A 276,505-nucleotide genomic window follows, 5' to 3' on the forward strand; every position below is an offset into this window, starting at 1 on the left:
TTGGGAGGTCAAGGTGGATGGATCATTTGAGGTCAGAAATTCGAGACCAGCCTGGCCAACATGGTGAAATCACATCTCTAGTAAAAATATAAAAATTAGCTGGGCGTGGTGGCACATGCCTGTAATCCCAGCTGCTGGGAAGGCTGAGGCATGAGAATTGCTTGAACTTGGGGGACGGAGGTTGCAGTGAGCCAAGATCCTGCCACCGCACTCCAGCCTGGGCGACAGAGTGAGACTTTGTCTCAAAAAAGAAAACAAAAACTTTCTTGAACTTTTTTGCTCATTATATACAGTAGCTTTATTTTTTTACAGTGTCTTAGAAATCTTGTTTAGGGAAATTGTCATGCTAGGAATTGTGAAATCATCTCTCTCCCCCACTCGCTCCCAGTCCATCTTTATCTCTGTCTCTCTCTCTCTGTTTCTCTCTCTCTCTCTCTCTCATGGTATTGTTTTCCCTGAAGCTTGTTAAGCACTGGAGATCCTATGTTTCTGAGACAGTGAACATACAGACAAATTTTGTGCAGCAAAATACATTCAACCCCATAGAAAAGGCAAAATTAGGATTGGCATGGTAGCTCACACCTGTAATCCCAGCACTTTGGGAGGCCAAGGTGGGAGGATTGCTTGAGGCCAGGAATTTGAGACCAGCCTGGGCAACACAGAAAGACCCCATCTCTAAAAAAGTTAAAACCTACCAAAAAAGAAACCCCTTCCTCCTGAGTAGCCTCTCGCCCTCCTCCTCTGGTTCCCCATGGCACTTTGGTTCCACCACCCTTGGTGAACTGGTCACCTGTGGCCTTAAAGGAGCATCCTCTGCATACAAGTTGCAAGACAAAAGGCCCTGTCTGATTCATCTTTGAATCCCTTGTGGGGCCAGCATTGAGCCAGGAACACAATGGCAATACTTAATAGTATATGGAAAGGAATATTCTTAGGTCTCCATAGCTGCACTTCTCTGGCCTTATGGGTCTATATCCCGGCAAGTCCATAGAAGTATTTGTACAGTTAACAATGCTGTGTGTGGTTCTTTGCGTTGGAACAGCTGGTGCAGCTCCTTTGGAAGAGAGACTATGGCAAGTACTTATTTTGCATCCTCTCTCCCTCCTTCTCTCTCTCTCTCTCTCCCCCTCTCAAGTCTCAGATTGCTGTCACCCAGGTTGCCACTGAATATGTTAGTTGTGCATTTGTGCTACTGCCTAATTTCCGGTAAGGTTTTCTCCTGATTTTGTTTTTGTTTTGTTTTTTATAAAAGCAATTAGCACACTGGTTGGATTTTTGAAAATTAAAAAAGTCCCCCTTCTTCTTCTTCATTTTTTCCCTTCCCTTTCTGAGTAATTCAGTCCTGACTCCATTAGGTGGAGAAGAATGGGGTTAGGTATCTGCACTAGGGTTGGGGGCTCCCTTGGTATTTCAGAGCAGGATGTCTAGCCCTGAGGAGGGCATTTGTGTAGGAAGGTTGCCCAGTGTGAGTGTCAGAGCCTGAGCAAGGTGAAGACATCCATGCATGGCCTGGTACCAGGGCATCAGAGACTCAACAGCGTGAACCTGCAGCAATGGGGTGGGGGTGATGCCCGGTGTGGAGAGTCACAGCCCAGGAAGGGCCCAAGGAGGGCATTGCTGAGAAAGGAAGGGCCAGGGCAGGGTGTTTGGCAAGGCTGGGATGCAGAGGGCATTCATCATGTATCGTAGGTGGCAGGGAAAGCAACCCAAGACTGAACAAAGTGAGGAGGGCACTGAGTGTGGAAGCGTGAGCAGTGACAGGAGACTGATCTAGAAGTAAATGGATGAAGGAACATGGGAGCCAAGATTCTCATGGGTGGAGAAAAAAATTACAAATATAGAACGAAGAAAACTAGAATGAACTCTGTGGTGCTGGATCAAAAATGGAGACACTGGTGTGAACTCATGATTTTCAACACAAAGAGGTACATATAGAAATAAATACAGATTTAGGTGTGTGTGTAAGCTCTGTCCCAGCTCTGTCCATTGAGAGGGTCTTGGAGAAGTAACACCTACGCTCCTCTCAATGAGTACACCCAGCATCCAGATCTTGGGTTCTTTTTTTTTTTTTTTTTTTGTGAGACAAAGTCTCACTCTGTCACCCAGGCTGGAGTGCAGTGGCACTGTGTCAGCTCACTACAACATCTGTCTCCTGGGTTCAAGCAATTCGCCTGCTTCAGCCTCCCAAGTAGCTGAGATTATAGGCGCCCGCCACCATGCCCAGCTAATTTTTTGTATTTTTAGTAGAGATGGGTTTTCACCATTTGTCCGGGCTGGTCTTGAATTCCTGACCTTGTGATCTGCCCGCCTCGGCCTCCCAAAGCGCTGGATTACAGGCATAAGCCACAACGCCCAGCCCCAGATCTTGGCTTCTAAATATCATTCTCTACCATAAGGTATCAGGGCTCCCTGGTGGAAAGCCTGAGAGATAAATTACAGGGTGAGCCTAGGACTCTTATACTAGAAAGCCAAGAAGCACTGAAACAATGATGGAGCCATCTAAAAAGGATACAAGGCTGGCGCAGTGGCTCTTGCCTATAATCCCAGCACCTTGGGAGACTAAGGTTGGCAGATCTCATGAGCCCAGGAGTTCGAGACCCCTGTCTCTGCAAAAAAATACAAAAATTAGCTGGTGGGCCAGGTGCAGTAACTCACCTGGCCAGCACTTTGGGAGGTTGAGGCAGGTGAATCACCTGAGGTCAGGAGTTTGAGACTAGCCTGACCAACATGAAGAAACCCCCTCTCTACTAAAAATACAAAATTAGCCAGGCATGGTGATGCATGCCTGTAATCGCAGCTACTCAGAAGGCTGAGGCAGGAGAATCGCTTGAACCTGGGAGGTGGAGGTTACAGTGAGCCGAGATCGCACCAATGCACTCCAGCCTGGGGAACAAGAGTGAAACTCTGTCACCAAAAAAAAAAAAAAAAAAAAAAAATGGCTGCTGTGGTGGCGTGCACCTGTAGTCCTGGCTGCTCAGGAGACTGAGGTAGGAGGATCAATTGAGCCTAGGAGCTCGAGGCAGCAATGAGCTGTGATTGGGCCACTATACTCCCTGTCTCAAAAAAAAAAAAAAAAAAAAAAAAAAAAAAAAAAAGGACAAAAAAGTCAGCTCGAGGTGCTCCCACTTCAAATTAGGGACTGTTTGAGCATCAGTATAAATAATGATAAGTTTGGGAGTGGTGGCTCATGCCTGTAATCCCCGCACTTTGAGAGGACGAGGTGGATGGATCACTTGAGGTCAGGAGCTTAAGACCAGCCTGGCCAACATGGTGAAACCCCGTCTCTACTAAAAATACAAAAATTAGCGAGGCATGCTGGTGCGCACCTGTAGTCCCAGTTACTTGAGTGGCTGAGGCAGGAGAATTATTTGAACCTGGGAGGCGGAGTTTGCAGTGAGCCAAGATGAGGCCACTGCACTCCAGCCCGGGCAACAGAGGGAAGCTCTGTCTCAAAAAAAAAAAAAAAGGCCAGGCGCAGTGGCTCACGCCTGTAATCCCGGCACTTTGGGAGGACAAGGCGGGCGGATCACGAGGTCAGGAGATCGAAACCATCCTGGCTAACACGGTGAAACCCCGTCTCTACTAAAAATGCAAAAAAACTTGCCGGGCGTGGTGACGGGCGCCTGTAGTCCCAGCTACTCCGGAGGCCGGAGGAGAATGGTGTGAACCCGGGAGGCGGAGCTTACAGTGAGGCGAGATCGCGCCACTGCACTCCAGCCTGGGCGACAGAGCGATACCCTGTTTCCAAAAAAAAAAAAAAAAAAATATATATATATATATATATACATATATATATATATATGATAGCAATGAATTGTAACTCCTGAATAAAGTAGAAAACGACAGGTATCATACTGATATATATAAAAACATGAATACAGTAAAAATTTGATGAGAAATGAGATACATATGTTGAACATATCTCCACCCCAAACATTAATTCACTATGGGAGCAGAGAAAAAGTCACTTTGCAGTTAAGGAGCCTGGCAGACATCGCTTTGATCAAGTAATCAGAGTGAAAATCGTGAATAATGGGATAAATCAGCATCTTGTGCCACTTGATAGGAGGCAGTCAGAAGAACACAGCATTGCTTCTGTGATATTCCTGCCAAAGATGCATAACCTGAATCTAAGCCCAAACTGAGGGACAGTCTACAAAATAAATATCCTGTACTCTTTCAAAATGTCAAGGTCAAGAAAAAACAGATAAATTGTTCCGGAGTGAAGAAGAGATTAAAGAAATATAACAAAATGTAGCAGGTAATCTACACTGGATTTGTTGTTGTTGTTGTTTTGAGACGGGGTCTTGCTGTGTCACCCAGGCTGGAGTGCAGTGGTGTGATCTCAGCTCACTGCAAGCTCCGCCTCCCGGGTTTACGCCATTCTCCTGCCTCAGCTTCCCGAGTAGCTGGGACTACAGGTGCCCACCACCATGCCCAGCTATTTTTTTGTATTTTTAGTAGAGACACAGTTTCACCGTGTTAGCCAGGATGGTCTTGATCTCCTGACCTCATGATCCGCTTGCCTTGGCTTCCCAAAGTGCTGGGATTACAGGCAAGAGATACAATGGCCAGCCAGGACTTTTTATTTTATTTATTTATTTATTTATTTGGATACAGAGTCTCGCCTGTCACCCAGGCTGAGGTGCGATGGTGAGATCTCGGCTCACTGCAACCTCCACCTCCCAGGTTCAAGCACCACCATACTCAGCTAATTTTTTCATTTTTAGTAGAGACAGGGTTTCACCATGTTGGCCTGGTCTTGAACTCCTGACCTCAGGTGATCCGCCAGCCTTGGCCTCTCAAAGTGTTGGGATTACAGGAGTAAGCCACCACTCCCAGCCAATTTTTTTTTTTTTTTTTTTTTTTTTTTTTTTTTTTTTGAGACCAAGTCTCGTTCTGTCACCAGGCTGAAGTGGAGTGGTGAGATCTCAGCTCACTGCAACCTCCAACTCCCAGGTTTAAGCTATTCACCTGCCTCAGCCTCCCCAGTAGCTGGGACTACAGGCACATGCCACCACGCCCAGCTAATTTTTGTATTTTTAGTAGAGACGGGGTTTCACCATGTTGGCCAGGATGATCTTGATCTCTTGACCTCGTGATCTGCCTGCCTCACCCTCCCAAAGTGCTAGAATTACAGGCATGAGCCACTGCACCCAGCCAATTTTTTTTCAATTTAACTTAATTTATTGAGATACTAAACAAAACTGGAGTGAGGTTTGAGGATTAGATGGTAGAGATATATCTAGGTTAATTTCTTGATTTTGATGGTTGTACTGTGGCTATGTAGGAGAATGCTTGCAGGAGATATACTGAAGTATTCAAGAGTGATAGGGCATCAGATTGGCTACTTACTTGTAAATGGTTCGTGGGGTAAAAAAGTTATTTGTTCTGTACTTCCATTTTTCTGTATGCTCAATATTGATTATAGCTCATTGCAATCTTGAACTTCTGGACTCAAGCAATCCTCCCATCTCAGCCTCTCAAAGTGCTGGGATTATAGGCATGAGCCACTGTATCCAGCCCAATTTTCTTTATAGAAAAATATGAACAGCTGGGCACGGTGGCTCATGCCTGTAATCCCAGCACTTCAGGAGGCCGAGGCAGGCGCATCACCTGAGATCAGGAGTTTGAGACCAGCCTAGCCAACATGGTGAAACTCCGTCTCTACTAAAAATACAAAAATTAGCTGGGCGTGGTGGCACACGCCTATAATCCTAGCTACTCGGGAGGCAGAAGCGGGAGAATCACTTGAATCAGGGAGGCAGAGTTGCAGTGAGCCGAGATCCTGCCACTGCACTGGAGTCTACGGGGTGGAATAAGCCTGGAGCCTGGGGGATAGAATGAGACTCTTATCTAAAACAAAACAAAACAAAAAAACAATGTTTTTTTTGTTCAGGATCCAATTCAGGATCCCATATTGCATTTAGTTGTTACATCTATTTAGACGTCATTTTATTTGGAACAATTCTTTAGTCTTTCTTTATCTTCCATGACCTGGACATTTTGGAAGAGTACAGGGCATTTATTAATTTGGGCTAGTCTGGTGTTTTCTCATGATTAGATTGGGGCTATGCATTTTTGTCAGGAACACCATGGAAATGATGCTGTTCCTTCTCAGTGCATCTTATCAGGAGGCATGTGATGCCAATTTGTCCCATTACTGCTGATGTTAACTTCGATTACTTGGTTACGGTGGTGTCTGCCAGGTTTCTACCCTGTAAATTACTAGTTTTCCCTTTGTAATTAACACGTTTCCTGTAGAGAAGAAATACGTAATTTTTATCTAATACAAATTATCGATGTTTTGCAAGAATAATTTGTTCCTTTGAAGCTTTGAGTCCTTCCCCACCCCTAGGTGACAGAGATTTTCTACACCATTGTTTTCTATTAATAGTATCGTTTTATTTTTATTGAGGTCTTTAATCCATCGAGAATTCACCCTGTACACACTGCTGTATAGGAACATGGTTTTCATTTTTCTCCATATAATGAGCCAGTTTTTCCAGCATTACCTATGAAACAATCTGTCCTCTCTTCAGTGATGGTGATGCCACATTTGCGCACATGATGTTCTCATTTGTACTACATTGTGTGTCAGGTTCTCTTTTGGTTTCTTTGATCTTACACCCATACCATACTGTTTTGATTACTGTAGATTAGAACTTTTTTTTTTTTTTTTGAGATGGAGTCTCACTCTGTCGCCCAGCCTGGAGTGCGGTGGCGCAATCTCGGCTCACTGCAAGCTCCGCCTCCCGGGTTCCCGCCATTCTCCTGCCTCAGCCTCCCGAGTAGCTGGGACTAGAGGCGCCCACCACCATACTGGTTATTTTTTGTATTTTTAGTAGAGACGGGGTTTCACCTTGTTAGCCAGGATGGTCTCGATCTCCTGAACTCGTGATCCGCCCACCTTGGCCTCCCAAAGTGCTGGGATTACAGGCGTGAGCCACCAGGCCCGCCCCCCCCCTCTTTTTTTTTTAAGACAGAGTTTCACTTGTCTCCCAGGCTGGAGTGCAGTGACACAATCTCAGCTCACAGCAACCTCTGCCTCCCAGGTTCAAGCAATTCTCCTGCCTCAGCCTCCTGAGTAGCTGGGATACAGGCGAGCGCCACCACACTTAGCTAAATTGTTTTGTATTTTTAGTAGAGATAGGGTTTCACTATGTTGGCTAGGTTGGTCTTGAACTCCTGACCTCAAGCAATTCGCCCACCTTGGTCTTCCAAAGTGCTGGGATTACAGGGGTGAGCCACCACGCCCGGTCTATAGTCTTTAGTCTTGTAGTATGTCTTGATAACTGGTAGAGCAAGCTTCATTCTTTTTTTTTTTTTTTGGAGTTGGAGTCTTACTCTGTTGCCCAGGCTGCAGTGCAGAGGCACAATCTCAGCTCACTGCAACCTCTGCCTCCCAAATTCAAGTGAGCCCCCTGCCTCAGCCTCCTGAGTAGCTGGGACTACAGGCACATGCTGCCTGTGCCACCACGCTTGGCTAATTTTTTGTATTTTTAGTAGAGATGGGGTTTCACCATGTTGACTAGGCTGATCTTGAACTCCTGACCTCAGGTGATCCACCCATCTTGGCCTCCCAAAGTGCTGGGATTACAGGTGTGAGCCACCGCACCCTGCCCAAGCTCCACTCTTTATTCTTCTTTTTATATATTGACTTTGCTAATTTTGAAAATGTACTTCCGCATATAAATACTAGAGTAAGTTTAAGTTTTTCAGAAAATTCCCATGGATTTCAGTTGGAATTGCATTGAATATACACATTAACTGGGGAGAACACTAACAAAATTTGTTATTAAGCCATTCTGTCCAAGATAATGAAATATTTCTCTATTTTATTTGGATCATCTTCTGTGCTCTTTATTTGAGTTTTTCCCCCCAAAACACTTCTATTGGACTTTGAGTTTTAATGTTTTCTTCAGTGTTTGTTGTGTTTTGTTTTGTTTGAGATGGAGTCTCGCTCTGTTGCCCAGGCTGGAGTGCAGTGGTGTGATCTTGGCTCACTGCAGCCTCCGCCTCCCGGGTTCAAGCAATTCTCCTGTCTCAGCCTCACAAGTAGCTGGGATTATAGGCACCACCATTGCACCTGGCTGATTTTTGTAGTTTTTTTAGTAGAGACAGGGTTTCACCATGTTGGTCAGGCTGGTTTCGAACTCCTAACCTCAGATGATCCACCGCCTTGGCCTCCCGAAGTGCTGGGATTACAGACATGAGCCACCATACCTGACTATAGAGGTCTTATATATTGTTAAGTTCCTATATACTTTATAGTTTTTGTCATTATTGTGAATGGCTTCTTTGATTGTCATTTTCTAGTTGGTTACACCTGGTATAGAGATACGCTATTGAGGCCGGGTGCAATGGCTCACGCCTGTAATCCCAGCACTTTGCGATTACCTGACCTCATGATCCGCCCCGCCTTGGCCTCCCAAAGTGCTGGGATTACAGGCATGAGCCGCTGTGCCAGGCCTATGCTCTCATTCTAACAGCAAAAACCTGCCTCCCTACTGGCTGGGCACGGTGGCTCACACATGTAATCCCAGCACATTAAGAGGCCAAGGTGAGCAGATCACTTGAGGTCAGGAGTTTGAGGCCAGCTTGGCCAACATGGTGAAACCCTGTCTCTACTAAAAATACAAAAAGTAAGCTGGGCATGTTGGCGGGTGCCTGTAATTCCAGCTACTCAGGAGGCTGAGGCAGGAGAATCACTTGAACCCGGGAGGTGGAGGTTGCAATGAGCTGAGACCACGCCACTGTACTCCAGCCTGGGTGACACAGCGAGACTCCGTCTCAAAAAAACAAAACAAAGAACTACCTCCCACCATGCACCATTGGAACTTAATTGTTCAAATCTGGGATACACATGGAGTGATCTCAACATTATTAACCTACCCCAAGGAAACAGCATTATCAACAAGAGTACAGTACTTGTGTACAGTTCCTTTTACCTTTAGTCTTACAGACTCTACACATTTCCAAAATAGGTCAGCACCATTCTCCCCACGACTCCTTTTCAGTGAAGTTATTTCATATGTTTGTAATACAGGTAGATTCTTTTATTCCATTCTTCACTCCATCCTGGGATCGCTCAATCTCCTAAATGATTTTTTAAAATTTCCATGCATGATGTTTTACTCTTTGAGCTGTAAGGATCTATGGGTTTTGACAAACGCATAGTGTCATGTATCTACAATTACAGTATCATACAGAAAAGCTTCAATGCCCTCCCCCATATCTCCTGTGTTTCCTCATTTAACCGTCACTGCACCCTCCCTCCCAAACCCTGGCAACCACTAATTTGTTTATTATTTCTATAGTTTTGCCTATTCCAGAGTGTCATATAAGTGAAATTATACACTCGGTAGCCTTTTCAGACTGACTTCTTTCACTTAGCACTGTGCATTGAAAATTCATCTATGTATTTGGTTTGATAGCTCATTGCTTTTTATTGCTGAATAGTATTTCATTGTGGGGATGTATCACAGTTTACCCATTCACCTATTGAAGGATATTTTGGTTGCTTCTACTTTTCAGCAATTTTGAATAAACGTGCCATAAACATTTATGTGCTAGATTGCCAGTTTTTGTGTGAACACAAGTTTTCTTATCAGCTGGGTAAATACCTAAGAGTGGGATTGCTGGATTGTGGGGTAAAACTATGTTCAGTAAAACTATGTTCGGCTTTGTAAGAAACTGCCAAACTATCTTCCAAAGTGGCTGTATCGGGCCAGGTGCAGTGGCTGACGCCTATAATCCCAGCACTTTGGGAGGCCAAGGCAGGCAGATCGCCTGAGGCCAGGAGTTCAAGACCAGCCTGACCAACATGGCAAAATGCTGTCTCTACTAAAAATACAAAAATTAGCCGGGCGTGGTTGTGGGTGCCTATAATCCCAACTACTTGGGAGGCTGAGGCAGGAGAATTGCTTGAACCCAGGAGGTGGAGGTTGCAGTGAACCAAGATAGTGCCATTGCACTCCAGGCTGGGCGACAGAGCAAGACTATCTCAAAAACAACAACAAAAGCCAAAGTGGCTGTATCATTTTACATTCCTGCCAGCAATGAATGAGCATTCCTGTGTCTTCACCTCCTTGTCAGCAACTGATATGGTTAGTTTTCTGGATTTTAGCCATTCTAAAACGTGTGCAGTGGTTATTTATGGTATTTTTAAAGTGTTCTTTTTGTTATTTATTTTTAGTTGTAATGCATAATGGTTAGGGAACATAGTCTATGTGATATTGATGTGAATCTAATGGTGGAATCAATGTTGGTCTTTCTTTGTGACTCAATGCATGGCTTATTTATGTAAATCTTCTGAGTGTACACGAAAAGAGGATTCCCTGTTTGTGCAATCCGGCAGAACACAGGAGTTCAGAGCATAAGCTTTGGAGTCAGCCTGCATGTTTCCCATCCTGCTCTAAGGTTAGTAACAATATGAGCTCAAGCAAGCTTTGTTGCCTATGCCTCAGATCCTTTAATAAATGGAAATAATAACAATAGTATCTACCTTTTAGAGTTATTGTAAGGATTAAAACAGCTACTATTTGTAAAGTACCTAGAACTGTGCCTAGCACTGTAGTAAGCATGATATAAATGTTTGTAAAATAAAGTGATGTATCTAAACTTATTGTATATTTAAAGTCTTTTACTATTTTCTTTCTTTTTATTTTATTTTTTTTTTTGAGACAGAGTCTCACTCTGTCACCCAGGCTGGAGTGCAGTAGCACGATCTCAGCTCACTGCATCTTCCGCCTCCCAGGTTCAAGTGATTCTTTTGCCTCAGCCTCCGAAGTAGCTGGGATTACAGGCATGTGCCACCACGCCCGGCCAATTTTTGTATTTTTAGTAGAGGTGGGGTTTCACCATGTTGGCCAGTTGGTCTCGAACTCCTGACCTCAAGTGATCTGCCTGCCTTGGCCTCCCAAAATGCTGGGATTACAGGTGTGAGCCACCGCGCCCAGACTCTATTTTTTTAGAGATAGGGTCTCACTCTGTCACCCAGGCTTGAGTTTAGTGGCACCATCATAGCTCACTGCAGCCTCGAACTCCTGGGCCCAAGTCATCCTCCCACCTCAGCCTCCTGAGTAGCTAAGACTACAGGCATGCACCACCACATCCAGCACATTTTTATTTATTTATTTTATTTCTTACTGACAAGGGTCTTGCTATGTTGCCTAAGCTAGTCTCAACTGCCTGGCCTCAAGTGATCCTCCTGTCTCAGCCTCCCAAAGTGCTTGAATTACAGGTGTGAGCCACTTCACCTGGCCTGTTTTTCATTTTTACTTTTTTTTTTTTTTGAGACAGCGTTTCTTGTCACTCAGGCTGGAGTGCAAGGGCACAATCTCAGTTCACTGCAACCTCAGCCTCCCAGTTGCCTCAGCCTCCCCAGTAGCTGGGATTACAGGCGTGTGCCACCATGCCCATCTAATTTTTGTATTTTTAGTAGAGGCGGGGTTTCACCATGTTGGCCAGGCTGGTCTCGAACTCCTGACCTCAAGTGACCTGCCCACCTTGGCCTCCCAAAGTGCTGGGACTACAGCCATGGGCAACTATGCCTGGACTTAATTGTAGTTTTCATACCTAAGAGGTCCACAATCATTTACTGAAAATCCATGGGCCGGGCCCAGTGGTTCATGCCTGTAATCCCAGCACTTTGGGAGGCCAAGGCGGGTGGATCACCTGAGATCAGGAGCTCGAGACCAACCTGGCCAACATGGTGCAATCCCATCTCTACTGGAAAAAAAAAGTACAAAACTTAGTTGGGTGTGGTGGCGTGTGCCTGTAATCCCAGCTACTCGGGAGGCTGAGGTAGGAGAATTGCTTGAGCTCCGGAGGTGAAGGTTGCAGTGAGCCAAGATCGCGCTATTGCACTCCAGCCTGAGCAACAGAGCGAGACTCCATTAAAAAAAAAAAGAAAAGAAAAGAAAAGAAAAATCCATGAGGAATCCATGAGGACACATATTTTTCAGAATTCAGAATATTTCAAATTTTAGAAAGTTCATACAATAATACTTTAACACAGGAGTCCCCAACCCCTGGGCTGCACATCAGTATCAGTCAGTCGCCTACTAGGAACCCGCCGAACAGCAGGAGGTAAAGCCACAGGCCAGGGAGCATTATCACCTGAGCTCAGATCAGCCCCGCATTAGATTCTCATAGGAGCGCAAACCCTGTTGTGAATTGTGTGTGCAAGGGATCTTAGTTGCCTGCTTCTTATGAGAATCTAACTAATGCCTGATGATCTGAGGTGGAGCAGTTTCAACCGGAAACAGTTCCCTGAATCCATGGAAAAACTGTCTTCCACGAAACTGGTCCCTGGCGCCAAATAGGTTGGGGACCACTGTCTAATGCAATACTGCCTGTTAGGTAACATCCCCAGTGGGGTCTGGAACAGTACTCTGTAATCAGATACATTCGTACTTCTGAAGCAAAACATATGAATATTCACCCAGAATGGGATAACTACTATTGTATAAACAGCACTTTGTTGGTTCAGATTTTGCTACCCAATGAGTATTGTCCTCAAAATTATTACTACTATTATTATTATTATTATTTTGAGACGGAGTCTCACTCTGTTGCCCAGGCTGGAGTGCAATGGTATGATCTCGGTTCACTGCAACCTCTGCCTCCCAGGTTCGAGCAATTCTCCCGCCTCAGCCTCCCGAGTAGCTGGGATTACAGGCATGCACCACCACGCCCAGCTAATTTTGTATTTTTAGTAGAGATGGGGTTTCTCCATGTTGAGGCTGGTCTCGAACTCCTGATCTCAGGTGATCCGCCTGCCTCGGCCTCCCAAAGTGCTGGGATTACAGGTGTGAGCCACTGCGCCCAGCCATTTTTGCATTTTTAGTAGAGACAGGGTTTCACCATGTTGGGCAGGCTGGTCTCAAATTCCTGTCCTTAAGTGATCCGCCTGCCTCGGCCTCCCAAAATTCTGGGATTACAGGCAAGAACCACCATGCCCGACTAATAATACTTCACTTTAGAATGTACATGTTGTTTGGTTTGTTGTCCTTCACCTGGACTCCCTAGGCGTCTGATGATTTTGGCCTGGGAGCTTATATTCCGCTGTGGGGTCTCAGCCATTCCATCTGGTAGAGGATGTTGGGAAAGCTCTGAAGGCTGTGTCACCCAGTCTATGGTAGTCCTGTGAGTTCCAGGAAAGAACCCTAAGGCAGAGAGCAGCACATCACACGACTAATCACTCCCATTTGCTGCCACCCACCAAGACATTTAAGCCCTTTAAACTCATAGGGAGAAGCAGGTGGGGAGGAGGTAATTTCCCGGCCCTGGGGTTTTGGAAAGAGGAAATGGCAGAGTGGTGCCAAGGTGATTCAGTCCCCTTCTGTTCTCATCAGATCCTCTCCTGGCAGGACTTCTGCACTCTCCTGATATTAGGGGTAGTGGTAATTATTTGTTTTTATAAAACAGGTCATAAAAGTGATAAAAGTAATCTAGAAGACATTTGCAATGATTTGTTTTTATAAAAATGGAATCATATGGCCGGGCACTGTGGCTCACGCCTGTAATCCCAGCACTTTGGGAGGCTGAGGTGGGCGGATCACGAGGTCAGGAGATCGAGATCATCCTGGCTAATATGGTGAAACCCCGTCTCTACTAAAAATACAAAAAATTAACCGGGCGTGGTGGCAGGCGCCTGTAGTCCCAGTTGCTTGGGAGGCTGAGGCAGGAGAATGGCATGAACCCAGGAGGCAGAGCTTGCAGTGAGCCGAGATCGTGCCACTGCACTCCAACCTGGGAGACAGAGCGAGACTCCATCTCAAAAAAAAAATTGAATCATACTATAACATCATTCTGCACCCAGCTTTTTTTTTTTCTCTTATCAATATACATAAATAGAACCCATTCTTTTCTTTTTTTTTTCTTTTTTTTTGAGATGGAGTCTCGCACTGTTGCCCGGGCTGGAGTGCGATGGTGCTATCTTGGCTCACTGCAACCTCCGCCTCCCGGGTTCAAGCGATTCTCCTGCCTCAGCCTCCTGAGTAGCTGGGATTACAGGTGCCCACCACTACACCCGGCTATTTTTTTTTTATTTTTTATTTTTAGTGAGATGGGGTTTAACTATGTTTGCCAGGCTGGTCTCGAACTCCTGACCTGGTGATCTGCCCGCCTCAGTCTCCCAAAGTGCTGGGATTACAGGCATGGCAATCACGCCCGGCCAGAACCCATTCTTTTTAACAGCAGCACAAAACTGCACAGTATTTTCTGGTATGGATGCACCATCATTTATTCAATGGTTCTCTCTTTGGTGAACATTCAAGTTGTTGTCCTCTTTTTTAGCCCCTTCAGACAGGTTTGTATCTGGGACTATATTCCCTTACACAATAGTGTGCTCATTTCTGTAAGACAGCTTCCCCAGTGCATTATGGAAGTATACGTAAGAGGTACCATTAACACTAATTACTTCTAGGAATGGGACAGAGAAGGGAAAGGGGGGTACGTTTTACTTTCCACTGAATACCCATTAAGACTTTATATCTGGAATGTGAACTAATTTTACAATATTAAAAATAATTAAAGCACAACAATGCTTTAATTATTGGTGCCACAGAAGTGTGTACTTAAACATGGTTAGAAGAGTAAATTTTATGTTATGTATATTTTACCATTTAAAAATATAAATATGGCCAGGTGCAGTGGCTCATGCCTGTAGTCCCTGCACTTTGGGAGGCTGAGGTGGGTGGATCACTTGAGCCCAGGAGTTCAAGACCAGACTAGGCAACATGGCAAAACTAAAAAAAAAGAAAAGAAAAGAAATACAAGAAAGTTAGCTGGGCATGGTGGCGCACACCTGTAGTCTCAGTTACTCAGGAGACTGAGGCAGGAGGATGTTTTGAGCCCTCGAGGTTGAGGCTACAGCAAGCAGAGATCATGCCACTGCACTCTAGCCTGGGTAGCAGCGCAAGACTCTGTCTCAAAAAAAAAAAAAAAACCGGGCTGGGCACAGTGGCTCACGCCTGTAATCCCAGCACTTTGGGATGCTGAGGCGGGTGGATCACCTGAGGTCAGGAGTTCGAGACCAGCCTGGCCAACGTGGTGAAACCCTGTCTCTACTAAAAACACAAAAAATCAGCCGGGTGTGGTGGCACGTGCCTGTAATCCCAGCTACTTGGGAGGCTGAGGCAGGAGAATCGCTTGAACCCAGGAAGTGGAGGTTGCAGTGAGGTGAGATCACACCACTGCACCCCAGCCTGGGTGACAGAGTGAGACTCTGTCTCATAAAAAAATTAAAAAAAAAAACCATATATATATATATATATATATATATATATATATATATATATATGGTGCGATCTCGGCTCACCGCAACCTCTGCCTCCTGGGTTCAAGGGATTCTCCTGCCTCAGCCTCCCGAGTAGCTGGGATTACAGGCATGCGCCACCACACCCGGCTAATTTTTTTGTATTTTTAGTAGACAGGGTTTCTCCATGTTGGTCAGCTGGTCTCGAACTCCCCACCTCAGGTGATCCACCCACCTCAGCCTCCCAAAGTGCTGGGATTACAGGCGTGAGCCACCGCGCCCTTGTCTTTTCGACAAGTGGTGCTGGAGCTATTGGATATCCATAGATAAAACTAATAAACAAAAAACTTGACCTTAACCTCATACCTTATACAAAAGTGATTTCGAATGGGTCAAAGATTTAAATGTAAAACTATAAAACTTTTATAAGCTAACTGGAAGAAAATATTTGGGATAGGGCTTAGTGAAAAGCTATTAGACATGATACCAAAAGTATGATCTATAAAAGAAAAAAACAATAAACTGAGGTTTTGGCTGGGTGCGGTGGCTCATGCCTGTAATCCCAGCATTTTGGAAGGCTGAGGCAGGCAGATCACCTGAGGTTGGAAGTTCAAGACCAGCCTGGCCAACATGGTGAAACCCTGTCTCTATCAAAAATACAAAATTAGCCAGGTGTGGTGATGGATACCTGTAATCCCAGCTCCTCGGGAGGCTGAGGCAGGAGAATCGCTTGAACCTGGGAGGCAGAGGTTGCAGTGAGCTGAGATCTCATCATTGCACTCCAGCCTGGGCAAAAAGAATGAAACTCCATCTCAAATAAATAAATAAATAAATCAACTAATGTTTGGATTTGTGTTGGTGAGGCTGTGAGGAAATAGAAACCCTTACACATTGCTGATGGAAATGTAAAATTGTCCAACTGGTGTGGAAAACTTCAACAAGTTAAACACAAAATTATTCTCTGAGCTAGCAATTCTGTTCCTGGGTGTACACCCGAAAGAACTGAAAACAGTTGTTCAAACAAAAACTTACACACCAGCGTTCATAGCAGCATTATTCACAATAGCCAAAAGGTGGAAACAACCCAAACTTCTATTTACAGATAGATGGATAAATAAAATGTGGAATATCCATACAATGGAATATTATTTCGCCATAAAAAGGAATGAACTGGCAGGGCGCAGTGGCTCACGTCTGTCATTCCAGCAATTTGGGAGGCCAAGGTGGGCGGATCACCTGAGGTTGGGAGTTTGAGACCAGCCTGACCAACATGGAGAAACCCATCTCTACCAAAAATACAAAAAAATTAGCCGGGTGTGGTGGTGCATGCCTGTAATCCCAGCTACTCGGGAAGCTCAGGTAGGCGAATCGCTTGAATCTGGGAGGCAGAGGTTGCGGTGAGCCGAGATCGTGCCATTGCACTCCAGTCTGGGCAACAAGAATGAAACTCTGTCTCAAAAAAAAAAAAAAAAAAAAAGAGGAATAAACTGATTCATACTACAATGTGGATGAATGTTGAAAACATTATACTAAATGAAAGAAGCCAGACACAAAAAGTCATATATTATAGGATTCCATTTATACGAAATATACAGAATAGGCAAAGCTACAGCGACAGCCATATTAGTGGTTTTTAGGAACTGGGAAGGGGGAAGAGGGAGTGACTGCTTAATGGATACAAGGCTTCCTTTCGGGCTGATGAAAATGTTCTGGAGCTAGACAGTGGTGAATGATTGCACAATATTGTGAATGGGGCTGGGCGTGGTGGCTCACGCCTGTAATCCCAGCACTTCGGGAGGCCAAAGCGGGCAGGTCGCCTGAGCTTAGGAGTTCGAGACCAGCCTAGCTAACATGGTGAAACTCCATTTCTAATAAAAATATAAAATTACCCACGTGTGGTGGTGGGTGCCTGTAATCCCAGCTACTTGGGAGGCTGAGGCAGAAGAATCGCTTGAACCCAGGAGCCTGAGGTTGCAGTGAACCCAGATGGCTCCATTGCACTCCAGTCTGGGCGACAGAGTGAGACTCTATTTCAAAAAAAAATTAATCAATCAATCACTATTGCGAAAGTGCTAAATATCACTAATGGCAAATTTTACGTTATGTATATTTTACCACAATAAAAAATAGTGCATTTTACTACATGTAAATTATACCTCAATAAAACTGATGTAAAATATTATTTAGGTAATTAATGGATGCTAAAACTGGTGGGTGAAATTTTGATGAAGATTAGGATAGTTACATACAATCAAATTGTCTCCCTACAAATGTACTTATTTAATTATTTAAAAAAAATAGTAGCATTATAGTGGAGAAATCTGGCAAGCAACCACCATGATGGTTAATTTTATGTGTCAACTTGGAGTGTTTTTGAATGAGATTAACACTGAAATTGGTGAATTTTGAGTAAAGCACATTGTCCTCCAGAATATGGGTGGGTATATGAGTCACAATTCTCCAGAGAGACAGAACCAATAGGAGATAGATGATGGATGGATGGATGGATGGATGGATGGATGGATGGATGGATGGACGGACAGATAAATAGATAAATGGATGAGAGAGGATTTATTAGGCAAATTAGCTCACATGACTATCCAGGCTGAGCAATCCCACAGCCAGCCCTCTGCAAGCTGGAGACCCGGGGATGTGGCAGTCCAAGTCCAAGTCCAAGTCCGAAGGCCTAGAGCCAGGGAAGCCAATGGTGTAAGTCTCAGTTTGAGGCCATCGACAACCTGAGAACCTGGGAGGCCTCTGGTGTAAGTCCCAAGGCCAGAGAGCCTAGAGTTCTGATGTCTAAGGGCAGGAAAAGGAGTGTCCCAGCTCCAGGAGAGGGAGACAGAGGAAATTCTTTTCTCTCCTTTTTTCTTCTATCTGGGCCACCAGCAGATTGGATGGTACCCTGCCACATTGAGGGCAGATCTTCCCTACTCAGTCTACTTACTCACATGCCAATTTCTTCTAGAAACACCCTCACAGATGCACCCAGAAGGAATGCTTTACCACTTCTCTAGTCTTCATTTTTTCAGACTATAGTCAGCGTTCTTTTTTTTTTTTTTTTTTTTGAGATGGAGTCTCATTCTGTCACCCAGGCTGGAGTGCAGTGGCATGATCTCGGCTCATGGCAACCTCCACCTCCTGGACTCAAGCAATTCTCTCACCTCAGCTGGGATTACAGGTGTGCACCACCACACCCGTTAATTTTTGTATTTTTAGTAGAGACGGGGTTTCGCCATGTTTGCCAGGCTGGTCTCAAACTCCTGACCTCAGGTGATCTGCCCACCTCGGCCTCTCAAAGTGCTGGGATTATGGGCGTGAGTCATTGCGCCCGGCCCCAGCTTCTGAATAGGTCTTCCTTAATTTAGTCAAGCTAAGACCCAGAGTTAACCTTCACAATGTTCCTCATCCTATCACTTGAGGGCCTGAACAGAACAAAAAGATAGACCTCCATGAGAAAGAGGAAATTCTCCAGCAGGCTGCCACCAAATTTCATCTGCACCATCCAGTCTCCTGGGTCTTCAGTCTGCCAGCCTGCACTTGACTTGCCTATACAAGCACACAAGCTAATTCCTTATTTTATATATATATGTGTTCTCTCTCTCTCTCTCTCTCTCTTTCTCTCTCTCTCTCTCTCTTTCTCTCTCTGTTGGTTCTGTTTTCCCTGGAGAACCCTAACACACCACCTTATTGAAAGGATCAAAGTTAAAATTGCCAGTAACAGTAACTGACATGTACATCCTCCCAATGAGATATAGTGAGAAGGATACAATGTCACTTATGTGGTGTTCCTACTGAAAGTGCATATCCTGAATCTAATTATGAGGAAACAACAGACAAACTCAAACTGAGGGATATTCTACAAAACGACTGGCAAGTAAAATGTGTCAGTATCACAAAAGACAAAAAGGAGAAACTACTCCCAATAAAAGACTCTTAAAAGCTGGGAGTGGTGGCTCACACCTATAATCCCAACACTTTGGGAGGCTGAGGTTGGCAGATTACTTGAGGTCAGGAGTTTGAGACCAGCCTGACCAACTTGGTGAAACCCCGTCTCTACTAAAAATACAAAAATTAAGCAGGCGTGGTGGTAGGCGTCTATAATCCTAGCTACTCAGGAGGCTGAGGCAGGAAGATGGCTTGAACCTGGGGGACAGAGGTTGCAGTGAGCCGAGATCACACCACTGTACTCCAGCCTGGGCAGCAAAGCTAGACTTCGTCTCAAAAAAAAAAAAAAAAAAAAAAGCCAGGCGTGGTGGCTCACACCTGTAATCCCAGCACTTTGGGAGTCTAAGGCGGGTGGATCACCTGAGGTCAGGAGTTTGAGACCAGCCTGACAGCCAACATGACAAAACCCTGTCTCTGCTAAAAATATAAAAATTAGCCAGGCATGGTGAGGTGCCTGTAATCCCAGCTACTCGGGAGGCTAAGGCAGGAGAATCGCTTGAACCCAAGAGGCGGAGTGTGCAATAAGCCAAGATTGTGCCACTGCATTCCAGCCTGGGCAACAAGAGCAACACTCCATCTCAAAAAACAAACAAACAAATAAAAGACTCTAAAGCAAACTATCAACTAAATGCAACCTGTGATCCTGGATTGAATGGGAGAGGGGAGTATCTATAAAGAATATTTTGCAACAATTAGTAAAATGGGAATATTGACTATAGTTTAGATAATAATATTGTTTCAAAGTTAAATCTGTTATGTAAGAGTATGTCCTTGTTCTTAAGAAACACAAACTGGGCCAGGCACTGTGGCTCACAAACTGGGCTAGGCATGGTACACCTATGAAAAGGTGGCTACTGCCTGGACCTTTGTAATCTCAGAACTTTGGGAGACTGAGGCAGGTGGATCACCTGAGATCAGGAGTTCGAGACCAGCCTGGGTGACATGGTGAAACCCTGTCTCTACTAAAAATACAAAAATTAGCCAGGCATGGTAGTGGGCGCCTATATTCTCAGCTAGTCAGGAGGCTGAGGCAGGAGAATCACTTGAACCAGGAGGCGGAGATCACAGTGAGCTGAGATTGCGCACGCTCTAATGTACTCCAGCCTGGGCAATGGAGTGAGATTCCATCTCAAAACAAAGTAGGCCAGGCGCAGTGGCTCACGCCTGTAAGCCCAGCACTTTGGGAGGCCGAGGCGGGTGGATCGCAAGGTCAGGAGATTGAGACCATCCTGGCTAACAGGGTGAAACTCCATCTCTACTAAAAATACAAAAAAATTAGCCAGGTGTGGTGGTGGGCACCTGTAGCCCCAGCTACTTGGGAGGCTGAGGCAGGAGAATGGCGTGAACCTGGGAGGCGGAGCTTATAGTGAGCCAACATTGCACCACTGCACTCCAGCCTGGGCAACAGAGCGAGACTCCATCTCAAATAAATAAATAAATAAAATTAAAAATAAATAAAAATAAAAATAAAAAAATTAGCCAGGCATGCTGGCATGCAAGTGTAGTCCCAGCTGCTCTGGAAGTTGAGGCATGAGACTCACTTGAATCCGGGAGGTGGAGGTTGCAGTGAGCTGAGATTGAGCCACTGCACTCCAGCATGGGCGAAACAGTGAGACTGTGTCTCAAAAAAAAAAAACTAAACACACACACACACAAACTGGCTGGGCATGGTGGCTCACAGCTGTAACCCCAGCACTTTGGGAAGCCAAGGGGAAAGGACCCTTCGAGCCCAAGAGTTCAAGACTGCAGTGAGCTATGATTGTGCCACTCTACTCCAGCCTGGGTGACAGAGTGAGGCCCTGTCTCTGGGGGGGAAAAAAAAAAAGAAAGAAAGAAAGAAAATAAAAGACAAACCAAAGTGTTTAGGGGTAAACAGGTATGATGTGTAAAACTTAGTTTGAAATCATTTAGAAAAAAATGCTTTCTTTGCAACTTTTGTAGAAGTTTTGAAGTTGTTTTCAAATACAAAGTTTAAAAGTTGCTGAATTGTTTGACGTCTTTCGTGCTGCTACTGTCTTGTTTTCTGCTGTAGTTCCAGCTGTAGCACGTCATAGGCTGCAACAAGAAATATTTCTTGAGTTAACGAATGAATGAATGAACTAAACCATCTTCCAATTTGGGTTTCAGGCAGAGGCTGGGATTTTGGAAGTCAAGCTTTAGACAGCAAGAGGCAAAATTCCTCTCTTTCTTTAGGTGTATCTCTTCTGGAGCTCCAATCTGAGAGGGTAGATCATCTAAACTTTGGGGAAGCAAGACCTCTGCCCTCCCAGGGCAGACAGGCAGCCCATAAGCAGGAGATAATTGAGTCGTACTTTGCAACAAGAAGACCTGGCTGAGTGCCATTTTCTAAGTTGGTTCCCTCAGGTTCACCCTATTCCCCACATCACTACCACCCTTGGTTAAGATTTTTTTTTTTTTTAATTGTTATGGAGACCGGGTCTCCCTATGTTGTCCAGGCTGGTCTTGAACTCCTGGGCTCAAGGGATCCTCCTGCTTTAGCCTCCCAAAGTGCTAGGATTACAGGCATGAGCCACCACACCAGGCCAGTTAAGATTTATTGATATGTTCTATCCCCAGTCTGGGCAGTGGTATCCTGGGGGCCAAGTTTGAATCTTCCCTCTTGGGCCAGATCAGAGGAAAAGCAGCACTCTGTAGGCCAGCATGGTGGTGGCTGAGGTGAGCAGATGCCTGGATAGGGACCCTGGTGGCCACAATACATTATAAATATATACAATATTTGTCAATTTAAAAATTAAAAAGCCAGGCACGGTGGCTCACGCTTGCAATCCCAATTTGGCAGGCTGAGGTGGGCAGACCACCTGAGGTCAGGAGTTCAAGACTAGCCTGACCAACATGGTGAAACCCCGTATCTACTAAAAATACAAAATTCGCCAGGCGTGGTGGCAGGCACCTGTAATCCCAGCTACTTGGGAGGCTGAGGCGGGAGAATAGCTTAAACCTGGGAGGTGGAGGTTGCAGTGAGCCAAGATCACACTCCAGCCTGGGCAACAAGAGCGAGACTCTGTCTCAAAAATAATAAGAAGAAGAAATGTTAAAAAATTTTAGACCAGGCATGGTGGCTCACGCCTGTAATCCCAGCACTTTAGGAGGCCGAGGTGGGCAGATCACGAGGTCAGGAGATTGAGACCATACTGGCTAGCATGGTGAAACCCCGTATCTACTAAAAATACAAAAAAAAAAAAAAAAAAAAATTAGCCGGGCGTGGTGGTGGGCGCCTGTAGTCCCAGCTATTCGGGAGGCTGAAGCAGGAGAATGGCATGAACCCGGGAGGCAGCGGAGGTTGCAGTGAGCTGAGATTGCACCACTGCACTCCAGCCTGGGTGACAGGGCAAGACCCCATCTCAAAAAAAAAAAAAAAAAAAAATTTAAACACTTTTTTTTTTTTTTTTTTTTCCAGACAGGGTCTTGCTGTGTCATTCAGGCTGGAGTGCGGTGGCTGAGTCACAGCTCACTGCAGCCTCAACCTCCTGGGCTCAATCAGTCCTCCCACCTCAGCCTCCCAAGGCATGTGCCACCACACCCAGCTAATTTTTAAATTTTTTGTAGAGATGGGATTTTACCATGTTTCCCAGGCTGGTCTTGAACTCCTGGGCTCAAGTGATCCTCCTGCCTCAGCCTCCCAAGGTGTTGGGATTATAGGCATGAGCCACTATTCCAAGCCTTAATTAATTTTTTTAGTGACAGAGTCTGATTTTGTTGCCCAGGCTGGAGTGCAATGAAGTACAATCATATAGGTCATTGTAATTTTGAACTCCTGAACTCAAGGGATCCTCTTGTCCCAGCCTCCCAAGTAGCTAAGACTACAGGCACACACCACCACATCTGGCTAATTTTTAAATTAATTAATTAATTAATTTATTTATTAGAGATGGGGATCTCACTATGTTGCCTGGGCTGGTCTTGAACTCCTGGTCTCAAGGGATTCTCCTGCCTTAGGCTCCCGAAGTGCTGAGATTACAGGTGTGAGTCACCGCCAACCAGTTAAAAGCTTTTATAACATCCATCACTCTTGTAATGCAGCACTTATCTCAAGCTACTGTAACTGCATATTTCTCTGCCCTTTTCACTGAAGTGTGAGACTCTTCTAGGCACAGGCTAAATCTTTTCAGCTCAATATCCTCCTATGGGCTGGGGAAGGTGGCTCACGCCTGTAATCCTAGCACTGCGGGAGGCTGAGGCAGGCAGATTGCCTGAGCTCAGGAGTTCAAAACCAGCCTGGACAACTTAGTGAAACCCTGTCTCTACTAAAAATCCAAAATATTAGCCGGGCATGGTGGTGCTCACCTGTAATCCCAGCTTCTCAGGAGGCTGAGGCAGGAGAATCACTTGAACCTGGGAGGCAAAGGTTGCATGCAGTGAGCCGAGATTGCTCCACTGCACTCCAGCCTGGACAACAGGGCGAAACTCTGTCTCAAAAAATATATCTATATATCTATATCATCTATATCTATATCTATATCATCTATACTCCTATGACTACCACGTAGCCCACTCCATGCTATCCCTCAGGCTGGCCTCGGATCTCCTCTTGGAACATGGTTCCTGCGCTGTCCTGTGCCGTCACCTTCTGCCCTTGGCTGCCATGCTGCTGCCTCACCACCAGAGGGCCTTCCAGCTGGACCTCAGAGACCCTTCTTTTTTTTTTTTTATTATTATACTTTAAGTTCTAGGGTACATATGCATAATATGCAGGTTTGTTACATATGTATACTTGTGCCATGTTGGTGTGCTGCACCCACCAACTCGTCAGCACCCATCAACTCGTCATGCACACGTATGTTTATTGCAGCACTATTCACGATAGCAAAGACTTGGAATCAACCCAAATGTCCATCAGTGACAGACTGGATTAAGAAAATGTGGCACATATACACCATGGAATACTATGCAGCCATAAAAAAGGATGAGTTTGTGTCCTTTGTAGGGACGTGGATGCAGCTGGAAACCATCATTCTTAGCAAACTATCACAAGAACAGAAAACCAAACACCGCATGTTCTCACTCATAGGTGGGAACTGAACAATGAGATCACTTGGACTCAGGAAGGGGAACATCACACACCAGAGACCCTTCTTACTACCCCACCCCAGGTTCCAGGCAGCCAGCACTGACTCCCCACCCCCTGCCCCTCAGCCTGCAGAGTACCCTGCGCTTTCTGTGGAGCCATTCATCTGTCTCTCCCTCCATTTGCCTCAGCTAAGGCGGCCTTCCTAGCAAGATCTCAGGGCTGGTCCAGCTTTCCAGCAAAGTTTGGCTTCTGCCAATGTGTGTGTCTGGTCTCTGATAGGGATGCTATCTTTCTGGGAGGCTGTCTTACATCCAAGCTCTCCTCAGGACCAAACAGAAGGACCTCTTTTTCCATTTCCATGTGTCGGAGACCTCCCTAATGACTGCTGTCTGCAAACTCATGTTTGTCCAAGGGCTACATGTAGCTCTTGGTTCATTTGTAGAAGGGGCAGAGCACAAGGTGCTTGTGGAAAGGTGACCACTGCGTGGACCTTTGTGAGACCCTCAGGACCAGGGCTGGTCCTACCTGAGGCCCTGGATCACCTGGAGGGACCATCAGCCCATCCACTGTTTCTCCCTAGGCCTGAAAGAGGGACCCTCATTCAGGATGAAGCTGAGAACACACTCAGTAGAGAAAGGGGGAGAGAGGTGAATGGAACCATGGCCCAGGCAGTATGGAAAGAGGGCTAGGACCCAGCTGGAGCTCCCTGTGTGTTGGGTCCATATGACTGTGTCTGTGCTCCCTATATCGTTCCTGTGCACCTTCCACCCATGAAATTCCCTGGGAAAAGGTCGAGTTCTCTCCACCATGCTAAGTGGGGTGAGCAAAAGAGAGATGGTTGGGGTTGAGGGCTCAGATGCTCAAGGAGGCAGGGAGCCCCCCAGGGGATGATCATTGGTGATAGTGGTTGAAATTAGAAGGATAGAGTTAATGCGGAAGAGTGAGAACCATGGGCCCCACTTGAAAGTCCACTTCCTACTGGCTGTCCACCCCCAGCTCTCCTCAAGCTCTCTCTGCAGAATCTCAGTGTGGCCTCTGTCAAAAAGCTTACATGGATGACCCCCAAACATGGTCATCTCCCCTCCTTTCCCCAGGGCTCTCAGACTCTCCCTCGGGGGTCCTGGGAGAGGTTTACCGGACCTTCCTAGTTTTTGACAGTATAACACTGTCAAGCACATGCAAAGTCTGCCAATAACAAGGGGCCCTTCTGACAAGCAGAGATGTTTTCTCTTCAGGCGCTGCGGTGATGGGTGGGGGTCACTGCTATGAAGGGGCAGTCTGCAGCCATGAGAAGGCTCTTCAGGCTGGAAGGCTTCACTCCCAAGACCCGCACAACTGAAGAGACCAAGGGGTTACAGGCTGACGGAGCTATCGTGCACACCCTCCCACCCCAGCAGAAGTGGGTAGTTGGCACTGCAGCGATGCCAAGGCCGGTTGTTTGGGGGTGGGAGGAGGTCGCTGCAGTGATGAAGAATCCCTGCTTGGAGTGAGTGGTCACTGAAGTGGCTGCATGAACTAAAAGTACCTGCAGGGATGGGGGAGGTTTTCTGCGGTGATGAAGAGCACTTTGCAAAGGAAAGGGGCTGGCTTCTTGCGGGAAGAGTCCTGCGGTGACGGTGATGGGGGGCTGAGGTTCGCTGCAGTCAGGAGGGAGGGTCTCTGCAGCGATGGGAAGCCACCCAGGGCAGGGGGTGGGGTGGGCTGGGGAATGGGATGCCGTCCCATTGGATAGCTGGGGTCGCGGCAGTGCGGGTGGCACTTGCAGGACGCCTTATTCCTGAAGAATGGAAAGGGTGGGGTCTCTGAGGCCTCGGTCCCGCAGTGACGGGGATCCGTGCGGCGGCGGGAACGCGGTCCCTGCACTGCGGTGCCCAGTCTGGCTCGGGCTGCCGCGGCTGGCGCGGAGGCGGTACCTCGCCCGAGGGAGGGGAGAGCGCCAGCCCCGCCGCAGCAGCAGCAGGCGGGGCTACGGCAGGCTGGAGGGGCGGCCTCTCAGAACCGGGGCGGGACCACCGCCGGCAGGGCCCGCGCCCCTGCGGGGACTCAGAGCCGCTGCAGCCAGAGTCGCTAGCTGGCGGCCGGCAGGTGCCGGGACCCAGGGCCACCCGGGACGCAGAGGCGGCACTAACCACACGGATCCCGTGGGCGCCTAGAAATCGCGGAGGACGCGACGGTGAGGCTGAGGCTGCCACTGGGAGGGGGGCGATCCCCAGAGCCAGCCCGCGGCATCCCCAGCGCGGGCCGCGGCGACTGCAGGTGCCCCCTCCTCCCACATTAGCTCTGCCGGGGTGGGAAGCGATGCCCTGGCGGCTCCCATGGACTCTCCCCTGGCCCGACACCTCTCCCGGGCTTGCCTCCCGAAGAACCCCTCTTTTCGCTTTCCCAGCTCGTTCTTCCCACCCTTAACCCCTCCACTCCAGCCAGCACCCCGGTCGGATGAGGCACCAGGGAGAGAAAGACCGAGGCCCTTTCGGCGCCCCCTCCACCCTGCCCCCGCCGTCCCTCGCCGGGCCAGAGGCCTCGGGGGGGTGGAATTCGGACCCTTTAAACCTCCGCCCTCCCGGAGCATCTTCCATCTCCACCCGCGCCGCTTCCGACAGCTGGCGGCCGCGGGGAGCCCCGGGGGGCCGGCAGGTACGGGGGTGGCAGCGAGGTTGGGAGCGGGCGGTGGAACAGCTGTGACCGCCCCCACCCCCGGGGGAGCCTCGGCGGGACTGCTGGGCGCCCGAGCGCGCGTTAATCATTAACCCTCCGCGGCCCGGCTGACCAGGTAACGCGTGAGGATGCCCCCCTCGCCTCCACGCCCTCCGCCCCCTTATCTCCCCCGCCACCTGTCGCCCGCAGGAGCCCCCGCTCGGCCTCGCGCCCCGACAGGCCCCGTCCGGGCATTGGAGTGAGACTCTCGCGCTGGCCTCGGCGCGGGGTGGGCGCCCCGTCACCTTGCGCCCAGCTCCCCGGGCCGGTTAGCGTAGGGCCGGCCTCCCGGCGCCATGCCCGGCCTGTACTGCCCCTCCAGCTGGACGCCGCTGCCGCTCACGGACTCCTGGGTCCGGGCCTGCGCCAACGGCCCCTGCCTCAGCGTGCGGGCCCGGCTCACCTACCGCAACCCGCAGCCGCACCCGGTGGACGGTGAGGCCCGGGTGGGGCGCGGGCGGGGCGGGGGGTGAACCGGGCGGGGTCCGACGCCACCTCCCGCCGCCCTCCGCAGGCGTGTTCGTGTACCCGCTGGCCGAGGCCGAGGTGGTGTCCGGCTTCGAGGCCGAGGCCGCCGGACGGCGCGTCTCCTTCCAGCTGCAGAGCCGGCGCCGCTCGCAGGCCGCCTGCTGCCGCGCTCTGGGCCCCGGGTTAGGGACCCCGACGCCCCGCCGCTGCGCGCAGGGTGAGTCCGACGCTCCCGCACCTGCGCTCCTGAAGGCCCGGCGCAGCTCAGGCTCCCGCACCCGCTCGGCCTACGCCCGTCCCCCGCCTTCCTCCAGGCTCTGCCTTGTGCATTCATTGGCTCATCCTCGTATTCAACAGTCGTGGGCTGGGCACCTGACCTGTGCCAGGTGCTGGGAGAACATGACCCTGAGGTTCACAGCCAGGGAGACAGACACAGCAGGCAGCACAGGGCTTGCGGGGGCGCCAGCAGCCCTTACAGCCCAGGAGACGGGTCTCTCTAGGGGGCTGCAAAGGGAGCCTTCTCCCCAGCTGGTCCCCTCTGCCCCCTTACTTTTTTAGGCTGCACACCTCAGCCAGGTCCCGCGTGGGCCAGTGGATCAAGTGTAGACTCCTGTGCCTAGCAGCCAAGGCCCTCAGTCTCACCCCATTCCATCCCTCTCCCCGCGATCCCACACACCAGGTACCATCGCCACTGGCCACACTGACTGACAGGTCCCTTCCTACCTCTGTGCTCTGTCTTCCCATCTTCTATTGAGCAAATTCCTACTTGTCCTTTAAAATCCACTAAACGTCACTCCTTGGGAAACTCTCCCTGACTCCCCCACAAATAATTAGCTGCACTGTTTCCTGGCTCCCCAGCCTTTTGTGCCCCCTCCATTATGGCACTTACAGGGGGAGTCATTGTCACAGATCTGCCTGTCTGTCTCCCCGCTGGAGCATCTCCAAATCCCAGCACCTCACACAGAACCTGGCACTATGAGACCCAGCGAGTGCCTGGGGAAGGGACAGAAGCCCAGCCCTGTGCTGTGCGCTGTGTTTGCACCTGGTTCTTTCATTGATTCATTCATACATGCCTTTGATTCCTGCCCATGGGATTTACAATCCAGGTAAGAAGAGGAACAGAATCTGGTGGTGTTGAGAGCTGGCATAAGCCCAGCAGGTTGGGAGGCTCATGGTTAGAGGCTAGAGTGAGCTCTGGGGTGAGGCCCCAGGAATGTTCCAGAAGGAGGGAGAGCCAGCATTTGTCTGCAAGAAAGGGTAGGACTCAGTTAGGTGGAAGGTAGGGGCAACAGTATAAGCAAATGCTTATAAGTAGGTTATAGTGGGTAATGACAATAAAATGCCTCATGTTTACAGTGATTTACAGTTTACAATTGCTAGTATCACCTCATTTGAATCCTGAGTAGTGGGTAATGCTGGCTTCTTCCTGTTATGAGGGATGGAAGGGCGATAATCCCCCTCCCTCCTGTTATGGGGGTTGAAAGTCATAGCTGGGGTCACTGACTTACATGTTGGGTGCTTTGCATACCTCATTTGTTCCTCCCCACAATCACAGAGTTATTATGATCCCCACTTTATGGATGAGGAAACAGGCTCCTCAGAACAAGACAGTTGCCAAAGGACTCAATTAGAGGTCACAGAGCTGATATTTAAAACCTGATGCTGTGCTCTCTCCACTATGTCAATTGGCTGGAATGGAAGCCCCTTTCTTTCTCTCTTTCCATCTTTTTCTTCCCTTCAGTTATTCAGCAAGTATTTACTGAAAGGATGAACAATTGGTCATTGTGAGGAAGTGAGGTACAGTAGGGCTGTGAAGGTGGGCTGGGGCCAGACCACGTCGGTGGTGTACACAGCTGCCACTGTACATGGCTGGTCATTATTCCTTTAGCAGCCCCACGAGTCCCCAAAGAAACCTAGGAGCTAAATAAAACAGTGTGTGCAGTGTGCAAATGGAGCTTTATGTCCTCTAGCCTGCTTCCTGCTTCTTTGTTCCTCCTGCCTGGGAGGAGTAGATAATTCTGGAGCCACCTTAGTGGGCAATGGGGGAGCTCCTGATGGTTCATGAGCAGGAAATTTATGAGCAGAGTGGGGTCCCAGGCTACAGGGAGATGTCTATCCACAAGGGATGGTGGCCAAGGGCTGAATGGAAAGAGGCAGGCAGGGGGAGAGGGGCAGAGGGTGTTGGTATTCCCAGGGCCTTGAGAGTGGACATGGCCCCTTCTCTTCAGCCTTCCATTAGCAAGGATGTCACTGAGCTCTTGCCTGATGACAGCCAGATCTTTCCACAGTTAGTCTGCCTCCCCTGCTATCATTCATCTCATGCCTCCATCCTGTGTCACCAATGCATTAGCCTAGTGCCAACACGCAAAGTCCCCTTTGCCCAGGCTCCCTGACCCGATGCCTGCTCCCACCTCTAGCTTCCTCCCTCTTCTCTGCTCCCAGCGTGCTCTGACCCCATTTCTCACCCATCATAGGTCATCTTGTCTTGGATCTGGCCCAGGCCCGGTCCACATTGGTGCTGCCCACAGGCCTTATCGCCGCGGCTGGCACCATGACAGTGACCCTGCACAGCAGCCGGGAGCTGCCCTCAAGGCCTGACGGGGTGCTGCATGTGGCCCTGCCCACTGTGCTCACCCCACTGGCCCCGCCAGGCCCGCTGGGGCCCCCCAGGCCTCCGGGGCTCTGTGACGACAGGTTGGGCCTATGGTGATTCTCTTCGTCCCTCCCTCGGCTTCTCTGGGTCTAGTGCGGGTGAGGGGGCATTGGTAGGGTACCCCAGGGGATGGGAAGGGTGAGGAAGGGCTGGGGCCAGTCAGCCGGAGGGGTTAGGGGCCTTCACGGTGGCCCAGTGACCCTCCTCGTGCTCCCTTCCAGCCCCACCAGCTGCTTCGGGGTGGGCAGCCCTCAGGAGGAAGGGCTGGCATGGGAGGAGCCAGCTGCCCCTCAGGACGTGTTCTCAGGCCCTGCCCGATGCCCTGCCCCATATACCTTCTCCTTCGAGATGCTGGTGACTGGGCCATGCCTGCTTGCAGGTGGGTGCATCTGGCTGGCCTGCCCTCTTTTCAGATGCCCACTCCTCCCAGTGTAGTGACTGGAAAGGAAATAAGGCTCAGGGATAGGAGGGACACAGGACAAAAAGACAGGGACCCAAGCCTCAAGAACATCTGGGTTAGCAGTGGGAGCATCCCCTGGTCACCTCTACCTAACACACACACCCCTAATTTTATCAAGGTAATTTATTTATATCTCATCTCACCCACCAGTGGGAAGAGAGATACTACAATGGGACCAGTACCCGTGAGGAAGTAGCTTTTCCTTATGCAGAAGGTGGGGGGTGGATGCTAAATCAGCACCTGGCTGATGCATGACTCTTCAACCAGCCAGAAACCCAGCTGGAATCTACTTCCCTGCCCATGAAAGCAGGCACATCCTCCCTCGTCCATCTGACCCCTATAGATCAGACTCTGAGAGCTGACTGAATCAGCCATGACCCCTGCCAACAATTGCTGTCCTTGGGAAGGTGTGATGGCTGCATCTCCCCTTCCTGCCTCTGTGTCCCTTAGGCCTGGAGAGCCCCTCTCATGCCCTGCGGGCAGATGCCCCCCCTCATGCCAGCTCTGCAGCCACCATCTGTGTCACACTGGCAGAGGGCCACCACTGTGACCGGGCCTTGGAGATCCTGCTACACCCCAGTGGTGAGAGACTGGGACACACCGTGGGTCACCCCTGACTTGCTTCTGTATGAATGGGGGAAGCATTTCTCAAGTACAGGTTTCTGGGCCCCAGCCAGATGGACTGAGTCATCTGTGAGGGCGGAGCCTGTGGTGTAGGAAGGCTGGACCTGCAGGCTCCTCCCAGACAGTGAAACTGGGCACTTGGGGTCCAGAGGCAGGGACTTCCTTGACAGAATTGTGTCCTCTCCTCTCAGAGCCCCATCAGCCACACCTGATGCTGGAGGGCGGCAGCCTGAGCTCAGCAGAATATGAGGCCCGGGTAAGGGCCCGCCGAGATTTCCAGAGGCTACAGCGAAGGGACAGTGATGGGGACCGGCAGGTACTGCCATAGGAGCCTGGCCTGGCCCCCGGCCTTGGCTGCATTTGTGCACAAGGAGCAGGCAAGCAGGCTCACATTGGGATGGGCACGGGGAGGCCTCTTTCTCAGCAAGATCTCTACACAGCTGCCACCCCCCATCACAGAGGGCAGATGAGTACTGTCACTGGAGGGCCGATGTGAATCTTTCTGGGGTGTGTCTCAGAGGATGGAGGCTAGGTCTGATATAAACAGAGGACAGCCACCAGCCTTTGCCCCTGCCTTTATTCTAATTACTACAAAAAGATGTCCCCTCTGGGTGGATCAGACAGAAAAAGGCCCCAGAACCAGTCCCACTGCCCAGCCTCAACAAAGTAGCACTAAGCCTTGCCCAGGCTGATTTGGGACTCCCCTGCTCAGGTGTGGTTCCTGCAGCGACGCTTCCACAAGGACATCCTGCTGAACCCTGTGCTGGTGCTGAGCTTCTGCCCGGACCTGAGCTCCAAGCCCGGACACCTGGGGACAGCTACTCGGGAGCTACTCTTCCTGTTGGATGGCAGCAGCGCGGCACACAAGGCCCGTGCGGGTGTGGTGTGGGCAGGCCTGGGGGTGGGGTGGGGCAGTAGGTCTGTGGTGGGCTGGGGGCAGCCTCTTGAAGCCAGGAGTTACCTTGTTGCTTCAAACACCATCTTCCAAAGAGGAAGCAGATGGCAACTCCTCAGGGGATTCCTGTAGAGAGCAGCCTTGCTGCAACCGCCAAACAGACACTGTCACGCTCTCTTGCTCATATTCACGCACACACATGTCTCTCCAGGATTCCAAGAGCCTCTCATACATAGACTCGCACTCAGTCACAGGGAGTCACTCCAATCACGGGGAGACTCAAGTTTCTTGTATACCTCCAGAGTCCCACACACAGTCTCTCACACACACTCGGGGACTCACTGGCACAGAGGCTTTCCCTAACATCCAGGACCTCTCCCAGGTTACCACAGCCTCTCATTTGAATCACAGCCTGGATAAGGCAGCGATCTGGCTTCCCTTGCTCTCTATCAGGGCCCATGGGGCTGGCCTCATGCCGCCCTCCCTGGCTGTCCACAGGATGCCATTGTTTTGGCTGTGAAGTCCCTCCCGCCTCAGACGCTTATCAACCTGGCCGTGTTTGGGACGTTGGTGCAGCCACTCTTCCCAGAGAGCCGGCCTTGCAGTGATGTGAGTGTGGTCCAGGGATTCTGGGGGTCTTACATAGAGGTTTCATCCCAGTGCATCCCAGCCTGTGCCTTCTCTCTCCAGGACGCTGTGCAGCTGATCTGTGAGAGCATTGAGACCCTGAAGATTCCAAGCGGGCCTCCAGACGTGCTGGCTGCTCTGGACTGGGCCATGGGGCAGCCCCAGCACAGGGCCTACCCTCGGCAGCTGTTCCTGCTCACTGCTGCCTCACCCATGGCTGCCACTACCCACCGAACCCTGGAGCTCATGAGGTGGCACAGGGGGACAGCCAGGTATGGGATGGGCAGAGCCAGATGCCTAAGATTGAGCCCCCACAAGGGGCTCCTGAAGATCACAGCTGCTTCCTTTCCCTCATCAGATGCTTCTCCTTTGGGCTGGGGCCCACCTGCCACCAGCTGCTCCAGGGTTTATCTGCCCTCAGCAGGGGCCAGGCCTACTTCCTGAGGCCTGGGCAGAGGCTGCAGCCCATGGTGAGCTTGAGCCTGGGCCCTGTTCCCTACACCTGAAAGTTTTTCTTCCAAGTTACACATCAAGTCTGAAACAGAACTCAGGCAGGCCATGGGGGCTCCTGGCGCCCTCACCAGGCCTTCTCCCCACTGCACCAGGGAAGAGCTGTCGGTGCTGTGAAGGCCAAAGGTGTCGGGACACTGTCTCTGACCACCCTCTGAATCTCATTTAGTCCTGGAACTGAGCCTCATCTTCACAGTCCTGCCCCATCCATGTGGCAAAGCTCAGGCCAGGAGACAGACCAAATCCTGAGAACTGAGCACTCAGGCCCCCTGCTTGCTCCTACCCTCATTCCTTCTCCTGACCCCAGCCTGAACCTGTGCCCCATCAGCTCAGGGGCTGGGCAGATGGCATCAAGGGAAAGGCAGCCTTCCTCCTGTGTCTGGCTGTATGACACCTCTTTCCCTCCCATGTCCTCCCTCTGGCCACCCCACAGCTGGTGCAGGCTCTGCGGAAGGCACTGGAGCCTGCCCTGAGTGATATCTCTGTGGACTGGTTTGTGCCCGACACCGTGGAGGCACTGCTGACCCCCCGGGAGATCCCAGCACTCTACCCTGGGGACCAGCTCCTCGGTTACTGCTCACTCTTCAGGGTGGATGGCTTCCGGCCCCGCCCACCAGGGGTAGGCCTGGGCTAGGGTATGGTAGGGGGGCTAGGGTGTGGTAGGGGGGCCTGGGATGGCTGAAGTCCCCGCATCTCTTCCAAACCCTTTTTCCATTCTCTGTGCCTCTCTCTACCAAGCTCCTCTACTATCCCCTAGGGCTCCACAGAGATCACACTGGGTCCCCCAAGATGACCACACCCTGCCGCCTTCATGGGGTCTTCCACTGAGTTGTCCTGCAAAGTGTTGCCCCTGATTTTTTACCCAAGGTCATTAAAGCACACAGCCACAGAAAACAGCACCCGCATTTGCTATGAGGTTTCTGTCAAGGCTTGCTCAAGGCTTCACATAGTTCCCTACAGAAAGCACCAGCCAATGTATTTTCTGGGACACGCAGTTATGGATGAGCATAACCTAGGCGCAATCTCTAATCCCAGCTCTGTCACTTGCCAGCCATTTGATTTGAGCAAGTCACTTCACCTCACTGACCCATTTCCTCATATGGAAATGATGTTGTTCACAGGTGGCTGTCATCAGGGGTCATAAAGTGAGTAGTCTTGGCAGGACACTTGACACAGTAGGAGCTGGAGACATGGTAGTTATTTTTTAATGAAAAGCCTTATCTCTTTAGAAGAACTATGCATACTTCCTCCTTTTTGATCATGAGAGCTGTATAATAGAATTTTTTTTTTTTTTTTTTTTTTGCCTGGCTGCCAGGGAGCTCAGGGCCAAACTTAAAGCTCAGCTTCCCAGCAGCTCTATTAAGCCTTACGGTGAACATGTTTGCTTCCTCCTTCTTTAGTATTGGTCTTTTGTTTCTGGTTTATTAGCTTTGTTGCCTCTTGCTATAAGCCATCTAAAAATCCTGTTTGGAAGGAGGTAGCATATAACTGCAGCTAATTTTTTCCCAATAATACTCTCTCTAGGGCCAAGAGCCTGGCTGGCAGAGCTTGGGTGGGTCCGTGTTTCCATCCCCAGAAGAGGCCCCATCTGCTGCCAGCCCTGGCACTGAGCCCACTGGCACCTCGGAGCCACTGGGAACAGGCACCGTGTCAGCAGAACTGTCCAGCCCATGGGCTGCCGGGGACTTGGAGCGGAGTGAGTGCCCAGGTGTATGTGTGTGGCTATGTTGGAGTGGGTACTGGGAGGGGTCAGGGCTGGGGTCCATTCTACTGCCTCCCAGCAGGTACTGATGCTCTGACAGACCCAGTCACGGATCCTGGACCCAACCCCTCCTCTGACACAGCCATATGGCGCCGCATCTTCCAGTCCTCGTACATTCGGGAGCAGTATGTGCTCACCCACTGCTCTGCCAGCCCCGAGCCAGGCCCAGGCTCCACAGGCAGCAGTGAGTCCCCAGGCTCCCAGGGCCCTGGCTCCCCCGAAGGTAGTGCTCCCCTGGAGCCCCCTTCTCAGCAAGGTTGCCGCAGTCTGGCCTGGGGAGAACCTGCAGGCTCCCGCTCCTGTCCCCTGCCTGCACCCACACCGGCTCCATTCAAGGTATGATCCAACCCACATTCATTCACCTTGTATCCAGCAAATATTTATTTACCACCTGCTGTGTGCCAGACATTATGTGGAGCTTACTATTAAGTCTAGCTAGAGAGAAAGGTGGGTAAATCCCCAATGATAATACCATGTAACAACCAGTGATGAGCACAAGGACATGTATTATGGGGGCTTAAAGTCAGGGTGACTAACTCCGCTTGAGGGACTCAGGAAAGTCAGAGCCATATCTGGAAGAATAAGCACAAGGTAGTCATGCAGAGAGGGAGAAGACATAAACGAAAACAGAGACAAGCAACAACCACAAGTGGGAAATAGGAAGTGGAGTGGGATGACACTGGGAAGGGGCCAAGGCCAGAGGTCATTATAGGCCATAAGGAACTTGGCCTTTCTCCTCAAGGTGGTGAGTGGCCACCCAGGGTTTCAGACAAGGGGCATGGGCCAGCTGTGCACCCATGTATGATGGTCAGGGGTTCTGCATTCCTTGACCAGTGGCCCCCATATCTCACATTGCAGGTGGGGGCCTTGAGTACTGAGGTGCTGGGCCGTCAGCACAGAGCGGCTCTGGCTGGCCGAAGCCTCTCTTCACCTCCAGGCCGGGCAAACCAAGTCCCCGGCCGACCTCGGAAACCCTCTTTGGGTGCAATACTAGATGGCCCAAGTCCTGAGCCAGGCCAACAATTGGGACAAGGCCTGGATGACTCAGGTAAGTGTTGGATGGGGAGCTGGTTTCCCTGACACCAAGGAGGCCTTGGGGAGGTAAATCCCAGAGGACCACTCTGCTCATGCCCCTGTCTTGCCTTCCCAGGAAGCCTGCTCTCCCCAGCCCCCATGGACTGGGACATGCTGATGGAACCACCCTTCTTATTCACGGCTGTGCCTCCCAGTGGGGAGCCGGCCCCTCCGGCAGTGCCTCCCCAGGCTCCACGCTGCCATGTGGTGATCCGGGGCCTGTGTGGGGAGCAGCCTATGTGCTGGGAGGTGGGTGTTGGGCTGGAGACACTGTGGGGACCTGGAGATGGCTCACAGCCTCCCTCACCTCCTGTAAGAGAAGCTGCTTGGGACCAAGCACTCCATCGGCTGACAGCAGCCTCTGTGGTCCGGGACAATGAGCAGCTGGCCCTCCGAGGAGGGGCCGAGACCACAGCAGACCGGGGTGAGTGGCTCATGGGTCCAGTCAGGGCCCAAAGGCATGGGCTAAAAGCAGCAAAGGTAGAGGTCTGTGTGTTTGGTCACTCTCCATACCTCACTTTCATCACAAAGGATTTGAGGCTCATGACAGACAAGATAAAAAATTAAGCAGGGCTATGGGAAAAAGTAAAAATAAAAGGAAACTGAGAATGAGGTTATATTATATTAAAGGTGCATGCTGTGAGGTGATACACTCTTGCAAGGATCGGATCCAGGACTGACAAGCTTCCTAGCAGCCAGCTCAGAGGGCAATGTGATCCTGTAATGATTCAGAGCACCCACACATTAAAACAAATCTTTGTCATTTAGGAAAATACTTAGAGTTCATTTCCTCAGTTGCACTAGCCACAGCTGAAGTACTCAATAGTCTTATGTGACTAGTGGCTACCACACTGGATCACGAAGAGAGAATATTTCCAAGTTCTGTTAGTGCAGAAATAGGTGGAAGAAAAGGTGCTTCCTCTGGGTGGTGTCCAGAGTGCTGAATTCTGGGCAGCCAGGGGGCCCTTGTTCTGCTACGGGTTGAAGGTTCAGCCTGACCACTTCTTGTCAAAGTCGGGGAGTCTGAGCTGGTTCTGGGCCTAGCAAGGCAATCTACTCTGTTAAAGTTGATAGAGGGAGAAGCTGGGGAGAATACTGCAATTTTTTCTATGAGCCCTCTGTAGAGGGTGGGTGGTAAGGGTTCCACAGACCGCTCCTTGGTTCCACAGGCCATGCCCGGAGGTGCTGGCTTCGAGCCCTTCAGACAAGTAAGGTCAGCTCTGCCCCTTCCTGCTTCACTTGCCCTGTAGCTGTGGATGCTACCACTAGGGAGGTCCTGCCTGGGGTCCTGCAGGTGTGCAGCTCAGGTAGGGGCCTCTTCTGGTGACCTCTCAGGTGCAGCTCTCACCTCACTGGCCACTCTCCTGGACAAACCTGACTCCTGTCCCCTGTGCCCCTGCAGAGCCAGCTGAGCCCCTAGGAACCCCTCCTGCCGCTCACAGCCGTCTAGATGCAGCTCCTCTGCCTACTGTTGTCTACTCTAAAGGTAGGGAAAGGGTAGGGGCACTTGGACTTAGAGACCACCCGCTGGCACTGATGATCCCCACTGCAGGACTTCAGGGAGGCTCTCCAGCAGGCGCCTGGGACTCGGACGGAAATGGCAACTCCAAGTGTGCTTTGGGGGACGCTGCCACTCCCATGGAAGGTCCTCGCTGCCCACCTCCCCGTTCTCCCTCTCGGCTTAGCCTGGGCCGCCGTCACAAACTCTGTAGACCTGACCTGGGCCAGGCCAACAACAGTGAAGGCATCGACCATGACTACCTGCCCCTGGTGAGGACTCGGGAGGTGGAGGGTGGCGCCGCCGGGGCCAGGCGCTGTCTAAGCTCGCTTCTCCCCCCACCTCCTCTCTCCTCAGGTGCGGCTGCAGGAGGCACCAGGCTCCTTCCGCCTGGACGCGCCCTTCTGTGCCGCTGTGCGCATCTCGCAGGAGCGCCTCTGCCGCGCCTCGCCCTTTGCCGTGCACCGTGCCAGCCTCAGCCCCACCTCGGCCTCATTGCCCTGGGCACTTCTAGGCCCTGGTGTTGGTCAGGGTGACAGTGCCACAGCCTCCTGCAGCCCGTCCCCCAGCTCGGGCTCCGAGGGTCCGGGCCAGGTGGACAGTGGGCGGGGCTCAGATACCGAGGCCTCGGAGGGGGCGGAAGGGCTGGGCGGCACCGACCTGCGGGGCCGGACCTGGGCCACTGCCGTGGCGCTCGCCTGGCTAGAGCACCGATGCGCTGCTGCCTTTGGCGAGTGGGAACTGACAGCAGCCAAGGCTGATTGCTGGCTGCGGGCCCAGCACTTGCCTGACGGCCTTGATCTGGCCGCCCTCAAGGCCGCAGCCCGGGGGCTCTTCCTGCTACTGCGCCACTGGGACCAGAACCTGCAGCTACACCTGCTGTGCTACAGCCCAGCAAACGTGTGAAGGCTGCCCGCTGCTGCTTGGGTTGGCGCCCCACCCAACACACTAGACACTGCCGCCCAGGACTGGCCTCTTGGTGCTGGGAAGGTGTAGGCTGGTGCCAGCCTGTCCCCCACTGCTTCCTACTCCCTCCCTAGAGCCCTCTTGCCCCCACAAGAAGTGCCTGCCTGTGCTCTCTCCCGCTCCTCCCACCCCACACACCCTCCCCTCCATCCTCTGAGCTCCCTGCAGCACAGTGGAAGGGGAGAGAGCCACAGTCCCCAAATCCTATGCAATAAAGTGCCTCTTAGGACTGCTTGAGTGAATTCTTTATCTGTCCCACACATGTCCCTCACAGCCTGGACCAGGCATCAGTTGCCCCTACCTCCAAGTAGGTTGCACAGAGGTGGACTTAGCAAGGTTTATTTGGAAGGGCACAGAGTCCATCCCACCCCAGGTCCTGAGAGTGGACTGGAGGGAAAGGGGTGGATTTCAGTGAGCTTTCTTGCTGTGTTGGGTGCTCTTGGGGAAAGGCTGCAGGCCCAGCCAGAGCTGCAGCAGGATGACAGCATGGCATACATGCAGGGCAGCAGAGCTGCAGGATGTGGAGGGGTATGTGTTCCAGGAGAGCTCGATGAGCCCCAGCACCAACAACCTGGAGATGAGAAACAGGCTCCACGTTTTATCCAGTTTCAAGGCCTGCAGACCAGCAGCATGCCCTAGACATAAACCCCCAACAGGAACTCCCTATCCCTTCCCACTCCCCAGATTGTCCCAGCTGGTACCTGAGCAGGTGTGTGAGCCAGCGTGCAGGCGTGGCCCACAGGAGGTAGGGCAGTGTGTGGAAATACCAGACATAGAACTGGTAGTGGAGGGAGCGGCTGAAGCAGATGCCAATGAAGTTGGAGGTGAAGAGGGTAGAAACAATCTGTATGCGGCGGTCAAGGCCAAGGGCAGGAGTGTGTGAGTTGGGGGCTATCCCAAAACAGAGGGGCAATAGTTTTTAGGTCACATAGCCCCCTGGCTCTGCCATTCCTTGATGCATGCCTTTGGACAAGTTTATTAACCTCTCTGGATCTGCTCCCCAACCGAATATGGAATATGAAGAGTAATACCTAGGGCCATAAGGCCTTGTAGGTTTGAACCCCTAACGTACTGGCTGTGTGACCTTGGTAAGTTACTTAACCTCATGAAGTCTTATTTTTTCCATCTGTAAAGGAAAATAGTAAATGTAAGTGTACCTCCCTATCTCGGAGTCTCTTGTGAGCTTTAAATGTTAGAACATATGTGAATCTCTTATGATAGTACCAGGGAGAGGTACTTGTAAGAGTAGCTCGTATTTAGAATTAAGAATCAAATATACCTCAATATGTGAAGTGCTCAGCACAGTGGTGCAGAATAGGACTTCTATGATTGGGGTCCCCTTTCCTCACCCAGGTCACCAGCTGTCAGGGGATACCTGACCAGGACTCTGTCAGCACCTAGAGAGGGCAAGACTTACCTTCCCACAATTTAAAGGATATGGTTAGGTGTAAGGGGCTGGGGTGGAACCTTCCTTTTGGAGGGATCCCTCAGGAGCGACAAGATACTTTCTCCTGTCCTGGGGAAAAGCCATTCAGACAGTTATCAAGCCCCTATGGTGAGTCAAACTCTAGACTCACCCCATGAGTTTAACTGACACTTCCCCCAAGCAGCCCCTAAGGCTTAGGCCCTTCACTCCTTCCCCCAACTCTGCCCACGGCACTACCACCTTTTCTCACCTGTGCCACCTGCAGAGGGCAAACAGCAGGAGCAGGGTGAGGTGAGCAGCCAACAGGGCCAGGTGGAAGGCTCGATGCAGGAAGAGAGCCTCTGGGAGGAAGCGCCAGTTCACTGTCCAGCGGAACAGAAACTGGCGGCCAAGGTCAAAGGAGCGGGACAGGTAGCCAATGGGGTTCTCCAGCAGGAAGGGCAGCCCCAGCACCACCTGAGGGTCGGTGTGATGTCAGCAGAGCTGCCAAGGCCCGTTCCCAATGACCAGCCTTCACGCTACTCATTGAGGGCTGTGGGACTGGGATGTAGGCCTCAGAGGTTCCCCAATTCCCACCAGAAATAGCAGGAAAACCACGCCCCCTGCCCCCACCTCAGGCCAGTGCCTGGGGCCAAAGAAGCTCAGGAGGGAAGTCATAACAATGCTTTAAGGTGTGGATTCACCAAGTCATAAATGGGCAGAGCAAGGAAAGCTCTCAGAAGCCAGGCAGGGTGGCTCATGCCCGTAATCCCAGCACTTTGGGAGGCCAAGGCAGGAGGATTGCTTGAACCCAGGAATTTGAGACCAGCCTGGGCAACCCAGCAAGAACCCATCTCAAAACTTAAAATTACAGGCGGGCGGGTCACAAGGTCAGGAGATTGAGACCATCCTGGTGAACACAGTGAAACCCTGTCTCTACTGAAAATATAAAAAAATTAGCTGGGCGCAGTGGCAGGCGCCTGTAGTCCCAGCTGCTAGGGAGGCTGAGGCAGGAGAATGGCGTGAACCCAGGAGGCGGCAGAGCTTGCAGTGAGCGGAGATGGCGCCACTGCACTCCAGCCTGGGCGACAGAGCAAGACTCCGTCTCAAAAAAAAAAAAACAAAAAAAACAAAAAACAAAAAACTTAAAATTAAAAAAATAAAAAGGCTCTCAGAGACCATCAAATGTAAGACCCTATTTTACAGCTATGGAAACTATAGCCTAGAGATAGTAGCTTCCTAGCTCAGGATCAACTCCAAAACCCTGTCTCTTGGCTTTGAGGGAGTCTCAAGGATAGATCCCCTCAATCAAGGCAAGTGGCTTCTCCTTGATTAGAAAGAGGAAGGGTGAGGTGGGGGTACCTGAAGGCCAGCACAGATGCCCAGCTTGGGGAGGGCCCCACGGAAGCCAAACTGCGTGAGGAGAAGAAACAGTAACCCAGGGGCGAAGAGGAGCACATTCATCTTCACAGAGACTGCCAGGCTGGGGTAAGCAGGGGAGAGGAAGGGTGGAGATCAGCTCCAGGGCCGTGCACACAATACCCAAAGACATACCTCCCACCATCACCACAGCAACCTCCTCCTGCCGCCACGCCAGCAAACTCCAGGATGGGACCTACACTCACAACTGTTGAAGGGAAGAGCCTGGAGTAGGCAGGGGCCAGATACATAGTCTCTATGCCTCCTATATGCAAATAAGCATAAACTAAGTATTTAGAATGTGAAGGACTAATTCCAACAATGAATGCTGTCTGGGAGGAAGACAGGATGGAAAGAGGGCATGTGTGTATGTGGGGGGATGGCAGGGCAGAAACTTTCTATATATCCTGGACTGGCATGGTAGAGCCCTGAGTGGCCCACGCTGTCTTGGCTACTCCTTTACTCCCTCTGCTGCAGGAAATTGGGAAGAGATGGAAATGCAGAAAATGAGAGAGGGGGCCAGAAGGAAGAGGTGTTGACCTGAAAAAGCAGCAGCCCCAGCCCCAGCGCTGGGCCAACAGGAAGTTGATACTGAGGAAGAGCAGCACCATAGCCACTGGGTCATTGAAGAGCCGCAGCACAAAGATGGAGTGGACACGGTAAGAGGCGCAGCACATGAAGAAAAAGACGAAGGGAGGTACCTAAAGGGTGAACACAGTAAGGAACAAGGTCAGCTCAGCAAGCCTGAGCCATCCCCACCACCCAGCCCTCCCAGGCTGGGGCCCTCTAGCCCCGGTAGCATGGATTCACCTTGCAGGTCTGGTGATAGATCAAGAAAACAAGCAGCAAGGTGGCCAGGTAGAGCACAGCAAAGATGTTCTGGGCCATGCGGATGTCAGTGCCTCGGCCAGTGGCATAGTACAGCCCCATAAAGATGTACACGAAACCAGCTGGGTACCTGGAAGATGAGAGAAAATGTGAGCCTGGGTCAGGCCACACAGACTAGTACCTAACCAGCCCCTCACATCCTCCCTGAACTTCCTGACCCCACTCACACAAGTGGTCCGGTGTCACCCTGCAGTTGGGTATAGTCATAGGTACCATTGATGACGCCTTCTACCTGGGCCATGTATGCCTTCCAGTCAATCTCTGTGTCTGGAAGAAGACAAGATAATCTGGTTACTTCTGAGTCTAGAACTTGTCTGCCACCCTCCCCATGCCTCCAGACCATCAAAACACAGACTTTCAGCCAATTCCCAGGGCTTCACTACCTCTTAATCTAACTCTTTATCTGACATTCTCTGGGTGAGCCCAGGCATCTCAAACTCAACATTTCTGTAAGTGAACTCGTGATCTTTCCTCCGACTCCAATCTACTCCCCTTCTTGGGTTCCACAGATGTCACCACTGACCTCTTAGCTACCAGGTCACGAACCTGAGTAATATCTTTGATACTCCCTCCTCTCTCATTTCCAACCCTTCATCACCAAGTTCTGCCTGCTCCTCACCATAAATATTTCTATCTCATCCTTCTCTGCTACTACATACTTGGAGCCTAAAGTAATCTCTAGCCCCAGTGATTATATAATAGCCTGCTAATTAGGCCCCTGACTTCTACTTTTACCCTACTACGATGTATTTTCCACCTTGTACACCAAAGAGTTCTTCCTGAAATACAAATCGTAACAGGCCTCTGCTTAAAACCTCTCAATGATTTCCCAAGACCCTTAAGATAAAGAAAACTCTGTATTATTCCCCTTTTTAGAAAGGGAGCTTAAGAATTAATTAGGTTAAGTGACTGGCTTAAGATAATTGAGCTAGGATGGTGGAGTTGGGATTGAAGCTTGCAGGGTCCTAGGTTCTTAATTATCATGCTGTCTTCTTAACAAAGCTTTCCAATTTCTTCATGATCTGGTCTCAATTTCTGCATTCGCATCTCTTACTACTCTCTTCACTTGATTTCTTTCTTTTTTTTTTTTTTTTTTTTTGAGACGGAGTCTCGCTCTGTCGCCCAGGCCGGAGTGCAGTGGCCAGATCTCAGCTCACTGCAAGTTCCGCCTCCCGGGTTCGCGCCATTCTCCTGCCTCAGCCTCCCGAGTAGCTGGGACTACAGGCGCCTGCCACCTCGCCCGGCTAGTTTTTTTGTATTTTTTAGTAGAGACGGGGTTTCACCGTGTTAACCAGGATGATCTCGATCTCCTGACCTCGTGATCCACCCATCTCGGCCTCCCAAAGTGCTGGGATTACAGGCTTGAGCCACCGCGCCCGGCCCTCTTCACTTGATTTCTATACTCCAGCTCTAAAAAAATTATTTCAGTTCCTCAAAGGAACCAGGCTTTTTTTTTTTTTTTTTTTTTTTGAGACAGAGTCTTACTCTGTCACCCAGGCTGGAGTGCAGTGGCACGACCTCAGCTCACTGCAACCTTCGCCTCCTGGGTTCAAGTGATTCTCCTGCCTCGGTCTCTCAAGTAGCTGGGACTACAGGTGTGTGCCACCATGCCTGGGTAATTTTTAAGTTTTGTATTTTTAGTAGAGATGCAGTTTCACCATGTTGGCCAGGCTGGTTTTTGTTGTTGTTGTTGTTTGTTTTCTTTTGAGACAGAGTCTCGCTCAGCCACCCAGGATGGAGTGCAGTGGTGCGATCTCAGCTCACCGCAACCACTATCTCCCCGGTTCAAGCAATTCTTCCGTCTCAGCCTCCCAAGTAGCTGGGATTACAGACACCTGCCATCATGCCCAGCTAATTTTTCTATTTTAGTAGACACAGGGTTTCACCATGTTGGCCAGGCTGGTCTTGAACTCCTGACCTCAGGTGATCCGCCCGCCTCGGGCTCCCAAAGTGCTTGGATTACAGGCGTAAACCACCGTGCCCAGCCAGGCTGGTCTTTAACTCCTGGCCCCAAGTGATCCGCCCACCTCAGCCTCCCAAAGTGCTGGGATTACAGGCATGAGCCACCGTGCCCACTCTAACTAGAGAGTTTCTGTTTTGTTTTGTTTTTTTTTTGACACAGAGTCTCACTCTGTCACCCAGGCTGGAGTACAGTGGCACAATCTTGGCTCATTGCAATCTCCGCCTCCCAGGTTCAAGCGATTCTCCTGTCTCAGCCTCCCGAGTAGCTGGGATTACAGGCATGTGCCACCACCCCCGGCTAATTTTTATATTTTTAGTAGAGATGGAGTTTCACCATGTTGGCCAGGCTGGTCTCAAACTCCTGACCTCAGGAGATCACTCACCTAGGCCTACCAAAATGCTGGGATTACAGGCCTGCGCTCCCGCACCCGGCCTAACTGGATATTTTTAATAGAGGATCCTCTGCCCAGAGCACTCCTTCCCCTCACCTTTTCCTTCTTTCCTTAACTAGCTAGTTCCTACCTTCCTTCAAGGGTGGCTCTATGAAGCCTTTGCTGACTCCTCCAATCTGGTTTAAGTGACTTCCTATGGCCCTTTATGGCATTCTGTCTTACTACCATGATGAATACGATGCATTATCATTGCCTGCTAACTTATTGTCCAGACCGGAGTTAGAAATGCATCTCTTATTCACCACTGTACCTCTCTCTGGTAATATAGTAAGCACTAAATAAATATTTAGTGCATATAATAAGCACTAAATAAATATTTGTTGAATTAAGAGTCTTTAGCAAGAAAGTCAAGTGCCTTAAGCCTAGAGTATAGTTTCAGCCTGGAAAAGAGTAGCCAATAGTGCCTAATGGACTCAAGTGGTCACAAAATGCCATCATTGAGAAGGGACGTTCAAAGATCACAGAACTGAATACATGGAAAAAGCTGAGATTCAGGAGGAGACCTGAGGTGTCCAAAGCCACAGAGAAAAGCAGCAACAGCAGCAATACAACAATTTTGGCTCAAATCTGACTTCTAAGCTAGTTCGCAGGCTGTAAGTTCAGTGCAGAAGGCCAATCTCTAGGGTATCCACCTCTGCCATGCGGGCAGATTAAGATCCGTTTTCTGTAGAGCTCAGGCTTGGAGCTCAGGTAAGGGATATGTATGGGTTTGCAATTGATGAGTGAGTGGATACAGAGTCTGGTTTTGAGTTCCAGGTCTGAGATCCAGTTTGGGTCGCGGGTTCAGGTCTCCCTCCCTCCCCTCCCCTCCCCTCCCCCTCGGCGCACTCACATGCCACCCTGTGAATGACCCAGAAGGTGATGCCCACCTCCGCCAGGCAGAGGCAGGCGGCCACCAGCAGCGTGTAGCGCGGCTCCCGCAGCAGCAGGCGCCGCTCTTGCCAGGCGCGCTGCAGCCATTGCTTGCAGAGTCCCGCTGCCTGGGCCGCGGAACCGGACCGGCCGCGTTTCCGCAGCCCAGCGGCCATCTTAACGGTGCACCGCTTGTGTGGGCCCACCACCCGCGGAAACCCGAACCTTCGACACTTAGGTTCCGCTTCCCGCGCCTGGCGTCCCACCAGGCTAAGCGCCGATCCGGGTAGCCAGTCTTCATTTACTCCACTAAAATGTAATTTTTCCTCTACATTTGTCTCCTCTGATGCACTCCACGCTCCATAGGAGCAGGAACAATGTCTTACTCCTCAGTTTATACCCAGCCCTAGGTACACAGGCGCTAATTTAGAACGAATGTCCAGAAAAGCAACATTCCTGCCTACCTCCGCTACAGTCCCTGAAGCCAACATTCTACTTCGCTTACGCTGGGAACATCTGTGTTCATGCTGTCTCTCCAGGAGGGCAAAGCCCCTGTTCGCGCCCCTCCTGCCTCTGCTTAGAGCCTTCCGGATGCTGAGAAAAATGAACCTTTCACTAATTTTCAGACTTCCTAATAAAAGTAATTCACATTGAAAATATGAGAGGACGCAGTGATGAGCCCACGTGAGTCTGACACCATGAATGCAGCTCTAGGAAATGAGTTGGCAATACAGCCGGAGGATTCAGGGTCTGGACGATGGTTTTCCCAGCCGGAGGATTCTTCAAAGAGCGCTTAGTAAAGGACGGAAGTTCCACGTGTTTGTGTTGAGCAACTGCAGGTGGTGGGCGGAGACACCAGGGCCCAGCCTTCTGCATCCTGCCGTCCGTATTGGCTGAAGGGCCGGCGGCTCTGGCAGTCCCCGCGGTTGAGAGCATGGCTTCTCCAGGGGCCGGTAGAGCGCCGCCGGAGTTACCGGAGCGGAACTGCGGGTACCGCGAAGTCCAGTACTGGGATCAGCGCTACCAAGGCGCAGCCGATTCTGCCCCCTACGATTGGTTCGGGGACTTCTCCTCCTTCCGTGCCCTCCTAGAGCCGGAGCTGCGGCCCGAGGACCGTATCCTTGTGTTAGGTGGGTAATCCCGGCGCGGCCCCGCCAGGTAGAGCTGGCAGGACCGGCGCCGCGCGGGCTTGGCCCGGTCCGCTTTCCTCCCGCCTGTCTACCCTCTTGGAGGACGCCTGAGTTGGGACGCGAGATCCAGCTCCTTCAGAGTCCCGGCTGTATTTAGTCAAGGCAAATAGAGTAAGAGATTGTCGGTCCCGGGGCCCTCGGGAGAAAGACACCCCCTCAGGGTTTGAACGTGGGGGGTACCCAAGAAGACCGTGTCCGGACCCTCGGGAGGCAGGCAGCCTTGGGGACCGAATTGCTCAGAGGACCTAGTTCAAGTCCTATCGCTAATTGACTTCTGTAACTTAGGACAAGTCATGAACCGGTTCTGAGCTTTAGATTCAGTTCTAGAAATGGGACTGCGAGTTCACATCGGAGGCGGCACGCGCAGGCACCTCGAGAATAATGCCCAGCGCTTTTCTTTTTACTCCTGGGCACTGGGAGCCAGAGTCATCTAGAGAGAGTCCTATCTGAAACTTGGTCCTATGCCTTAGAGAGTGAGAACAGCACCCTCTAAGGGTGGAGGGGAGATTGCCGCCCAGGGTGATGCGATTCCCCAAAGGGAAGACGTGCTGGAGGAAAGGTAGGGCTCTGGGGTGTTCGGCTGTCCTCTTGAGGTTCTCTCCTACTGTCAACCTTGGAGGCGCTAGTAAAGTTTGAATGAGCAACAGGTTTTCTTCCAATTGTCGTTTTTACTTTGCTCTTTGTAAAAGCCTTTTTGTATGTTTAAGTGACGTCTTTAATAAATAAAAGATATATGTAATATAGTACATATGTAAGGTATAAATAACAAATCTAATGTGTGTGTCTATTCCACTCAGTTTGAGAAATAGAACATTACTAGGGATAGAAAAAAAGTATAATTTAGTGGTTAAGAACTAGACTGGGCGCGGTGGCTCACGCCAGTAATCTCAACACTTTGGGAGGCCAAGGCGGGCGGATCACCTGAGGTCGGGAGTTCGAGATCAGTCTGACCAACATAGAGAAATGCCATCTCTACTAAAAATGCAACAGATTAGTCGGGTGTGGTGGCACATGCCTGTAATCCCAGCTACTTGGGAGGCTAAGGCAGGAGAATCACTTGAACCCGGGAGGTGGAGGTTGTGGTGAACCAAGATCGTGCCATTGCACTCCAGCCTGGGCAAGAAGAGCAAAACTCCATCTCAAAAACAAAACAAAACAAAATAAAACAAAAAGAACCTGGACTGTGGGCTGGGCTCATGGTTCACGCTCGTAATCCCAGCACTTTGGGAGGCCAAGGTGGAAGGATCACTTGAGTGCAGGAGCTCAAGACCAGCCTGGGCAACATAGTGAGATCCCATCTCTACAAAAAATTTAGGTCAGAGTGGTGGCTTATGCTTGTAATCACAACACTTTGGGAGACCAAGGCGGGTGGATCATTTGAGGTCAGGAGTTCAAGATCAGCCTGGCCAACATGGTGAAACCCTGTCTCTACTAAAAATACAAAAATCAGCCAGGTGTGGTGGCACGTGCCTCTAATCCCAGGTACTTGGAAGGCTGAGGCAGGAGAATTGCTTGAGCCCAGGAGGTGAAGGTTGCGGTGAGCCAAGATTGCACCACTCCACTCCAGCCTGGGCAACAGAGTGAGACCCTGACTCAAAAAAAAAAAAAAAAATTAAAAATTAGCTGGGTATGGTGGCCTGTGCCCATAGTCCCAGCTACTCAAGAGGCTGAGGCAGGAGGATCATTTGAGCCAGGAGATCCGGGCTGCAGTGAACTGCGATGGCTCCACTGGGCTTCAGCCTAGGTGACAGAATGAGACCCTGTCTCAAAACAAAGCAAAACAAAAAACAAACAAAAAACCATCTTGGACTCTAGAGGCAGTGAATGATGTTGGAATCTTGGCTCAGCTTTTACTGGCTGTGTAATCCTGGACAAAATACTTGAATTTCTGTGCTTCCATTTTCTCAACCTTAAAAACATAAGCATATTTATTAATTGGGCTTTAAGATGATTAAATGAGCATGAAGTATACCTAAAACAATGCCTGGCAAAATGAAAAGTATATTCAAGGTTCTCTGTGTGGTCCTCCTAAAACCCCTTCTCCCCACAAGTAAACACTTTCTTGAATCTGTGATTTTTTTTTTTTTTTTTTTTTTGAGACACAGTCTAGCTCTGTTGCCCAGGCTGGAGTGCAGTGGCCGGATCTCAGCTCACTGCAAGCCCCGCCTCCCGGGTTCACGCCATTCTCCTGCCTCAGCCTCCCGAGTAGCTGGGAGTACAGGCGCCCGCCACCTCGCCTGGCTAATTTTTTTTGTATTTTAGTAGAGACGGGGTTTCACCGTGTTAGCCAGGATGGTCTCGATCTCCTGAACTCATGATCCGCCCGTCTCGGCCTCCCAAAGTGCTGGGATTACAGGCTTGAGCCACCGCGCCCGGCCAAATCTGTGATTTTAAACCATTGCACTTATTTATCAATTTACCATAGATCTATGTTTTCTCAAGCTTTAGTGTGTATCAAAATTGCCTGGAGAGCTAGATTGCACTGTGAGATTCTAATTCCAGGGATGGTCTAATGTGGGTCTCAGGAATCTGTATGTTCAACAAGCTTCACAGCAGATTCTTATGCTGGTGATTGGCAGAGTAACACTGCCTTAAAATCTACTTGATCGGTTTTTCACCAAACTGATGCTTTAAAAAAAATCTGCGCCGGGCGCAGTGGCTCAAGCCTGTAATCCCAGCACTTTGGGAGGCCGAGATGGGCGGATCACGAGGTCAGGAGATCGAGACCATCCTGGCTAACACGGTGAAACCCCGTCTCTACTGAAAATACAAAAAGCTAGCCAGGCGAGGTGGCGGGCACCTGTAGTCCCAGCTACTCGGGAGGCTGAGGCAGGAGAATGGCATGAACCCGGGAGGCGGAGCTTGCAGTGAGCTGAGATCCGGCCACTGCACTCCAGCCTGGGTGACAGAGCGAGACTCCGTCTCAAAAAAAAAAAAAAAAAAAAAAAAATCGGCTTGACTGGGAACTGTCCTTTTCTGGATAGGAAGGGCAAAAAGTCTAAAAACCAAAAGGGGAATTTCTAGAATGGCCAAGATGTAAGAACAGGACCCACAACTTGGGGAATACTCTACATTACATTCCACCTCAACAAACTTAAGTTGAATGCCTGATAAGAGCCAGAGAACGTGCTGGGCCCTTTCTGACTTACTTAATCCTTATGACAATCCCTAAAGGCAAGTCAAAAGTATTAAGAGACTTACTCTAGGCTAGGGGTCTGTAAACTTTTTTTGAAAATGGCCAAACAATAATTTAGGCTTTGCAGGCTACACAGTCTCTTTTACAATGACTCGGTTCTGCTGTTGTAGTGGAGAAGCAGCTACAGATAATACAAAAGTGAATGAAGGCCGGGCGGGATGGCTCATGCCTGTAATCGCACCACTTTGGGAGGCTGAGGCGGGCGGATCATCTGGGTCAGGAGTTCCAGAGCAGTCTGCCCACCACGGTGAAACCCCGTTTCTACTAAAAATATAAAAATCAGCTGGGTATGGTGGCAGGCACCCTTATTCCCAGCTACTGCGGAGGCTGAGGCAAGAGAATTGCTTGAACCAGGGAGTCGGAGGTTGCAGTGAGCGGAGATTGTGCCACTGCACTCCAGCCTGGGTGACAGATTGAAACTCCATCTCAAAAAAAAAAAAAAAAAAAAAAAGTGAATGAGAATAGCCATGTATCAATATAACTTTACAAAAACAGGTGGCAAGCTGCATTTGGCAACCCCTGCCACTCACTGTCTTAGATTGAGTTCCCCAGAAGCAAATCCTGAGATGAGGATTCATGTCCAAGTTACTTGTTAGGAATGTGCTCCCAGGAGAATTGGTAAGAGCTAGAGGGAACAGGGAAAGGAAAGAAGCGAAGTTTCCCTGAAGGTTGTTTCAGGCTGAAGAGTCACAGATGTACACCATTAGAAGCAAACACACACCAAAACCTAGGGATATAAAAATTAAAATGGGTAAAAAGACTCCCAGAGCATCTAGTCAGAACACTGACAGTGTCCACTACTGTCATGCAGCAAGTAAGTGGTGAAGTAAGTGTGCTTTGTGACACCACACAGATGGGTGTAGGGAGGCACCTAGAACTCTTAAAACTGGTAAAATGACTACATTGTGAATTATAGCCTTATGGTTATATCGACATAGCTAACAATGGGATGTCACAACTGAAGGTGAGTGGGCCTCTTGAAAACTGGGAGGCAGTTGAACACAGTGGTTTCAGAGCTCTGGCTCTGGAGCAATAGAGACCTGTGTCCAAATTCTGGCTCTTCCACTGACTATGTGACCTTGAGAAAGTTTCTTACCACTTTCCTCAATTTTCTCATGGAGAAAATGGGAATGGTAATAATAGTATCTTTTTTTTTTTTTTTTTTTTTTTTTTTTTTTTTTTTAGACAGAGTCTTGTTCTGTTGCCCAGACTGGAGTGCAGTGGTGCAATCTTGGCTTACTGCAACCTCTGCTCATGGGTTCAAGCGATTCTCCTGCCTCAGCCTCTCGAGTAGCTGGGATTACAGGTGCCCACCATCACGCCTGGCTAATTTTTGTATTTTTAGTAGATGGGGTTTCACCATGTTGGTCAGGCTGGTCTGCAACTTCTGACCTCAAGTGATCTGCCCACCTTGGCCTCCCAAAGTGGTGGGATTACAGGCATGAGCCACCGTGCCCAGCCAATAGTATCCTTTATATGGCTCTACTGTGAAAGTAAACTGAAATAATTCTTATAAATGCTTAACATAGTACCTGGTGTTCAATGACTGTTAGCTATTATTATTTTTATTGAAAATGGGAATCAGAGAAGCAGTTTATCCAGGACTGTTCAGAGAACAGAGTACCCTGTGGGAGGACTCGTGTGTCTGGTCCCTATGGCTAAAATATCCTCATAGCAAATGAATATATGTGAATGGCTGGCCCCACTTGGCTGTTATTGTGCTTTTCTGATTTGCTGTGCTTGCTTGACTTCATGCTCTGTAGGAATCTTCTTCTTGTTTTTTTAGAGACAGGGTATTGCTCTGTCCCCAGGCTGGAGTGCAGTGGTGTGAACTTGGCCCACTGCAGCCTCTTGAACTCCTATGCTTAAGGGATCCTTTGGAATCTTTTGATCATAATCAAAAATTAATTTGGAAGCGGCCAGGCATGGTGGCTCATGCCTGTAATCTCAGCACTTTGAGAGGCTGAGGCGGGCAGATCACGAGGTCAGGAGATGGAGACCATCCTGGCTAACACGGTGAAACCCCGTCTCTACTACAAAAAATACAAAAGAAATTAGCCAAGCACCTATAGCCCCAGCTACCCAGGTGGCTGAGGCAGGAGAATAGCGTGAACCCGGGAGGCAGAGCTTGCAGTGAGCTGAGATCGGGCCACTGGACTCCATCCTGGGCGACAGAGTGAGACTCCGTCTTAAAAAAAAAAAAAATTAATTTGGAATCAATTTGACTTCCAATTTAGATTTCCTATAAAGAGAAAAGGGACTGGCCAGAGGATTCAACTCCAGTCTCCATGATGGCTATTTTTCTTGTTATAAGTTAGTAAATTGGCATTCTGGCTTATATTTCAGTCTCTTGGTGTTGAGTTAGGATCCACACAGCTCTGGGCCCTCATGTGATGTATTCTTGGATATGGATAAATTCTCCAAGGCTCTACTTCCCTCAGGCTCCACTTTGGAAGGCAGTGGCTTTCCCAAGCCCCTTCTTACTTGCTGGCCCCAAATCTCTGAGTCAACAGAATCAAAAGTCACTGCTTGTAAGCATGACTGCCCCAGTGGTCAGCTTTTGTTCCCCCTTCACCTTTGGTAAAGTTCTCTTGGAAGATGCCATCCTGTGCTAAGGAGAACAAAGGAAGGAAATCTGGATTTGTCCACAGTTTGGCAGAGCTCTACAGGTATATGAGGTCAGGTGTGGGGGTAATGAAGGGATTGTGGGTCAGCAAACCCAGTGGGATTTCAGCCTGGAACTAAGTCAGGTTCTGCCACCCTTACCCCCATCCCATGTGCTGTATCTACCAGGGCTTTTTGTGGCTTCAACTTTGGGAAGCACGTGTTGGTTTCTCCTAGGCAAGATAGTTTTCCTTGAGCCCCAGGGCTTGAAGAGGAACATGAGAAGGGGCAGCTGGGGAGCAGCCAGCTGCTTCTGGGTACGTTGTCTGGGTGCCAAACCCTGATAGATTAGGGCTATCCCAACTGCTGATCCTGTGATCCTCTTAGGGAGGCAAGTGGGGATTAAAGGAAACCTAATCCCAAGAGCTGAAGATCCCCAGCCTGGGGCTGCTCCCAGCTGGGACTGGCCATAGGAGGGCCTAGAAGAGGCCACTGGATCTTCTAAGGAAGTCATGCCCTTTGGACTATAGATCCACATCCACTCCTCTCACCTCTATCCCTTCTCCATCCTGACCCTACCCACTTTGGGACTGCTTTCCAGGCACTTCCCACCAGAGTGTTGGGAAGTTGTCAAGACTCCGTTTTTCAAGACTTTGCTTGGTTGTCACCTCCCTGGAAACTCTTGGCTGACTCACCTGAGGTGAGGTCCAGACCCTCCTGTGTGCTCTCACAGCCTGTCCCTATTGAAACACTCATCATGTTTTGCAGCAACTGTCTGATTACACATTTGTTCCTCCTACTGGAGCAGGAGCTCCTTGAGGACAGGGACATTTATTCATTGGCAGAGCCTAATATGTAGTGCTCAATACATATGTGAAGAATTGCAGCCAGGTGTGGTGGCTCGTGCCTATAATTCCAGCACTTTGGGAGGCCGAGGCAGGTGGATCACCTGAGGTCAGGACCAGCCTGACCAACGTGGTGAAACACTGTCTCTACTAAAAATACAAAATTAGCTGGGCGTGGTGGTGCGTGCCTGTAATCCCAGCGACTCAGGAGGTTGAGGCAGGAGAATTGCTTGAACCCGGGATGCAGAGAGCCAAGATTGCGCCACTGCGCTCCAGCCTGGGCAACAAGAATGAAACTCTCTCTCAAAAAACAAAACAAACCAAGCAAACAAACAACAAAAAAATATCGCAAGGAAGTGATTGGCTCCACTGTGTGTCCCCACCTAGTTTCCCCTTCACTTGTTAATTCTGTTTTGGAAAACAAAGTAGAATAACCCCTAACATGAAGCCTTCCCAGGGTTGATACCTTCTAAGGTTTTCTAAGAGGCTGGGGATTAGGATAATGCTAACTTATATCATTATTATGCTACCAATGATGTTGCGGTCCTAATGATACCAGTATTATCCCCATTTTGAATTTGAGGAAACTGAGGCTCAAAGAGTTGAATGATTTGCTGTGGCTGTGTGACTAGGAATATCAGAACCTTAATCTCTGAACTCCTAACTTTAGAGCTCCTTCAGCTACTCTACAGCTCTTAGTTCTTTTCTTTTCTTTCTTTTTTTTTTTTGAGACGGAGTTTCGCTCTTGTCACCCAGGCTAGAGTGCAATGGCATGATTTTGGCTCACTGCAACCTCCGCCTCCTGGGTTCAAGCGATTCTCCTGCCTCAGCCTCCCGAGTAGCTGGGATTACAGGCATGTGCCACCAAGCCTGGCTAATTTTGTATTTTTAGTAGAGATGGGGTTTCTCCATGTTGGTCTTGAACTCCTGACCTCAGATGACCCGCCCTCCTCAGCCTCCCAAAGTGCTGGGATTATAGGCGTGAGCCACCACGCCCGGCCCCTAGTTCTTAGTTGTTAAGTTTAATGCATCACATCCTTCATATGGCCTAGGTATTATTATCTTCATTTTTCTGAATAGGATATCCAAGTTTTAGCCAGGCGTGGTGGCACACACCTGTAATCCCAGCTCCTCGGAAGACTGAGGCAGGAGAATCACTTGAACCCGGGAGGTGGAGGTTGCAGTGAGCCGAGATTGTGCCTCTGTACTCCAGCCTGGGCGACATCTCAAAAAAAAAAAAAAAAAAAAAAAAAAAAAAAAATCCATGTTTCTAGTATTTAAACAACTTGTTCCAGCCCACACAGCTAGGAGTGAGAGAGCCAGGGTTTGCACCCAGGCCTGTGTGATTCCAAGGCTTGTGCTTTTTCTGCACTCTACCACCTCCTCTCAGTACTGGAGGGTTTGGACTGAGAGAAAACGGGGCCAAGAGTGGATAGATATTCAGAGGGAGGTGAGAACCAAAACTAACGTAGCTCTTTTGCCACCCATCCCCTCCCACCCCAGGTTGTGGGAACAGTGCCCTGAGCTATGAGCTGTTCCTTGGAGGCTTCCCTGATGTGACCAGTGTGGACTACTCGTCAGTCGTGGTGGCTGCCATGCAGGCTCGCTATGTCCATGTGCCGCAGCTGCGCTGGGAGACCATGGATGTGCGGAAGCTGGACTTCCCCAGTGCTTCTTTTGATGTGGTGCTTGAGAAGGGCACGCTGGATGCCCTGCTATCTGGGGAACAAGATCCCTGGACCGTGTCCTCTGAAGGTGTCCATACTGTGGACCAGGTGTTGAGTGAGGTGAGGGAGCAACGAGACAGGAAGGCAGATCAATAGGTGGGGCTGTGGGGTTGAGGTTTCATGGGACTGGAAGAAATCAGAAGCCAGAAGCATGTTTTGGAACAAGTAGTGGGTTGCCCTCAGGAGTGTGGCTCTCTGAAGGAAGGGAAGGGTTAAGCGGGGTTGAGATTATAGAGGTGACTGGAATAGCCAGGCTCACAAAGGCTGATGTGTGGCTACCAGGTTGCCATAGGGATGCGGTAGCCAGGTTCCTGATGGGTGACAGAGACTGCCAAGGTGAGCAGTTATAGGAAAGTGGTGCCCCTGTACCTGATATCACTCCTATACCCCTCCCTGAATAGAATATAACCCTAATCCCAAGGAATGACTGGGGCAGAGAAAGTGGCTCACTCTTTGCCTGAGCTACAGATGAGGGGTGGTTCCTGAGGTTTGACTGGGAGGGCATCTGGAGCAGTACTGACCTTTGAGAACCTGAAGATCCACTTCTCACCAATGGCTTCTGTGTCTGCCTTGCAGGTGAGCCGCGTGCTGGTCCCTGGAGGCCGGTTCATCTCAATGACTTCTGCTGCCCCCCACTTTCGGACCAGACACTATGCCCAAGCCTGTTATGGCTGGTCCCTGAGGCATGCTACCTATGGCAGCGGTTTCCACTTCCATCTCTACCTCATGCACAAGGGCGGGGAGCTCAGTGTGGCCCAACTGGCTCTGGGGGCCCAAATCCTCTCACCCCCCAGACCACCCACCTCACCCTGCTTCCTTCAGGATTCAGATAATGAGGACTTCCTTAGTGCCATTCAGCTCTAAGGCCAGAGCATGGTCCACCCTTCCTGCCATTCTGCCCTGGGCTCCTCAGGTAGTTGGAATTCCTGACTCAGGACTTGGGGTTGGGTCCAAGGTGCTTACATCCCAGGGGCCTCATGCCTAAGATAGAGGGTGGGAGCGAACCCACATGAACCAATACAGCCCATCTCCAACTAGATCCCAGATTTCTTGCTTCTTTCTTGGGTTCCTCAGTTCTCTTCTGGGTTCCCCAACGTCCTCTGCCACCACACCAAGCCAGCAGTGATGCATCCCCTGGGGCAAAGCTCAGCATAACCCCTCTGCACACCAGCCAGCCTGGAGACCTTTGTCCCTGGGGCCTGTTACTGATCCTCATCTAGCCTTGATTTTTCCACAGGAGACTGCAGATTTTGAACCTAGATTGCTTTATGTTTCTCACCCCAGCTCCATCCCAAACACTGGTGACCAGTCCCACCTGGGTTGTATCTGTACCCAAGGAGGCCACATCATAATGATGTTCCCAGGCCAGGCTGGCCTGCCTGTCTTACTTGACAACCATCCCTCACCAGCAACATGCACCTGAGATTCCCAAGTACCTGCCCCTCCTCCCATTTTGGCCTGGCTCCTGAGACCTAAGCAGCGCCACACACACACAGGGAGGTCTGTGTTTATTCACACACTCCTGGTACAGTGAGGATGGAGGAGCATTTACAAAGGGCACCTCTGGGTTGAGAACATCTCCAGGGCCACAGATGTCATCCAGAGGTGCAGAGCAGTCCCCAGTTGGGTTCCCAGGGGCAAGACGCAGGGGTCCAAGGTAAAATCGGATCTGGGCCCTTGGAAGGTGATGATACCTTGGGGAGAAGGGGTCTGCCAGAGAGCCTTCTTGGGTCAGGCCTGGGCAGACTGGCCATGTGGTTGGTAACCGTGTTGGGGGGCTTGTCTCACCCCAGCCTCAACACCCATCCTATCTGCCAGGCGCAGAAGAGCGTGGCCGAGACTGAGGGGAGGGCAGGAACCATGAGCAGAGCCAGTAAACAAAGAGTCGGATATAAAAATACAAATGTGCTGAGGAAGTCCCTTAGAAAGAGGCTGAGGCTGGGGTCACGCCAGACAGGGGTGGGGGTGAGGAACGGCCCGGAGGACTGGGCTCAGGTGGGTAGAAAGCTCATGCAAGTACGCAGCCAAACATCCCTGGCCGCTTGCGGTCCGACACCGGCGGCCGCCCGGTCTGCAGACCAGACTGGCCGGAGGGGGGCGGGGCAGGGGAGCCGTGCGGGAGGGGGCGGGCAGGGGGCTGGGGGCCGCGGGTCTCCGTGTCCGTTCCGGTGTGCGGGGTGGGGCTGCGGCCCGAGGTTTTAAAGTGCATGAGCGCGGCGGCGGGTTCCGGGCGGGTCCGCGCCGCCGCTACCGCGGCCGCCGTGGTGCTGAAGCGGACAGCTCCGGAGTGCCTGGCGGCGGCGGCCGCACGGCCCTGCAGCCCCCGCCCGCGGGCGCCTGGGCCGGGGCGGGGGGCGCCGGCAGCCGCATCGCCGGCCCGCGCTCCTGGCCGCTGCGAGGCTGGGCCCGGAGCCCGCCGCCCGAGCCGGCACGTCTACACTCCGGACGGCGGCTTCTCCCCCATCCCCTTCAGCACGTCGTCTATCCGGTCATCCTCGATCACCACTGCGCAGGGAGAAAGCGCGTCAGCCACGCGGCCTCGGGGGGCGGCGGCGAGAATAAGCCCCGCGTCCTAGCGTCCCGCGCAGCTACTGCCCGTGGCCCAGCGACGCCCCTCGGAACCCTGCGCTGCTGTGTCCTCCCCGTCCGAACTCTCCTGGAGACCCAACCCGTCGCCAAGCCTCGGTCCCACAGACCCCCTCCCCTCCCGATGGCGGAACGCCCCTCTTCCAAAGGCTCTAGCTATTCTGCCTCCCAGTGCGAGCCCTCCTGACACCTGAGCCTTCCTCCCTCTGAGTTGATCAGAAACCTCTTGCTCATGGAATCCCCCTCTTCAACCTGCACTTCAACAGATCCCCCTCCTCAAATGGGGCTCAAACCGAGTATCCAGCTGGTCCAGCCCTCTCCTCAACCTGAGACCTCTCGCCGCTGGAACCCCTCTTCCGATCCTGGCACCAACAGAGCTCCCCTCCCCATGCAAACAACCAAGACAAGCGGACCCCCGGCCTCCTCCCCTCTCTTGTTAGACGCCCCTCTCGACCCGAAGGTTCTTCGTATTGTCCACCGACTCAGTATTTGATCCCAGAGAATCAGCCCGTTACCCCGTGTTCCCACTTCCAAGCAGCCCCAAATGCCCCGACCGGCCCCTCCCCCTCGCCCGGGTGCCAGGGCTCTGCTTCCAGAGGTGGCGAGCATCGAATCCGGGGCACCGTGTTCCCGGGAGAAGGGAAGAGGGGGACACACACTGCAGCGGGGACCCCCCCTCCAGCCCGGGCCGGAGAGCGGCTGGTGCGCTGGTCTGCGGCAAGAGCTGCGGGCACTCGGCGGGGAACGGCAGCCGGGGGGCGCCCGGCGGAGGGTTTCTGGGTCAGGCGGCGACTCCGGGCCCGGGCCGCGTACCTCGCTTGGCTCGGCCGATCTGGCCCAGCTTGGGGGGTCGCTTGGCCTGGTTGCCCGCGAAGAAGGAGTTGGTGTCCTGCAGGCGGCAGCTGAAGGAGAGGTCGGAGCCCTCGGGGTCTGCGCCGAAGCGGCCCATCTTGTCTTCGCTGTAGGGCAGGATCTCGGACATGGCGGGCGCGGGGTGGGCGCGGGGCGGGAGTGGGACTGCGGCGGGGCGCGGGCGGCGGGCTTGCTGCCGGACCGGCCCTAGCTCAGCAGGGGAGCCGGCGGAAGGATGAAGTCATGCAGCATCCGGGGCTGAGGAGCCAAGCGGGGCCTCCTCCCCCGCGCCTCCGCCTCCCGGGCCGCTGGGCAGGCGGCGGCGGCGGCGGTGGCGGGGACCGGGCGGGGGCGGGGGCGGGGGCGGGGGCGGGGGTGGCGGCGGCGGCGGCAAGAGCGGAATGACGATGAGCGCCCGACTGCGGCAGAGCACGGCGGGCGGGGCGCGGTAGAGGCGGGGCGGGCACTGGCCAGGGGAAAGAGGCGGGGCCGGGGGCAGGAGCGCGCCCAGCTACCCGGGGAGCCGAGGCAGCTGGAGTGGGAGGTTCCTGCACTGTGGCGGGGAATGACCGGCACGTGGGTCTTGGGGAATAGTACCAGCCAACCCGGCCAGGACCTCGCGGGGAGAGGCGGGACCGGAGGGGGGTGGGATCCAGCCTGGTACTGGTGGAGCTTGGGGGAGGGTCTGACCCCTAGGCTGGAAGAGGCGTGCAAGGGGAACTGGGAGCAGGGGGGCAAAAGCTGACCAGGCGCGTTGGGGCGGGAAGGCGGCCGCAGGGCTGGCAATGGAAAACGGGGAGCGGGAAACGCGTGGGGAGGAGACTCGGGTACAGGGTGACTGGGGAAGGCACGAACCCACAGCGCGGGAAGAGCTCGGGCCAGTGGATGGTGCCCTCGCCGCTGGCGCGCTCTTATACTAGTTGCTCTGCTGGTCTTAAGTAGATATTCAGGGTCTGTGCGTCTCAGACTGCCCGTCTGTGTCTCTTTCTCCACCTTTATATGTGTCAGTCCATCTCTAAGTGTCTGTATCTCGATCTCTGTGCCCCATATCTCTTTCGCTGTGTTATGGCCTTTGTCTATGCCTGTCCCTTAAGTGTCTTTACCTTTCTCTATCTATCTTCATTCTTGGCTCCTGTATCTATGTGCCACAGTATCTCTGTCTCCTGAATCTGGGTATTTCAGTCTCTCCTGGGAGGGGTCTATAGTAACTGGGCCGACGCAGCGCGCACCAGGGCAGACATCCCCAGCCCTAGCCCGGTGGCTGGCGCCGAAATGCGGACTCGAAGAGCCCGCCGCGCCCTGCGGCTCCCCCGGCTCTGGAGTGGTGCGCTCGCAGTGTAGGAGGAATGAATGGCGGCGTCGCGGGGGGCGCCCTGGCTGCTGGTGACGCGGGGAAGCTTGGAGCACCTGAGGACGCGGAGCGCGCCAGTGTGTGCCCTGAGGGAGTGCGGTAGAGATGGAGGGTGCCCCCTGCCCTCGTTGCTTGGGATCACGGGTGAGTTCTCGCCTCACCGACGCGAACATGCCCTCTTCTCCCCTTGCCTCCCGCCCCCACAACCCCCGCCCTGGCTGGCCGTCACCCGCGGCGTCACCTGCTTGCCAGCGCGCAGGAGCTCTGGCGCAATCACTGGCCTTGGGGAAGAGGGGGTGTCTCACATGCGGCGACAGTGACGGCAGCGCTGATAAGGGTAATAATCACTCTGTACGTTCATTCCACACTCCAGGCCGACGCGCTTTCCTTCCTTAATATGGCCAAATAACCAAATCACACAGCTGGTGAGGCTGCCTTGTAGTGGGTCTCCTTCCAACACTTCCTTGCCAGGTGTTAATACCAGGGACAGAGGGACAAAGGCAATGGTGGCTGCCCAGGGAACTGGATGGGGAGGCGTATGCCACAGGATGCCTTGATGCCAGCCTCACTTAAGGCCCCAGGCCTGGGGGCCCATCACTATGAAGCCCTCCTCTGCTCTGTCCTAGTCTCTGGGATGAGGGCCACAGCGGAGGTGGAGGCCCAGCCTGGAGTGAGAGGAGCCCTGAAACTGGAAGGACAATAAAGGTGGAAGATTGGGGTCACTGAAAGAGAATCCAGAAAATTCCACATCCACTGGAAGTTGTCCAGTAATGGGTTCCAATCCTGACTCCCACTTTCTCAGTGACCTTGAACTGAAGGACCCATAATCATGGTTTTAAAAAATTAATTCGTTTGTACTTAAAACATTTTAGGAGGCCAGGTGCAGTGGCTCACGCCTGTAATCCCAGCACTTTGGGAGGCTGAGGTGGGTGGATCACCTGAGGTCAGGAATTAGAGACCAGCCTGACCAACATGGCAAACTCCTTCTCTACTAAAAATAAAAAATTAAAAAAAAAAAAAAAAGCCAGGTGTGGCACACACCTATAGTCCCAGCTACTTGGGAGGCTGAGGCACAAGAATCGCTTGACCTAGGGTAGCAAAGGTGGCAGTTAGTGGAGATTGGGCCATTGCACTCCAGCCTGGGTGACAGAGCGAGACTCCATCTCAATAAAAGAAAGAAAGAGAGAAAGAGAGAAAAAGAGAGAGAGAGAGAAAGGAAGAAAAAAATTGGGGGGAAAATTAAGAAAATCACATAACATCTTTTTTTATTATTATTTATTTATTTTTTAGATGGAGTCTTGCTCCATTGCGCAGGCTGGAGTGCAATGGCATGATCTCGGCTCACCATAACCTCTACCTCCCAGGTTCAAGCGATTCTCCTGCCTCAGCCTCCCGAGTAGCTGGGACTACAGGCACACGCCACCATGCCCAGCTATTTTTTTTTTTTTGAGATGGAGTCTCACTATGTCACCAGGCTGGAGTACAGTGGCACGATCTCGGCTCACTGCAACCTCCACCTCCCGGGTTCAAGCGATTCTCCTGCCTCAACCTCCTGGGTAGCTGGGATTACAGGTGGTGTCACCACGCCCAGCTAATTTTTGTATTTTTAGTAGAGACAGTTTCACCATGTTGGCCAGGATGGTCTCGATCTCTTGACCTTGTGATCCACCTACCTTGGTCTCCCAAAGTGTTGGGATTACAGGTGTGAGCTACTGTGCCCTGCCAATCTTTGTATTTTTAGTAGAGACAGTTTCACTATGTTGGCCAGGCTGGTCTCAAACTCCTGACCTCGTGATCCACCCGCCTCGGCCTCCCAAAGTGCTGGGATTATAGGCATGAGCCACTGCACCTGGCCTTATAACATCTTTTATATATATATCCTTCTAGTGTTTTCACCATGTGTCTGCATGATATGATATCTCTCTAAGCCCCATATTCTAGTCTGAAGCATGGGGGTGATAAAACCTACTTATTAAGGAAAGTTTTGCTGGGCACCATGGCTCACACCTATGAATTCTGCAACTCAGAAGACTGAGGCAGAAGGATCGCTTGAAGCCAGGAGTTGGAGATCAGGCTGCACAACATAACTAGGCCCCATCTCTAAGTAAATAAGCAAGCCGGGCATGGTGGTACACACCTGTGGTCCTAGCTACTTGCAAGGCTGTGTTTAGAAGGATTACTTGAGCACAGGAGTTTGAGGCTGCAATGAGCCATAATGGTGCCACTGCACCCCAGCCTGGGTGACAGAACAAGACCCTGACTTAAAAAAGAAAGAAAAGGACAGTTTTGTAAATGAAACTGTCCTGGGGTAAAGTGGGTTGTCTCAGGAGGTAGTGAGCTGCCCCTCACCTAAAGGGCCAAAGAAGAGGCATGAGGGTTCTTGCCAAGGATGAGATAAGAGCATTGTGTGAAGTATTGAAACAATTCTCTTTTCTCTCTGCACAGTGAGGGAGATTGGAAAAATGACAGTTTAATCCAGAATTCACTTGGTTACAGCCTTCTTAAATAATTATATTCCCGTCCCTGCTGGATCATGGTTAAAGCAAAAGTCCTAAGTACAAACCTGTGTACTATTACAATATATAAGCTTCAGCTATGTTGTAAAAATGTGGGGATTTCTTTAAGTTCTGCTTCTCTCTTTAAAATCCTGATATTCTGGGCCGGGCGCGGTGGCTCAAGCCTGTAATCCCAGCACTTTGGGAGGCCGAGATGGGCGGATCACGAGGTCAGGAGATCAAGACCATCCTGGCTAACATGGTGAAACCCCATCTCCACTAAAAAATACAAAAAACTAGCCGGGCTAGGTGGTGGGCGCCTGTAGTCCCAGCTACTTGGGAGGCTGAGGCAGGAGAATGGCGTAAACCCGGGAGGCGGAGCTTGCAGTGAGCTGAGATCCGGCCACTGCACTCCAGTCTGGGCGACAGAGCAAGACTCCGTCTCAAAAAAAATAAAATAAAATAAAATAAAATAAAATCCTGATATTCTGCATCCTTCCCATGAGAGAAAAATACATTTTCACACTAAAATGAAATAAAGCTTGTATGAAGTTGTGCGACAGTGCGTTGAGTCTCTCAATTGGAAGTCCCTCAAACCTAGTATACTTGCTCCACGTGCTCCAAACAGAATAACATGCCTTTTGACAATTGAGTATTAATGACACTTTTAGTCAAGTGGAAACTGTAGACCCCTGTAGTGGATTGAATAGGGGCTCCCACAACAATTCGATGTTCACCTGTAACCTCAGAGTGTGACCCAGGGCCAGGTGCAGTGGCTCATGCCTGTAATCCCAGCACTTTGGGAGGCCAAGGCCAGGGGATGACTTGAGCCTAGGAGTTCAAAATCAGCCTGGGCAATATAGTGAGATGCCATCTCTACTTAAAAAAAAAAAAAAATTAGTTAGGCATGGTGGTGGCATTCCTGTAGTCCCAGCTACTTGAGAGGCTGAGGTAGGAGGATAACTTGAGCATAGGAGCTAGTTTACAGTGAGCTATGATTGCACCACACGGAACTCTAGCCTGGGTGACAGAGCAAGACCCTGTCTAAAAAATAAATAAATAAATAAATAGATAAATAAATAAATAAAGTGTGACCTTATTTGGAAATAGGGCTTTTGCAGATACAACTAGTTAAGATAAGGTACAGTCAGGCTAGGTGGCTCATGCCTATAATCCCAGCGATTTGGGAGGATGAGATGGGCAGATTGCTTGAGCCCAGGAGTTTGAGGCCAGCCTGGGCAACATGGTAAAGCCCCATCTCTACGAAAAAAAAAAAAAAAAAAAAAAAAAAAAAAACAAGGCCGGGCTTGGTGGCTCACGCCTGTAATCCCAGCACTTTGGGAGGCCCAGGCAGGTGGATCATCTGAGGTCAGAGTTCAAGACCAGCCTGGCCAAGATGGAGAAACCCCGTCTCTACTAAAAATAACAAAAAATTCGCTGGGCTTGGTGGCGGACGCCTATAATTCCAGCTACTCTGGAGGCTGAGGCAGGAGAATCGTTTGAATCCAGGAAGTAGAGGTTGCAGTGAGCCAAGATCGCGCCATTGCACTCCAGTCTAGGCGACAAGAGCAAAACTCAGCCTCAATAAATAAATAAATACATAGGCCCGGTGCGGTGGCTCAAGCCTGTAATCCCAGCACTTTGGGAGGCCGAGACGGGCGGATCACGAGGTCAGGAGATCAAGACCATCCTGGCTAACACGGTGAAACCCCATCTCTACTAAAAAATACAAAAAAAAACTAGCCGGGCGAGGTGGCGGGCGCCTGTAGTCCCAGCTACTCGGGAGGCTGAGGCAGGAGAATGGCGTGAACCCGGGAGGCGGAGCTTGCAGTGAGCTGAGATCCGGCCACTGCACTCCAGCCTGGGCGACAGAGCCAGACTCCCTCTCAAAAAAAAAATAAAATAAAATAAATAAATACATACATACATACATACATACATACATAGCCGGGTATGGTAGTTTGCGCCTGTAGTGCCAGCTACTAGGAAGGCTAAGGTGGGAGAATTGCTTGAACCTGGGAGGCAAAGGTTGCAGTGAACCCAGATTGTGCCACTGCACTCTACTTCTGTGACAGAGTGAGATCCTGTCTCAAAAAATAAAATAAAATAAAATAAAATAAAATAAAATAAAATAAAATAAAATATAGGCCGGGTATGGTGGCTCATGCCTGTAATCCTAGCACTTTGGAAGGCCAAGGCAGGAAGATCCCATGAACTCAGAAGTTGGAGACCAGCCTGGGCAACATAGGGAGACCCTGTCTTATATAGAAAAATAAAAAATAAAAAATAAATTAAGATGAGGTTATACTGGATTATGGTATGCCCTAAATCCAATCACTTATATGTTTATAAGAAGAGGACAGACCCACAGGGGAAAAGGCCACACGAAAGACACAGAGATAGGAGTGAGGAGTAAGGGAACTACAAGGTAAGGAACACCAAGAATTGTTGGGAGCCACCAGCAGCTGGAAAAGGCAAGGAAGAATTCTTCCCCAGAGTCTTCCAAAGGAGCTTGACCCTACCAACACCTTGATTTTGGACTTCTGGCCTCTAGCACTGTGAGAGAATAAGTTTCTGTTGTTTTAAGCCCCCAGTTTGTGGTACTTTGTTACAGCAGCCCTAAGAAACAAATACAAGCTGTTAGAAATATTTTGGGGTAAACCGGGTGTGGTGGCTCACACCTGTAATCCCAGCACTCTGGGAGGCCAAAGTGGGTGGATCACCTGAGGACAGGAGTTGGAGACCAGCCTGGCCAACATGGCAAAACCCCGTCTCTACTAAAAGTACACAAATTAGCTGGGCATGGTGGTGGGTGCCTGTAATCCCAGCTACTGGGGAGGCTGAGGCAGGAGAATTGCTTGAACCCGGGAGGCAGAGGTAGCAGTGAGCCAAGATCAGCCACTGTACTGCAGCCTGGGTGGCAGAACAAGACTCCATCTCAAAAAATATAGGCCAGGTGTGGTGGCTCACACCTGTAATCCCAGCACTTTGGGAGGCTGAGGTGGGCGGATCACGAGGTCAGGAGATCAAGACCATCCTGGCTAACACGGTGAAACCCCATCTCTACTAAAAATACAAAAAATTAGCCAGGCATGGTGGCACACGCCTGTAGTCCCAGCTACTCAGGAGGCTGAGGCAGGAGAATGGTGTGAACTCGGGAGGCGGAGCTTGCCGTGAGCCGAGACTGTGTCACTGCACTCCAGTCTGGATGACAGAGTGAGACTCTGTCTCAAAAAAAAAGTATATTTTTTTGGTGGAGTAGTATTTTTACTATCATTTCTTATGATCATGTTTCTCCTTCCTTAGATTCTTTCTGGGACCTTTGGTCCTACCCTATCCACCTGATGGAAGCCCACACCATGAGGGTATTTCTAGGACTCATTCTATTTAAAAGAAACTGATAAATTACTGTATCAGTCTGTTTTCACACTGCTGATAAATACATACCTGAGACTGGGTAATTTATACAGGAAAAATAGTTTAATGGACTTACAGTTCCACATGGCTTGGGAGGCCTCACGATCATGACAGAGGGCAAGGAGAAGCAAGTTATGTCTTACATGAATGGCGGCAGGCAAAGTGAGAGAGCTTGTGCAGGAAAACTTTACCTTATAGAGCCATCAAATCTCATGAGACCCACCCATTATCACGAGAACAGCACAGGAAAGACCTGCCCCCATGATTCAATCACTTCCAGCCAGGTCCCTCCCACGACACATGGGAATTCAAGATAAGGTATAAGATTCAGGACACTGCCAAACTATATCAATTACCAAAAAAAGAATGAGAAAGATCTATGTGAACAGGCATGGTAAAATCCTCAAGACCTGCCAAAATGTCACCAAAAAACAAGTTTAGAGTAGAATTTTACATATGTGGGAAAAGTACACACACTCACATATGTATACACACCTACATTCACATATATACATATAGTATAGGTAGGAACATAAATGCACATAAAAGAAAGATCTGGGCAGGCGCAGTAGCTCACACCTTTAATCCCAGCACTTTGGGAGGCTGAGGCAGGCGGATTGCTTGGGCTAAGGAGTTTGAGACCAGCCTGGGCAACATGGCAAAACCCCATCTTTATTAAAAATACAAAAATTAGCTAGGCATGGTGGTGAGCACATATACTTGGATTGCTTAAGCCCAGGAGGTAGAGGTTGCAGTGAGCTGAGATTGCGCCACTGCACTCTAGCGTAGGTGACAGAGTGAGAACCTGTTCAAAAAAAAAAGAGAGAGAGAGAGAGAGAGAGAAAGAAAGAAAGAAAGAAAGAAAGAAAGAAAGAAAGAAAGAAAGAAAGAAAGACTGATTAGGAAAGATACATACCTAACTGCAAATGATAGTTATCTCTGAGGATGGTACCAGGATCCCAACAGAATGAATTTCATATTTTATTCAATGTAATTCTAGAGTATATTACATTTGCAATAAAAGGTTTAAATATATTTTAAATTTTATTATTTTATTTTCTTTATTAATATTACTATTTTTGAGACAGAGTCTCAGTTCCATCACCCAAGTTGGAGTGTAGTAGCATGATCTTGGTTTACTGCAGCCTCAAGTTCTATGGTTTAGGGAATCCTCCACCACACCTGGCTAATCTTTGTGTATTTTTAGTAGAGACGTGGTTTCACCATGTTGCCCAGGCTGGTCCTAATCTCCTGGGCTCAAGCAAACCTCTAGTCTTGGCCTCCCAAAGTGCTGGGATTACAGGCATGAGCCACTGAGCCCAGCCTTAATATATATTTTTAAAGGCTTAAAACCAGTGATATAGCACATTTATCAAACATTATACTCTAGCCCCAGACAAATTAGCTGCCTTTGAAAGGAAAATAGTGGGCCAGGTGCAGTGGCTCACATCTATAATCCTAGCACTTTGGGAGGTAGAGGCTGGTGGATCACCTGAGGTCAGGAGTTCAAGACCAGCCTGGCCAACATAGTGAAACCCCATCTCTACTAAAAATACAAAGATTAGCCAGGTGTGGCGGCAGGCACTTGTAATCTCAGCTACTCTGGAGGCTGAGGCAGAAGAATCACTTGAGCCCAGAGGAGGCAGAGGTTTCAATGAGTCAAGATTGTGCCGTTGCACTCCAGCCTAGGCGACAAGTCTCAAAAAAAAAAAAAAAAAAAAAAAGGGAAAATAGTGTAGCAGTTAAGAACACGAAGTTTAGATTCAAATCAAGGCTCTGCCCTCTACCTGCTTGTAACTTTGGACAAGTTATTAAGTTTCTCCGTGTCTTAGGTTCCTTATCTCTAAAATATAGACAATGATATTGGTAGAATCCATCTTATAGGCTATCGCAAGGATTAAATAAGTGAACATATATATAAATTGTTTAGGTAAATGTTGGACTATAGAAATGTTATTATTATACAGAAAAACATAAAGAAAAATAATGCCATCACTAGATATATTTATTATTAACATTTTGTTGTATGTATTCTTAATCTTGTTTGCTTTTTTTGTTTGGTTGGTTTGTTTTTTGTTTGTTTTTCTTGTTTTTGTTTTGTTTTGTTTTGTTTTGTTTCCGCTCTGTCATGCAGGCTGGAGTGCAGTGGTGTGATCTCGGCTCACTGCAACCTCTGCCTTCCGGGTTCACACCATTCTCCTGCCTCAGCCTCCTGAGTAGCTAGGATTACAGGTGCCCGCCACCACACCCAGCTAATTTTTTGTATTTTTTGTTTTTGTTTTTGTTTTGTTTTTGTTTTTGTTTTTGTGACAGAGTCTAGCTCTGTCGCCCAGGCTGGAGTGCAGGAGTGCAGTGGCATGATCTTGGCTCACTGCAAGCTCCGCCTCCCGGGTTCATGCCATTCTCCTGCCTCAGCCTCCTAAGTAGCTGGGACTAGAAGCGCCCGCCACCATGCCTGGCTAATTTTGTTTTTGTATTTTTAGTAGAGATGGGGTTTCACTGTGTTAGCTAGGATGGTCTCAATCTCCTGACCTCATGATCCGCCCACCTCGGCCTCCCAAAATGCTGGGATTACAGGCATGAGCCACCGCGCCCAGCCTATTTTTTGTAGTTTTAGTAGAGATGGGGTTTCACTATGTTGGCCAGGCTGGTCTCTAGCTCCTGACCTCGTGATCCGCCCGCCTTGGCTTCCTAAAGTGCTGGGATTACAGGCATGAGCCACTGCAACCGGCCTTGTTTGTTTGAGATAGGGTCTCACTCTGTCATCCTTTCTGGAGTGCAGTGGCACAATCAAAGCTCACTGCACCCTCAATTTTCCAGGCTAAAGCGATCCTCTCTCCCCAGCCCCCTGAGTAGCTGGGACTACAGGTGTATGCCACCATGTCCGGCTAATTTTTAAAAAATTTTTAATAGAGATGAAGTCTCACTATGTTGCCCAGGTCTCAAGCTCCTGAGCTCAAGCAATCCTCCTGCCTTGGCCTCCCAAAGTGCTGGTATTACAGGCATGAGCCACTGTGCCTGGCAATTCCAATTTTTTTTTTTTTAACCTATGCTTTTATACCTTCTGCTTAACAAAAATGAGATATTGTAACCCTTTTTCTCCTCCACTTAACTGTATGTGGGGAACATTTTCCTACAGCATAAACTCTTCTTGTCTATCATTTGTAAACATTGCATAGCATCTCACTGTATGGATGTTTGATTCAACAAGCCCTCTACTCATGAACATTGAATTCCCTCCTAATTTTTTTGTTTGTTATTATAAATAGTGCTGTGATGAACAAATGTTGTAGGGAAAAATGGCCACATTATTTTGTACCTCCTCCAATCAAGAAGTAGCATCTATTTCTCCAACCCTGAATGGGCTTGATCATGTGACTTGCTTTGCCCAGTGTGGACGTTGGTAAATGTGTTGCAAGCAGAAGCTTGAAAAAAGTGTTTATGACCAGGCACGTTGGCTCACGCCTGTAATCCCAGCACTTTAGGAGGCCAAGGCGGGAGGATCACCTGAGGTCAGGAGTTCGAGGCCAGCCTGGCCAACACGGACAAACTGTCTCTACTAAAAATACAAAATTAGGCATGGTAGCACATGCCTGTAATCCCAGCTACTCGGGAGGCTGAGGCAGGAGAATCGCTTGAACCCAGGACGTGGAGGTTGCAGTGAGCCAAGATCGCACCATTGCACTCCAGCCTGGACAACAAGAGAGAAACTCTGTCTCAAAAAGAAAGTGTTTATGTACTGGGGCTTGCCCCTTCTTTGTTGCTGAGAATCCTAAGGCCACCATATGAAGAAGCCTGGGCAAGTCTACTGGAAGAGAAGATAATACACAGAGACACTGTTCAGACATCCCAGCTGAAGCCCCAAAATGGAAATGAAGCCATACTAGACCGTGCTAAACCATCCAGCTCCTGCTGAGCTGCTGGCCAATCCCAAAGCATCACAGAACATGAGAAATAATCAATATTTGTTATTTTAATCCAGTTTGAGATGATTTGTTACACAACAAAAGCTAATTGATATAAATATCCCGTGGATAATGATTATTTCCTGGAACAATTTCCTAGAAGTACATTTTCTGGGTCAAAGAGTGTGTACACTTTTATGCCTTTTGGTTCATATTGCCCAAAAGGTTGTATCAACTTCTAAGCTACCAGCAATGTATGAGTGTTCACATCTTCCATCTTTATCTATACTGACATTGATGTTTCTTTTGTTTTTGAGATGGAATGTTGCTCTATCACCCAGGCTGCAGTGCGGTGGCACCATCTTAGCTCAGTGCAACCTCCATCTCCCAGATTCAAGCAATTCTCCTGCCTCAGCCTCCGGGATAGCTGGGATTACAGGCACCCACCACCACGCCCGGTTAATTTTTGTATTTTTAGTAGAGACTGGGTTTCACCATGTTGGCCAGGCTGGTCTCAAACTCCTTACCTCAAGTGATCCGCTCAGCTTAGCCTCCCAAAGTGCTGGGATTATAGGTATGAGCCGCCACACCAGGCCTCGTTGATGTTTCTTGTAATCTTCATGACTATATTGTGTTTGAAATTTAACACACAAGCCATTGTCCATTCCCTCTCAATTCACAATCAATTTAGACCAAAAATGAGATTATCCATGTAGGAAAAAAGACCAAAAAAGATTATTCAGTAGGAAAAAAAGATCAAAAAAAGATTATCCATGTAGGAAAGGAAGAGTAGAAGAGGCCGGGCATGGTGGCTCAAGCCTGTAATCCCAGCACTTTGGGAGGCCGAGACGGGCGGATCACGAGGTCAGGAGATCGAGACCATCCTGGCTAACACGGTGAAACCCCGTCTCTACTAAAAAATACAAAAAACTAGCCGGGCGAGGTGGCGGCGCCTGTAGTCCCAGCTACTCGGGAGGCTGAGGCAGGAGAATGGCGGGAACCCGGGAGGCGGAGCTTGCAGTGAGCTGAGATCCGGCCACTGCACTCCAGCCCAGGCGGCAGAGCGAGACTCCGTCTCAAAAAAAAAAAAAAAAAAAAAAAAAAAAGAGTAGAAGAGAGAGAAAATAGGAGAATAAGAGAGAAACAGAGTCAAAGATGATAAATACAGAGAAAGAAAATAGAAATATAAAATAGAGCAACTTCCAAGACTCTTATACATAGGGTATTTAACATGTAGTCAGAAATAGTTATGGGGGGCTGGGCGTGGTGGCTCAGGCCTACAGCACTTTGGGAGGCCAAGGCAGGAGGATTACTTGAGCTCAGGAGTTTGAGACCAACCTGGGCAACATAGTGAGACCTCATCTGTATGGAAAAAAAAAAAAAAGGCCAGGTGTGATGGCATGCACCTGTAGTCCCAGCTACTTGGGAGGCTGAGGTGGGAGAATCGCTTGAGCATAGGAGGTTGAGGCTGCAGGGAGCTCTGATAATGCCAGCCTGGGTGATAGAGCAGACCCTGTCTCTAAAAATTTGAAGGAAGGAAAGAAGGAAGGGAGGGAGGGAGGGATGGAGGGAGGGAGAGGAGGGATGGTTATGGGTCTAAAAATAATTTGGGCTATGAAAGAGACTTGAAAAGAAAGTGTCCATTTAGGCCAAGCCTAGTGCATCTAAGAGCACTGTAAAAATAGGTAACAGGCTCTATAATATGTGGTTGCATTTAATTCTCACAGCAACTCTCTGAGACAGGGGTGATTGTTCCCATTTTATAGATGAGAAAAATTAACAGTCAGAGCTTTCAAATAACTTGATAAAGATGATACAGCTGATAAAGAATTGAACCCAGATTTGAGCCCAAGTCTGCCTGTCTTGGAAATTTATGTATTTCCACTAGAAGGGATGTAGCAAAACAATAGCAACTAATGCAGGGAGGAAGTGTAGCCTCCTTTTGATTCATATTGCTAAACTGCTCTCCAGAAAGGAACCATATTCCCTGGGTTTGAATCCCAGCTCTGCCACTTACAAGCATATAACTCTTAGTGTTTCTATGCCTCAGTTTCCTCATCTGTAGAATAGCTTCATAAGTGTCATGAGTGCATAAGATGTAAACCACTTAGCGTAGTGGCTGCCACATAGTAAAGTACTGTCTAAACTTGCTGTTGCAGTGACCCTGGGAATATTTCTAATGATCCTGTTGCCAGGTGGCCCATATGCAGTAGCTTTCCTTATGCAATCATGCACCACATAACAACCTTTATGTCAATGATGGACTGCATGTATAATAACAGTGGTCGCATAAGATTATGATGTTGTAAGCCAGGCACAGTGGCTCACATCTGTAATCCCAGCACTTTGGGAGGCCAAGGCGAGCAGATCACTTGAGGTCAGGTGTTCAAAACCAGCCTGGCCAACATGGTGAAATCCCGTCTCTACTAAAAATACAGAAATTAGCTGGGCATGGTGGTGCGTGCCTGTAGTCTCAGCTACTCGGGAGGCTGAGGCAGAATCGCTTGAACCCAGGAGGTGGAGGTTGCAGTGAGCCAAAATCGCGCCACTGCACTCCAGCTTGGCAACAGAGCGAGACTCCGTCTCAAACACACACACACACACACACACACACACACACACACACACACACACACACACACATTGAGTGCCCATTATGTGCCACGCACTGTCCCATATACTTTACAAGTACTATTTCATTTAATTCTCACAACTAGCCTTTGAAATAGGTATTAGTCTTTTTTTTTTCTTTTCTTTTTTTTTTTTTTTTTTGAGACAGAGTTTTGCTCTTGTTGCCCAGATTGGAGTGCAGTGGCACAATCTCAGCTCACTGCAACCTCCACCTCCTGGGTTCAAGTGATTCTCCTGTCTCAGCCTCCCGAGTAGCTGGGATTACAGGCGTGTGCCACCACACTCGGCTAATTTTTTGTATTTTCGGTAGAGACAGGGTTTCATCATGTTGACCTGGCTGATCTTGACCTCCTGACCTCAAGTGATCCACCTGCCCTCAGGTGATCCAACCGCCTCAGCCTCCCAAAGTGCTGGGTTACAGGCATGAGCCACCGTGTGTGGCCCGAAGTAGGTATTCTCACTTCCATTTTACAAATGAGGAAACTGAGTCTGGATCCAAAATCTTTTATCCTTACTGTGACACTGTACTGTCTCCAGTTTGAGAACTATGCAATTTTGGGATGAAAAATGCCAACAAAAGCAATGCAACACTTCTCAGCCTGCTTCACTCATCATCTACTCTTTCTTAGCTGCAAGAACATTCTGCGTTAGATCCACTGCAGCAAGTTGTCTGAGAACTGAGGTGAGCATCAATAAATGGATTATGGGCCAGGCATGGTGACTCATGCCTGTAATCTCAGCACATTGGGAGGCCGAGGTGGGAGGATTGCTTAAGGCCTGGAGTTCAAGACCAGCCTGGGCAAGATGGGCAAGACCACCCTGTTTCTACAAAAAAAATTTTAAAAATTAGCCAGGCACAGTGGCACCTGTCTGTAGTCCCAGCTACTAGGAGGCTCAGGTGGGAGGATTGCTTGAGCCCAGGAATTTGAGGCTGCAGTGAGTTATAATCATGCCACTGCACTCCAGCCTGAGCCACAAAGTGAGACACCCTTCTCTTATTTTATTTATTTTTTTGAGACCAAGTTTCATTCTTGCCCAGGCTGGAGTACAGCGGCACGATCTCAGCTCACAGCAACCTCCACCCCCCTAGGTTCAAGCGATTCTCCTGTCTCAGCCTCCCAAGTAGCTGGGATTACAGGTGCCCACCACCATGCCTGGCTAATTTTTGTATTTTTAGTAGAGATGGGTTTTCACCATGTTAGCTAGGCTGGTCTTGAACTCCTGACCTCGTGATCCGCCCACCTCGGCCTCCCCAAGTGCTGGAATTACAGGCATGAGCCACTGCGCCCGGTTGACACCCTTCTTGAGAGAAAGATGAGAAAGAAAGAGAGAGAGAGAGAAGGAAGGAAGGAAGGAAGGAAGGAAGGAAGGAAGGAAGGAAGGAAGGAAGGAAGGAAGGAAGGAAGGAAGGAAAGAGAGAGAAAGAGAGAGAGAGAAAGAAAGAAAGGAAAAGGGAGAGAGAGAGAGGGAGGGAGGAAGGAAGGAAGGAAATGGATTATGTGTTTGCTACCCATTCAAGCCTTCTCAGGTCAAATTCTTGTACTCCGTCAGTGGGGGTGGGGTTGGAGGATGGGGAGAAGAAGATGAAGCGCACTCTCTTCTCCTTTTTTTTTTTTTTTTTTTTTTTGAATTGTAAAACACTAGGCACTTTTCAGTGCAGCAGACTGCAATAACACCAGGCCTGATTAAGGAATGACAATATGGAAGGCAGATGGCAGATGCATGGGTGCCACACTATTGCTTTTCAGTTAAATATTGCTTGGTGTTAGTTTTTTTCTCCTTGTAAATCTCCCAAATAAAACGGTTTGCTTTCCCCAAGTTAGAAGTGTTAGCACGTCTTTTCTTTAAATATCTGTGCATGGCTGTTTTTTTCCCTGCCAATTTGTCACCATCTGTAACCCTCCCTTTATGAGATGATCTGATGACAGCAGTTATCTTGGAGAGTAGAAGTGTGGTCTTGAAGCACCATGGAAGAGTGGAGTCAGTGTGGGCTGTGTGTGTGGAGTGTATGCTCCCCCTGCACTTGGTGTGTGTACGTACAGAAACACAGTGTGCGTGTGTGTTGGCTCTGGGTGTGTTGTGCGTGTGTACACTGTGTGTGAGTATGCAGAGTGTGTACATTCTGTGGGCATTTCATGTGCGTGTGTGGACTGTGTGCTGGGCATCGTGACTGCCCGTGTCCTTGGCGTCTATGTGCTCTCTGCACATAGGTAGGTACCAAAGGTAGGTACCACGTGCACACCCTGAATGTGGGTGAACTGCCTGTGTGCTCTGTATTTGCCAGCTGAAGAGGGGCTGTGTGGACTACTGGGGGAAGACGTTCCTCAGGAGGGCATAATTTCTCTAAAGTGCTTAAAGGGGACGGAGAGAGCCTGAAATTTGGGGCAAGTAGGCCAAGGAATATTAGCAACCTCTGGGACTGGTTGCATTTCATTACTTTTCCTAGGAAAGTAAATTATGAGTGGCTTGAAGGAGGGTGCTGCTGAGATGGGGGGCGGACCATGAAGCGTGGAGGGGTCTCCGGTGTTGCCGGAGGGCACTGGAGCCTGCGGAGAGCCTCGGCGCGCTCCTCCCTCTCCCCCACGCTCCCCCCACCCCAGGCGGGGCGCCGCGTGGGGCGGGGGACTCCGGCGGGCGGGGGCGGCCGCGGCCCGAGCGGGGGTGCTGCGCAGCGGCCGGCAGTGATGGCTGGTGGCGGCGGGGCCGGGCAGGGGACCGGGGCCGCGGCCTGGGAGAGGGCCAGCTGCCGGGAGCCCTGAATCACCGCCTGGCCCGACTCCACCATGAACGTCGCGCTGCAGGAGCTGGGAGCTGGCAACAACGTGAGTGGGGGCGCCCGGGCTCCAGGGGAGGGAACCGGGTGGAGGGGGACGAGGCAGAGGGGTCGGCAGCAGAGGGGCAGGCCATGCCTGGCTCGCGGATGTAGGGCTGTGTCCCGGGCCTGGTGGAGCTGTGATAGAGAGACCCCAGGCCCGAGAGCGTGGCAGGTGGGAAGAGAAGGGCCCTCTTAGCAGGGGGGAGGGGTCCGCGAGGCAGGGGGCACTGGGGCAGGGTCGTGGGCAAAAAGCCCTCTCTGCCTGACCTCGGTTGGCAACCCCGACTGTCTGGCAGATGGTGGAGTACAAACGGGCCACGCTTCGGGATGAAGACGCAACGGAGACCCCCGTAGAGGGCGGGGCCTCCCCGGACGCCATGGAGGTGGGCAAGGGGGCTTCCCCTTTCTCACCAGGCCCCAGCCCTGGCATGACGCCTAGCACACCCAGGAGCTCTGGGCTGTTCTGGAGGGTCACCTGCCCCCACCTCCGCTCCATCTCTGGCCTCTGCTCTAGGACTATGGTGAGGCGATGCTAAGCCATGACGTTGCACAAAACAGACTCAGGGCTCAACTCACCAGCTGGCCTCATTGCCCCCGGGCCCAAAGTTAACCCTGTGGCTCTGAAAACTGCCTGTGGCTTCACCCTCTGGTGATCTTGGACCCCTGCCCTGCAGCTCAGTTGCTCTTTGTCCCGCTGTGTTCCCCAGGTGGGATTCCAGAAGGGGACAAGACAGCTGTTAGGCTCACGCACGCAGCTGGAGCTGGTCTTGGCAGGTGTCTCTCTACTGCTGGCTGCACTGCTTCTGGGCTGCCTTGTGGCCCTGGGGGTCCAGTACCACAGAGGTAGGTGGGCCCACACTCTTCATCAGCATTCATAACTAGGGGTTCTGGAGGCCAAAGGGCCTCTAAGATTTTCACTCGAGGGGGCCAAGCCTTCCCTGAAAAAAAGCCCTGGCTTTGCTTTCTCTTCTCAACCTTCCTGCTATCATGGCCCTTGCAAAGAGTTTGCCTCTTCCAGACAGACAGACTGACAGTCTCCTACCCTCCCGCCGTGTCCCCTACCACAGACTCATCCCACAGCACCTGCCTTACAGAGGCCTGCATTCGAGTGGCTGGAAAAATCCTGGAGTCCCTGGACCGAGGGGTGAGCCCCTGTGAGGACTTTTACCAGTTCTCCTGTGGGGGCTGGATTCGGAGGAACCCCCTGCCCGATGGGCGTTCTCGCTGGAACACCTTCAACAGCCTCTGGGACCAAAACCAGGCCATACTGAAGCACCTGCTTGGTGAGTGGGGCTGTTAGGGAGGCCTTGGGCCACCTATGTGCTTTATGCCTAGCACAGGGCCTGGCACTTAGCAGATAGTCAATGTCCATGAATGAGGAAGTGGATGGCTCTGTGAACACTCCAGAGGGTTGGGAGGCAGAGAGCAGGGACTCTTGAGAAGTGGGGATGGGTTTGACGGGGGCAGAACTCTGGGTATAATGGAGGACCACTTCTCTGCACCCTGTTTGGAGCACTGTTGTGGTGTGGTAGACACCAGGGAGCCTGTACTGCTTAGATATACTTGAGTCTCCATGGACAGGGAGAGGAAGCCACGGCTTGCTGTTTCAGACACTCTTCCTGGGTCTGCGTTAGGAGGACTGCTCATTGACAAGGCAAGGAGAGGAACCGACCGAGCAAGGGCCAGGGACTCCCTCTCAGCAGTTAACGTAATTGCCACCTGTATCCTATGTTCTGCCCCACAGAAAACACCACCTTCAACTCTAGCAGTGAAGCTGAGCGGAAGACACAGCGCTTCTACCTATCTTGCCTACAGGTGGAGCGCATTGAGGAGCTGGGAGCCCAGCCACTGAGAGACCTCATTGACAAGGTGGGGCCACTGAGCCGGCTGAGGGCAGGGGAGCAGGAGGGGCCTTGAGAGAGGAGATGGCCCAGGAACACTTTGGGAGCTCCTGTGCTAATTATTCCACTTATGGTTTCTACACAGATTGGTGGTTGGAACATTACAGGGCCCTGGGACCAGGATAACTTTATGGAGGTGTTGAAGGCAGTAGCAGGGACCTACAGGGCCACCCCATTCTTCACCGTCTACATCAGTGCCGACTCTAAGAGTTCCAACAGCAATGTTATCCAGGTGATGAGCTGGGAAAGGGTGAGGAGAGACTTAGGGACCCTTTGCTGAGCCCAGACTTCCCTCTCGTGTGACAGGCAGGCTGGGCTGACCCCCGGCTCCCACCCCAACCCCTGCTGGGGAATTCAGGTTCCCATGGTGGGGAAAGCGAGGGGCTCACCTCCTTTCCTTGCCGTTGCAGGTGGACCAGTCTGGGCTCTTTCTGCCCTCTCGGGATTACTACTTAAACAGAACTGCCAATGAGAAAGTAAGGAACATCTTCCGAACCCCCATCCCTACCCCTTGCTGAGCTGGGCTGATCCCTGTTGACTTTTCCCTTTGCCAATGGTCAGAGCAGGGAAGGTGAGCCTATCCTGTCACCTAGTGAACCAACTGCCCCTCCTTTCTTCCTTCTTTTCTTCCTCCCTCCCTCCCTTTCTTCCCCTTTTCCTTACTTCCTTTCTCTTGTTCTTCTAGTAGGTTTCATAGACACCTACTGTGTGCCAGGCCCAGTGGGGGAATTCTGAGATACAAGTTTCCAAGCCATTGTCACAGGAAGCGTTCAGTGTCAATGGGTTCCTGGACCTAGATAGCTGAGAACAAAGCTCACAAGAGGGTCCTGAGGATTCAGGAGAGACTTAGGGAGCCAGTGAAGTCTTCCTAAAGAGATTGCATTTGATCCAGGCCCTGTAGAATACATGGGAATGCATGAGGGCATGCTGGGTAGAAAGAAGTTTAGGCCAGGTGCGGTGACTGACATCTGTAGTCCCGGCACTGTGGGAGGCCAAGGTGGGTGGATCACCTGAGGTCAGGAGTTCGAGACCAGCCTGACCAACAAGGTGAAACCCTGTCTCTACTAAATATACAAAAATTAGCCAGTCATGGTAGCAGGCACCTGTAGTCCCAGCTACTCAGGAGGCTGAGGCAGGAGAATTGCCTGAACCCGGGAGGCGGAGGTTGCAGTGAGCTGAGATCGCGCCACTGCACTCCAGCCTGGGTGACAGAGCGAGACTCCAACTAAAAAAAAAAAGAAAAGAAAAGAAAGAAAGAACAGTTTGCCGGGTGCAGTGGCTCACACCTGTAATCCCAGCACTTTGGGAGGCCGAGGCAGGTGGATCATGAGGTCAGGAGTTCGAGACCAGCCTGGCCAAGATGGTGAAATCCTGTCTCTACTAAAAATACAAAAATTAGCTGGCCATGGTGGCACACGCCTGTAGTCCAGCTACTTGGGAGGCTGAGGCAGGAGAATCGCTTGAACTCGGGAGTGGGAGGTTGCAGTGAGCCGAGATCATGCCATTGCACTCCAGCCTGAGTGGCAAGAGCAAAACTCCATCTAAAAAAAAAGAAAGAAAGAACACTTTAAACAAAAGTGTTGATGAGGCCGAGCACAGTGGCTCACACTTGTAATCCCCGCACTTTGGGAGGCTGTGCGGATCACTTGAGGTTAGGAGTTCGAGACCAGGCTAGCCTACAGGGTGAAAACCCATCTCTACTGAAAATACAAAAATTAGCCAGGCATGGTGGCAGGCACCTGTAATTTCAGCTACTTGGGAGGCTGAGGCAAAGAGAATCGCTTGAATCCAGGAGGCAAAGGTTGCAGTGAGCCAAGATGGCGCCACTGCGTTCCAGCCTGGGCAACAGAGCGAGGCTCTGTCTCACACACACACACAAAAAAAAAAGTGTTGAAGAGGGAAAGGCTAGGCGTGTTTGGACCATGGCGAGGGGTCCACTATGGTAAAGTACAGAACTCAAGGCAGATGAGAGGCTGGAGAGGTGGGCAGGAATGGGTTATGGACGGGACCTTGAATAGCACACTATGGAGTTTATTCTGTAGTTCCCGGAGAGCCACTGCATGCTCCAAAGTAGGGAGGCAGCGCAGTGCTTTGGGAAGTCAGTTTGTTTGGGGTGTGAAAAGTAGATGTGAGAAAGAAAGCCTGGAGATGAATTAAGAGTGTCTGTGGTACTCTGTGCTCTGAGTCAGGAAGGTCCCAAATGAAAGAGGTGGCAGAAGGAATGGTAAGAAGAGGAGGATGTAAGAGATATCATCAAGTCAGAATCATGAGTTCTTGGTGCCTGGATGTTAGAGGAAGGAAGAGGTGAAGATGGCTGAAGCTGTTCACTTTCATGATGGTGGAATGGAGGGGTGCCTTGGGAATTAGAGGTATCTGTAGGAAGAACCAGCTTAGGGTACATTGAGAAAGAGGAGACAGTGCAATGTCACAGGAATAGGAGAGACTTTGGAGCCAGACCTGCATTTCAGTCTCAGCTCTGCTGCTTGGTGCAAGTTAATTAATCTCTCTGATGCTATTCCCTCATCCGTAAACAGGGGATCATAGCATCAACCTTATGTGGTGTCGGGAGTAGGTTAGGGGTACAAACTTATGCTCCTGCATGTGGAAGATGCTCAGGGTGTGGGAGTTGCTCCTTTTAGACATGTGAGTTTGCTGGAACCTGAGCACCTTACATACAGAGAGGCCAGCAGGCAGCTGGGAAAGCCGTGCGGAGTCCTGAAGAGAGAATAACCCTGAAAGGACCCAGAGGCTTGAGAGGCATCTCCTTAGAAACCCAACCAGGCCACGCAGGGTGGCTGTAATCCAAACACTTTGGGAGGCCGAGGAGGCCTGATTACTTGAGGACAGGAGTTTGAGACCAGCTGGCCAACATGGTGAAACCCCATCTCTACTAAAAATACAAAAATTGGGCCAGGCGTGGTGGCTCTCACCTGTAATCCCAGCACTTTGGGAGGCCAAGGCAGGTGGATCACTTGAGGTCAGGAGTTTGAAACCAGCCTGACCAATATGGTGAAACCCCATCTCTAATAAAAATACAAAAATTAGCCCGATGTGGTGGCGGGTGCCTATAATCCCAGCTACTTGGAAGGCTGAGGCAGGAGAATCGCTTGAACCCGGGAGGTGGAAGTTACAGTGAGCTGAGATGGCGCCACTGCACTCTAGCCTGGACAACAGAGCAAGACTGTGTCTCGAAAAAAAAGAAACCTAAACAAAGGCTTTGAAGAGGTGAGACAGGAGGAGAACAGAGAAAGGACAGAAGGAGATCCTTGTATTTTAAGGGCAGTGGGAGAAAAATAGTAAAAGAGATTGCTGTGGAGTAGGACAATCATTTATCCTTCTGTCATTCATTCAGAAACATCTGCTGACCATCACTTGGCCAGACCCTCCTCTAGACATATGGTGAACAAGACACTTCTACTACCCTCTGAATGGGGAAGAAGGCATACAACAGTTTGCTACACAGTTGTCCTGTTTCCAGTTGTTGAGACTATTATAGAGAAGAAGCATAGGGTTCTGAGAGCAAGTGCGAATAGGAACCTACCTAGTTCCAGGGTGCGGATAGGCTGCAATGAAGGGAGAGGGCTCTGCAAAGGCAATAGGTTATGCAAAGGCGCCAAGGTGGGAAGGCATATGGCCCACTGGCCATTCTCAGTGGGAGAGGGAGCAGGAGGGGCATGCAGGCCAAGGCCTTCTGGACAAGTCCATAGGCTCACGCTATGCAGGAGCATTGTGGGCCAAATTTAGGATTCATCCCAAAAGAAATGGAAGGGGAAACTTAAAAGTGATGTGAACAGATGTGTGATTTTGACATCATCTGAGTAGGGGAGGAGATAATTTTTACGATTTGGGAGAGAACCACATCCTTCAACCCTTTGATAGGGGCAAGAGGAAAGACTTGGGTTTGACTGTCAGCATGTCACTGGTTGCCTTCAGGAAGCCTCCTGTGTTGGGATCTAGAGAAAGATGAAACGCAAAAGGTTGAGATAGGATGAAAACTAAAAGTAGACTGGGTGCAGTGGCTCACGCCTGTGGCCCCAGCACTTTGGGAGGCCGAAGTGGGCAGATTACCTGAGGTCAGGAGTTCGAGACCAGCTTGGCCAACATGGCGAAACGCTGTCTCTACTAAAAATACAAAAATTAGCCAGGTGTGGTGGCCCACGCCTGTAATCCCAGCCACTGGGGAGGCTGAGGCAGGAGAATTGCTTGAACCCAGGAGGTGGAGGTTGCAGTGAGCTGCGATCACACACCTGCACTTCAGCCTGGGTGACAGAGGGAGATGCCATTTCAAACAAACAAACAACAACAACAACGACAAAAAACTAAGAGTAAAGCAGGGTTCAGGAGAGTCTCAAAAGTAAGCACTAAGCTGAAGGTGAGGAGGTAGAGAGAAGGGGTACGATGAGATCACTGGTTTAGCTAACCATCCCCCTCAGGAGCTGGGATGACTGGGATTGGTACTCAAACCTCTTCCTCTGATGCCAGCAGCAAGTAAGAGGAGAGGTGAGGGACAGGAGGAATTTGAAATACACAGAATGGATATTAAGGGATCTAAAACTTCTTAGTAAGTAGAAGAAGAGATGGCCTTTGGTGATTTGGGGAGCCCAGGTGGGCCTTCAGATTGAGTGGAAAGTGATTTCTGGGAGGAGGATTAAGGGAATTGGCACAGAGCAGTGTTGAGTGTCTGTTTGCAGGTTTTCATCCTGTTATTCAACAGACATTTATTAAGCACCTACTATGTGGCAGACAGTTGCACTTGGGCCTGAAATTACAGTGGTGAACAAAGCAAACACAGCCCTGCCTTCATGGAGCCTCAGGGCCAGAAGGGGTGAGGCCGCATGAGTTTGTACTGGACCCGGGCAGGGCCAGGGCCGCCATGGCCCTGGGTTCATCGGGCCTGGGCCACATTCTCACTCTGCCATCCGCTAGTTTGTGATGGAAGTCAAGCCGTGTCATCTTCCTAAGTTTGTCCCCTGGGGTGTGAAATGGGACTCATCTTCACTTCATGAAGTTGCTGTGCAGGGAGGAAAAGATACACTGTATGGAAAACCTCTAATAGAGAGTCTGATGCATGTCCACAGAAGTGGTCACTAAATGTTTCTTTTCCATGCTTTTCTCTCCCTTGGAGACCAGCGGGTAGTGGAGAAAGCAGCAAGCTTGATGCCTGGCAGGATGGGAGGTAATAGAGGCCTGAGGATACCATGGCCCAGATCCCCTGTGAGGTCCAGTCAGCTGTTCAGTGAAGGCACATGGTCACTGATGGGCTGGGACAACCAGCAGGGATCTAGGAAACAAGAAGGCAAAGCAGTATGGGAAGCAGGCCCATCTGCTGGACAGACACTTGCAGAGCATTTACTCTGTTCTAGTCCCTAGAGACAGTAATGAGTAAGCTGCTGTAACTTGGAACAATGCTTTGCTGGAACTCACTTTCTCCTTGGGGAAATAGATGACAAACAAGTACAGAAGTAAGTAAACAAGGCCAGGCACCGTGGCTGATGCCCGTAATCCCAGCACTTTGCAAGGCCAAGGCAGGCAGATCACCTGAGGTCAGGAGTTTGAGACCAGCCTGGCTAACATGGTGAAACCCCGTCTCTACTAAAAACACAAAAAATTAGCCAGGCGTGGTGGCGGGCACCTGTACTCCCAGATACTCGGGAGGCTGCAGCAGGACAATTGCTTGAACCCGGGAGGTGGAGGTTGCAATAAGCTGAGATCGCACCACTGCACTCCAGCCTGGGCAACAGAATGAGACTTAATCTCAAAAAATAAAATAAAATAAAATAAAACAAAAGAAGTAAACAATACTTAGCCGATGGTGGTAAGCAGTGTGTCAGAAATGAAACAGGTCATCCAAGAAGGCTTCCAGAATCAAGCAGAAGAGATAGTGAGCAGAGGTGGTGGTAAGAATAGATCTTCTCAGCCTTGGGCAAGACTTGTTGCTGGGCTCTGAGGGTCATCTGGGCCTTGACAGGTGCTCACTGCCTATCTGGACTACATGGAGGAGCTGGGGATGCTGCTGGGTGGGCGGCCCACCTCCACGAGGGAGCAGATGCAGCAGGTGCTGGAGTTGGAGGTACAACTGGCCAACATCACAGTGCCCCAGGACCAGCGGCGCGATGAGGAGAAAATCTATCACAAGATGAGCATTTCGGAGCTGCAGGTGGGGCAGGCAGGGGACTGGAGACATCTGAGAGGGGCCAGCCCTGGAACACACCACCCAGCTTCCCTCCATGCCATCTCCCCAAGGCAGCCAGTCCTTTCCTCATTCCCTTGCATTTCTGTGCTTTCCAGTTGCACTGGGAAAAACATGGTGTCCATTTAGGGCCACCTCTGGTCCCTTTCTTGTTGCCTGGGGATGCATGGAGGGATTGTGTTAAAAATGTGTAACAGTTTCTATGAGATGTCCACAAAACAGTCAGAATAGGCTGGACATGGTAGCTGACACCTGTAATCCCAGCACTTTGGGAGGCCGAGATGGGTGGATCACCTGAGGTCAGGAGTTCAAGACCAGCCTGGCCAACATGGTGAAACTCCATCTCTACTAAAAATAAAAAATTAGCCAGACTTGGTGGCACATGCCTGTAATCCCAGCTACTCGGGAGGTTGAGGCAGGAGAATCACTTGAACCTGGGAGGCGGAGGTTGCAGTGAGCTGAGATCATGCCATTGTACTCCAGCTTGGGTGACAAGAGTGAAACTCCATCTCAAAAAAAAAAAGATAGAAGTGGAAGTTTCTACTGGAGGACCGGTACTGTGCCAGGCCATTAACACTTTAGATGTTGGATTATGGAAAAGTTGGGGTGGGATGTGGTTCTGGAGGAGAAGCCAGTATGTGTGGGGTGTCAGGGGAGTGGTATTTTATCAATTGTTAGGAAAATATTTGAATATCTAGGCCCCAGCTGAATGTCACAAGTAGTGGTTATCCTTGTATAATAAGTGGCTGGGCTCCCAGATTGGAGGTGCCCAGGCCTGGAAAAGGGTATATTACAGGAAGGAGTCGCCATGAAGCCAGTAGTTGTTGCTATGGCAATGGGAAGGGCTCCCAGGCTCCAGCATACAGTGGGGGAGGGTTCTGCTGGAAGTGAGTCAGGCAGGCAAGGCCTGAGATTTTTTTCTCTCAGGCTCTGGCGCCCTCCATGGACTGGCTTGAGTTCCTGTCTTTCTTGCTGTCACCATTGGAGTTGAGTGACTCTGAGCCTGTGGTGGTGTATGGGATGGATTATTTGCAACAGGTGTCAGAGCTCATCAACCGCACAGAACCAAGGTGTGGGGGGATCCCAAGGTGAGGGTGGGTTCCGTGGAGGTCTCCAGCAAGGCTGGGCATAGTGGACTGGCCCAGCCACACAGAACAACATTTGATAATGCCATGAGCCTTCCAAACATCAAATCAGAATGCCTATTGGCTTTTCATCTGTGCTAGGGTTTCAGGGTTCTCCCTGTGATCTCTGTTCCCACACCTCTCTCCAACCTGACCTCTACAGGCAGGTATGTGGCCCCGGGGCCAAAGAGGAACTCTGGGACAGCTTCCACATATGCCTCTCAGGACTCCTGCAGCCTGCATGTTCCTAGGGGCTGGTTTGGGGGGTGGAAAGGGCATCCCACCTGCCCTTTTCTTATTTTCTGGTCTGGTTGTCAGCATCCTGAACAATTACCTGATCTGGAACCTAGTGCAAAAGACAACCTCAAGCCTGGACCGACGCTTTGAGTCTGCACAAGAGAAGCTGCTGGAGACCCTCTATGGCACTAAGAAGGTGGGATCTCTGACTTTGCCTCCACGTTCTGATCCAGTCTAGCTGATGCTGCACGCCTTCAGTGTATCAGGCACCATGTGCCTCATGGTGCACAGGTGCATACTATGGAGCGCAGAATTTGGAAGCAAGCCGACTTGGGTTCCAACCCCAACTCATTCATTTTCTAGCCTGTAGGACCTTGGGCATGTCACCTCTGAAAGTGCTGGAATTACAGGCATGAGCCACCGTGCCCAGCCCACAACTAATTTTATATCCAGTCAGTCGCCCATGCAAGAAACATGAGAGTCACTCCAGTGACTCTCAGGACACTCTCAGTGACACTCTCCATTTTCTGCTCTGTAAAGCAGGAATAACTTGGAGGGTTGTCAAGAAGAGTATTAGCTGAGTTAACATAAGTGAAGCATCTACACAGTATATGGTATGTATAGGCACTCAGCTTCGATGAGGAGGATGGAGAGGATATAATAAATAATGCAGTATTTAGTTTCAAGATGCCCCATTAAGTGGGGGGAGTGGACATGTAAACAAATACATTATATTTTGTGGTGATAAGTGCTCACACTGAGTGAAAGACTTTTGTGCTATAGGACAGAGGTGGGACAGCACATTTCACCTGGGGGGTTGGTGGGGAAGGGCATCAGAGAAGCGTTTTCTGAGAGGTGCCATGTGATGGAAAAGTTCACCAAGAAAGCTGAGGAGAAGGGCATTCCAGGGACAAGGAACGCCATGTGCAAATTCCTAGAGGCCAAAAGGAGCATGGTGGCTTTACACATATTCTGGCATGAGCTTGAGAAGAGGGCAACCGAGAGGCAGGGTTTGGTAAGGTGGGCATGGGGCACTCGGGAAGGGACCTGAATATTGTGTCGAGAAGTCCGGCCTTGATTGTTTCACAGATGGGGCTCCATGGGAGTAGCCATGGCGAGGAGAAACACAATTGGGTTATGTATGAGATGATATTTCTGGTGGCTAAATGGAAGATGGAGGGGAGCAGCAGGGACACGAGGATGAGAATGGAGTCAGGGTGTCCAGTTAAGAGGCAATTGCAGGCTGGGCGGGGTGGCTCATGCCTGTAATCTCAGCACTTTGGGAGGCCAAGGTGGGCGGATCACTTGAAGTCAGGAGTTCAAAACCATCCTGGCTAAGACGGTGAAACCCCATCTCTACCAAAAATACAAAAAATTTGGCCGGGCATGGTGGCAGGTGCCTTTAGTCTCAGCTACTTGGGAGGCTGAGGCAGGAGAATGGCATGAACCCGGGAGGTGGAGCTTGCAGTGAACTGAGACTGCGCCACGGCACTCCAGCCTGGGTAACAGAGTGAGACTCCGTCTCAAAAAAAAAAAAAAAAAAGTCAAGTTTGGGTGCGGTGGCTCAAGCCTGTAATCCCAGTACTTTGGGAGGCCAAGATGGGCAGATCACAAGGTCAGGAGATTGAGACCATCCTGGCTAACATGGTGAAACCCCGTCTCTACTAAAACAAACAAAAAAACTAGCCGGGCGAGGTGGCAGGCGCCTGTAGTCCCAGCTACTCGGGAGGCTGAGGCAGGAGAATGGTGTAAACCTGGGAGGCGGAGCTTGCAGTGAGCTGAGATTTGGCCACTGCACTCCAGCCTCGGCAACAGAGCAAGATTCGGTCCCAAAAAAAAAAAAAAAAAAAAAAGTCAAAGTAGTTGAATGTGGGGGTTAGGGAGATGGAGGAAGCTGGAGTGAGTGACTCCCAGGTTTCTTGCATGGGAGACTGACTGGATATAAAATTAGTTGTGGGCCGGGCACAGTGGGTCATGCCTGTAATCCCAGCACTTTGGGAGGTCAAAGCGGGCAGATCGCTTGAGCTCAGGAGTTCAAGACCAGCCTGGGAAACATGGTGAGACCCCATCTCTACTAAAAATACAAAAGAAAATAGCCTGGCATGGTGGCATGTGCCTGGGGTCCCAGCTACTCGGGAGGCTGAGGTGGGAGGATCACTTGAGCCCGGGGGACAGAGGTTGCAGTGAGCAGTGATTGCACCACTATACTCCAGCCTGGGTGATAAGAGTGAAGACCCTGTCTCAAAAAAAGACAGATGTGGCACTGAGCAAACCCAGGACTCTGTTGTCCAGAGCTAAGAAGGGCTGCTAGCCCCAGTGACAGAGAAAGGCCCTCTGACTGGAGGACATAGCCATCTCTGGGGGCCTGGCTCTTTGTCCCTTAACAGTCCTGTGTGCCGAGGTGGCAGACCTGCATCTCCAACACAGATGACGCCCTTGGCTTCGCTTTGGGCTCCCTCTTCGTGAAGGCCACATTTGACCGGCAAAGCAAAGAAATTGTGAGTCTACAAGATTATTTCAATGCTATGCCCTCAAAATTGACTGTTCATGTATGTGCGGACATATAGAAAAACAATGGGGGCCAGGCGTGGTGGCTCATGCTTGTAATCCCAACACTTTGGGGGACCAAGGCAGATGAATCACGAGGTCAGAAGTTCGAGACCAGCCTGGCCAACATGGTGAAACCCCGTCTCTCTAAAAATACAAAAAATTAGCCAGGTGTGGTGGTGGGTGTCTGTAATCCCAGCTACCTGGGAGGCTGAGGCAGGAGAATCACTTGAACCCAGGAGGCGGAGGTTGCCGTGAGGCGAGATCGTGCCAGTGCACTCCAGCCTTGGTCGACAGAGTGAGACTCCGTCTCAAAAAAAAAAAAAAAACAAGGCTGGGCGCGGTGGCTCACGCCTGTAATCCCAGCACTTTGGGAGGCCGAGGCGGGCGAATCACAAGGTCAGGAGATGGAGACTATCCTGGCTAACATGGTAAAACCCCGTCTCTACTAAAAAAGACAAAAAAATTAGCCGGGTGTGGTGGCGGGAGCCTGTAGTCCCAGCTACTCAGGAGGCTGAGGCAGGAGAATGGTGTGAACCCAGGAAGCAGAGCTTGCAGTGAGCAGAGATCACGCCGCTGCACTCCAGCCTGGGCAACATAGCGAGACTCCATCTCAAAAAAAAAAATAAAAAAACCAAAGAAAAACAACTGGATGTAAATTCATGAACAAATGAAGTGCTGCTTTGGGCAGTGGGATTATAAGCGTCCTTTAAAGTTGTCTATGTGTTTATGTTTATATAACTAGAAGAAATATTTATTTATTAGGATATTATAATGGATGTGCTTAAAGTATTACCTGTAAGGATGTTTATGGTTTTTATGGCAATGTTGTTTATCATAGCAGAAAATAAGAACTGGTTAAATGTCCAACTATAGGGTAAAGGAAAAATAAATTGTGGTTAGGATGGGTTGTGAGGATCCTTAAACAGCTGATATATCTTTCAGTGAAAAAAGTAGGTTACAAAAAATATATACCTAATACAACATAATTCCATATTTTATGTGCATATCAGGGGAGGGAAAAACTCTAGAAGTGGGTAATCAAAATGTTAAAAGAACTTACCTATGAATGAGTGATTTATAGCTGGTCTGTTTTCTTTTTCAATTCTCAGTTTTCCAAATTTTCTGTGAATGCCCTCTTTTCATAATCAGATAAAAATCATTGCACTAGGCTGGGCACGATGGCTCACGCCTGTAATCCCAGCACTTTGGGAGGCTGAGGTGGGTGGATCACGTGGTCAGGAGTTCAAGACCAACCTGACCAAGATGGTGAAACCCCATCTCTAGTAAAAATACAAAAATTAGCCCGGCATGGTGGCAGGCGCCTGTAATCCTAGCTACTTGGGAGGCTGAGGCAGGAGAATTGCTTGAACCCGGGAGGCGGAGGTTGCAGTGAGCTGAGATCGCGCCACTGCACTCCATCCTGGGTGACACAGCCAGACTCTGTCTCGAAAAAAAAAAAATCGGCCGGGCGCGGTGGCTCAAGCCTGTAATCCCAGCACTTTGGGAGGCCGAGACGGGCGGATCACGAGGTCGGGAGATCGAGACCATCCTGGCTAACACGGTGAAACCCCGTCTCTACTAAAAAAATACAAAAAACTAGCCGGGCGACGTGGCGGGCGCCTGTAGTCCCAGCTACTCGGGAGGCTGAGGCAGGAGAATGGCGTAAACCCGGGAGGCGGAGCTTGCAGTGAGCTGAGATCCGGCCACTGCACTCTAGCCTGGGCAGCAGAGTGAGACTCCATCTCAAAAAAAAAAAAAAAAGATCATTGCACTATATTAAATTATGATATTAATTTGATGAACTTATTGTCAATTAAAATGTTTATTTAATTAAGAAAAAAGCCAGCCACAATCCCAGTACCTTTACAAATGGTGTTTCCTTCTTGTCCTCTCTAGGTGCTCAGCTGTATTTCATTAGTCTAGGCGTTCCCATTTCCCCTGGGGGGACAGGGATGGGGCACCAGGGTGGATGGGGGGCGGGGCAAGGATGCATTCAGTGCAGGGGGAGGCTGACTTTGCCTCCTCCCTCCCAGGCAGAGGGGATGATCAGTGAAATCCGGACTGCATTTGAGGAGGCCCTGGGACAGCTGGTTTGGATGGATGAGAAGACCCGCCAGGCAGCCAAGGAGAAAGTGAGCGGTGGCTAGAGTTGGGGCGCCATCTTGAGGTGGGGTTCAAGGATACAGTTTTGCTAGGAACCTGGGGAAGGAAACAAACCCTTAACCTGGTCTCTTCAGGCAGACGCCATCTATGATATGATTGGTTTCCCAGACTTTATCCTGGAGCCCAAAGAGCTGGATGATGTTTATGATGGGGTGAGTACCTGAGCTCATCAGTGCTGAACTTCAGCCCTGTAGAGGACACTGTTCTTTGGGCTTAGTAACTGGGGCTCAAGCACTGGGAAAGAGGTGTTCCTCGGTTTCTTTTAGAGGCAGATGGAGGTAACCAGCATTGTTAAAGTGTTGGCTCTGTGTCAGGCTGCAGGCCAAACAGCAGTTAATATAGTGTTAACGAGCCAAGATTTGGAGTCAAGCCTAATCATATTCTGTTTCTACCCCTAACTTGGTAACCTTAACAAAACCTCTCTAGGCCTCGGTTTCATTTTCTGTAAAATGGGGGTCCTACTAGTGCCTATCTCATAGGGTTGTTGTGAGATAAATGAGTGCAGTATGTAAAAAAAAAAAAAAAAAATAGCACCCGTAACATAAATGCCCTTTAAATATTGCCGATTATGGTTTACTAGATATTTTACAGTTGAGGAAACTGAGGTTTGGAGAGATACTGAGTAGCCAAACTGGGGCTATTATCTTCTCCAATGGATTCTCTTGCTCTCTTTCTACTTCCCACCTTTCCCATAGTACGAAGTTTCTGAAGATTCTTTCTTCCAAAACATGTTGAATTTGTACAACTTCTCTGCCAAGGTGATGGCTGACCAGCTCCGCAAGCCTCCCAGCCGAGACCAGTGAGAATGAGCGGGCGGACATAGACACTAGGGGCGGCGGGAGAGGTGGGGAAAGGTTTCCTGGGATGGGGGAAAAGGGTGGCAAGATTGCTCCCAGACCAGAGGCCCCAAGCCCTTGCAGGAGGTAGGTGGGGCAGGGCTGCTGGGAAGGGAACAGTGTCAGGAGAGTCGGGAGCCTCAGCCTCTCCCTCTTCCTCCTCCAGGTGGAGCATGACCCCCCAGACAGTGAATGCCTACTACCTTCCAACTAAGAATGAGATCGTCTTCCCCGCTGGCATCCTGCAGGCCCCCTTCTATGCCCGCAACCACCCCAAGTGTGTCTGAAGCAGGAGGGGCTGGGTGCTGGGGCCTGGGCCTGTGGCTGAGCTGGGAGCAGGGCTAGAGGTGGGATTCAGAAGTACCCCCACCATGTCCTCACTTGCCATTCCTCACCTACCAGGGCCCTGAACTTTGGTGGTATCGGTGTGGTCATGGGCCACGAGTTGACACATGCCTTTGATGACCAAGGTAGGGGCCCATGGAGTCGTCCCCTGGAGCCTAGAATTCCCAGTGGCTCCTGCAGGGCCTTGGGACATTGATGTAGCCCCAAGGGACCTGTAGTCTATGGACCAGGGCTGGTGGGGGCACTGCTGCCCCCGAGATGAGCTCTGGTTTTGGTGGGGTGCAAAGGTGAGTTCTCCTTAGGGCGCGAGTATGACAAAGAAGGGAACCTGCGGCCTTGGTGGCAGAATGAGTCACTGGCAGCCTTCCGGAACCACACGGCCTGCATGGAGGAACAGTACAATCAATACCAGGTCAATGGGGAGAGGCTCAACGGCCGCCAGACGCTGGGGGAGAACATTGCCGACAACGGGGGTTTGAAGGCTGCCTACAATGTGAGTGGCCTGACCAGCCCTCCAGCGGCTGAGGCCTGCTGGCCTGGGGTGAAAGGTGCTGGGTGGATGGGGGCAGGCCTGGATGGGCTTGCTGCCCACTGTTCTGTCCCCAGGCTTACAAAGCGTGGCTGAGAAAGCATGGGGAGGAGCAGCAGCTGCCAGCCGTGGGGCTCACTAACCACCAGCTCTTCTTCGTGGGATTTGCCCAGGTATCACCCTCCGGGAAGGCCTGGGGTCTGCCCCTTTGTCCTGCTCCCTCCTGAGTATGTCATTAGGAGAAGTCTGGGGCATGTGTCAAAGGGGCTGGGGAATGGGGCTGAGGCTGGGGCGTGAAAGGTGGGCTGGGAAGGCCTGTGCCCAGAGCCTTTCGGCCAGCCGGGGCCCACAAAGGCAGCCTGAAGAGGCCTGAGCAGGAGAACGCCTCGGTAGGATTTTACATAGCTCAAAGGGCAGGGTTGCGTGCTTGAGGGGCACAGCGTGGGGCAAAGGGTGGCAAAGGGGGCAAACATTGATCCTCACGCTGTTCCTGTGAGGAAGGCATGCAGGAAACTAAAGCTCGGGACGCAGAGTGGCCTGTCCGGGGCTGCCCAGGAATAGAGTAAGTGGCAGAGCAAGGACTCAGGCAGAACCTCCACTGGGCAGCCACAGCAGGCAGCTTCCGGGGCTCCGCTTTTTCCCCTCGTCATGTCCATGCTGGGCAGCCCGATGTCCAGGGCAATTTTGGAAGGAACTTGGGAGGGGCTGCAGCGGTGGTGGTTTGTGTCTCTGGGACGGCTGTAGCCGACTCTAAGGCCCGGCTCCACACTAGACACCATATGCCCCCATGTCTGTCCTGGCCTGCAGGTATGGTGCTCGGTCCGCACACCAGAGAGCTCTCACGAGGGGCTAGTGACCGACCCCCACAGCCCTGCCCGCTTCCGCGTGCTGGGCACTCTCTCCAACTCCCGTGACTTCCTGCGGCACTTCGGCTGCCCTGTCGGCTCCCCCATGAACCCGGGGCAGCTGTGTGAGGTGTGGTAGACCTGGATCAGGGAAGAAATGGCCGGCTGTCACCAGACCTGGGGCAGCTCTCCCAACAAAGCTGTTTGCTCTTGGGTTGGGAGGAAGCAGATGCAAGCTGGGCTGGGTCTAGTCCCTCCCCACCACAGGCAACACGAGTACAGTCCCTCACTCCCCACCACAGGTGACACAAGTACAGTCCCTCCTCAATCACCACATTGTGCCTCTGCTTTGGGGGTGCCCCTGCCTCCAGCAGAGCCCCCACCATTCACTGTGACATCTTTCCCTGTCACCCTGCCTGGAAGAAGTCTGGGCAGGGAAGCCAGTTCCCACGGGAAGGAGTCTGCCTCTTCTGGCCCCAAGCTTACTCAGCCTGGCGGCCATGGGGCCTGCCGTGCCTGCCCCACTCTGACCTGCAGGCCTGGATGGTGTACCTTCTGGACTTCTCCCCAGGCTCACTCAGTGCGTACTTAAGGGTGGACTCAGCTCTGTCTGGCTCACCCTCAGGGGCTACCCGCACCTCACCCTGTGCTCCTTGTGTCACTGCTCCCAATGCTGCTGCTGACCCTCACTGACAGCTCCTAGTGGAAGCCCAAGGGCCTCTGAAAGCCTCCTGCTGCCCACCGTTTCCCTGGGCTGAGAGGGGAAGTGCATATGTGTAGCGGGTACTGGTTCCTGTGTCTTAGGGCACAAGCCTTAGCAGGTGATTGATTCTGCCTAGACCAAGCAGGAAAGCAGATAGAGCAGGGAAAAGGAAGAACAGAGTTTATTTTTACAGAAAAGAGGGTGGGAGGGTGTGGTCTTGGCCCTTATAGGACCCTGTGCCAATAAATAGACATGCATCCGTCAGCCTGTCTCTTCCTTCAGTCCTGTTTTCATGGATCCATTCACTCATTCCACCAGTGTCTACAGAGCAACTACTGTATGCCAGCCACTCTCCTCAATGCTCATTTACTCACTCAGCAGATACAGGGGACTGAGATTTGAAGCCCAGAGAAGACAGAGAAAGAGAGGCAGGATGGAGGAATGGAAGGAAGTTGAGTCTGGCTGGGCAGAATACATTGTCTGCTAACTGGTGGCCATAGCCCCATCCCCAGCTGTTCTACAGCTGGAAGGATTTGCTGCTTCCCTCCACTGGTGCATGCAGCCGGGCCTGACACTGAGTCTGGGTAACTACTGGGCCAGGGTCAACTTGGAAGATGGGCAGCCCTTACCCCGCAGTGGTGGGAAGTCCTGGGCGAGGTAGCATATCACTCCCTGAGCTCCCAGAGCTCAAAGCCCTGGCCTCCGCTTGTAGCTGAAAAGACAAACATTTCCTTCTAGCCTCAAAGACTCAGAGCTCCTGAGAGTCACTCATTCCACCTACACGCACTCATCAGGCCTACCAAGTGCCAGGCACAGAGACTGCGCATATGGACTCTACCCTCCAGAGTGAGGGAGGGAAAAGGAACATTGACTGAATACCTCCTGTGTTCCAGGCACCTGTGCTAGGTGGCTCATTTCTTTATTCATTCATCCATTTATTAAGTTATACTTTCATAGGCTTATTTTCAAAAAATATATTGATTTATCAACAATGTGTCAGGCACTGGTGATATAAAAATGAATAGGATAGGTGAGGTGGTGCACCTGTAGTCCCAACTACTCAGGAGGCTGAGGTGGGAGGATTGCTGGAGCTCAAGAGTTCAAATCCAGCGTGGGCAACATAGCAAGACCTCATCTCTTAGAAAAACAAACAAACAAAAAACCTGATGAATGAGAAGTTTCTTCTTCCCTTAGGTGACTCTTCTTCTGTTGGCACTTCCACCTTTATGAGCTCACCTAATCCTTGCAGCAATAGCCCTTTACAAATACTCTAGTCTCCATTTTACAAATCTAACCCTAACTACTACACTGCAGTCAAAGAGAGCTGGGCTGAAATGGAAGCTCTGATAGTTTTGTGAGCTTCAGCTCATTCCCTAACCTCCATGAGCCTCAGTTTCTTCACCTATGAAATGAGAACTACAGCAAAACAGTGGAAAGAGTCCAATCTCAATTATCTTTATTTTTTATTTTTGAGATGGAGTCTCGCTCTGTCACCCAGGCTGGACTGCAGTGGTGCAACCTCCGCCTCCTGGGTTCAAGTGATTCTCCTCCCTCAGCCTCCCAAGTAGCTGGGATTACTGGCATGCGCCACCACACCTAACTAATTTTTGTATTTTTAGTAGAGATGGGGTTTCACCATGTTGGCCTGGCTGATCTCAAACTCCTGACCTCAAGTGATCCGCCTGCCTCAGCCTCTCAAAGAGCTGGGATTACAGGTGTGAGCCATAGCACCCGGCCTCAATCTCAATTCTCTTTAAAACTCAGTGCTCTAGGCGGGGCGCGGTGGCTCACGCCTATAATCTCAGTGCTTTGGGAGGCCGAGGCAGGCGTATCACAAGGTCTGGTGTTTGAGACCAGCCTGGCCAACATGGTGAAACCCCATCTCTACTAAAAATACAAAAATTAGCTGGGTGTGGTGGCACATGCCTGTAATCCCAGCTACTTGGGAGGCTGAGGCAGGAGAGATTGCTTGAACTGGGACCTGGGAGGTGGAGGTTGTAGTGAGCTGAGATTGCACCACTGCACTCCAGCCTGGGCTACAGATCAAGACTACGTCTCAAAAACAAACAAACAAAAACACAAAAAAAACCTTAGTGCTCTCCAAGGTGCAAGTAGGGATGAGTTTGTTCAGTCTGGAAGGGGAGGAGTGAAGCTCTGGTAATGATTGCTGCTGGTCCTTGGCCCCTTGGTGAATGGCACTAGTATGTGTCCCACAATCTCTCCATAAAGAGCTGTATGTGGATCTCTGTCATGTGACCTCAAAGTGCTGGCTGCCCATGAAAGGAAGAAAGTAGCCGACTGCTGAGAAAGGAGGAAGGTGTTCTGAGGAACTCCATGACCCAGGGAAAGCACAGCCTGAGTCTCTAAGAGCATGACTCCAGGGTAAATGACTGTGTGTATTGGAAAGAGGAGGGCCATCACATCTGCAGGCCTGGTCTAGCTCCAGCTCTGCCACCCTTGAGCTCTATGACATTAGGCCTTCAGGTCTCAGTATCTTCTGCAGTCTGTAAAACAAGTGAATTGGATGAGACGATCTCTGAGGAACATTTCTGCTTTAATGCTCTAAAAAGTGAATCCATGGGCTTAGCAAATTCCAGCACCCAAAGAGATAGTAATAAATGACTTGTGACATTCAGATGAGATTTATAATGTCAGACAGCATAATGACAGAGGAGAGAGGCTTGGCAGATAAAGCCTTAGCCTTTCCCTGACACCTAATTTCAGAGGCCAGTTTACGATTCTGACAGGCTGGCCAGTGGGGTATTAAAACCTCATGTTGCAAAAAGGTCAAAGTGTCAAATAATGATGATGATGATGGCTAACCTTAATTTACTGAGTCCCTATTTTGCTTAAGCTTGTGCTAAACACTTTAAACATACCTTCTTATGAAATGCACACAACGATTTGCAAGGAGGTTCTATCATTGTCTCTATTTTACAAATGGAGAAACTAAGGGAAAAGATCACGTAACTTCCAATGTCAGACAAGACAGATTGCATTAAAGTTAGATTTGGAACTCAGATCCCCTTAATCACCATCAGTTAGTCTTCTGACACAACAGAATTTAGAATCAAACACAGACATCTGTCTTCTGGGCAATTTCACCATACTTCTGAGTGGGACCATCATCAGCAGATGCATTTCCATGCAACCCAGATCCCCTGGGCAAGGCACATGTGACAACCAGACAGCTTCAGGAAACCTAAGCACACATTAAGCTGAAATCAAGCCAGGGAACACCTGTTTGTTGAACACTCTGCAGGTGCTTGGTTCCAGAGGCAAGGCAAGGTGAACATCAGGTAAGAGATGTAACCTTTACCCTTAGTAGCCCTGTCAGGCTGAGTATGCATATGTAATACGCTCTGGTGTGTCAAGGCAGAAGGGGAAATAAAGGATGGTGCTCCTCAGTGGACACAGGAAAGCAATTATTGGTAAAGTGCTGGGCCATCCCTTATGCAGTCCCATTGGTAAGTCTAACTAATTCCCATCCACAATAAGCTAACATATGCCAAGAAGTATGATTTCACACACCTGACAGCACTTTGGAAATGTCCGGGTGGAAGAGAGTCCCTCATAAAACTAAGCACAGTTTTCTGCAATATTGGAGATCCAATTGTTTTTTTGTTGTTTTTTAATTTAAAAAAGCAGGCCGGGCGCAGTGGCTCACACCTGTAATCCCAGCACTTTGGGAGGCCAAGGCAGGCGGATCACCACGTCAGGAGTTCGAGACCAGCCTGACCAACATGGTGAAACCGTCTCTACTGAAAATACAAAAATTAGCCAGGTGTGGTGGTACGTGACTGTAATCCCAGCTACTCAGGAGGCTGAGGCAGGAGAATCGCTTGAACCCAGTGAGCCGAGATCGCGCCACTGCACTCCAGCCTGGGCGACAGAGGGAGACTCCATCTCAAAAAAAAAAAAAAAGTGGTTTTAGTGGATCTGTTATGATTCACAAATGGAGAAACCTGATGATTTTCCAATGCCTAGTTCTGGCCTCCAAAGACAGCCCCCAATGGGTCATTGTTATACACAAAGATGGCCTGAAGATGAATGCAAAGCCATTCATTCATTCATTCATTCATTCATTCATTCATTCATTCACGCATGCATGTATTCTGCAAACATTTATCAAGGCCTACCACAAGCCAGGCACTAGGCTGGAGGCAAGGAGCATAAAGATGAATAAGACACAGTTCCAGGCCAGGCACAGTGGCTCATGCCTGTAATTCCAGCACTTTGGGAGGCCGAGGCAGGCAGATAACTTGAGGTCAGGAGTTCGAGACCAGCCTGGCCGACATGGTGAAACCTCGTCTCTACTACAAAATATAAAAATTAGCTGGGTGTGCTGGTGCATGCCTGTAGTCCCAGTTACTTGGGAGGCTGAAGCAGGAAAATCACCTGAACCCGGAGGCAGAGGTTGCAGCAAGCTGAGATCATGCCACTGCACTCCGGCTTGGGCGACAGAGCACAGTTCCTGTCCTCCAAGGGCTCAGAGTCTAGGGAGGGAGAGGTATGTGCCAAGCATGATGACAGCACAAGGAAGAAATGAATAACCTAAAGGTAGGGTAGGAAAAGCTCCCTGGACTGGTGACATGGAGCTGGAGCTCAGAGGATGGGAGAATTTACTAGCTGACAAACAGTGAAAGGCGTTTCATACAGAAGGAGCAACAATGTGAAATGGGCAATCAACTGAAGGGGCAAGGCCTATTCAGAAATGGTGAAGTGTTTAGAATGATCAAAAGGGGATAAGTGAAAGGGACACAATAAGGGATTATGAGTCTGTAGAAGGGTGGTAGTAATAGTGGGTATGAAAAGAGAGAATTGTAAAATCTTCTGTGGGACTAGGTATGAAAGGGAGAAAAGGCTGGGAGCGGTGGCTCACACCTGTAAGCCCAACATTTTGGGAGGCCGAGGCTGGTGGATCACTTGAGGTCAGGAGTTTGAGACCAGCCTGGCTAACATGGTTAAACCCCGTTTCTACTAAATATACAAAAAATTAGCCAGGTGTGGCGGCACATGCCTGTAATCCCAGCTACTTGGGAGGCTGAGGTAGGAGAATCACTTGAACCTGGGAGGCGGAGGTTGCAGTGAGCCGAGATTGTGCCACTGCACTCCAGCCTGGGCAACAAGAGGGAAACTCTGTCTCAAAAAAGAAAAAAGAAAAAAAGAAAATAAAAAAATACAATTCGCTGTCAGTCCCAGGAATTAAGAGTAAGAAGGGCCACAGCACAATCTGGCTGTTTGAAGAATATCTCACAAAGAAAGAAGCAAGCCAGTGGAGACAGTGCAATGCTGAGTGCTGCCAGGAGCATGCCTGGTGTTATGTAAGTGATGGCTTTGGGTTGAACAGTTCTCTGATATGTGAGCTATCCATAAGATACTATAGCTCTACGGCTTAGGCTGTGTTTGGGGGGCAGCATGGCAGGCTTCCAGATGTAATGTAAGGAAGGAGGAAAGTAGGGTCAGGTAATGGGCTGGCCCCGATTGGAGAGCAGTTTGGCCACAAGGCTGGGAGTTTGGTGATATGGTAGGAAGGAGTGCTCCTAGAAAAATACTTTGGATGAAATGAAGTGTGAAGCAGGACATCAGTGTTATCAAGGGGCCTTGAAAAAATGCCCACAGCTGGGCACAGTGACACACACCTGTAATCCCAGCACTTTGAGAGGCCAAGGCGGGTGGATCACTTGAGATCAGGATTTTGAGATCAGCCTGCCCAACGTGGCAAAACCCCGTCTCTACTAACAATACAAAAATTAGCACTGGGCACGGTGGCTCAAGCCTGTAATCCCAGCACTTTGGGAGGCCGAGACGGGTGGATCAAGACTATCCTGGCTAACATGGTGAAACCCCGTCTCTACTAAAAATACAAAAAAGATTAGCCAGGCGTGGTGGCGGGCGCCTGTAGTCCCAGCTACTCGGGAAGCTGAGGCAGGAGAATGGCGTAAACCTGGGAGGTGGAGCTTGGAGTGAGCTGAGATCGTGCCACTGCACTCCAGCCTGGGCGACTGAGCAAGACTCTGTCTCAAAAAAAAAAAAAAAAAAAAAAAAAATTAGCCAGCATGGTGGCGGGCACCTGTAATCCCTACTACTCAGGAGGCTAAGGCAGGAGAATTGCTTGAACCCAGGAGGTGAAAGTTGCAGTGAACTGAGATGGCGCCACTGCACTCCAGCCTAGTGACAGAGTGAGACTCCGTCTCAAAAAGAAAAACAAAAGAATGGCCAGACATTTGCATTTGGCAAGAGAAACTTGGAAGCTTGAGGGCTTGGAGGCAGGGAGTAGGGGACAAGAATATTTAACTCACCCTGTAGATTTGAGGTAATTGGAAAATAAAATGACAACTGCCTGCTTTCTAGTTGCCAGGCATCTACCTGGGCACTTTAAATACCTCAGCTCTTTTTTTTTTTTTTTTTTTTTTTTGAGATTGAGTCTCACTTTGTTGCCCAGGCTGGAGTGTAGTGGTGCTATCTTGGCTCACCACAACCTTCGCCTCCCAGGTTCACACCATTCTCCTGCCTCAGCCTCCCAAGTAGCTGGGACTACAGGTGCATGCCACCATATTCGGCTAATTTTTGTATTTTTAGTAGAGACAGAGTTTCACTATGTTGGCCAGGCTGGCCTCGAACTCCTGACCTCATGATCCACCCGCCTTGGCCTCCCAAAGTGCTGGGATTACAGGCATGAGCCACCGCTCCCAGCCTCATTTCTTCATAACAACTTACAAGAGAGATACTTTATGATTCACATTTTACAGAAGCAGAAACCAAGCTGAGAGAGATTAGGTAGCTTGCCCAAGCTTCACGGCTGGTGAATGGCAGAATTTGGTTGTAAATATCAGATCTACCTCTAAAACTTGTGTTCTCCTATGTGTAAAACCCCCAATGTTTTATTTCAAAACATTTCAAACCTACAAAAATGTTGAAACATACTACAACACCTATTCATTTACTCTTCATCTGCAGTCACCTGAGCTTTATTAAAGCCACATCACCTTACCTCCTCTAAGGTACTGGCTGGGGTGTGACTGGTATGTGGCACAAAATCTGCGATCTGATAGAAGTCATGGGGCTGGGCACGGTGGCTCACACCTGTAATTCCAACACTTTGGGAGGCTGAGATGGGCGGATCACCTGAGGTCAGGAGTTCAAGACCAGCCTGGCCAACATGGTGAAACCCCGTCTCCACCAAAAATACAAATATTAGCTGGGCAAGTTGGCGTGTGCCTATAATCCCAGCTACTCGGGAGGCCGAGGCAGGAGAATCACTTGAACCCAGGAGGCGGAGGTTGCAGTGAGCCAAGATCGCGTCATTGCACTCCAGCTTGGGCAACAGAGCAAGACTCCGTCTCAGAAAAAAAAAAGAAAGAAAGAAAAAAAGAAAGAAAAGAAAAAAAAGAAGTCATGGATAAAGAGGAGATTTAGAAAAAAATCCCTCTGGCCGGGCGCGGTGGCTCACGCCTGTAATCCCAGCACTTTGGGAGGCCGTAGGCGGGCGGATCACAAGGTCAGGAGATCGAGACCGCCGTGAAACCCCGTCTCTACTAAAAATACAAAAAAAATGAGCCGGGCGCAGTGGCGGGCGCCTGTAGTCCCAGCTACTCGGGAGGCTGGGGCAGGAGAATGGCGTGAACCCAGGAGGCGGAGCTTGCAGTGAGCCAGGATCGAGCCACTGCACTCCAGCTTGGGCGACAGAGCAAGACTCCGTCTCAAAAAAAAAAAAAAAAAAAAAAAAAAAAAAAAAAAAAATCCCTCTACAGATGACTGAAGAAAGTGAAAATGTATGGACACCGTGAAGCCAGAGATAGAATAGGCAGAACAGTTATGGACTGTTGAATTTTTGTCTAAAGACCAGCGATGGGGGAGTCATCGGCAATGGCAATGGAAGGTCATGCCTAGAATCCAAACACTGAGTGGAAAAGAGCAACAGGTATTTAAAATGGATTCAGACCTTTACTTCTGTATCTACACGAACATTTAGCCAACATTCATTCAGTGCTATGTTGTACTAGGTGTCTTTCACTCTTCAATGTGTCAGAACCCATAAAATAAGATTCCTAGAAGACTCCTGAGTGTTCCCACTAGGTGAAGGGGAGAAGAGTTACTTCCTTTTTTTCCTCACCTTACACACACACACACACACACACACACACACACACACAGCCGAAGAAGAAACTCTGAGCCGGGCGCAGTGGCTCAGACCTGTAATCCCAGCACACTTTGGGAGGCCAAGACAGGCGGATCACGAGGTCACGAGATCCAGACCATCCTGGCTAACATGGTGAAAACCCGTCTCTACTAAAAATACAAAAAATTAGTCGGGCGTGGTGGCGGGTGCTTGTAATCCCAGCTACTCCAAAGGCTGAGGCAGGAGAATGGCGTGAACCCGGGAGGCGGAGCTTGCAGTGAGCCGAGATCCCTCCACTGCACTCCAGCCTGGGCAACAAAGCGAGACTCCGTCTCAAAAAAAGAAAAAAGAAGAAACTTTGGGGTTTGCCTAAAACAGTCGAGGGCTTTGAAGACTGGAAGACTGAGCTTTAAATCCTGATTCGGCCAGGCGCGGTGGCTCACGCTTGTAATCCCAGCACTTTGGGAGGCTGAGGCGGGCGGATCATCTGTGTTCGGGAGTTGGAGACCAGCCTGACCAACAGGGAGAAACCCTGTCTCTACTAAAAATACAAAAATTAGCTGGACGTGGTGGCACATGTGTAATCCCAGCTACTTGAGAGGCTGAGGCAGGAGAATCGCTTGGACCCGGGAGGCGGAGGTTGTGGTGAGCCGAGATTGCGCCATTGCACTCCAGCCTGGGCAACAGGAGAGAAACACTTTCTCAAAATAAATAAATAAATAAAATAAAAAATAAATCCTCATTCTACTACTTGATATGATCTCCTCTGTCAAATGGACCTAACCCTACCAATCTCAAAAGGTTGTAAGAAGTGCATGGACTCACTCAAAAGCAGTCCTGACATAAGCGGGTCAGTCACGCTCCTCTAAGACTGCACAGGGAAAGACGAGAAGATAGCGGAGGAAGACCTTGTCTTGTTCTGCTTTTAACTCCAGAACTTGGCGGGGAGCACAGGGCTTTATTGATCGATTTCGACTCCACCTGGCTCCCCAAAGTATTTAAAATGGTAGCCACGGGAATAGCAGAGTACTCTCTTTCAACTGAGTAAGAATATCAAATGAGGTTAATAAGCCGGGCGCAGTGACTCACACCTGTAATCCCAACACTTTGGGAGGCCAAGGCAGGCGGATCACCACGTCAGGAGTTCGAGACCAGCCTGACAAACACGGTGAAACCCTGTCTCCACTAAAAATACAAAAATTAGCCAGGCGTGGTGGTACGTGACTGTAATCCCCAGCTACTTGAGAGGCTGAGGCAGAAGAATCGCTTGAACCTGGGAGGCGGAGGTTGCAGTAAGCCGAGATCGCGCCACTGCACTCCAGCCTGGGCGACAGAGGGAGACTCCATCTCAAAAAAAAAAAAAAAAAAAAAAAGTTTTAGTGGGTCTGTCATGATTCGCAAATGTAGAAACCTGATGATTTTCCAATGCCTAGTTCTGGCCTCCAAAGACAGCCCCCAGTGGGTCATTATTATACACAAAGATGGCCTGAAGATGAATACAAAGCCATTCATTCATTCATTCATTCATTCATTCATTCATTCACGCATGCCTGTATTCTGCAAACATTTATCAAGGCCTACCACAAGCCAGGCACTAGGCTGGAGGCTAGGAGCATAAAGATGAATAAGACACAGTTCCAGGCCGGGCACAGTGGCTTATGTCTGTAATTCCAGCACTTTGGGAGGCCGAGGCAGGCAGATAACTTGAGGTCAGGAGTTCGAGACCAGCCTGGCCAACATAGTGAAACCCCCATCTCTACTAAAAAATACAAAAATTAGCTGGGCTTGGTGGCGGGCGCCTGTAATCCCAGCTATTGGGCTGAGGCACGAGAATCGCCTGAACTCGGTATGGGGAGGTTGCAGTGAGCTGAGATGGCGCCACTGCACTCCAGCCTGGGCGAGACAGCGAGTCTCCTCAAAAGCAACAACAACAATAACAAAGCCAAATGAAGTTAATATTTCACAGTGGGCTAGACACAGTTACACAGACTTTATACAGGCGGCAATCAAGCGTCCTGGACTTCAAGAAATCTACTTTGTCTGTCGCGCCACGCAGCCAACTGGAGTGTCACTGTGGGTTCTATTTACACCGTTATGAGAAAAACCTATGGCCAAGGAAAACTCGGTATCTCGGGTCGCAAACCGCCCATCTACGGCAGCGAGCGTACCCAAACGCCACACGGCGAAGTCCCGCTGGATGCAGGAAACTCCGAAGAGGTCGGGGACCAGGAGTGCCTATGGCGCGAGGGAGGCTGGGAATTGTAGTCTCCGCCTGCCTCCGAGGGCGGGGTCAGGGGGCGGGGCTCTCAGGCCGTGTGGGTGGATGGGTCGCCGAGCGCCCCCGGCTCGCCCCGGCGTTTCCGGTCGCGGGTGGCCTCTGGAGGAGGAGGGGCGCCGCGGCCGACGCGCGCGAGGCGGTCTGGGAAAAAGGGCGGTGCGAGCGGGTGCGCGCGCAGCGGGCCGGCAGTGGCGGCGGAGATGGAGGAGGGAGGCCGGGACAAGGCGCCGGTGCAGCCACAGCAGCCCCCAGCGGCGACCCCCGGCGGCACGGACGAGAAGCCAAGCGGCAAGGAGCGGCGGGATGCTGGGGACAAGGACAAAGAACAGGAGCTGGTGAGGCGCGACCCCGAGAGCCGGCGGAGGAGGCCGCGGGGCTGAGTCACGGCGGCTCCACAGGCCTCAGGCCCGACACCCAACGACCCCACCGCACCGGGGAGAGGGCGGTTGGGGCGACCCTCGGGACTCCCGGCACCCTGCCTCTCTGCTCCTCATTCTCCGTTCCGCGCTGTCACCTCCGCCGTCTCCACCAACCCTCACCACCGCCGCGTGAGGTGGACTCGGGCGGGTCATTGTCACCTCCGTTTCCTAGAGTGGCTTTCAAGTAGAGCCTCGTTCAGAACCCAGGCTGATTTCCCACCAGAGCTTCCTATTCCCACTGTTTCCTTGCCCACCTGGCCCCTCCTAAGAAGGCAGGCTTATTCTCCACCTGCCCCGGGTAAGTGGGAGGAGGACGTCTTTGGGATTCCTTCTCTTAATGAGCTGCTTCTCCCAACCCTCCAGTCTGAGGAGGACAAACAGCTTCAAGATGAACTGGAGATGCTCGTGGAACGACTGGGGGTGAGTCACGATGTTAACACGATTCGGACATGTTTGGATCTTTCCCACTTGTTTGTTTTATTCTGTTTTGAGGCAACTGCTGTGTGCGGTGGACTGTATTTTAGAGTCAGTGTTATGATGATGTTGGGAGGCAGGAGAGTTACAAAGGGTATTCGTGCAGTTTTGCAGCTTTCTCTTGTGGGAGAAGCAGAGTTCTTAACTCTTAACTTGGGTCATTTGTTTTTGTGCCAGGCAGGGTGCAGGGAGTTGAGGAATCACAGATGAATGAATAAGACACGGCTATTTCCTTGGAGGAGTTGTTAAGTTAAATATCTCTGTATTATGACTTGAAGGGGTGTGACTCCTTTTTGTCTGAGCCCTGTCTTCTCTTGATCAGGAGAAGGACACATCCCTGTATCGACCAGCGCTGGAGGAATTGCGAAGGCAAATTCGTTCTTCTACAACTTCCATGACTTCAGTGCCCAAGCCTCTCAAATTTCTGCGTCCACACTATGGCAAACTGAAGGAAATCTATGAGAACATGGCCCCTGGGGAGAATAAGGTAAAACAGTTTCAAACCTGGTGGAGGCCTAGTTTAGGAATTCCTTTTTACCCAGACCATGGGGGGGCTCATTGTGAGTCACAGGCAGCCTGATAGACCTAAGCCCTGATCTATTTGAGCAGAGTTCATCACAGTCAAAATATCCATAAAAGAGCTGAAAGGAAGATCAACTTCTCAGAAGACACCGTTTCTGTTATTTGTGTTGGACTTTGGGGTTTCATTATAATGGTTTATTTTTAACTTATGTTTAATCTTGGTTTTTCTCTTTCCTTCTATCCCATGCACATTCATTTATCTCTAAAATATGTTCCACATTCAGTCACTTCTGTGCTTGCTGGTACAACCCTCATCCTGGAAATGTTCAGTTTTCGCATGGGCTATTGCAGCACCTCTTAACTGATGTTGCTTTTGTCCTTTGTTCCTATACAGTCTGTCTCTTATGTAGCAGCTATTGTGATCTTTCTCAGTTATGGGTCTTTTCTGCTTAAAACCTTTTAATCGTTTATAATTGCCATTAAAGTAAAATTGAGAGCCTCCATTTTTCTCCACATTATCCCTTGTTTATCACCCTTCAGCTGTGTTAGTTTAAAAGGAAGATAGTGGCTGGGTGTGGTGGCTCACACCTGTAACCCTAGCACTTTGGGAGGCCGAGGGGTGGATCACCTGAGGTCAGGAGTTTGAGACCAGCCTGGCCAACATGGTGAAACCCTGTCTCTACTAAAAATACAAAAAAAAAAAAAAAATTAACTGCGTGTGGTGGTGGGCACCTGTAATCCCAGCTACTCAGGAGACTGAGGCAGGAGAATTGCTTGAACCCTGGAGGCAGAGGTTGCAGTGAGCCGAGCGCACCATTGCACTCCATTACTCCATTCTGAGAGCGAAACTGCATCTCAAAAAAAAAAAAAAAAAAAAAATGGAGATAGCAACACCAACCTTGGTTTTTGTGAGGTTTAGCTTAGATAACGTGTTAAATTTCTAGTACAGAGATTGGTATATAGTTAATAGTTAAATTTTGGAGATAACGATCTTGATTCCACAAGGCATGTTCCCTTTATGCTGGACTGTTGGGTTTGACTTCAAAGGACTGTTTTCTTTATAGCGTTTTGCTGCTGACATCATCTCTGTTTTGGCCATGACCATGAGTGGGGAGCGCGAGTGCCTCAAGTATCGGCTAGTGGGCTCCCAGGAGGAATTGGCATCATGGGGTCATGAGTATGTCAGGTAAGATCTTTCTTCTTGGGAATCTGAAGGGGGGCTCTGAGGCTCTGAGATAATTCAGAATTCTCTTGTGGAGAACCATCTGTCTTGGAGTATCAGTGTATTGAATTTCCCAGACACTGGATTCCTTGACCCACAGAGAAGTGCTTCCCCTGAAGCTGTGCTCCCTTAATCGTCTGGGCGTATCTGTAGGCATCTGGCAGGAGAAGTGGCTAAGGAGTGGCAGGAGCTGGATGACGCAGAGAAGGTCCAGCGGGAGCCACTGCTCACTCTGGTGAAGGAAATTGTCCCCTACAACATGGCCCACAATGCAGAGCATGAGGCCTGTGACCTGCTTATGGAAATTGAGCAGGTGGACATGCTCGAGAAGGACATTGATGAGAATGCATACGCAAAGGTCTGCCTTTATCTTACCAGGTGAGTGAACATGATAGGGATGGGTGGCAGGCATGCCCTCCTCAGCACCTCTCTCTCTCTCAATTGTGCCTCCTCTATTTTCCCAGAGCATTTGCTCAAGCATAGCATCACGCTGTAGTTAATCTGTTGATGTCTGAGTTTCTTGAGGACAGAGACTTTGTGTCTTCTTAGTACTAACATCTAGCACAGTGCCTGGTGTGTAGTAGGTATTCATTATTTATTTTGGGTAAGTGAATTCAATGGGGAAAATGAGTGCCTGGCACTTTCTGAATTCTTTGTTACTTTTACTTTTGTAGTTGTGTGAATTACGTGCCTGAGCCTGAGAACTCAGCCCTACTGCGTTGTGCCCTGGGTGTGTTCCGAAAGTTTAGCCGGTTCCCTGAAGCTCTGAGATTGGCATTGATGCTCAATGACATGGAGTTGGTAGAAGACATCTTCACCTCCTGCAAGGATGTGTATGTAGGGAAGAAGTTGGCAAAGAGATAAGCTCACAAATAGGACATTTGCATAAAGAGCTGGGACTTGTAGTTTCTGGTTAGGGCTTGAGGGGTTTTCCTGTGCCCTTAGTGGGCAGTGGTGAGCAGATGTACGGACTCTCTCCACAGGGTAGTACAGAAACAGATGGCATTCATGCTAGGCCGGCATGGGGTGTTCCTGGAGCTAAGTGAAGACGTTGAGGAGTATGAGGACCTGACAGAGATCATGTCCAATGTACAGCTCAACAGCAACTTCTTGGCCTTAGCTCGGGAGGTGAGACTGCCCTTTTTTCATCAAGGCCTTTTTATCATAATTCTACCTGCCATTTCACCTCGCTGACTATACCTCTGACTAGACTCTCCTTGATTAGAATTGCCATTCAGTGGGATAGCAGAAGGGACAGCTGGGGGAGTTCTAGGGGAGCAGTTGTGACCCTCTGACTTCTCTTCAGCTGGACATCATGGAGCCCAAGGTGCCTGATGACATCTACAAAACCCACCTAGAGAACAACAGTGAGTATCCCTCTCTGTGTATGGGAGTTGGGGGATTGTAGTTACGCCCCTTGTATTGGGAGTGATGGCTTGGCCAACATGCTTATCCTACTGAGCTCAGAATCCCCATGAACTTTTTTTCAGGTCACTGCTTGGGGGTATAGGTAGAGGATACTAAAGGACTAGTTCAGAACCAGAAACCAGCTGCCATGCTGTGTTTCTTTCCTGTCCTAGCTGAAACCTTCTTTCCTCTCCCTCCTGTTGCAGGGTTTGGGGGCAGTGGCTCTCAGGTGGACTCTGCCCGCATGAACCTGGCCTCCTCTTTTGTGAATGGCTTTGTGAATGCAGCTTTTGGCCAAGACAAGCTGCTAACAGATGATGGCAACAAATGGCTTTACAAGAACAAGGACCATGGTATAATTCCGTTCCTGCTTTGCCTTTTGTTTTGCTTTGATCACTTCTTTTGTCCTCTTGGAGTCATAAGTTATCTGACAAGGGATCCACCGTGCAGTTCTTTGGAGAGCTCTTTATAATAACAGGATCCTCAGGATAGGACCATTTTAAAACTAATAGATTCTTCCCTGGTATAGGAATGTTGAGTGCAGCTGCATCTCTTGGGATGATTCTGCTGTGGGATGTGGATGGTGGCCTCACCCAGATTGACAAGTACCTGTACTCCTCTGAGGACTACATTAAGGTTCGTCTACATACAGCCTGCTCATGGGGACTTCCCCCTTCCATATTCTATTGCCTAGCAGTGCCTCTCTTGCACTGATGAGGTCTGCCCAGTTTTTAACTCCAGTTAGGGCAGGTGCTGCAGTGAGGCCCATGTTGCATCCTTTGTGGTGAGGAAGGTAGAGTATCCTGAGTGAAGAATCTGTTTACTCTTTGTAGTCAGGAGCTCTTCTTGCCTGTGGCATAGTGAACTCTGGGGTCCGGAATGAGTGTGACCCTGCTCTGGCACTGCTCTCAGACTATGTTCTCCACAACAGCAACACCATGAGACTTGGTTCCATCTTTGGGTAAGGTTCCTCACTTTTCTTTCTGGTAGTGCTCAGCCTGTACACTCTGGAGAACAGGAATTGGGCCCTTTTCACCTATATTGCCAAGGGCTACCACTACGCCTACTGGGTATCTGACTCTTGGTGAATGTTTGTTGAAATGGTGAATGAATGACCGATTCTCTTTTTGTTCTTTTCTTGCTGCATCCTTGGGTATGTGTTGGGGACCGCCTCCCCATGGCTTTTGCAGGCTAGGCTTGGCCTATGCTGGCTCAAATCGTGAAGATGTCCTAACACTGCTGCTGCCTGTGATGGGAGATTCAAAGTCCAGTATGGAGGTAAGTAGAGGCTAGTGAGCATTTAGAGTAGGTAGGGAAGGTGCTTTGAGTCCTACTTTGTCTGATAAATAATGAAAAAGAAGTAAGTGTGTGCATGTGTGCATACGTGTACATGCCTCTTTGTGTGTATTGAGGGGTGTCACCTCAGTGAAACCCCTTGATCTAGAATTCTAAGCCTCTGGTGGTTTTAAGGCTAAAGAGTTAACATTTTAGGCCTGGTGCAGTGGCTTGTGCCTGTAATCCCAGCACTTTGGGAGGCTGAAGTGGGCAGATCACTTGAGCCCAGCAGTTTGAGACCAACCTGGGCAAGACTGTGAAACCCCATCTCTACCAAAAATACACAGAAAAATTAGCCGGGTGTGGTGGCACTCGCCGATAGTCCCAGCTACTAGGGAGGCTGAGGTGGGAGAATTGCTTGAACCTGGAGGTGGAGGTTGCAGTGAGCTGAGATTGTGCCACTGCACTCCAGCCTGGGTGACAGAGTGAGACCCTGTCTTTAAAAAAAAAAACAAGGCCGGGCGCGGTGGCTCAAGCCTGTAATCCCAGCACTTTGGGAGGCCGAGACGGGCGGATCACGAGGTCAGGAGATCAAGACCATCCGGGCTAACACGGTGAAACCCCGTCTCTACTAAAAAAATACAAAAAATTAGCCGGGCGTGGTGGCGGGCGCCTGTAGTCCCAGCTACTCGGGAGGCTGAGGCAGGAGAATGGCGTAAACCCGGGAGGCGGAGCTTGCAGTGAGCTGAGATCCGGCCACTGTACTCCAGCCTGGGTGACAGAGCGAGACTCCGTCTCAAAAAAAAAAAAAAAAAAAAAAAAAAAACCAAACAACAAAAGTTAACATTTTAGTATTGCGTTCTGTCCCTTGGAATGTCTGAGAAACTACTTGGACTAGAGTGAAGTGTAACTTAACACAGCCTGGGATTGATGATTCTCCTTAGTATTACAGACATTGGTCAGCCTTAAATGTTCATACTTGTGCAGCGTCATTAATGGATAAATATAGCATGGTGGCTAGTGGCATAGGTTTTAGAGTCAGAAAATCTTGAGTTCAAATCTTGCCACCTCTGCTTATAAGCAGTATGATCTTGAACAAGTAATTCATTCTCTTCAGGCCATATTTTTCTCATCCATAAACGGGGATAACAGCCAGGTGCGATGGCTCACGCCTGTAATCCCAGTACTTTGGGAGGCTGAGGCGGGCGGATCACAAGGTCAAGAGATCAAGACCATCCTGGCCAACGTGGTGAAACCCCGTCTCTATTAAATACAAAAATTAGCTGGGTATGGTGGCATGCACCTGTAGTCCCAGCTACTCGGGAGGCTGAGGCAGGAGAATCACTTGAACCCAGGAGGCAGAGATTGCGGTGAGCCGAGATTGCGCCACTGCACTCCAGCCTGGCGATAGAGCGAGACTCTGTCTCAAAAAAAAAAAAAAAAAAAAAGCAGTGCAGGGGATAACCTCAGGACCTGTGATCCTGGGGTTGTCATGAGGGTTAAATGTCAATAGTATGCAAAACAGTTGACCTAGTGGCTGGCATATAGTATATATTCAGTGAGTAATGGCTACTATTGTTATTTTGATCTACCATCAAAAAGGGATTATAAACTAATGTTATTAGTGAGAATATCTTGCAGTGGACTGTAGAAATAGGCTATCTTGAATCTACATAAATGTTTTAATAACTTACTGTGTGTAATACTGATTTTCCTACCTCTAGGTGGCAGGTGTGACAGCTCTAGCCTGTGGAATGATAGCAGTGGGGTCCTGCAATGGAGATGTAACTTCCACTATCCTTCAGACCATCATGGAGAAGTCAGAGACTGAGCTCAAGGACACTTATGCTCGTTGGCTTCCTCTTGGACTGGGTCTCAACCACCTGGGTGAGGGGATGTTTCTATTTGAGCAAAGAGCTGACAGTAACTGGACACAACAGGGAGGGTTTATGTGTCAGGCTGTGCTGGATGGAGGCAAGTATCCTCAGACCCCTTGAATCTGTCCTGTAGGGAAGGGTGAGGCTATCGAGGCAATCCTGGCTGCACTGGAGGTTGTGTCAGAGCCATTCCGCAGTTTTGCCAACACACTGGTGGATGTGTGTGCATATGCAGGTCTGTCTTTATGAGTCTGTTTTGTGCTTCCCCAGTGACTCCTCACTTCTTTCTTGGTCCTTATTTTCAGGTTGTTTCTCCTTTCTCCTTCATTGTGATCTGCTCTAGATTCTTTAGACTTATACTGTTTTCCAAAGCATTTCCTTGGTAACTTCTCATTTCTGTCCGTTCTCCCTCACCACGCTGATGCAGGCTCTGGGAATGTGCTGAAGGTGCAGCAGCTGCTCCACATTTGTAGCGAACACTTTGACTCCAAAGAGAAGGAGGAAGACAAAGACAAGAAAGAAAAGAAGGACAAGGACAAAAAGGAAGCCCCTGCAGACATGGGAGCACATCAGGTTATATGGGCAGCTGGGCACTTTCAGAGAGGCTGTGAGAAGAGATAAGCATACAGGGGAACTGGGTTTGGTTTTTGCTTTAGAGCCCCTCTGGGTATTGCCACATATTGAAATAGCGTGAGACTGGGTTCTGTATGTAAGGGGTAAGGGTGTTCCCCACAGGATGGCTTTTTATTTTCAGATGGGACTTGAGGCAAGGGTGACTGTTTTTTATTCCTTGAGCTTAGTGGGTTCTGGTGTCTCTTCAATTGCAGGGAGTAGCTGTTCTGGGGATTGCCCTTATTGCTATGGGGGAGGAGATTGGTGCAGAGATGGCACTACGAACCTTTGGCCACTTGGTGAGTATAGCATGAAGAAAATTGGAATATATTGGTTTTGATGACCTGGGGTTCCTCAGCGAAGACTTTTCTGATGGGTTTTCTTGGTGGACAGGTGGTCTTTTTGCTGTGCCTTTTCTTTTTTTTCTTTTTTTTTGGAAACGGAGTTTCGCTGTTGTTGCTCAGGCTAGAGTGCAATGGCATGGTCTTGGCTCACTGCAACCTCTGCCTCCTGGGTTCAAGTGATACTCCTGCCTCAGCCTCCCAAGTAGCTGGGACTGCAGGTGCACACCACCATGCCCAGCTAATTTTTGTATTTTTAGTAAAGACAGGGTTTCACCATCTTGGCCAGGATGGTCTCAATCTCTTGACCTCGTGATCCAACCGCCTCGGCCTCCCAAAGTGCTGGGATTACAGTTGTGAGCCACCGCGCCTGGCCTGCTGTGCCTTTTCTACAGAAGTTAAGACCCCCTTTTACCCATCAGTCCACTCCTGTAATGGAACTTGTTTTTACTGCATTCCTCTTTACTGTTGTATTTTCTTGGATCATCAGCTGAGATATGGGGAGCCTACACTCCGGAGGGCTGTACCTTTAGCACTGGCCCTCATCTCTGTTTCAAATCCACGACTCAACATCCTGGATACCCTAAGCAAATTCTCTCATGATGCTGATCCAGAAGTTTCCTATAACTCCATTTTTGCCATGGGCATGGTGGGCAGTGGTGAGTATCGGGCAGAAGAAGATCATAAACAGATTGGGGGAAGATTTGAGGCCCCTTTTTTCACTTCTGTAATGCTTAACATTTCCAGGTACCAATAATGCCCGTCTGGCTGCAATGCTGCGCCAGTTAGCTCAATATCATGCCAAGGACCCAAACAACCTCTTCATGGTGCGCTTGGCACAGGTAAAGAATAGAACTCTTCTCCACAGAGCATGCCGGGGAAGTATCTGTGGTGATGGAAGGAGGAACATGGAATGCTGGCCCAGGAGGAAAGATGTGACCACGTGGGAGATTTCTGTTTGGCTGGGTTAGGCAATGATTCCTCAGTGGTGACTCCTCACCTCTACTTCCCTCTGTTTTTTTCAGGGCCTGACACATTTAGGGAAGGGTACCCTTACCCTCTGCCCCTACCACAGTGACCGGCAGCTTATGAGTCAAGTGGCCGTGGCTGGGCTGCTCACTGTGCTTGTCTCTTTCCTGGATGTTCGAAACAGTGAGTTCCTGTCAGAAATTTTATATCATAGCATGTAGTGCTCTGACTCCACCCTTTCCAGGACCACTTGGATAATTTAGGTTCAAGACCCCAAGTTAGCTCTGTCTCCTGTCACTGGGGAAATGTGATTTTCAAGTCTAAGGGCTGTAAGCAAAGTGAGGTGGGGGTATCTCTGGGTTAGTAGTAGGGTATATGAGGGGAGGAGTATGGATTCAGTCATATGACTGAGAGGTTAAAGGGTTAGGGCTGAGGTGGGCTCTAGTGTTTCTGGCCAGGCCTGCCCTTTTGTCTCCCAGCTTTTTGTCCTGTCTGCTTCCCTCAGTTATTCTAGGCAAATCACACTATGTATTGTATGGGCTGGTGGCTGCCATGCAGCCCCGAATGCTGGTTACGTTTGATGAGGAGCTGCGGCCATTGCCAGTGTCTGTCCGTGTGGGCCAGGTGAGAGGTTGAGTAGAGGGGAGGGCTCAGGCTGTATTCCCAAACTGGAGAATGTACATATACTTGCTTTGCTGAAACTAGCGTGGGCAGTGGGTTGTTGCTACTTTTCCATCTTTTCAATTTTCTTACCCTACAGGCAGTGGATGTGGTGGGCCAGGCTGGCAAGCCGAAGACCATCACAGGGTTCCAGACACATACAACCCCAGTGTTGTTGGCCCACGGGGAACGGGCAGAATTGGCCACTGAGGAGTTTCTTCCTGTTACCCCCATTCTGGAAGGTTTTGTTATCCTTCGGAAGAACCCCAATTATGATCTCTAAGTGACCACCAGGGGCTCTAAACTGCAGCTGATGTATCAGCAGGCCATGCATCCTGCTGTCAAGGGTGGACACGGCTGCAGACTTCTGGGGGAATTGTTGCCTCCTGCTCTTTTGTTACTGAGTGAGATAAGGTTGTTCAATAAAGACCTTTATCCCCGAGGCCTCTCTGTGTCTGTTTTCTGGGGTGTCATGGCTGGAGTCGAAACTAGGGTAAGGAGTGGAAGTGAGAGGACATTGTTTGGGGCAACTCTGAGTCTAGGTTAGCAGTGGGGCTGCCCTGGATGGAAAGAACTGAGCCCCTCCCCTCCCCTGGGTGGAAAAAACTAAGCCCCTCTTTTCTAATCATCTTCTGTTTGCATTTTCTTAGAACCCTTGAGAAGCCAGTAAATGTAATGGATATTCTTTTTGTTTTGTTTTGTTTTGTTTGAGACAGAGTCTCGCTCTGTCCCCCAGGCTGTCGTGCAGTGGGGCAATCTCGGCTCACTGCAACCCCTGCCTCCCGGGTTCATGCTCTTCTCCTGCCTCCGCCTCCCGAGTAGCTCCCGCCACCATACCTGTCTAATTTAGTATTTTTAATAGAGACAGGGTTTCGCCATATTGGCCAGGATGGTCTCAAACTCCTGACCTCAGGTGATCCACCTGCCTTGGCCTCCCAAAATGCTGGGATTACAGGTGTGAGCCACCATGCCCAGCCAGTGGATCTTCCTAGGAGATGCAAACACAAATTTTTACACAAACTCTTCCAAATAACTTTTCAGGGGGCTTGTGGATCCTGTAAATAACCCCCCACTCTCACCCTCCATCACCAATACACCCTCTTCAAGCCTATCATCTCCTGACCTTGGGCTAAGGATGCCCAAGAGTGGGCAGCCTCATACTTTTGTAACTTGACTTCTGTGCTACTGAATGAAAGGGACATCTTTACCTCCCGCAACCCTCTGTCTCTCTTGGAAGGCTGCTATTTGAGGGATTTCATCACGTTAACATCTTCTAGGATGTCCTTGTAGAAAGTGGATTCAAGAAGGCTTGACCCTCAGCCTCCCAAGTAGGTAAGGTAGGGCTACAGGTGTGTACCTCCACATCTGGCTGTTTTGTTTTCTGGGTTTTTTTTAGAAATAGTCTTACTCATCACTCAGTCTGGAGTGCAGTGGCACAGTCATAGCTCACTGTAGCCTCAAACTCCTGGATTCAAGTGATCCTCCTGACTCAGCCTCCCAAGTAGTAACTAGGACTATAGGCATGAGCCACCACACCTGGCCTATTTTTATTTTTGTAGAGGTGGGGGTTTTGATATGTTGCCCACGCTGGTTTCTTGGCTTCAAGGGATCCTTCTGCCTCAGCCTCCCAAAGTGCTGGGATCACAGACATGAGCCAGTGTGCCTGGCCAGTTATTTATTTATTTTTTGAGATGGAGTCTCGCTCTGTCGCCCAGGCTGGAGTGCAGTGGTGCGATCTCAGCTCACTGCAGCCTTGGCGTCTGGGATTCAAGTGACTGTCCTGCCTTGGCCTCCTGAGTAGCTGGGACTATAGGCATGTGCCACCATGCCCTGCTAATTTTTGTATTTTTAGTAGAGACGGGGTTTCACCATGTCTGTCAGGGTGGTCTCGATCTGACCTTGTGATCTACCTGCCTCGGCCTCACAAAGTGCTGGGATTACAGGCGTAAGCCACCATGCCTGGCCCAGTTACTTTATTACTGAAGTTTTTTAGAGACAAAGTTTCACTTTGTGGCCCAGGCTGGAGTGCAGTGGCATGATCAGAGCTCACTGCAGCCTTGAACTTCTAGGCTCAAGTGATCCTCCCACATCAGCCTCTCAGGTAGCTGGGATTACAGGCACGAGACATCAGCAATTTTGGATTGAGTCATCTTGGCAGCCTGTATAAAAAGGTTGAAACAGGACTAAGGAATCCCTGTTGAGCCTCTTTATTATTCCTGCCATAATCTTCAAGTTAGCATGTGTGATGTGATGAGCCTCTGTTATTATATAATGTGGATACAGTAGTTGCCTTACCTGATTTCCAGTGGTGGTGATATTAAAATAAATTAAAAAGTGATTTGTAAACCGAAAAGAATAATTCTCTCCCAAATTGTGATTTAGGTGATTATGCATTAGAATAAGACAGTTTCATAGTGGCTTTTAACCTTTCACCTTTAGTTCTTCATTCAGCAGTGAATAGCAACCGAGCCTTACTCTGCATCAGACATTAGTCTATGGGGATGCAAATAGAGAAAAAAAAATCTATGCTCAAAAAGTTTAATGCAATGTCAAAACAATTGTGATGGATACCAGGGTGTGAACAAGGTACCCTGGGATCACTGAGATGGGGCCTAAGTGCCTGGGGCGGTCAGGGATGACTTTGAGGAAGCTTATATGCTTAGAGGAAGATAAGTTTGTACAGAGGAAAAGAGGGAAGAATATCGCTAAGGGAGTAGCAAAGGCAAGAAGGAGGAAAAGCTATTTTCAGAAACTTACTGATAATTTCGTTTGGCTAAATGCATAGGGGCCAGGGAAAAGTGTGGCAGGAGATACAGCTAGAAATTCAGGCTCAGACCAGGTTTACAAGAGCTTTGTTGTGCTAAGAATTTGACAGTATCTTTCAATAGGGCCCATTGAATGCAAGCAGAAAAGTGATGTGATCAGCTATCTGGGTGAGAAAGCTAACCCTGGAGAGCAGGAGAGCAGGCAAGGAAAATGAATGCTTGAACTAATGCAGTTGAAATGGGGACATAGGGAAGGGTAGAATAGTTATTTTTTAAAAGATAAAATCAATAAGACTTGATTGTGATCCAAATACCAATAGGACCTGGTGTCTGATTAGATGTAGTGTGTGGATGGAGAAAGAATATAGGATGAATCCCAGATTTTCAGGTTAGGCACTATCCATTAGGTAAGCAACAATATATTTGGGGGACTTGATTGAGTAAGGAAAGTTAACAAATTCTGGCCAGGTAACAAGTATCAGAGTTTGGATGAAAACCCAAGCTATCTGACCTGTGGATTTGGCTCTGGATGATGGTCCCCGGCCTCTGTCAGTGTTTTTTGTTTTTTGTTTTGAGACGGAGTTTCACTCTTGTTGCCCAGGCTGGAGTGCAATGGCAGGATCTCGGCTCACTGCAACCTCTGCCTCCCGGGTTCAAGCAATTCTCCTGCCTCAGCCTCCTGAGTAGCTGGGATTACAGGCATGTGCAACCATGTGCAGCTAATTTTTGTATTTTTAGTAGAGACGGGGTTTCTCCATGTTGGTCAGGTTGGTCTCAAATTCCTGACCTCAGGTGATCTGCCTGCCTTAGCCTCCCCAAATACTGGCATTACAGGCGTGAGCCACCGCCCCTGGCCGGCTGTCAGTTTTAGGATTACTTCTCTTCCGTCCTTATTCTTCCATCCTTACGCTTTTGCCCCTCCGTGGGAGTGTCTGCTCTTTTTATATTTTATTTATTTATTTATTTATTTGAAACAGAGTCTCACTCTGTCGCCCAGGCTGGAGTGCAGTCGCGATCTCAGGTCACTGCAGCCTCCAACTCCCAGGTTCAAGCGATTCTCCTGCCTTTGCCTCTCCACTAGCTGGGACTAGGGGTGCTTGCCACCACATCAGGCTGATTTTTCTATTTAGTGTAGAGATGAGGTTTCACCATGTTGGCAAGGGTGGTCCCGAACTCCAGACTTCAGGTGATCTGCCCACCTTGGCCTCCCAAAGTGCTGAAATTACAGGCGTGAGCCAGCGTGTCTGGCCTTATTTTTTATCTTTATTTTTTGAGGCGGAGTCTCACTGTCATCCAGGCTGGAGTGCAGTGGCGCAATCTTGGTTCACTGCAACCTCCCTCTCCCGGGTTCAAGCAGTTCTCTGCCTCTGCCTCTGCCTCTGCCTCTGCCTCCCGAGTGGCTAGGACTACAGGCGTGTACCACCAGGCCCGGCTAATTTTTTGTATTTTAGTAGAGACGGGGGTTTCACCATGTTGGCCAGGATGGTCTAGATCTTCTGACCTTGTGATCCGCCCACCTCGGCCTCCCAAAGTGCTGGGATTACAGGCGTGAACCACCGCGCCCCGCCCACGATCTTTTTAAACTACAAATCTCATACTACTTGGCCTAGTTAGAATGTTTCTATCCTTTTAACTTCCTTTGTTATAGCCCTTTCAATGACCTAATCTAAATTATTTTCAAAGCCTGCATAATTCGTATTGTATCACGATTTACTTAGGCAGGACTGAGTCTTTAATTTCTTTTCTTTTTTTTTTTTGATATGGAGTCTCACCCTGTCGCCAGGTTAGAGTGCAGTGGCACAATCTCGGCTCACTGCAACCTCCGCCTCCCGGGTTCAAGCAATTCTTTGCCTCTGCCTACTGAGTAGCTGGGACTACAGGCGACCGCCACCAGGCCCAGCTAATTTTTTGTATTTTAGTAGAGACGGGGGATTCGCCATGTTGGCCAGGATGGTCTCGATCTCCTGACACCGTGATCCGCCCGCCTCGGCTTCCCAAAGTGCTGGGATTGCAGGCGTGAGCCACCGCGCCCGGCCCATGATCTTTTTAAACCACAAATCTCATACTACTTGGCCTATTTAGAATGTTTCTATCCTTTTAATTTCCTTTGTTATAGCCCTTTCAATGGCCTAATCTAAATTCTTTTCAAAGCCTGCATAATTTGTATTGTATCACGATTTACTTAGGCAAGACCGAGTCTTTAATTTCTTTTCTTTTGTTTTTTGAGATGGAGTCTCGCCCTGTCGCCAGGTTAGGCTAGAGTGAGGTGGCACAATCTCCGCTCACTGCAACCTCTGCTTCCCGGGGTCAAGCAATTCTCCTGCCTCAGCCTCCCAAGTAGCTGGGACTACAGGCACACGCCACCACGCCCCGGTAATTTTTGTATTTTTAGTGGAGACGAGGGTTCACCATGTTGGCCAGGATGGTCTCGATCTCTTGACCTCGTGATCCGCCCACCTTGGCCTCCGAAAGTGCTGGGATTACAAGCGTGAGCCACTGGGCCCGCCTTTTTTTTTTTTTTTTTTTTTTGCCAAGTCTTTAATTTCAGTTTCTCAGGCCCCAACCAGCACTTCGCCTTGTACTTAGCATGCACTCAATAAATGGTTGCTTAAAGTATGAATGAACTGAAGAATCGCGGAACAGACAGAGACCCAGAGGGGAGTCGGTCCGGGAGTCTCAAAGTTCGGGAGGGGACACGGGGGCGGGCTGTGGCTATCATGTGACGGGGCGGGGCAAATCCCATGTGCTCGGCGGCGCAGAGCGCCCGGCGCGGCTCCGCCCCCTGCGCCGGTCACGTGGGGGCGCCGGCTGCGCCTGCGGAGAAGCGGTGGCCGCCGAGCGGGATCTGTGCGGGGAGCCGGAAATGGTTGTGGACTACGTCTGTGCGGCTGCGTGGGGCTCGGCCGCGCGGACTGAAGGAGACTGAAGGTAAAGCCGCCATGTCCGGGCCCGACCCGGCCCCCCCACCCCCTCCCCCCGCATCCGCCGCCATCCGGGCCGGGACCGGCCACCCTGCGCCGCCGCCCCGGCGCCCTAGCCCCGCGGCCCGAGCCCGGGCCCCGGCCCGCCAGGGCCCCGATCCCCGGCCCACGTGTGCCTGGCCCGGCCCGGCCTGGCTGCTGGGTGGGGGTGGGGAGCGCAGGGCCGGACTATGCGGGCCCCGCGGGCTGGGAGGGCGCCGGGTTCGTCGCAGCGAAATGCCACCTCGGCCTGACCCGAGGAGGCCCGGCAGCCCACGGGCGCAGGCACCACGGCTCCCGGCCCGCCGCCCCCTCCCCCCTTCGCGGCCGGGCCGCCGGGAAGTGACACGTTGTTCTTTGGCACTGGCCCGCGCTGCGCAAGGAGGGCGCAGGGGAGGGAGGAGGTGGCGGCGGGCAGGGAGGAGCCCCCGGCCCCGCCCGCCCTCCGGGCCGACCCTCACTTGCCTGAAACCGGCTCCTCGACGGCCGCCGCCCGCCTGGCCTTTTAGGGCCTGACTCCCGCCCTTCCTGGCCTACACTCCTGGGCGGCGGCAGGCCTAGCTTCTGGCCCAGTGCGGGTTCCCTGGCGGCAGGCGTATCTTGTGTGCCCCTGGGCCAGGCCCGAACCCGGTGTGCCCGGGTGGGGGGTGGGGACACCACGGCCGAAGCAGCTAGCTCCGTTCGTGATCCGGGAGCCTGGTGCCAGCGAGACCTGGAATTTCCGGTCTGGTTGGTCTTGGGCCCCGCGGAGCCAGGTTGATACCCCTCACCTCCCAACCCCAGGCCCTCGGATGCCCAGAACCTGTAGGCCGCACCGTGGACTTATTCTTAATCGAGGGGGTGAGTGAGGGGACTGTTTGAGTAGACCAGGGGTTGGTTGGAAGTGATGTGGGATTGACAGCATGTTGGTGGGGACAGGCTCTATCTTTTCTGCTTCACCCTCTTGGCATCTCTGGGACTCCGTATGGGACCCAGCCTTGCATCAACCCTTCTACCGCCCCATTTGCCTTAAGCTTGGGTCCTTTCCTCTTCCTGAGCGCCACTCTTTCCCAACAGGTGCTGGGGGGACCCTGATGTGGCACCAAATGAAATGAACAAAGCTCCACAGTCCACAGGCCCCCCACCCGCCCCATCCCCCGGACTCCCACAGGTAATTAGGGAGGAATTAGCAGGGGTGGGGGTGGGGGAGACCAGGCAGTCGGGCAGGAACAGGTTCCAGCCTCTGGATTTTCCTACCCCCATCTGTGTCAGGGCAAAGTGCAGCCGCCTGCTGCCAAATTGAGACAGGGCCCCTGGGCTGTCCCCGGGGGCTGTCACGGGGAGGGGGTATGTGGATTGTTAAGGCTCTTGCCGCAGATCTGCTCCCCTTATTTCACCAGCTTGGGTTTCTGCCCCACTTGGGCTTCCCCTCTTGCTGAACTCTGGTCTCCCCTCTTCAGCCAGCGTTTCCCCCGGGGCAGACAGCGCCGGTGGTGTTCAGTACGCCACAAGCGACACAAATGAACACGCCTTCTCAGCCCCGCCAGGTGAGGGGCTGTGGGGAGGGGAGTAGGGGGCCCGGGTGGGAGCAGTGGAAAGCTTTGGCCAATTTAGGCCTAAGATGGAAACTGGAGGCCCCGTACCTGGCCTTAATCCTCTGTGTTCTTTCATGCGGCTCTGCGCCTTGCCCTGTTGATTACTTACGGTGGCTGGTCCCTTGGATAGTATATTGTCAATGAGGGTGGCATTACTGGGATCCTAGTGCATCTAAGAATTGGGGGCAGTGCTTTGGGCCCTGCTGCCAACTCTTGCTTTCCTATTTGCTCCTTTTACCGGAGGCTGCCATTGCTCTATTGCTCTCTCTGCTTTCTCTTTGGACTGTGGTGAGGTAAACACTTCAGCTGGTCCTTGCCTTTCTCTGTTCCGCAACTTCTTCCTTACTAAGTGGGAGGATTCTTGTCCTGTCCTATTGCCTTCATTCCCTCCCCCCGCCATCACCTTGGGGATAATTCTCTTCTTTCCTGTCCCCATGTGCTCTCAGGGAGGATTCAGGTCTCTGCAGGTAATACCCCTTTCCTAACCCTGGACGGTCTCCTGGTCTCATCCTTACCCTCCATCCTAGTCAGGGGCTAGACACAGGGAATGGGAGTCTTCAGGGTGGTGACTTGTTTGGTGTCCAGGTTCTCAGTTGGACGCTGAGTGATGCATGTTAGGGGCTACATCTTGAAGAACGCGCATCTGGGGACTGGGAGGCTGTTGCATGTTATGGTTAGCTCCTCATTACATGCTGGTGGAGCAGTGCATGCTGGGGGTATGTTGCCCAAAAGGGCCTTACTTAGGCATGATGCATCTGGGTGTTAGGAAGCCTCTGCAGAGGGGTAGTTTGGTACAGGTGACATGCGTAAGCATGGCAGTGAGAGAGTAAATCTATACAGGATGCAAACTGTACATCTGAATTTGGAGGGCGTGTGTGTGTTCAAGAAGCTGCTTAACCATTTGGTCAAGTGGTCTTGGAAGGATTGGTCTCCATGTTCTGAAGCCCACAGTACTTTCCAGGCTATAGAGACATTGTGGAGTGGCTATGTTTTGTTCACTTCCTCCTCTTTACAATGCCAACTGCTTTCCTCCCTCCTGACAGCACTTCTACCCTAGCCGGGCCCAGCCCCCGAGCAGTGCAGCCTCCCGAGTGCAGAGCGCAGCCCCTGCCCGCCCTGGCCCAGCTGCCCATGTCTACCCTGCTGGATCCCAAGTAATGATGATCCCTTCCCAGATCTCCTACCCAGCCTCCCAGGGGGCCTACTACATCCCTGGACAGGTGAGGCTGGGGGCTTGGAGCCTAGAAGCCACAGACCCATATACTTCTCACTTCCCTCACCCTGACCCTCCAGTTCCATTCCTTTTCCAGAGGTGGGACTTCTGATCATTGCCCAGAGTTGGCTTGTCTTGTCTTGACCTCCATTCTTTTTGGAGTCTGATATGGAACTCATAGCTCCCTCAACTCCTTCTCTCCCCCTCCCCAACCAGGGGCGTTCCACATATGTTGTCCCGACACAGCAGTACCCTGTGCAGCCAGGAGCCCCAGGCTTCTATCCAGGTGCAAGCCCTACAGAATTTGGGACCTACGGTAAGCAGGGGAGGGAGTCGGAGGTGAGATCAAGCCCAAGGGAGCATCTAAACCCATCTGCTGATTTCTAAAGCAGAAGACCCTTCCCAGGCTTGGCTTTTGGTCTAAAAATGATAAAGTTAATAGGTGGTAGGGATTGGTGCTTAATATTTAACTGGTGTTGATTGTGGGGAGAAAATGTGATTCTATTGCCAGGAGGGTTTAGGGTCTTCCCCACATCAGGGAATGTAGAATCAGGTATCAGCCTGAGAGCCTGTTAGTAGGCTTTCCCTATGACACTTCTTCCATGGTTGGGAGCCCATGTAATGCAAATTCGGGAGGTTTTTGTAGCTATTTTTTATTTACATTCTAGGAAAGGATTAGTCTGTTCTTTATGGCAGTGGTTTCCAAGTGTTTTGATCACCTATCAGGAAAAGTTTTGAGTATGAATCTCATACACATATGTTTTTGTTTATATGTATGCAAAATTTAAACATACACTCGTGCTTGTCAAAAACAAAACAAGTGGAATTTAGGGATGAAGTTAAAGAATGTGCCCTGGCCGTGTGAGGGATCTTGCCTGTGATCCCAGCACTTTGGGAGGCAGGAGGACTGCTTAAGGCCAGGAGTTTGAGACCAGCCTGGGAAACATAGTGAGACCCTGTCTCTTTTAAAATTTAAGGGAGAGCTGAGTGCGGTGGCCCATGCCTGTAATCTCAGCACTTTGGGAGGCTGAGGCAGGTTAATCGCTTGAGGTCAGGAGTTGAGACCAGCCTGGCCAACATAGTGGAACCCCGTTTCTACTAAATTTTATTGTTATCTTTATTTTCTTTTTGAGACAGTCTCACTCTGTCACCCAGGCTGGAGTGTAGTGGCACAATCTTGGCTTTCTACAGCCTCCACCTCCCAGGTTCAAGTGATTCTCCTGCCTCAGCCTCCCGAGCAGCTGGGATTACAGGCGTGTGCCACCACACCCAGCTAATTTTTGTATTTTTAGTAGAGACGGTGTTTCATCATGTTGACCAGGCTGTTCTCGAACTCCTGGCCTCAAGTGATCCACCTGCCTTGGCCTCCCAAAGTGCTGAGATTATAGGCGTGAGCCACCACGCCTGGCCCCGTCTGAACTAAAAATACAAAAATCAGTCGGGCGTGGTGGTGCAGTCTTGTAATCCCCACTATTCGGGAGGCTGAGGCAGGAGGATCACTTGAACCTGGGACATGGAGGTTGCAGTGAACCAGGACTGTGCCACTGTATTCCAGCCTAGGCAACAGAGTGAGACTCCATCTCAAAAAAATGCATATATATTTAAGGGGAAAAAAAGAACACACCCCACTTTGGAGATAGTTTGCTTTAAGGAATTAATTTTTCTTCATATTGAGCCTAGCTCATAATGTTACTTTGTTTCTTTGCCCCTTTGTAAAGGGCTGGAGACAGGAACTGGACTCAAGTTAAATGGAACAGGGTTGTCAAATCTCTTTCATTCCCAGCCAAAGACCTGGTTCTGTTTCAGGTTCAGAGTATGTGTGTACACGTTGATAGCGGGTGGGGTACATACATGAGAGTACCTTGTACGGTAGAAGGACAGACATAAGTCCTCTTGGTTGCTGGTGTGTCGTGGGTAAGGAGTGCCTGCCTATGAGATGTGTGTATGTGTGTGTGTCAGTGTTAGGAATTCTTGTAAACGCAGTTCAGACTGGTTCCCCAGCTTTGACAGACACCTGATTCCCTGGGGGAGGAGGGCAGGGCAGGGCAAGGGGCCGGCTGTGGGTGTTGAGAGGTTTTGGGGTGGGAGGTGTCAAGCAGGCATTAGGATATGGTTGGGCCCTGACGCTACCACCATTCTTCTCCGTCCCCCTCCCCCAAGCTGGCGCCTACTATCCAGCCCAAGGGGTGCAGCAGTTTCCCACTGGTGTGGCCCCCGCCCCAGTTTTGATGAACCAGCCACCCCAGATTGCTCCCAAGAGGGAACGTAAGACGGTGAGTAGCAGCGAGGGGCTCCGGGACATCTGGGAAGGGGAGAATCAAGGTCAGATGCTGCTGGGACATTGTGCCGGAAAGAACAGTGACTTGAGGAAGGAGCTGAAAGTGGGCAGAGAATGGGGTCTGTGGAGGGCTCAGGTTCTTTGTAAGATACTAAGATTTTAGCATAGAAGCAGGTCATGGGAAGACTGAAGTGGCTAGCGAGGAAGTTCCTGTGAGACCTGGGTGCTGGGAGGTTGGAAGAACTGTGCTTGCTTTTGGGCTTCTGGTGGCTTGCCTTGGAAATGGTTTGTTTTCTGTGGCCCCAGCCCCCATCCCCACCCGGCCCCCCCCACAAGTCCTGGAAGCTCTCAAGGCCTCCGCCTCTGCTCAGTCCTCAAGCCCTGGGCGTGGTGCCCAGAATAGGGTGCCAGAGCTGGGGAAGCCGCTGAGTCACCCTGGCTCCACCTACTGGATCTGGGCCCTGCCCCCAGAGATCAGGCACACTAGCCACAAGTGAGCCGATTGGGTGCTAGATGGGGGTCTTGGGCCCCAGGGTGTGCAGCCACTGGCTTGGGGACTGCTGGTGGGGTAGGGATGAGGGAGGGAGGGGCATTGTGATGTACAGGGCTGCTTTGTGAGGTCAAGGGTCTCTTAAGGGTGGGAGCTAGGGCAGGGACTACAAGAGCAGCCAGATGGGCTGAAAGTGGAACTCAAGGGGTTTCTGGCACCTACCTACCTGCTTCCCAGTGTGGGGTGGGGAGTTGGCCCAGAGTCTTAAGAGTGGGGCAGGGTGGAGAGGTGGGCTCTTCCTGCTTCCCACTCATCCCATAACTTTCTTTCCCCAGATCCGAATTCGAGATCCAAACCAAGGAGGAAAGGATATCACGGAGGAGATCATGTCTGGGGCCCGCACTGCCTCCACACCCACCCCTCCCCAGGTACTGTCTGCTTTTTGAGCGATACCCTGACTGGGATGTCTGTTCTGCCCTGGACTCCCAAGTCTCTGGATCTTTTCTTTCAACTAAGGGATTTATTTCCCTGCTTTCCTGGATTTCTAGGCAGAGCTAAAGTAGAAATGGCTCTAGTAAAGAAGGGTTGTGGGACTCTTCAGTGCAAACTTGGTAACCCTTTGTGTCCTGCAGACGGGAGGCGGTCTGGAGCCTCAAGCTAATGGGGAGACGCCCCAGGTTGCTGTCATTGTCCGGCCAGGTAAGTAAGCGGGTGGGATGGAACTTTTACGGGGAAAGGGAATGTTGACAGTTTGCTGTCACCTCAATGCTGAGGTGGTGGAGTGACTTGAACTGGGTACCAGAGAAGGATGACTTAGATTTCAGGTCGTGGGATTTTGAGGGTGAATTGGGTTTTGGATGAAAGTGGAAGTATAGCTTAGGTGGGAGATGATGACGTGGGAGTGTTAAGTTGGAAATACCTTGGCTGGAGGATGGGGAGGAACAACAGCAGTGAAGCACTTGCCTTTAGTTGCTCATTCTTCCTTCCTATGGTGCAGATGACCGGTCACAGGGAGCAATCATTGCTGACCGGCCAGGGCTGCCTGGCCCAGAGCACAGCCCTTCAGAATCCCAGCCTTCGTCACCTTCTCCGACCCCATCACCATCCCCAGTCTTGGAACCGGGGTCTGAGCCTAATCTCGCAGTCCTCTCTATTCCTGGGGACACTATGGCAACTATACAAATGTCTGTAGAAGAATCAACCCCCATCTCCCGTGAAACTGGGGAGCCATATCGCCTCTCTCCAGAACCCACTCCTCTCGCCGAACCCATACTGGAAGTAGAAGTGACACTTAGCAAACCGGTTCCAGAATCTGAATTCTCTTCCAGTCCTCTCCAGGCTTCCACTCCTCTGGCATCTCACACAGTGGAAATTCATGAGCCTAATGGCATGGTCCCATCTGAAGATCTGGAACCAGAGGTGGAGTCCAGCCCAGAGCTTGCTCTTCCACCAGCTTGCCCCTCCGAATCCCCTGTGCCCATTGCTCCAACTGCCCAACCTGAGGAACTGCTCAACGGAGCCCCCTCGCCACCAGCTGTGGACTTAAGCCCAGTCAGTGAGCCAGAGGAGCAGGCCAAGGAGGTGACAGCATCAGTGGCGCCCGCCACCATCCTCTCTGCCACTCCAGCTATGGCTCCTTCAGCTACTTCCCCCGCTCAGGAGGAGGAAATGGAAGAAGAAGAAGAAGAAGAGGAAGAAGGAGAAGCAGGAGAAGCTGAGAGTGAGAAGGGAGGAGAGGAACTGCTCCCTTCAGAGAGCACCCCTGTTCCAGCCAACTTGTCTCAGAATTTGGAGGCAGCAGCGGCCACTCAAGGTAAGGATTGGTTGGGCAGTAGAGGTAGGGTGGGCTAGGGGATGTGGTTCCTTGCCCTCCTTGATGACCTCCCGTTTTTGCCATGTTTCTGGGTCATAGAGGCCCTGCAATGGAATCTAAGAACTAGATTAAGGACTTTTAAGCCTGAAGACTGTGATGCAAAGGGGAAATATGTACTTTGGCTGCTTTTTATTTCCCAGGGATTAAGGGTACTCCTTAAATTATTGGCAAAGACCCATGCTTTTATTTATTTTTTAAAATTAGTGGCAGTATCTGTGCCAAAGAGGAGACGGAAAATTAAGGAGCTAAATAAGAAGGAGGCTGTTGGAGACCTTCTGGATGCCTTCAAGGAGGTAAGGGAGCAGAAAACGGAAGGGGAGAGGGCCAAGTTGAGGTATGGAACAGTGGTCATTGTGCAACCAAAACTGGTGTTCTGTTGTTCTAGGCAAACCCGGCAGTACCAGAGGTGGAAAATCAGCCTCCTGCAGGCAGCAATCCAGGCCCAGAGTCTGAGGGCAGTGGTGTGCCCCCACGTCCTGAGGAAGCAGATGAGACCTGGGACTCAAAGGAAGACAAAATTCACAATGCTGAGAACATCCAGCCCGGGGAACAGAAGTATGAATATAAGTCAGGTATGCTGAAGAAAGGGTTGAGAATGACTTGAGTTTTCTTATTAGGGCCAGAGAAGACAGTATGATTGCTTCATTCTCTTCCTCGCAGATCAGTGGAAGCCTCTAAATCTAGAGGAGAAAAAACGTTACGACCGTGAGTTCCTGCTTGGTTTTCAGTTCATCTTTGCCAGTATGCAGAAGCCAGAGGGATTGCCCCATATCAGTGATGTGGTGCTGGACAAGGTTAGTGGCTTGAGTCAGGGAGGGGACGATAAGTTTGTGCTGGATGGATTGGGGAGGAGCCTGAGGTCCTGAAAGAGTAGTCAACTGCTCTAGCCTGCTTCTAAGACCTTTTCCTGTCCTCTTTGCAGGCCAATAAAACACCACTGCGACCACTGGACCCCACTAGACTACAAGGCATAAATTATGGCCCAGACTTCACTCCATCCTTTGCCAACCTTGGCCGGCCAGCCCTTAGCACCCGTGGGCCCCCAAGGGGTGGGCCAGGTGGGGAGCTGCCCCGAGGGCCGGTGAGTGGGGCTGGGTAAAGGGGCAGGTGGATAAGGAGTGGGAGTGGATGATTCCCCTGTGTCTCAGTGCTGACGGGGAGGGTTTTGCCCTGGAGGCGTGTAGTAGTGGTATCACATATTGTGCTGACTAGTTCCACGTCCCCTCTTGTCTTCATCCCTTGCTTAGCAGGCTGGCCTGGGACCCCGGCGCTCTCAGCAGGGCACCCGAAAAGAACCACGCAAGATCATTGCCACAGTGTTAATGACCGAAGATATAAAACTGAACAAAGCAGAGAAAGCCTGGAAACCCAGCAGCAAGCGGACGGCAGCTGATAAGGACCGAGGGGAAGAGGATGCTGATGGCAGCAAAACCCAGGTACTGGCGAGTCCTGCTTTTGGTCTCTCTCCATTTCTTTTCCAGGTCTGCTGTCAGTGCCCTCTTTGCTGCTTTTTGTCCTTATCAGTAGCATCTGTCATGCCTAAGTCCCCACCACTCTCTCCTGTCCCTCTGAACAGCCTGTTCTGAGACCCTCACTGGAACTCTTGTCTCCTCTTCCTCCAGGACCTATTCCGCAGGGTGCGCTCCATCCTGAATAAGCTGACACCCCAGATGTTCCAGCAGCTGATGAAGCAAGTGACGCAGCTGGCCATTGACACCGAGGAACGCCTCAAAGGGGTCATTGACCTCATTTTTGAGAAGGCCATTTCAGAGCCCAACTTCTCTGTGGCCTATGCCAACATGTGCCGCTGCCTCATGGCGGTTAGTTTCCACTGGGTTCTAAATCTTATGGTCTAGTTGCCCATTTCTATTCCCAAGACTCCTTGAGTCCAGCTTCTTGGTTCTCCTCCAACTTGCACCTCTTCCAGCTGGAAGGAGGCACAGCTGGGGCCAGATATCTTCCTGGGTCAGGTAGTTAAAGGCTCTTGGAGGGCCTTCCCTGCCCAGTACTAGTCTGAGTGTGACATTCTCTCCGACCTGCAGCTGAAAGTGCCCACTACGGAAAAGCCAACAGTGACTGTAAACTTCCGAAAGCTGTTGTTGAATCGATGTCAGAAGGAGTTTGAGAAAGACAAAGATGATGATGAGGTTTTTGAGAAGAAGCAAAAAGAGATGGATGAAGCTGCTACGGTGAGAGAAAACCCACTACCGATTCCACTCCCCACTCAGCTCCTTCCCTCACCCAGATGCTACTCAACTGTAGAATTTGGAATGGAGATAGTGGTGTCTTGGGGATTTCTCTGGCTCAGAACTTTTTTTTTTCCTTTTTGAGACAGAGTCTCGCTCTGTCACCGAGGCTGGAGTGCAGTGGCGTGATCTTGGCTAGCCTCCACCTCCCGAGTTCAAGCGATTCTCCTGCCTCAGCCTCCCAAGTAGCTGGGATTACAGGCATGTGCCACCATACCTGGCTAATTTTTTTGCATTTTTAGTAGAGACGGGGTTTTACCATGTTGGCCAAGCTGGTCTCAAACTCCTGACCTCAAGTGATCTGTCTGCCTCGGTCTCCCAAAGTGGTGGGATTACAGGCATGAGCCACTATGCCCAGCCAGCCTGCCTCAGGACTGAGTGCTTATTGCTAAGTTTGGATATCCAGGTAGAAAAGGGTTTTAGCAGAGTGGCTGGCTATCTTTTTGACACAATCCCTGTCCTGTGAATGGCAGGCAGAGGAACGAGGACGCCTTAAGGAAGAGCTGGAAGAGGCTCGGGACATAGCCCGGCGGCGCTCTTTAGGGAATATCAAGTTTATTGGGGAGTTGTTCAAGCTGAAGATGTTAACAGAGGCAATAATGCATGACTGTGTGGTCAAACTGCTTAAGAACCATGATGAAGAGTCCCTTGAGTGCCTTTGTCGTCTGCTTACCACCATTGGCAAAGACCTGGACTTTGAAAAAGCCAAGGTACAGGTCCTTGCATCTGGAGGGGGATGGGCTGAAGCATGCGGGGCTCACTGAGCCACAGTGACGGGGCGGAAGGCCTGAGGGGAGGGGTGGGGCCTGCAGTTATAGGTGAGACATGAGAAGTTCCTGGTCTGATGCCTTTCTCCTCCATAGCCCCGAATGGATCAGTATTTCAACCAGATGGAAAAAATCATTAAAGAAAAGAAGACGTCATCCCGCATCCGCTTTATGCTGCAGGACGTGCTGGATCTGCGAGGGGTGTGTGTCCCCCTCCTCCCCACTGCCAGCCTGCTGCCTCCAGTTTCTGACACTGTCTTGTCTGGCCTTCCCTGACATCATCGTGACTGGCCTTCTGTCTCCACAGAGCAATTGGGTGCCACGCCGAGGGGATCAGGGTCCCAAGACCATTGACCAGATCCATAAGGAGGCTGAGATGGAAGAACATCGAGAGCACATCAAAGTGCAGCAGCTCATGGCCAAGGGCAGTGACAAGCGTCGGGGTGGCCCTCCAGGCCCGCCCATCAGTGAGTTCCAGGCTGGGATTGAGAAGGGAGCAGTGAAGAGACTGGGAGGTTATACTTTCCTCTGATGACTTCCTGTTAGTGCCACGTGTCTGGGCCACTGAGACCCCATGATGGAACTGAGGATCTGAGGAAGGGAGGCTGGGGGTGGCCCAAGGGGAAGGGGCTGCTAAGGTTTATTCATTATTCCAGTATGCCCCTCTTTTTGTGTCAGGCCGTGGACTTCCACTTGTGGATGATGGTGGCTGGAACACAGTTCCCATCAGCAAAGGTAGCCGCCCCATTGACACCTCACGACTCACCAAGATCACCAAGGTAGGGGTGTGTGTGGGAGTGGGTGATTCAACTCAGGTTTAGATCTTCGTCCCCTCACTTTTCTTTTTTTTTTTTTTTTTTGAGACGGAGTCTTGCTCTGTCGCCCAGGCTGGAGTGCAGTGGCCGGATCTCGGCTCACTGCAAGCTCTGCCTCCCGGGTTCACGCCATTCTCCTGCCTCAGCCTCCTGAGTAGCTGGGACTACAGGCGCCCGCCACCTCGCCCGGCTAGTTTTTTGTATTTTTTAGTAGAGATGGGGTTTCACCGGGTTAGCCAGGATGGTCTTGATCTCCTGACCTCGTGATCCACCCGTCTCGGCCTCCCAAAGTGCTGGGATTACAGGCTTGAGCCACCACGCCCGGCCGTCCCCTCACTTTTCTAAGGTTGAGAAGGTGACAACTAAATGTTTCCTCTTAGACTAACTGGTTGGATCGGTAGAGACAGTACTGCCAGCTGTAGAGGGAGGGTGGTACTCCCATTAGTCTGGACCAGTGTTTGGCAAACACACACACGTGCCAGATCCAGCCCATTCATACATCCCAGGACCCAGTAGTGGGTTTTTACATTTTAAAGTTGTGAAAAATTAAAAAGTGAATGGTAATTTATGCTGTGGAAATTAAGTAAAATGTAAATGTCAGTGTCCATGATGTTTTATTGGAACACAGTCACAGCCATGCCTTTATCATCTACAGCTGGTTTCATGCTGCTGTGGCAGAAATGAGTAGTTGCAATAGAGACTGGCCCTTTATTAAAAAAGGTTTTCTGATCCCTGGACTGGGCCGTGCACTACCTGTTTGGCTGCATGTGGTGGTGCTGGCCAAGGGACTCACCCAGGTTAGACCTATGACTCTACTCCCCTTTTCTTCTTCAGCCTGGCTCCATCGATTCTAACAACCAGCTCTTTGCACCTGGAGGGCGACTGAGCTGGGGCAAGGGCAGCAGCGGAGGCTCAGGAGCCAAGCCCTCAGACGCAGGTACGGAGGCGGTGTCAGGAGCTGGGTGGTGATCCATCAGAGCTCCCTTGAGGACAGAGCCTTTCCTGTTAGAGAGGCTTTCAGTACAAGGTAGTTAGGCAATGTAGGCAATAGAGGAGGTTTGTGTTGTGGTTCCAGGGATTGAACTGCTTTACTTTTGGGACTGGGACCAAGTGTCTTAAACTGGCAAGTAGGGGATAAAATGCAGGAAAGGAGAAAAATATTTTAATACGGATTTTCTGCATCCCCAGCATCAGAAGCTGCTCGCCCAGCTACTAGTACTTTGAATCGCTTCTCAGCCCTTCAACAAGCGGTTCCCACAGAAAGCACAGATAATAGGCGTGTGGTGCAGAGGTGAGGTTTCCTGGATGTCTTTGTTATTCACACTGGGGGTACCATGATTGGGTTCTGGTTGTTGCCATGGGATGGAAATTCTTCATACCTGTCCTGGTTGGAGCCCTTGGGTTAGATTGGGGCATATTCATTATGCCAAGAACAAGGCCCAACAGTTGCTTAGCATGTTGTGTAATTATATGAGTGCCTGTGAGCAGTGCAAGTGAGTGAAAATGTGTCTGTCTTTCTTCCAGGAGTAGCTTGAGCCGGGAACGAGGCGAGAAAGCTGGGGACCGGGGAGACCGCCTAGAGCGGAGTGAACGGGGAGGGGACCGTGGGGACCGGCTTGATCGTGCGCGGACACCTGCTACCAAGCGGAGCTTCAGCAAGGAAGTGGAGGAGCGGAGTAGAGAACGGCCCTCCCAGCCTGAGGGGCTGCGCAAAGCAGCTAGCCTCACGGAGGATCGGGACCGTGGGCGGGATGCCGGTGAGAGTCTGGGAGAGGAATGGAGGGAAAAGTGTTGGCTGCCTTGGGACTAGCTGGTCCCCAGCTTTTTGAGAGCTCTGAATCTTGTTTGCTGGGAAGACTAAAAAGTCTCTCTAATCTGTGTTCTCTTCCCACAGTGAAGCGAGAAGCTACCCTACCCCCAGTGAGCCCCCCGAAGGCAGCACTCTCTGAGGAGGAGTTAGAGAAGAAATCCAAGGCTATCATTGAGGAATATCTCCATCTCAATGACATGAAAGTAGGCAGTGGGAGCGGTGTGTGATTGAGGAGTGGGCAGGAAGGGATCATGCTGGCAGGCATAGGGGTGCGTTGTGTGGGTCAGACAGTGACTGGTCTCTTCCTGCTGTGCCCTGCGCCCCTCAGGAGGCAGTCCAATGTGTGCAGGAGCTGGCCTCACCCTCCCTGCTCTTCATCTTTGTACGGCATGGTGTTGAGTCTACGCTGGAGCGCAGTGCCATTGCTCGTGAGCATATGGGGCAGCTGCTGCACCAGCTGCTCTGTGCTGGACACCTGTCTACTGCTCAGTACTACCAAGGGTATGACCAACTTCTCTGGGCCTCCCACTTTTACAGACCCACAATTTTTTACCTCCTTTTTGGGACCCTTGGAACCTTGCATAAGAATATAGGTTCCCTGGCTGGGTGTGGTGAGTCACACCTGTCTTCCCCAACACTTTGGGAGGCCAAGGTGGGTTGGATTGCTAGAGGATCACATGAGGTGGGGAGTTCTAGACCAGCCTGGCCAACATGGTGAAACCCTGTCTCTAGTAATAATACAAAAATTAGCCGGGCGTGGTGGTGCAGTAATCCCAGCTACTCAGGGTACTGAGGCAGAAGAATCGCTTGAACCCGGGAGGTTCAAGGGAGGCCACCTCTGTGTCCTTAGCTTGAGATCATTGTCCCCATGTCTAGAAAGTGTTCCTGGGGGCCAGGCACAGTGGCTCATGCCTGTAATCCCAGCACTTTGGGAGGCCGAGGCGGGCGGATCACAAGGTCAGGAGATCGAGACCATCCTGGCTAACACGGTGAAACCCCGTCTCTACTAAAAATGCAAAAAATTAGCCGGGCGTGGTGGCGGGCGCCTGTGGTCCCAGCTACTCGGGAGACTGAGGCAGGAGAATGGCATGAACCCTGGAGGCGGAGCTTGCAGTGAGCCAAGAGCGCGCCACTGCACTCAAGCCTGGGCGACAGAATGAGACTCTGTCTCAAACAAACAAAAAAATAAAACTAAAAGAAAATGTTCCTGGGGGTTCCATAGTTGATCCCTTAGCCATGCCATGTTGCCCCAGAAGGAAGAGTGGGGACCTGGCCTAGAATGTCTTGACTTTGAATTCCCTTTGCAGGCTGTATGAAATCTTGGAATTGGCTGAGGACATGGAAATTGACATCCCCCACGTGTGGCTCTACCTAGCGGAACTGGTAACACCCATTCTGCAGGAAGGTGGGGTGCCCATGGGGGAGCTGTTCAGGTAAGTCCCCTGGGTGGAATTCAGGGGAGGTAAAGACCAGAGGAAAGGTGGTAGGGAAATGTGCTGGGTTGGATACCCGGGTTTGGAGGGAGATGGAGAAGTGGCGAGAGAACTGTGGAGGCTGTCAACATTAGGTTTTTCTCTTCTTGTAGGGAGATTACAAAGCCTCTGAGACCACTGGGCAAAGCTGCTTCCCTGTTGCTGGAGATCCTGGGCCTCCTGTGCAAAAGCATGGTGAGTGAGGGCCAGGAATCCAGAGATGCCTCCCACGGTGTGGTTTTGGCTGTTTGCTGTGGCCCTGAAGCTTCATGGTCCATTGGTGGAGTGGAGTGATGGTGATGGCAGGACTGTGTTGGTACCTGGGAGAGGAAATACTGAGGTGGGCCATCTCCCGCACACCAGTTCCTATCATGAGTTCTGGCCAAGACTGGAGGAGAATGGCAGTCTAAGACCCTATGCCCATGATTGATGCATTTATTTATTCATTTATTGAACTAGGGTTTTGTTGATCATTTATTGTATATTAAGCACTAGGGATACAGCAATGAATAAAACATAAGAAACAAGTTGGTAGAGAAAAAGGAAGAAATGACAGCTTGATAAAAACAGTAAAGTGTGAAATAAAATAGTTGAAGTAGAGTGGAGTATCTTAAGTACTGTGGGGTTGCAAAGGAATATTTCACAATATTCGTGACAGCAGGCTTTCCTCAGGGTGCCGAGGTGGCTTTGTGAAAGTTAATTGGTAGCTAGCAAATGTAAAGGCAAAAAGATGGGGAAAAGTAAGTTGAGTGTGGTACTTAGTGGAAGTGAGAAGTTGGGGTGAGTGTGTGCAGTTTCAAGGGTTCAGCCATCTTGAACCTGGAGGAATCACACTTGGGATTTAAAGGAATTGTTATGTCAACATCATTTAATTCTTTTAAATAGATGTGTACCAGGACAAGTTGTTGTTTTTTAACAACAGATAAGTGTATTGAACTATTTGTGTATTTCATCCACTCCAAGGTGCCATAGATTATAAGACATTCTTTATGCGCTGTTAAGAAAGAAAAGACTGGGCCGGGTGTGGTAATTCTAGCACTTTGGGAGGCTGAGGCAGGTGGATCACCTGAGGTCAGGAGTTGGAAACCAGCCTGGCCAACATGATGAAACTCTGTCTCTACAAAAAATACAAAAAAGTTAGCTGGGCCTGGTGGTGCGCACCTGTAGTCCCAGCTACTCGGGAGGCTGAAGCAGGAGAATTGCTTAAACCCAGAAGGGGCAGGTTGCAGTGAGCCAAGATTGTGCCACTGCACTCCAGCCTGGGCGACAGAGCAAGACTCCATCTCAAAATAAAAAAAGATATATATTGGCCGTAAGATAACTTTTAGTTAAAATATGAAAAAAAGGGACATGTTTTAAAATATATGAACTGCAGTAATCTTGCTAAGGGCCAGTGCCATCATTCTGTTATAAAGAAAAGAATGATGTCTTCATAGTCTGTTGTCTCTTGCAGAAAATGCACTCAGACTGCTGGTTTTATGAGGATTTTTTAATTCATGTTAGGGGTGGGGTGTATCTGTGTCTAACATTTTCTGGGTTTAAGAAACAAGCATACTTGTTAGAAGTTGTCCCTTCCTAGAGGACTTTACGTCGTTTTTCCTACTCTGGTGTCATAGCACTGTGGTGGACAAGTTCTCTTTTATTTTATTTATTTATTTTTTCGAGACAGTCTCACTCTGTCGTCCAGGCTGGAGTACAGTGGCATGATCTCAGCTCACTGCAACCCTCGCCTTGGGTTCAAGCGATTCTCCTGCTTCAGCCTCCTGAGTAGCTGGGATTACAGGCACCCACCACCATGCCTGGCTAATTTTTATATTTTCTGTAGAGACAGGGTTTCGCCATGTTGGTCAGGCTGGTGTCCAACTCCTGACCTCAGGTGATCTCCCACTTCCACCTCTCAGAGTGCTAGGATTACAGGTGTGAGCCACTGTACCTGGGATGAGTTCTTACTTGGGTGGTTATTTGACTGACGTCTGTGCCCTGCACTAGACTATAGGAGTGGAAGGGCTGTGCCTGTTAGTACTTCTATAGCATCTTTAACGCCTAGCAGGTACCTAGTAGGCTTTCAGTAAATATTTGTTGGATTCATGTGGTAGAGCTGTTGGGTCCTTGGAGAGAGAGAGCATTGGTAAGTTGGGTTGGTCTTGTGTTTTCCAGGGTCCTAAAAAGGTGGGGATGCTGTGGCGAGAAGCCGGGCTTAGCTGGAAGGAATTTCTACCTGAAGGCCAGGACATTGGTGCATTCATCGCTGAACAGGTTTGGGGCTGGAGTTGGGTTAATTCTAGCATTTGAGACTGGCCAGTCTTCTTTCGTGTCTCACGTTGGCAACCTTATCTCTTAACTGCGGGCCTTTTCCATTGCAGAAGGTGGAGTATACTCTGGGAGAGGAGTCGGAAGCCCCTGGCCAGAGGGCACTCCCCTCCGAGGAGCTGAACAGGCAGCTGGAGAAGCTGCTGAAGGAGGGTAGCAGTAACCAGCGGGTGTTCGACTGGATAGAGGTAGGTTTCTCCTGGATATCGGTAAAGGAGAGGTAGTTCTTAGGGTGGGGCTGGGGGGTAGCAAGAATGAAGACTGAAGGGCACAATTCAGAGTTGGGGGGTCATTTGTTTCTCCCGTATAGGCCAACCTGAGTGAGCAGCAGATAGCATCCAACACGTTAGTTCGAGCCCTCATGACGGCTGTCTGCTATTCTGCAATTATTTGTAAGAGGAACCAGGGAGATGGAGGGGCAAGGGTGGGCCTGACAGACAAGTGGAGGGAGGTGGGTGTCAGCCTTGGCCTCCCAGTTCTGAACCGGGGTAAGGGTATATTGCTCCACTCATCCCTGTCTTCTCGTAGTTGAGACTCCCCTGCGAGTGGACGTTGCAGTGCTGAAAGCGCGAGCGAAGCTGCTGCAGAAATACCTGTGCGATGAGCAGAAGGAGCTGCAGGCACTCTACGCCCTCCAGGCCCTTGTAGTGACCTTAGAACAGCCTCCCAGTAAGAGCCAGGCCACGGGGACAGGGGTGGGGTGGAGGGACTTCCAGACAGCAGGGCATCAGACCCTTCATGGAAGGGTCTTAACCCAGGAAAGGTAGGTAGTCATTAGAGAGCAAAATGCCCTCAGGGTTTCATTCCTTCCTCTTAATGTTTGTGTTGTGTTGTTCCTACCAGTGGAAGGAGTTAGCCTTGAAGGTTAATTGACTGCCTGTTTTGTGCCTAGCTATGTGTTTGATGCCAACAGTGCAGAGGTGATAAATGATAGGATCTTCTCAGTACCATGTGCCCCCATGGCGTGGCACAGGACTGAAATGCTTTGCTTACCTTGCCTCATGTAGTCCTCACAAATGTTTAGGGTAGATGGTATTACCCCTATTTTCCACATGAGGAGACCGAGGTTTCAGTGAACATGTCTCAGGTTATGCATTCAGCACATAGGTATGTGTCAGGGCACTGGCATGCTCACGGAAAGGAAGCCGAGCAATTTCCTGTGCTGACATGGAGTTAGTACTGGCGTGAGCAATGAGCCTGGGAAGATGGGTCCTGTTGGAGGGAGGACACCTGGTCTGAGGGATAATGGGTGGGAATTCGCTCCACAACAACTGGGAAGGTGGTGGGGAGAATGCTTGAAATGAGGGCACTATGTGTGTTCTTTCTACCTGTGGTAGGGAGAACTTGACATAGGGAAAAGAAATACTGAAGAAAGGCCAGTGTGGGACAGCACAGCAGCCAGTCCTAAGTGAGGCAAGATGGGGCTGAAGAGAGGGATGTGGGCCTGACCACACAGGGCCAGGTGTAAGCCATGGCCAGAGTCTGGGGCTTATTTAGTCTGAGGGCAAGAAAAGGCCTTTGTGGGATTTTAAGCAAAGAATAAAGGAATTTGATTTTAGTGTTTAGATCATGCTGGTCATAGAGGGAAGAGGGATTTGGAATGGGGTGAGAGTGGATGTGGCAGCATTAGCACCAGTGGCTCAGCCTTGCTGGTGACAGTGGAGAAGAGTGGGCAAATCAAGAGATACTTAGGAAATGGAGTTGGCAGCTTTTAGTTACACTGGTCTGGGGAGGGGCCATGAGAGATTAGAAGTCATGGATGACTCCCAGGATGGTTTTAAATCATGGTGCATTTAGAGGCCATAGTGTGATGGCGGCATTTGCTGGGGTAGGCAGTGCTGGATCAAGTTGAGTTGTGGTCCTTGAGTAAGGGAATCAAGAGATGTCAGCTCGATAGCTGGGGTATCTGGGTCCTTTTGGAAAAGAAGAGGTCAGGGCAGGAGGCAGCTTTGTGAAATGCTGGCACAGGGTAACTTATATGCAAGTCATAAGAGGATATGGGTTTGCCTGAGGGAGAGTGATAAGGGCCTGAGATACAGCCCCAAGGAGGTGGAGCAGACATACTGGTAGGGACCGAAAGAGGACAGGCCCCTCTGAACAACCAAGGACAGAAATTTGAGGAGAGGGATGTGGTTGGTAATGCTAGATGCTGCTGTGAGCGTTTGTAGGAGCAGGCCTGAAAATGCAGGATGTCTGGAATATAAAATCAGAGGCCACCCTGGCAAAAACAGTATTTAGTGGGGCAGGGGATAGATTCTGGGTCGGAAAGGACTGAGAAATATTTAAGTGAGACAGAAGGGAAAACATCAAGTGTAGACAAAATCTTTAATTAGCTGTAATATAGTGGTTGAAAACGGGTTTTTGTTTTTAGGTGGGAGAAACTTGGGCTTGAAAATACAGGGCAGAGTGCCTAATCGATTGGATGAGGTCCCTGGGTGGGTATGCATGGGATTTGGAGTGTAAGAATGGGATAAGTGAAGGTTCTGCCCTGCTGTGGCCGGTTGCTGTGGGGTGGGGGTAGCAGGTGACTGTGCCCATAGGCAGAGTTTGTGACTTTGAGCCCGGGCATGCCCTGCAGAACATCCTGGCTTGAAGCATTTCATAGATGGCTTGGTTTGGAAAGACTGGTACTGCCTTGTGGGCACTGGGGTGGGTGTGTTTCAGGAGTTATAGGACACGTGCTTGGGAAGGCCACCCAGCAGCTAGGGGTTGAGGAGAAAGAGGGTCCAAACAGGTGATGCTTGAGTTGAGTCCTGAAGGAACGTGACAAGACGAAGTTTCCGGCAAAGGATATAGCATCCACAAAAGTGTCAAGGCCAGAGAAGGTGTGTAGAGGAAATGTGTGCGGAAGGAAGGGAAATTGAGATCAGGAGTTGTCAGGATCTGTTTGGGGGGCAGTGAATTTTCAGGTTACATGTAGCATATATATAGGACTTCTATGTATGATATATATATAGGATTTTCAGCGATTTCCTAAATTCAGGAGTACCAATTCTGAATATAGTTTTCTCCATTAAATACACCATGGGCAGAGACGTTTCAGGCTGCCAAGGTGAGGCTGAGCAAGTTTGTAAGGTTTTTCCGATGGCCAAGTGACTCATTGCTGTGCAGCGGTCTCTCAGATCATGAGATTAGCATCCTGTCAGAGGCCTAGTCACTCTGGAATGGTCACAAATGTCAGGATGGTGCGTCAGGGCCTTGTTTGAACAGTGGAGCCTGGGAGGGGTCCCTGGGGGGGTGGGCTGGGGTGGCAGTGGCGGGTCACCTCTAACTGTTGTCCTGCCTGCTTGCAGACCTGCTGCGGATGTTCTTTGATGCGCTCTATGACGAGGACGTGGTAAAGGAGGATGCCTTCTACAGTTGGGAGAGTAGCAAGGACCCCGCAGAGCAGCAGGGCAAGGGTGTGGCCCTTAAATCTGTCACAGCCTTCTTCAAGTGGCTCCGTGAGGCAGAGGAGGAGTCTGACCACAACTGAGGACTGGTGGGGCCGGGGACCTGGAGCCCCATGGACACACAGATGGCCCAGCTAGCCGCCTGGACTGCAGGGGGGCGGCAGCAGCGGCGGTGGCAGTGGGTGCCTGTAGTGTGATGTGTCTGAACTAATAAAGTGGCTGAAGAGGCAGGATGGCTTGGGGCTGCCTGGGGCCCCCCTCCAGGATGCCACCAGGTGTCCCTCTCCTCCCCCTGGGGCACAGAGATATATTATATATAAAGTCTTGAAATTTGGTGTGTCTTGGGGTGGGGAGGGGCACCAACGCCTGCCCCTGGGGTCCTTTTTTTTATTTTCTGAAAATCACTCTCGGGACTGCCGTCCTCGCTGCTGGGGGCATATGCCCCAGCCCCTGTACCACCCCTGCTGCTGCCTGGGCAGGGGGAAGGGGGGGCACGGTGCCTGTAATTATTAAACATGAATTCAATTAAGCTCACTGCCTCTCTGCTTTGTGGCCTGCTCCCTCTAGAGAAGGTGTGTATAGGTGGGGATCCTTCCCAGAGCTGGCACTGTAGCGCTGTTCCCTGTAACCTGGCACCCCTCCTGCCTCTTCCCCTGTCCATGATTGCAGGGATCTGAGGAGGTTTCCCAGAAGGTTGGGCCCTCAGGTGGGCTTGATGGTGCCCTCCTGGTCCGGAGAGAAGGGAGATTAGTGATAGGACATTCTTGCTAGACTGCTCTCCTACCAGAATGAGTCAAGCCCCTGTGTGGAGAAGGCTCTTGGATTTCGGGTTGTTTATAGTTGGAGAATCCCTTTATGGCTTCAAGGTGTCATCTGTAAAATCGAGGGGCTGGATGCATCAAGGGAGGCTTTCCGGCCCCGTGTAGTGTGACTCGGCTGGCTTAGTGAGTGTTCGCCACCCCTGCCTTCAGGTGGCAGTCGGGTCTGGGAGGAGAGGACCGGCGTTTTCGAACCCGGCCCAGGCCGCCTCTGCGTGGCCGTGACGTCGCTGCGCCCCGCCTACTTGGGTGGTGACGCGACGGCCACGCCCCCGCGCTTACGTCACCGGCCCGGTTCCCTCTCCGGGGAGCGGCGGCGGACGCGCGGCTCCCACCCCCTCCCCTCTCACGGGCTCTCCCCTCCCCAGTGGTGGCCGCGACCCGACCCTCTGCAAGGCGATGGCCCGCGCCCCCAGCGCAGGCTAGCGTGCCTGGGTGCCCGACCATGGGCTGTATCGGCTCTCGAAGCCCGGCGGGTCAGGGTAAGAAGAGGCGGCGGCCGGGCACGGGTTGGGGAGTCGGGCTGCGGCCGCCGGTGCGCGGTGCGCGGGCCGCGGCTGGGTGGGGGCCTTGAGGAGGGGGCCGGTGTCGGGAGAGGGAGGAGCCTGCACCGGGAGGCGGGCCAGGCAACAGGAGGGAACGGGAATGAGCAGGGAGGGGGCCAGACCGACTCCGGTTCGCTCCCACGGCCTGCCTGCCTCGGGGTTTTGCAGGGCAGACGCATGGTCTCGCCGCCGGCTGCCGTGTGCCCACTGCTCAGGGTGGCCGGAGACGCACAGCTCGGGGAGGGGCTGGGCAGCCCGATGCCCCCACCACTCCAGCCCGCGGCGACTGGCCTTGCGCGCCCACACACACGCTCCCCTCCGCCTACCCCTCTGCCTTCACTGTCCTGGGAGTGGCCCTGCGCTGGGAACCTGCTTCCCCCAGCCGTGTCCCCATCTTCTTAAAGAGGTAGCCTTTCGGCTCTGGCTAAGCACCTTACCACAGAATTTTTGTCGGACATTGACTCCCCGCTTCAGAGTCAGTTGGTGAAGGGGGACTGAGGCCCCGTTTGAGGCACCTGTGAACACTGAATCACCTCTCACCTATTACAGTTGTTTTAATGTCTTGCCCCCACTCAGCAAAAACAAATCGCCCTACTCTGTGGAGGGAAAGGGGAGCCCAGAGGCAGGCCATCAGGGCTTCCTTCCCACAATGCTGACCCCTGCTTGGGCCTCGGTTTCCGTGGGTGGCCGTGCACACCGGGCCTGACCATAGTCCTGTGCATTGGAGGTGGGCCAGCTTCCTTTACTCCGGTGTCCTGGATTTCTCCACGCATAAGGCCAGGCAGGACTGGGTTTGGGATGGGACCTGGGCCTTCAGGGCAGGTGGTCAGGCCTTGGTGTGGTTGGTACTTGATATTCTTTGGAACTAAGACTGGCTGAGATTTGTACTTCCCTTGAGGAATTCTGGGATTTGTAGTCCCAAGTTAACCTCGTGGCTTTTGAAGCTGAGGAGCAGCTGACTGCTCTGATCTCTTTGGCCCTGCCAAGGCTTGGAGTTCAGGAAGTCATCACTTCCTCTAGTCAGGGGTGAGTTTGGCTGACCTCAGGACTGGCCTCGAGAGCCCTGATTAGGTACCAGTTGGGGGCCAGGGATGGCCTGTAACCTCCTGTTTTCCTTCTGGTTGGTAGCATTTCTGGGGACCAGCAGCTGATTGAGGCTCAGGGATAGAGACGGCTGCTCCAGCTAAAGGTCAGTTGTGATGTACATTGCCTGTTGGCACTCTCTAGGGAATGGGCCTCAGCTCCCTGAGCCCCAGAGAGCTTGGCTGAGCCCTGATGTTCCCACCTCCTCAGAGCCATGAGGCAGGAATGTTCTCCTTATGTGACTAGGCACAGGTTCCAAATGGGGAGGGGACTGGCTCAGCATCCGGAGCCAAAACAGGAATAGAACTGGGAGCTGAGCCTGGAGCGGTTCTGGGCTTTTGGTTCTCCGCATCAACACAGCCAGCATGCCTATGATTTCTGTGCTGGGCAAAATGTTTCTGTGGCAGCGTGAAGGGCCTGGAGGACGATGGACTTGTCAGACAAGTCGCAGAGGTGAGACCAGGGATCATGGATGTGATCTGGGAGACGATGGGAAGCTGAGCAGTAGGGTGCTTAGGTGGAAAAGGAAAATTACTCTGGCTTAGATATTAAGAACCAGGCTGAAAAGGGAGAACCAGGCTGGGGCCAGACAGGGCATCAGGAAACGACTTAAGTGGACAGGGGTGAAAATCAGAAAAAACATCATGAGTTCGTCAGAAAAGAAGAGTAAAGAGCTGTGGACCAGCTGAGGCTGGTGAGAGGAAAGAAGGCAGCAGGAAGAGAGAAGGAAGGCAACATGCCTGCAAAGGGTCCAGGGTGGCTGGCGGTGGTGGGGGGACAGTGATGGCTGAAGAACTCAGTGTGCTTTCCAAGAGAAATGGGTAGGCTGGGAAACGGGGAGGAGAGTCAGAATTTATCATTGTTTGGTTTCACCCTAGGGTTTTGAGGCAAAAATTCATCTAGAGCAGGAAGGTGGCCAGTGGGCTGCCACAAAATGGCCCTAGGGGCCCGAGGGTCAGGGATGTGTGGGATAGGGGCTTTTAGAGTTGAGGAGAGCACTCAGTGGGTGCTGGTCTTCTGGAAGGTGGGGGAGGGGCTGAGAAATGATATGGCAATACCTGATGAAAATGGGGATTTGGGCAGAAGTAGGGGCACAGCTGAACAGCCTTTCCCCTTCCTCTCAGTGTCCTCGGACCCCGCGTGGGCTGTGGAGTGGATCGAACTTCCTCGGGGTCTCTCTCTATCTTCCTTGGGATCTGCTCGAACCCTCCGAGGCTGGAGCAGGTCCTCCCGCCCTTCCTCGGTGGACAGCCAGGACTTGCCAGAGGTGCTGGGCCCCTGGTGGTGGGGGGAAGGAGGACGGCATCCATATAAAGGGGATCTGCAGCCCCCACCCACGCCTGGCCAGCCAGCTTCTGGCTCCCTTTTCCGGCAAGCGGAGGCGCTATCCGGCGGCGGGCCGGGAGGCCGCCCCCGTGCAGGTCTGCTCTGCTCGGCGCTGTGCCAGCGGGCGGAGAGCTCGCGCCTTCTGCGCTGACGTCAGCGCATCCCAGGCCGTATCCCGGGAGACCCTGTTGCATGGTGATGGGTTGCCAGGGAGACATACACCTTTTCTCTGGGCCTGGGCCGCAGCTGCGCGGAGCGCCGGGCACGGATGGCGGCGGCTGAGGGGAGCGAGGCGAGGGAGGGAGAGCAAGCCAAGAAACACCCAGCAGGTGCTCCTCCCCCTAGGCCTGGCTGGAGGCTACTGGCGCCACCCTGGGGGCCCTGTCAGCCAGGTACCCAAGGGGAGGGATGGAGGGTGGGCCTCAGGTCAAGGGGCAGTGTTGGCCGCCCTTGTGAGGGACGGAAACATGATAGAGGAGAGCAATGCCGGGGAGGGGTGCGCGCCTCCAACTTCATTAAGTGAGGGAAACATTTGCTGGGGCTTGTCAAGGAGCCCTGAGCCAAGTACAGGGTGGAGTTAGGAACTTAGGTGCATCAAACTTAGGCCTTGCCATCCCGAGCTTCCTCAGGAGACAGACAAGGGCAATGATGGGGGCGGGGTGTGTCAGAGAAAAGAGAGAGGCTGTCGGCTGAAAGCATTATTAGCAAGTGACACTCGAGATGGGCCTTAAGTGATGGCAAGCATTTTTACAGGTAAGGGTGGCATTCTTGGCCCAGAGGAAAGCTGAGTTCCTTTTCCTGAAGGCAGGTGGGCTGCTTGCTGATAGGGTTTGGTGGAGAAGGATTTTTTGTTTTTTGTTTGGTTTTTTTTTTGGAGACAGAGTTTCACTCTTGTTGCCCAGGCTGGAGTGCAATGGCGCGATCTCGGCTCACTGCAACCTCTGCCTCCCGGGTTCAAGCGATTCTCTTGCCTCAGCCTCACGAGTAGCTGGGATTACAGGCATGCGCTGCCACGCCCGGCTGATTTTGTATTTTTAGTAGAGATGGGATTTCACCATGTTGGCCAGGCTGGTCTCCAACTCCCAACCTCAGGTGATCTGTCTGCTTTGGCCTCCCAAAGTGTTGGGATTACAGGCGTGAGCCACCACACCTGACCTGAGAAGAGGGGTTTTATTGGGCAGAGGAGATCAGTAGTGGATTCAAAGGAGGCTTGGAAGGAGGCAGGGGCGTCACAGAGTGGGATCCTGCAGGGCCTGGGTATGACGCCTGCACTAACCTCACTGGACAGTGGGGTAGCCTAGACAAGATTTTAGAGGTGTGTTGTGACCAGCTGCACTCCAGGAAAACTGTTTACATTATATCTTACCTCATTCATCCAGCCTTTGTATTTTTGTTTGCTTGTTTTTGATACAGAGTCTTTCTCTGTCACCCAGGCTGGAGTGCAGTGGCACAATCTTGGCTCACTGCAACCTCTGCCTCCTAGGTTCAAACAATTCTCCTGCTTTAGCCTCCTGAGTAGCTGGGATTACAGGCATCCGCCACCATGCCCGGCCCATTTTTAAAATTATTTTTAGTGGAGATGGGGTTTCATCATGTTGGCCTGGCTGGTCTCAAACTCCTGACCTCAGGTGATCCACCCACCTTGGCCTCCCAAAGTGCTGGGATTACAGGTGTGAACCACTGCACCTGGCCCAGCCTATGCATTTTTTTTTTTTTTTTTTTTTTTTGAGACAGACTCTTGCTCTGTAGCCCAGGCTAGAGTGCAGTGGTGTGAGCTCGGCTCACTGCAACCTCTGCCTCCCGGGTCCCGGTTCAAGCAATTTTCCTGCCTCAGCCTCCCGAGTAGCTGGGATTACAGGCATGCGCCACCATACCCAGCTAATTTTTGTATTTTTAGTAGAGACAGTGTTTCACCATGTTGGCCAAGCTGGTCTTGAACTCCTGACCTCATGATCCGCTCACCTCGGCCTCCCAAAGTGCTGAGATTACAGGCATGAGCCACCGGCACCTGGCCAGCCTATGCATTTTTTTTTTTTTTTTTGAGACAGAGTCTTGCTCTGTTGCCCGTGCTGGAGTGCAGTGGCCGGGATCTCAGCTTACTGCAAGCTCCACCTCCCAGGTTTACGCCATTCTCCTGCCTCAGCCTCCCAAGTAGCTGGGACTACAGGCGCCCGCCACCTCGCCCGGCTAGTTTTTTTTTTTTTTTTTTTTAGTAGAGACGGGGTTTCACCATGTTAACCAGGATGGTCTTGATTTCCTGACCTTGTGATCCGCCCATCTCGGCCTCCCAAAGTGCTGGGATTACAGCCTTGAGCAGCCTATGCATTTTTAAGAAATTATTCTGTATTCGGTGCTATGCTAAACACTGGGCACTACAGTGACCAAAACAGATTGAATTCCCCAAGAGCCAAAGACCAGTGAGGGAGACCAACAAGAAACAGGAAATGCAAAAAGACCATTATTACTCACTATGATTAAGGGCCACAAATGGGATACATTGACAGAGAGTGATTTGAGACTAAAGAGAGAGGACAGACTACCAAGAAGGGGGCCAGGAAAGCTACTCTGACGAGGTAGTATTTTGGCCCAAACTGGAAGAATGAGAAAGAGCCAGCCAGCCATCAGAATAGTCCAGAGGAGAAGAGGAGCACTACACTCACTACACTTTGGCCTGAGAAAATACATGGGATTGGAGGAGGCTGGGGGAACACCACCTCTGCCGACCTGGGCAGGAGACATTGAGGCCTTGAGAAAGGGCAGTGGCAGTAGGAGTAGAAAGGACAGGGTAGGAGCAGGGAGCTTGCCGGTCGAATTATTAGGTCTTATCAACAGATATGGGCAAGCAAAGCCTAGGGGAGAGTTGATGGTAATGCTGAGGTTTGGAGCCAGGCTGGATGGGAGAATGGTGGGTGATGCAAAGGAAAGAGGTCAGGAAGCAGGGCTGTATGTGGGGAGAAGGTGTTGGGGTTTGGTTTCCATCTTGCTGAGTTTGCCAGAATGTGGATGGGAAGACCAAGAGGAGGAACAAGGGGCAGAGGGGAGGGGAACCTTTTTTTTTTTTTTTTTTGAGACGGAGTCTTGCTTTGTTGCCCAGGCTGGAGTGCAGTGGCATGATCTCAGCTCACTGCAAGCTCTGCCTCCCAGGTTCACGCCATTCTCCTGCCTCAGCCTCCCGAGTAGCTGGGACTACAGGCGCCCGCCACCACGCCCGGCTAATTTTTTGTATTTTTAGTAGAAATGGGGTTTCACCGTGTTAGCCAGGATGGTCTCGATCTCCTGACCTCATGATCCACCTGCCTTGGCCTCCCAAAGTGCTGGGATAACAGGTGTGAGCCACCATGCCCAGCCGGGGAGGGGAATCTTAAAGAAGTCCTAGCCCAGGTGCGGTGGCTCATGCCTGTAATCCCAGCACTTTGGGAGGCCGAGGTGGGTGGATCATGAAGTCAGGAGTTCGAGACCATACTGGGCCAAGATGGTTAAATCCCATCTCTACTAAAAAATACAAAAATTAGCCAGGTGCGGTGGTGGGCGCCTGTAATCCCAGCTACTTGGGAGCCTGAGGCAGGAGAATTGCTTGAACCTGGGAGGTGGAGTCTGCAGTAAGCCGAGATCACGCCACTGCGCTCTAGCCTGGGTGACAGAGCAGGACTCCATCTCAAAAAAAAAAAAAAAAAAGAAGTCCTGGATACCACACTCTTCTCCCTTCCTCCTCTTCCCTCTCCTCAGAGGTCCCACTCGTGGTTTTTCATTTCCTACCCTGCCTCCATCTCCTCTGGGTGCTGGGAAAGTGGAGGATTAGCTGAAGTTTTGCTTCTTGGGGCCTGTCTGAATCTCCGTTGCTTTCTGCGAGGACATAACTCACCTGTCCTAGCTTCTTATCATCTTACATTTCCCTGTAGCCACTGGGACATATGTGCTGTTCCTTCCTAGCTCTTGTCTCCTCATGCCTTCGCTGGGGTATGGGCATGTTAGGGGGAAGGTCATTACTGTCAGAGGGGCACTGACCTTCTAATGGTGTTATCCAAGGTGAATGTTGGAGACACAGTCGCGATGCTGCCCAAGTCCCGGAGAGCCCTAACTATCCAGGAGATCGCTGCGCTGGCCAGGTCCTCCCTGCATGGTATGCAGCCCCTCCCATGTTTCTGGCCACTTTGTCCTTTCTCCTCCGTTTTGCACAGTCCCTTTGGAACTGTTTCCTGTGAGCACATGCTGGGGTCTCCCCTTTCTTCTCTCGCTCAGGTGAATCTCAGCCCCTTCTCCCACCCAAAGGTTCACATAGATCCTAACTACTGCCACCCTTCCACCTCCCTGCCCCTGTGCTCCCTGGCCTGGTCCCTTACCAGGCTTCTCCACCCTCCCCTGTCTCCAGGTATTTCCCAGGTGGTGAAGGACCACGTGACCAAGCCTACTGCCATGGCCCAGGGCCGAGTGGCTCACCTCATTGAGTGGAAGGGCTGGAGCAAGCCGAGTGACTCGCCTGCTGCCCTGGAATCAGCCTTTTCCTCCTATTCGGACCTCAGCGAGGGCGAACAAGAGGCTCGCTTTGCAGCAGGTGGATGGCAGAAAGGGAATAAGTTACACTCTTGGCACAGGGCTGCTTTTTTTTTTTTTTGAGACAGAGTCTCACTCTGTCGCCCAGGCTGGAGTGCAGTGACGCAATCTCAGCTCACTGCAACCTCTGCCACTCCAGTTCAAGAGATTCTCCTGCCTCAGCCTCCCGAGTGGCTGGGATTACAGGTACCTGCCACCGTGCCTGGCTAATTTTTGTAGCTTTAGTAGAGATGGGGTTTCACCGTCTTGGCCAGGCTGGTTTTGAACTCCTGACCTAGTGATCCACCTGCCTCAGCCTCCCAAAGTGCTGGGATTACAGGTGTGAGCCACCGCACCCGGCCAGGGCTGCTTTCTTGTCTCCTCAGGTCTGACGTGGGGGTTGGAGTCTTTCCATACCCTGTTTCTCCTCTCTCCTGTCTCCAAGCTGAGCCCTAGACTTAGCTCACCTTCTCTGCTTATGCGTTCTGTCCCTGCGACAGGAGTGGCTGAGCAGTTTGCCATCGCGGAAGCCAAACTCCGAGCGTGGTCTTCTGTGGATGGCGAGGACTCCACTGATGACTCCTATGATGAGGACTTTGCTGGGGGAATGGACACAGGTGAGGGACATCCTGGGCTATTGCTGTGGTGGATCCGGCTGATAGACCTTGGGATTCATTCAGAGCCACATCCAGAACACTCAGCCTTTGGAAGGGCAGGGGAGAGGGGCAGACTCAGTCCAGGCAGGCCTGGACACTCCAGGGACAGGAAGGCTATCCACACTCACGGGTGGGAAATGAGCAGAGAGAAATGGAGTCGTTCCTTTCCCACAGGTGCTGAGGCCTCTCTGCCTGTCTGCACAGTTGTGCCTTGCAGTCCTCAAAAAAAAAAAAAAAAAAAAAAAAAGCCAAAAGACCTCAAGGACACCTTCTGTGAAGCCACGTCTCTGGGAGGGTCTGCAATGCCTTTGCCTCTTCATCTCCAAGGCAGGCTTCTGGCTGGCTGTGGCAGGGCAGATGAGTTGCAGTGCACAGCCCAGCACCTTGCAGGGCTGCATCCCAGGTCAACAGGAAGGCATGCTGGGCCTGGAACACCCACGGGGCCGTGCTGGCTCCAATTCAGCATCCTTGCATTCCAGCCTGTGGGCCTTTCTCCGGGCCAGTGCTTGCAGCGGGACCCTGCAGGGCTCTGCAGCTGTGTTCGGCCCTCTCATCTTTCATTCCCTAGACCACATGGCTGGCTTTCTCTGTAGCTTCTGGGCTCAAGTCTCACAGGCCACCATTCCCCACAACCTCTTTGCCTTTGAAGATTACCTCTACCATCCCCTACCCCTCCAGTGAATTAATAAGTTCTCCAAGGCAGGCAATACATGAGAGCAGGTTGGAAACTGCTGCTGTGGTCTGGGGGGTTGATTTGGATGTCTGAAGCCAAGATGGAACCTTAAACCACAGGCATTTTTGTTTGATTGAGTTCCAGGCCTACTTTGACCCCTGGAGTAATGATAATAACTAACATTTATCCAAGGCTGCTACTAGCCCATGTGGAATCTTTGTGCAAATTAGAAAAAGGCACCCCTTTCTCTGGCAGGCCAGGGCATGCTGCTTGGTGAGCAGAGTATGGGTTAGATTTTGCTATCTCTCACTGCCTTGGACAGGCCCTGTTGTGTGATGAGCAACCTGTATGGCCATATGTGGTGACCCTGCATTTACTGCTTGTTTACTGTGTGCCAGACACTTTTTCTTTTTTTTTGAGATGGAGTTTCACTCTTGTTGCCCAGGCTGGAGAGCAATGGCACAATTCAGTTCACCACAACCTCCGCCTCCCAGGTTCAAGCAATTCTCCTGCCTCAGCCTCCCTAGTAGCTGGGATTATAGGGATGTGCCACCACGCCCAGCTGATTTTGTATTTTTAGTAGAGATGGGGTTTCTCCATGTTGGTCATGGATCCCTGAGATCCTTACCTCAGGTGATCCGCCTGCCTCAGCCTCCCAAAGTACTGGGATTGCAGGCGTGAGCCACCACACCCGACTGTGTGCCAGACTCTTGTTCTTGTATTGTTAGAATCTCCATCTCACCATTAAGGAAACTGAGGTCTCAAAAAGTTGTGACTGGTTCAAGGTTACCCAGCACCTACCTACCACCCCCAGAGCTATGCCAGGGGTGGAGTGGGGCGAATGTGGCTTCCAGGTTGGCCAATTGAAATGAAGCCAGCAGGACTATCTTCTTTTCTCTTCCCCTCACAGACATGGCTGGGCAGCTGCCCCTGGGGCCCCACCTCCAGGACCTGTTCACCGGCCACCGGTTCTCCCGGCCTGTGCGCCAGGGCTCCGTGGAGCCTGAGAGCGACTGCTCGCAGACCGTGTCCCCAGACACCCTGTGCTCTAGTCTGTGCAGCCTGGAGGACGGGTTGTTGGGCTCCCCAGCCCGGCTGGCCTCCCAGCTGCTGGGTGATGAGCTGCTTCTCGCCAAACTGCCCCCCAGCCGGGAAAGTGCCTTCCGCAGCCTGGGCCCACTGGAGACCCAGGACTCGCTCTACAACTCGCCCCTCACGGAGTCCTGCCTTTCCCCCGCTGAGGAGGAGCCAGCCCCCTGCAAGGACTGCCAGCCGCTCTGCCCACCACTAGTAGGCAGCTGGGAACGGCAGCGACAAACCTCTGACGTGGCCTCTTCTGGGGTGGTGTCCTTAGATGAGGATGAGCCAGAGGAACAGTGACCCACATCATGCCTGGTGGTGGCATGCATCCCCTGGCTGCTGCTAGGGGCAGAGTCTCTGTGCCCAAGTGTGGGCTCAAGGCTCCCAGCAGAGCTCCACAGCCTGGAGGGCTCCTGGGAGCGCTCGCTTCTCCATTGTGTGTTTTGCATGAAAGTGTTTGGAGAGGAGGCAGGGGCTGGGCTGGGGGCGCATGTCCTGCCCCCACTCCCGGGGCTTGCCGGGGGTTGCCCGGGGCCTCTGGGGCATGGCTACAGCTGTGGCAGACAGTGATGTTCATGTTCTTAAATCAAAATGCCACACACACATTTCCTCCTCGGATGATGTGAACCACTAAGGGGGTTGTGACTGGGCTGTGGGGGGGTGGGGTGGGAGGGGGCCCGGCCACCCCCTACCCTCCCCATGCCTCTCTCTTCTCTGCTTTTCTTCTCACTTCCAAGTCCACGTGCAGTGCTTGATAGAATCACTCCCACCTGGAGGGGCTGGCTCTTGCCCTCCCGGAGCCTATGGGTTGAGCCGTCCCCCAAGGCCCCCTGCCCAGCTGGGCTTGTGCTGTGCTTCATTCACCTCTCCATAGTCTCTAAATCTTCCTCTTTTTTCCTAAAGACAGAAGGTTTTTGGTCTGTTTTTTCAGTCGGAGCTTCTCTTCTCTAAGAGGCTTTGGAATGATGAAAGCATGTACCCTCCACCCTTTTCCTGGCCCCCTAATGGGGCCTGGGCCCTTTCCCAACCCCTCCTAGGATGTGTGGGCAGTGTCCTGGCGCCTCACAGCCAGCCGGGCTGCCCATTCACGCAGAGCTCTCTGAACCGGAGGTGGAAGAAAGGATGGCTCTGGTTGCCACAGAGCTGGGACTTCATGTTCTTCTAGAGAGGGCCACAAGAGGGCCACAGGGGTGGCCGGGAGTTGTCAGCTGATGCCTGCTGAGGGGCAGGAATGGTGCCAGTGAGTGACAGTCATGAGGGAGTGTCTCTCCTTGGGGAGGAAATAAGGTAGAGCCTTTCTGTCTGAATGAAAGGCCAAGGCTACAGTACAGGGGCCCCGCCCCAGCCAGGGTGTTAATGACCACGCAGTGGAGGCCTCTGGCAGATCCTGCATTCCAAGGTCACTGGACTCTAGGTTTTTGTGGTTGTGGGAAGGGTGGGTGGCTTTAGAATTAAGGGCCTTGTAGGCTTTGGCAGGTAAGAGGGCCCAAGGTAAGAACGAGAGCCAACGGGCACAAGCATTCTATATATAAGTGGCTCATTAGGTGTTTATTTTGTTCTATTTAAGAATTTGTTTTATTAAATTAATATAAAAATCTTTGTAAATCTCTATATACATCTGGTCATTGGAGGTTCCAGTTATAAACCCATCTTAGTTCTACCCCTTTCCCCTCAAAGGGGGAGCAGGGGTCAAGTGACCCTGCCAGGGCAGGGCTGATCTTCCTGCCCCTGGAAAAGTTGCTGTAGGTGGGCAGTGGGTCAGATTCCAGGTAGGATAAACTGGGAGAAGCTGGCACCCCAGGTCTGGAGGGGGCTGGGGTTCAGCCTCCGGCTGTAGCTGCCTCCTGCCTTCCCAAGGCAGAAGGAATGAGAGATGCACATTCTGGGATGACAGGCATGGCTAGCACCATCCTAGGCCACCCACGAGGGGCTCATTGGCATTTGTCATCGCTGTCGGAAGGGCTGCCCTCCCGGGGGAGGCCATGACGGGAGTGGGGCCCCCAGAGTGCATGCACCTCAGTGGTCTCCGTGTCACTGCTGCTGGTGGCACTGTCTCGGAAGCTGGCGAGGGGCGGCCGAACTTTCACACCCTGTGCTGTGACAGAGCCCTCGATAGCCTTCCGGAGCTGGAAAGGTGAGAGGGACAGATGTCTGGACCCAGAGCTCCTGGCTCAGACTCCTCCCTACCTTCCTCCCCAGGTGAGCTGGACATAAGCTTCCATGCCTTTTTGGAAGTGGAGCAGTTTTGGAGGCCACCATCACCTCACCTCCTTTAGAGTAACGATTCCAATGAGTCTGCCAATACTGGTGACATAAGCATGGTCCACTCCCAGCAGTGAGAAGATGGTGTGAGTCTGCAGTGTGGGAAGAAAAGAGATTGGACTTGATGGACAATGGGCAGCTCTAAATGACAGGCCACAGGGGCCCAGGACAAGGTTGGTGTGGAATAGAAGGGGTGCCACAGATTGGGAGGGAAGGAGACAGGACTGCTGGAGGGAAAATAATGACAATAGTAATAGAATGTTTCTGTGTCCAGGCCTCAGAAACTTGATACTCAAAATCCTTATGTTGCTTATATTGACGGAGAAATAGGATGGGGGAAGAATTCTTAGCCTCATGTTAGAAAGGGGGATGCAGGACAGAACAACTCTTCACATGTGAAATCTAGTGATTGGCCAGGCTCCATGCTAGGTCTTCATTATCATTTAATTCCAGTACTGTCCTGAGAACTAAGCATTAGGAGAAGCAGCATGGGGCTCAACAGTGAAGTGACCTGTTCCGGGCAGGTCATCAGGAGTGGCTGTGCAGCCCCAGTCACTTTTCATCACACTAGAGAGGGACGCATAACCCCAGTCCTGTTTAGTAGCAGATATACCGAGAAGAGAGAGTCCACACACACCTTAAGGGCACCGGGGCCCTGAATCCTATGCCTCTCGTTCCACTGCTTCTCAGTTGCCCTCCTACCTGGCTGGCCAGGTTTGGAGTCTCCCGTGCTCTGGCATTCCAGTCTTGGCCTGAAGCATGCTATGCTCTCATACAGTCTGCCTTTTCTAGGGTCCAAGCAGTATCCCAAGTTCTGTTGAGATGCAGCTTGCAGTCCAGGAGGACAATGGTCACCCCCATCTTCCCATGTTTTTCTTGCTTTGAGCCTTCCCCTAAGCTTTCAGATATAATCACCAGCGGTTCAGAAACTGTCAGCCAGTTCTCCTTATGCTTTCAGTAGATTTTCTTGGGGCCAGATGTCTTGAAAAATGCTCTCCTGACTCAGCAGTTCCTGGAATTTTTGGCCTATCATTTATCTCACTGTTCTGAGTTTACTTGTAAGCCTCTTGGCTTAATGTTTGAATCAAGACGAGCATAATAACAGCTTCTTGTGTACCAATTACTCAGAACTCACTTAAATTACCTTAACACTTTTAAAATGTTCTTACACATTTGAAATTCTTTAGGGAAGGATTTCCAGAACCTTCCTAAATTTCTCCACCCATGGCATGATAGTACTTAGAGGGGCAAGAAGTTCAATTTTAGAATAAGCTCTTCCGGGCGCGACAGCTCATACCTGTAATCCTAGCACTCTGGGAGGCCAAGGTGGATAGAATGTTGAGCCCAGGAGTTTGAGACTAGCCTGCAATATGTGAAACCCTGTCTCTACAAAAAGCCAGACATGGTGGTGCATGCTTGTAGTCCCAGCTACTTGGGGGGCTGAGTTGGGAGGATCACCTGAGCCCAGGAGGCAGAGGCTATAGTGAGCCATGATCATGCCACTGCACTCCAGCTTGGGTGACAGAGTGAGACCCTGTCTTAAAAAAAAAAAAAAAAAAAAAAAAAAAAAGTTCTTCTGTGTTCCTTCAGTACCTATAACACAGTTGTCATGTGGTTAGCGATTCCTCCTCCTATCTAACTTGAGTCCTGTGTGCTGCAAGTTAGCTTTAATTTCCTTGTCTGACTTCAGAGGGAAACCTTTTTATTATAAGGTTTCCTGTGTTAATAATCCCTTAGACTTGTCTTCTTATGGTCAAATAACCCCTCTCATCTTCTCCCAAGGAGCCTATTAAATAGTTCCCTTGAATTTTCTTTTTCTCCACAATTGTAATCAGGTGAGCTTCTGGCTGGTGATATGCCTTTCAGGTTTGCAAACCACTTGCCCCTGACAGTCACCAAGCCTTACCAATCCACTTCCTGAACATCCTGGCCATTACTGACTCTAGCCTCACTAGCCTCACAAAGACTGGGGCTGCAACAGCCTGATGGGTTCTCCTTTCTGCCTCCCTTCCCTCCAGTCTGGCCCTGCTTATTCTATGCACTTTGTCAAACCTGAGTACAGCCCAGACTCCCTAGAAGGCCCATGAGACCCTTCCCAAGCCAACTCCAGCCTGTCTTTGTAGCCTCGCAGTCTACTGTGCACTCTAGCTTCCAGCCTCCAGCTTCACATAATCACTCTTCTTTTTCTGAAAACATTCATTTCTTTCACACTTCAGCTCTTCTCTCATTATTTTTTTAAACATTTTTTTAGTTAAAAAAATTTTTTTTGGCCGAGTGCAGTGGCTCATGCCTGGCCAATATGGTAAAACCCTATCTCTACTAAAAATATAAAAACTTAGCTGGGCGTGGTGGCATGCTCCTGTAATCCTGGCTACTCGGGAGGCTGAGGCAGGAGAATCACTTGAACCTGGGAGGTGGAGGTTGCAGTGAGCCAAGATCACACCACTGTACTCCAGCCTGGTGACAGAGTGAGATTCTGTCTAAAAATAAATAAATAAATAAATAAATAAATAAATAAATAAAATTTTTTAGTTAGAAGACAGTCTTGCTACGTTGTCCAGGTTGGACTTGAACTCCTGGGCTCATGCAGTCCTCCCACCTCAGCCTCCTGAGTAGCTGGGACTACAGGTGTGCACCACCATGCCCAGCATATGCTATCTTTTAAAATTCATCTCTCAGTATAAGTAGTAGTAGTAGTAACAGTAATTCCTAACATATATTGAGTATTTACTGTGTGTTAGGCCCTATTGTAAGTGCTTCACATGTTTCAAGTCCTGTAATTCTTAGAAAACTCAGTGAGGTGTGATCCCCATTTTACAGATTGGGAAAGTGAAGCACAGAGAGGCTAAGAAACTTACCAAGGTACACAGCAAGCCAGCATGTAGCATAGTGAGGATTTGGGTTCAGCTGGTCTGGCCCTAGCATTGGCCCCACTCTGGCCTTTACCATTGCTTCTCCGTGGGTGGCTTCTGAATGAATTAATTATTAGCTGGCACAGTGATCTCCAGTTGCACGGGTTCCTAAGTAGTCTCCAATGTTTTCTCTCTCTTATCTGAATGTTCCCCTCCTGAACTTAACTGGGTGACTACCTATTGATTCCTCAGGCCTGTAAGGACATTTTGAGTTCTAATCTTTTATGTTCTTATCACTTCTAGTTCTTTGTACTTTTGTTAGTTGGTTCCTCAAAGGCTTCTTCTCTTCCTCTGATTTTCAAGTTTGTAACAAATGTCTACTTTGTTCTTTTTCATTTGATTTAATTATACATCACGGAACCCATTGGAGGGCCCATACTTCTTGGGCTTGGGAATAGTGAACTGACACGGAGAGGGACAACATGGCCTTCTGAAAGAATCCTGGGAGCAGGGCCAGGAAATCTGGGCTCTGGGCCTGACTCTGCTGGGCTGACTCAGGCACATTACCTCCGTGCTGCATGCCTCAGTTTCCCTGTGTATTAATATGGTTAAGACCACAGGCTTTTGAGTCAGACCATTCTAGATTCCAGGCCCAGTTCTGCTAATTATTATTATTTTTTTGAGATGGAGTTTCGCTCTTGTCATCCATGCTGGAGTGCAGTGTCATGATCTCGGCTCACTGCAACCTCCACCTCCCACGTTCAAGCAATTCTCCTGTCTCAGCCTCCCAAGTGGCTGGGATTACAGGTGCCAGCCACCACACCTGGCTAATTTTTTGTGTTTTTAGTAGAGATGGAGTTTCACCATGTTGGCCAAGCTGGTCTCGAACTGCTGACCTCAAGTGATCCACCTGCCGCAGCCTCCCAAAGTGCTGGGATTACAGGTGTGAGCTACTGCACCAGTTCTGCTACTTATTAGCTGTGTGTCCTTGTGCAACTTGCTCAACCTCTCTGAATCTCAATTTTCTCATCTATGAAAACTGGAACATAATATCTAATAGTGTGGTTGTGATGATTCAACACTTGAAGAACTTAGCACAGTGTCTGGCACATAGCAAGCATTCGAAAAATGTCAGCATGATCATCATCATGAAAGTCTGAGGAGTAAGATCATTGTGGAAAAGCCTCAGAGGTTTTGGGAAGAAAGGCTTTAGAAAAAAGCCCTCTCAGGCCTATTACCTTTTTTCTTGCAAGTGCATTGCAGTTTGCCACTCATCCAAGGACTTCCACGTTCCTTTATTACCTTTTACCTTTTTGTTTCTCTTTTGTCCCCTATGCTTCCTGCCTTAGTCTCCACTTGTCCATGCTATGCTGGCTCTTAGGCAAAGTTTGTGTGTAAGCTAAATGCCCAAGCTGCAGGTTTTGGGCATGTCTACCTGCTGCTTATCCCCTCCCCCAAACCCCCCAACGCTTCAAGGCTTGTACATTATGCCTGTCAAAAATTTAGCTAAAACACCCCTTGGCTTCTGCTGGGTCCCAGGATCCACTTTACCCATGCAGGCTGCCCTCCTTAGGAGTCCTGGAAGCAGAGAGCTCCTGGCCTCCTCTGGTGTCTGCCTCACCCACCACCAGGCAGTCTACTCAGTTCCTCGCCCCCATTTCTACAGGCTGCTTTGCAGTTCTGCTGAGCCATCTTCCTGCGTCCCCACCAGTTTTCCTTCGGCCCACATTAAGGCAGACTTTCTGGGGTCTGACATTCCAAGCCCCCCACTGGGTGTTTCTCATCTTTGTTTATCTCTTCTCTGCAGTCTCCCCACCCCTACTTGGATGTTTGTTAGCTTGTTTATTGGATTTTCTTATCCTGCCTGTTTCTCACCCATTTTTTTCCGCATGGGCGTATCAACCTTGTTGGGCTGTGGTGGCCTCCTGCCTAGCTCTGACCCTGGGCTGGCCTTCTGGCTTCCACCCAGCTCAAGCCCTGTCTTTGTTGCTTCTTTGGTCCAGAGTTCCCTCGAGGGCAAGGCTGAGCAGAGGAAAAACGATGCCTGGCTCCACCACAGAGCAGGAGGAGGCTGCTCCCACCTCCCATCATCCAAGCAATATGTCTAAAAAACATCTCAGCACTGAGCCAACTCCCTTCTCCTCCCTCCTTCCCCACTGGCCTGAGTCCAAACTTGTAGGGGGACCAAGATCCCCACTGTGTCCTGAGAGCCCAGGCCAGCCCTGGGCCAGGCTGCTGGCCCTACCTTGTGCAAAGAGGTCCGCTCCACCAGCTGGAAGGGAGCAGGATCAATTTTGCAGTCACTGAAGTTGACAGGTTCATCTAGTTGTTGCTCCTCCCACTCCAGAATCTGAGGGGAAGAGACTACGAGGGTTAGGGAGAAGGTGCCTGTAGCTGACCTCACCTCCCTGAAAGCTGACTTGCCCTTTTTCCAACCCTGTGGTCCCTCCCATGGGGACAGCAGCCAACATGATGACTGAACACACCCAGAAAGAAACAGGGTCCAGAGTCCAGTGGCACCTTACCTCTTCAGGGCTCATCTCGCCTTCCAGGTCCGCGTCACTCTAGTAGAGAGGGAGGGAGGCTGGCAGCTAGGGGCTCTGGAGTTTATCCAGCCTAGACCCTGCCCTCCCTGCCCGGTGCCCCCGAGCTGCTGGAAGAGCAGGCATACTTACTGCCAGGGAGATTCGGACCCGCTTCAGCTTGCGCTTCTCACAGGATTCCAACTTCTTCAATTTTGTTAGAGCCAAATCAGAAAGATGAGGAGTTGAGGTTATAGGGAAAGGGGAGGTGAGGGGAAGTGGTAGAGCCCAGGGGGAAGGGCATGCCGCAGGACCCGAGCTGACAGCAGGGAGGGCCGAAGGGCAGGGAGAATAGAGGCAGGCACTGCAGGGTTAATGATGTGGTCTCAGCATTGGCGAGGGAGCTGGGGAAAAAGCAAGCTAGGAGGAGAGGCTCCAACCACTCACCTCTGAAGCAGCTTCAGGGGGTGGACTGCCACAGAAGAGGCTCCGGAGGGCAATGCTTGCCGACTCCGCGCTTCCTGTGTTCCCAAACATAAGGCCCCAGGGGGCAGTGTCATCTTTGGGGGAGAGGACCAGGAAAGGTAAGGAAGACAGGGGGAGAGGTATCGTAGTTCCAGCCCTGGCCCATGTGGGCAGCCTCTTCCAGCTGGGATATGCCCCAGCAACAGGGCTGGGCAGGGACTCTAATGGATCTCAGTAGCTTGGCTGAGGCTCCGTTGACACAGGAGAGATGGGCTTACCTGTGGAACTCTCTCCAAGGTTCCTGGTGACACTGGGCCCCCTCTTGAGTGCAGGCTTTAGGGGCTTGTGGGTCTCCCCCCGGGCTGCCGGGAAGCCTGAGTCTTCTGTGTTCACCTGCATGGGCAGGAAGGGGCTGGTGGGGCCATGGCCCCAGACCACCCTCCCAATCAGTCTACACAGAGACATTTAGGAAGTGTTTGTGGCTTCTCCTCTCACCTGGAAGCAGACAGAAGCCTCAGGGCTAGGGGGACCCTCCTGATCAGATGGTGGAGAGGTCTGGGTGGCTCTGCGCTCCTGCATGTGCTGCCGCCGGCGGGCCGGGCTCAGCTGGGCCCCCAGCAATGCCACCACCTGTGAACGCTCGATGGAACCCAGCAGAATCATGGACTCTGGACAGAACAGGTGGAAGGACTCAGGAGCTGAGAGGGAGCCCTCCAGCCCCGTCCTTCTCTCACACTCAAGAGTGGGGCCTTGCATTCAGGCCACACACCAGAGGGAAGCCCCCACCTGGCAAGTGCTGGCCCATTCCCTTTGGAACCAAGGAGACCAGTCCTGAGCTCCCTGCCCCTTCCCGAAGCTTCGACCCTTGGAGATGCCCCTAGCACCTGGGTCCCCTCCTGGCCTCACCAGGGGACTCCACTAGGGCCAGCATTCGGCCCTTGGTCCTGTGCAGTGCCAACCGCAGGTCCCGGAAGGTGCAGCTGAGGGCCACATGGGGAACATCCCGCACCATGATGTCCTCCACACGCACCCGGTACTGCCTGGGGGCCGAGAGGGGCGCTTGGTTTATGGTCAGCATGGGGAGAGTTGCCCAGAGCATTACCATCCCAGGGCCACAAGGAGGGCTCCAGAGCCCATCCATGGGGATGGGGGCTAAGGGCCAAGGGGTGCTCCCACCCTTCTTTCTGAACAGCAGGGGCCAGCTACAGTCCCTCTGGGGTGTGGACGAAGGTGGCTCATCTCCCAGCTTCATAGGCTCCAGGACCTTGCTGGAGGTGGGTGTAGGGGGATCTAGGATGCCCTCTGCCCCTCACCCACAGCCCCCTTGGCACCCAGCCCTCCGTACTGGTGGCGGCCCCAGCCCAGCTCAGGCAGGTAGGGCAGTTTCTTGATTCGGATGATGCTGTCATAGAGGGAGGGCTGTAGACTCTGGGCGACAGCGTTAGCCAGGATGACGGCGATCATGACAGGCAGGATATGGGCAATCTGGCCTGTGAGCTCGAACACGATCACAGCCGTGGACACTGTGTGTGTCACCGCTCCTGCCAACGCAGCCGCCCCTGGGGACGGTCACACTCAGTCTCCTCAGGGTGCCCAGGCCCCAGAAGACTCTCCACAGCCAGGGCAGGTCCTGAGTGGGTCCCTCAGGGCTGCCCAATACAGTCCTGGGATTGGGCCTGTGCTTCTGATGGAAGCCTGCTTTCTGCCAGCAGGGGGCACCAGAGTCTCAGACCCTGTGGCTGGGGCGTGGGTGGGGGGGTCTTCCAAGGCTGATAGGACCTGAGGCACTTACCAACCACAGCGTAGCCCCCAGGCACAATCCGGTAGGTGCTGCTGTCTGTATGAATTCCATCTGGGAACCAGGCAGCCATGCTTTCGCCCACCAGACGCCCAAATGCTGCTCCTTCAGGGAGGGGGGTGGGAAGAGAAAGAGGCAGTGGAGGGGGAGGGCAGAGGGCACTAGGAAGAGAGAGGGTCAGAGGGTGAGGGAGGGGCCAGTGGGTCATTCAGTGCAGGGCACAGCCCTGCGGGGTCAGGGTTCAGGCTAGGGCTGGACCAAAAACCCGCTCTTGGGCAGAGGGATGGCCCGGGGGCGGCCAGAGGGTGGGGAAGGTGCAGGCCCGGATAGCAAGCAGCTGAGAACTCACCAATGACAAAGACAGGCATGAAGGCACCACAGGGAACTGGGATGGTGGTGGCCAGTGCAGACATCCAGAACTGCAGGCAGGGGGTGGTTCAAAGGCGAAGAGGCTCCACCTGGCCCCAGGCAGCCCACAACTCCACCCAGGAGAAGTCTACCTCGCTGGTCAGGTAGGCATAACCCTCCCAACTACCCCATAATCCTCTCAGCTACCCCGGAACATCCCAGGTGATGGCAAGGGGAAGGACCCTGGAAGCAGATGGCTTGGGTTCAGATCATCGCTCTGCCCTCTAGCTGTGTGACTTTGGGCCAGCTACTTCACCTCCTTGTATTTCGACTCCCCATCTTTCCAATTGGCCTAAAAATAGTGTCTTTCCCATGTCACTGTGGAGAGGCTTCAAGCAGTGAGCACTGCATGGCAGGTGCTTAGAAGGGCAAGCTATGTAAATGTTAGCAGTATACACATGAGGAGCCCACCTTCATGAGAATGAAGATGACCAGGGTGAGGAAGACGTTGGCACGTGGTGGGTTCCAGGCCTGTGAGGTGCTGGGTGGTTCTAGCTCCTCCACCAGGCCCTGGTGGACCCACGTCCGATTGTCAAACAGGGTGACCAGCGTCTCTTTCTGTGAGAGCTAGAGTGAACAGGGTGCCTCAGGCTGGGGAACCAACAGGATGAAGGGAAGAGGCCATGGCATCCCATGGGAACAAGGGGTCCCACAGTCACACTGGGGCTGTTGGCTTTGGAGGGAATGCCTTCCAAGGGAAAGCACAAACTCCTGTTCTGCCTGTGGTTACCTGTCCAGCCATGAACTGTCCAAAGCCAGGGGGGAAGGTCAGCGTGGAGATGAGCAGCGTCACCAGAGCCGGGAAGAGCAGGCGTCTAGAGTCGTAGGTTTCACGTCAGTCGTGGGTGGCCAAGGGCTGGGTCCCCTCGCATATCTCAGGGCTGAGGTCAGAGCAGAGCCTTGGCTCTTTCATGAAAACACTCAGTCCTGACAGAAGGTCTCCTCTGCTGTTTATGATATGATAGCCCCAAGGGTGATGGTGGACTGGAGTTACTCTAAGTGCAGGGGTCTGACCCGAAGACCTTTCTGTCAGCCCCTGACTCTGTAGGTGGGTAGCAGCAGCAGAAAGTCCATCCTCCAAGCCCTCCCTGGGGCCCCTCCGAGTTGTTATTCCACCCTCCGCCCTCAGAAGCCCATCTGAAGGGCATATTGTGTGGTGGGGTGGAGAAGTTTCTGCCTCTGTTTGTCTCTCTGCGGTGACTTAGAGTGAAGGTCAGTGTTGGGGGAAGGTGGGGGTCACTTGTGAAGTTGACCAGAGGTGTGTAGGGAGCAGGTTCAGCTGGGTGCCCTCTCTCTGAAGGATGTCAGTCCCAAGGGAAGTCATGTCTCAGGCCTCCTCACTCCCAATTCTCAGGGTCACACTGACAGAGTTGTGTTCTGGAGATAAAAAAAAAAATCTCGGCCATGCACAGTGGCTCACGCCTGTAATCCCAGCACTTTGGGAGGCTGAGGTGGGCGGACCTGAGGTCAGGAGTTTGAGACCAGCCTGACCAACATGGCAAAACACCGTCTCTAATAAAAAATACAAAATTAGCCAGGTGTGGTGGCACATGCCTGTAATCCCAGCTACTTGGGAGGCTGAGGCAGGAGAATAGCTTGAACCCAGGAGGCGGAGGTTGCAGTGAGCCGAGATCGCACCATTGCACTCCAGCCTGGACAACAAGAGTGAAACTCCGTCTCAAAAAAAACAAAAAACAAAAACCACCAAGAAATCTCGTCCATCCTCATGGGTCACGGGGGCAAACAGGCTCAAACACTCTCCAGGGAGCATTCCTATATGGGCCAGGCCAGCGGACCTGAGGAGGCCTTAGTCTTTGATTCCCAAATGTCCTCTGCCACTGACTATAAACTTAAAAGTGCCAATTTTCAGGTAATTCATATGAACATAAAAATGCTCACTCAGCCTGGAAAATACCCTGGCTGATTTCTCAGGGGAGTGCTTGTTTTGACTGGGCCACTCTCTCGCCATCACTGTCCCCTGACCTACTGCGGCCCTTATACAACCCAAAGCAGCCTGGAGAGGAGCCGAGAGCCACTCACTTCCTCATGAGGAAGCGATTGATGGTTTTCTGCTTCCGCATCACCTGGACAATCTTCCGGTTCAGGTAGACAAAGAGGGCTCCACCGAAGCCACTAGCAATACTGGAAAGGGAAGAGGCACCCGACTGAACAGGAGTCTTCCAGAAACCCCCCCTCCTCTCCAACACCCCCAGGCCCCTTAGCTCCTCACCCAATGACAGCAAAGGCTGGCAGCTCCTGCAGGTCAAAGGGGAAGTCGAGCCGGAATCGGGTTTTGAAGAGGGCCGTAATAGTCTCTAAAGGGAAGAATAGCAGAGGGAGGCAGGCCTAGCCTCGTGGGCCCCCTACCTGGCACCATCTCGGGCTGCCCTCATCCCCTGGGTGCCCCCCACCTTCATCCCGGTTCCAGACTGCCAAGACCCGGAAGATGAAGGCACTGAAGGTGGCAGCGAAGAAGCCCCGCCAGTAGTTCCGTACCGCGAAGAAGGTGGAGGTGACCTCGATGCTGAAGAGGACGCCTGTGATGGGGAGGGAGACCGTCACTTGAGGCCTGGGCCTGGCCTAAGGCCTCGGACCCAGAGAAGAGGGGTCAAGGAGGAGAGGCCAAGGGCAGGGTTGTGGGGCTGGACAGACCTAGAAGCCCTGCCTACCTCCAATAGGTGCCGCAAAGCAGCAGCCCACCCCCACGGCACAGGCGGCAGCCAGCATCTCTGTGTTCCGGGATTCATTCTGGCGAGAGTGGTGGCAAGAGGGGGTCAGCCGTGGGCTCAGCAGCCTCTGCCCCCCACTTCCCTCAGGGTTCCCCTTACCTCATAGATACCCCCAAAGAGGGAGAGGAACTTGCTGAGAAGGGCAGCACACATGCTTGCGATATGCACAAAAGGGCCCTGCGGGGTGGGGCAGGCCATGAGTCGGGAGGGGGCCCACCCTGACCTTGGCCTGGCCTCCTCTTCCACCAGGATGGACTCCTTCATTCCCCAACCTGCAGTTACCTCTTTGCCAAGCGGCATTCCGCTGCCCAGGGCGCAGGTCAGCCCAATGACCTTAGCTATAAAGGTCTTGAGTGTGAGGTATTCTTTCAGCACCACTCCCCGCAAGATGGTCTTCATCTCAGGGATGCCAGAGCCTGGAGAGGGAACAGTCTCAGGAGAGGCATTTGGTGTGCCTATTTCAGGGGTCCCACCTCTGCCCTCCCCTTCTCTTCTAACATACCGACAGCCTGAGGGGCCAGGATCTGTGTGAATCCGGCTGAGAAAGTGATGAGGACAACAGGGTAGGTGACCCAGGCCAGGTACTGGAGTAAGATGCTAGTGTTCAAACCCCGGGACATCCACTGCTGGGCTGTGGGAAGATGACCTGCTGGACCCCCAGTGCACAGACCCACTACCTGCCTGGCCAGTGGACCACGCTGATATGACAGGCTGTCCCAAGAAATACATGTCAGGGTATGGGGGAAGGAAAGGGTCCCTGAGGGCATTCACTGGGACAAAGCCCAACCTAGGCAAGAGGGTCACTTGGAGAGGGGACACAAGAAGCTGTACCCTATGGGAGTGGCTGAGAAGATGCCTGAATCTGGGCAGTCAGACTGGCTGGGGAAAGTGGTCAGTGGCCAAGAAGCCAAGATGCCTTCCTCCACGTCTAGATGAGTGTGGCATGGACGCAGGAGGTTTCTTCCCAGTCCTCCCCCTGCCAGCTGTCGCCCTCACCTTGCAGACAGGCAGCAATGGCATAGTCCATGGCCCAGCTGACCAATGCCATGAGGAGCCCCAGCAGGACCAGGAAGATCCAATCTTCACCAACCCTGGATACTAGGAACTTGTGGCAGCGGACAGAACAGACTGGATGCAGGGAAGGGAAAAAGGGGGAGGCTGGCACCAAAGTGCTCCTACCCCTTTTACGGCCCCCTCAGCTGCCCCCTCTCCCCCATCAGCAGCTCTAATGGCCTCTGCTCCCCTCAGCATAGCACAGCCAGGTCCCTTGCCCCCAACCCAGTTCTCACTCCGGCATTGGGCACAACGGCTCCGTCCATATTCCAAGAGCTCTGGGGCAGCCCGAGGGGAAGGGGGACCTTTCCAGGGTTCAGGCCCTCCCTGGCGAATCCGAGCAGCTTCCTCTTTGGCAAAGGCCCCAAGGTCCTGAGTGTACCGGCCATACATCTGGAGCAACAGGAGGGATGGGGGCATTTGAGGTCATGGGCTGAGTGGGAATGCAGGGAGGGTTCTTAGAGCCTCCACTCCCCTTCTCCCAGCCCCCACATTGGATATCCCTCTTGAACGCACAGTTCCCACTCTGGCCCAAGGTGTGGGAACAATGCACATTGCAGACTGTGGGGGCTGTCCTGGCCAGAGTGATGGGGACAGCCAAGGTACAGGGACACAGCTCTGGGGGTGGCAGAATAATCGGTCCTCTTCTCACAGGCCTGGGGCTGGGGCACTGAGGAGGAGTGAGAGGGAAGCCCCAGAAGAGGAAAAGATGGAAAAAACCTGTGGCACAGTCTAAAAGTGGGAGGTGGGAAGGTCAGGGAGTAAGGGATGATCAAGGGCACATGGGCAACAATAAGAGCCTCATGGAGCTCGGGGCAGCTGAGTTGGGCCCAGGAGCAGGCGCAGCCCCAATCCTTATCACGTTCCTGCTGGGCCTCTGGCCTGTGACCAACTCAGCTGCACCCCTCCCACCCACCCTAATCCCCTTGTCCCCATTCTCCACTGCCACCCCCACCAGCCTGCCAGCCCAGCTGGGAGTGGAAAGCCTCTTGCCTAGGGTGGAGAGGGCTTGGTGACCTCAGCCCCACTATGGAGCTGCACTGAGCCCAGTGGTGGGTTGGGGGACAGCGGAGGCTGAGGATGGCTGGGCTGTGACTGTGGATGCTGGGGTGATGGGACCGGAGAGTCGCCTGAACCATGGCTAGACCTGCCAAGCTGGGCGTGTGTTGGGGGGCGGGGAGGAGTAGATTCCGGCTGCCACCCGCAGAGCTTCGGGACACAAAGGGCTCCTGTTGGGGCTGGGATTGGAGGGGGGGAGGAAGGGAGGGAAAGATAGAGACAGAGAGGGTGAGAGATAGAGAGTGAGGAAAGGGAAAGCAAAGAGAAGAGAAGAGAAGAGAGAGAACTAGAGAGGAGAAAGGAAAAGAAAAAAGAGAGGCAAGGTGAAGGGACAGAGAAGAGAAAGAAGGGGATGAGAGAGGAAGAAGTCGGAAGGAGGAAGAGAACTGAGAGTATTAAGAGGCAAGCACGGTGTAGGAGGAGGGAGACGAGAGTGGGAGAGAAAGACAAAGGGACAGGATGGGGAAGGGGGGCGGGGGCAGGCTGGAGCACCGAGTGCCGGGGACAGAGCTCGACCCTGAGAGCTCATTCCAGAGACAGCTGGAAGGGACGGAGATGGAGAGGTGGTGGCTGGTGTTAGGAGGCACCATTTCAGAGGCCAGGTGCCTGGCTTCCTTGACCATGCTCCTATCCTGGTCTGGGCCGATTGACAAGTGTCTCCTACCCCATCCCAAGGGTTGGCCCCTTTACCCTTGCTCTATTCCCACCTCTCCCTGTCATCCTGATTCATCCAGCTACTTTCTCCTAACTGGGCACCTCCCAGACTTAGTTACAGCCTCTCCTCCCCAAGACGTTCCCTCCCTGCCACCTTCCTGGGCAAATTCCAGCCCAAGCTGGTAAAAAGGAACCAGGGGCCCCTTCCTTTCCTTAGGGCTTGGGTCTTCCACCCCAGTGACATGAGGAGGGTCACGTGGCTTCTCAAACACCAAGTAACAATGGGGGCGATAAGTCGGCTCAGAGCCCAGGACCCCTGCTTCTAATGAGGTCAGGGGACACACCCAGCGGTGGGTGGGGGCTAGGTACCCCACAACAGCATGGACAAAGGTTCCAATTCCCACACCCATTCCTGCTTCACCCACCCTCCCTAATGCTCCTGTCCCCTAGAGTGGCAAGCCACCTTTTCCCAGAGTCAACTGAGGGGCTCCTAGAGCCAACGCTGGGTGTGGAGCCCCCAGAGGTAGGGTCTGGGGCGGACCATCTTTCTACACACTAGATTCTATGCTTAGCATGGTGCCATGCACGTGGCAGGGACACAGAGAATGTCTTGGGTGGTGGAAACTTCAATGGTGTGAATGGTGCCGCGGAAGGGGCAGTGGGGTGCTAAGACTTGGGCCCAAGTGGTGAAGGGGAGGAGCAAAGAAAACGTGCATGTTGGGGGGGTGAGGGGAAGGACACCTGGGACAAGTACCTGGTGTCCTTGTCCTCTGCAGGCCCTCAGCCTCAGCCAGAAACCAGCATGCAGTTTCCATCCCTTCGGCCCTGCAGCTTCAAACTTCCAAGCCTCAGTTTCCCCAGCTCAAAAGGCTGGGACAGGATTAGGGTAGGCCCCTGGTCCTCGCGCTTCCCAGGGTAACCTGGAGCGGCGGTCCCGGAGCGCACTCCTCGGGCTCAGCTCATCTTCACTTACCAGGGTCTGCTCGTACTGCAGCGCCCGCGGCTCCATCCCTTCCTCCGCCGCCGCGGCCGCCATCTCCGCGCACTGCCCTCTCGCCTCCCTCAGCGGCTCCGGCTCTGTCCTGGACTTGGCTCCCGGCCCGCAGAGTCAGCGCAGGTAGCCGTCCCGTCCCCGCAGCTCGGGAGGCCGAGAGCAGAGTGCGGCGGGCCCCCGGCGGGCGCCGCTGGCGCAGCCTCCCGCTCGCGTCCCCTCCTCGGCGGGCGGGCAGAGGGCGGTGCCCTCTGCGCTGCTCCGCCCGCCGGCCCATCCGGAGGGGACGGCCCAGCCAGGCTGGGGTCCGTGCGGGGCCTCCCGAGAGGCGGCAAAGGGCGCTGGGAAGGCGTAAGCCCGCGCCGGCTCCCTGCAGAGGCCCGGGTCGGAGAGGGGCGCCCGGGAGGGGCGGGTCTACTGGCACGTGGAGGGGCCCACCCGGGTTCGCAGTTCCCAGTGCCCAGGCAGGAGGGGCTGCAGACGCCTGAACTCCGTAGGGGTTGGGGTTGGGAGCTGCGGAGCTGTCTACATCGGATTCCTCCGGGTCAGCCCGTTAGGAGCCGCCTCCCCTCTGCCCCTCCGAAGGGACGAGCGGCCCAGACAGGCCCAGGAAGGCCCCTCTGCCCCGTCAGGGGTGAAAAGCAAAGCTGGGAGAATTCGGAGGGAATTGGAGCCGTCTTCCTCATCCTTCCTTTTCTCGGGGCTCCCCTGGGGAGGTGCACTTGGAGCAACCCGGCCTACGGGGTGTGCAGGGGTGGAGGTTGGGGAGGGCACCGGAAGGGGTAGGCCGGAGGGAAGGGAGCTCCAGGTGCCGGGAAGTCCACTTCTGGGACGCGGGCGTGGGTCGCTTCTCCCTGGTTGGGCCCAAGGAGGAACCAGAGTCGCTGCTTCCATCTCTCCGCTTTGGGGGAACCGCCTGCTGGTGCTCTGGGTTCTCTATCGGGGGCTGGTGAAGGATAGAACAGATGGCAGAGCGCGCGCAGGGTGGATGGGCAGCATAGAGATAGTGTGAGAGGAGCGAGGGCAGCGCCCAGGAAACGCACAAGTGTGCGGGACAGCCAGCACCAGGAGGAAGGGGCATTTGGGAGGCAGAGGAGGGCCTCAGGGGGCGGGGGCAGTGCCCGGGAAGGGGGAGCCTTGTGATAGAAGCCAGCACCCAGGAGGAAGGGCCAGTGTGAGGGAAGAGCTGGTGTCCAAGGGACAGGGCAGTGCCAGGCTGAAGGGGCACGGAGGGGATCCGTGTCCAGGAGAAGGCAGTGGAGGACTAAGTTGGAGGGGTAATGCCCGGGGGAGGCGGGTGGCGGGAGCCAGGCTGAGGGGGCGGTGAGGGGGAAGACAGCAGGGCCTGGGGGAAGCGGGCAGTGGTGGGAGGGTGCAGTACGAGGGGAGGGGACAATACAGGCTTTCCTCTTCTCCATAGCGACATCATGGCAAATTCCCAAACTGGACGGATCCGGCTCGGGTTACATCCAGCAGGGCCGAGCCGGCCCGGGCAGGCCCCGGGGTCCGCGGTGCCGGCTGGAGGGGCTGGGCACCTCTGGGGCGGGGTTCTGCTCCACCTGCCCTCGGCGCGGACTGTGCCCTAGGCGGGCACGCAGACCGGCGGGGTAGGGCTAGGGCCCGGCTTCTCTGGGCCAAGGATCAAGGTCCCTGCCTGGGTTAGGCCCCCACGCGTTCCAATCTTCGGGACCCGGCCTCTGAAGAGGGCGCAGCAGAGCCCCAGCTGAGCGCTAGAACCCGCTCTACAGCCGCGGGAGGTTGGACCTATTGTTTCCCCGCCCTGGGCGGGGCCACCTGGACGTGAGACCCGCCCTTAACGCCGAAGCCTCTCGGGAGCAATCTTTTGGGGCGGAAGTTAAGTAGCCCCGAGCGGGAGTCTGTGGCGGAAGTGGGCGCGTTACCACTTGTTTGTGCGCATGCGCCACTCTTGTCTGGCTGCCGCGCATGTAAAAGCTGGTTTTGCTCTTCTCCCCTCTTCTGCACCAGAGCGGGTGCGCGTACTCCCAGCTGTGGCCGCCCGCTCACCCCTTCTGCTGCTCTCGTGGCCCCCTCGCGATGGCGGGCATCCTCTTTGAAGATATTTTCGATGTGAAGGATATTGACCCGGAGGGCAAGAAGTTTGACCGAGGTAAGTAAAGTACGTAGGGGCGATTTGGAGGAAGAGGCTAACCTCGCGGACATGCCCCTGGACCCCGTGTCCACCCAGCTCTTGTGGCCTGCCCCTACCAGCAGGTCCTGATGTAGGGACCTCCCTCAGGAAACAATTTATGGATGAGAAAAGGGAGACTCCCGAGCTTTCTCTGGCTTCACGCATGCCGTGCCCGGTGCCTAGGTGGCCTTTTGTCATGGTGCTGGCAAACTCCTGGGCATCCTTATAATCGCTACCTGCTCTGTGCTAGACACTGTCTTGTGAGACCAGCCTGGCCAACATGGTGAAACCCCGTCTCTACCAAAAATACAAAAATTACAGGCGGGCGCCTGTAATCCCAGCTACTTGGGAGGCTGAGGCAGGAGAATTGCCTGAACCTGGGAGGCGGAGGTTGCAGTGAGCCAAGATTGCGCCGCTGCACTCCAGCCTGGCAACAGAGCGAGACTCCTCAAGAAAATGAGAGTCCTCATGAGGTGGGTGGTGCCTTCCCCATTTTTTTCTGAGAGAGTAATCCACCCAAGGCTTCACAGCGAGTAATCTGACTTCAGAGCCTATATTCTTGTATTGCCCTCATAATCCTTAGCGCTTTAAGTCTTCTCTGAGTTAGAGTTAGCTGCTTGGTATATCCTTTTTTTTTTTTTTTGAGACAGAGCCTCGAGCCCAGGCTGGAGTGTAGTGGCACGATCTTGGCTCACCACAACCTCCGTCTCCCGGGTTCAAGCGATTCTCTGCCTCAGCCTCCCAAGTAGCTGGGATTACAGACATGCTCCACCACGCCTGGCTAATTTTGTATTTTTAGTAGAGACGGGGTTTCACCACTTTGGCCAGGCTGGTCTCGAACTCCTGACCTCAAGTGATCCACCTGCCTCGGCCTCCCAAAATGTTGGGATTACAGGCGTGAGCCACTCCACTGGCCTACACCTCTTTATTTTGTCATCTATCAATAATTTTCTCTTTGATGTCTCATTCTTTGCCTGGAGACTCAGATGTTTTCAGGACGGATACCAGTTCTTATACATCTTGATAACTCCCCTCAGCACAGTGCCTGTCATAGAAAGAGGAAACCTTTGGATGATTGAATAACTTGCCCAGAGTCAGGTTCTCAGTCATCCAGGCAGGCCTAGAACCGGGTATTATTTGCTGCTGAAGTATCTTTGGTTGTTTTCTGGGGATTACGTTCACTTGCCACAGTTTTTCTCCCCTTTTCCTTCTTGCATGTCTGGTTCTGATGGAGCCTGCATTTCTATGAGAGCAGATGAGAGACCAGTGGTTGTAGACTGGGTTAGATTGAGTATTCTGTTGCATACAATCCCACACTGTAGGATCTGCCTTGGGCCTGGCAATACCTCTGTCACTCTTTTCCTGCTTCTCCCCAGTGTCTCGACTGCATTGTGAGAGTGAATCTTTCAAGATGGATCTAATCTTAGATGTAAACATTCAAATTTACCCTGTAGACTTGGGTAAGTATTGAACACAGACAATAATAAGAGGCATTTTGCCGCTTCCGCTATTCTTCACTCTCTGATATTGCTGTTATTTTCAGGTGACAAGTTCCGGTTGGTCATAGCTAGTACCTTGTATGAAGATGGTACCCTGGATGATGGTGAATACAACCCCACTGATGATAGGCCTTCCAGGTGAGGTAGTGGAGAAGGTAATACTTGGAATATGCCTTGAGAACTAAGTAGATAAGTGATATAGAAAGACTATTCTTTAATTCCTGGAATAAATGATGATCAGCAGAATCTGAGTAACCTTAAGGAAATTTCTGCACTTAAGAATTCAAACGGGCCAGACACCGTGGCTCACACCTGTAATCTAAGCACTTTGGGAGGCCGAGCAGGAGGATTGCTTGGGTACAGGAGTTCAAAACCAGCCTGAGCAACATAGCGAAACCTCACTGCTACAAAAATAAGAAAAAAAGAAAAACAAAAAAAAAAGGCTGCACATGTTGTCATATGCCTGTAGTTCCAGCTACCTGGGAGGCTGAGGTGGGAGGATTGCCTGAGCCCAGGAGGTTGAGGCTGCAGTGAGCCATGATTGTACCACTGCAATCCAGCCTGGGTGACAGAGTGAGACCCTGTCTCAAAAAAAAAAGAAAAAAATTCCAACAACCAGGTATTTATCTATGACAGTGATAACATGCTTGTGAGTTGTAGCCTTTTGAAGGCTGAGGAGGTGACTGCTGAGTGACCTAGGCTATGTGGGTCTTGTGTCTTGGGAGGGAGCTTGGTGTGATGGAAAGACTTTGGCACCCCACTTGAGTTCATTTCTCAGCTCTATCACTTATTTGTTGAGTAACCTTAATCTCCTTCAGCTTGTTTCCCCATCAGTAGAATAGAGATGATCATGATCATGCCTAGCTCACGGGGTTGCTGCGAGGACTAAATGACATCATGTTTGTTTGTAATGTGCCTTTTTTTTTTTTTTTTTTAGACGGAGTCTTGTTATGTCGCCCAGACTGGAGTGCAGTGGCTCAATCTCGGCTCACTACAAGCTCCGCTTCCTGGGTTCACGCCAGTCCCGAGTAGCTGGGACTACAGGCGCCCGCCACCACGCCCGGCTAATTTTTTTATATTTTTAGTAGAGATGGGGTTTCACTGTGTTAGCCAGGATGGTCTCGATTTCCTGACTTCGTGATCTGCCCGCCTCAGCCTCCCAAAGTGCTGGGATTACAGGCTTGATACACCGCGCCCAGCCGACCAGTAACCATTTTTAAATGGGATTTTTTATATTGTTAATTACTGTTAAGAATAACTTTGCTGCTATTGCTCCACAGGGCTGACCAATTTGAGTATGTAATGTATGGAAAAGTGTACAGGATTGAGGGAGACGAAACTTCTACTGAAGCAGCAACACGCCTGTAAGTTACATAATCTTATGAGGTTCTTTTCCCTCTCTGTGTTCTGAGACTTTGAGCTATGCTCCTGCTTCCTCTGTTGGGTCCCTCTCCTCAGGCACCTCAGACCTGGGTAGGAACTAGAAAGAAATGGTTCTGAGAGCAGTTTCCAGTCTGAAAGGTAGACTACTCTTTGTCAGGCCCTCCTGGCCCAGCAGTCCAGATGAGAAACTGGTTATCTTACTGTGTAAAGTGCAAAGGAGACTTGCTTCTCCAGAAACAAATGCAGCATTAAGTGATTATCCTATTAGGCTGTGTGTGTGTGTGTGTGTGTGTTTTGCTACTCTGTAACCCAATCCCTAGTTGCTTGGTTTTCCTGTCCAGCTATTTTTTCTTTTCTTTAAAATCTTATTAAAACAATATGTGCTTTTTGTAAGCAATTTGAAATGCAGAAGAGTAATGGGAAGAAGGAAAAAAAAAAGTCACCTGTAATTCCATACCCAGAGATGACCTTTTACATAGACTTTTTTGCATATCCTGGTGTTCTGTTTTTTCCTTTGAGACTGTGGTGTTTATTATGTTTTCTTCTGCTCTTTTTGCTTAACATTATGTAAAATATGTTTCCCCATGTTAGTGTGAAGCTTTTCTTAAATGTTTTAATAGTTGCATAACATTTCAGTAAGTGGATACATCTTGATTCATTTGACCATTCCCCTGATTTGGGGCATATAGGTGTTTTCCACCTTCGCTAATATAAAGAACAGTGCCTTGCACATATCTGTACATTGATCTGTGTCAGAATTTTGGTTCCTAGTGACAAAACAGTAGAAAGATGCCTCTTCTTTTTCTTAGGCTGAGATGGAGAGCTGCTGAGTAGCAGCGCTCCAGACTCATGGGATGGGGCCTTCTGTTTCAGCTCTGCCTATGTGTCCTATGGGGGCCTGCTCATGAGGCTGCAGGGGGATGCCAACAACCTGCATGGATTCGAGGTGGATTCCAGAGTTTATCTCCTGATGAAGAAGCTAGCCTTCTGAACCTCGCCGGAAGCCAGCCTTGCTGCCTAGTCACTCAGGTCATCGGCATTGTTCAAGCCTGAGTGGCAGCCAGTCTTGCTCACCTGTTGAGGAGGGGCTGGCTCACTGTCCACTGTGGTGGCATCTTTAACTGGCCTGCACTCAAAGGGAAACTGACTCGCCTGTGAAAGACAGTGGGAAAGCTGCAAATGAATCAGAAGCTTTGTGTATATGATTTTTAAATTAAACTTTACTTTTTCAGACTGCCCCTCCCCTTTTTGTAAAAAGTTCATTTACTGTAAAATCATTTTTTGCAATTTGTCTGTGGTGTACTGTTTCTGGCCCACAGCCAGCTGATCACTTGTCAATGTAGGATCTATTCCAGCCTTTTGGTATCTGGGTTCAGGGTTATCTCAGTCTCCTGGCTGACTGTTCTCAACATTTATCCTCCAATGCGGTTTTCGGTTTGGGAGAGAGTGTTGTACTTTTGGCTCCTGAGGGTACCCCAGGCCCAGAAGATACCACCCATTTGGCGCGGAATTTTGAATTGGCAAGGAGCCCTGCTCGGGTCCTTCCAGCACTTTCAGGCTCTTAGGAAGTCAGTTCACGCTGACTTGAATGAGTCGCTTGCATAGTCTAGAAATGTTCATTATTTTTATGGAAGATGTGCACAGAGGCTTTTAGCCTTTTAGGCATGGGAGATGACTATGAAGAGAGTAGGAGGAGAGGAATTGGTGGTTCTGGAAGCAGCTGGAGGAGCTGGCTCTCTACTCTACATTCCAGTGGGAGGGAGGGAGGGAGGGTAAGTGGAAGTGGACAGGGCAGCAATACCAATGAAGCTGGCGGGCCAGAGCCAGGACAATGTGGCGGCCTGACTACAGTCACTAACTTATGAGTGGGGGAAGAAAAACATTAAGGAAATGGCTCTGATGATAAGGACTCCTTCAGCATGTGAGCTGGCTCTTCAGCCTGGCATTAGGGGTCTCTAGGAAAGCATATGGGGTTCTGTTTTCCCCTAGGAAGTTTAGGGTAACAATCCAAAGAGATTCTCTGTGTATTAAACAGTTGTCTGTTTGATCTGGTTTTGCCTGGGAGCTGGTTCCCCTGCTGGGATACCTGGGGTATTTCCTTCCCCATCATTTTCAGGTCTTTACGTGAGGTGTTAGAAATCGTATTTAGGGAACTGGGTTGAAAATGAATGGCCTCAGCAGGGAGGAGGAAGAGGTGTTTCTTTTACCTTACTATGGAGTAGGGGGAGTAGATGTACTGGGGGTTGGGATGAATTTTTATGAAATCTTAGAACCTTTCCATGGGGTGGGTTTTTTTGTGGGGTTGGAGAATGACAAATGAGAGTGAGATGAACGAATTACCAGTAATAGTTTGTAGGTTATCATAGATGGTCCTGGGCTAGGAGAAGAAAGAACTAGTATAGCGTTGAATAGGGATAGGAGTGTTCTGGTTGTAATTGTTTTTTTGTGTTAGTGGGAAGAAGGGATGGGACCAACGAGACTGATTTGGGAATGGATTAGATTTGTAATAGGGCAGGTAAGTTCATACTGGAGAAGTCCATGAGTTATTTGCATTTGCCCACAAGTGGAGTAAGTCAAATGCCAATACCAGATGCCTGGTGACATTTGCAGTTTTGCCATTCTTTTTTTTTTTTTGAGACAGAGTTTCACTCTTGCTGCCCAGGCTGGAGTGCAATGGCGTGATCTTGGCTCACTGCAACCTCCGCCTCCCGGGTTCAAGCGATTCTCCTGCCTTAGCCTCCCAAATAGCTGGAATTACAGGCATGCGCCACCACGCCCAGCTAATTTTGTATTTTTAGTAGAGACGGGGTTTCTCCATGTTGGGCAGTCCGGTCTTGAACTCCCAACCTCAGGTGATGCACCACCATGCCCAGCTAATTTTGTATTTTTTAGTAGAGATGGGGTTTCTCCATGTTGGTCAGGCTGGTCTCGAACTCCTGACCTCAGGTGATCTGCCTGACTCGGCCTCCGAAAGTGCTGGGATTACAGGTGTGAGCCACCACACCTGGCCCTGCAGTTTTGCCATTCTTGTCTCTCATCCGTCTGTGCTGGGAACCCATCATTCTCTGGTCCCACTGGTATATCGTATCCTAGGTGCTGGCACTTTCATGTGCTACAAAGTGTTTCATTTGATTATTAAATTTAACCTAGCTCAGTATGTCAGTAAGTTAGTTTCCACTTAACATTCCCTTGATTGCATGCTGGAATGTGTAGTGTGAATGAACTACTTCCCTTCCATGCAGAAACTGACAGCATTTGAGATTTGGACATTTTTGAGCTTTGTACATTTGTTGATTCCTTCTCTAGGAAAACTATTCTGTCCATGAAGGGAGAGAGGGACATGGCGAGATGTCTAAATTGGTCACCTCCACCAAGAACTTTGGTTTTCTACTCAGAACTCTTTTTTTTTTTTTTTTTTTTTTTTTTGAGATGGAGTTTCACTCTGTTGCCCAGGCTGGAGTGCAGTGGCACGATCTTGGCTCACTGCAACCTCCGTCTCCCAGGTTCAAGACTACAGGCGTCTGCCACCATACTCGGCTAATTTGTCATATTTTTAGTAGAGACAGGGTTTCACCATGTTAGCCAGGATGGTCTCGATCTCCTGACCTCATGATCTGCCCGCCTTGGCCTCCCACAGTGCTGGGATTACAGGCGTGAGCCACCGCGCCTGGCCCCAGAACTCTAATTGTTACTCCTTAAGGATTTGTATGTCTTTCCCAGTAAATAGAATCATTAAATGACATATAGGACTGTGTACCACACTGGGGAGAGTATGGACCCTAGAATGAGGTTGGACTAGGGTGTTTCTTCTGCCCATAGGGTGTGTAACCACTGATAACTCACCTGGCTTCTCTGAGCCTCAGTTTCCTCATCTCTAAAATAGAAAAGATAATACCTGCCTTACAGAGTTGTGTGAATGTTACAAAAGGTGAGGTACACAAGGTTCCTAGTGCATTGCCTTACATTCTACTGCTTTGGAATGCCTTTGGTGACCCTGCGGTATTTGTGGCAGTGTTTGGGTTTCTGGGTTCCTGGCTCCTCTACCTCCATGGTAGCCTTTCCTTCCTCAGGGGTGAGGGAGAGCAAAAAGCTTCCACTAGTTTTCCTACAGGAACCTCTGGCGGTAGCAGGTTGACTTTTGCAATGGAATTTGTGTTTTTGTGCAACATAAACCTCCTTTTCCTGAGCACCAAGGCAGCACTTATTTGCAAAAACCCATAAGCCTGACTCCTTTTTAGAGATCCCCTAGCAGAGTTTATGATGGTCACACAGGGCTGCTTTTTAGATGCATTTGTGGGAACTGGGAAATGAGCCTTCGACTTGTACTTGACTTGTACTTGTTTTCCTGCTGTGTAAGCTCAAGAAGCCTGACTCATGCCACTTCCTGCACTTCCCCCTGACCTCCACAGGAGGGAGGCAGGCGTCCATGCCTGGCAAAGCCTCCTGCTGAGCTGCCAAAGCTCTAGCTGTTTGCTCAGCTGTCACATCCAGGTCCTGTCTTTACTGAACTGTCTACACAGCTTTACCTGGGGTGTGAGGCTCTCCAAGGCTTCCTGTTAGCTTTTTTGTTGGGGGTGGCAGCGTGAGAGGGATCTATTGCCACTCTCGAAGAACACGTTTCCCTTGTTTTTCAGGGAGCTTTTGGGTGCTCTCATTTATTCCTTATACAAGCTCAGTTTTGTCTATTGTATAGGGACAGCATCTCTGAGAGGCAGCTTATTCATTTCTCAAGAGGAAAGATCTGTTAAGAATGTGGGATCAGAGTCCCACTGAGAATGATAGTAAAGGGGATGGGGGCGTTGGAAGGCCTTGAACTTGAAGCAAAGGAAATTACCCTTTCTCTGTTTTCTGATGCAAGACCTTTTCTGATGCAAGGTCTCTCCCTCTGTTCAAATGCCAGGCCAGCCCAGGCCTTTGCAGAATTGTCATAGAAAAAGAGCACATAGAGAACGAGTGAGTTGCAAGTTTCTGCAGAAAACAGACCAAAGATCTAGCTGCTCTGATGAATATTGTTGATAGCTTAAAAAAATAGCTTCTGAAGGCTTATAATGTACAGTGAAAAGTGATTCCCTTTTCAGTCCTGTGTATCCCTTTTACCAGGGCTTTGGGTTTCAGGAGAAAGTAGGAAATCTTGTCCAGTTGTCTCCCAGGGGCTCCCTGCAGGGAAGGGAGCTGTACATGAGACAATGCTGATGTCGGCAGTGTCTGAGAACCTTACCCTTCCTGAGACAGATTCTGGGAGTGGGTGTGGGATGTGTTTAGAAGAGGGCTGGTAGGGGTGGGTGTTGGAGCAGAAGGGTCAGGAAGCAGGGGGTGGAGCTGGACCACAGGGGAGGGCAAGGTGGGTAGAAGAGGGAAGAGTGTGTACTGTCCAGTAGGGGGATGGGTTGGGGAAGGAGAATATCCAGGCTGCAGGTTGGGTGGCAGGGAGCCTGTGTCTGATGTTCCTGGGGAAATGTCCGGGGCTCCTAGGGTCCTGCGTGAGGGTCCAGGAAAGAGTCCACGAGTTCCATTCAAGAGTTTGTGTATCCTGTTCAGGTATCCGGGGGTTTGGTCCAGGGACCTGGAGGTTTGGTTCAGCAGACCAGGAATCTTGGCTCTGAATCCCTGCTGCCGCTTCTGAAGTCCAGAGCCAGTAGTTCTGGCCGAGGCAGTGAAGTTTGTCTCCAACAATCCAGAAGTCCTGTTTGGGAGCTCGTTCAGTGTGAGGACTAGAGAGGTTCTGCTGGGGACAGCTGTGGTGGGTGGGGCCCGCCTGACGCAGAGGGTGGGCCCTCCTACAAGCAGCAGGAAACGCACCTTTCCTCGGAGCAGGTGTTGGAAGCTCAGGAAGATGGCATTGGGATCCTTGTGAGCTGTGGTCCTGCCCTGTGGAGGAAGCTGAGGGCAGAGGATGGTCCTGAGGCCGAAGACCAGGGCCAGATCTCAGGCCTCCCTTGTCTAAGTAGGAAAAATAGGATACCAGCACCCAGGCATTGTGGCTGGCAGGGAGCACTCTTAGTAGATCAACTCTTCTGCCCTTGAGCTCCCTGGAAGACCCCTTCTTCCCTCAGGTCTTCTAGGGGGACTGAGTCAGAAAAGAACAGTTTCTACAGATCCCTTGACTGGGGACCTACCTGGGTTCCAAGGAGGCTCTGCAGGGCCCCGAGGAGGAGACGGACCTGTCCAGAAAGCTGCCCCAGAAGGGATGAGAGGCAAGTGGGTCCCAGTTGTCCCCGTGCTGCCATCACTCCCTCCAGCAGAAGGGTCACTGCTCCCAGAATGTCCTGTGCCTTGGTCTCCTCCTGAGAAAGAGATGGAAGACAGAAGTGCACTGCCTCAAAGGGCACACTAATAGCGGGTGGGGAACCTGTAGGAGTAGCCAGCAGAGTGAATCATACGGGCTGAGAATTGGACAGGACCAAGGTCCCACCCAGGGCAGGAATTCCTTCACAGTATCCCGACAGCTGGTCATCAGCCTCTGCTTCAAAAACTCCAGGGTCCGCTAGTCCAGCCTGGTCTTAAACTTGGTTTCAGTGAGAAGAGCTCCTTTTTTTCTTACGTTGCTGAAATCTGCCCTGTTATAGCTTTTACCTCTTGGTTCTAGTGCTGCAAATTTACTCTTTCTGCTGCAAAACCTTAGGATCATTTGATTTTTAAACTGAATGAAGGCCGGGTGCAGTGGCTCACGCCTGTAATCCCAGCACTTTGGGAGGCTGAGGCAGGTGGATCACCTGAGGTCAGGAGTTCAAGACCAGCCTGGCCAACATGGTGAAACCTCATCTCTACTAAAAATACAAAAATTAGCTGGGCATGGTGGTGGGCAGCTGTAATCCCAGCTACGTGGGAGACTGAGGCAGGAGAATTGCTTGAATCAGGGAGGCTGAGGTTGCAGTGAGTTGAGATCGTGCCACTGCATTCCAGCCTGGGGAATAGAGTGAGACTCCGTCTCAAATAATAAATAATAATAAATAAATAAACTAAATATAGATATGAGACTCTATCATAATGATCATAAGGATGAAAAGAAAGGACTAGAAGGGACCCATAGGAACTGCCCTTCTTCCCTGACTCAGTACTGAGGGAAGAAGGGATGCTAGGGCTCTTGGGGATAGATTTTAGTTTTTTAAATTATTGCTCATAAAACATGCTTCTGGTCTCTTACTGTTCAGGCTGCTGCTTTCTGGACACGTGTTAGTTTAATATGGTCTCTCTTAACAAATTAGCATACGTCTTCAGGGGGATGTCCAGTGTTCAGGCCAATATATTTAAGTGTAGTCCCCTCGGAATAGAGTTCTCTAGGAGCATTTCCACAATGGGGAAGCTAAACATCGAACAGAAAAGAATTACTAGCTTTAAGAATAGCTGCTTCAGTAATGTTACATGGCAAGTTTGGGGGCAATTTAATTCTTTCAGATCCTTTTCATAGGAAGTGCTAGGGCCAGAGGCTTAAATGATGGAAGCAGGGCATTGTGGCCTGAAAGCTGGCATAGGACTTTACTCATTAATTTACACATGTAGAACTTTTTTCTTTTTCTTTTTTTCTTTTTGAGATGGAGTTTTGCTCTTGTCGCCCAGGCTGGAATGCATTGGCATGATCTCGGCTCACTGCAACCTCTGCCTCCCAGATTCAAGTGACTCTCCTGCCTCAGCCTCCTGAGCAGCTGGGATTACAGGCATGTACCACCATGCCCGGCTAATTTTGTATTTTTAGTAGAGACGGGGTTTCGCCATGTAGGCCAGGCTGCTCTCAAACTCCTGACCTCAGCTGATCCACTCGCCTCGGCCTCCCAAAGTGCTGGGATTACAGGCGTGAGCTCCCGGCCCACATGTAGAACTTTTTATCTCTGTTATTTCACCTTGTTTTTGACCTAGTCTTTCAGTGATTTGAATCTTGATTCAGTCTTTTGTTATTTTAGTGGTACTTCCCAGCTTTGTGTCATCTGTGGATGACATATGAGTCTTACTTCTTCATGCCAATTTAAGAAGATTGAGTGGGAATAGGTCAAAGACATGGCCATGAGTGATTTCTCTCCAGCTTTTCATGGTGTTCAGCTTCAAATCTATTCACATATTGGACCTGCAAGCCATCATCTTATCCACAGGCTATCATTATAGGTGAATGTAGATTGGGTTAGGGTGGCCAAGCTGAAGGTGAGATATTTTTAAAAAGCTCAAGAATGTTGGAGAATCCATGGGAAGCAGTAGGAAACTGAAGACAGGACTTAGGGAAGCCAAGGTTAGGAACGGCTTTCTTACCATCTGGGTTTTCCATTCTCCCAAGCTAAAGTCCACAGCAGGCAGCAGGACAGGTGTGGGTAAAGGGTTAACCTCTGGGCACAGGCTCTGTTGAAAAAGATTGTTGGGGGGAGAAGGGAGCTGAAATAGAGAGGGCTATGGTAGCCTAGTGAGAAGGGTAGTCCTCCATGAGTACTACGTCTAGACGAGAGCTTTTAAATGATGGCTGTATTGCAAAGATTAATCCTTGTCAGGGAGTGTGATCAGTAGGTGGTGACAATATGGGAAGAATAGTCATTGGCTCAAGGAGTTAGAGGAAGTGGTGTCTTCCCGGGAGTATGGGTCTCTTACCAGTTAACGCAGATAAAGGGGATAATGTTGGGAGTTCTCACCAGTCTGCTGTGAAGGACACGGGAGTCACGAAGCAGTTTACTGAGGACTCGGGGGTCACAGGCAGGAGGAGCCGGGCTGGACAGAGTTAGCCTTGCAGTTAGGAGAAGCATGACCACGAGGAGCAATTCTTAGATGAGGAGAGGTGAGGTTGAAAGATGAGGAGGAAATCATTGTCAGCTGGTATTCCAGGAATTCCCATTCAGGACCCAGACCCGAAATCCAGGGAATCCACCCCTCAGACCCCTTATTTTTGAGAGAATGGGTTCCCCCAGCTCCCTGCCCCTGCAGTGTGTCTCCTTTCTCTCTCCCTTTCTGTCATGTTTCCATCTGGCCCTAGCCCCTCAAGAGTGTTCTCACCAGTCAGCTCCATTCTGGCCGGGGTGTCTGGCTGGCGTGGCTCCCTGTTTGGGGCCTCTCCCCTGAATCCTTCCTGGGGCCATGGAGGCGGCTTGGGCTCTTGCACTTCTGGGCAGAGTAGGGTGGGTCAAAGGCGGGCCAAGGATGAGGAATCTATCCTGAAAGTGGCAAGAAGAGTGAACATTTAACTGAGTTTCTAGGAAGAGACTGCCTGGCAGGGTGAACAGATGCTGGGGAGGGCTTGAGATGCTGACCAGCCTGGAACTGCCAAACGCCTGACTTCTCTCACATTTTCTTGTGATGAAAGCATATGGTGTGCCGGGTGCAGTGGCTCACGCCTGTAATCCCAGCACTTTGGGAGTCCAAGGTCAGGAGTTCGCGACCAGCCTGACTAACATGGTGAAACCCCGTCTCTACTAAATACAAAAAAATTAGCAGGGCATGGTGGCATATGCCTGTAATCCGAGCTACTTGGGAGGCTGAGACAGGAGAATCGCTTGTACCTGGGGGGTGGAGGTTGCCGTGAGCTGAGATCCCGCCATTGCACTCCAGCCTGGGCAATAAAAGCGAAACTCCGTCTCAAAAAAAAAAAAAAAAAGAAAAAGAAAAAGAAAAGAAAAAAAAGAAAGCATATGGTGTCTCCTTTTTGTCAGGCCTCCTCAGTGAATCTGACATGGATTTGTTGCCGCCTACCCCTGCTGAGAACAGCAGGACATGGTATGTATACATACATATCTTAATTGGCCTTAAATTCTGAGCAACCTTGGTTGTTAGGTCAGAGAAAATCTGGGATAGGGATAGAGAAGGAAAGTATTGTGGCTTCAGCCTGGAGAAGAGAGTGGAAAATGGGATGCAGGGCCCGGGTGAGGAATTGGCAAACATGCACAATATGTTGAGGGGTAACTTTTGCAGTGGGGAGTGGGGCTGGGGTGGGAAACTGCACAAAGCTGTAACTGGGACCACTTAGAGGTCAGGATTAAGGGGCAGTATGGGAGAAATTAACCTCTATTCTTTCCCTATGTACCCCCACACATAAAAACCTCTGGAGCTTTTCTTTGGACTCCAAGTCCTGAAATACTCCATTATCTGAGGTTAAGAGATGGGCTGACAGTCCTGGGACTTCCTTCCTGAGACCAGCTACCCAGGAAGGGGCACCTGCTGGGTGATGCCCACCTTAGGGGCTTACCTTGCCTTTGTCGCCCACTAACATATCTGTCTCATAGCTCACACCTGCCTCCCTGCCCCCTTGGCAGAACCCCTTCCGGTTCCTTCACAGGACCCCCCACATGGCTTCCTCCTCCTTTCACAAGTTGTGCAAAGAGGCTTGCACCTGATTCAATATTGGGATTTCCTGTAGGTCTGTCAACATGCATGGGCCCTCCTCCCATTACCCTCTCCTTGTGCCCTGGCTTGCCTAGCCCAGCTTCCCTAGCGCCAGATTCAGAACCTTAAGCTAACAAGGAATGACCAGCTAAAAATGGGGATTGGGGATGTGTCCATCTTAGTACTGTGTTCGCTAAGCCCGAAGTGCAACTCCCTCTCTTATTTTCTCCCTGGGCTCATGTCCCCTTTCCTTAGGGCCAGTCAGGGCTGTGCTGTATTCCACCAAGTAAGTGATCAGTCCCTCAGAAACCAGCACCCCACCCCCTACCCCTGCTCTGCCCTGCTCCTCCCATTCTGGGAAGGCTACACTCTTCTCGACAAAGGTCAGTGCCTGTAGGTTCCAGTTTGCCTGCCCCTCCCCCAGCTGGGAGACCATTTCTCTTTGCTGTCCTTTATACCCTCACATAACCCCACACCCTGCTGGCCACTCACCGGGTGGAGAAGGGCTCCAGGACCCAAGTGCACAGCAGGCAGCCCTCTGGGGAGCAGATGGGTAGGAAGACATGTGGCGGTGGGGCACAGCCCCTCCACAGCAGCAGGTCACACGCCTGCCTGGGCCACTTCTGCCCAATCAGAGGAGGGAACCACCAGACACTGGCGAAGGCCCCCGGAAGTGACGCCTTCTCTTCCCTGGAGCCCCTGCCTGGACCAGGGTCCACTCCTCCACCCACACACACCATGGGGAAGACTTGGATAGGGGAATTCATCTTTTCCTGGACATGGGCAACCTGGGACCTGGAGGGGGACAGGAGCAGAGGTTTTTTTCCAGGAGGAATCTGGCAGGACATTTGTGTCACTGGGGAAGAAGCCCAGAAGTCTTGTTTTAGATTGGTGAGGTTTTCACTTCCTGGTTATCCAAATTTCTTTTCCCTGGACATCACACCTGCTGCTGAAATCCAACAGGACACTTGCTTTCCTGTTTTTCTTTCTATAACCCCCTAGGGGGTCTTGTCTTGTTATACCCCTTTTCGAAGTGGGAATACGGATATTGCCCACATGAGAGAAATCTCCTGTTATGGGCTGGTGTTATGGGGAAAGGGTTTAGACTGGTTGACAGGACTGTCAGGTGCGGGGCGCATATATGTGCGCAGGCATGAACCGGGTTAAGCCTGGGCTTAGGTGCTGGTCTGCTGGGGTCTAGTGACTTGGAGGGCTACACACACAGCTCTCTGTGCATGGGGCCCTCCTTTGCTTGTTCTGTCTCCCTCTTCCATCTCCTACCGTTCCACATGTGACAAGAGGAATAACCAGGCCCATGTGTCCCTGTCTTAGGAAAGACAGCTGCTGGACCTCCCCCGCAAATACCTCCCTGCTGGCCCCCCTTTTCCTTTGGCCCTGGCTCTAGCTCCTTTGCTTTCTTCCTAGTCCCAGTCTCCCCACAGTCTCTGTCCTCAGGGGCGTCCCAGCCTGACCTTGTTCCCATCATCCCCCTGTCCCCTAGAACTTCCTCAGACTCTCTCCTGTTCCTCCTCCCCAAGGATGGGCATGTCTGCTGAGAAGTGTGGCCTAGATCCTGGAATTTTCCCGACCAGCCAGACGAGATGTCTCCCAAGATTAGGAAGGAGGGTGCTGGGATAGCTGGGAGGATAGTGGGTGTGTGTGGGTGGGAGAGACAGGGAGGCAGGCATGACCACTGGAACTAAGAGAAAGGAGGCTGGGAGTGGGTTGGAGAGGCAGAGGGTCCCTTGGGTGAAGGAAGGGGGTGAGGAAGCAAGAGGGGATGGTCGAATGGGTCTGAGGATAAGTTACAATGAGAGAGAGACACTGTCATTCCACAGAAAGGGGAATGCTGCCGCTTTCTGGCTAGGTCCGTGTCCTGGGTAACACAAGAATGAGGAGCGACCTCAGAGAGGAGGTAGGGAGGTAGGCTAGGCAGTGAGAGAGGGTGGTGAGGGTTTGAGGGGCGCTGTGGGCCGGGGGAGATCGGCTGATGGGCCTTTCCTGTACGTTGTCATCTTTTAAGACAAGTCTTCATCCTTCGGGCGGAACCGGGTCCTGCTCACTGAGCGGTCCAGGCCTCAGGCCTAGCCTCTGCCCCTCCCTGGCCTGAGGCTCCCCTCCTAGGCTGGACACCGACCTCCTGGTCCAGCCGCCCTGTGGCCGCCAGCAGCGGGGGGCTCCGGGCCCGCCTCTCCTCCCCCTCTTCGCGCCCCCTGGTCCCTCCCCTCCCCCTCCCCCGCTCCCCTTCCCCCTCCCGCTCTTCCCTCCTCCCCTGCCCGGTCCCAGGCCCTCCCTCCCCTCCCCCACCCGCGATCCGGGCCGCTGCTGCTGGGCCGGACCCCCCGGGCTCAGCCCGGCCCCTCGCCGAGCTGCCGCCGCCGCCCCGTTTGCTGAGGAGGAGGCCCCCGGCCGGGGCGTCGGGCGCGGGGCATAAAACGGGCCGGAGCCGGCGCCCGGGGCAGTAGAGCCGCGTACGGCCCGGGTCAGCGCCCGACTGCCCGCGCTCCTCCCGGCCGCTCCTCCCGCCCCGCCCGGCCCGGCGCCGACTCTGCGGCCGCCCGACGAGCCCCTTGCTGCACTGCCCCGGCCCCGGCCCCGGCCCCGGCCCCCTCCCGCCGCACCGCCCCCGGCCCGGCCCTCCGCCCTCCGCACTCCCGCCTCCCTCCCTCCGCCCGCTCCCGCGCCCTCCTCCCTCCCGCCTCCCCAGCTGTCCCGTTCGCGTCATGCCGAGCCTCCCGGCCCCGCCGGCCCCGCTGCTGCTTCTCGGGCTGCTGCTGCTCGGCTCCCGGCCGGCCCGCGGCGCCGGCCCTGAGCCCCCCGCGCTGCCCATCCGTTCCGAGAAGGAGCCGCTGCCCGTTCGGGGAGCGGCAGGTAGGTGGGCGCCCGGGGGAGGCGCGGGCGGAGATACGGGCTCGGGGCGAGTCAGCGCCAGTCCGGAGGGGGCGCGGGGCGCAGGTGGCTCGGCGCGGCGGGCGGCCCGGAGGGTGGGCGGGGGCTGAAGGGCGCGGTGCCCGGGACCCGGGACCCGTGGGCAGCCCCGGGGGCGGCACACGGCGCGAGCTGGGCAGCGGCCTCCAGCCAAGCCCGTCCCCGCAGGCTGCTCCTTCGGCGGGAAGGTCTATGCCTTGGACGAGACGTGGCACCCGGACCTGGGGGAGCCCTTCGGGGTGATGCGCTGCGTGCTGTGCGCCTGCGAGGCGGTGAGTGAGCCCCGCGGCCGGCCCGGGCCCTGACTGGTGGGGAGCGCTAGTCGCGCGGACGTCGAAGTGCTGAGAAGGAGCCCAGTCGGCAGATGTTGGGGATGTTTTTCTGGTGGAGGAAGGGGAATCAGCCCCTTCAAGTCTTAGGTGCTGTTACTGATCGCCCACTCTGTGTGAGGCTCTGTGCCAACTCCGTTTCGTTCCCAGCTCACCTAACTCCCATGGCAGCCTTGCTAGATAGCGAGAGTATTATTATCCCCATTTTCCAGACAGGGACCTTGAGGCCCAGAGAGACGAAGTAGCTTGTCTAGGGTCACGCAGATTGTAAGTGGCAGAGCTGGCTGACTCTGCGGGACATCCTTGCCTGGGGGTCTCATCAGTTGGCTTCTTGCGCTCACTTGGGTTTCCCGCCTTTTCCGGGAGCAGCTTCAGTGGGGTCGCCGTACCAGGGGCCCTGGCAGGGTCACCTGCAAGAACATCAAACCAGAGTGCCCAACCTTGGCCTGTGGGCAGCCGCGCCAGCTGCCAGGACACTGCTGCCAGACCTGCCCCCAGGGTAAGGCTTGCTCCGCCCTGCGGGGAGGGAGGCAGGGCCAAGGTACTGGGTCCTGGGCCACTTGGATGGGGCTTCGGACTGGCCCTTCCCACGGCCAGCTGAAGCCAGTGTTCTTACCCCGCCCCCTGCAGAGCGTAGCAGTTCGGAGCGGCAGCCGAGCGGCCTGTCCTTCGAGTATCCGCGGGACCCGGAGCATCGCAGTTATAGCGACCGCGGGGAGCCAGGCGCTGAGGAGCGGGCCCGTGGTGATGGCCACACGGGTAGGGGGCTGGCGAACAGCGGGGTTGTGGTTGAGGCTGGGCCACCAAAGCAGCGTTTGACAGTGCTCAGGCCATCTTCCTCCCGTCCCAGACTTCGTGGCGCTGCTGACAGGGCCGAGGTCGCAGGCGGTGGCACGAGCCCGAGTCTCGCTGCTGCGCTCTAGCCTCCGCTTCTCCATCTCCTACAGGCGGTGAGAAAGGGGAAGGAGCAAGGAGGGGTCAGCTGCTGGCCAGGAGGGAAACTGGGAGAGCTGGGAGGGGCTGCTTTTGGCCCAGTCTGGCCTCACCCGACCTCTCATTCCCAGGCTGGACCGCCCTACCAGGGTCCGCTTCTCAGACTCCAATGGCAGTGTCCTGTTTGAACACGCTGCAGCCCCCACCCAAGATGGCCTGGTGAGATGATGTCATTTATGAGCACTTGTCCAGTCTGGGCACTGTGCTGAGAGCATGCTCTGCATTGCCTCCAGTGGTCCTCACCACAGCCCAGTGGGAGGAAGGCACTGACATTATGATGACCATTTTACAGAAGGGGGAACTGAGGCTCAGTAGGAGAATGTGATTTGTTCAAGGTCACACAGCTAGTAAGTGGTGCAGCCAGGACTGGAACCCAAGCATCTGGCTCCAGGGTTCTTTCTTAAGCTTCCTAGGGCACCCTGGAGGTTCCTTTCCGTGTTCCTTTTTCATGAGGCCTGCCTGGACCTCCTAATTGGCCTAACCTGCCCAGTGTCTGAGTGTAGGGCCTTCTTGTCTCTCTGCTCCAGGTCTGTGGGGTGTGGCGGGCAGTGCCTCGGTTGTCTCTGCGGCTCCTTAGGGCAGAACAGCTGCATGTGGCACTTGTGACACTCACTCACCCTTCAGGAGAGGTCTGGGGGCCTCTCATCCGGCACCGGGCCCTGGCTGCAGGTAGGGAGCAAAGAGCCCTGGGCATGAAGTTCTGAGTTTTCTCTATCCCCAGGAAAGGGGAGGGGGCGTTCTGATGGGCTCTCATCATCCTCCCTTCCCCAGAGACTTTCAGTGCCATCCTGACTCTAGAAGGCTCCCCAGAGCAGGGCATAGGGGGCATCACCCTGCTCACTCTCAGTGACACAGAGGACTCCTTGCATTTTTTGCTGCTCTTCCGAGGGCTGCTGGAACCCAGGAGTGGGGGTAAGTGGGATGGGGGCAAAATACGTGAGAAGGTTAGGGAGAGCACCTGTCTCAGAAAGGCCCACATGTGCGGCCTTGCAGGACTAACCCAGGTTCCCTTGAGGCTCCAGATTCTACACCAGGGGCAGCTACTGCGAGAACTTCAGGCCAATGTCTCAGCCCAGGTGAGCGGGGATCTGGCTCTTGCTGCCACCTGTCTTGGCCTCTTGCTGTTGCCCATCACACCCTGCTCTGTCCCCAGGAACCAGGCTTTGCTGAGGTGCTGCCCAACCTGACAGTCCAGGAGATGGACTGGCTGGTGCTAGGGGAGCTACAGATGGCCCTGGAGAGGGCAGGCAGGCCAGGGCTGCGCATCAGTGGACACATTGCTACCAGGAAGAGCTGCGACGGTGAGGCAGGGCGGGGAGGGCCTGGTGCCCTGGGTGTGCACAACTGAGAGGCACAGACACGTGCCAGGGAAGGGGCCAGGGTGGGTATGGGAGAGATCCTGAGGACTGGGGGTGTAAGTGGCCATGGGTAAGCCTAGCCTCACCTGTCTTGCCCCTCCATAGTCCTGCAAAGTGTCCTTTGTGGGGCTGATGTCCTGATCCCAGTCCAGACGGGTGCTGCTGGCTCGGCCAGCCTCACGCTGCTAGGAAATGGCTCCCTGATCTATCAGGTAAGAGCCAGGGGCTGCAGAAGGTAGGGGAGAGGAGGGGTGGGCAGCAGGCCCAGGCCTTTACTGCCCCTCCACTTTGCCCTCCTTCATCCCTGCCCATCAGGTGCAAGTGGTAGGGACAAGCAGTGAGGTGGTGGCCATGACACTGGAGACCAAGCCTCAGCGGAGGGATCAGCGCACTGTCTTGTGCCACATGGCTGGACTCCAGCCAGGAGGACACATGGTGAGGGCTCCAGGTTGCTTTACCCCAGGGCCCAGTGCATGGGCTGTGGGAAGCCAGGTTGGATGAGCAGGGATGTTCATTATCATCCACTCACTCATGGATTCTCCCACTCATTCTTTTATTCATTTGACTTTTTTTTTTTTTTTTTTTTTTTTTGAGATGGAGTCTTGCTCTGTCACCTGGGCTGGAGTGCAGTGGCGTGATCTCGTCTCACTTCAACCTCTGCCTCCCGGGTTCAAATGATTCTCTTGCCTTAGCTTCCCGAGTAGCTGGGACCACAGGCATGCGCCACCATGCCCAGCTAATTTCTGTATTTTTAGTAGAGATGGAGTTTCACCATGTTTGCCAGGATGGTCTCGATCTCTTGACCTTGTGATCTACCCACCTCGGCCTCCCAAAGTGCTGGGATTACAGGCGTGTAGCCACTGCGCCCGGCCTGATTTGACATTTTTAGTGAGCCCCAGACTAGGGACTAGAGTACAAAGCAAATCAGATGTAGCCCCTGTGCTCAGCAAGCTCACAGTCAAATGGGAGGCATTGGACCTGGAGAACAGTGTCATAGGCCACATAGTAGTAATTGTAATGGCAATGGTTGCTACTTATAGGGCCTTTCTATGTGCTAGGTGCTGAATTGGTGGCCTTACATATTTTTTGACTTTCACAGTACGCATTTTATAGATGAGGAAGTGAAGGCTTGGAGAAATTAAGTAACTCTTCAAGGTTGTTACATAGCTAGGAAGTAGCAGGGGAGGGCCATGAAACTGGGCCTGCCAGGTCCTTATCCTGTGTTTCTGGTGTGTGGAAGTGTGTGTGGGTGGAGTGGGGGCACAAAATGACCCAAGGTTTCAGAACCTTGGGCTCGTGTGAGAGCTGAGGAAGGCCTGTCCTCCCCTGCCCCCCCAGGCCGTGGGTATCTGCCCTGGGCTGGGTGCCCGAGGGGCTCATATGCTGCTGCAGAACGAGCTCTTTTTGAACGTGGGCACCAAGGACTTCCCAGATGGAGAGCTTCGGGGGCACGTGGCTGCCTTGCCCTACAGTGGGCATAGCGCCCGCCATGACAGTGAGTGTCCTTAGGGGTCTATCGGCCCCTTGGTTTCCTAGAACATTTGAGGGATGGTGGCAGACAGCCAGAGCCTGGTGTGTCTTTCTTCAGATGCATTTCCGGTTGCCATCTGAAGGTGGGGACATATAGGGTGGCCCTGCTGGCAGACTCTTCCTGTTGCCGAGGTGCAAGGGTCTAAAACTTGCTGCTCTCCAGGCCCTGGACCTATGGACAGTGTCTAACAGCTCCTGGAATGTGTGCTGGGGAGCTGGGGAATGCTGGGTTTGAGGGCTTGCCGTAGGCCACCTTCTCACCTGTCATCTCTCCTCTGTCTGGACCCAGGGCTGCCTGTGCCCCTAGCAGGAGCCCTGGTGCTACCCCCTGTGAAGAGCCAGGCAGCAGGGCATGCCTGGCTCTCCCTGGATACCCACTGTCACCTGCACTATGAAGTGCTGCTGGCTGGGCTTGGTGGCTCAGAACAAGGCACTGTCACTGCCCACCTTCTTGGGCCTCCTGGAACGCCAGGGCCTCGGCGGCTGCTGAAGGGATTCTATGGCCCAGAGGTAAGGATGTGATGGTAGGCGGCTGCTTGGAACATTTCTGCGTTTTAGCTTGAAGGGCTGTGTGGGCCTATGGTGGGGGAAGCAGAGAGCAGGCAGCCTGGTATAGAAGAGCTGGCGTAAATAAAATAAATTAAACAGTGATTTGTAGGCTGGGTGCAGTGGCTTATGCCTGTAATCCCAACACTTTGGGAGGCCAGGCAGGTGGGTCACCTGAGGTAGGAAGCTCAAGACTAGCCTGGCCAACATGGAGAAACCCCATCTCTACTAAAAATACAAAAGTAGCCAGGCGTGGTGGTGCATGCCTGTAATCCCAGCTACTCCGGAGGCTGAGGCAGGAGAATCACTTGAACCCAGGAGGCGGAGGTTGCAGTGAGCCGAGATCGCGCCATTGCACTCCAGCCTGGACAACAAGAGCAAAACTCCGTCTCAAAAAAAAAAAAAAAAAAAAAAAAAAAGGCTGGCATGGGCTTGGGAGTCAGATAGACCTGGGCATGACTCTGACTCAGCTTTTTATTATTCATTCTCTTTTCTCTGTCTTTCTTTGGTGGGGTATCTTGGTTAGTATGTAATATCCTGGACCTCAGCAGGGTAGGTGGGATGGACTAAGCCCTTCAAGTGGGGTGAGTTCTCATGGACTTGGAGTCTGAGAGACCTGGCTTCCAAGCTCCACACTATTGCCAATGGGTTTTGCTACCCTGAAGACTTTATTTAGCCTCCCTGGCTCTCAGTTTCTTCATCTGTGACTTGGGGAAGTAGGCTCAGCCCTAAAGTGCCTTATTCCCATCCTTTTTTTTTTTTTTTTTTTTTTTTTTGAGACGGAGTCTCGCTGTGTCGCCCAGGCTGGGGTGCAGTGGCGCGATCTCGGCTCACTGCAAGCTCCGCCTCCCGGGTTCACGCCATTCTCCTGCCTCAGCCTCTGAGTAGCTGGGACTACAGGCGCCCGCCACCACGCCCGGCTAGTTTTTTGTATTTTTAGTAGAGACGGGGTTTCACCGTGTTAGCCAGGGATGGTCTCGATCTCCTGACCTCGTGATCCACCCGCCTCGGCCTCCCAAAGTGCTGGGATTACAGGCTTGAGCCACCACGCCTGGCCTATTCCCATCCATTATCCTGTCTCTGTGCAGGCCCAGGGCGTGGTGAAGGACCTGGAGCCGGAGCTGCTGCGGCACCTGGCAAAAGGCATGGCCTCCCTGCTGATCGCCACCAAGGGTAGCCCCAGAGGGGAGCTCCGAGGGCAGGTAGGTGAGGAGTGTGGACAGTGGGGGCAGTGGGGAGGGTGCAGAGTTGGGGGGGCACTGTGTGCCCTTGTACTAGTCACTTGCTGTCTCTGAGTCCTGGGGGGTGGTCATATCACACCTCCCGGCTGGTGGGGAGGATGAAGACACACAAGCTACATGAGGAGGCTGGCAGCCCAGCACCCTATTCCTGGCAGCTGGAATGATTGTGGAGCGAACAGCATCCTCCTGGGCCACCGCAGCGCTCAGGGTGCCGAGGTGTCTGCTGTTGGCGGGCCAGCTGCCGCTGGTAAAGACGCGAGGGGGAGCCCCAGCGCCACCTCAATTGGCCTCTCCTCCCAGGTGCACATCGCCAACCAATGTGAGGTGGGCGGACTGCGCCTGGGGGCGGCCGGGGTCGAGGGGGTGCAGGAGCCGGGGGCTCCGGATACAGCCGCTGCTGCGCCACCTGTGGTGCCTGGTCCCCCGGCCCTAGCGCCTGCCAAACCTGGTGGTCCTGGGAGGCCCCGAGACCCCAACACATGCTTCTTCGAGGGGCAGCAGCGCCCCCACGGGGCTCGCTGGGCACCCAACTACGACCCGCTCTGCTCACTCTGCACCTGCCAGGTAGGAGGTCCTGGAAGGGCACATTGTGTCCTGGGATCTGGGGCAAGGGGCCTGGACTCTCCTGTCAATGCCTCTGTCCCTCTCTGCAGAGACGAACGGTGATCTGTGACCCGGTGGTGTGCCCACCACCCAGCTGCCCACACCCAGTGCAGGCTCCCGATCAGTGCTGCCCTGTTTGCCCTGGTGAGTTCCCTGCAGGGGAGTGGAGGGAGGAGTTGGCCTAGTGTGGACCGGTCCTTTGGGGAGGGAAGGAGGTCGGTCACCCTCTGCTTTCACCATTTCTTTGGCTCCACAGAGAAACAAGATGTCAGAGACCTGCCAGGGCTGCCGAGGAGCCGGGACCCAGGAGAGGGTGAGCTGGAAGGGTGCGTGCAGGGTGGAAGGCCCCAGAGGAGCCATTAGGTTGAACCAGGAGGGGGACAAGAAGGGGAGAGTATATAGGGGGTGGCCTGAGGGGCACAGATTCCAAGCAATGCCTGACAGAACTCATTAGTGTTACTGACCCCCAAATGGGCCCTTGTCTTAGGCTCATGTGGGGGTGGCCTGAGGCTCAAGGCTTGGTTGTGGGCCCAGCTGATGAGCTCATACTAACGGCCGCTGGGCCCTGTTCCCCACCAGGCTGCTATTTTGATGGTGACCGGAGCTGGCGGGCAGCGGGTACGCGGTGGCACCCCGTTGTGCCCCCCTTTGGCTTAATTAAGTGTGCTGTCTGCACCTGCAAGGTATGGCCACCCAATCTTCTCTGGTGCCATAACCCAGCGGGGTCTGCAGAGATGGGGAGGGGCTGCCAGGTGAGGAAGGCCCGTCCTTGCTGAGGAGAGCTAAAGGATCAAACCGATATGAGAAAAGGCCCTTGCGCTCTGAGAGTTGGCTTCCTGTGGGAAAAGGAACAGGGCTGACCTGGGTGTGGATTCTGGCTCTGCCAGCTAACTAGTGCCGATGACCCTAGGCACCTTCTGTCCCTGAGCCTCACTTTCCTCTCCTGTAAGCAGATATGATGGCAACTACCTTGCAGGGTTCCGATGAGAAGCTGAGTTTAGGTCTATAAAGCAAGCCCGGGCCTCTGAGTAAAAGGCCACAGAGAGACTGCATCTGAGGTGTGGAATAGGAGAGGGAGCGGGCAGGAGGTTTATGTGCCCCCTGCCTGACACTCCTTGCTTAATGGATTCCCTACAGGGGGGCACTGGAGAGGTGCACTGTGAGAAGGTGCAGTGTCCCCGGCTGGCTTGTGCCCAGCCTGTCCGTGTCAACCCCACCGACTGCTGCAAACAGTGTCCAGGTGAGAGAGGTGGCTGGGCACTGAGGCCTCACCTTTGGGTTGAAGCAGGCCTAGTCCTGGATGAGGGGAAGGGTGCTCAGCTAATTGAGCATTTACTGAGCACTGCTCTGTGCCTTACCTGGAGCCAGGACTCTAAATGCTGTGGAAAGAATGTGATATTCTAGTGGGGTATGATGGGTTCTGGTTCCTCCTCCATCCATCCATCCATCCATCCATCCATCCATCCATCCATCCATCCATCTATCCATCCATCCATCCATCCATCCATCCATCCATCCATCCATCCATCCATCCATCCATCCCTTCGTCTGTCCATTCATCTGTCCACCCACCCATCCAAATTTATCACCTACTGAGTGCCAGAAACTGCTAGGTGCTGGGGATTCAAAAAGAATACTCAAAAAACCAGGCTGGTCCTCCTGGGCTGACCCTTTCTCTTTCCCTCTCAACAGTGGGGTTGGGGGCCCATCCCCAGCTGGGGGACCCCATGCAGGCTGATGGGCCCCGGGGCTGCCGTTTTGCTGGGCAGTGGTTCCCAGAGAGTCAGAGCTGGCACCCATCAGTGCCCCCTTTTGGAGAGATGAGCTGTATCACCTGCAGATGTGGGGTAAGTGGGGAGCCTGGTCTGGAGTAGGGAGGCCTTCCCAGGGAGGTCCCTGAAGAAGCTGAAGGCCACTGTGGGGGACCCTCAGTGTCTGCTCTGTCTTGTACCAGGCAGGGGTGCCTCACTGTGAGCGGGATGACTGTTCACTGCCACTGTCCTGCAGCTTGGGGAAGGAGAGTCGATGCTGTTCCCGCTGCACAGCCCGCCGGCGGCGTAAGTGAGGGAGTCCAGGGTCAGCAGCTGTGAGTGGAGGGCTGACCTGCCCGTGGGACTTCTGATCAGGAAACGGAGCATTCAGTGTGTGCAGCAACAGTGCAGCCTGCCTCACAAGTGCCATTCCAATCCACCCTCACAGCAACCTGGTGGAAGTGTTATTTATGACCTTTTCTTTACAAATGAGAAGCTCAGAGGAATTAAGCAACAAGATGAAGGTCACCCAGCTGTGTGCACTGACCTGTTTAGAAAATGTTGGCCTTTCTGGGACCAAGGCAGGGATGCTTTGCCCTGCCCTCCATGCCTCTCTGTGCCTCTCCACTCCCTCTCCCCTCCTCCAACATTCCCTCCCTTCTGTCTCCAGCAGCCCCAGAGACCAGGACTGATCCAGAGCTGGAGAAAGAAGCCGAAGGCTCTTAGAGAGCAGCCAGAGGGCCACATGACCAAGAGGATGGGGCCTGAGCTGGGCAAGGGGTGGCATCGAGGACCTTCTTGCATTCTCCTGTGGGAAGCCCAGTGCCTTTGTTCCTCTGTCCTGCCTCTACTCCCACCCCCGCTACCTCTGGGAACCACAGCTCCACAAGGGGGGGAGGCAGCTGGGCCAGACCGAGGTCACAGCCACTCCAAATCCTGCCCTGCCACCCTCGGCCTCTGTCCTGGAAGCCCCACCCCTTTCCTTCTGTACATAATGTCACTAGCTTTTTGGGATTTTTAATTTATCCTCACTCAGCACCAAGGGCCCCCGACACTCCACTCCTGCTGCCCCTGAGCTGAGCAGAGTCATTATTGGAGAGTTTTGTATTTATTAAAACATTTCTTTTTCAGTCTTTGGGCATGAGGTTGGCTCTTTGTGGCCAGGAACCTGAGTGGGGCCTGGTGGAGAAGGGGCAGAGAGTAGGAGGTGAGTGAGAGGAGCTCTGACCCTTGGGGAGCAGAAAGAGACCTGGAGAGGCAGAGGATAGTGTGGCAGTTGGCTGACACACCTGGGTTCCACAGATGCTCCTTGAGATGGTCTAGAGACTCAAGAATTTAGGGAAATAGAAGCAAGTTTACTTTCCCACATCGCTGGCATGTTTGCTAACTTCATGTTTGAAGTTGCTCCAGAGAGAATCAAAAGTGTTACCAGCCCCTTTCTCTCCCTCTGCCTCCCTCCCTCCTTCCCTCCCTCTCTCCTTCCTTCCTTCCTTCCTTCCTTCCTTCCTTCCTTCCTTCCTTCCTTCCTTCCTTCCTTCCTTCCTCCCCTCTTCCCTCCTTCCCTTCCCTTCCCTCCCCTCCCCTTCCCTTCCCTCCCCTCCCCTCCCCTCCCCTCCCTTCCCTTCCCTTCCCTAACACCAATGGGGTCTTGCTATGTTGCCAAGGATGATCTTGAACTCCTAGCCTCAAGTGATCCTCCTGCCTTGGTCTCCCAAAGTGTTGGGATTACAGGCATGAGTCACCACACCCAGCCCAGCCTCTACCTTCTTTGTCTAAAGTGAGGCAAACACTTTCCTGTTTTTTTCCTGGAAACTTGTGTTCTGGACCAGTTCTGGGGCAAACTGGGGTCACAGTGGATTGGAATCAGCTCTGGTCCAGCTTTTGGTTGCGCTTACGTTGAGACCAAAGTATATGGAGAATAAGACAAGACCCTCCTGCCCTGTTACCCTCTTCTCTCTCCCCTCCCTCATTCCTACCATCAAGACCCAGGCATTCTGACAAGCTCTAGGAAATGAGGGTATCAGAACAGAAATCTAACAAATGTATGTAGCTGCAGATCCATCTTTCATATAAACAATGTGGAGTCAAATGAATCTGGGATTTTATGATCTGGCAGGGCAGGGGAAAGGGAAATCATAGCTTCCTTATAGAGTGTTAGGCATGCTGTGTGTGGTTAAGAAGTTATTGTCTTAGCCCATTGAAGCATCGAGTTCCAATTCTGCTGTTAACTAGCTGAGTTATTTAACTTTCACGAACCCCTGTTTCCCTTTTATAAAACACATGCTATCCGCCTCACAGGATTCAATCAGAACACGTGCATTACACAGCTCAGGGCCTGGCATGTATTCGCTGCAAAAGGCACTCTCCCTGAGGTGGGATTTGTGGGGCTGGTTTGGAATGAAGGCAGGGGAGAACCGCAGGGAGGAGAGTGGCCATGGGCTTCAGTTGCATTTGGCAACTGATATCCTGCTGAATGCTTAGGGGAGAGGAGGGGCTGGACTGAGGATGCAGGGATGATAAAGATGGGGATAACAACTTGGACCAGAGCCCTGGCTCTTAATAGGAGGATCGTGAGGGCCAGATAGGGATAAAAAAGCAGCAATATTCAGCACGGGGTTAAGTGTGGGAGTGAGGCACCAGTTGTGATATGATGAAGGTTTGGCCCAGAAATGGTCCACTGACAGTGTTGTCCTCCTTGGTGAGGAACTTTGGTGGGAAGAAGGGTTGGAAAGGGAAATTTTGATCCTTGGATTTAACCCGAGTTTGTTTCTGACGGTCACAACACTAGGGGAGGGATAGAGGCAGGTGAGTCACTGTAGGATGGCTCGGTGTGCTCCACCGAGCTGGAACCACAGGCACCAGGTGGGATTCCGAGCAGGCCTCAGTGCACGTGAGTGAACCAATGAGCAGGCGATGGGACCAGGCAGAGCACTGTCCTCTTTAGACAACAACCCTTGAAACACCTTTCCCATCCTAGCCTGTGTTCCAACCAAAGCTGGCCAGTCTCCAGGCCCTGCCTGAGCCCCAGGGAAGTGGTATGGTGACTCAGAAGGGCCAGCCCTGTGCAGTGTGTGAGGAACTTCATTTCAGACCTGTTGGAAGCCCTGATGTTCAGAGACCTCAAGAACATCATTCATTTTTCCCATCCATTCAATGCCCATTCAATGCCCATCCATTCAGTGCCCCATCCGTTCCCCTCAGGCAACTGCACATCGGTTAGACAACCTTTCCCTTTCTGGAAAACCAAACCAAAAACCCTACAACAGCAGCAAAATCCAAGCAGAGGCCCATTTTCCTGGGTTTAATATTTCAGGGTCTCAAAATGGTTACCCGTAGTATTTAAAATTTGATCTCTCACCCTGGGGTCAGTCAGGCCTTCTACATTGCAGAGGGTTTGACTCGACCACCGAGCTTTTCCAGCAGGGATGGTTCTGATACACCATTTTTTGAAGAGAAAACTCCTTCATGTGCAGTAATCTACTTTGCCAAGTTCTCCTTGTGCGACCACCTCTTAGGCATTCCCTAGTGACACTCTGCCCACTTTTAGTATACCAAATCCAGATTGTGCTAAGGTAGGTGATGAACACAGACCAGTTTGGAGCTATGGCATGGTGGTGCTGCTGGCAGCCATCAGTTCACGTTTGTCCATGTCACCAGAGCAGGGTCTGTGCAATGACTTGAGAACAATAGTTTTCAAATCTTGGCCATGGATATGTGAAATTGTCACAGGGCAGAGGGACAGATGGGAGTTCCAGGGACCTCCTGGGAGTGGGGAGGGCCGAGGCAGGCGGATCACCTGAGGTCAGGAGTTCAAGACCAGCCTGTCAACATGATGAAACCCCGTCTCTACTAAAAATACAAAAAGTTAGCCAGGCGTGGTGGCGGGTGCCTGTAATCCCAGCTACTTGGGAGGTCGAGCCAGGAGAATCGCTTGAACCCGGGAGGCAGAGTTTGCAGTGAGCTGAGATCATGCCATTGCACTCCAGACTGGGTGACAAGAGCGAGACTCTGTCTCAAAACAAACAAACAAACAAACAAACCAGGAAAACTAGCAGATATGTTCCTTGCCAGTCACGACCCATGGTCATAAGATGTTTACGGCTCAGGAAACAGCTTCACAATGCCTGCAAAGACAAACTCCTATGACAGCAGAATGTCCTGATGTCCCCATATCACATAACAATGTATGCTTTTATGATGGTTATAGTCAGGCTTTGATGCACTTACGCACTAAAATGCCAAGGCTAGTTTTCTTTAAATCAGCAACACAATAAATGTCATGCTGTCAGCCCCCCACATGTAGACACAGCTTAGCTTTTACATGGATAAGAACCCTATATAAGAAAACCTTAGGCCAGGTGCGGTGGCTCACGCCTGTAATCCCAGCACTTTGGGAGGCCCAGACGAGTAGATCACTTGAGGTCAGTAGTTTGAGACCAGCCTGGCCAACACAGTGAAACCCCTTCTCTACTAAAAATACAAAAATTAGCCCGGCATGGTGGCGCACGCCTGGAATCTCAGCTACTCCGGAGGCTGAGGCAGGAGAATCGCTTGAACTTGAGAGGCGGAGGTTGCAGTGAGCCATGACTGTGGCCATTGCCCTCCAGCCTGGGTGACAAGAGCGAAACTTCGTCAAAAAAACAAAACAAAACAAACAAAACAAACAAACAGAAAAACCTTAGAAGAGGCGTTCCTCCTCTTGCTTTCTGAAGACACTCTATGCTGAAACAGTAGCTTTCAATGAACGATCTCTTCTCACCGCACTCTGCGATTTGCCTTGAATTCCTTTATGTGCAAGATCCAATAACCCTCTCTTGCAGTCTGGATGAGGATCCCTTTTTTTGGCAACACTTCTGACACAACAAAAGTGGCAGAAAGGAGAGGTCTTATCATGTAATAAAATTAAGGCAAAGAAGGATTTCTCTGGGCATGCTGAAAGAGACACAGTTTTGCTTGTCAAATATTAGGTAGTCATAGATGATGTGTGACGAAAAAAGCCTGTGTGTACAGAACGCCTACATAGAGGATATTATGGAATGCTGGAAATACATTGTTAGGGATGACAAAAGGGGAGGACTTATTAGAGACTGTGGAATGACTGTGCTGCTCTGAGAATGGAGCTTACAACATTGTTTGACTTTGATACGTTTTCACGTACAAAGGGACCTGCCGGAATTATTTTTGCTCATCATAAAAGTAAATCGTCGTTAACAATTATGGTAATATACAAATATGTGAGAAAGAAAGAAAAATCCACCTGTTATTCCAACTCCTGGATAGCCAATCACTCTTGAAAAAAGATTACTGATGGCTGGGTGCGGTGGTTCACACCTGTAATCCTAGCACTTTGCAGGGCTGAGGCAGATGGATCATCTGAGGTCAGGAGTTCGATACCGGCCTGGCCATCACGGTGAAACCCCATCTCTACTAAAAATACAAAAATTAGCCAGGTGTGGTGGTCCGTGCCTGTAATCCCAGCTACTCAGGAAGCTGGGGCAGCAGAATCATTTGAACACTGGAGGCAGAAGTTGCAGTGAGCCAAGATCGCGCGATTGCACTCCAGCCTGGGGGACAGAGCAAGACTCCATCTTAAAAACAAAAAAAAGGCCAGGCGCGGTGGCTCACGCCTGTAATCCCAGCACTTTGGGAGGCCAAGGCGGGTGGATCACGAGGTCAGGAGATCGAGACCATCCTGGCTAACACAGTGAAACCCTGTCTCTACTAAAAATACAAAAAATTAGCCGGGCGTGGTGGCGGGCGCCTGTAGTCCCAGCTACTCAGGAGGCTGAGGCAGGAGAACGGCCTGAACCCAGGGGGCGGAGCTTGCAGTGAGCCCAGATCGCGCCACTGCACTCCAGCCTGGGCGACAGAGCGAGACTCCGTCTCAAAAAAAAAAAAAAAAAAAAATCACTCAGTATTTTTCTAAGTTTTAGTTAGTGAAAACTTCATTACTCAGCTTTGGCCCCACTCCCACTCCCACGCCAGTTTCTACCCCTACATTGCCTTCTGCAGTGCCTTGATCCTCACCTGGGAAGGGCTGTGATGTCCCAACACAGGGTATTCGTGCGATAGCTTCAGGAGCAGGAGTGCACTTTTTTCTGTACAAATAAGGAAAGCTATGGAGTACATTTAAGGGAAATCTGACCTTTTGCATTGAGAACAGCCAGGGAGGTACAAAAACAAAAAGTTTGAAAAAAATCTTCCCTAGCTTAGAGAATTGGGCAAATTTTCTGCAAATTGCCTAGAGCTCCCTCAGGGGAATCCATGCTTCTCAGCTGATGGGTGTTGAGCAGCAGAGATTGGCCAGGACTCCCGCCGTTCCTTGGGAGGAGTCATTCACAGTTTTTTCTTGTCCACCTGCCTTGGCTGGGCTGGCTCAGCCTCTTTTGCAGCCTCCGCTTTTGGAGTTCACCATGCTCCACTGAGGTGCCAGGCCTACTGTGGGGACAGAGACTCCTCACTCTCTCATTTGTGCAGTGGGACAAGCCGAGGGCACAGATAGAGGCAGCCGATGTCAGTGTAAGGGATGCTGCCTGACAGGCATCGAACTGGATACTTCTCCATGCAGGGGCAAAAAGGCTGCTGTCGAGGTCCTGGGAAGACATCTCCATCAAGTACATGTGCTTCCAGCCCAGCAGCTGGCGGGTCTCATGAGCCTGCCTGGCCAAGAGGCCTGTGAGACTGGAGCAGGTGGCCATGGCTGTGACCTTCCACACTCATGGTAAGAACACTCTGGAGATCACAGGCAAAGCTGGCTGGTGTTGCCTGTCTTCCTGGTGGCCCGGCAGCTTTTAACGTGGTGGCCTGGGTCCCTGACCAGTCCCCACTCTGAGGGAAGGTGGGGAAGAAGGAGGGAAGCCAGGGGCATTCTCCCCAACACTAATATAAAAAAAGGAAAGGACTTGTCCTTTAGGAAGGAAAAAAAAGAAAGGAAAACAAACAAACAAGAATTTGTCCTTTAAAACCTGAACCTTTTGTGGTCTTTTCTGCCTTCTATAGGGTAGCAGTAGAGACGTATTCTTTTTTTTTTTTTTTTGAGACGGAGTTTCGCTCTTCTTGCCCAGGCTGGAGTGCAATGTTACCAATTTCTTGCATATAAGAAAAAAACCTTTTAAGAACAGGCATATCTAAGATCCAAGTTTAAGTTGTTTGCATTGTTGTGATATAGATCAGTGTTTTTCTTTTTCTTTTTTTTTTTTTTTTTGAGACGGAGTCTCGCTCTGTCGCCAGGGCTGGAGTGCAGTGGCCGGATCTCAGCTCACTGCAAGCTCCGCCTCCCGGGTTCCCGCCATTCTCCTGCCTCAGCCTCCTGTGTAGCTGGGACTACAGGCGCCCGCCACCTCGCCCGGCTAGTTTTTTGTATTTTTTTAGTAGAGACGGGGTTTCACCGTGTTCGCCAGGATGGTCTCGATCTCCTGACCTCGTGATCCGCCCGTCTCGGCCTCCCAAAGTGCTGGGATTACAGGCTTGAGCCACCGCGCCCGGCCTCTTTTTCTTTGTATTATTTTTATTTTTGAAATAGAGATGGGAAGTCTCACTATGTTGCCCAGGCTGGTCTTGAATTCCTAGCCTCAAGTGATCCTCCCACCTCAGCCTCCTAAAAATGCTGGGATTCAGGCGTGAGCCACTGCACACATGGTCTAGACCAGTGCTTTTCAAGCATTCATGTGCATGTGAATCATCTGGGAGTCTTGTTGAAATGCAGATCAGAAATGTTGATCAGAAGGTCTGGGGCGAGGCCTGGGATGCTGCCTTGCTGACAAGCTGCCAGGTGATGCTGCTGCTGTTGGTGCAGGAACATATTACGAGTAACAAGGATGTGGGCAGCCTATCACCTGACATTTTTGGCAAAATCTGCCATACTACAAAGCTTCATATAAGTGTATTCACTCAACTAATATTTATTGAGCATCTTTTGTCAGGTAGTGTCTTTTTTCTTTTTTGAGACGGAGTTTCGCTCTTGTTTCCCAGGCTGGAGTGCAGTGGCACGATCTCAGCTCGCCATAACCTCTGCCTCCTGGGTACAAGTGATTCTCCTGCCTCAGCCTCCCAAAGTAGCTGGGATTACAGGCAATGTGCCACCATGTCTGGCTAATTTTGTATTTTCAGTAGAGACGGGGTTTCTCTATGTTGGTCAGGCTGGTCTTGAACTCCCGATCTCGGGTGATCCACCCGCCTCAGCCTCCGAAAGTGCTGGGATTACAGGCGTGAACCACCACGCCTGGCCTGTCAGGTACTGTCTTAAGCACTGGGGGTTCGGCAGTGAATTAAACCAACAAAAATCCCCGCTCGTGGAGTTTATAGTCTAGTGGGGAAGATAGTTAATAAATATAATGAACAAGTCAGTTATATAGTGTGCGAGAAGAAGATAGTGCTATGGAAAAAATAGAGCAGGAGGAGAACTGGGAATTCCAGAGGGAGAAGATCTGATTGCAATTTTATTTTATTTGCATTTTGTTTATTTTATTTTTTGTTTTTTTAAATTGTCTTTTTAATTGGGCTTGGAGGCTCACGCCTGTAATCCCAGCACTTTGGGAGGCCGAGATAGGCGGATCACTTGAGGTCAGGAGTTCGAGACCAGCCTGGCCAACATGGTGAAACCTCATCTTACTAGAAGTACAAAAATTAGCTGGGTATGGTGGTGCACACCTGTAATCCCAGCTACTTAAGAGGGTGAGGCAGGAGAATTGATTGAACCCAGGAGGTGGAGGTTGCAGTAAGCAGAGATCACAGCACTGAACTCCAGCCAGGGTGACAGGGTGAGACTCCGTCTCAAAACAAAACAAAACAAAGCAAACAAACAAACAAAATATATATATATAAAATTTATTTATTTATTTATTTATTTATTTTTGTCTTTGTTTTTTTCTGGTTGAAATTTTAAAAGGGGTAGTCAGAGAATGCCCCAGTGAGGTGACATGGAACTAAAGCCATGGGGATATATAATACTTTTTAAAAATTCATGAACGTGACTAAGCTCCTTGTCAGGAGAAATGAAGGGAAGAGACCTGCCGTAATGGTGAGATTCATGTGAAATCAGTAGGTTGGTAAATATCACAGTAGGAGAAGATCCTGGATATTGGGGTGAGAACTGGACCTCTACAAAAATAGAGGATAAAGTCCTGATTCAATTATATTTAAATCTCAAAGGACATAGTGTTTCCTCTAACATTTAAATGGTATACTATGTAAAGATGAAATATGACCAGAGTGAGCATTAAAGCAATAGCTACTACCTGGTAGAATGAGGTCACATCCATTCATGGGTCAGTTATGCTTGCACGAGTTTGCTTACAAGATGCAACCCACCCAGGCATTTGCCAGTCTGGAAAAGGAGAAGAAGGGAGGGGTATCTACTCAGGACTAGGAAGGGACCCTATCCTAAAATCTCCACTTAGGAAAAGTTGCAATTTAAGCACATATTTTGTGGTCAGAAATATGAGAGGCCAAAATGCCACATGAAGCATAAATTGGTTTCCCAGTTGGCAGACAAGGGAGGCTGGAGTGTGAAAATCTCACTGAATGCCACCTAAAGAAGCACTGGGCCAGCAAACACAAAGAAGCTCCTGGAAGCTCTGAGGCAAGGGGTGAATGTGAAAGAAGGGGAACAGCTGGGCGCTGTGGCTCACACCTGTAATCCCAGCACTTTGGGAGGGTGAGGCAGGTGGATCATGAGGTCAGGAGTTCAAGACCAACCTGGCCAACATGGTGAAACCCTGTCTCTACTAAAAATAAGAAAATTAGCTGGGCATGGTGGCATGCACCTGTAGTCCCAGCTACTCGGGAGGCTGAGGCAGAAGAATCGCTTGAACCTGGGAGGTGGACGTTGCAGTGAGCCGAGATCATATCACCGCATTCCAGCCTGGGCAACAGAGCAAGACTCAGTCTCAAAAAATAAATAAAATAAAATAAAATAAAATAAAATAAAATAAAATAAAATAAAATAAAGAAGTGGAATAAAGGAAAGGTGGTGGTGAGGGGAGATACCCAGTGGACCATCTTGGAAGGGGAGGCTCCAGATACTGGAGGACAAAAGATGCCTCATTCTCCCCCAGTAGCTCCAGCAGCTGTAACCAGCCCAGCCCATTTTTCCTCCCAGGGGAGTAGGGGCTCACCTGTGGAGAGGCCCAACACCCTTCCTTCTGATACCCGCCAACCCAGGTCTGAGGACGTCTAAACCAGATTTATAATACTTTCAGGATCCCACCACCCATCCCTTTGGCAAAAACATTACTGCACCTGCTGGCTGATGCTTGAAATTCCTTCAGTAGAAGTTTTTCTTCTCAAACTGGAAGATGAGAGTTTTAAAATGCTAATGACTAGTTAAGATATTAGGTCATCTGTTAAAGTATAATCTTTCAGTCAACAAACGTGAATGATTATTGTCAGATCCCACTGCTTTTTTTTTTCTTTTTTTTTGAGACAGAGTCTGGCTCTGTCTCCTAGGCTGGAGTGTAGTGGCACGATCTTGGCTCACTGCTACCTCCGCCTCCCGGGTTCAAGCAATTCTCCTGCCTCTGCCTCCCGAGTAGGTGGGATTACAGGTGCATGCCACCACACCCAGCTAACTTTCGTTATGTTTTAAGTAGAGATGGGGTTTTGCCATGTTGTCCAGGCTGGTCTCAAACTCCTGACCTCAGGTGATCCGCCTGCCTTAGCCTTCCAAAGTGCTGGGGCTCACAGGTGTGAGCCGCTGTGCCTGGCCCCCATTGCTTTTTTTTTTTTTTTTTTTTTTTTGGAGACCGAGTCTCACTCCATCACCGAGGCTGGAGTGCAGTGGCGTGATCTTGGCTCACTGCAACCTCTGCTTCTGGGGTTCAAGCAATTCTGCCTCAGCCTCCCAAGTAGCTGGGACTACAGGCGCCCGCCGCCATGCCTGGCTAACTTTGTGTATTTTAGTAGAGATGAAGTTTCACCGTCTTGCCCAGGCTGGGCAAACTCCTGAGCTCAGGCAGTCCACCCGTGTGGGCCTCCTAAAGTGCTAGGATTACAAGCATGAGCCACCGTGCACGTGGTGGATGGGTTTTTGATGAGAGGGAGGGTTAGAGAAAGGGATGGATAACTGAAGGGTAAGGAGGTAGGGGTATGGGGACATCACAGCCAGCAGGAACATGTACAGCGGCTGGGCTGTTTACCTTCAACAGCTCCACAGAGGAATAGTCGCTGTGCGGGGAGGAATTTCTGTCCTGAACATCTGTGTGCTCACCCAGCTTAGTGGGAACTCTGCCACTCAGACATATGATTCACATCAACTGTGTTTTTCATGAGTTTTTAGAGACTTTCTTTTTTTTTTTTAAGCAAGGCTGACATCATTATGAAGGAACTTTTTTTTCTCATAGGTTCCAGCCAAGGTACCACTGGAAATGGCACCAGGGAAGACCTTCAAAAGAAGGGTTTTTTTTTTTTTTTTTTCCCCTCCTCTCCTCCACGAATAGGTGAATGAAGAGACTTCCTGACATGGCTGAAATAAAAAATTATAGCTCTTCATTTTTGACTGATTGTAGATGTAACAATTCTCCATTGGAAAAGTTTCAGAAAACAGAAAAGTATAAACTGAAGAAAATTTAATTACTTAATAAAATTAGAACTGCAATTCAGAATGAGCCTAATTTACCTTTGATTTTTTTCCCATCTTTTTATCCTGAACATTATGATGCCATGATTTATTTCAAAATTTCAGATGGTATTTTTAGTGAATCATGCTTTTTAATTATAAAAATGTTTCCTTGAAGTAAAAAATTTTGGTTAAAAAATCAAACAACAAAACAAACTAGGAAAAATTCTTTGTGAAGAATATAGAGGTTTTTTTTGGAGTTCTTCTTTCTGTGTGTTTTGTTGAGTTTGCCTTGTGTTTATAGTTTTATATCTCTTTTCCTTGCTTGACTCTATTACCGCACACATAAGTTTTGCCATAGATTGTCAGAATTTTAAGAGAAACGATGCTAGGCCGGGCACAGTGGCTCAATCCTATAATCCCAGCACTTTGGGAGTCTGAGGAGGGCGAATCACTTGAGGTCAGGAGTTCAAGACCAGCCTGGCCAACATGACCCTGTCTCTACTGAAAATACAAAAATTAGTGGGGTGTGGTGGCAGGTGCCTATAATCCCAGCTACTTGGGAGGTTGAAGCAGGAGAATAGCTTGAAACCAGGAGGCAGAGGTTGCAGTGAGCTGAGATTGCACCACTGTGCTCTGGGGTGACAGGGTGAGACTCCTTCTCAGAAAAAAAAAAAAAAGAGAGAGAAACAATGCCAGGTGGCTGCTCTCTTTGCACATCTGGATGAAGACCCAGAGGCTGAGGTGACGCTGAAACTCCCCAGCCTGAGCCCCATCCAGCTGATGGCAAAGCAGATACTTCGCGACTGTGCCTTGGTGAGAAGTGAGTTTGGACACCCCAAATGAACTGCAGTTGGGAGCAGCTCCCAGCTCCAGCTCCAGCTCCCTGTTCACTTTCCAAGAGGTGGCAACAGCCAGAAGGAGTCTGAGATGCGACTCCCAGGGAGGAGGGGTCGCCCCTGAGGATCAGTCCAAAGCTGCTGCAAGGCTGGACGCCCTCTGTCCACATAGCTGTGGTTACCTTAATAGTTTGCAATGTGTGTATTCATTTTGGTTGCCAAGAGGACTCAGTTGAGTAGATGTGGGCTCTGTAGACTGACGTTTTGTGAGAAGAAGGGAGGTAGGGAAATGTGCTTTACTAGTGACTTGGTTCTTGACCACCATCACCTCAGTTTTGTGATGACTTCCCGGAAATATGGCCAGCCTTGAACTGACAGCAGTTTAGTAGAGTGGTATGAACTGAGAATGACACTTGTTAGCTGTGTGACTTTCGCAAGTCATTTGCCATGCCTGAGCCTCAGTTTGCTGCAACATGGCCTTAATGATGGTTACCTGCATGATCGTCACAAGGACCACAGAAAACGTATGTACATGCTTGGCGTATAGTTGGCACTGAATGCCGTCACTGTAATTGAATCTGACAATGGGTGTGAGAACCATTAGGGAGGGGAGAAATGCTCCCCATGCCTGTGAAAGGGTGAGGCCATTCTCGGGTGGAGGGGACACAGTGCTCCGGCTTCTATTATGTGATGCAACAATAATTATTACTGTGGGCATGACCACAGCCTTTCTATCTTTGGCATCCTGTCAAAGGGAATCTTCTGGAGCCAGCCTCTTCCCTCCTTTCCCACCTGAGAAAGGAAACATTCTTTCTTGCTGGGAATGAGGCTGTCAATCTACCTGATTAAGAGTGAGAGAAGAGAGGTGGGGTACAGGGGTGAGGGCTGTAGGGCTGGAGGGGGTGGGTAGGTGTGGAGGAGAAGTCTTCGGAGGCATGTGTGGGTGATGGGGAGTGGAATGAGAGCAAAGAGATTCTAACATTCTGGGCTGTGTTTATAGGTCTCCCTTAATATTTTTCAAGATATGGATTAAGTGGAATTTATCTTTCGTGGTAAAATATATACAACATAAAATTTACATTTTAAGGCTGGGTGCGGTGGCTCATGCCTGTAATCCCAGCACTTTGGGAGGCCGAGGCGGGTGGATCATGAGGTCAGGAGTTCAAGACTAGCATGGCCAAGATGGTGAAAATCCATCTCTACTAAAAATACAAAAATTAGCCAGGCGTGGTGGTGGGTGCCTGTAATCCCAGCTACTCGGGAGGCTGAGGCAGAGAATTGCTTGAACCTGGGAGGTGGAGGTTGCAGTGAGCCGAGATCCAAACAGAAATTCTGTACCCATTAAACAATAACTTCTCACCCTACCTCCTCCAGCCCCTGGTAACCTCTATAACCATGATTCTACTTTCTGTCTCTACACATTTGCTTATTCTCTATCCTATACATCTTATATAAGTAGAATCATACAGTATTTGTCATTTGTGTTGAATTTATTTCACTTAGCATAATATTTTCAAGCGTCATTCATGTAGTAGTATGCATCAGAATCTCATTTCTTTTTAAGGCTAAATAATCTCCCATTATATGTACAGTCATTCTTTGATGTCTATGAGGGATTGGTTCCAGGATCCTCGTAGATGTCAAAATCCAAGGATGTTCAAGTCTCTGATATAAAATGTTGCAGTATTTGCATATAACCTACACATATCCTCCATATACTTTAAATCTTCTCTAGATTACTTATAATACCGAATACATTGTAAAACTATGAAAATTATTATTTTGTATCACTATTTATTTATGGTTATATTGTTAGTTTTTCATTTTATTTTTCTTCAAGTATATATACATTTTTTTTAGTTTAGTCTCATTCTGTCGCCAAGGCTGGAGAACAATGGTGCAATCTCGGCTCTGCCTCCCAGCTTCAAGCTGTGGGCTTCGAGCTATTCTCCCGTCTCAGTCTCTTGAGTAGCTGTTATTACAGGCATGTGCTACCACGCTGGGCTAATTTTTGTAGTTTTAGTAGAGAGAGGGTTTCACTATGTTAGCCAGGCTGGTCTTGTACTCCCGACCTCAACTCATCTGCCCACCACGGCCCCCCAAGGTGCTGGGATTACAGGTGTGAGCCACTGCACCCGGCTGTCTTCAAATATTTTTGATCTGTGGTTGCTTGCATCCCTGGGTGGGAAATCGTGGATATGGAGAGGGCTGACGGTATGGTCCACATTTTATTTCTCGATTCATCTGTCGAGGAACATTTGGGTTGTTTCCGCCTTTTGGCTATTGTGAATAATGCTGCTTTGAACATTAGTGTACAAGTATCTATTTGAGTCCCTGCTTTCGATTCTTTGGATAGATATCTAGAAGTGGAATTGCTGGATCATATGGTAATTCTGTGTTTAATTTTGGAATTTTTCTTTAAGTGCCTTTGGCTGTCAAACTGCATCTTTTGTTCCCATGATGGTTCTCAAATCCTTTCATTCTGTTATAGTTTCTCCCTCTTTTTATTTCATGCCTTTGATTTGTTGGAGAAACTGACTAATTTGTCTCTAGAGAATGATCTACTGCTTAGATATATTTGTTCCCTACTCACAGTGTCATTTAATTTGTTCCTTCATCCCCCATGTTTCCTGTAAACTGAAAGTTAAATATAGTCTTGATTGCATTCTGGTTCAAGTGTGTGACAGGAATAACCTATAGAGGTGCTCTGTGTTTTCCACTGGATCCTATCAGGAGCTACCAAAATATGCTTCTTTTTTTTTTTTTTTTTTTTTTTTTTGGTGGAGGGGCCAGGATCTCACTTTGTCTTCCAGGCTGGACTACAGTGGCACGACTACAGCTCACTGCAGCCTCGACCTACCAGGCTCAAGTGATCCTTCCACCTCAGCCAAGTAGCTGGGACTACAGGTGCATGCCACCATGCCTGGCTATTTTTTAAATTTTCTGTAAAGATGGGTCTCACTATGTTGCCCAGGCTGGTCTTGAACTCTTGGACTCAAGTGATCCTCCTGCCTTGGCCTTCCAAACTGTGAGATTACAGGTGTGAGAAACCATGCCTGACAAAATGTACTTCTTAAACATAAACATAAATTTACTCTGAGAATGACCCGCCTGGGTATGTGGGGTAAAACCTCTTTATTCTGTGACATGAATTCTTAATTTCTTTATTTTTATTATTTGTTTGTTTATTTATTTTTAGAGACAGGGCCTTGTTTTGTCACCTAGGCTGGAGTACAGTGGTATGATCATGGCTCACTGCGGTCTTGACCTCCTGGGCTCAAGTGATCCTCCTGCCTCCTGCCTCAGCCTCCCAAAGTGCTGAGATTACAGGCATGAGCCTGTGATTGTTCAGTGGGATGATCTCAGCTCACCACAACATCTGCCTCCTGAGTTCAAGCGATTCTCCTGCCCCAGTTTGCTTTTTTAATTTCATTCATAATGCTCTGGGGTAGGTACTGTCACTCCCACTTTATAGGAGACTGAGGCTTAGAGAGATTAGATAAGGTGTGCAAAGACACACTGTTAGTAAGTGACTGAGCCAGGATTCAGAGGCAGGGACTTGTGGAACATGGATTTGAGGGGCCATTTCAGCTTTAAGGGAGGGGTCAGCTGTCCAGGGGTCCATAGACTCAGTGCCCAGCATCCAGGTCCCCTTGAGGAAGGATTCATGGGGCCTTGTCTAGTCCACAGCGCTCTCTAGCAAGTTGTAGCTGCTTCACTGTAGATTTTCGTGAGATCTGCAAGGTACAGATGATGTAGAGGAGTGGTTCTGGCCTGGGAGATTTTACAAGAGAATGATGCTCTGTTTCTAAACCAGAATCTCCAGGGATGGGGTCTGGGCAGCGACAGTTTTAAAAAGCTCCCTGGAGACTGTGATGCAGGTGGAGGATAGGAGGCAGGCAGGCCTTAGAGGCCTGGGCAGGGTTGTGACTGGCCCTTCCTTGGTGCAGAACTTTCCCTCAGAGCAACCAGCCAGGGAGGGTGCAGTGACTTTGCTATACCTTGCTTAAAAACTGTGGTCTGCTGGGCGCGGTGGCTCACGCCTGTAATCCCAGCACTGGGAGGCCAAGGTGGCCTCCCGTCACTTGAGGTCAGGAATTTGAGACCATCTTGGCCAACATGGTGAAACCCCATCTCTACTAAAAATACAAAAAATTAGCCAGATGTGCTGGCACATCCCTGTAGTCCTAGCTACTTGGGAGACTGAGGCAGGAGAATCACGCCACTGCACTCCAGCCTGGGCGACAGAGCAAGACTCCGTCTAAAAAAGAGAAAAAAAAAAAAAAAGGAAAAAAAGTCGTGGTCATAATCTATTATTTGTGTCCATAGGAAGAAAGATTGTTCTGTGGTGGTACCAGCAGCCTCCTAAGCCCCCCACACTTGTGGGTTCTGGGTAAGCTACTTGTCTGTGTCTGCAGTGTGCTGGGGCAATTGCTGTCAACCACCAGAAGGTAAGGCCAAAGCCTTTCCCCTTGCTGTGCTTCTGCAGGCTCCCTGGGGTCAGGGATGAGAGTGGAAATAGTGATGGGGGTTCGTTTAAATTAGAGCAGTGCCCTGGACTAATGGAGGGCCTTCTCAGTTGCTAGTTTCACCATCCTTTGCTCCGTCAGCCACTGTCTCCCAACCCCTGCCTGGGCCTCTGTCCCTGCTGTTTGCTGGTCATCTGTGACCACCAGTCTCTGGCCACCTCCTGCACCTCTGACAAACATCTGTCACCCTGGCCCTTGGTGCCTGCTGCTCATGTGGGGATGACAGCTCACCCTCATCCTTGGTCCTTGGGTTGTAGGGCAATGCTCGCTCTTTTGCCACTACCTAGAACTCTGTCACCTATCCCCAGACTCCTGGGACCCGCGGTCTTCCTAGTTCCGTTTAGCTTTTTAAGGGGGAAGTGGGTGTATGTGTTTCATAGCAGAATTGCTTGAGCTCCTAATGGTGGTCCTCTCCCACCTCCCACTGGGTTTTACTCTGCAGCCTTCTGCAGTGAGGCATGCCTCTTTCTCCTTCATCATCACCATCAAGACCATGTGCTGAGTATCCTGAACTGACAGCATTGTGATGGGAGCGTAACATACATGCGGTCCTCCGTAGGACCATAGGAGGATGGATCGTAGGAGATTGTTAGCATTGCCATCCCATCCCTATTTTTCAGATGAGGAAAACAAGGTAAGTAAAGTAGTATTCCAAGGGAATGTGGCTGAGTGGATTCCTCATGAGATAATTGCTCCCCCCACCTCCTGCCCCTTTAACCTCAGATTTTTGCCTTCCAGGAGGGAGGGGAGTTTGGAGGATTCAGGAGCAGCCTCCCAGGGCACCTTGATTGTTCTGCTGTCCTTGACTGTCACTTCGAGGTGCTGAGTCTGGCCCACTTCCTCATGCGTAGTGATTTCTTTCTTGGGGTACAGTCACCGCACGTGTTACAGGCCTCCATTGGGCCTCTACCCACCACTGGAGCAGTATCGCTGCCTGTGCCTGTGTGAACCTCAAATATGATTAGGGTTCAAACTCTTTTCCACTGGGCACAAAACACATCTCTTAATATCTCCAAGCATTTTATGACAACTTAATTGGCACAAGGGTGTCTACAGGGTGGTGTCATTTAACTCCATTGGCCACTGTGCGAGTGGCGGGGGGTGGGGGGTGGTAAGGTAAGAAGTCAAAATGTCAGTCATCATGGTCCTCCGAGTGCCAGGATTCTTGCTGAAAACTACTGTTGTTTTTCTTATAGTTTTTGCTGTACCAGACACTTAGCACTTGCATAATCAAAGTAAAATAAATCTGGGAATTTTTTTTTTTTTTGAGATGGAGTTTTGCTCTTGTTGCCCAGGCTGGAGAGCAGTGGCATGATCTCGGCTTACTGCAACCTCCACCTCCCGGGTTCAAGCAATTCTCCTGCCTCAGCCTCCCAAGTAGCTGGGATTATAGGCATGTGCCACCACACCCGGCTAATTTTGTATTTTTAGTAGAGACGGGGTTTCTCCATGTTGGTCAGGCTGGTCTCAAACTCCCGACCTGAGGTGATCTGCCCGCCTCGGCCTCCCAGAGTGCTGGGATTACAGTCGTGAGTCATCGCACCTGGCTGGGAAAAAGTTTAAGAACGTACAAATAACAGAAGTCTGTTATTTGTGACCAAAAGAGCATGATAACCCCAATCATGCATAGCTGGGTGTGGTGGCGCATGCCTATAATCCCAGCTACTCGGGAGGCTGAGGTTGTGGTCAACTGAGATTGTGCCACTGCACTCCAGCCTGGGCGACAGAGTGAGAGTTCATCTCAAACAAACAAACAAACAAACAAACAAATAAAAAGAAGGGACTGTAGCAGATGAGCCAAGATAAATGGTATTATTATTCAGGTCTTATTCAGAAACAAGCGGTAGAAACCCAGATCCAATCAGCTTGGTCACAAATAACAGAAATCATTCTTTTTTTTTTTTTTTTTTTTTTTTTTTTGAGGCGGAGTCTCGCTCTGTCGCCCAGGCTGGAGTGCAGTGGCGCGATCTCGGCTCACTGCAAGCTCCGCCTCCCGGGTTCCCGCCATTCTCCTGCCTCAGCCTCCCGAGTAGCTGGGACTACAGGCACCGCCACCACGCCCGGCTAATTTTTTTTGTATTTTTAGTGGAGACAGGGTTTCATTGTGTTAGCCAGGATGGTCTCGATCTCCTGACCTCGTGATCCGCCCGTCTCGGCCTCCCAAAGTGCTGGGATTACAGGCTTGAGCCACCGCGCCCGGCCCAGAAATCATTCTTAATAAGATTAACCAAAAAGGAAAATGTACTTGGAGGATGGAGGGGGTTCGAAGAACATGGGGCACTTGGCCTTCTGAGGCTGGAGCCAGGAGTCAGGAAGCTGTCTCTGAACAGGACTGAGGTCAATGGATTTGTTGACAGCTCCTCATGTTTTCCCCACCCTGCCCCACTCTGGGGATTCCTCTCCCAGTCCACGTGGCCCTGGGGACTGTCAATCACAGAGCTTCCACACACCCCCCGCCCCCACCACCACCTCCAGATTCTCACAGACATCAGGGGCGTTCTTTGGCCCACTTATTAACTCAGGGCTGAAGTGCACTCCAAGTGTCTGGGTCTTCCTTGGGACAGCCCCGTGGATAGGATGGGACAAGTTTTCATCTCCCTCTCCTGCATGGGACGAGTTCTCATCTCCCAGCTGGTGATAGAGTCTGGCCCTTCTAAAGGCTTTTATAATTACCATGGGGCAATAACTAAATCCAAGTAGGGTAAGGAAGTGGAGAGAGGAACAAGGCAATACCACGCCTACGTAGCAGCTGGTAAGCTCAAGTCATTCTTTTTTGCTCAAGCTGATTGGATCTGGGTTTCTACCGCTTGTTTCTGAATAAGACCTGAACAATAATACTATTTATCTTGGCTCATCTGCTACAGTCCCTTCTTTTTATTTGTTTGTTTGTTTGTTTGTTTGAGATGAACTCTCACTCTGTCGCCCAGGCTGGAGTGCAGTGGCGCAATCTCAGTTGACCACAACCTTTGCTTCCCGGTTCAAGCAATTCTCTTGTCTCAGTCTCTTGAGTAGCTGGGATTACAGGCGTGCACCACCAAGCCTGGCTAATTTTTGTATTTTTAGTAGAGACCATGTTGGCAAGGCTGTTCTCGAACTCCTGACTTCAAGTGATCCACCTGCCTCAGCCTCCCAAAGTGCTGGGATTACAGGTGTGAGCCACTGTGCCTGGCCAGTCCCTTGTTTTTGAATGCGGGTCTTTGCTGTTTTTCCAAGTCCAGGATGGTGTGTCCACTGCTTGGCAGTTTATAGATACCCAGTCCCACCCATGCTCAGAGACTCGCTGGTTGTGTTTGAGCCCCAGATTCCCAGAGAGGGAATTTGCTTTGAGAATGGAATCACACGGGAAAATGATGGCTGCTGGGGCTCACCTTTGTGGAGGTGTGGAAGTGTAGGTTGGGAGGGATCACAGAGAGAGAGAGAGGACCGTTCTGAGCCAGACCGGCCCCCTGGGGGGATTTCTCAGGCGTCAGAATGTACTCATGCATAAGTACACTTCGCATATTTTTGTGTGGGCGGCCGTGATACAGTGCCATTGATTCCTTAGTTTCTCTTGCCCTGAAGATGTCAGGATCTGCCTTTTGCTCTGGGCCCCCTGCCTCCTGTCTCCTACTCTGGGCCTTTCTGCTGCTTCCCTGGGCTCCCCCTATCCACCCTTTGGTCTAATCAAGGCTCTGCTCCGGACTGACTTTGCATTCTGAGTTCTTATCATTTAGTCAGAGAGACCTGAGGTATGCAGAAAACCCCAATGGCGCGGAGTGGTGTGAGGAGCAGCGGGGCCCCTGGAGCTGAGGGAGGGGGACGTGCTCCCAGCTAGGGGAATTAGGGCAGATCTCATAGAGGAAGTGGGTCTTGAGCTGAGCCTTGGAGGACCCCCACACTCAGACACTGCAAGTGAATGGAAGGACCCAGGGCCCTGAGGAGAGTGTGGATTCAGTGGGGCTGGAGGAGGAATATGGAGTGGGAGGATAAAGCTGGACAGGCAGGCCCAGGGCAGCTCATGGAAGGCCCTGGATATCATACGTATCTGTGCCAGAATAACCAGGGGCCTCCCAAGCTCAGGGGTGAGAGGATGGCTGGGAGTTACCTGTCTCCGTGGGCTGATACCACACTTAGATATGGGAGAGCAGGTCTGTGCCCAGGGCTTGGTCTCAGAGGGCCCAGTACTTTGGAGTGCCTTCCTTGCAATGTTCTAAACCCTTCTTGGATGTCTGGGCTGGGCCAACAGTGCTAGCTGGGCTGGGTGCCCAGTGCCTGGACAGGGTCTGTATGGGTCATGGTTTCTAGAAGCCTGTTCCTCAAACATTTATCTGATGACAGAGGCCAGCCAGAGCTGCCCTCCTGGCAGACATGTGTCTGCCCACGCTCTGTGTCTCTCCTTTGTGGTGTTCTCTGCCCCTCACTCAGGGTGTGAGGTCAACCTGATGCCCTGAGGAGCTCCGGCACGTGTGCCTACATTGTGGTCCTGGGGTCTGTGCGTGTACCCCACTTCCAGGAGGGAAGCCTGGTGATTGAATTGCTCCCGCTGGCATGCACAGTATTTCTTTTGTGGGATCATGTGAGTTTGGTCCACCTCAATTTGTGAGACGCAGGACGAGTTCAAGGTTCTGGGCTGCAGATGGTCCACGACCAACTCTTGGGTTCAACTGTGAGTGTGCCCAGCCATCAGCCCTCCCACCGCACTCCCACCACAGTGCTGCCTCAGGTCGACAGCACTCGAGTGTACCCGTGAGCCCTCCTCACCTTGCCAATGGCACTAAGGCGGCCAGCCCAACCCTTCTGTGGTCTCCACACCACATGTCAGGCAGTCCTCTGGGGGTGGCCCACTTATCTCCTCCGAGGACCCTCAGCAACAACTCACAACACCAAGGGGCCTTCCCACGGATGTCCTGCATGCCTTGACAGTTATGTGAGCACGAAGGAGATTGTTCTCTCTGTCCATGGGCCCCGTGGCTGATCCTTCCTGCTGGTGGTGTGTGGAAGGCTGTTGGGGGTCAGCAGAGAGAAAGATCACATTCTAGGGATTTGGCAATTATGGCCTGAAGAGTTCTAGAGCAGTCATGTTTGGGTGATGTGCTGTTCTATGTTTATGCTCTATAATTCCAAATGATAAATTTAATATAATCAGAACACAAAGAATTGCTCTTTTTTTTTTTTTTTTTTTTTTGCATACTCTGGGTGAGACTTGCATTGGTAATCATTATCGAGGAATCACCATCACCACCTTTGAAAGAGCCACTGGAAGCCAGTCCTCAGGGGCTGCACTGCGGATGATGCAGTGTGGAATTATGATGTGACCAGCCTTAAATACACGGTGTTAGGGAATTGCAGAGGCAGAAAGGTCTATATTGTTTCAATATAAACAGGTTTTCTAAAGCAATGGCATTGTGGATAATTACAGTCTTGCTACCTGAGATTTATGAAGTTAGCCAGGAATGACAAATTTGATCATAACAAACGTGAAGAGATAGGGCCGGGCTCGGTGGCTCACACCTGTAATCCCAGCACTTTGGGAGGCCAAGGTGGTGGATCACCTGAGGTTGGGAGTTTGAGACGAGTCTGGCCAACATGGTGAAACCCTGTTTCCACTAAAAATACAAAAATTAGCCAGGCGTAGTGGTGCACGTCTGTAATCCCAGCTACTTGGGAGACTGAGGCACGAGAATCTCTTGAACCCAAAAGGCGGAGGTTGCAGTGAGCTGAGATCTCACCATTGCACTCCAGCCTGGGCAACAGAGCGAGACTCCATCTCAAAAAATAAATAAATAAAATAACAAATGTGAAGAGATGGTTCCTGGACTCAACAGGGAAAGATGGGTCCTGTACCTTCTGAGGCATCATCATGTTCATTGACTGGACAATAAACAAATACAAAAGGACCTCTTCGATCAATCTGTATCACTCATGTGGACCCATGACTTTTTGTAATACAGTATAAAATGAAATTGTTCATATTGACAGGAGCCCACAAATGTATTTGCCCAGAGCCTGCAAATCCTAGGAGTGCTTTTGCCCTGGGCACTACCGGAGAGATCATAGGCCGGAACCATAGGCCCCTACCCACCACCCCTGTGGCAGTTCCATCCATCCTGGCCTTGAGAGAACGGTCACTGCCTGCCCTTGGGACCCAAGGCTCTATCCTGTGCCTGCATGCTGGCCTGGCCCATGCACCAGGTAGACATGGGGGACAAGAAGTGTGTCATGGCATAAGAGACCTGGCGTGGGGAAGGAAAAGTCACAAGTCAGGAGGAAGAGATTGGTGGGAAGAGACACACGGGTCAGTCTCTTTTGAGACCAGGTGAACAGCCCTAGCCAGGTGTCCAGGCTGTAAACCAGGGCCTTGTCTTTGAGTCCCCCTATTCCTCACCCCCACAGTCAGTTAGTCACCATGTCCAGCCAGTTCTGCCTCATATGGAGCTTGCATTTGCCAAGGTTCTCCGGAGAAATAAGACCAATAGGAGGTACATATGTACTTCCTATTATTATTATTATTATTATTATTATTATTATTATTTGAGGTGGAGTCTTGCTCTGTCACCCACGCTGGAGTGCAGTGGTATGATCTTGGCTCACTGCAACCTCCACCTCCCAGGTTCAAGCGATTCTTCCGCCTCAGCCTCCTGAGTAGCTGGGACTACAGGTGCGCGCCACTGCGCCCGGCTAATTTTTGTATTTTTAGTAGAGATAGGGTTTCACCATATTGGCCAGGCTGGTCTCGAACTCCTGACCTCGTGATCCGCCTGCCTCGGCCTCCCAAAGTGCTGGGATTACAAGTGTGAGCCACTGTGCCTGGCCGTACAAGCTATTATTAGACATATTATGTATTACAGGAACTGGCTCATGGTATTAGGGAGGTGGGAGGTCAAGAACTCCCACCATCTGCTCCCTGCAAGCTGGAGACCCAGGAAAGCTGGAGACCCAGGAAAGCTGGAGATGTAATTAGATCTGAGTTCAGCTATCTGGGAACCAAGAGTTCTGATGTCTGAGGGTGGGAGAAGATATCCCAGCTCAAGAGGAGAGAGGAAGAAAATGTATTCTTCTCCCACCTTTTTGTTCTGTTTGGGCCCTGAGGATGACGCCCACCCATATTAGTAAGGGTGGTCTTCTGTACTTAGTCTAATTCCAGTGCTAATCTCTTTTAGAAACACTCTCATAGGCACACCCAGCAGCAGTGTTTTCCCAGCTATCTGGGCACCTCTTAGCCCAGTCAAGCTCAAGCATAACCTTCACCATCACAGAGCTATTCTGACTTCCACCTCCTCTTCCTCCTATTGCCCCTGCCTCAGTTGAAGCCTTTTGGTCTCTGTCCTGGACCACTGTAATCGGTTCCTCATCCCTCTTGCTCTGATAGTGCCTCCTCTCCCCATCTCTTCTAGACCTTTTTCTTTTTCCATTTGGTATCTATTTTTTATGACAGCTTTACATACATCTAGTTTTTTGTTTTGTTTTGTTTTTTGAGACAAGGTCTCACCCTGTTGCCCAGGCTGGAGTGCAATGGCACGATCTTGGCTCACTGCAACCTCCACCTCTCAGGTTCAAGTGATTCTCCTGCCTCAGCCTCCCTAGTAGCTGGGATTACAGGCATCCGCCACTGTGCCAGGCTAATTTTTGTGTTTTTAGTAGGATGGGGTTTCACCATGTTGGCCAGGCTGGTCTCGAACTCCTGACCTCAGGTGATCCCCCTGCTTCGGTCTCCCAAAGTGCTTGGATTACAGTGTGAGCCACTGCGTCTGACCAGTTCTAGTTTAAAGAGTCAAGTAACTCAAGATGACTTTTTACCAAAAGCAGTAGCCTCTTCCCATCCTTCCTCTCCACCTCCCCCCACTCACCCCAATTTATTGCTTCCTAGAGGCAACCACTTTCCACTCACAGAGCTGATTGCTTTCCTGCTTACCTGAGTGTGTATGTGAGGATAAAGGGAGGGTGCTTCGTTGCAAGCTTTGCTGCACGATGGCCTGGGCTGGGCCAGGCTGCTTAATGGGGAGTGTGGATATCAGAGTCTTTAGGACTTTCTTCGTGGGCTAGTCAGGTTCCTGCAGGTGGCTCTTCCAGTCCCAGCAGGGGTTGGGGACCTGGCTGCCAGTGTTGGGGACTAGACAGGGAAGAGGCTGGAGACAGGGCATATTTCCGTCTTCGACTTGTAACTCCTGTTTAATCTCATTTTTGGTGTGGTGGCCCTGCCCTCACTCTGCTTGATGTTCGAATTCAGACACCCTCAATTTTACTGTTTTAGAAGAAAAACACCCAAGTCTGTGAAAGGAGCGGGAGAAGATGAGGTAGCAGGAGGAGCCAATCCCCAGTCCTCCTGTTTTTGGCTGCATCTTTACCAGCTTCCTCTTCCCTGCTTTCAGAGGACCTGGTGCCACCAATACCTGAACCATTTGTGGGTCTGGGGTCTAAATAGAATTGGCTGTTTACTTCCCTCATGGTTCAGGATTGAGCTATCTTGGTTCTGCTACCTTGGTTGCCATTTTTCTAGCTACTTTCCAGTTTCAAAATGTTGCTATTGACGCCTCTTCTGTTCTCCTTTTCCTTCTGAATTTTTTTTATCTTAAAAAAAAAAAGAATTTCGGAAAAGAGGATAAATGTACGTGCCCAGTCCACCACTGTTAAGCTACTGGAGAGACCCTTCTAGCATTTAAATCTGATTATGTCTTCCTCCTGTTCAAAATACTTCCATGGTGCCCCATTGGCAGTAGGTTAAAATATAGAAACCTTGTGAATGGTGTTTTTGGGCTATGCCCCAAATCAGGGCTCACTCCCCTCATGGACTAGACTGTACTTGATTCTACTAATTTTAATGAAACAGAAATTTCAGGACACCTAGAAACAGACAGACTCAAAAGTTTACTTTTTTCCCCTCTGAAATGGCAATGCTGGAACAATGCTGAGCTATCACCTCGCATGGCCTTCCATTTTTTCCTGCTGGAAACTGTCATTGCTGAGCAGTTAGGAACCCTGATATGACTGGGTTTGGTTTGGGGTTAAAGCTCAATGCCGGTGTGGCGTGTGTGTGTGTGTGTGTGTGTGTGTGTGTGTGTGGTGTGTGTGTGGGGCTTGTGTGTTTGTGTGGTGTGTGTGTGTGGCGTGTGTGTGTGTGTGGTGTGTGTGTGTGGCGTGTGTGTGTGTGTGGTGTGTGTGTGTGGCGTGTGTGTGTGTGTGGTGTGTGTGTGGTGTGTGTGTGGCCTGTGTGTGTATGTGTATGTGGCATGTGTGTGTGTGTAGTGTGTGTGTGGCGTGTGTGTGTGTATGTGTGTGGTGTGTGTGTGGCATGAGTGTGTGGCCTGTCTGTGTATGTGTATGTGGCGTGTGTGTGTGTAGTGTGTGTGTGGCGTGTGTGTGTGTGGCGTGTGTGTGTGCGTGGTGTGTGTGTGGCGTGTGTGTGTGGCATGTGTGTGTGTGGCGTGTGTGTGTGGCGTGTGTGTGTGGCGTGTGTGTGTGTGGCGTGTGTGTGGCGTGTGTGTGTGGCGCGTGTGTGGCGTGTGTGTGTGGCGCGTGTGTGGCGTGTGTGTGTGGCATGTGTGTGGCATGTGTGTGGTGTGTGTGTGGCACGTGTGTGTGGCATGTGTGTGTGGTATGTGTGTGTGGCATGTGTGTGGCATGTGTGTGTGGCGTGTGTGTGGCGTGTGTGTGGCGTGTGTGTGTATGTGTGTGTGTGTGTGTGTATGTGTGTGTGTGGTGTGTGTGTGGCGTGTGTGGCCTGTGTGTATGTGTATGTGGCGTGTGTGTGTGTGGCGTGTGTGTGTGGGGCATGTGTGTGGCATGTGCGTGTGTGTGGTGTGTGTGTGGCGCGTGTGTGTGGCGTGTGTGTGTGTGGCGCGTGTGGCCTGTGTGTATGTGTATGTGGCGTGTGTGTGTGTGGTGTGTGTGTGTGTGGCATGTGTGTGGTGTGTGCGTGTGTGTGGTGTGTGTGTGGCGCGTGTGTGTGGCGTGTGTGTGTGTGGCGCGTGTGTGTGTGTGTCTTCACACCTGCAGCTTGAGCCTCTGCAGGGAATTTCCAGTTTATGTTGCCAGTAACTAGAAGGCAGACTCTTTTTTGTATTCTTTCCGGGGCATAAATTGCAGCTGGTGATGAAATGTATTCAATCTCTCTCACTACTAAATCACATTGGACCACACAAATGCTTGGCCTAGGTAATTCTATTAGACCTAAACTAAAGGGTCAGGCTTTCCCCTAGATGATCATGAAGACGCAAAACCATGGGACGAGCTGGCAGGGTCACCCAAAAGCGGGGGCACTGCCATCTATATTCTCTCCCCTCTTAGTGATAACATGAAGGAATTGTCCCGAACAAGTGCATTTCCCTTTGGTAGGCCTTGCTCAAAACATATTGATCAGCTTACTCTATTACCACATCAAAGGAAAATGCCGTCATGGGTGACTCCGGCAGAGCATTTGGGTCCATGGTGATTTTGCTAAGAATCTCTGATGAAAGGCAATGAAGGCTCTTAATTGCATATTTCCTGTGCACTCATCCCTCTTCGCCAAAACAAATGACATTAGCCTCTTTTTTTTTTTTTTTTTGAGATGGAGTCTCTCTCTGTCACCCAGGCTGGAGTGCAGTGGCACGATCTCAGCTCACTGCAACCTTCACCTCCTGGGTTCAAGCAATTCTCCTGTCTCCCAGCCTCCCGAGTAGCTGGGACTACAGGCACCTGCCACCATGCCCAGCTAATTTTTGTGTTTTTAGAAGAGATGGGGTTTTACCATATTGGTCAGGCTAGTCTCGAGCTCCTGACCTCAGGAGATCTGCCTGCCTCGGCCTCCCAAAGTGCTGGGGTTATAGGCGTGAGCCACTGCACCTGGCCTAGCTTTCTATTTCAACTGCACAGAACCACCAATACGTGTCAGCAGGGGCCGACTTTCCTTCACATTAGGTTTTCACAATCTATTCCCTCTGCCTGGAGTACCTGCTCTGCCTTTTCTGCTCCAGCTAGGTTGGCATATTTGCAGGTTTCCAATCTGCTTGTCATATTCCGTCCTCAGAGCCTTTACGGCTGCTCCGTCTGCCTGGAATGTTCTGCCCCGACATCTCCGCACGACTTGCCCTTCATTTCATTCAATCTCCACTCAAATCCTACCTCTCAGCCATCACTGTCAATTGCCCTCAACCAGGACCCCACCTGTAGTGGGGCACTTGGGGTTTATTGCTGGCTGCAGTGAAGGGGAACACACGCCATGGGGCCCTGTGGGCATTTCAGTGAGGGGGTGTCAGAAAGAACTTGTAGGGTTTGGGCTTGTTTCTGTCTAGTTCCATCACAGCCACAGAGTGGCCTTGTCTGATGTTGATGTTCTGTGAAACTGTTTATGTTCAACAGGAGAGCACCATGGGCCTGCAGTGAGTGCCAGGCCAGGACCCGGACAGCAAGAACTGCTTTACTCTTATTCACCATCGAATCCTTAGTGCACAGAACAGCAGCTGCGGGGGAGGGTGGCAGGTGTCGAATGAAAATGTATTGAACGAATCGATAAAGTCTGTCCGCCTGGCAAACTCTTACTCCACATTCAAGTGCCCAGCCAGAAGCCCCTCTTCTGGGCGCCGTCCCTGACTCTCCTGGGCGAACCCTGATCTGGGCCCAGGCTATGCCTGCAGAGTCTCACTAGAGTGGCTCCTGTGAGTCACATCAGGGGGCTCTGCAGTCAGTCTCCCCACTGTGCTGCAAATGCCTTGAAGGCAGAGACACATCCCTTCCCTTAGAATCCCCAGTGCTAAATACAGAGCAGGTGCCCCATAACTTTAGTGTGACTGACAGACCAGCTGCAGGCCCAGCTCTGCTGTGTTTGAACTGTGCCTCTGGCAGGGGCTCCAGAATTCTGTGTGTGTTCCCTGAGAGTATGGGACCTGTGGGTTACTGGGTGGGAAATAGTTAAACAGGAGAAGCCCAGGCCCCAGCAGCCAGAGGGTATATTTGTGAGTTTGTGATTCTCAGGGACACCTTCAGGGCCTGAGGACTTTGGCCCCCATGTGGGGCCTCTGCAGTGTGACTCCATTTGGGCCTGGCTCCTCCTCAAAAAATGCCCCCAGCCAGGAGCAGTGGCTCATGCACGTAATCCCAGCACTTTGGGAGGCCAAGGTGGGCAGATCACTTGAGGTCAGCAGTTCAAGACCAGCCTGGCCAGCATGGTGAAATCCCACCTTTACTAAAAATACAAAAATAGCTGGGCATAGTGGTGCACACCTGTAATCCCAGCTACTCAGGAGGCTGAGACAGGAGAATCGCTTGAACCCAGGAGGCAGAGGTTGCAGCAAGCCAAGATCGCACTACTGCATTCCAGCCTGGGTGACAGACTGACTCCGTCTCAAAAAAAAAAAAAAAAAAGACCCATCCCTGCTGCCCAAGGCCCAGAGGAGGCTGATGGAAGCCCGTAGGTTCCAGGAAGGGCAGAGGAAGAGGCAGTAAGAGCCCAAGCACCTCCAAAACAGGGGCCATGACTGAGGGAGAGGGAGGAGGGACCTGGTTATCTGGCGATATTCTCACAGCAACCCCTTAAGGTATATACAATTATTATCTTTATTTTGCAGTTGAAGAAACAGAGGCACAAAGAGGTTAAGTAACTTGCCTAGAACACACAGCTAATGAGTGGCAAGTGGGATTCGGACTCAGGTCTATCTAATCCTCAAACCCACGTTCTGGACCCCTACACAGACTGCGCTACCTCAGTCCTCTGTGTGGCCTCAAGAAGGGTCTGGACATTCAAATTTAAAAATCCATCCAAAAAACTCTATGGACCCAGTGGTCTCTGGAGCCGCCTCTACACAGACCTGAGCAGAGTGGGCTCTGTCCCGGCACAGCAGGGGAGATTGTAGAGAGAATTCCGCCCTGGGCCCTGTTTCAGTGGGACCTTTAGGCTGCCGGTGCCATGTCCACAGGTCCCAGATCTGCACGATTGGCTGGGTGTGGAAAATCTTCACTCCTCGCGGCCTTGTCCTTGGCAGAGAGCACCGCCGCTTCCTCTGATGGCCACCAGGGGGAGATGCTCCCTTGGGAACGTTTTGCAGAAGCGCCTCACCCCACACCCGCCTTCCATGGTACCCAGCACCAGCCGCTACCCACGGTTACTCCCAGGCCCAGCTTTGCTCTGAGGAGGGAGGAATGGTTGCTGATTAGGCCTTGTCTGCATCCCGTGGCCGCCCCTTTCTTTCCTTTTCCTTCCTTCCTTCCTTCTTTCCTTCCTTCCTTCCTTCCTTCCTTCCTTCCTTCCTTCCTTCCTTCCTTCCTTCCTTCCTTTGTTCTTTCTTTCTTCTTCTTTTTTTTTTTGGAGATGGAGTCTTACTCTTTTGCCCAGGCTAGAGTGCAATGGCGCAGTCTCGGCTCACTGCAACCTCTGCCTCCCAGGTTCAAGCGATTCTCCTGCCTCAGCCTCCCAAGTAGATGGGGTTACAGGTGCCCGCCACCACGGACAGCTAATTTTTGTATTTTTAGTAGAGACGGGGTTTCACCATGTTGCCCAGGCTGGTCTTGAACTTGCCCAGGCTGGTCTTGAACTGCTGACCTCAGGTGATCTACCCACCTCGGCCTCCCAAAGTGCTGAGATTACAGGCATGAGCCACCACGCCTAGACATGGCCTCCCCTTTCAAATAACCCTCAGCGTGTGTGTGACTGGGAAACACACGGGCTCAGTCTGTTATCCTGAGAGGAAATTCATAGCAAAGTGTAAAAGCCTCCTGGGTGGGCTGGGCACAATGGCTGGCACCTGTAATCTTAGCATTTTGGGGGGGCCGAGGTGGGCAAATCTTTTGAGGTCAGGAGTTCAAGACCAGCGTGGCCAACATGGTGAGACCTTGTCTCTACTAAAAATACAAAACTTAGCTGGGCATTGTGGCGCACGCCTGTCATCACAGCTACTTGGGAGGCTGAGGTAAGAGAATCGCTTGAATCGGGGAGATGGAGGTTGCAGTGAGCTGAGATCGCACCACTGCACTTGAGCCTGGGCAACAGAGTGAGACTCCGTCTCAAAAAAAAAAGAGCTTACTGGGTTTTAATGAAACCATCTCTCCTCTTTTACCTGAATGAAAGGAGACATGGGACTTTCTACAGGTACGGTAGCCTCACAATTCAGTGCTGGACTTCCAGCCAAGATGGCACAGTGGGCTCACGCTGTGGCCTCCTCTCTCTGTTCTAAACACACAGCAATCAGGAATAAAATAGAAAAAATGATAAACAAAAGGACATAGTTGGGCCCCAGCCAAAATGACTGTCTCTGTGTACCAGAAGCAGACCAGAAGTGCAAATTGGTGAGTGGGGCCGGGGACCTGCCGGCCTCGGGGTCTGGAAATAGCAGTAGCTGCCAGATGCAGAGCTCCTGGTAAGGGAGCTGAAGTGCTCCATGCTACAAAGGGGCCAGCAGCCAGGCGTCTGGAGAATGGGTGGGGAGGGGGGGAGGGGGAGCGGAGCCAGTTGTCCACAAATAGCTTGGGGCTTGAGTTGTGGGAAGGTGAGGACAGATTCTTGACTAGATGCTGAGCTAAGCCACCCTCTGGCTACGTGCTTGTAGCTGTGATGTCCTCATGCCGCAACAGAGTGGAGCCCTGCAATGCTATTGTAAGATCTGGTTCTCAGCTGGGCCTGAGGTCCTAGCTCAGGATAGTTAGAGACAGAGTGAGAAATAGATGTAAAAACAAGGTAGAAAATGCTCCAACTCACTGTAAAGTTGTAAGCCAAAATAGATGAGAAACAATGGTAAGAAAAACAGTCAATAAGGCCGGGCATGGTGGCTCATGCCTGTAATCCCAGCACTTTGGGAGGCCGAGGTGGGAGGATCACCTGAGGTCAGGAGTTCAAGACCAGCCTGGCCAACATGATGAAACCCCATCTTTAGAAAAAAAAAAAAAAGAAAGAAAGATAAACAGTCAACAAAATCACCATGTGGAATATGAATTCGCTGTAGATTAAATTAGTTTTGTGAAAGTCTTACAAAGAATTAAAAATGTTTAGGGTGCCAAAAATAGCAAATGAAGGCTTAATAGCCATTGGAAATTAACACGACATGAATGAAGGCAGATCAAAATGAAACAAGAACAAGTAGATGTGAAAAGAATCAATTAGAAATCTTAGAAATGAAAAGTTTGTTCATTAAAACAAAGCTCAGTAGACAGAATAACCTAGACACAAAAAGAATTAGTGAGTTAGAAGACAATACTTAGGAATTAACATGAATACAATACACAGAGACAAAGATTAAAAAATATAAAAGCAGTTATGAGACATGAAGGACAGCTTGTATGAAGGACTATGTATGTCTAATAGGAGTTTCAGAGGAAGAGAATAAAGGGAATGGCAGTGAAACAATATATGAGGAAATAGAAGCTGAGAAATTTCCTTGGGGAAATTGCAGAACATCAAGGGTAAAGAGAATAAAACCTTACAATAGACCTGAGAAAAAGACAGATTTCTTAAAAAGTAACTTCTGGGCCTCAGCAAAGACTGAGGCTGGGGATGAAGGAGTAGTATCTTCAAAGTGCCAATTGAATTTTTTTTTTTTTTTTTTTTTGAGATGGAGTCTCGCTTTGTCGCCCAGGCTGGAGTGCAGTGGTGCGATCTCCACTCACTGCAAGCTCCGCTGCCTTCCGGGTTCATGCCATTCTCCTGCCTCAGCCTCCCTAAAAGCTGGGACTACAGGCGCCCGCCACCACGCCTGGCTAATTTTTTGTATTTTTAGTAGGGATGGGGTTTCACCGTGTTCACCAGGATGGTCTCGATCTCCTGACCTCGTGATCCGCCCGCCTCGGCCTCCCAAAGTGCTGGAATTACAGGAGTGAGCCACCACGTCCAGCCAATTGGATTTTTATACCCAGCTAACTTGCAGTTGAAATTTAAGACAAAAGGGGTCATTTCAGTACATGTAAATTGCAGCCTCTCATTGAAAGAATTATTATAGGATATACACTTCAGGAAGAAAAATGAACCAGAAAAAAAGGGGAGAGCACATGAAACACTGTTAAGCATAGAAGTAGATAAAACACATTGATAAATTTAAATGAGCACTGACTACAACAGAAACTCCTTTATTTTTTATTTTTTATTTTTGAGACCAAGTCTCACTCTGTCACCCAGGCTGGAGTGCAGTGGCATGATCTTGGCGTCCTGCAACCTCTGCCTCCTGACTTCAAGATATTCTCATGCCTCGGCCTCCTGAGTAGCTAGGACAGGCTTGGCTAATTTTTGCTTTTTTGTTTTGTTTTGAGATGGAGTCTCGCTCTGTTGTAGGGCTGGAGTGCAGTGGCGCGATCTCGGCTCACTGCAACCTCCGCTTCCCGGGTTCAAGGAATCCTCCTGTCTCAGCCTCCCAAGTAGCTGGGACTACAGGCACCCGCCACCACGCCCGGCTAATTTTTGTATTTTTAGTACAGATGGGGTTTCACTATGTTGGCTAGGATGGTCTCAAACTCTTGACCTTATGATCCGTCCGCCTTGGCCTCCCAAAGTGCTGGGATTACAGGTGTGAGCCACTGTGGCTGGCCTAATTTTTGCATTTTTAGGAAAGACAGGGTTTCACCATGTTTGTCATGACCTCAGGTGATCCACCCGCCTCAGCCTCCCAAAGTCCTGGGATTTACAAGCGTGAGCCAAAAACTCATTTAAACTTTTCATTTTTATTAAAGATATACATACACATGTTTAAAAACTCAAATAACTCTGCAGGGCTTATGTGGGAGCCAGCTTCTGGTATGGCCCCAGTGATCCTCACCTCCTGGTGCTCATGCCCTTGTGTCACACCTTTCCACAATGAATAGGGCTGATCTGTGTAACCGGTAGGGTGGTGCAGAAAATAATGGTGTGTGACATCTCAGCTTAAGTGACGACAGACATTGTAGCTTCCACCTGTTTATTATTATTATTCTTATTGTTATTATTTTTGAGATAGGATCTCACTCTGTCGCCCAGCTGGAGTGCAGTGGCATGATCATGGCTCACTGCAGCCTTGACCTCCTGGGTGCAAGCGATCCTTCCACCTTAGCCACCTGAGTAGCTGGGACTAGAGGAATGCGTCACCACTCCCAGCATATTTTATTGTTGTTTCAATCAGCTATTGTTATTTCAAGAGTAATAGAGAACTGATACACTCACTTACGAAAGTAGATACAAAAGTCATAAATAAAATATGAGCAAAATGAATTAGCTAGCCTATTTTTAGAGTTTAATACTAGAATATAAGAAAGTTTAACTTAATTTATGAATACTACTCATCATATTAAAAAATTAAAGGAGAAAATATATTATCATCTTAAGAGATGAAGAAAAAGTCATTTGATAAAAAATTATATCCATTCATGGTGAAACTTAACCAAATTTGGAATAAAAGGAAGCTTTTTGAACATGATAAAGGTCACCTATCAAAAATCACCAGCAAACAAACTCACATGGCACAATTCTTTTTTTTTTTTTTTTTTTTGTGAGATGTAGTCTTGCTCTGTCGCCCAGGCTGGAGTGCAGTGGCGCAATCTCAGCTCACTGTAACTTTTGCCTCCTGGGTTCAAGTGATTCTCCTGCATCAGCCTCTTGAGTAGCTGAGACCATAGGCACCCACCACCATACCTGACTAATTTTTGTATTTTTAGTAGAGATGGGGTTTCACCATGTTGGTCAGGCTGGTCTTGAACTCCTGACCTCAGGTGATCCACCTACCTTGGCCTCCAAAAGTGCTGGGATTACAGGCATAAGCCACCACGCCCAGCCCAGAAGCATTCTTTTAAACTCAGGAGTAAAACAAGGATGGCTGCTCTCATCACGTCTTTTCCACATTGGAGAACCCTAGCCTATGCAATAATATAAGAAAAAAAGGTACAAGAATTGGAAAGGAAGAAATCCAAACGTGGCTAACCTCAAAAACATAACGTTGATCAAAAAATCACTTTGTAAAATGACATATAGAATGTGATACATTTTACATAAAGTTTGAAAATGTAATAGATATGTAGTTACATATATTTTATATAGTATAAACATACAGGAGAAAGATAAATGTCAGAATTCCACAGAGCTGGGTGTTGGGTGTTTGGATGTCAGATACGTTAGTGCTTTACTTTTTTGTTTGAAATATCATAGTAAAAGGCATAACAATCCAGATTTATGTAACTTAGTTAAGAAAGAATTGCCTCTGAGCTCCTTGTGTGTGCAAATTTCATGATTCTGGGGTTCTTGGCTTCCCTGTCCTGCTATATTGTGAACTCCCTGAGCTTAGGGGCATTGTCTTTTTTTGCTCTTCATATTTCTAGGGCCTAGCATGGTATAGATGTTCAACCTGTGTTTGTTGACTGTCTGCCTGACTGAGTGAGTGAATGGAGAAAGAGGGAAATGCAAAAGAAGGAAGGAGAGGAGGAGGATGGATATGAACTTTGAGACAATGCTTTGACTGCCTGCATCTGACATGGAAAGAAGCAGATGGGTTTGAGCAAAGGTAGGGAAATTAGCTCAGACTTCAGGCATGATTAGAGGGAGAAGTCTAGGATGTTTTGTGAGCCTCCCAGTAGAAGGATGGCATTGATGGCATCACCACCTAGGTAGGGAACCCAGAAGGACGTGCAGGTTTAGGAGGATAAGTGCAGTCTAATTTTAGACAGGGCTGTGAGAACTCCAGGTGTAAACATCCAGCTTGTACTAGGATATGTGGGTCTAGCGCTTGGGAGAGAGGCTGGGGCTAGAAATGGCGACTCTATTGTTATAGGAGAAAGGTGATCAGTAGCATGGTAACCCATAAGCTTCTCCAGGGAGAGTGGGGAGGATGAGGATAGGAGGAGGCTGCTGACAGAGTCGTGGGGAGCATCAACATGTAAGGACTGGGCAGAGGGAAATAACTCAGGTAAGGAGGCTGAGATGAGAGTCCAAAGAAGTAGGAGAGGAACAGGAGAGGCAAGGAAAGAAAGCTTCAGGAGAGAGTGAGTTCAGTGGGGTCAGATAAGGAAAAAAGGTCAAGAAATATAAAAACTGAAAAGTGTCCTTTGAATTTGGTAAACGGCAGTCACCTGTGGCCTTTGCTGGACGAGTTTCATTAGAGAAGTGGGAGGAGAGACAGGTTGTGCTGTGTCATCAGTGGTGTTGAACTAAATGTGAGTAAATGCACAAGACTGAATATTGAAACCCACTTTTTTTCAGATGCCTGGCCTTGAGGGGTGGAGAGAGGTTGGCTAATGAGATCATGGGGTGGATGTGGGGGATAGGAGATAGTTGACTCAATAAACTAAGAGAATGAACCTGAAGACAGATTTAATTGTGGGAGAGGCCAGTTATGGTGGCTTATGCCTCTAATCCCAGCACTTTGGGAGGCCAAGCCCAGGAGAACCGCTTGAGACCAGGAGTTCAGGACCAACCTGGGCAACACAGTGAGACCCCTATCTCTAAAAAAAGAAAAAAAAATTGTGGGAGAAAGGAGAAATAATGGATGAATAAGGTTTTGGAGGAAATGGAAGAATGTACAAATACTAGCAATACTGATTAGTCCTGCTAATACTGTCACTAGCAAACACTTACAGAGCCCCTACTATGTGCTGAGAGCTTTTCTAAGTACTTAACGTACATTTGGCTTATTTATTTATTTATGTGTTTGTTTATTTTGAGTCAGAGTCTCGCTCTGTTGCCCAGGCTGGAGTGCAGAGGTTCAATCTTGGCTCACTGCAACCTCTGCCTCCCAGGTTCAAGGGATTCTCAGGCCTCGTCCTCCTGAGTAGCTGGGATTACAGGCACCTGCCACCACATTTGACTAATTTTTGTATGTTTAGTAGAGACAGGGTTTCATCATATTGGCCAGGCTAGCCTCGGACTCCTGACCTCAAGCGATCTACCCGCCTCAGCCTCCCAAAGTGCTGGGATTGCAGGCGTGAGCCACTGTGCCCAGCCTCATTTATTCTTCCTAACAATCCTATGAGGTAGGTGCTATAATCACCTCATTTTACTGATGATGAAACTGAGGCACTGAGAAGTGGAGTAATTATCATCATTACTATGTATTGGACTCTCTTTCTTTTTTTCTTGTTTTTTTTTTTTTTTTTTTTTTTTTTTGAAACAGAGTCTCACTCTGTCACCCAGGCTGGAGTGCAGTGGTGTGATCTTGGCTCACTGCAGCTTCAGCCTCCTGGGTTCAAGTGATTCTCCTGCCTCAGCCTCCTAAGTAGCTGGGACTACAGTGCATACCACCATGCACGGCTAGTTTTTGTTTTTTTTTTTAGTAGAGACGGGGTTTCATCATGTTGGCCAACCTGGTCTTGAACTCCTGACCTCAGGTGATCCACCCGCCTTGGCCTCCCAAAGTGCTAGGATTACAGGCATGAGCCACTGCGCCTGGCTGAGCTCTTTATATTGATCAGGTACTACATGAAGAATTCACAAGTCTTACTCCTGACAACTCTGTGATGTATTCGGAGATGAGTTTTACATAGCAGGTAGAGCAAGGACACGGCGAGAGGCAGTGAGAACACAGATGGAGAGTTTGCCTCAGTCTCTGATTCTGGAGGGAGGGATGGATGTGGGTTCAGAGATGGTTGCGGACTCCAGGGAGGGATGAGGAGAAGGCATTAGGAATTTGAGGCCTTGTCACAACCACTCTTAACATTTTGCTGTGTTTCTTTCCAGAACTTTTTTTTTTTTTTTTTTTCTGGGACAGAGTCTCGCTCTGTCTCACCCACACTGGAGTGCAGTGGCGAGATCTCGGCTCACTGAAGCCTCCACCTCCTGGGTTTCAGCGATTTTCCTGTCTCAGTCTCCTGAGTAGCTGGGATTACAGGTGCATGGGACCACACCGGCTAATTTTGTAGTTTTAGTAGAGATGGGGTTTCACAATGTTGGCCAGGCTGGTCTCGAACTCCTGACCTCAGGTGATCCACCTGCCTTGGCCTCTCAAAGTTCTGGGATTACAGGCATGAACCACCATGCCAGGCCTCTTTCTAGAACTTTCTTTAAGAATCCATAGGCAAGTGTATATGCATAACAGTGAGAGGTCAGTCCTTCCTTCTTTCTGATGGAGAGGATAAGAGTCAAAATAAACAAACCCAGAAGCTGGGGTTGGGGTGGGAGTGGGACCTCCTGGCATCACTGAGGGGAGCATTTAACAGATGGGTGCCCAGTGAGTGGCCCAGTTGTCTGAGGAAAATGGTGTGGGCTATGAAAACTCCCTTTGTGTTTAGAGTGTGTAGAAGACCAGCCCGCAGGTCCCTGAGAGAGGATATAGGAGAGATGGAGGTGAGTGGCTATGACTCCAAGAAGGGGAAAGGGTTGGACTTTGTCCTGACCCTACACCTGTGGGTCAGCCTTGGGACCCTCTTTGACCCTTTGAAGAACCCACAGGAGTTGATGGAGCCAAGCACCCAGTCTGTGCCTTTACCTTTCAGGCCTGTTCTCCAGAAGCAAGATCACTGCTTTGATGAAGATGGGCTCCTGCTGTCCAGGCCCTTCACTTAATAATGTATTGGAAATATTTTTCTATTTCATTTAGTGTTTTGCTGTGCATCAGGATGTTTGGTGGACACTCCATTGTGGATGGACCCTGGCTTCTTGCCCAACTGCTTATGCTGGAAATGCCCACCAGACTGGACCTCCCTGGAGACCAAACCCAGTCCATCTTGGGAGCTGGCCAGTGCCACATCCTCCCCATCTTGCAGGGACCAGCTGAGTCATTTGCTCCATCTCGCACCTCTCAACACCTTCCTGTGTGGCGCTGGGCCACCTGTGGAAGCACTGGCATGCCTTGCTACCACAGCTCGCAGAAGTTATGGAGAAAAGGAGGCCCACACAGACTGAGAAAACACCAAGGTAAGGGCATGGCTGGGATCCCAGTGCAGGATCCCCGTTCTTCTGCAGTCACAGTCTTGGCTGAACTGAGCCCTTTCCTCCCAGTGTTTGGCTTGGATGCTAGACCAGGTGAGTCAGCCGTCCTGGCGCACTCCTTCGAGCTGAAAGTCACATCCAGATGGGGCTTTTGCCAGAAGGGTAGAATTATTGATCTCGTCTTCCCAGCCGCCTCTCCGAAACTAGGTCCCGGAATGTGTCTTGTGGGGAAGTGGGCAACGACAAGCCACAGGAGCTGACACAGATCAGCTCTAGGCAGCCCGGAGCCTCACGTCGCCACCCAGGGCCTGGGCCCTCAAATGAGAGACACGCTTCTCTATGTGTCCTCAGATTCTTGGGCTTGAGTGTGCACCTCCCAGAGGATGCCAGATAGACCTGGTTGGCATCCTAGCTTTGTCACTGGCCAGTTGGGTGACCTTGGCCTTACCTCTCTGGGCCCTCAGAGATGAATTATTCTCATGTTAAAAATGGAAAATGTTGTCTGACCTTATGAAGATAAAAAGGTCAATGCATATAAATAGAATAGGGCCTTAAAACTGAAATTTCCACTAGACACCAATATGCACCATAGATGTGAAGATCCAAAGTGAGAGCCTGAGTTACCTTATGGACGATTTTCTGTGGAAAAATCAAAAAATCTGATCTAAGAGTTTGAAACCCCTTTCCCACTTTGAGACTCTGAAAATGTAGACAGAGAGGTGATGGGAGGATGTTGTATGGCGGATGTCCTTGAAGAAAGCTGTGCTGCGAGTCCCATCCTGGGGACAGGTGAGCTCCTGCTCCCTTATCTCACACTTGGTAAGGGTGAGTGTCTGTGGGGCAGCTTCTTTAAGAGTCTAACATAAGGCCGGGCGCGGTGGCTCATGCCTGTAATCCCAGCACTTCGGGAGGCCAAGCCGGGCGGATCATGAGGTCAGAAGTTTGAGACTAGCCTAGCCAACATGGTGATACCCCGTCTGTACTAAAAATACAAAAATCAGCTGGGCATGGTGGCACACAACTGTAATCCCAGCTACTCAGGAGACCGAAGCAGGAGAATTGCTTGAACCCAGGAGGCGGAGGTTGCAGTGAACTGAGACTGCGCCGTTGCACCGCAGCCTGGATGACAGAGCGAGAATCCATCTCAAAAAAGAAAAAGAAAAAATAAAAAGAGCCTAACATGAGACCTCTACAACTGGGGGGCAGGGTGGCCTAGGGTCTAGTTTCCCCTGGTAAATCTGGAGGGTGACAGGAGTGCTCACCAGCTGCTCTGGTGGGGCTGCTGCCACCTCACCGGGACCAGCCTGCACCCCTAGAGTTTTTTCTGGGTTAGAGAGGCAGGAGAGTTTCTTCTTAACAGAGGTAAGTCCCATGGCAGAGAAAGCCTGCAAGGACTCCATGTCTTGAGTCTATGTAGAGGGATCCTAGTGGGAGAAGGTTGGAACTGAATGCCTAGGGGCTGAGGATGGGGTCTCAGATGACCACCCGAAATGAAATTGGACTTGAGGCACATCCATAGATTAGAGAGCACTTTGGGAGAAAGAGACTGGAGCCGGCACTCAGCTGGTAACTTGAGTGGAGGGGGTGTAAAAACAGAGGCAAAATTTAACATCTGCCGGCCAAGACAGTCTGAAGCCAACTCTATGGTAACTGGCTCGGGGAGGTCAAGTGGAAAGAGAGAGAAGACCAAGCCCTCTGCATTGTCTCCACTGGAGGTTCCCAGCTGGCCAGGCCTACGCTGGGGGAAGAGAGAAGAATGTAAGGTAAAAATAAGCTCAGAGTGTTGATGAATACCTCACATTAACATTCCAATTTCTGACTTGAGACTGTGTTTGCAACTAAAAGCAACCACAGACTATTCTAAGCATGAGCAGAAAAATCTCAGGCCTGCTGAAATTGGCATCCAGGCTGGGGAGGGAGTCCCATTCTGAACAATTATGATGCAAGGAAATAGCACACTGGTTACTTAAGGCTCAGCAGCTTGGCAGCTGGGACACGCACAGCAATAGCTCTTTGTCTCACTGCTCCACTCACCTGATGGTCTTTGGTTCACAGACTACTCTTTCTCTAGCTCATAGGTTATTCCTTGAAGGATGTTTATCTGAATATCAAGGTCAAGTTCTCTTAGCAAACGCCACTTCTTACCACTGATTATCTTGAGCCTAAGTTCCCTAGAAGTCAGAGGGGCTGGGCGTGGTGGCTCACACCTTAATCCCAGCACTTTGGGAGGCTGAGGCGGGTGGATCACCTGAGGTCAGGAGCTCAAGACCAGCCTGGCCAACATGGTGAAACCCCATCTCTACTAAAAATACAAAAATTAGCCATGGCGGTGGGTGCCTGTAATCCCAGCTACTCGGAAGGCTGAGGCAGGAGAATCACTTGAACCCTGGAGACAGAGGTTGCAGTGAGCCACGATCGCACCATTGCACTCTAGCCTGGGCAATAGAGCAAAATTCCGTCTCAAAAACAAAAACTAAGAAGTGAGATAACCTCCTTGATGGATACTATCCTGAGAGAGAGAACATGACATGTTTTTTTCTCTGTTCCAGACAGGGGCAGTGTTACCCAAGAATCAGGCCGGAAGATGGAACCAGGCAGTCTGGCTGCTGCCTCTTAGAAGTCATGTGGCCCCATGGACAGACTTCAGCTCTCTGCCCTACTGGCTGGTCACCTGTAAAACAGTCGATAGTAATACTGTGTATCTCACAGGGTTAAGAGTATGTAATAAAATTGTCTATTAGGTTGAACTCTAGGAAATCCCTAACACTCAACCATTTTTTACGCTACAAAAAAAGTTTCTAATGATTCATCCAAATAAGTAAAAAATGCTTTGCGACCTCTCCATTGCTAGTTATTGTGTTAAACGAAACAAAACAGCAGTAACAACAAAATTTTTCCATCCATGCTCAGAATAATGAGTCTCCAGAATTCTGTTTCCAGGAATGTCTCAAGGAGCCTGGTGAGTTGTAAAGTTGCCATGATCAACAGCTCAAGGCCTGTGAATGCTCAAGACCTTCCTGGTTCCCTTGCTAGATCTCCCCAGTACTCAGAGAGCTCACTGTCTCTCTTCTGGGCCTCACTGCGAAAAGCAAGTACAACCTGTGCCTCAAACACAAAAACCTCTCAATCATATTCTGAAATTTCACTACACTGTGTCTAATAGGTATTGATTGTATTCATCCTGCTTAACACCAGGTGCACCCTCTCAATTCTAAGGACTCGCATTTTTCTTTGGGTTCGAGAAATATTCATTTATTCTTTTTGTTTTTTGAGACTGGATCTTGCTCTGTCACCCAGGCACCAGTGCAGTGGTGCCATCATGGCTAACTGCAGCCTCAACCTCCCAGGCTCAAGCAATCCTCCCACCTCAGCCTCCCAAGTGGCTGGGACTACAGGCACAAGCCACCACACCCAGCTATTTATTTATTTATTTTTTTGTAGAGATGAGGTCTTGCTGTGTTGCCCAGGCTTGTCTTGAACTTCTGGCCTCAAGGAATTCTCCTTTCTTGTCTTCCCAAAGTGTTGGGATTACAGCCTTGAGCCAGCATGCCTGACCTATTCATCTATTATTTTAAAAATATATAACTCGGGCCAGGCATGGTGGCTCACACCTGTAATCCCAGCACTTTGGGAGGCCAAGACGGGTGGATCACGAGGTCAGGAGCAATCCTGGCTAACACGGTGAAACCCGGTCTCTACTAAAAATACGAAAAATTAGCTGGACGTGGCGACGGGTGCCTGTAGTCTCAGCTACTCGGGAGACTGAGGCAGAAGAATGGTGTGAACCTGGGAGGCAGAGCTTGCAGTGAGTCGAGATGGGGCCACTGCACTCCAGCCTGGGTGACAGAGTGAGACTCCATCTCAAACAAAAAAAAAAAAGAAGGGAAAGAAATGGTCTAATATATATATCACTTGTCAGGTTGATAAATTTGACTATATAAAAATTAAAAACTGTGTATGAGAAAAGACTCTATAAATGCAATAGAAAAAAGATTTAAAGAGGAAGTTTACAGAAAAAGTGTCCCAAATGTCTGATAGACCATGAAGGATAATCAGCCTTAGCAGAAATCAGGGTCATGCAAATTAAAATTATAATGAGGTATAATTTCTCACCTATCAGATTGGAAAAGCTAAAAAGTCTGAAAATAATAAGTATTGGTGAGGATAAGGGAAAATAGGAAGAGCCGTATACTGCTCGTGGGAGTATAAATAGAAGAGTAATTTGGCAGACTTTAGTAAAATAGGAAATGTGCATATCCTATCATCTTATAATTCTTCTAGGTATACACTTGGAGAAACCCTCACTCATGTGCAGAAGGCGATATGTACTATTATTATATTGTTTCATTGTTTCATGATGGTAAAAATTTGGAACTACTGCATAAGTCCATCTATAAATAAAGCACTATATAAAAATGTGGTATAGCTGTACAGTGAAATGTTCTATAGCAGTGTGCAGAAATTAACTGACTCTTTATAAATGTGGAGAAAGCCAAAACTTATAGTGCTGAGTGAAAATAGCTAGTTGCAGAACCCTACATACAGTGTTATTACTTAAAGCCACATACAAAGCCATCATATATATTATATACATTCTTGTATTGTGTATTGTATTGGAAAAGTATATACAAATTTATGATGGTGGTTGCTGCCCTAAGGGAAAGGGAGGAGATTAGGGTCAGTAAGACCGTTAGCCTTGTCCATAATGTTTTATTTCTTTTAAAAAATTAATTGAGCTGAGCACAGTGGCTCATGCCTGTAATCCCAGCACTTTGGGAGGCCGAGGCAGGAGGATCACCTGAGGTCTGGAGTTTGAGGCCAGCCTGGTCAACATGGTGAAACTGTCTACTAAAAACACACAAGTTAGCCAGGCATGGTGGTGCGCACCTGTAATCCCAGCTACTTGGGAGGCTGAGGCACGAGAACCGCTTGATCCCGGGAGGTGGAGGTTGCAGTGAGCCGAGATCATGCTACTGCACTCTAGCCTAGGTGACGGAGTGAGACTCCATCTCAAGAAAAAAAAAAAATTAATTGAAGCACATTTAGTAAAACAATAAATTGTCAGCATTGATTGGTGGTAACATAGTATTATATTATTTACTGTTCTATTTTGTAACTTTAACATTAAAAAAATTCTCTCTATTCTGTTTTCTTTTTCTAGAACATCCATTAGAGGGATGTTGGAACTTCAGAATGTATTTTTCATATCCCTTAAATATATTAATTTATATTTTTCTTCTCATGCTGCATTCCAGAAGGGTCTCTCAGCTCAGTTTTCCAGCTCAGTAATTCTTTTTTTCTAGCCTTCTTTTTTTTTTTCTTTTATAATACTGTTTTTATCATATTGTTAAAATAGTCACTGGTCAGTGTTTGTGTTTACAAAACCATTTTTGTTAAGACTTTATCCCCTCTTTTGTCCATCTATGTGACAATGTTAGGAAGAAATGAAGTGGCCCGGGCGCAGTGGCTCACATCTGTAATCCCAGCACTTTGGGAGGCTGAGGTGGGCAGATCATAAGATCAGGAGTTCGAGACCAACCTGACCAATATGGTGAAACCCCATCTCTACTAAAAACACAAAAATTAGCCAGGCATTGTGGCACATGCCTTAATCTCAGCTACTGAGGAGGCTGAGGCAGGAGGCTCACTTGAACCTGGGAGGCGGAGGTTGTAGAGAGCTGAGATTGCACCACTGCACTCCAGCCTGGGTGACAGAGTGAGACTCCATCTCAAAAAAAAAAAAAAAAGAAAGAAAGAAATGGTCTATCATATATATGTATACACACACACACATATACACACACACACATATACACACACACACACACATATTTTTGCTATATGCTTATTAGAATGTCTGAGGTAATAATCTTAAAAATGAACAATACAAAGAGATGGTAACAGGAACTCTCATATACTGGTCAAGAGTATGCAAAATAGTATGGTCTTTTTTTTTTTTTAATTTTACTTTAAGTTCTGGGTTAGATACGCTGAACATGCAGTTTTGTTACATGTGCCATCGTGGTTTGCTGCACCTATCAACCTGTCATCTAGGTTTTAAGCCTCACATGCATTAGATATTTGTCCTAATACTCTCCCTTTTCTTTCCCCCCACCCCCACAACAGGCCCCAGTGTGTGATATTCCCCTCCTTCTGTCCATGTGTTCTTATTGTTCAACCCCCACTTATCAGTGAGGACATGTGGTGTTTGGTTTTCTGTTCCTGTGTTAGTTTGCTGAAGATGATGGTTTCCAGCTTCATCCAGGTCCCTGCAAAGGACGTGAGCTCATTCTTTTTTATGGCTGCATAGTATTCCATGGTGTAGATGTGCCACATTTTGTTTATCCAGTCTATCATTGTTGGGCATTTGGGTTGGTACCAAGTCTTTGCTATTGTAAACAGTGCTGCAATAAACATATGTTTTCATGTGTCTTTATAGTAGAATTATTTATAATCCTTTGGGTATATACCCAGTAATGGGATTGGTGGGTCAAATGGTGTTTCTGGTTCTAGATCCTTGAGGAATTTCCACACTGTCTTCCACAGTGGTTGAACTAATTTAAACTCCCACTGACAGTGTAAAAGCATTCCTATTACTTCACATCCTCATCAGCATCTTTTGTTTCCAGACTTTTTAATGATCGCCATTCTAACTGTCATGAGAAGGTATCTCATTGTGGTTTTGATTTGCATTTCTGTAATGACCAGTGGTGATGAGCTTTTCTCTTTTTTTTTTTTTTTTTTGAGACAGAGTCTCTGTCGCCCAGGCTGGAGTACAGTGGCACAATCTTGGCTCACTACAAGCTCCGCCTCCTGGGTTCACGCCATCCTCCTGCCTCAGCCTCCCGAGTAGCTGGGACTACAGTTGCACGCCACCAGGCCCAGCTAATTTTTTGTTTAGTAGAGATGGGGTTTCACCATGTTATCCAGGATGGTCTTGATCTCTTGACCTTGTGATCCGCCCGCCTCAGCCTCCCAAAGTGCTGGGATTACAGGTGTGAGCCACCACGCCTGGCAATGATGAGCTTTTTTTCATATGTTTGTTGGCCACATAAATGTCTTCTTTTGAGAAGTGTCTGTTCATATCCTTCACCCACTTTTCTTTTTTTGAGACGGAGTTTTTGCTCTTGTCATCCAGGCTGGAGTGCGATGGTGCGATCTCGGCTCACTGAAACCTCTACCTCCCCAGTTCAAGTGATTCTCCTGCCTCAGCCTCCCGAGTAGCTGGGATTACAGGTGCCCACCACCACGCCTGGCTAATTTTCATATTTTTAGTATAGTTGGGTTTCACCATGTTGGCCAGGCTGGTCTCGAACTCTTGACCTCAGGTGATCCGCCTGCCTCGGCCTCCCATAGTGTTGGGATTACAGGCATAAACCACCGTGCCCGGCCTCCTTAACCCACTTTTTTATGGAGTTGTTTTTTTCTTGTAAATTTATTTAAGTTCCTTGTAGATTCTGGATATTAGACCTTTGTCAGATGGATAGATTGGAAAAGTTTTCTCCCATTCTGTAGGTTTCTTGTTCACTCTGGTGATAGTTTCTTTTGCTGTACAGAAGCTCCTTAGTTGAATTAGATCCCATTTTCAATTTTGGCTTTTGTTGCAATTGCTTTTGGCGTTTTAGTCATGAAGTCTTTGCCCATGCCTATGTCCTGAATGGTATTGCCTAGGTTTTCTTCTAGGGTTTTTATGGTTTTAGGTTTTACGTTTAAGTTTTTAATCCATCTTGACTTAATTTTTGTATAAGGTTAAGTCTAACTTCTTTTTTTTGTTTTTTTTTTTTTTTTAGATGGAGTTTCGCTTTTGTTGCCCAGGCTGGAGTGCAATGGCACAATCTCAGCTCACCGCAACCTCCACCTCCCAGGTTCAAGTGATTCTCCTGCCTCAGCCTCCTGAGTAGCTGGGATGACAGGCATGGGCCACCACGCCTGACTAATTTTGTATATTTAGTAGACACAGGGTTTCTCCATGTTGGTCGGGCTGGTCTTGAACTCCCGACCTCAGGTGATCCACCCGCCTCAGTCTCCCAAAGTGTTGGGATTACAGGCATGAGCCACCATGCTGCCCGCCTAACCTCCACCTCCATTTATTTAAAAAAATATTTTTTTTCTAAACTCCTTAAAAAAAAATTTTGTCGTAGAAGACTTCACATTAGATCTCTCCCCTTAACTAATTTCTAAGTGTGCAGTACCTAATTGTTGACTGGAGATCCAATGTTGCACAGCAGATCTCTAGAGCTTATTCATCTTGTTTGACTGAACCCTAATGCCTACTGGTTAGTAACTCCCCCAGTCCCTGGTAACTGCCATTCCACTCTTCGATTCCATAAAGTTCACCATTTTAGATACCTCATATAAGTGGAATCATGCAATGTTTGTCCTGTGACAGGTTTTTTTTTCACTTAGCCTAACATCCTCAAGCTTTATCCATGTTGTCCCATATTGCAGAATGTCCTTTTTTTTTTTTTTTTTTTTTTTTTTGAGATGAAGTCTTACTCTGTCACCCAGGCTGGAGTGCAGTGGCATGATCTCTGCTCACTGCAACCTCTGCCTCCAGGTTCAAGTGATTCTTCTGCCTCAGCCTCCTGAGTAGCTTGGACTACAGGCACGCACCACCATGCCCAGCTAATTTTTGTATTTTTAGTAGAGATGGGGTTTCACCATATTGGCCAGGCTGGTCTCGAACTCCTGACCTCATGATCCACCTGCCTCGGCCTCCCAAAGTGTTGGGATTACAGGAGTGAGCCATCGCGTCCGGCCAGAAAGTTCTTCTTTTTAAAGGCTGAATAGTATTTCACTATATGTATATGCCATATTCTCCTTATATATTCATCTGTCAATAGACATTAAGGTTGTTTCTACATCTTGCCTATTGTGAATAGTGCTGCAGTGAACATAGGAGTGCTAATATCTCTTTAAGATCCTGATCTCAATTATTCTGGAAATATCCAGAAGTAGGATGCTGGATTATATGCTGGTTCTAGTTCTAATATTTTGAGAAACCTCCACACTGTTTTTCATAGTGGCACCTGCACCATTTTGCATTCCCATCAACTGTGTGCAAGAGTTCCGATTTTTCTACAACCTTGTTAACACTTATCTTTTCTGTTTTTGGTAATAGCCTTCCTGATAGGTGTGAGGTGATAGCTTATTGCTGTTTTGATTTGCATTTCCCAGATGATTTGTGATAATTAGTGCTCAAATAGGGATTGAACATTTTTTCACATACTTGTTGGCCATTTGTATGTCTTGTTTGGAGAAATGTCTATTCAAATCATTAGCCCATTTTAAAATCAGGTTATTAGTTTGTTCAAAACTATTGAGTTGTAGAAGTTCCTTATATTTTTAATTTTATTATATTTTATTTTTGAAACAAGAGTTTCGCTCTTGTCACCCAGGCTGGAATCTCAGCTCACTACAACCTCTGCCTCCTGGGTTCAAATGATTCTCCTGCCTCAGACTCCCTGGTAGCTGGGATTACAGGTATGCACCACCACACCCGGCAAATGTTGTATTTTCGGTAGAGACGAGGTTTCACCATGTTGGCTGGGCCAGTCTGGAACTCCTGACCTCAGGTGACCCTCCTGCCTCAGCCTCCCAAAGTGTTGGGATTGCAGGCATGAGCCACCGTGCCTGGCTCCTTATATTTTTTAGAGATTAACCCCTCACCAGTCATATGGTTTGAACATATTTCCTCTCATTTCATAGGTTGCCTTTCATTCTTGATTCTTTCCTTTGCCATGCAGAAGCTTTTTAGTTTGATGTAGTCCCACTTTTTATATTTGCTTCTGTTGTCTGTGCTTTTGGTGCCATATCTGTGAAATCACTGTGAAGATCAATGTCACAAAGATTTTCCTCAGTGGTTTCTTCTAGGAATTTTATAGTTTCCTCTTTCTTTTCTGATTTTATTTAACTGTTTTACCTTTTTTTCTGAGTTAGTCTAGCCAAAGATTTGTCAATTTTCTTTATCTTTTCAAAAACCTAATTCTTAGTTTTGTTCATTTTTTTCTTTTCTTTATTGAGACGGAGTCTCGCTCTTTTGCCCAGGCTGGGGTGCAATGGTGTGATCTTGGCTCGCTGCAACCTCTGTCTCCCGGGTTCTTCTGCCTCAGCCTCCCAAGTAGCTGGGATTACAGGCATGCGCCACCATGCCTGGCTAATTTTGTATATTTTTAGTAGAGATGGGGTTTTGCCATGTTGGTCTGGCTGGTCTTGAACTTCTGACCATAGGTGATCCGCCCACCTCGGCCTCCTTAAGTGCATGCTGGGATTACAAGTGTGAGCCACCGTGCCCGGCCAATTTTTTTGTATTGTTTTTCTTTTTTCAGTCTTATTTATCTGTGCTCTAATCTTCAGTATTTATTTCTTTCTGCTAACTTTGGGCTTAGTTTGTCATTTTTTTCCCAGTCAGTTGAGTTGTGAAACATATGAGATGCAACAAAAGCAGTCCTAAGAGGGTATAGTGATACATGCTGACATTTACAGTTACAGTAATTATTGATAGAAAAGCATTTACTATTGCCATTTTGTTAGTTGTTTTCTGATAGCCTTGTGGGTTTTTTGGTCTGTCTTTTCTTCCTTGCTGTCTTCCCTTATGTTTTGTTTATTTTTTTGTATTGCTATTCTTTGATTCCTTTTGTGTGTGTGTGTGTGTGTGTGTAACTTCTTGTTTTTTTTTTTTTTTTTTTTTTTTTGAAGACGGAGTCTCGCTGTGACACCTAGGCTGGAGCGAAGTGGGACAATCTCGGCTCACTGCAACCTCCACCCTCTGGGTTCAAGTGATTCTTCTGCCTCAGCCTCCTAAGTAGCTAAGATTACAGGCATGCGCCACCATGCCCAGTTAATTTTTGTGTTTTTAATAGAGGTGGTGTTTCACCATGTTGTCCAGGCTGGTTTCGAACTCCTGACCTCAGGTGATCCACTTGCCTCGGCCTCCCAAAGTGCTAGGATTACAGGGGTGAGCCACTATGCCTGGCCCTTGTGTAACTTCTATAGGTATTTATTTTGTAGTTACCTTGGGGCTTAGGTAAAATATTTTATAGTTATGACAGTTTATTTTAAGCTGATAATTTAAGTTTAATCATGTACAAAAACTTTACACTTTAACTTCTTCCCCCATCACACTTTATATTATTATCATAATTTACATCACTTCACTGGGTGCATATGCCAAGGCTTGAATGTTTGTGCCATCAGAAACTCATGTTGAAACCTAATCCCCAGTGTGGCAGTATTTGAGAGGTGGCGCCTTTAAGAGGTGATTGGATCATGAGGGCCCTGCCCTTCAGAATGGATTAATCCATTATTAGGTTAATGGATTAATGGGTAAATAGATTATCACAGAAGTGGAACCGGTGGCTTTATAAGCAGAGGAAGAGAGACCTGAGCTAGTGCTCTCAGCCCCCTCACCATATGATGTCCTGTACTGTCTTGGGATTATACAGGGTGTCCCCACCAGCAAGAAGGCCTCCACCAGATGTGGCCCTGTGACCTTGGACTTCCCTGACTCTAGAACTTTAAAAAATAAACTTCTTTCATTTATAGATTACCCTGTCTCAGGTATTCAGTTATAGCCACAGTAAGTTGATGAAGACAGTATCTTTTAATATATTTTTGGTTATAGTTCTTTTTACTTTCTTTCTCTCTTTCTTTCTCTCTTCCTTCCTTCCTTCTTTCCTTCTTTCCTTCCTTCCTTCCTTTCTTCCTTCCTTCCTTTTCTTTGTTTTTTTTTTTTAGACAGGGTCTTGCTCTGTTGCCTGGGCTGGAGTGCAGTGGTGTGATCTCGGCTCACTGCAACCTCTGCCTCTGGGGTTCAAGCGATTCTCCTACCTTGGCCTCCCCAGTAGCTGGGATTACAGGCACATGCCACCATGACTGGCTAATTTATTATCCTTTTAGTAGAGATGGGGTCTCACCACATTGGCCAGGCTGGTTTCAAACGTCTGACCTCAAGTGATCTGCCTGCCTTGGCCTCTCAAAGTGTTGGGATTACAGGCGTGAGCCACCATGCCTGGCCGGTTATAGTTATTTTCAATGCTTTTGTCTTTTAACTTGTACAGGAGAATTAAAAGTGATTTCTCTACCACCATTACAGTAAAACAGTGTTCTATATTTGTCTATACATTTACCTTTACCAATGAGTTTCATACTTTCTTTTAATACCATGTTGCTATTTAGCATCCTTTCATTTCAACTTGAAGAACTTCCTTTAACATTTCTTGTAAGGCAGGTCTAGTGATGAACTCAGCTTTTGTTTGTCTGGTAGTCTTTATTTCTCTTTCATTTTTGAAGGACAGTTTTGTCAGGTATAGTATTCTTGGTTGGCAGTTTTTTTTTGTCTTTCAGTGCTTTGAATGTATCATCCTACTCCCTTCCTAGCTCAGTAATCCTTATAAATTGTAATTATTTTATTATCAGCTCATCTGCTTAATTTTTTATTTCTATTAAAAAATATTTGAGATGCCTTATTGACTTTTTTTTTAAAAAATCACAGCTTGCCTAAATTTGTTTTTGTTTCTTGGTTATTAGACCTTCCCTTATTCTTCCAAGTATTTGCTTTTTTTTTTTTTATTTGGAGATGGAGTCTTGCTCTGTCACCCAGTCTGGAGTGCAGTGGCGCAGTCTCGGCTCACTGCAACCTCCACCTCCCAGGTTCAAGCGATTCTGCTTCCTCAGCCTCCTGCGTAGCTGGGATTATAGGTTTGTGCCACCACACCCAGTTAATTTTTTTATTTTTAGTAGAGACGGAGTTTTTCCATGTTTGGCCAGGCTGGTCTCGAATTCCTGACCTCAGGTGATCCACCCTCCTCGGCCTCCCAAAGTGCTGGGATTACAGGTGTGAGCCACCGCACCCTGCCCCTTCCAAGTATTTGAATTGTATTAAGTCTTGCTATGATTATACTTGGACTTTGTAATTTCTTTTTTTTTTAAATGGTTCATTCTATTTCTTTCATAGTGTGGCCTTACTCAAATAATTGCTGATTGTTGATGTGCTCTTTGTTTTAATCGAGAGACTCTGTTAGACTCTCTGATGTCTGTGCTGCTTGCTTTGGGAAAGAGTGGGATGGAAGTGAGGTTGGAGACAAGGAAGGGTGGACAGTTAGGAACAGGGTATGGTACAGGCTGGTCTTGCAGATGTGGGTGCTCCAGTTTCTGGTATTCATGGAGCGCTGCTTTGTCTCTCTGACCCAAGCTGACAGCCATTGCCCTACCTGGTGGGAACCCAGTTGCCTCTGGCTGGCTGGGCATTTGTGAATATGTGAGCAGGAATTGGTTTATGGAGGCCAAACACGTGGCAGTTCCTCTTGATGGTTTCTCCCTTTGGGTTGCCCCAGATCCCTCCAGCTCCCAGGCCCTTCCTCCTTGGTCATGGTGCTCTCCCATCCATATTTTAAACTAAGTATTCTTTCTTCAATCCAATCCTATCATCATTTCATCAGCGTTTCATCTTTAGGAATTCTCCACAGTTTCTGGTCCATCAAGAGACCCCTTCATGATTTTGAGTTATAACTTTAAACAATATCTTTTCTTTCATTTGTTAGGAATATATCCTATTTAGGCCAGGCGCAATGACTCACATCTATATTCCCAGCACTTTGGGAGGCCAAGGCGGGTGGATGACTTGAGGTCAGGAGTTTGAGACTGGCCTGGCCAATATGGGGAAATCCCGTCTCTACTAAAAATACAAAAATTAGCTGGGCATCGTGGTGCATGCCTGTAATCCCAGCTACTGGAGAGGTTGAGGCAGGAGTATTGCTTGAACACAGGAGGCAGAGGTTGCAGTGAGCCGAGATCGTGCCACTGCATTCCAGCCTGGGCAACAGAGCAAGACTTGGTCTCAAAAAAAAAAAAAAAGAAAAAAAAAAGAAATATATCTCATTTATGGTCCACCATCTGTGAATCTCAAGCTTGGAGAGAAAGCTTATGTCTAGATACATAGATTTGGGAATCATTTGAATAATAAATGAGAACTTGAAGTGTGGTAAGATAAAAGATATTCAGAGAATGTGTGCACAGAGAGAGGAAAAGCCAGCCAAGGGCAGAATTTAGGAAATTACCTGTTCTGAAGGGGTTGGCATACAATGAGAAGCCAGTGCAAGGGGTGATTGGAGAGGTAACAGTAGACTCAGAGAGAGGGAGAGGAGAGAAGAAGGATAAAGACTACAGAGAGGTGATATGTCAACCCTGAGAAAAGGTCACAAGGACAACACCTGAAGCTGCTGTTGACCTTCAAGAGCTGCCTCACTGGAGGGATGAGGTCAAAGCCATATGGAGATGAGGTAAGGAGTGAGTGGGAGAAAGCGAAGGCAGGCAGGTGAGCACCCTCCGATGACGGTAGTGAGAGAGGGCAGGCAAAGTGGGGGGTGGCTTGAAGACATATAGAGCCAGGGGTGGATTCTGATAGACCCCTGGAAAAATCCCTCCGTTGAATTGACTCCCCCATCCCACTGCTACCACCTGCAGGGCTTAGATCTGATCTTGCAGTACAGGAGCAGATATTCTCAGTTGGTCATTGTTAAGGGTGGTGGAGGTCAATCCTTCTCTCCAGTCATCGCAATCTGATCTAGCAGGCAACTGCTGTTCTCCGGCCTCTCTTTTTCCTCTGGAGGTGGAGAAGTCCCACCATCCTGGGCACGTCCCCTCCACCCTCCTTCCCCACATGATCCATGATCATGTCAGGATGCCAGTTCATGGCCCCCACATCTTCGGTGGTTTTCCCGTAACCTAAGCCCCTAGCATGTCCTTTAAGGCTCCCATGCTCTGGCCCTTTCTCTGTAATCTCAGTCCCTCCACGCATTGCTACTGAGCCTCTATTAAGAGCCAGGCAAGGGGCTCATGGCCTAGCAGTGGGGCACTGAGACACCTCTGGAGCAAATGGTACAATACCATGTGGAATATTGTGGCATCAAGGTTTGTCCTGGGGCCAGATGGCACTGAGACGGGAGTGGACTAGGTCTAGGGGAAGAAAGCTAGTTGGGCTGGCATGTGCAAAGGCCCGGAAACAAGTCTGTGGCACACTTGGTAAAGGCAGGTGGCTTTGTCGCCTAGACCCTAGAGCAGTGTGTGAGTTTGTGGAGGGAAAGCAAGGTTGAGAAAGACGGGAAAGGAAGCCTGTGAGGGCTGTGGAAATGCACTCTGTTCCAAGGCGATGGGCCATGCGGAAGTGTTGTAAGCAGGAGGCAGCCTGCCCACGTTGGTGTTCCACAGAGATGGCCCTGGGGCCTGTGCTGGAGGAAAGACAGCACAGGAAGATCCATTAGGAAGCTTGTTCTGTGCAGGCAGGTGGTGACGAGGACCTGTGCTTCCCTCAGCAGTGGGAGGTGATTAGAGACCGTTCCTACACAGTAGCAGGCAAGGGTTGGTGAGGAGCAAAGGTGTGGCAGGCATTTCTAAAGAGAATGCTGATTAGGTGGTGCGGATCCCACAACATGTGACACAGGGAACAGAGCGGGGGAGGTTGTTGAGCCTCATTGTCCATCTTGCTTCCAGGCCCCACATCCCACCCACACACCCTTCACCCAACAGGTCTCTTCTCTGAACACACGCCGTCTTGCCACACCTTTGCTAATGGTGTTCTTTCTGCCTGAAATGCCCTCACCACCCACTCTTCACCACCTCATACATAATAAAATAAATGATAATTAGAGCAACCTTTTGAGGTCTCACCACAAATCCAGGGAGGATGCTGACTTCTCTGTTTGTATATTTAATACGCACAACAAGCCTATGAGATGGACATTATTATTCCAGTTGCTAAATGTAGAAACTGGAGCCCAGAGGTGGTTACGTTGCTGATGGGCACCAGGCAGAGCTGGTTTCTGGGCTCTGTGGCACTGGGAAATGCTAGGACCAGTTCTTACCAGTCCCTGGAATGAGCTCCCATCCACAGTTCCTGGGATCGCCTGTCTCGTGGAGGAGCGGGCAGGAGGAAGGGAGCACCCGGCATTGAGGACTTTTTCCTTCCTCTTGAAGCAGTCTCTTTCCACTCTTTCCAGTCTCTTGCATTCTCTTCTTCTTCAATTTTTTTTTTTTTTTTTTTTTTTTTTTTTTTTTGACAGAGTCTCACTCTGTGGCCCAGGCTGGACTGCAGTGGTGCAATCTCAGCTCACTGCAACCTTCACCTCTTGGGTTCAAACGATTCTCCTGTCTCAGCCTCCTGATTAGCTGGGACTACAGGCATGGGCCACCATGCCCAGCTAATTTTTTTTTTTTTTAGTAGAGACGGGGTTTTGCCATGTTGGTCAGACTGGTCTTGAACTCCTGACTTCAGGTGATCCTCCCATCTCGGCCTTCCAAAGTGCTGGGATTACAGGTGTGCGCCACCGTGCCCAGCCTCTGGCATTCTCTTCCTCTCTACTTCCCTACCCTTCAGGGTTGGGGTTCTTTCACGTTCTAACTTAGACCTTTGTGTCACCACTCAGTCCATGCTCATGTCTTAATGACCACCTGCATCTAGCAATTCCCAACTCTTTACCTTGATCCCAGGCCTCTTTCTCAAGCACCAGCCATGTATAGCCACTTACCTAGTTGACATCCCAACTTAAACATGTGACATGGAATACAGAATTCATGACCTTCTTCTCCCTCCCCTCCCTCTTCTGTTCCCTGCATCACTGAGTGACCCGCCATCCGGCCTCCCCAGTTGTGAAGCCAGAACCCCATGTGTCCTTTACTTATCTGCGTGTGATGCCCAACCTCTCCCAGCCAGCTTACAACCACCAGGCTCAGTCAATTTTCCGTTAAACATCTCTTAACTCTCCATTCCCTTCCATCCCTATGTCTGGTTGACTGCCATGGCATTCTTCTCTATTTCTTTTTCTCCATCTATTGTCTTAATAGCAACTGTAGACATCTTTCCAAAGTGGAGAATAGCTTAGATGCAATGCTGCATAGACTGCAGGGCCAAACTTCCTGGGTTCATATTGTGGCTTTCTTACTTACTACCTATATGACCTTGGGGAAATTACTTATCCTTCAGCTTCCTCATCTGTAAAATGAGAATATTGACAGGTTTTATACAATCTCTTATCCCAAACCCTTGGGATCACGTATGTTTCAGAATTCAGAAGTTCTGCATTTTATAAAAGGCAGCACTTTGCCTGTGTCCTATGTTTTTAATGTCCCTGGTGAGATCTGGGGCAGTACCCTGCAATTAAACATGGCGTTTCTGCAGTGAAACATACACATATTCACAAAGATAGAATGTCAGTTCGGATCAATAAAGATGTCAGTTCAGCTCAAATTTTGCTGCCAAATAAGTTATGAAAATCTTTAGATTGGGAGAGTTTTGGATTGTGGAATTGATGTTAGCAGATAGTGGACCTACTTCATAAGGCTGGTAGAAAGATTACATAAATTTGGTCAGGCGCGGTGGCTCACGCCTGTAATCTCAGTATTTTGGGAGGCTGAGCTGGGTGGATCACCTGAGGTCAGGTGTTCAAGACCAGCTTGGCCAACATGGTGAAATCCTGTCTCTACTAAAAATACAAAAATTAGCTGGGTGTGATGGCACATGCCTGTAGTCCCAGCTACTCAGGAGGCTGAGGTAGGAGAATTGCTTGAAGCCAGGAGGCGGAGGTTGCAGTGAGCCAAGATCGCGCCACTGCACTCCAGCCTGGGCAACAGAGCAAGACTCTGTCTCAAAAAAAAAAAAAAGGAAGAAAGATTACATGAAGTAAATGTGCCTATTTTATAGTCATTTGCAGAGTGTTTGGCACACAGTTGGGTGATATAAATGCTGGTTAAGCTGGGCGTTTTTCTACTTAAACCCTCCTGTGGAATCTCCTAGGTCTCGGGAGAAACCTCACTCGGGGGAAGGTCCTGCATGCCACCCCTGTCGGCTGGGAGCCAGCTCTGCCGCATTTTTTTCAACTCCTCCATTGCTCTGCTGATTCACAGCCTCCAGCTTCCAGAACCTTTTCCCCTGTCGGGACAGTAGTCCACCTGCCTTTTCACATGCTTGTCCTGTTTGCTCATTGGGTTCCAGGAGGCTCTCTCTGTCCCCTACCTCTGTGTATGGCCCCAGCGTCCTTACCCCACTGTCCTGCAAGTGCTCGTGAACTCGCCTGGCTCTCCACTGCCCTCTCTTCTCCCTCAATGAAGGAACCCTGGGATCTTGCTCGCACCTAGTATCTGGCACATAGTATACCCCCAGGAAGTATTTATTGTGAAAATTAATAAATTACCCAAATTGATATTTGCTGACCATCTGTGTCCACGAGGCTGGTGGTAAGCCTTTTGCACAATCATCCCACGCAGATTGCAAAGCTCCTCTCTGAGGTAGCATCGTAACCCCTGCTTTCCCTTAGAAGTTTGTGCTCCCCGATCTCCCACCTTCTGGTCCCCCTTGTATCTGTCATTCGGTCACCTCGCTTGCCCACTAAAGATTTTGGCACGTATTCCATGGTTTTCCCTGGCAGCTCAGGCCCTTCCCATGTCCTTGTCCAGAAAGCCCCATTCTGGCTTCCCTGTTCTTGAGGCCCCTCATCTCCGGGGGGTTGACTCACTTTAGCCACCCACTCCTGAGGCCACACACAAGACACAAACTCCAAACCCCACCCCCATTTTGTGCCCCACACGCCTGTCCTCCCCTCATGCAGACCCCCACTACTCTCCATGTAAATGTCATTTTATAACGAGGCGTCTTTCAGCACACCAACCCGCCATTCCCTGCAAAGCGCTACACACTGGTTTTGTCTGCATCAGTTTTTTTAAAAAAGGACTTATTGCCACATTTTAAAAGATCCAGTCATTTTACACACACAAAAAATCCAGATTTATGGCTTTCCTTAGAAGAGAAAAATCAGAAGATCTGAACTCAAGCCTTGCATTCCTGCCAGAGATCAAGCAGCCTGGGCTCCTCTCCGGTTTGCCTAATTTCTTCCACACCCCTTTTCTCTTACTTATCTTACCTGACGGGCCTGAAGGCATCTGAATACGTGACCTTTGTCTTGGATGGAAAAGTTTTCAAGGCAGGAAAAATACCTCCTTATGTTGGCCAACCCAGAAGTTTCTTGGTCATAAAATAGTGTGGATGACAAAGTACCCTGTTTGTTGAGCACTGACTATATGCTGGCACTTCACAGGCAGTGCGCCTCTTGATCCTTACACAACCCTAAGAGGTGCAAACTATTATTCCCCGCCCCCCTGCTTTTTTTTTCTCAGATGAGAAAACCAGGTGCTCAGAAAGGGCAAATAATTTGCTTACTGACACACAGCTAGAAAGTAGCAAGACTTGGGTGGGTGCAGTGGCTCATGCATGTAATCTCAGCACTTTGGGAGACCGAGGTGGGTGGATCACCTGAGGTCAGGAGTTCAAGACCAGCCTGGCCAACATGGTAAAACCCCATCTCTACTAAAAATACAAAAATTAGCCAGGCATAGTGACGCGTGTCTGTAATCCCAGCTACTAGGCGGGGCTGAGGCAGGAGGATCGCTTGAACCTGGGACGTGGAGGTTGCATGAGTTGAGATTGTGCCACTGCACTCTAGCCTGGGTGACAGAGTGAGACTCTGTCTCAAAAAAAAAAAAAAAAAAAAAAAAAAGAAAGTAGCAAGACTTTGTAGGTGCGTGAACTAAGATTGCTCCAAGTACCAGACCATTTGGATCTTGGTGAAACATGCAAGATATGAGTGCAGATTGTGAGATCTGGGGCAGTACCTGCTGACACCTTTGGCCAACAGGATCCGTCTTTCACAGAGAACCAAACCCTTCATAGGGTTTCGTGTAGTCTTAGGTACAGTAGACATGCTGGAAGATTTTTTGAAGAGCAACATTTTGCTTATAAAACTCTTGACTGGGCACGGTGGCTCACGCTTGTAGGGAGCAGTTTGGGAGGCCAAGGTGAGTGGATCACCTGAGGTCAGGAATTCAAGACCAGCCTGACAGATAGGTGAAGCCCCCAACTCTATTAAAAATTAGCCAGGTGTGGTGGCAGGTGCCTGTAATCCCAACTACTTGGGAGGCTGAGGCAGGAGAATTGCTTGAACCTGGGAGGTGGAGGTTGCAGTGAGCTGAGATTGCGCCACTGCACTCCAGTCTTGGCGACAAGAACAAAACCCCATCTCACAATAAATAAATAAAATAAAATAAAATAAAACTCTCTAATGACCTGATTGGTGGGGTTGGGAGTGGGTGTGTGTGGTTATAGGTCCAGAATGATGCTCCAATAAGGCTAGGAAGCAAAAAGGAGGAGGCCCAGGACCAGAGGGAAATGGCTGAGGGCAGAGATGCTGCAGGTGAGGGTGGGAAGGACACCAGTTTGCATTTGCTTCCTGAGACAGGAAGCTGGGCCCTTGCAGGCTCCCTGAGACAATGGCATCTCTGCTGTAGGAGTTTGAGGGGGAAGTCTGGGGCTGCCTCAGACTCTGAGATAGAGGGGCCATCAACTCCGACTCTCAAAACATGCATTCCTGCTATCTATGTCTTCTTCCTCTTTGGTTCTTACCTGACTCTCCTGGGGGTGTGTACCCTCCCTTGCCTCTACCTCTGAAACAAATACTCCATTGGCTCTGCGGGCAACCTCAGCTCCCTTTGGGTCTGACACAAAGTGATCCCTCTACCTGGGGTTTGACTTCTGGAGATCTGGGACTCATCACTTGGCTGAAGTTCTCTCAATGACAGGTTGAATGCAGGCCCAGGATCTTCCCAGACAGGGCGGCACCCAGGCAGCCAGACAGGAGAGCATGGCGCCTGCGCTTCTGTGACGGCCTTTTCCAACGTAGAAGGGAAACAGTGGCCTCTTGCACTTTGTCTTTCAAAGCTCTGACAAACATGGGGTCATGTTTATGATAGGGGTTAAGAAAAGCAGGATTCAGTCATGTAAATACCGTGTGAGTTTAGCAACTGAGAAAGGTAGCAGGAGGGAGATGAATCAATACATCTGGAGGGATCATCCTATGCTGGTACCATTGTGGAGATTTATCTTCTCTCTCCCTTTCCCTTCCAGATTTTCTACCACTTCCAGGTCTCCTACAATGAACAAGTATGACTTTTTTTATTTTTCTTTTCAATTTTTCTTTTTTCCTTTTTTTTTTTTTTTTTTTGAGACAGAATCTTGCTTTTGTTGTCTATTGCAGTGGTGCCCATAGCTCATTGTAGCCTTAACCTCCCAGGCTCAAGCGATCCTCCCACCTCAGCCTCCCGAGTAGCTGGGACTACAGGCATGTGCCATCATGCCTGGCTAAAGGTGTTGCTTTTCTAAGAAAAACTTTTTTTTTTAAAGAAGTTTCATCTAAAAACTTGTAAATGATAATAAGAACGTTAATATTTAGATGAAAGCTTGGAAGGAAAAACATCCAAAAGTTCACTCTGCTTCTTTCTGGAATTTTCCCTGACCCTCCAAACAGGGAACGCCCAGCTCAGTAGTCTGTCTGTCCCTCTTGCCCTGTTTATTCTTCTTCATGGCGTTGTGACGACCCGACATACTTCATGCCCATGGAATCGCCTCTTGTCTGCTTCCCCACTGGCAGGTCAGCGGCACAGGAACAAGGGCCCTTCTGGTTGTGTTCACCTCCATAGCCCAGAGCAGACCTGGCAGTGAGAAGGAGCTCCGTCACACATTTGAATGAAGGAATAGCCAGCTCATGAGCAATTTCAGTGTTCTTCTTATGTATGTGTTTTGAGACAGGATCTCACTCTGTTGCCCAGGCTAGAGTGCAGTGATGCGATCTTGGCTCACTGCAACTTCTACCTCCCAGGTTCAGGCAATTCTTGTGCCTCAGCCTCCCAAGTAACTAGAACTACAGGCACCCACCACCATGCCCGGCTAATTTTTTTATTTTTGGTAGAGATGGTGCTTCACTATGTTGGCCAGGCTGGTCTCGAACTCCTGGCCTCGAGTGATCCATTCACCTTGGTCTCCCAAAGTGCTGGGATTACAGGCATGAGCCACTGCGCCCAACCTTTATGTTATTGATACTATATTTCTGAGTTTCCAGCTGTTTATCCAATAAACTTTCACTGCTCTCATGATCAGAAAAAAAAATAAATATTATTTTTTTCTCCATGAAAATAGCACAATGAAGCAAACTCTCAATTCTAACATTTGAGAATGAAGTTCTTTTCTACTGAAGTTAGCATTTATTTTTATTTATTTATTTTTTTGAGATGCAGTCTCACTCTGTCACCCAGGCTGGAGTGCAGTGGCATGATCTTGGTTCACTGTAACCTCTGCCTCCTGATTCAAGCCTTAACTTCCTGAGTAGTTGGGATTACAGGTATGTGCCACCACGCCCAGCTAATTGTTGTATTTTTAGTAGAGATGGGGTTTCACCATGTTGGCCAGGCTGGTCTCGAACTCCCGACCTCAGACGATCCACTCGCCTAGGCCTCCCAAAGTGCTGGGATTACAGGGTGAGCCACTGTGCCTGGCCTGAAGCTAGCATCATTTTAAGTCTCAAAAATACATGAGAAACCTGCTGGTGTGAGTCACATGTCTGTGTGGGTGCATTCCTGCTGAGCTGGTTGAAAGAATAGATGTGTGGAGAAAGATTCCACTCTTTGCCCATAGGGCCATCGACGGTGAACAGGATGGGCCTGTGTAAATCTGCCTTTCCGGAAGGCTGGCTGGGAAACCCATGTGCTGTCTCTCCCTCTTGCCCTGTCTGTTCATCTTTTGGTCTTTGGTCAGCAGGTGCAGGGATGGGTTTGCCAACAGGGTTGCTGAAAGCTTGTCTGATTTAGACCTCCAGAGCCACTTGGGGGACATGTCAGAAGGAGAGGGGTTGGACCTGTCCCCAGATGGACCCCTGCTCTTCTGGGAGGACAAAGTGGAACTGGTCTGGATCCAGTTGCGACGCTGCTGGAAGAGAACGAGACATCTTTTGCCCTCCAGCGTCTGGAGCCTGCCTCTCCAGGATGGGTCCACCAGGCCTCCGCCAGCTGCCCATTCCTTTCCACACTCCCCTCTTCTTACTTAACCGCTTGCTACCCAGCTTGCAGGGCCTGTTTTTCCTGCTCAGGAACATTGCTTTTTTAGGTGATATTCAGGGCTATCTTCAAATTACAGCTCACCTTGTCTACCATCTTGGAAAGCCTCTCTCTCTCTTTTTTTTTTTTTTCAGACAGAGTCTTGCTCTGTTGCCAGGCTGAAGTGCAGTGGCAAGATCTTGGCTCACTGCAACCTCCGCCTCCCAGGTTCTAGTGATTCTCCTGTCTCAGCCTCCCGAGTAGCTGGGACTATAGGCGTGTGCCACCACGCTGAGCTAATTTTTGTATTTTTAGTGGAGACGGGGTTTCACCATGTTGGCCAGGCTGGTCTTGATCTCTTGATCTTGTGATCCACCCCACTCGGCCTCCCAAAGTGCTGGGATTACAGGCGTGAGCCGCCGCGCCCGGCCTGAAAACCTCTCTACGCATTATGAAGCTTTCTGATCTCTGATAACAGCACTTCATTCATTTATTTATTTTTGTTTGTTTGATAACAGCATTTCTGACCACAGACTCTTTCATGGAACTGTAGCAGCTTCACTAGTGGGGATTTTACTTTGTGATACTTTCCCTACATCGATGGCCAGCATCTCCTTCCTTCTCTTTCCTTCTCCAGACTTCCAAACGTTGTGCTTTTCCATCTCACGAAAGCAGGCTCAAGCCAGTGGAAGAAGTGGCCTCCCAAATGCACCAAGGGATGCATATTTCTACCTAGTTTCCTATAGCTCTATTTCATTTTATACATCAGCTACCATCATAGTTTATGGACACTTCCTCTCCTCGTTCTGGGAGAAGCCCAGAGGCTCTCTGAAAATGTCCACGAACTCCGGGGTGGATGTTCTCAGGAGCCCTCTGATAAGTTCCTGCATCTTCAGCACTGCTGAGGTCATTTACCTGTCACATTTTTATGGTGATTCTTCCCCTCTGCTCCCACCAACCCAAATATGAGCCTTTTCTATGTGTTCTCCTAGAATCACTCACGCAATATGGTTGGTTTAGAAGCAGACTTTATTTTTCTAATTTTTTGAGACAAGGTCTCCCTCTATTGCCCAGGCTGAAGTGCAGTGAAGATTTTATTGAAAAGGTTGGATTTTTTTGGTCACACCAAGGCAAGCCATTTTAGCATTAGACAGTCCTGCTTTTGAGAGTGCTCTCACAGCCCTGCTGCTGGAGACTCCTTGCTGGTTCCCTGTCTCCTCAGACTCAGGCCTCTGCTAAGGGCTTTGGCTCCTCTCCTTGCCTAGAATCTGCTGCTGGACTGTATAAAAGCCATATGCCACCCTCTCCCAATTTTCCCTCCGGGGTGAAATGACAAAGTTAGTTTTGTTTGTTTTGTTTTTAATTTTTAATTTTAAGTTTTTTTTAATACAGAGTCTCGCTCTGTTGCCCAGGCTGGAGTGCAGTGGCGCGATCTCGGTTCACTGCAACCTTCTCCCCCTGGGTTCAAGTAATTCTCCTACCTCAGCCTCCCAAGTAGCTGGAACTACAGGCGCATGCCACCATGCTCAGCTAATTTTGTGTGTGTGTGTGTGTATTTTTAGTAGAGGCGGGGTTTCACCATGTTGGCCAAGATGGTCTCTATCTCTTGACCTTGTGATCCGTCTGCCTTGGCCTCCCAAAGTGCTGGGATTACAGGCGTGAGCCACTGCATCTGGCCATAATTTTATTTTATTTTATTTATTTATTTATTTATTTATTTATTTATTTTGCGACAGAGTCTCATTCTGTCACCCAGGCTGGAGTGCAATGGCATGATCTCGGCTCATTGCAACCTCTGCCTCCTGAGTTCAAGCAATTCTCCTGCCTCAGCCTCCCGAGTAGCTGGGATTATCAGCGTGCACCAGCATACCTGGCTAATTTTTGTATTTTTAGTAGCGATGAGGTTTCGTCATGTTGGCCAGGCTGATCTTGAACTCCTGACCTCAAGTGATCCACCTGCCTTGGCCTCCCAAAGTTCTGGGATTACAGGTGTGAGCCACCGTGCCCGGAATTGTTTTGTTTTTAAGAGACAGTCTTGCTCTGCTGCCCAAGCTACAGTCCAGTGGCATGACCATGGCTCACTGCAGCCCTGACCTCCTGGTCTCAAGCAATCCTCCTGCCCCAGCCTCCCAAGTAGCTAGAACTACAGGTGCATGACACCATGCTCAGCTAATATTTTTTATTTTTGCAGAGACAGGGTCTCACTATGTTGTCCAGGCTGGTCTCCAACTCTTGGACTCAAGCTACCCTCCCACCTCAGCTTCCCAAAGTGCTGGGATTACAGGTGTGAGCCACCATGCCCAGCCAGTTTACTTTTTAAACAAGGTGTTAACTTTCCTACAATTAACATAAAAACTAAGAACAAAAAGGAAATGGACATAGTAAAATGAGGAAGTCTGAGATCCTGATGATCATACAAAGGTGGATGTGAACCATTATTTTGGATTCCATCTCTCTCATGGTAAACATCCTTAGGCATAAGCGCATGCAGTCTTTCCCACTCCAGCGACCCAACCCTGTGCCTACTCGCAGCTCACATGGTTTGAAATGGGTGTACCTTGGGTGTGCTAGAACAATTACGACATTGGTTCATGACATGCTCCCTTCATTGGTCCTTGCTTATTCTTTTTTTTTTTTTTTAGACGGAGTCTTGCTCTGTCACCCAGACTAGAATGTGGTGGTGTGATCTCGGCTCACTGCAACCTCCTCCTCCCTGGTTCAAGCAATTCTCCTATCTCAGCCTCCCGAGTAGCTGGGACTACAGGCATCTGCCACCACGCCTAGCTAGTTTTTGTGTTTTTAGTAGAGACGGGGTTTTGTCATGTTGCCCAGGCTGGTCTTGAATTCCTGACCTCAGGTGATCCGCCCGCCTAGGCCTCCCAAAGTGCTGGATTACAGGCATGAGCCACCACGCCTGGCTGGTCCTTGCTTATTATTTTATTTTAGTGACCTATTTGTATACCTGAAACCTATCGCTAGTTTTAAGAACTAAGACATTATCGAGAACCTCCTCTTCCTCTGTGTTCCCACCATGTTCCATTCTGCTGCCTCCCTTCCTCTCCTCTCCTGAGGGACGTGTCTTTCTAAATTTTGTGTCTATAATTGCCTTACTTTAAAAAAAGTAGCTTTATCCCAAATTTTGGGAATAGCCAATCTGCTTTTCAAGAAGAACAACAAGGAAGGGGAAATTTTCCTAGCAGATATCAGTGTGGAATAGAGCTGAGAAACTTGGCCAGCCACCCAATCCATGCTCATCCGCTCCCACTTCCCCCTGCTGGTACCCCTCCTGGATTCCAGAGGTGGCCAGAGAAGTCACCTGGCTGCCCTCAGAGAGTCCTGGAAACCACAGCTACAGAATAAACCAGGCAGACAAAAAGTCTGATAGAGGGGCAGCATAAAAAGGCATCTTAGGAGCTGGCAGATTTGTCTGGGGACAAGAACCATGGCTGCAGAGATGGGGAGCCACACTGTGGATCTCAGAACACGACAGGATCACTCACCCAGTGGGCAGCCTCCCAGAAGTTCTTACAGGGATAGCACAGCACAGCTGGGGACAGAGGGACAGCCTCTAAATGAGATGTTTTCATCCTGCAGCATGGCCTCTGCCCTGAGTTTCTTGAGTTCTCTTTCACTGGGGTCCATGGGAAACAGCTGGTACCTGGTCCCTGGGAACGCTGTCCAGGAGGAGCAGTGATGGTGCCAGAGGCTGCAGAGGCCACAGACAGCAGCCAGCATGGCAGCCCCCAGGCCCAGGTGCCAGCAGAAGAAGATGGTGAGGAAGGCCAGGTCCGTGTGACTGTCTGCTCGCCAGGGTTGTCTGGATAGTGGGGTGTACAGCAACCAGGAGCCAAGAAACAGCAGCACCCAGGCCTTGAGCATCCAGAGCTGGAGCTGGTCAGGGACCCAGACCTGGATGGTGAGTACCAGGGCCAGCAGGAAAACAGGAATCAACAGCAGGCAGTGCACACGAATCTCCAGGGGGCTCTTGTGCTCGAGGTGGCACGAACAGCAGCATCACAAACGAGGCCGAGGCTGTGGCTGCTCGCTCCAGCTTTATGCTCTGCGGGGCCAGCCACACCTGGCTCACAAGATCCACCAGACCACTGAGCAGGAAGACCCCAAACGTGGTGACATGCTCCCATGGATTGTGGTTCCTGAAAGGCCGCTGGAATCCTCCCAGTTTATCAGGGGAACACGGTTGGCGCCAGGTGGGAAGAAGAACTCTCCAAAGATCAAGATGAAGAAAGTCCCCACCTTCACCGTACCCTCCACGAGTACCTGTTGCCACCACCCCCGGCTTCGTTTATCCCCTGGGGGAAGTGGGGAGAAGAGGATCTGCTGGCCCCGCAGGAGGGCTCTCGATGCCATCACCGCACAGTAAAGCCCCAAGTAATAGATGGTCTGTGCTGGAATCAGGTGTCCCAGGAAAGTGCCTGTGCCGCAGCCAGCAGTCTGCTTGGGGGTGGAGGAGTGGGGATTATGAGTGACTGTCCCCACTAGGAGCTTGCCACCTCTGAACTGTCAGGGTAGTCCCTGCTGACCTGCCTCTGCTGCCCACACATGGGGTGGGCCCAGGTGCTGTGTGCGCCCAGGTCTATTTTCAGGTAGCTGAGAACTGGCTGGGCTCCTCCCTGAAAAGCAGGGCACCAGCATAGGGTGAGCTTTCTATGATGCTACTTTGCTCCCCTCCTCAGACCCACGCTCTCCCTTCTCGGTTGAGCTTAGGCAATGAAAGAATGCATATGGGCCATCGGTAGCTCATTACTGCAATCTCAGCGCTTTGGGAAGCTGAGGCAGGAGGATCACTTGAGCCCAGGAGTTTGTGACCAACCTGGGCAACATAGTGACACCCTGTCTCTACAAAAAATGAGCAAAATTAGCTGGGTGTGGTGGTACATGCCTGTGGTCACAGCTACTCAGGAGGCTGAAGTGGGAGGATGGCTTGAGCCCTGGAGTTCAAGGCTGTGGTGGGCTATGGTCACACCACTGCACTCCACCGTGGGCAACACAGCAAGACCCTGTCTCTAAAGAATCAAAAAGCATGTGAAGTACTTGGCACACAGGAAGCACTCAGTAGATGGTATTTATTGTCATTTCGTACTATGCTAACTGGAACACTTGAGGTTCATCAGCCAGTGAATACAAATCCAGGCTCACTGCCATTAATAACCATACTCTCAACCCATACCCAAGCCCCTGGGGTGGTTGCCCTTCCCCAGGAGTTTCAGTGTCTGTGCAGGAGGGTGTGTGGTTGAGGTCCTGGGTGTTGCTTTCTGCTGCGCTCCATCTGCAGTTGTGCAGTTTCTGAGCTTGATTCCGCAGCTGCTGGCCCTGACAAGGCACTCTGCCTCTGCTGCCGTCTGATGGCTGGCACTGCAGCCAGAGCTGCCCCAATCCCCTCTGTGTCTGAGCCACTTCCAGGCCTGTCAAGGCTGTCCCCTGACTAGGGACTTCCAGCACTGGCCTCTCCTATTTGGAGGTTCATTACTCTGAGAATTTATTCTGACCAGTGATGGGAAGAGCTTGTTCCAGCCGTGTTGTATTCATTTGGGTGAGGGGTTGCTTGAACTCCAAAGTGTCATGGAAGTTTTGGACAACATGCTTCCAGTTCCTCGTCACAGACCTTTATCTCCTTGATGTATCCATCTGGGGCTTGGATGGCTGAGCTGGGGTGCCTTTGAGTACCAGCTACCACGAATGTTACACCCTGAGACACTGCAAGCCTTTGGGGATCATTTCTGGTCTGGCTTGCTTTACCAAGTCTCTTCCTCCATTATAGCAAATTATCTTGGATGGACCCTGTTTTCCTCTGTATATTTTAGCATTTATCAGCCACAATCTGCCCTGCCCACTCTTGGTTGTATGAAATGTCTATAAATGTCTGAACCTCTACCTTAATACATAAGAATAATGTAAAACATACATGTGTTTGTATACACATATGATATATATGTGTGTTTGTATGTGTATTTACATACATACACACATGCATACGTGCACACGCACACATATATACATTTAAACACAAGTGTATTAGGGTACTCTGGAGGAGCAGAACCCATAGTATATGTATACAAATGCACATGTATGTATAAATATATATATATGTGTGTGTAAATATGTATTTATTTACTCTGAGGAATTGGCTCAGACTGAAAAATCCCATGAACTGCCATTGCAAGCTGGAGCCCCAGGAAAGCCGATGATGTAGTTCTAGTCTGAGTCCAAAGACCTGAGAACCAGGAGCATCAGTGGTATGAGTCCCAGTCTGAGACCAGGAGAAGACCAATGTCCCAGCCCAACAGTCAGGCTGAGAATCACTTTCTTCCTCCACCTTTTTGTTTTTCTCAGGCCATTGGTAGAGTGGACATTCCCATCTACATTGGGAAGGGCCATCTGCTTTTCTCAGTCCACTGATTCAAGCACTAATCTTCTCCTCAAGCCCTTCACAGACACACCCAGAGATAATGTTTAACCAAATATCTGGGAACCCCATGACCCAGTCCCTAGTCAGGGGGCAGCTTTGACAGCCGCGGAAGTGGCTCGGACACAGAGGGGGTTGGGGCAGCTCTGGCTGCAGTGCCAGCCATCACACGGCAGCAAAGGCGGCGTGCCTTTTCAGGGCCAGTGGCTGCAGAATCAAGTTGATACATGAAATCAACCATCACAAATCTACCTGTTGTGCAGCTGGCTCCCATACACACCTGCTTAAACCATACTAATCTCCCATTAAAGACAATACCAAAGTCATGGTTTCACCTAACATGATGTAATTGTCCTGTGTACAACCAAAAATATACAAATTTCTTCCCCAGCAGAGGAAGTAAAGTTATTGAATGATGTTTACTCCTCTGCTTGATATTCTGTAACTTAAATACAATGACATAAAATTAGCAATATTTAAATACTAAGCAATATTTAAATACAAAATTTAATACCTCTTATGTTATTCCCAATCCTCTTGTATTCCCAATACAAGGGAATAAGAGAAAAGAAAACAAAGATAATATATGTTATGTATTATTATACACCAGGCACACACACACAAAGTATTCATAACAAAACAAGATGGAAATACTCATGATAATTACAGTCCTTATATCTGTAACTGGTCACATGGTTACAGCTGGCGTTTATAACCACCTTATTCCACTATCCCTTCTGTTTTCTCTTGGCCTTCAGCAAGTGCCTCAACTAGTCATGGTCCTTTATGTGATGAGGTGACCCAAACCTTTATTCCTGGAGCATCTGGGTCATTAGTAGTCCTGCCTGGTTTGGGTTGTTGCCGCTTTTTCTATTTATCTTAACCACAGGACATGATAATACTGGGAGACTCCCTGAAGGATCTCCTGTATTCCAGACCTACTCTTCCTTACCTGCGTTGTGGAAGAGCAGTCCACTTTCCCCTTGGTAGTCCAGATTAATCACCCCAGCCGGCAAAGTAATCTACTTCTTCGCCTGTTGACTTAGAGGCATATGAGGAACCCAAAGGGACCCGGTGACCAGGTCTTGACTTCCAGTTCAGTGGGCTCATTGTGTCTTCTGGTGGAAGCATTCCTCCGTCTGGAATTAAGATCTCTAGGCTAGCAGAACATAAGGTCACAGGAACAGGAAGCAAAAATTTTGCAGCTAGGCACGGTGGCTCATGCCTGTAATCCCAGAACTTTGGGAGGCCAAGGTAGGCAGATCACTTGAGGCCAGGGGTTTGAGACCAGCCTGGGCAACATAGGGAGACCCTGTCTCTATAAAATATACAAAAATTAGCTGGGTATGGTGATGTACACCTGTAGTCTCAGGTACTCAGGAGGCTGAGGCAGGAGGATCACTTGAACCCAGGAGGCAGAGGTTGCAGTGAGCCAATATAGTGCTACTGCACTTCAGCTTGGGCAACAGAATGAGATCTTGCCTCAAAAACAAAACAAAACAAAACAAAAACTTTGCTAGTGGGTCACTAGGGGTTATAGTGACGGGTGCCACTCCCACTTCCACCCATTCATTACTGGACTCATGAATCATGGCTATGGGGAACAGGGCATCATATATTGGATGCTGGTTCAGAGCATATACATGCTTCTAAAGAAATTTGTTCCTGCCCTGCAAAATATTGCCAACTATTCAGTGCTGAAACTGAGTCATCAAGAACTTGATAGAAACCGTTCTATCAAGCCAGCTCCTTCAGGATGATAGGGAACATGATAAGACCAGTGAATTACATGATCATTGAATTACACAAGTCATTGCCACACTTCTTTTGTTGTAAAGTGTTTGGAAGCAATGCTGTATGAAATTTCACTGGATAAGGCGTTCTTTAAGTTCATGGATGGTGGTTTTGGCAGAAGATTTGTGAGCAGGGTAGGCAAATCTGTGTCCAGAGTAAGTGTCTATCCCAGCAAGAACAAAATGCTGCCTCTTCCATGATGGAAGTGGTTCAGTGTAATCAACCTGCCACCACATAGCAGGCTGGTCACTTTGGAGAACAGTGCCATATCATAGACTCAGTGTTGGTCTCTGCTGCTGGCAAATTCGGCACTCAGTGGTGGCTGTAGCCAGGTCAGCCTTGGTGAGTGTTAGTCCACATTGCTGGGCCCATGCATCCTCCGTCCCCGCCCCCACAGTCACTTTCTTTATGAGCCCATTAGGCAATGACAGGGGTGGCCAGAGATAGATGCTGATTGGTATCCATAGAACAAGTCATCCTATTTACTTGATTATTAATGTCCTTCTCTGTTGAGGTCACCCTTCAGTAGACATTGACATGGGACACTAATGTCTTCACGATTTTTTGCCCATTCAGAGAGGTCTGCCCATATATTTCTTTCTCAAATTTCCTTATCACCAATTTTTCCATTCATATTCTTTCCGAGTCCCTAACCATCCAGCCAAACCACTGGCCATAGTCTATAAATGGGTATATAATTGCATGTCTGGCCATCTCTCCTTTGAAGCAAAGTGAACAGCCAGATGCACCTGCTCAAAGTTCCACCCGCTGGGAGGATTCCCCTTCATCGCTGTCCTTCAGAGGTGTCCCAGAAAGGAACTGTAGTGCTGCAAATGTCTACTATCAGGTGGTGCCTGCATATTGTGCAGAACCATCTGGGAACCAGCCCCAAGTCTTCTCTTCCTCTGTCAACTGATTGCAGGGAACTCCCCATGAGGCCATAGATGTAGGCTGGGAGAGAGAGAAGGCAGGGTGGCAGGAGTGGAGGACTGTGGACTTTTGGGCTAATTCTTCATGTAATTTACCAATGCATACAGAGCTTTCTCAGGCCCAATCATGTATATACCATTTCAGTTTGATGATGGAGTATTGCTGTGCACACCCAAATTTATGGCTTGATGGGTCAGATAACATCCAGGTCATGATGGGAAGTTCAGGTCACAGGGTAACTTGATGGCCCATGGTTAGGAGCACAATATCTATTTAAGGCCCAGTAGCAGGCCAGGAGTTGTTTCTCAAAAGGAGAGTAATCTGTGGAGGATGGCAGAGTCTCGCTCCTAAATCCTAAGGAAATTCACTTGTAGGGGCCTGCCAAAGGCTCCAAAGAGCATCCTATCTGCCACTGACATTTCACACACCACTGGATCTGCTGGATCATATGACCCAAGCAGCAGAGTAGCCTGCACAGCAGCCTGGACCTGTTCCATGAGCCACCGTGCCCGGCCTGGCTCTATGTTTCTATGATTCAGATTAGACTTTTGTTAACTTGGCTTAGAACTTTTCTGCTTATATGGATCAAGACATCAGTAGGCTTCCCATCTATTTCACTTCTAGGAACACCGTGCTTAACAGCCAGTGCCGTTGGTCTGCAGAAGTCCGCAATTCGGACAGCTGCTGTGACTCTGCTGCCATCACGGTGACTATGTTCACCTCGCCTGTGGCGGTGGAGTGTTGCCACTTGGTCCCTGAACCCTGAGATCCCATGTCTCCCATTACATTGAAGTTTCCCCATTCAGTGACTGCAGTAAGTTCTGCCTACAGAGATGAGGGATTACAAAGCTCTTTCAAGCTGAGGCTGCATCACAAATTTATTTCTCACAGTATTGGTAAAAAGCAGGTCTTCTGGCCCTTCCCAGTGAGTCTAGAAGATGTATTTTTATGTCTTAGTTGGTAAGTAGGTCTTAAATGACAAATCCCTGCTAACATCCCATCTTCCTATGCCTTTGAATCCATTCTACATTAAACCAAGGCATGTCCACCATTTCCAGTTTGTTCATGGTGGGCCACCCTTTTTGTTTTCTTTTTGAGACAGAGTTTCACTCTTGTTGCCCAGGCTGTAGTGCAGTGGCACGATCTTGGCTCACTTCACCTCTGCCTTCTGGGTTCAAGCGATTCTCCTGCCTCAGGCTCCCGAGTAGCTGGGATTACAGGTGCCCCCCACCGCGCCCAGCTAATTTTTTGTATTTTTAGTACAGATGGGGTTTCACCGTATTGGCCAGGCTGGTGTCAAACTCCTGACTTCAGGTGATCTGCCCGCCTCAGCCTCCCAAAGTGTTGGGATTACAGGCGTGAGCCACTATGCCGGACCAACGGTGGGCCATCTTTGATCCACTCATCAGCCAATCAATCAAACTGTTAGAGCCTTTTCTTATTTTCTGAGCTGCAACATTAAAATGTAGGATCTCTGCTTAGTGAGCCCATGTCAATAAATTCACTCTGATATAAATTTATGTTTTTTCTTTTTCTTTTTTTTTTTTCTTGAGACAGAGTTTTGCTCTTGTTGCCCAGGCTGAAGTGCAGTGGTGTGATCTCAGCTCACTGCAAACTTCACCTCCCGGTTTCAGGCGATTCTCCTGCTCAGCCTCCTGAGTAGCTGGGATTACAGGTGTGCACCACCACACCTGGCTAATTTTGTATGTTTAGTAGAGATGGCAGTCTCACCATGTTGGCCAGGCTGGTCTTGAACTCCTGACTTCAGGTGATCCACCCGCCTCAGCCTGTCAAACTGCTGGGATTACAGGTGTGAACCACTGCACCTGGCTTGTTTTTTTCCTCTATTATCCCACATCCTCAATATCCATTCCCATACATGTTCCCCAGATTTCTGTCTATAGAAATTAGAAAACTTAAGTAGTTCTTTTGGAGTATAGCACACCTCCTCACGGGTAACCTTTGTACCTCATCTGAGGGGCTTGCTGGGACTTGAGTCTAGACTTGAAGTCTAGAAGCAAAAAAGGGTGGTAGGGGTGGATCCTGAAGAGAACCAGCATTGTTTTGCAAAGGCAGCTGACTCAGGGGAGGCCATGACAGTTTCCTCCGGCAATGCAGCGTAAGTTCCTCAGATGGAGGTGGGGAGGCTGCTTCCATGGCAAAGAAGACACATAAGAATTTAGGGGCTCTGGCCAGGCGCAATGGCTCACCACACCTGCAATCACAGCACTTTGGGAGGCTGAAGCAGAAGGATTGCTTGTGGCCAGGAGTTCCAGACTAGACTGGGCAACATAGTGAGACCCCCATCTCTATACACACACACACACACACACACACACGCGCGCGCGCGCACATACACACACACGATTGGTGGGTATAGTGTTGTATGCCTGTAGTCCTAGCTACTTGGGAGGTTGAGGCAGGATTGTCACTTGAGCCCAGGAGTTCAAGGCTGCAGTGAGCTATCATTGCACCACTGCACCCCAGCCTGAGTGACAGAGCAAGACCTGGTCCCTCTCTTTCTCTCTCTCTCTCTCTTTTTTTTTTTTCGTTTGTAATAGAGATTGGGTTTCACCATATTGGCCAGGCTGGTCTCAAACTCCTGACCTCAGGTGATCCGCCCACCTTAGCCTCGCAAAGTGCTGGGATTATAGGCATGAACCACTTACCTGGCCAAGACCTGGTCTCTTAAAAAACAAAACAAAACAAAAAACCACAAAAACTTAGATGTTCAATGTTCCCAGCGTCATCGGGTCTTCCTACACATCCCCATCCCCATTCCATTATTTCCCAGTCAACACCCTCACTTTCACAGCAGACACCTGTTAAAGACACCTGTGAGGCTGGAAGTTCAGTCTGTGTTGTAATCTGGCCAGTCACAGGATTCTCTGTCTGATTTTCAGTAATCTCAGCCCTTTGGTGACAGGAGATAAGGGTCTCCTTCGGGGCACATGTAGTAGCTTTTAGGTTATTTACGCCGCGTTTGAACTAGGAATTTGAATCCCTGAACTCATTCTTTTATTTCACCACTTTGTCCAGCGACTCTAGGAGCAAGTAGCCAACGTTGTTATATTCATTAGTTCTTCAAAAAGGTTTGAAAGTATCTTATATATAGTCACCCAGCTCCTGGCTTCTTACAAGTGGTTGATTAAGTGTATCCAATGGGAATATTTTGCATATTTCCATTGTCAGATCATGCCATGGACGACTAGTGCTCTCTTTCTTACTGGAAACAGAGTGGTTACTGTCTTTAAATCTAATCAGACTAGAGAGACAATTCCAGAAATCTTAGAACTAATTCAGAAAGCTCATTCTTAAAATTCCATTTCTCACGGGAGGCTGAGGCAGGAGAATCGTTTGAACCCAGGAGGCGGAGGTTGCAGTGAGCCAAGATCGTGCCACTGAACTCCAGCCTGGCAATAGAGTGAGACTCCATCTCAAAAAAAGAAAATATGCATATATGTATATATTTTAACTATATACATATATTTATATGTATATGTGTATATATGTATGTACATATAAATATATACATGTACATATAAATGTACATATAAATATATAAATATATACATATAAACATATAAATGTATATGTACATATAAATACATGTACATATATTTATATGTATATTTGTATATATATGCATATTTAAATATATACCTATATAAACATATATATTTTAAAAATATATACATGTATTTTAAATATATACATATATTTTTAAATATACACATATATTTTAAATAGATACATATATACATATATAAAATCTACATACATATATTTTAAATATATGTATTTTATACACACACACACACACATATATATGTGTGTGTGTATATATATTTTTGAGACAGGGTGTCCCTCTGTCAGCCAGGCTGGAGTGGAGTGGTGTGATCATAGCTCATGTCAACCATGAACTCTTGTGCGCAGGTCATCCTCCTGCCTCAGCCTCTTGAGTAGCCAGGACTACAGGCATGCACCATCATGTCTGGCTAATTTTTAAAATTATTTGTAGAGATCGGGGTCTACAGCTATGTTGCCCAAGCTGATCTCAAACTCTTGGCCTCAAGTGATTCTTCTACCTTGGCCTCCCAAAGCACTGGGATTATGGATGTGAGCCACCAAGTTTGGCCCTAAAATCTTTACAAGTCAGAGTTCTCCAGAGGAACAGAACCAATAGGAGACAGATAATAGATATGTACATATGGTGGCTGAGAAGATTCACCATCTGTCATTGCAAGCTACAGATGTGGAAAAACGGGGGGTGTAGTTCCAGTCTGAGTCTGGAAGCCTGAGAAGCAGGAGAGCCAGTGGTGTGAGCTCCAGCACAAGCCTGAAAGCCTGAGAACAAGAGGGCTGATGGTGTGAGTCCCAGTGTGAGTCTGAAAGCCTGAGAACCAGGAGCGCTGATCTGAGTTCCAGTCTGAGGGCAGGAGAAGACCACTGTCCCATCTCAAAGAGTCAGGTTGAGACTGAATTCTCCCTTCCTCCACCTTTTTGTTTTATTCAGGTCCTTGGCAGAGTGGACACTCCCCACCCACATTGGGAAGGGCCGTCTGTGTACTCAGTCCATTGATTCAAACACTAATCTCCTCCTTAAGCCCCCTCATAGACACACCCAGAGATGTTTAACCAGATATCTGGGCACCCTGTGACCCAGTCAAATTGCCGTATAAAATTAACCATCATGGCGCAGTGGCTCACGCCTGTAATCCCAGCACTTTGGGAGGCCAAGGCAGGCAGATTACGAGGTCAGAAGATCGAGACCTTCCTGGCTAACATGGTGAAACCCCGTCTCTACTAAAAACACAAAAAATTAGCCAGGCACGGTGGCGTGCACCTGTAGTCCCAGCTACTTGGGTGGCTGAGGCAGGAGAATTGCTTGAACCAGGGAGGTGGAGGTTGCAGTGAGCCAAGATCGTGCCACTGCACTCTAGCCTGGGCAACAGAGTGAGACTGCATTTCAAAAAAAAAAAAAAAAATTAACCATCACAATAAGTCTCAGCAGCCTTCATGTTAAATAGGTCCTTTTGTGGGAGAGATGTCAGATGGTTCTAGATATGTCTGAGTTTTAGCTCTAGAGAAGTCAGAAATTATGCTGTATCTTACAGATACAGATATAGGGGATTTAAGGTTATGTAGTTGGGTTGATACCAGACATCATTTTAAAATTCCTTTTTCTTTCTCATTTAATTTATTTCTCACAACTCATGACCTAATCAAATATAGTTTCCATTTAAATTACAAATGACTTTTCATTAAAATTACAAAGCATATAATTTTTGTGCTAAATATAAAAACGTATCATTTTGAGCAGACTGTCAGGAATGCAAACATCCAGGGTCCTGCTGACCCTCTCAATTACTGCTGAATTGTTCATGGTTTGCACCAAGCCGGAGTTAATGTAACTATCTTACCCTTTCCATCTGACAGTGAAAGTGCTTAAAACCTTTCTGGGCCTTTAATTAGATTTGTCAACATACACATATGTTGCTATTCTAATTATCCTAGAAAAACTAATGCAAATCACGATAGCACTTCCTATGTACCAAGGCACTGTGCTAAGCACTTTACATATCTACTAATTCATTTAATTCTTCATAACACTCCCTTTGATCCCTCTTTTATGGATAAGGAAGTGAAGCACAAACCTGCCTCAATCATTGGTTAGCGGGGACCTCACCTGGGCTATTCTCTGCTAATTCTAGGGAAAGGCTTCCCATGCCTACCCTCCATGAGTTTCTGTATCCTTCCCCATCTGCAAGAAGAACATGACTCCAAATATGCTACATCACCTGGTGACTGTGTTTCAGTCACAATCTGTTTTGTTTTTTCTGCCAACCTTTTCTTCTGAAAAATTCCTGATCTGATATTAGAAGTGACCTGCCATGATGCCAACCACCTGGTGTCTTGTCCTCTGGAGTGGGGACATCCTGGGGCCTGGCTCACACCGAGAGGTAGTGAACTGAACCTTGGTGGGCTGCTAGGGGTGACACCCAGGCACATCCTTGGGGATCCTTGTCCCAGAAAAGGGCTCAGTCCAGGTTGGGCACAGTCAGGGGTCACCAGGAAACAGCTGGGAGGATTTCATCAGATCCCCTCGTAACACGTGGTTGCAGCAATTAATAATGAGAGGGAGAATTGGCTGGCCTGGAGGCCAGCAGAGTCTTCTGGGACTCTGGAGAGCCTCATCCCAAGGAGCAGCCCAGTTAGGTTCATATGAAAGTCCTAGACACCATGAGGTCTGCCTTTGGGGCAGCAGTAGTAGAGGCAATGTTTTCTCTGAGCTCCTCCGGTCCTGAGAGGTAGGACCTGTCTTCCTACACCATGCCCCAGCCCCCGGCCCACTCACTGGGTCTTGGCTTTACCTTCTTGCTCCTTCTCTGTGCACTCCCTCACCCCCACTATGAGCGGGGACCTGCCTGGAACAGACATTGCCTTTGAGTTCTTGACATCTAGTAAAGACAACCCATGAGCACATAAAAGCCTCACAATACAGAGCAGGGTTAATAAGAACGAAATGCAAAGCCAGTGGAGACCAAGGAGGAAGATATTCCCAGCTGGGGAGTCAGAGCAGACCTCATAGAGAAGGGGGCGTTTGAATGGAACTGTGAAGGTCCAGACATTGCAAGAGGAGGGCCTGGCGTGGGAAATCACAAGAGGAGCATGTGGTTCAGTGAGGCTGAAGCAAGGTGTACGATGGGTGGACAGTGCTGGACTGGCAGGTCTAGGCAACCTGGAGAGGGCCCTAACTGTTGGACTACCCATCTCCATGGGGTTGTGAGCTAAGCTCAGGGGTGAGAGCTGAGCTCAGGGCCTGGGCTGGTATCTTAATCTAATTTCTGTTGCTTATAACAGAATACTTGAAACTGGGTAATTTATTTTAAAAAGGAATTTATTTCTTACAGTTAAGAAGGCTGACAAGTCCAAGATCCAGGAGCCGGATCTGGCGATAGCCTTCTTGTTGGTGGGGACTCTTTGCAGAGTCCTGAGGTGGCACAGGGCATCACATGGTGAGGGACTGAGTGTGCTAGCTCAGGAGTCTCTTCCTCTTCTTATAAGGCCACCAGTCCCACTCTCATGATAACCCATGAATATATTCATCCACAAATGGATTAATCCATTCATAAGGGCAGAGCCTCATGACCCAGTCACTTCTTAAAGGCCCCACTTCTCAACACTGTCACATTGGAGATTAAGTTCCAACATGAGTTTAGGAGGCGATTACCATTCAAACCATAGCAGCAGGGACTCTAACAAGTGAGCTGTCTCCAGGGCCATGCCTGGCAACCTCTGTTGGGAGCCTATTTCTGTGCCCTCTCTTGCTGTGTGCATCAGGCAAAAAGGGGTGAGGGATGTCTAATGGTGAAAGGGACCTGAGATGGAGGAACAGATCACAGGTCAAGGGGAAGGGGAGATCGTAGGGGAGAAAGCATGTGGGTTGGTCTCTTCTAGGACCAGGTGAACAGCCAGTCAAATGCTCAAGTCAGAAACGAAGGCATCATCCTGGGCTCCTCCCTTCCTTCATCCCTGTATTAGTTTGTTTTCATGCTGCTAATAAAGACATACCCGGGACTAGGTCATTTATACAGGAAAGAGGTTTAATGGACTCACAGTTCCACATGGCTGGGGAGGCCTCACAATCATGGTGGAAGGGAAGAAGGAGCAAGTCACATCTTACATGGATGGCAGCAGGCAAAAGGAGAGCTTGTGCAGGGAAACTCCCCTTTATAAAACCATCAGATCTCATGAGACTTATTCACTATCACGAGAACAGCATGGGAAAAACCCACCCCCATGATTCAATTACCTCCCACCTGGTCCCTCCCATAACACTCAAGAATTGTGGAAGCTACAATTCAAGATGAGATTTGGGGCCAGCACAGTGGCTCACAGCCTGTAATCCCAGCAGCACATTGGGAGGCTGAGGCAGGTGGATCACTTGAGGTCAGGAGTTCGAGACCAGCCTGGCCAAGATGGTGAAACCCTGTGTCTACTAAAAATACAAAAATTATCCAGGCATGGTGGTGTGTGCCTGTAATTCCAGCTACTCAGGAGGCTGAGGCATGAGAATCACTTGAACCTGGGAGGCAGATGTTTCAGTGAGCCAAGATTACACCACTGCACTCCAGCCTGAGTGACAGAGTGAGACTCCATCCCTCCATCCCTCCCTCTGCAAAAAAAGAAGATGAGATTTGGGTGGGGACACAGCCAAACCGTATCAACCTCTCACAGTCAATTGCTCACTGTGTTTAGTCAGTTCTACCCACTCTGGGGTTATTTGGGCTTTCCTCTCCATCCCACCACCCCAACTTGGTTCTTTCCTGGACCATTACAGCATCATTTTGACTCTTCCTCCCTTCACCTCCTGGCTTTTCTCTTCCATACAAAGAGGTCTTGCTAATATTCCCATCTCATCATGTCATTTCCCTGATGAACATTCTTCAAGTTCCCTGTGTCAGCCAAGCTGCAGGTGGAATCTGAACTTCTATGGTCAGGCAGACAGGGTCCTGTGTTACCCGTCCCCTTTATCATTCATGCCTGTATTCTCCCATTTGCCAACATTTATGTTTCTGCTCCGCTCCACTGGATTCTTTGTATTTTTCTAGAATATACCCATGCTTTACATTGCCTTGGTCTTTGAACATTTGGTCCCCTTTGCCTGCAAAGTCCCCTCTCACCTTATCTTCCTGGTAAACTTCCAGCAAACACCTTGTTACTAACCAGAGAAACAACCATGGTTCAACTGTGCACAGGCTTGCACAGAAACTGTTCTCATATTGTCTTGTCATTGTCAATGTGGCAGACACAGAGATGCCCCTTAGATACCTCTTTGAGAAAGGACTCACTGCCCAGCTGCCCGGCACATGATGAGCTGATAGCTCCAGCTATAGACTCCTTCAGGGTCAACCTCAGCTTTCCAGTTTAGACCATATCGTTTGCAGGGTGGCCTCCCCAGTGATGAACAAGGCAGTGTTACAATGGCCTGGTCATTTCCTCCCAATGCTGGAGTCCCAATGGACAATCTGCTCTGGAGCTTCCCACTGGGCAGCCAGAGGCCTTAGCTAGTCGGCCTCCGAATCAGAGGGCTCTCTCTCTCCCTACTCTAGCTTCTGCCTCCTTCTTTACACAAGTCCTACTCCCCAGTGAAAGTTTTGAATTCCTAACTCCATCTCAGCATCCTTTCTTTCTCTCTCTCTTTTTTTTTTTTTTTTGAGATGGACTCTTGTTGCCCAGGTTGGAGTGTAGTGGTGTGATCTCAGCTCACTGCAATCTCCACCTCTGACGTTCAAGCGATTCTCCTGCCTCAGCCTCCTGAGTAGCTGAGACTAGAGGCACGTGCCACCATGTCCAGCTAATTTATTTTTTTGAGACGAGTCTCGCTCTGTCACCCAGGCTGGAGTCTAATAGCATGATCTTAGCTCACTACAACCTCTGCCTCCTGGATTCTAGCAATTCTCCTGCCTCAACCTCCTGAGTAGCTGGGATTACAGGTGTACGCCACCATGCCCGGCTAATTTTTTGTATTTTTAGTAGAGACAGGGTTTCACCATGCTGGCCAGGCTTGTCTCAAACTGCTGACCTCGTGATCCACCTGCCTCGGCCTCCCAAAGTGCTGGGATTACAGGTGTGAGCCACCGTGCTGGGCCCATGGGTTTTCTTTTTTTTTTTTTTTTTTTTTTTGAGATGGAGTCTTGCTCTGTCGCCCAGGCTGGAGTGCAGTGGCGCGATCTCGGCTCACTGCAAGCTCCGCCTCCCGGGTTTACGCCATTCTCCTGCCTCAGCCTCCGAGTAGCTGGGACTACAGGCGCCCGCCACCACGCCCGGCTAGTTTTTTGTATTTTTAGTAGAGACAGGGTTTCACCATGTTAGCCAGGATGGTCTCGATCTCCTGACCTCGTGATCCACCCGCCTCGGCCTCCCAAAGTGCTGGGATTACAGGGTTGAGCCACCGCGCCCGGCCGGGTTTTCAATAGTAGTCCAAGAAAGCAGTTGGTAAGATGGGGTTTGGGGGCTGGATCACTCCACCACCAATTGGCAATGAGGCCATACCCCAGGAGTAATGTGAGCATGAAAAGTCCCCAGCACATGCTGGTGGCCCTATTATTAAACATTTCACTGATGCTGACCTGGGAGAATGTGCCAGTGAGGGGGAATGAACTGGTCTATGTGATAAGTCAGGCATTTGAAAGGTACACAGGGGAAAAAAAATTCTATACAATATGGATAATATATGATATATAATATATGTGAATATAGAATATATGAATTATAGATAGATACATGGAAGTGAACAATTGCACTGGTGATCTACAGACACATGAAAAGCTGAGGGCAATTAACAAACAACTGAAAACTAAGTGTGAAATCCAGAGGGTTTCTTTGGCAGCTTATGAAGAATCCTTCATGTCCTCTACTCGGTGAAGAAAAGGAACTGAAGATGAAGCCATGAGGCGGCTGCACTCCAAAAATGGCTGAATGCTCAAGCGATTCGATCTCTGGGACCCTGACACATGGGATGGGACCTCGGGGTGGGTGCCCCTGAACATTCTGAAGCCCTGAGCTTCTCTGGCTCTCAGAACCTGCAGAGGTGCCTCATTCCCTACACTTGAGAGTTCTTCCTCCTCCTCCATGTTGGGGGACAATGCCAAGGTCTTTTTTTTTTTTTTTTTTTTGAGATGGAGTCTCACTCTATCGCCAGGCCGGAGTGCAGTGGTGCGATCTCGGCTCACCGCAGCCTCTGCCTCCTGGGTTCAAGTGATTCTCCTGCCTTAGTCTTCCTCAGTATCTGGGACTACAGGTGTGCGCCACCAAGCCCAGCTAATTTTTGTATTTTTAGTAGAGACGGGGTTTCACCATGTTGGTCAGGATGGTCTCGATTTCTTGACCTCGTGATCTGCCCTCCTTGGCCTCCCAAAGTGCTGGGATTACAGGTGTGAGCCACGGCGCTGGCCTGACAAGGCAGAGGTCTTTCCCTTACAAGGGAACAGGTGTCCCTAGGCAGCTGCCTTCACCTCATCTTCTGGCTGCTAGACTTAACTCCTGGGGTGTGGCCCTCATTGCCAGTGGTTAGCTAGACTTTACTATTGCGTTAAATCATTGCGTAGTTTGCCAGGGGATATGCTAGCCGGATACGGGAGGAAAAAGGCTATATTCCAAAGGAGATGTAAGATCTAGTCAATAGGTGCCAGCAGAGGCTGCGGGAGTACTTGTGGGCCTGGATTCTGAGAGCTTCATGGGGCTAGAGAAGGGAGCTATAAAGCACAGGATTTAACCCCCTGGTAAGGACCCCAAGGAGGGTGCAAGATCACTGTTAGGGTGGCTCCTCGAAGCCTGGACAAAGTGGCGGCTCAAGCTGAGTGAGGTTGAAATATCTGAATTGCCCGGGCAGAGGGCAGAGAAAGGGATCAAAAGCCTTGGGAAAGTGGGTGGGCATTTGGAATGGAGGCAGTATGTTAGGCAAAAGAGAATAGGATTCTATGGGGAGACAGGGGAACACACCATTTGCCACGTCATGACTAGGTTGTTCAGTGGTGGTCCTCCCCTGCAGGCCAGGACTGACGCTGGGAGAGGCAGGCACAGAACTTGGTTTGCTGATTGCACTGGAGATGATAGGGCTGGGGCAATAGAGAGCAGGGGGCAGCACTTAGTGGTCAGAAAACAGGGGTCAGAACAACTGTAGCAGCAGAGAAGGTCAGAGTGATAATTACAGGGGCTTGATGTTCAGACAGTTACGGAGATGGCTCAGAGAACACAGTGTCTCCAGTGGAAAATAGATAAGCAGCCCAAAGGGAACTGTTATGTATAGAAGTACAGTTGACCCTCTGTATCCATAGATTCTGCATCTGTGGATTCAACAAATTGTGGGCGGAAAATATATATTTTTTAAAATTTCGTGTGGCTGGGTGCAGTGGCTCACACCTGTAATCCCAATACTTTGGGAGGCCGAGGCAGGAGGATTGCTTGAGACCAGGCGTTCAAGACTAGCCTGGGCAACAACATGGTGAGACCCCGTTGCTACAAAAGATTGAAAAAAAAATTCATCTGCACAGAACATGTACAGACTTTTAGTTTCCTGTCATTATTCCCTTAAAAATACAATATAACTACTATTTACACAGCATTTACATTATATTAGGTATTATAAGTACTCGAGATTATTTAAAGTATTCAGGAGGATGTGTGTAGGTGTGTGCAAATACCATGTCTTTTTTTTTTTTTTTTTTTTTTTTTTTTTTTTTGAGACAGAGGCTCACTCAGTCGCCCAGGCTGGAGTGTATGGCGTGATGCAGCTCACTGCAGCCTCTGCCTCCCAGGTTCAAGTGATTCTCTTGCTTCAGCCTCCCAAGAGCTGGGATTACAGGCGCCCACCACCATGCCCAGCTAATTTTTGTATTTTTAGTAGAGATGGGGTTTCACCATGTTGGCCAGGCTGGTCTCAAACTCCTGACCTTAAGATCTACCCGCCTTGACCTCCCAAAGTGCTAGGATTACAGGCATGAGTCACTGCACCTGGCCAATACTGTGCCATTTTATTATCAGGGACTTGAGCATCCATGGATTTTGGTATCCATAGGGGTCCTGGAACCAATACTGTCCAAATACCAAGGTACAACTGTATTCAAATAAGACCAAAAATTAATAAGCAAGAGGCTGAGGGTAGTTACCCCAATAAAGTCATGATCCCTTGCCCAGTGTCTGGACCTCAGCCAGTTTTCAGACTCAGGACCCGTTGGCTGCGGAGGTGGCTGGAACCATTGAAGAACCCTGCAATATCATGGCAAGTATGCACTTTAATGATATTCCCAGTCCTTCCCCAAAAGGACCTTACATTTACCATGGTACTATATCCTGGTAAAAGGATAATACTCAGATTTTTTTTTTTTTTTTGACAAGATCTTACTCTGTCGCCTAGGCTGGAGTGCAGTGGCACGATCTTGGCTCACTGCAACCTCCACCCCCTGGGTTCAAGTGATTCTCCCACCTCAGCCTCTGGAGTAGCTGGGATTACGGGTAAGCACCACCACA

The 276,505-nt window shown here is 50.2% G+C and overlaps 12 protein-coding genes, 1 long non-coding RNA gene and 2 other non-coding genes across 57 annotated transcripts; 11 read left to right on the forward strand and 4 right to left on the reverse strand.

Annotated features, from left to right (window-relative positions):
• The first annotated feature begins 26,277 nt into the window (after nt 1-26,277).
• On the forward strand, nt 26,278-38,705 carry LOC105480124 (von Willebrand factor A domain containing 5B2). 18 transcript variants are annotated; one of them, XM_071091380.1, is made up of 20 exons: nt 26,278-26,415; nt 27,087-27,371; nt 27,451-27,621; nt 29,879-30,155; nt 30,279-30,436; nt 30,968-31,099; nt 31,333-31,457; nt 31,854-32,009; nt 32,535-32,645; nt 32,727-32,935; nt 33,022-33,133; nt 33,607-33,792; nt 34,698-34,869; nt 34,958-35,271; nt 35,794-35,983; nt 36,086-36,433; nt 37,179-37,316; nt 37,412-37,495; nt 37,562-37,779; nt 37,865-38,705. In XM_071091380.1, the coding sequence occupies exons 5-20, from the start codon at nt 30,406-30,408 to the stop codon at nt 38,411-38,413; spliced, it is 3,075 nt and encodes a 1,024-aa protein (XP_070947481.1). In that variant the 5' UTR covers nt 26,278-26,415; nt 27,087-27,371; nt 27,451-27,621; nt 29,879-30,155; nt 30,279-30,405; the 3' UTR covers nt 38,414-38,705. The 18 variants fall into 18 exon arrangements, with proteins under 18 accessions (XP_070947481.1, XP_070947475.1, XP_024648104.2 ...); XM_071091374.1 differs by having other exon boundaries at nt 29,879-30,110; nt 34,955-35,271; XM_024792336.2 differs by having other exon boundaries at nt 29,879-30,110.
• Nucleotides 38,706-38,796: 91 nt separating this feature from the next.
• On the reverse strand, nt 38,797-46,130 carry LOC105480123 (ALG3 alpha-1,3- mannosyltransferase). 4 transcript variants are annotated; one of them, XM_071091388.1, is made up of 9 exons: nt 45,957-46,130; nt 42,353-42,452; nt 42,108-42,255; nt 41,838-41,998; nt 41,241-41,361; nt 40,150-40,355; nt 39,912-39,989; nt 39,175-39,318; nt 38,797-39,044 (listed from the first exon to the last, which is right to left on the reverse strand). In XM_071091388.1, the coding sequence occupies exons 2-9, from the start codon at nt 42,424-42,426 to the stop codon at nt 38,882-38,884; spliced, it is 1,095 nt and encodes a 364-aa protein (XP_070947489.1). In that variant the 5' UTR covers nt 42,427-42,452; nt 45,957-46,130; the 3' UTR covers nt 38,797-38,881. The 4 variants fall into 4 exon arrangements, with proteins under 4 accessions (XP_070947489.1, XP_070947488.1, XP_070947486.1 ...); XM_071091387.1 differs by having other exon boundaries at nt 45,916-46,130; XM_071091385.1 differs by lacking the exon at nt 45,957-46,130 and adding an exon at nt 45,432-45,643.
• Nucleotides 46,131-46,286: 156 nt separating this feature from the next.
• LOC112426413 (EEF1A lysine methyltransferase 4) lies at nt 46,287-56,052 on the forward strand. The gene is made up of 3 exons (XM_024792340.2): nt 46,287-46,581; nt 54,790-55,073; nt 55,590-56,052. Exons 1-3 carry the CDS (start codon nt 46,386-46,388, stop codon nt 55,875-55,877), a joined length of 768 nt encoding a protein of 255 aa, XP_024648108.1. The 5' UTR covers nt 46,287-46,385; the 3' UTR covers nt 55,878-56,052.
• Nucleotides 56,053-56,504: 452 nt separating this feature from the next.
• LOC105480125 (calcium/calmodulin dependent protein kinase II inhibitor 2) lies at nt 56,505-58,855 on the reverse strand. The gene is made up of 2 exons (XM_011738611.3): nt 58,413-58,855; nt 56,505-57,518 (listed from the first exon to the last, which is right to left on the reverse strand). The coding sequence occupies exons 1-2, from the start codon at nt 58,579-58,581 to the stop codon at nt 57,448-57,450; spliced, it is 240 nt and encodes a 79-aa protein (XP_011736913.1). The 5' UTR covers nt 58,582-58,855; the 3' UTR covers nt 56,505-57,447.
• Nucleotides 58,856-74,918: 16,063 nt separating this feature from the next.
• LOC105480609 (endothelin converting enzyme 2) lies at nt 74,919-92,752 on the forward strand. 4 transcript variants are annotated; one of them, XM_071091381.1, is made up of 19 exons: nt 74,919-75,072; nt 75,362-75,586; nt 75,773-75,908; nt 76,133-76,348; nt 76,810-76,934; nt 77,052-77,198; nt 77,377-77,442; nt 82,935-83,123; nt 84,084-84,226; nt 84,599-84,713; nt 86,905-87,015; nt 89,101-89,199; nt 89,305-89,382; nt 89,926-90,029; nt 90,233-90,343; nt 90,469-90,536; nt 90,714-90,904; nt 91,018-91,113; nt 91,748-92,752. In XM_071091381.1, exons 1-19 carry the CDS (start codon nt 75,034-75,036, stop codon nt 91,922-91,924), a joined length of 2,436 nt encoding a protein of 811 aa, XP_070947482.1. In that variant the 5' UTR covers nt 74,919-75,033; the 3' UTR covers nt 91,925-92,752. The 4 variants fall into 4 exon arrangements, with proteins under 4 accessions (XP_070947482.1, XP_070947483.1, XP_070947485.1 ...); XM_071091383.1 differs by having other exon boundaries at nt 74,920-75,072; nt 75,362-75,448; XM_071091382.1 differs by lacking the exon at nt 86,905-87,015.
• A 10,288-nt stretch (nt 92,753-103,040) lies between these two features.
• LOC105480126 (proteasome 26S subunit ubiquitin receptor, non-ATPase 2) lies at nt 103,041-113,109 on the forward strand. Its single transcript, XM_011738612.2, has 21 exons — nt 103,041-103,223; nt 103,671-103,727; nt 104,104-104,268; nt 105,368-105,489; nt 105,679-105,903; nt 106,200-106,358; nt 106,509-106,653; nt 106,832-106,892; nt 107,139-107,285; nt 107,462-107,568; nt 107,766-107,893; nt 108,123-108,210; nt 109,932-110,094; nt 110,218-110,319; nt 110,512-110,657; nt 110,912-110,995; nt 111,528-111,696; nt 111,785-111,879; nt 112,063-112,189; nt 112,512-112,630; nt 112,767-113,109. Exons 1-21 carry the CDS (start codon nt 103,089-103,091, stop codon nt 112,947-112,949), a joined length of 2,727 nt encoding a protein of 908 aa, XP_011736914.1. The 5' UTR covers nt 103,041-103,088; the 3' UTR covers nt 112,950-113,109.
• Nucleotides 113,110-118,226: 5,117 nt separating this feature from the next.
• On the forward strand, nt 118,227-139,160 carry LOC105480127 (eukaryotic translation initiation factor 4 gamma 1). 7 transcript variants are annotated; one of them, XM_011738615.2, is made up of 34 exons: nt 118,227-118,359; nt 119,175-119,231; nt 119,448-119,541; nt 119,831-119,917; nt 120,412-120,432; nt 121,009-121,185; nt 121,395-121,494; nt 123,339-123,451; nt 124,282-124,374; nt 124,579-124,645; nt 124,944-125,759; nt 126,024-126,112; nt 126,205-126,391; nt 126,480-126,613; nt 126,742-126,900; nt 127,067-127,255; nt 127,442-127,639; nt 127,862-128,008; nt 128,539-128,775; nt 128,929-129,033; nt 129,140-129,299; nt 129,511-129,611; nt 130,482-130,584; nt 130,836-130,938; nt 131,172-131,404; nt 131,542-131,660; nt 131,786-131,958; nt 132,765-132,890; nt 133,043-133,124; nt 135,087-135,185; nt 135,293-135,427; nt 135,550-135,631; nt 135,768-135,908; nt 138,533-139,160. In XM_011738615.2, the coding sequence occupies exons 3-34, from the start codon at nt 119,482-119,484 to the stop codon at nt 138,712-138,714; spliced, it is 4,818 nt and encodes a 1,605-aa protein (XP_011736917.1). In that variant the 5' UTR covers nt 118,227-118,359; nt 119,175-119,231; nt 119,448-119,481; the 3' UTR covers nt 138,715-139,160. The 7 variants fall into 7 exon arrangements, with proteins under 7 accessions (XP_011736917.1, XP_011736918.1, XP_011736919.1 ...); XM_011738616.2 differs by having other exon boundaries at nt 127,070-127,255; XM_011738617.2 differs by lacking the exon at nt 120,412-120,432.
• On the forward strand, nt 125,815-125,893 carry LOC112426466 (small nucleolar RNA SNORD66). Its single transcript, XR_003017797.2, has one exon. It is a non-coding gene; the product is annotated as a small nucleolar RNA SNORD66 (small nucleolar RNA).
• Nucleotides 129,356-129,431, forward strand: LOC112426465 (small nucleolar RNA SNORD66). The gene has a single exon (XR_003017796.1). It is a non-coding gene; the product is annotated as a small nucleolar RNA SNORD66 (small nucleolar RNA).
• Nucleotides 139,161-139,730: 570 nt separating the features above from the next.
• On the forward strand, nt 139,731-150,953 carry LOC105480131 (family with sequence similarity 131 member A). 3 transcript variants are annotated; one of them, XM_011738631.2, is made up of 7 exons: nt 139,731-139,931; nt 141,123-141,183; nt 142,202-142,344; nt 146,430-146,523; nt 146,773-146,955; nt 147,434-147,550; nt 149,173-150,953. In XM_011738631.2, the coding sequence occupies exons 4-7, from the start codon at nt 146,454-146,456 to the stop codon at nt 149,640-149,642; spliced, it is 840 nt and encodes a 279-aa protein (XP_011736933.1). In that variant the 5' UTR covers nt 139,731-139,931; nt 141,123-141,183; nt 142,202-142,344; nt 146,430-146,453; the 3' UTR covers nt 149,643-150,953. The 3 variants fall into 3 exon arrangements, with proteins under 3 accessions (XP_011736933.1, XP_011736932.1, XP_011736934.1); XM_011738630.2 differs by lacking the exons at nt 139,731-139,931; nt 141,123-141,183 and adding an exon at nt 141,203-141,530; XM_011738632.3 differs by lacking the exons at nt 139,731-139,931; nt 141,123-141,183; nt 142,202-142,344 and adding an exon at nt 142,481-142,795.
• On the reverse strand, nt 150,872-166,373 carry LOC105480130 (chloride voltage-gated channel 2). 4 transcript variants are annotated; one of them, XM_011738627.3, is made up of 24 exons: nt 166,118-166,363; nt 163,668-163,824; nt 163,375-163,506; nt 162,881-163,009; nt 162,661-162,794; nt 162,478-162,555; nt 162,319-162,397; nt 162,061-162,186; nt 161,880-161,964; nt 161,690-161,791; nt 160,380-160,464; nt 160,061-160,216; nt 159,591-159,660; nt 159,236-159,346; nt 158,789-159,002; nt 158,350-158,483; nt 157,939-158,111; nt 157,722-157,836; nt 157,426-157,499; nt 157,132-157,185; nt 156,982-157,020; nt 156,702-156,806; nt 151,610-151,696; nt 150,872-151,468 (listed from the first exon to the last, which is right to left on the reverse strand). In XM_011738627.3, the coding sequence occupies exons 1-24, from the start codon at nt 166,178-166,180 to the stop codon at nt 151,274-151,276; spliced, it is 2,697 nt and encodes an 898-aa protein (XP_011736929.2). In that variant the 5' UTR covers nt 166,181-166,363; the 3' UTR covers nt 150,872-151,273. The 4 variants fall into 4 exon arrangements, with proteins under 4 accessions (XP_011736929.2, XP_070947493.1, XP_070947492.1 ...); XM_071091392.1 differs by lacking the exons at nt 150,872-151,468; nt 151,610-151,696 and adding an exon at nt 151,962-154,084 and having other exon boundaries at nt 162,881-162,916; nt 166,118-166,373; XM_071091391.1 differs by lacking the exons at nt 150,872-151,468; nt 151,610-151,696 and adding an exon at nt 151,962-154,084 and having other exon boundaries at nt 166,118-166,370.
• Nucleotides 166,374-167,554: 1,181 nt separating this feature from the next.
• On the forward strand, nt 167,555-172,404 carry LOC105480129 (RNA polymerase II, I and III subunit H). Its single transcript, XM_011738626.3, has 5 exons — nt 167,555-168,263; nt 169,661-169,744; nt 169,828-169,921; nt 171,064-171,147; nt 172,040-172,404. The coding sequence occupies exons 1-5, from the start codon at nt 168,191-168,193 to the stop codon at nt 172,155-172,157; spliced, it is 453 nt and encodes a 150-aa protein (XP_011736928.1). The 5' UTR covers nt 167,555-168,190; the 3' UTR covers nt 172,158-172,404.
• A 3,394-nt stretch (nt 172,405-175,798) lies between these two features.
• On the reverse strand, nt 175,799-182,304 carry LOC105480132 (thrombopoietin). Its single transcript, XM_011738633.3, is given in 6 exon segments — nt 175,799-177,046; nt 177,283-177,450; nt 179,405-179,491; nt 179,776-179,903; nt 180,134-180,291; nt 181,949-182,304. Coding segments are annotated over 6 exon segments (1,563 nt in total). The 3' UTR covers nt 175,799-176,380.
• Nucleotides 182,305-183,913: 1,609 nt separating this feature from the next.
• LOC105480133 (chordin) lies at nt 183,914-193,868 on the forward strand. 9 transcript variants are annotated; one of them, XM_011738639.2, is made up of 23 exons: nt 183,914-184,327; nt 184,553-184,656; nt 185,083-185,212; nt 185,344-185,472; nt 185,564-185,663; nt 185,778-185,865; nt 186,234-186,375; nt 186,478-186,618; nt 186,700-186,782; nt 186,860-187,007; nt 187,170-187,276; nt 187,380-187,499; nt 188,403-188,559; nt 188,884-189,104; nt 190,229-190,342; nt 190,682-190,945; nt 191,035-191,128; nt 191,241-191,297; nt 191,564-191,667; nt 192,122-192,224; nt 192,677-192,831; nt 192,939-193,041; nt 193,406-193,868. In XM_011738639.2, the coding sequence occupies exons 1-23, from the start codon at nt 184,180-184,182 to the stop codon at nt 193,459-193,461; spliced, it is 2,868 nt and encodes a 955-aa protein (XP_011736941.1). In that variant the 5' UTR covers nt 183,914-184,179; the 3' UTR covers nt 193,462-193,868. The 9 variants fall into 9 exon arrangements, 7 of the variants coding, with proteins under 7 accessions (XP_011736941.1, XP_011736942.1, XP_070947495.1 ...); XM_011738640.2 differs by having other exon boundaries at nt 193,409-193,868; XR_011619947.1 differs by having other exon boundaries at nt 184,159-184,327; nt 186,478-186,782; nt 192,917-193,041; nt 193,409-193,868.
• Nucleotides 193,869-209,487: 15,619 nt separating this feature from the next.
• On the forward strand, nt 209,488-234,107 carry LOC139361768 (uncharacterized). Its single transcript, XR_011619390.1, has 4 exons — nt 209,488-209,579; nt 210,100-210,291; nt 231,083-231,399; nt 233,964-234,107. It is a non-coding gene; the product is annotated as an uncharacterized lncRNA (long non-coding RNA).
• The last annotated feature ends 42,398 nt before the right edge of the window (nt 234,108-276,505 follow it).

This window comes from Macaca nemestrina, chromosome 2 (genome assembly GCF_043159975.1).
Source record: "Macaca nemestrina isolate mMacNem1 chromosome 2, mMacNem.hap1, whole genome shotgun sequence".
In the NCBI taxonomy this organism is placed as follows: Eukaryota; Metazoa; Chordata; class Mammalia; order Primates; family Cercopithecidae; genus Macaca; species Macaca nemestrina.

Excerpts from the sequence above, each read along its gene's own strand:
- LOC105480131 (XM_011738630.2), top strand. The coding sequence starts at position 141,443 with ATGCCTATGATTTCTGTGCTGGGCAAAATGTTTCTGTGGCAGCGTGAA. Across the intron at positions 142,345-146,429 it reads ACAGCCAGGACTTGCCAGAG|GTGAATGTTGGAGACACAGT; the intron begins GTGCTGGGCCCC and ends GTGTTATCCAAG. Across the intron at positions 146,524-146,772 it reads GGCCAGGTCCTCCCTGCATG|GTATTTCCCAGGTGGTGAAG; the intron begins GTATGCAGCCCC and ends CCCTGTCTCCAG.
- LOC105480130 (XM_071091391.1), bottom strand. The coding sequence starts at position 166,180 with ATGGCGGCCGCGGCGGCGGAGGAAGGGATGGAGCCGCGGGCGCTGCAG. Across the intron at positions 162,398-162,477 it reads TCTTTGGGGGTATCTATGAG|AATGAATCCCGGAACACAGA; the intron begins GTAAGGGGAACC and ends CACTCTCGCCAG. Across the intron at positions 159,003-159,235 it reads TGGGGGCTACGCTGTGGTTG|GGGCGGCTGCGTTGGCAGGA; the intron begins GTAAGTGCCTCA and ends GACCGTCCCCAG.
- LOC105480125 (XM_011738611.3), bottom strand. The coding sequence starts at position 58,581 with ATGTCCGAGATCCTGCCCTACAGCGAAGACAAGATGGGCCGCTTCGGC. Across the intron at positions 57,519-58,412 it reads GATCGGCCGAGCCAAGCGAG|TGGTGATCGAGGATGACCGG; the intron begins GTACGCGGCCCG and ends CTCCCTGCGCAG.
- LOC105480127 (XM_011738615.2), top strand. The coding sequence starts at position 119,482 with ATGAACAAAGCTCCACAGTCCACAGGCCCCCCACCCGCCCCATCCCCC. Across the intron at positions 126,614-126,741 it reads GTGATGTGGTGCTGGACAAG|GCCAATAAAACACCACTGCG; the intron begins GTTAGTGGCTTG and ends TCCTCTTTGCAG. Across the intron at positions 129,612-130,481 it reads GACTCACCAAGATCACCAAG|CCTGGCTCCATCGATTCTAA; the intron begins GTAGGGGTGTGT and ends TTTCTTCTTCAG.
- LOC105480124 (XM_011738599.3), top strand. The coding sequence starts at position 27,233 with ATGCCCGGCCTGTACTGCCCCTCCAGCTGGACGCCGCTGCCGCTCACG. Across the intron at positions 32,936-33,021 it reads TGGCACAGGGGGACAGCCAG|ATGCTTCTCCTTTGGGCTGG; the intron begins GTATGGGATGGG and ends TTCCCTCATCAG. Across the intron at positions 37,317-37,411 it reads CCTGCAGGTGTGCAGCTCAG|AGCCAGCTGAGCCCCTAGGA; the intron begins GTAGGGGCCTCT and ends GTGCCCCTGCAG.
- LOC105480129 (XM_011738626.3), top strand. The coding sequence starts at position 168,191 with ATGGCGGGCATCCTCTTTGAAGATATTTTCGATGTGAAGGATATTGAC. Across the intron at positions 168,264-169,660 it reads GGGCAAGAAGTTTGACCGAG|TGTCTCGACTGCATTGTGAG; the intron begins GTAAGTAAAGTA and ends GCTTCTCCCCAG. Across the intron at positions 169,745-169,827 it reads AATTTACCCTGTAGACTTGG|GTGACAAGTTCCGGTTGGTC; the intron begins GTAAGTATTGAA and ends TGTTATTTTCAG.
- LOC105480609 (XM_071091381.1), top strand. The coding sequence starts at position 75,034 with ATGAACGTCGCGCTGCAGGAGCTGGGAGCTGGCAACAAC. Across the intron at positions 77,443-82,934 it reads ACAGAACTGCCAATGAGAAA|GTGCTCACTGCCTATCTGGA; the intron begins GTAAGGAACATC and ends GGGCCTTGACAG. Across the intron at positions 90,344-90,468 it reads TATGCCCGCAACCACCCCAA|GGCCCTGAACTTTGGTGGTA; the intron begins GTGTGTCTGAAG and ends CTCACCTACCAG.
- LOC105480126 (XM_011738612.2), top strand. The coding sequence starts at position 103,089 with ATGGAGGAGGGAGGCCGGGACAAGGCGCCGGTGCAGCCACAGCAGCCC. Across the intron at positions 105,904-106,199 it reads GTCTGCCTTTATCTTACCAG|TTGTGTGAATTACGTGCCTG; the intron begins GTGAGTGAACAT and ends TTACTTTTGTAG. Across the intron at positions 110,320-110,511 it reads GGATGTGTGTGCATATGCAG|GCTCTGGGAATGTGCTGAAG; the intron begins GTCTGTCTTTAT and ends ACGCTGATGCAG.
- LOC105480133 (XM_011738635.3), top strand. The coding sequence starts at position 184,180 with ATGCCGAGCCTCCCGGCCCCGCCGGCCCCGCTGCTGCTTCTCGGGCTG. Across the intron at positions 187,008-187,169 it reads TACCAGGAAGAGCTGCGACG|TCCTGCAAAGTGTCCTTTGT; the intron begins GTGAGGCAGGGC and ends GCCCCTCCATAG. Across the intron at positions 191,668-192,121 it reads GTGCTGTCTGCACCTGCAAG|GGGGGCACTGGAGAGGTGCA; the intron begins GTATGGCCACCC and ends GATTCCCTACAG.
- LOC105480123 (XM_071091385.1), bottom strand. The coding sequence starts at position 45,627 with ATGGCCGCTGGGCTGCGGAAACGCGGCCGGTCCGGTTCCGCGGCCCAG. Across the intron at positions 42,256-42,352 it reads GGTGACACCGGACCACTTGT|GTACCCAGCTGGTTTCGTGT; the intron begins GTGAGTGGGGTC and ends CTCATCTTCCAG. Across the intron at positions 39,990-40,149 it reads GCCCTCTGCAGGTGGCACAG|GACAGGAGAAAGTATCTTGT; the intron begins GTGAGAAAAGGT and ends GCTTTTCCCCAG.
- LOC112426413 (XM_024792340.2), top strand. The coding sequence starts at position 46,386 with ATGGCTTCTCCAGGGGCCGGTAGAGCGCCGCCGGAGTTACCGGAGCGG. Across the intron at positions 46,582-54,789 it reads GGACCGTATCCTTGTGTTAG|GTTGTGGGAACAGTGCCCTG; the intron begins GTGGGTAATCCC and ends CTCCCACCCCAG. Across the intron at positions 55,074-55,589 it reads TGGACCAGGTGTTGAGTGAG|GTGAGCCGCGTGCTGGTCCC; the intron begins GTGAGGGAGCAA and ends TCTGCCTTGCAG.